We start from the raw sequence: 282,375 nt of genomic DNA on the forward strand, positions 1-282,375 counted from the left end.
TTTTCGTGCGGAACCTACCGAGGCATAATGTAGGTCCCAATTTAGCACAATCAGCCCGTGCATGCACATCATTTTCCTTAGCATGTGTACAAGTACATGTATTAGATTCCCAAAAAGCTAAGTGGGCTACGCGGAAGCTAACCATTTGTTTGGAAAGAATTTGGAAATTAAACTATGAAATGATAGTATTGCTTAGCAATTTCTAATGGTGTAAATGAAACCACGATCCGCGGGGGATTTGCCCAATAATGGCACAAAACACGTGTTCTTTGTAGTCAAACGTAGTAAAACAAGTCACGTGCTTATACCTCATTCATGCCATTGGCCGAAATAAATATGGAATTGTAATATGGGTAACTAGTGATCACATGATTGTGTTTACTTCCAAATATAGTGATTTCTCTGACCTGGTATTTAGTAATCTTATTTTCTCTGTGTTATATGTATCTGTTCTGAAACCTAAAGCAGGTAATTACATATCAAGATAAATTTATAATTCTACGAATTTAGCCGGGAGTAGCCGATCTTCGCTGATCCTAGATTAGACGGTTAGATCTATTGAATTGGTAAATTCGCATTATATCATTTATTTACAAAACGAGGAAATAGCAGTTTTATAACTCATTTCAGTTCATTATTTATAGTAAAACAGTACATATGTGCAAGTCAAAATGATATGCATGCAATATTAATAACATTTTGGAGTTCAAATGTTTTCAAATAGATCACTTTTTCCGAAGAAATGGCAAGCAAACTATCACCATATTTGGAAGTAAACACACAATCACGTGATCACTAGTTACCCATAATACAATTGTATTTTCCGACCAATGGCATGAATGAAGTATAAGCACGTGACTTTTTTTTTTACTACGTTTGACTACAATGAACGCGTGTTTTTACTACGAAAAATAGATGCAGATCTATGTATCCCGAGTTTGGAGCTTAAAACCTCAAAAACCTAACATACGAGGAACGCTTAGAAAGACTAAATCTTCCAACTTTACAACATCGGAGAACTAGAGGGGACATTATAAATGTTTTTTAAAATAAAAAAAAAAAAACATAATATGATCGTAGAGTAACTGAGAACTTTTTGCAAATGGACAGTACAGGCAGAACGACAGGTCACTCTGAGAAATCTTCAGTAACAGAATAGTAGACATATGGAATAAATTGCCGCAACATATTATAGATGCAGATACTGTATACAACTTTGAAGTAATGTTAGATGAACACTAGAAAAACATTTGTTTTAAAATCTAATAGTCTATATTGTAGGATCATAGCCATTGATATACTGGAATTTATTTACTTATTTTATGAATGTATATATTGTTGATATGGATATAGAGGCTTCCAGCCTGCATCCATCAATTGTCCTAATAAATCCTAATAAAACTGCGTTCCGGGAGGATTTTTAGTCGAAAGGTTGACCGTAAGGAAAATTCGTTGTGCCTTTATATAAGTGTATCGAGGGATGTAAATATTTATGTATTTATATATGGACAGGGCAAGTTAACAAGTAAAGCTGGTTTCCCAATGTGTATTGTGTACCTGTTCTGTGACCGTTATGGCTTTTAAATTACGTAACTGGTATTTTTTCGTGATTCGCAAGAAAACAAAACATGAAAAAATCATTGTTTTGCATTTTTTTTTTAATTTTTCATTCATTCTTTTAATATAGTATAGTACGGTATGTACTACATGGACTTGGTACGAATGCCAATCAACAAACACACACAGAGCTTTTAAACGAATTTTCAACCCACGGTTATACCCCTATATTAGTAAAAATAATTATGGCCAAGAGGATGGAAATTCGTTGTACAAAGCAGAGTCCTCTTGCACTCTAACTTCCTCAGCTCGGACTAACAGCTACGCACACGTTGGTTAATTACAGCTGCATGGCCGGGATGTGCAGGATCACAATTTTTAGTTTTGAAATCAAATAAATAAAAATCTGAATTAACAAAATCAACGTCGATCTCTGCTGTATGGTACCTTGCTGCATATACACAGTGCGTCATGAAAGAGTGGCCTTTGATTTCCACTTTCAAGACCAGATGTCGACATCTTTTAGTTTAGATGTCGACATCAATAACTGACAAGTCGGTGTCACACCCGAACATAAACACGATTAATCGCCGAGTTACCGACATTCTACATAAATATCTTGGAATCATTATGTGGGCAGGTACATGTGGTAAGTCGACATATTCTTCTGTTTACGTCGACATCTTCCTATATGATGTCGACATAATACCTTAATTATGTCGACATCATTAAGTCGTACGTCGGCAACTCGATGGCAGAAATATGCCACCATAGAATACAGCAAAGTATATGTGGTAGGTGAATTCCGACAATGTAGATTCTAGTTGCAGGATAAATTTCAGTATTTCTATTTGCTTAATTGCTTTCTTAAACCTTAAACTGGATTTAAATTCCGTTTGATAAATGTTGTATGGGATCGACTACAGAACTTATTTTATATTTACAGTTACACCAGTCCGTCATGTTATCAATACAAAATATACCAGTGACCTTTTGCCCGTTCATCACAGTGGTTATGAACTTTTGTCACCTCCCTCCTACATAAAAACACGTGTACAAATCATTATATTTATACAAACAAACACCTCTCTTTATCTAGATACTAAGTCATAAGGCGGTCAACCAAAATATGTCAAGCTGTGAGTTTTCTCTATCAAATATGATTTCCGCGGTGTCGTCCTGATAAGAAGTTAATTTAGAAAGAAATTAAAATTCAATAAAAATTTTGAATTTCACTGTAGACTTAATTTCTGAGAGAAATACAAAAATGTGGTAGATAGATAATGGGTTTACATGGCAGACCGTAGAGACTCAAATGTTATCTAAATATTCATTTTCTGTACACACCCATGTTAACCTTGTGATATTTTGCATGCGTAACTACATGTTAAATGTTGGTATGCGTCATGGCCAGCGATATGGCTAATACTATATTAATGTTAACATGGCTTATTCTTTTAAAATGCTTAATTAGGGGAGCAGCTAGATTCTTGAGTGATACACTAAACGAAAATAGCACGTATGAGGGGAAATAAATACAGGTAGTTCCTATCACATTTCCACCACAAAACAACAATTCCAATATGTCTATAAGTGTCTTTCTAGCTAAGCACTTTTACCATTCCTTTATCAGTGGACTTGAGTTAACAAACAAAAAAACATCACTTTAGTTCGTTTTACTTTGGAATGCAAATGACGTTAATAAATGATACTGCGTCAAAAAGGGCATAAAAGGAGGCGTTTCAGTTGATACCAATGTACTTATTCATTGCTGCTGGTAGGCAATAACAAAAAAGTTTCCCACTTGACAACCGTTGCTAGGGTCGGCGTTGTAAACGTCAATCTGGTGATCCGTCCATTGTTGAACTTATGATGTTGGTTTGCCCCTCTATGCCGTATTTTTGGGCTCTATTTGTTAACAGTCGTCATCTGTAGTCCGAAGTCAAAATAGAATTTGTCAAGTCTAATCGTACATACCGATGATACCAGTCCATGTTATAGGTACCGGTAAGCATTATGATTATTTGGAGCAAAAATAAATATTAACCCATCCCCGATACTCTGGGGGTTCCGATCACTAACAATCTCTACACGTGTATCATAGTAGATATCGAAAGTGAAAGGAATCCCTGGAGTATCTAGAATGATATTAACCGTACTATCTAGGTTTTCTCCTAAAATATAACATATTTGACCGAAATTCATAAACAGCGCAACAAATGATATGTTCACAGTAAGACGTATAGTTAGCCATGAAGCATGGTATTGATAAAGTTACCTCCGTTCTAACTGTATCAAAATAGTATCGCCATCAGCTTTAAGATTATTTCCCTTCTATCATTGCAATATTTTTTTAATGGAACGATAACTCTGTATTCCTTGGAGGCCGACAAGCTCGATTGCCGTTAAAACTAAGACCTGGTAGAGTATTAGCGTGATTTTGTTTTTATAATCATGTGAATTTGGTTTAACCTAAATACGTGGTGATCCATCATTTTAGTCCAAATATTTGATACTTCTGTTGTCCATGCTGTATTTCGTAAAAAAATTATGAATCAAAGACATTCAGTCTTATAGTCGTCCTAACTGTGTCTCAATGTAAATACACTGTAACACAAACGGTTAAGTGTAAACGTTAAATTGAAAAACAGATGTCGTTATACCTTTGAAATACAGGTATGACATATTGGGTAGTCCTGTGTACCTGTTTTGGTATAGGGTTTATTATCCTTACTTTCAAAAACAGGTATGGTGTATGTGTGAGTACAAGATACCTGTTTTGGAAGGACATGTTATCCTAACATTGAAATACAGGTATGATATATTTGTGAATAATAGATACCTGTTTTGGTAAGACATGTTACACTAACATTGATATAAAGGTAAGATACATTTTTGAATAATAGATACCTGTTTTGGTAGGACCTGTTACCTTAACATTGATATAAAGGTATGGTACATTTTTGAATAATAGATACCTGTTTTGGTAGGACCTGTTACCTTAACATTGAAATAAAGGTATGATACATTTGTTTATAATAGATGCCTGTTTTAGTAGGATATGTTACACTAACATTGAAATACAGGTATGATATATTTGTGAATAACAGATACCTGTTTTGGAAGGACATGTTATCCTAACATTGAAATACAGGTATGATATATTTGTGAATAATAGATACCTGTTTTAGTAGGGCATGTTATCCTAACATTGAAATACAGGTCTGGTATGCAACAACTGATAAGTACAACCTTGGACATTGCTCCCCGTATATCTGTCAGTACAACTATGTAAATACCTATTTATATTATATGTTTGTATTTAGAGTTCGATAAAAGTTCATTCACCTTAAGGTCGCCAGCCAATGTCAGCTGGTCACTGTTACAGTATTACAAGTCTGGTCCAGGCGAGGCTTTGATCTAATGATGACAGATACTGGTATATATCATAAATAATTTGTTTATTTTTACCCTCCTATTCACAACCAGTGTGGCTAATAAACTTAAATGATCGATTCAAGATTAAAGAGGGGAAATATTGATGTAGAAAAGATACTTTGATTTATGGTCTTTACGAATGTGGAAAAGAGGAGAAAGATTATAGTACATCATTGTTGAAAAGCTGGTGTAACTTGCAGAAAAGAGGATGTGTTGTGCGGCCATTGTTGAATCTTGACGTGGAGAATAGTGTGTAACATCTAGTAATATTATTGATTTCAGTATTAACTTGGATATTTTATGTTATGGCGATAGAACGAAAAGATCTGAGTGTTATTTAAATATACAGCAAAGTTTTGTGCTATATCTCCATAACAAAAGAACTTTTTTCAAGTTAGTCCTTATAATTTATTTTTTTACCTGCAATTCCACTTGAGTTGATGAACGCTTTTCTATTAGAACTATTACGTTTCAACCAATCAAATGCGACGTTACAAACGGTGACGTCATATTTAAGGTTTTCGGCTGACAACATCTTCGAAGCCAGTAAACATTGTAAACATTTGTTACAAGAGATAATTTAAAATGCAATATATATTTGGATATAGAGCATATATAGTTTTCAGTCGTTTTGCTAAAGAAAAGGTAAACTATAGTATGTTTTTGTAATTGCTCTTGTAAAAAGAAGATGATAATTATTGCAAAGATACCGATTTCTGATGCCATAACAATAAGCTGTTCGCAAATTAGAATGAAACATTATGAGGGTTTTAGTCCTTATTAGAAATGTGATAAAAGGATAAAAAATTTAAGTAATATTTTAGAAGAGGAGGCATGCTGACATTAGGTGATGTAGCAAAGGAACTGCATTATTGTATCGCTGAAATTAGAAAAGAGTGGGTTTGTTTATATTGCGGTAGGGAAATGGATACGGCTTCCAGTGGTAATTACAGTAGGAAATATGATGCAGGTTTTGGTCATTTTTGCTTTAGGAAATAAGATATAGGTCGCGTGCACTCAGAAAGACGATGCTGTTTTGGCGTCAATTTCTATAGAAAACATAGCTGTGTTAAAATTACATTGTAGGTCAAAAAGTTTTGGTTTCTGCTAAAATCGAACGAAAATGCATTTTAGTCACTCTTCTAGAACAATAATGTACTGTCTTGATCACTAAGCATGTGGTGAAGCATTGGGTATGTGTGTATCGTTACTGAAGTAGAAATTGCATGTGGATGGAATGGCGTTATATAAAACATAGAGTTTAAATCTGTATAGATATATGGTATTAACTTGGTCGATGTCAATAGGTCAGAGTATGGGAAGCATTGTTGGTGGCTGGGAAAGCGTGTCAATTTATGTCGTCTATAAATAACCAGGTAAGCATGAGAGGAAAGATGGACTGATCACTGTAGTACTCAGTTATAGACTTAACGTACGTCATTCAGATAACCTCACAATTTTATTTATAGAAGCTTTTTATGTTTACCTTAATTTCAAAAGTGTATTTTTCAATTAGTTGTCAAAATTAATAATTGTATGGAAATAATCATATCAATGTGATTTCTACTCGAAAACGTACTTGTTCATTGACAATAAGACTCTATACATATTAGAGGAAATAGCATATTTCTAATCACCGACAAGGTAATCTGTGCGTTTGAAAACTTAACAGTCCAGTGCTTTTGCGGTTATCATTTCAAATGAGAGTTGAGCGTAGGGACGCTTCTAGGTACATGTATCCTCGATCGTCCAAGAGTTATCATCACTGGATATAACGACTGAGTATGATAGTAACTCATGGAATATCGAGGAAGCGTCTAGGAACAGGTTATAGGTCTCAAGTAACACGATATCATGTCTTGTTGTTTTGTAGCCATCTTTGACATCAATCTTTCTGGGATTTTGGCTTTAAATAATTCCATATTTCTTCACCTCTTTCTAGCTCGACATTCCCAGCTCTGCAGGCAGGTAGGGCGTTAGAAATGCCGCCCATATTGCATATTCGTAAAAGGCGGCTAAATTTAGGATATGATCTGTTCTATTCTTCCTTATTGACTTGTTCTTTCTAACGTCTCCCTTGACACCGCCTCACATTTGGCCTTCAGTTGAGCGCTCGCCCCTTTGAGAAAAGTTCTGGGTTCTGTCCCCTGGACTAAGCACGCCATAATGTATTAAAGTTTCTACTCCGTCTTAGCGCTCAGCATAAAAAATGAGTGGATTTTTCTGTTGCCAATTTAATGTGGTTGTGCTTGTTTGGCGTCTTCTGCGGCATGCTTCAACAGGGGCGTAGGAAGCGGGGGGGCAGGGGGGGCAAACTGTCCCCCCCCCCCGTTCCCCAGGACGGGGGGCAAACAGGTCTTTTTGCCCCCCCCCATTTTCGCCGACTGAAATTTTCTAAAAATGCTTATTTGAAAGAAAAAAGGGTCCTCCTGCACATTTTTCGTACTTCATTCTAGAAAATTTTCCGCTGCGCGGCGCATTTCCTAAAACGTTCAAGCACATAATGTCAAACCTTAAATAGTAAAAATTCAATACACACGAACTAGACTAAAAATGTCCATCAAGGGATTCTATGTACTATTTAGAAAAATGTCTCTTAAAAGATCAATTTGTTTATATGTCTTAGCGAGACAATTAATTCATTTTTTATGTTAAAACAACAATGTGCCGATGGTGTGAAGCCGGTATATTCAGATCGAGAAGGGTTTCATAATGTTATGACGACACAATTATCATTTCTAAATGCAGGTAGCTTTAAATCGATGTTACCATGTTAAGAACGCTTTATAATCATTAAACTTTATCGTAAAACTCATCTCAGCCATTCTAAATCGTATTTTTTTTTCCGGGGGAGACCCCCGGACCCCCCTAACACCAAATTCTCGCGCCTTTGGGTAACCAAATCAAAATCATCAAAATACATAAAAACTCATCCCGGGGGTCACCCTCAGACCCCTAACAAAACACAAAAATCTCGCACCTTCGACGCTTACACGCTAATTTGGCCAATTTGCGTTTTCGTTAATTTCCTTTTAGCGACCCCACTGTCTATAAATGTGTACAAGGATTAAATTTAGTGATATATGAAAAATGTACATAAAGCATATATTATATGGTTGGGAGTTGAATTAATCTCCTCTCGTAAGGGGGGGGGGGGGTGTTACAAAATATTGAGGACCTTTGCCCCCCCATGACGTTTCATCTTCCTACGCCACTGTTCAATGAAATAGCACGATAAAAAGGGAAAGATTTTCAGAAATATTTGATCTTCTAAAATGGTCATCAAAATAATATCTAAGTAACGTCACAACAACAAAATTATAGCGTCACGTGAGCGTCACAGCAGAATCCCAACAACAACACTCCATTGCATCACTTCGACCTTGTATTACATCTATGTTGCTACGCAGTAAATATATGCGGAAGTAAGTTGTGTAGAAAATACCATTGGCCCCCCTCGGGAAGCAGGTAAGAATGGGTTTCTCCATGGGGTTGGAATTCATAAACTGTCAAACGCGAACCAGAAAGCCTCGTGTGTGACAACTTCTAGACATCAATTTCAAATTCTTTTATTGCATTAAGGTTTTCAACTCATTTGCACATATCTGCATATCATTCATAACTGTATATATAAAGGACATATTACTCATGCAGACGAGAATATAGAACATAAATGCATCATTGATTGAGTAGTTGTATTATACACAGATTTAATCAACAATTTCACTTTGTAATACTCGAAAGTTGACTTACTAAATACGGATGAGTTTTTCAATAATAATATTTATTTATAAACTTTCTAATATCTATAACCATACACCTCAGGGATTTAAATCACCTTCTTACTACGTGATAATAGAAAACTTTTGTGAAGTTTAATAACTGCACACATTTAACCAATACAGCCTTGGTGTTAAGATCCTAGTGTCTGGATCAGGCCGGAATCGATAGGACAGACCATGTTTCCAGGAATGCCTGATCATGCAGAGGAAGCGTGATGTTGAAGAACACCAGGATATATCTAGGTGACCAGGATTCAGCCAGTGTCTATATATCACCCTTTATAGCACGGCCGATTCCAAACCATAAACACCAAAGACAAACCAAAAATATCAAACTGCATACCATTATATCTCACACTCTATCGATTATAGCTGACGGAGTACAGGCAGAATAGCGTCCACCGATTGGAATTTAGATTAGTTAACATATAAATAACAGACAAACTGCAATTCAATACATAATTCAAGTGTCAAACTCACAGCGTTGTCTAGAGGCTCAGATATAGGTGTAAGATACATCAGAAATATAAAATGGATGCACTGTTTGTATTGTCTATCTTTGATACTTCAGTGAAAATATTTGTCCTCTTTCGTCAAGAAGACTTTGTCATTAAAAGCAAGGAAAGCAGACTTACATGGATGGACGGCGTATAATAAATTTATATCGTCTCTGTTTTACGTTGTAGTTGTTTCAATTCTATTTTTTTTCTTTATTAAGAAAAGACAGAACAAAAACAAATAAAAAAAAAACACAAAATTGAGATAAAAGGAAAAAAGAAAACATATTTTCTCTGAATGCTTTGTCTATTCACCATTTTGAAATATAATATAGAAAAGAAGCAATACATTTTATCACACGCTACTATCTGGTTGTTGCTAGATAAAATTACACCATACAACGTTTTAGCTGTAAGTTTACTCCTTCTAATCTCTACTCTGAAGGGAATTGTTAATTGCCATTGTAATATGTTACAATATGTGTAATAGTATCAATTAAAATTTCACGTTCAGATCACTATCTAATTTGTCTTGTTACACGTTCTAAGCGACGACAGACGACGAATTATGTACTATGTTGTACATTTTGTTATTACTAATATAATTCTCATATAAATACCTGTTGTTATCTAGTACATAAGGTGCATTAATGTATGTCAGTGTTATCAGCCGGAGATTGAACCACACACATCCAATATACTGTAAATGGGGTCTATTGGTAGAGATATTGATTAATAGTGACAGTGAATTATACCTTCCTAGACAATTAATATATTTATGTGTGTTTCTGAAATACCTTCCCAATCATTGCCTTTGTCACTCAAGTTGTTTTTTCGTGATAACTGTACACACGATAAATATGTTAAAGTAATATATTTCAAAGTGCCAACCAATTACTATAAATTACGTGTTTATGCCATCACTAGTATGTACATTTACTTCTAAACAACTTGAAATTATTTTCATATTTTGTTTGAGTATTTTGATGCTGCCTGGAGATCAGCCCACAACTGTAGTGTTGTTTGACATATCCAAGTTGAGATGTAGTATTTTAAGTCAGTCAGACAAGCTAGATCTATTTATACTTAATTAGACTCATGACTGATTTTAAAACAAAGGTTTCAAAGGTATAAACCATATTGAATGTATTGATGGCGTCACTTCAGACTTTATATAGCAGCGAAGACAACACCCTATACACCACCGAGGGTGCGATAGTAACCAAGGATCTAACAGGTGTGTCATTGTTCTGATTACCTAGACACAATACTGGACCGTATGTGATTATACCTATTTTGATGTCATATTATTGTTGATCATGGCAGACCCTCTATTGCATGTGACCGGGTTTGCATACAAAGCCAGACAATTTGTATGATTATCTCATCGTGACCTCGTTTTTGGGTCACACCAGTCCTCTCGTAACTCAATACTGGGATAAATGTTTTGTTTCTCCCCAAATCTGTCGCCATTATAAGAGTAGTTACCCCATTCCATCCTATATTTGACATAATACCCAGACGTATATACCAATTAGCCAAATTAAGTTTCAGAGTTCAATATTCAAGCCCGGTTTTATTAATATGAAAATGAATCTCAAGTTGACCATGGGGGCGTGTTGAACATTAAACGCATTGAAGACCCCAGCGAGAGACCAAGTAAACAAATTAACGTAGGATGATAATGGACTAAGTAAAACAGTAATTATATGATATTCTGAAGCGTGCAAACACACAAATTGTACCTAATGTCTCCCATAGTACATATTGTTACGGAATTTAGTGCGTATAATTTGCTGACATACGCATTATGCAGCTTCATTGTGACAGTTTAGACCTCACGTTGCTCTACACGTTTCTTATAAAATGCCACGATCTAAAAATAGAAAGGGTATCCTCGTCTGGGGCATGCAGATTCCGGAACGCACGCCCCTATACACGCGGTTAAAGCAATCCCATCTATTCGTGAATGCAGGTATTCTGTCCTTAGTTGTCTGGACGATTATCTCCTTTGCCAAAGAGAAGTAAGGCCTATACAGTGCAATTTCAGCTTTATGTTTTAATAGATGGTACCCCATGACTTTCCTGTTCAGTATGCGGTGAGGTCTATGTAGGTCATCTGAAGGTCGCTGCTAGCTAACTCAAGGTTTCGGTAGTAAAACACCCATGTAATCTCAAGTAGTGATGTATCTGACTCAGAGCCAGATTACTCAAAGTATTTGAGATTTTCAAAATATATTTGACAATGAAGTAAATTCCTATTCAACCATATCACGACGTTTCGTTTGACCTACATGTTATCGGTATGTATACTCTTTGCCTACATGTATCCAACCGCCGACAAAGCGGTATGGATGAACAATGAATTGGGTACATGGTATATATGTATACTCTTTGCCAGATAGTGTGTTGACCCAGGTATGACCTAGAATCGTGTAGCGGAATTGTGATAGAGCAAAATTAAATTAACTACAAAGAAAGCATAAAGTTTATCTCTTCCAAGATAGAGATATAGAAAAAAAAGTTCACCAATTGTTGAGCGAAAAACATTGCAATACTATCGAAGCTAATGATTAATTGGCATTTCAATGTTCTTGAACAATATTATAAAAGCCTGTATTGAGTTACTTTATAACTTTTAAATATTGTTCTTGATATGCAGTTTATATAGAATTTCAACTTATTGAAACCATGTAACATGTGCAGACAATTACACTGAAGAAGACAGACTTAAGATATCTTTAAAGTCATGGATATTTCTCGATTTCCTTGGGTAGAGATGATCTATAATTTCATGTTATGATGCCATCTCTTTGTTGTTCTTAGTAACATTCAAATGAAGATATCTCCCAGACATGACACGTAAGGGTCAGATCCAGACGATGACTCGGAAATTGGACAAACTGTTCGTCCATCGCTATTTTGATTGGATTACTACTTTTTATTCTGCCGGTACTTGTTCTGTTTTGTATGTGTTCCAAGATGAACTAGATCCTGTCTTTTTAAACGTCTATATGTAATTATAGGTTTGGTCTGCAAGTTGCTATTATTCTCTATTATTATTGACTGAATTCTGTGTATTGAATTAGAGTACCGATTGGCACCAGAGCCCGTGTCATTGTATTGTGTCCCCCTGTATATCTATACAACCTGACCGACCAAGGTCCACCGAGTGACTGGTGTATGGTTGTGACGCAGTGGTAAACTTTAACATTGGAATCAAACCTCTGATGTGTTTCCACTTCGGACTTTGGAATATGTCGGAGTGAAGGTGGAGCCAAAATATGATAAAAACTTTGGATAAACTTTTGGTTCTTTGTCATTGTGCTGGAACCAGATCATTATATGTTCTCTGGATCAAAGTCCAACTTCGTTACATATGTGACACAAGATTAATTTATTTTGTAATTATCACCTCGCCTTATTTATGATAAAGTAATGTTATCAGTGGTAACGATTTGTCTCCACATAAAAACATTTCAAAGTACAGGTTTGGTAATAAATTGTGCGATAAATTGTAGGTTGTTTTTCGCGAACCATTTATAAAAGAGTCTGGACCTTGCCCACTATGTTTATAGGAAACCAGCTCCTTTTGGGGGGTAAAAAATTAAAGCACACAGTAAATAATAGTTCAATCTTGCTTGTGTAACGTGGGACGAGCGAAGACAGTCTTCAATTAGGGAAAAGAAAACACATTGACATTTATTAATATTATTTATCATTGACAAAATATTATGTGATTGTATCAATACGTACGAAAATACCGTCGCCGTTTGCAACGTCGCTTTTGATTGGATAATTCAGTGACTACAACTTTCAAAAGTAAAGGAATATGAAGATTGTATTTATCACTTGAATCCATTTGATGTTAGGGAGCTATAGCACACATATTAGAATGTGCTGTCATTCTGAACCACTTCGAGGTATTAGAATGTGCTGTCATTCTGAACCACTTCGAGGTATTAGAATGTGCTGTCATTCTAAACCACTTCGAGGTATTAAAATGTGCTGTCATTCTGAACAACTTCGAGGTATTAGAATGTGCTGTCATTCTGAACCACTTCGAGGTATTATAATGTGCTGTCATTCTGAACCACTTCGAGGTATTAGAATGTGCTGTCATTCTGAACCACTTCGAGGTTTCATTAGATTTTTATGTTATATCTCCATAACCTCGAATATATTCAATATTTATCCTTAGATAAATCAAACTCCATAATAATAATGAGATCCCCTTATCTCCCAGTCACAATGTCATTTGGATTTTAATAAATTTACTACACCAAGGACAAATTACACACACACGACGTCTTGACCTTTGTCCACTATGTTATATACACAGTATTGAAATATATGATAAACTGTACAGTCACCGGTTATTAAGTCAATGGTACACAAACAACCAAGGGCAGGGTTAAAACATAAAAACAATATAAACAAAGGCTATCACACGTTGTTGTTTTTAAGTGGGCAATAATGATGGGACAGGAAAACCATCTGAATAAATGAACGAGAAATGCGTTATCTACCGCGAACACATTGGAAAGTAAATTGAGCAAACAAGTTCACCACTGGTCTTGGTTTAATTAGTTAAACATCCTATTAACAGTCAGGGTCATGTAAGGACGGCCTCCCATGAATGCAGAGTGTAGCGTATGTAAAGTGAGAGGTGCGTGTTTTGGGAGACTGCGGTATGTTCGTGTTGTGTCTTCTTGTATAGTGAAACTGTTGCCCTTTTTATTGTGCTATATCACTGAAGCATGCCGCCGAAGACACCAAGCAACACTCCCAACCAGGTCACTGGCATTATACTGATAACAGGCGAATCAATCGTCCAGAAACTACCACTATTATAGACTTTGGTGTATCTCGGCCAGGGGATAGTACCCAGAGCCTTCCTCACAAGACCAAAAGTGAGGCGGTGCCAAGGGAGGCATTAGAAACATAAAGTCAGTTAGGAAGAGAAAAGATAATATCCTAAATTTAGTCGCCTTTTACGATCGTACAATAGGGCCAGCAGGTTCAATTCTAACGTCCTACCTGCAAGCCCTACTAGTGGAAGAAAACCGAGAATGAATACCCGCAGAGAAACCATCGAGAGCAGCAATTACCTGGCAACTACGTCAGATTGGATTCGAATTCGCAACCCAAAGGTGGTTGGACTTATGTCGGGTCATCTTAACATCGGCCACCACAGCCCTGAATTTCATCACACATTCATGCCTGTTTCTAGTGAATTCGTCCCCTCCCCCCCCCCCCCCCAAATGCACGATATCGTAAAATCCGACTAAATTTGGAATCTTCTTCCTAACGTCTCTCTTAACACCGTCTTTGAGCTTTCAGAATGCGCTCGCTCCTGTTATGTCCCTGGCCGAGACACACCATAGTCTATAAAACTGGTAGTTTCTCCTCCTACTTAGCACTCAGCATTAATGGATTGGGACGACTGGTTCGCCTGTTGTAAGCATAGTTTGACCGGATGGAGTATGATTGTTCTGTGCCTTTAGCAGCATGCTTCAGTGACATAAAAAGAGCAAGAATTCATCTGACTATCACAAAGAGTTACAAAACGAATACGACAGTCACTCTTAAAAAACACTTACAGGAGATGTCGTCCTTATATGACCCTGGCTGTTAATAGGACGTAAATCTAGCAAACCAACTAACCGCCTGGGTAGACTTTGACTAATAGCCCACCCCTTGGTGTTGAAGCAGTCCTTTTGACTTCATCAGGTTATCTTTGATTAACAATGAACTTTAATACATTTATTTTGATTCACTATACTTTCTTTACCATATCATCACAATTGACGTCACAGGCCTACTATACTAGTGATACTTACATTTCTAAGGCCCGACCACGGCAAATCCTAATGCTTTTTTCTTTGTTTCTTCTTCTTGTTTATTAGACTGTTTTCTATTATTCTTTTATTTTATTGTTTCATAATTCGTGACTTTATTTTTGTATTTCCTTTTTAGTCTCTTCTTTTATCCGTCCTAAAATAACCTTGTCTGACGCCAATCTAATTCCAAAACAATGAAAATATATATTTACCGAATATATATACACCTCAAAGTAAACCATTTATACTATTTATATCTCCAATATTAAATCGCTTTACGTTGGTTACTTGTACCATAAAATATTTATAGTCGGTCAATGTTCCTGTTAAAAGACATAGTCAATAACCCATAATCCCACCGTATAATATCAGCTGATATCACGTCGCCGATGGCAAGGTTTAGTTACTAAAACGTGGTTTCCATAAACATGTTTTTGTTTTTTAGGGAAATAATTCTGAGTTAACATGGCGATTGAATACAGGTTATGCTGACTATTTTTAATATATCGTTTAAAAGGTAAGCATTCTGAATAAAGCACACTCGAATAATTTACGTGACCATTACCCAACAACAACACCAGCATGGCAGTCATTTCTAGATTTCCATCTCTAGCAAGAAACATAGTACATAGGTTAGCTGAAAACAAGGAGGTTAAAACTTGCATTTTATTTCTTTTTTTGTCGGATTCTTTGTTTGTTTGATTAATTAACGTCCTATGAACAGCCAGGGTCATGTTAGGACGGCCTCCCATGTATGCGATGTGTATGAAGTGTGTAATGCGTAGCTTGGGAGACTGTGGTATATTCGTGTTGTGTCTTCTTGTATGGTGGAACTCATGCCTTTTTGTAGTGCTATGCCACTGAAGCATGCTGCCGAAGACACTAAGAAAGACAGCCTACTCGGTCACATTATACTGACAACAGGCGAACCAGTTGTCCCACTCCCTTAATGCGGAGTGCTAAGCAGGAGCAGACGCTACCGAGTTTGTAGACTTTGGTGCGTCTCGGCCAGGGGACAGAACCCAGAGCCTAACTCACAGGGGCGAGCGCTCAACTGAAGGCCAAAAGTTAGGCGATGTCAATGGAGACGTTAGGAAGAAGAAAGTAAGTTAGGAGGGAGGGAAACGATAAGGTCCTAAATTCAGTCGCCTTTTACGATCATTTAAATGACATACATTTGTATATATATATACACAATATTAATATGACTTAAATATACAAAACTATATATTTATAAATTCAATATGGACTCATCAATGTATGCAAGAACAAATGAACCAGGTATTCAGGTAGGTTAAGCGATTTAACATAAAGACATCGATATTTCCACTTTGTTGTTGTCTTGGTAGCAGAATATTGTTTACAGTAACTTATCTACGCCTTAATCAAGAACTATGTTTTAGACAGAATCGTATGACGGAGTTTAAAGTTCTCTTGACCTTGGTTTATCTGGATTATTTATTAAGAGTGTTAGAATTAAACGTTCTTTGTTGGCCTGTAAGGTCAATGCCATATAGGACTTTGTTATGGGACCGAAATCCTGACCTTGAATACCGGAAGTACGTAGGCACGCGGACGCGTTATCTTCGTATAAAAATTTTTTTTTTTGTTACATTTTATTTTTTATGTGCAATGAACAGGGGTTTACCTGGATTGAAGCCAACTGGTATCTTTTGAAATATTTATTGCTTTGGAAATGGGCATTTAAAGTACATGTTATTGGCTCCAACTCGTCCGCCTGGTAGCGGTTAACATTTTCGTTAATTGCATAATATTCTACGACCAAATATCACTCACATGTAAGGAGATTCGTTTCAGTATTTATAAGTGCTTAGTTCACTTCGGCTTCCTATCTTATCTAATGCTCCACACGTTTTGTCGGCAACCTTTATATTATCATTCTGGCCAAACACCGTTCTAGAACAAATTCGACTTACATTCATAAGATTGGTTATTTTTTAATTTATAGACGGACATTATTTATTTATGATTAAAAACTGGTCACTTACAGAAACTAAGAATCAGTAACACACATTCCTTTTTACAAATATAAAGTCGTCCTAAACCTTGACTACCACTAAAAATTGGGCACTTACACAAAAACGAAAACGAGGCTAAAGCTAAAAAATAATCTCGACAAGACACTACATTACGTCAGAAAACATTTCAAACATGCGTACGGCTATCGTCTTTAGATAAGACATTCTATAAAACCGTAGTCCAAAGACTCACATAATTAACTTGATAATGTTTTATTAGATTCCGTTCTTTACCTACTTGATGATTTAAATGAAACTATTATAAAGAGGTTTGAAGTGAATGAGAAATGAACATTTCTCTCGTCAAGTGATTACGCTTATCATCTTTTGAACAACTAAGTCCTGCTTAATATATAGTCTTATATGGTAATCCTCGGATACCAGTAAACCATTTTATATATGGCCCCTGTATCAATTTTGACATGTTTTATTACCATCAAAATTTAATATGAATTTCTGGTTAAAAATCTAACATCAAAATTCAATATCTGGTTAAAAAATATTTCTGGTCAATTTTAAGTCGAAATTTCTTTACCTGAAATTCGAATTAGGACATTTGCCTGAACACTCGTGTAGTATTCTCAGTCTGCCGTGTCTTAGAATTCATAATATCACATCAGGGCTTTTTTAAGTGACATTCGGTATCACCTGCTGTGATTAAGCTGTGATTAATAACTGTCTTGTTTTCGGAGAAAACATTTGTTTTCGGACATTGTTATGAACTTTTAACCAACACCAGAACAACATTTTAATCGTACGACTCTAACGCATCACAAATGTGATTTATGTTGACACTCGTTCAAAACAAAAACTGCGCGGTATAAGCTGTTTAGTATGCGAGGCTGCACTTCGCTGTCAGCCTAAAGTTACCGCGCTGTACCAGCTGTACAGCACGTATTCAGCGTCATGTGTAAGCAACAATGTGTCAACATTTTTACTTTATTTTAGTGAGTCATATCTACTTTATTTTTGTATCAAATTGTGATGAATGTTGGATACAGAAAGAAACAAACACCATTTTATTGACATTATTTTCATAATTCCCATTTAAACCATTGTTTAAACATTGTGAATCAGCAATAACGTACACACATGTACACTGAATACTACAAAATGTCACATGGAAGTTCGGGCCGTTGGATTTATAAAAAAAATCTGAAACTACGAAGTCTATACAGCATATTGAAAATCACATAATAGTCTAAAATTTCATTACAATACGTCCGAAAACGAAACAAGAAAAATGCCAGACCTCTGTGGAAATAACGATTTTGTAACAAATCTTGAATGTTGGAACGCCTTGAGTTTATCCACCGAAATCTTAATTTATTTTATCAGTATTTGATCCTTTTTTAAAATGCCGTAATGTTTATGTATGATTGTTGGCTAAACCCATATATGTTATGCGTAAAACATTAAGCGACAAGTAACTGGGTAGATCAAACAATAAATCTAACTTTCCTTACAAATATAGTTTTCGACAATAACCCTAGTTTCTGTAATAAACAGGCCGATCCTGGCAAATTTACAACACCTTATCGCTGTAGTACCGAACAACATGTTTTTAGTGGCTGATTTACGAGGTCACGGGGCCACTAACTTAACCCCACCTACCATATAAGGTAGTCTAATTGATGTTAATTGCTTCATGGTATGTAATCAAGTCCCTTCTCCCTCTTTATACATACACCACAAATGCTTATTTTAGCTAATCAACATTAACGCGAATGCTATTAATGTATGAGAAATAAGATCAGGCCATACCTGTTTATTGTTCTCTATTGATATATTGTATTCTTTAGATCCACTTATATCACTTGTTTATTTCACCGAGTTTCGCGTCTGCCGATACACACACACAACAGTGTAGCCCAGGTGTCAAAACATGACTGTAAATCATTGCAAAAAAACCCAAAAAACCACAGCATTTTAATTCAATATTTCATTGTTAATCAAATTTCTGACTGTTAGTAAACGGGATGATAGACTGATAACGGTAGAATGTGACACTGGTTTTAAAATGCGACTTCATATGGTGCAAATAGAGGACAATGATGCAAACGAGGATAATACTGAGAATAAATAATTATAATAGTAATGATGATGATGATGATGATGATGATGATGAATAGTAATGATGATGATGATGATGATGATGATTAATAGTAATGATGATGATGATGATGAATAGTAATGATGATAAATGATAATGATGATGATGATGATGATGATGATGAATAGTAATGATGATGATGATGATGATGATGACAAATAGTAATGATGTTGATGATGATGATAAATAGTAATGATGATAAATGATAATGATGATGATGATGATGATGATGATGATGATGATGAATAGTAATGATGATGATGATGATGATGATGATGACAAATAGTAATGATGTTGATGATGATGATGATAAATAGTAATGAAGATGATGATGATAAATAGTAATGATGATGATGATGATGATGATGATGATGATGATGATGACAAATAGTAATGATGATGATGATGATGATGATAAATAGTAATGAAGATGATGATGATGATGATAAATAGTAATGATGATGATGATGATGACAAATAGTAATGATGATGATGATAATGATGATGATGATGATGATGATGATAAATAGTAATGATGATGATGATGATGATAAATAGTAATGATGATGATGATGATAAATAGTAATGATGATGATGATAAATAGTAATGATGATGATGATGATGATAAATAGTAATGATGATGATGATGATGATAAATAGTAATGATGATAATGATGATGATAAATAGTATGATGATGATGATGATGATGATGATGATGACAAATAGTAATGATGATGATGATGATGATGATAAATAGTAATGAAGATGATGATGATGATGATAAATAGTAATGATGATGATGATGATGACAAATAGTAATGATGATGATGATAATGATGATGATGATGATGATGATGATGATGATGATGATAAATAGTAATGATGATGATGATGATGATAAATAGTAATGATGATGATGATGATAAATAGTAATGATGATGATGATAAATAGTAATGATGATGATGATGATGATAAATAGTAATGATGATGATGATGATGATAAATAGTAATGATGATAATGATGATGATAAATAGTAATGATGATGATGATGATGATGATGATAAATAGTAATGAAGATGATGATGATAATAAATAGTAATGAAGATGATGATGATAATAAATAGTAATGAAGATGATGATAAATAGTAATGATGATGATGATGATGATGATGATGATGATGATGATGATGATGATGATAAATAGTAATGATGATGATGATGATGATAAATAGTAATGATGATGATGATGATGATAAATAGTAATGATGATGTTGATGATGATGATAAATAGTAATGATGATGATGATGATGATGATAAACAGTAATGATGATGATGATAAATAGTAATAATGTTGTTGATGATGATGATAGATAGTAATAATGTTGATGATGATGATAAATAGTAATAATGTTGATGATGATAATAAATAGTAATAATGATGATGATGATAATAAATAGTAATAATGATGATGATGATGATGATGATGATGATGATGATGATGATGATGATGATGATGATGATAAATAGTAATGATGATGATGATGATGATGATGATGATGATGATGATGATGATAAATAGTAATAATGTTGATGATGATGATAGATAGCAATAATGATGATGATGATGATGATGATGATAAATAGTAATAATGATGATGATGATGATGATGATGATGATGATGATGATGATGATAAATAGTAATGATGATGATGATGATGATGATGATGATGATGATGATGATGATGATGATGATGATGATGATGATAAATAGTAATAATGTTGATGATGATGATAAATAGTAATAATGTTGATGATGATGATGATGATGATAAATAGTAATAATGATGATGATGATGATGATGATGATGATGATGATGATGATGATAAATAGTAATGATGATGATGATGATGATGATGATGATGATGATGATGATGATGATGATGATGATGATGATGATGATGATGATGATGATAGATAGTAATAATGTTGATGATGATGATAAATAGTAATGATGATGATGATGATAATAAATAGTAATAATGATGATGATGATAATAAATAGTAATAATGTTGATGATGATGATGATAAATAGTAATAATGTTGATGATGATGATAAATAGTAATAATGTTGATGATGATGATAGATAGTAATAATGATGATGATGATGATAAATAGTAATAATGTTGATGATGATGATAAATAGTAATAATGTTGATGATGATGATAAATAGTAATAATGTTGATGATGATGATAAATAGTAATAACCCTTATTAGCTTAACACTATCAAAACGATATCAGTATTTTCACACATTGACATTGATTTAGCTTAAACACTGTAATCCTTACACAACAACACAAGTAGTAATTATGCAATAGAGACATGTTCCTATCCGACCAATAGCTTTGTCATGATGATTTATAGTAAATCTCTTTATATTATCTGTCCTATTTCTTTCAGATTATGATATATAAACGTATCTTGTTTCAATTTTTCGTTTGAACGTTAGGTTGTTGTAACACCAACCCTTTGACCCTGACGAGTCTTATAAAAACATAAACTGTATATTGCCAATGTGGCGAGGAAAATATTTTCCTGATGACGTCTAATTGATATTTGCTCTACTGTATCTAACGATTCCATGAACATGATGAAATTGTTTATTACGTTTCACCTAATAGTTTGGTTGTCACCATGCGATTCTCAATAAAAAGTTGACCTAGATTTCTATGGCTGGCGGACAACGTAATTTGGTCGTTGCATAGCAGCATCAGGCACTGTTTAATATCTATTGTTATCGCTTAAATTTTGCATTTTTAGTTTTACTTTTAAAAGCGCTACACCGCCCACGAATGGCAATATTTATCTTCCAATAATTTGAACAGACGAATAAGTATTTTTCTTCAGAAACAAACGTCACATTTTTACCCTATTAGCATTAGTGAAAAAAACCTGAAGTTCTTACTTTGCTCCAGAATACAAGTATTTAAAATGATTAATTGCACTCCGAAACGCATTGATGGCACTATGACCAATATGGAAAAAGGTACTGGCTTTGCAGGCACAACAAAAGCATAACAAATTATTTTGTATCATTTTGGTATTAATTAGATACATGTATGTATATAAACACCATTAAACATCAATTATTACCCAAATATTGGTAACATATAGATTAATCTTGTTTATGTTGCTATGTACTATTGGTTAAGTTACTCAAGACGCCATTGATACACTTCCTGTCCTTTCTGTTTTTTAATGATATATCCTCATTCAGCACCAAACGACTACATTCAGCCATCGATTTAGCGTTTTTCGGGATATTACATGAATCACTATAAATGTGATTTATTATATACTCATGGTACAGACAGCCGTGTAATGATCCTACACCAGGAGGGAATCTTAAACATAAATCTCGACAGAACGGATATAAGACTAGAACTGACCGCAATATTATCTTAATATTGGTCTGTTATAACGGATACCTCAGTGTAAATGTGGGAAGTAAGGACGCAATCTATTTCTGTTGTAGATATTAATCAGGTAGCTAATAACTATCGACATATTCAGCTCTAACCCAAGCTCAAACTCGGTCACTCGTGAGACAGGATATGTATAGAATAACAAGCTGACACGGAGACTGGTTGTTTATACGTAGGAACTAATCTTTTAGGATTGAAGGAAGCAGATGTTTTCTAAACTATGATGCCGTAACAAGATTGTGTTCAACTCAGAAATAGATACGAATTTCTACTTTCTTTTTGTGGTGATTTTTCTGTTTCTCAATGGCATCAACGTTTGTTTCCAATCCATCAAAGTTATTGAAGGTGACACTCATACATCACTATTACTGTACATCACTTTATTTTTTGCAATCGACCTTTGATTTTAATTTACTTATCGTTTCAGAAGCTATAGCGAATTTCTGTTATAACGAATTACTTCTTCTTGTCCCATTGGACTCGTTATTTCCAAGATTTCCTGTACTATATTTCGGATATTCGATAATTTCAACAAACACAAATGTATTCGTGATCGAGGGATTTTCAGTACATTTCCATTTTACAATTACACGTTTTTCACAATTATAAGCGAAATCTTTGAATTCACGTTTGACCTCTCGCGAGATTACGCAAATATTTGTATCTAGCAAAAGTATCAAACAAAGACAATAAACAAAAATGACGCAATCGCGACAAATTCTTTTTTTTTTCTTTGTAGATGGATTATTTAGAATGATAATTACTTGCTGTATGCAAGATAATACGTTATAGGTGGACACACATTAGCATGCCTGATATGGAATCCTCAATAACATGTTAATCCTTCACATAACGTAACCATTCCCGCTTACTAGTAAACATTAAAATATGTATACCAATTTATATTTATTTTCTTTTAGAAATTGGCATATTGTGTGGTTCACATAACATTTCACATGCAATCAAAATTGTAAGAAACTTATTACACTCACACAAAAAAGCAATTCAAAAATGCATGTATCGAGAATATCTTGTGTTTTTATCACTGGCGCGCGTTTGTACATATCTCATAACGTTGTAGTCTATTCTGATACGCCATTATACACTTGTACAATGAACAACAACTGATCATGTTCATAACTGCCTATGGAATCAGAAGAAAAACACCTCGGGAGCAAAAAACACAAAGATAACAAAAGATAAATTCGGTCAAAACACTTCACATATTGATCTGTGTTCAATACAGTGGAAGCGATGACGTCACGATTGGCCTATTCCCGAGTGGTAAACAAGGTCGGGAGAGATCGGGCATCGCCTAGGACAATTGTAATGGCTCCAAGTGGATAGTCAGTATAAAGTCAGTTTATTGTGCGACAAAACATTTGAAGTGTGGTATATTTGATTAAATATTATTAGTTGTGTTACTGTTGAGTTGAGATTTTTGCAAAACTGCGGAGATGATGATCGGTCGACCTGTTCCTGTGTCGTAAACAAGGTCGAGACAAACCATTATCTGGGATAGCTATAGGTTTTATCATCGTGCGTACAATATAATGTCAGTTGAGTATAGAACATTATTCCGTTACTTATGTATGATCTTTAACTGGAGGGCACAATATGATTTGGTATGGTTTCTTGGCCTTACGTCCTTTTCAATTAACAGCTATGTTTAATTAGGACGGGCCACCTTGTGTGCAATGTGCTGCGTGTGTAATTGTCTGTATGTATGTAATACTTTTGTGAATAAACGCAATTTTATTAAAAATATATGCAAACGACATTGTGGATAAACAAAAAAAATTTCGAAATTTGCGCAATATTTTGCGAATATATAAGCAGAACATATTGCGAATATACGCCATGCTTTGATCAATATGTGCAATGTTTTGCAAGCGAAGTACATTTCGAATTACTACACGCAAAACCTTTGCGAACATACACATCGCTCTTTATTATATTTCACTAAATTCTTCATAGTTTCATCATCGTGTTGCCCATGCGTGAATACGAAAGCATTGTATATATTCGCAAACGTATCGGGTTTCTTCACGATGATTTGCTGTTTACGTTGTGGAGTTGGAAGAGAGTGGTTAGGTAGTGAGTTAAAGGATCAACAAGGTTACCGCTAAGACAAACATCTTTGCATGGTTCTTTGTAATATATTTGGCCACTGCAGGATGTGCTTGTCCCGCACACTGACGTCATCAATGCCAATGCAGCGTTCATTAGCATATAATGGAGGACAGAGGGTCTAACCTAGATATTTTTTTTATGTTCCGGCTTACGTTCGCTCCTGTGATATTTTATTGCTCTGTTATCTTTATAAATCCAGTTACCGAATTCAGTTCAAGTTTGCTGCTGACAGAAACCAGCAGTTCGTGCCAAGTTGGGACGTTATACAAACATCCGTCTACATCAATTAGAGCAGATAGTAAAAGGGAATGTTTTGGAGATAATTATACAATTTCCCGTCTGTGATTTTCAGTGACGACTCCCTCTGGATCTCTATAGACAACCTAAACAAATGATGTCCGATATAAAACAATATGCTGACATCAGCGACAATTTCCCTTGTCGTTATGACCTTAAACCTTAGTTGGTGACCTTTAAGAACCAACAATAACAAAAGATGACTCATTCCCCGGGAACAGTCTGCCCCACAATCCCGAAAATCGATGGACACTGATGTGTTTAGTTACATTGTAGGAATAGCATTGGTATGGCTTACAGAGCAATGGAGGGAGATTTCTGACAAAACATCACTAACATACATGAACATACAGATTTTCTACAGCTTTCTTGGATCGTATTTCTTGTGAAAGCTCGAGAGGTATGCCGAAAGCTGTCAGGTTTTTTGGTGTAAACAAGCCTACAGACATGCCTTTCCATGCATTGACCGAGATTTCAGCAGGACATTAAATAAATAATAGAGTTACCCGTGACGTCCATCTCGAGTAATCCGTCACTAACACCAGATGTACTGTGTAGAATAGAAGGTACACATGTACGAAAAAACAATTACAAAACATGTATACAAACCATGTGTTGACTTAGTAAAAGTGAATCGATGATCCACTATTATCATGTACACAAGCGAATTAATGCAGTTACAAAAACATGTAAACACATGAAATATTGAATAACAAAAACAAGAAAGAAGTACATTAAATATTGATCAACTATAGCATATTTACAAATACAATGTATATATGTATGTATGTTTGTTTGTCTGTCTGTCTGTCTGTCTGTCTGTATGTATGTATGTATGTATGTATGTATGTATGTATGTATGTATGTATGTATGTATGTATGTATGTATGTATGTATGTATGTATGTATGTATGTATGTATGTATGTGTGTATGTATAGGCCTAAATCTGTAATAACAATAACATGTAAACATTTTATTTGATTAAATTAACATCCTATTAACTGGCATGGCCATGTCAGGACGGCCTACCATGTATGCGGTGTGTAGAGTGTATGAAATGCGAGTGTATATTTTGGGAGACTGCGGTATGTTCGTGTTATGTCTTCTTGTATAGTGGAACTCTTGCCCTTTTTATAGTGCTAGATTACTGACGCATGCTGCCAAAGATACTAAGCAAAACACCTCACCCGGTCACACTGTACTAACAACGGACGAATCAGTTATCTCACTCCCTTAATCATGAGCGATAACTGGCCAGGGGACAGTACCCATAGCCTACCTGATAGAGGCGAGCGCTCAACCAAATGCCTTAAGTGAGGCGGTACCAAAGACGTTAGGAAACGAAAGTAAGGTCGGGATAAGGAAAAGATAATATCCTCAATTTAGTCGCCTTTAACGAGCATGCAATAGGGGCAGCAGGTACAATTCTTACGCTCTACCTACAGGGTCATCATGCATGTAAACAAACTACAATAGCATGTAAATAAACTATAATAGCATATTAACAAACTACGATAGCATTTAAACAAACTACAATAGCATGTTAACAAACTACGATAGCATGTAAACAAACTACAATAGCATTTAAACAAACTACAATAGCATTTAAACAAACTACAATAGCATGTAAACAAACTACAATAGCATGTAAACAAACTACGATATCATTTAAACAAACTACAATGGCATGTAAACAAACTACAATGGCATGTAAACAAACTACAATAGCATATAAACAAACTACAATGGCATGTAAACAAACTACAATAGCATATAAACAAACTACAATAGCATGTAAACAAACTATGATAGTTTGTAAACAAACTACAATAGCATATAAACAAACTACAATAGCATGTAAACAAACTACAATAGCATGTAAACAAACTACAATAGCATGTAAACAAACTACAATAGCATGTAAACAAACTACAATAGCATATAAACAAACTACAATAGCATGTAAACAAACTACGATAGCATGTAAACAAACTACGATAGCATTTAAACAAATTATAATAGCATTTAAACAAACTACAATAGCATTTAAACAAACTACAATAGCATGTAAACAAACTACAATAGCATGTAAACAAACTACGATATCATTTAAACAAACTACAATAGCATGTAAACAAACTACAATAGCATGTAAACAAACGACAATGGCATGTAAACAAACTACAGTAGCATGTAAACAAACTACAATAGCATTTAAACAAACTATGATAGCATGTAAACAAACTACAATAGCATGTAAACAAACTACAATAGCATGTAAACAAACTACGATAGCATTTAAACAAACTACAATAGCATGTAAACAAACTACGATAGCATTTAAACAAACTACAATAGCATGTTAACAAACTACGATAGCATTTAAACAAACTACAATAGCATGTAAACAAACTACAATAGCAAATAAACAAACTACAATAGCATATAAACAAACTACGATAGCATTTAAGCAAACTACAATAGCATTTAAACAAACTACGATAGCATTTAAACAAACTACAATAGCATGTAAACAAACTACGATAGCATTTAAACAAACTACAATAGCATGTAAACAAACTACAATAGCATGTAAACAAACTACGATAGCATGTAAACAAACTACAATAGCATGTAAACAAACTACGATAGCATTTAAACAAACTACAATAGCATGTAAACAAACTACGATAGCATGTAAACAAACTACAATAGCATGTTAACAAACTACAATAGCATGTAAACAAACTACAATAGCATGTTAACAAACTACGGTAGCATTTAAACAAACTACAATAGCATGTTAACAAACTACGATAGCATTTAAACAAACTACAATAGCATGTAAACAAACTACAATAGCATGTTAACAAACTACGATATCATGTAAACAAACTACAATAGCATGTAAACAAACTACAATAGCATGTAAACAAACTACGATATCATGTAAACAAACTACAATAGCATATAAACAAACTACAATAGCATATAAACAAACTACAATAGCATGTAAACAAACTACAATAGTATTTAAACAAACTACAATAGCATATAAACAAACTACGATAGCATGTTAACAAACTACAATAGCATGTAAACAAACTACAATAGCATGTAAACAATCTACGATAGCATGTTAACAAACTACGATAGCATGTTAACAAACTACGATAGCATGTAAACAAACTACAATAGCATGTTAACAAACTACAATAGCATGTTAACAAACTACGATAGCATTTAAACAAACTACAATAGCATGTAAACAAACTACAATAGCATGTAAACAAACTACGATAGCATTTAAACAAACTACAATAGCATGTTAACAAACTACGATAGCATTTAAACAAACTACAATAGCATGTAAACAAACTACAATAGCATGTAAACAAACTACGATAGCATGTAAACAAACTACAATAGCATGTTAACAAGCTACAATAGCATGTAAACAAACTACGATAGCATGTAAACAAACTACGATAGCATTTAAACAAACTACAATAGCATGTAAACAAACTACGATAGCATGTAAACAAACTACGATAGCATTTAAACAAACTACAATAGCATGTAAACAAACTACGATATCATTTAAACAAACTACAATAGCATGTAAACAAACTACAATAGCATGTAAACAAAACATTAATGTGTAATGACAAAATACTAGGCTACATTGCTATAGCAACAGAAAAGCAAAATGCATATTCCCAAAAGCAAAACAACAAACAGGACATGTGAAACACAGGCAAACACAATTCGGCTACACAACACTTATATCGGGGTTACAGTTTGCTCGTTATATGATAATGATACAATATTACCGCTGATGAAGCAAATGGTGGCATCATTAATTATAGCATGTTGAGTATTAGAGGTGATACACAAGACATTTTCCTAAATGATTTGTTCCCAGCCAACTCGTAGTTTCATGCGAATTGTGCGTATCCTGCAGAATGGCATTACAAACGATCAATAGCTACTAATATCCAATACAATATGTAAAATTATATCAGTCATTTCATATTTCTAACTGTTATCTTTGAGTAGTTCAAAACAGCTAAGCATTAAATGTAGGTCATTGATGGGACGATCTGTAGAGTTTTAACTACAGTTTATATCAGGGCTACATTTAGAAACTGAAAATATCTATTATGAAAGGTGATACTTGTTTGTTTGTTCATGGTCTTATTTAAGGACGGTCTCCCATGTGTGCAATGTGTTGCGGTGTGTGAATATCTGTATGTTTGGGAGGCTGTGGTATATTTGTGTTGTGTGTGTGTGTGTGTGAATGTCTGTATGTTTGGGAGACTGTGGTATATTTGTGTGCTGTGTGTGAATGTCTGTATGTTTGGGGGCTGTGGATATTTGTGTGTGTGTATTGTGTGTGTGTGTGTGTGTGAATGTCTGTATGTTTTTGGAGGCTGTTGTATATTTTGTGTGTGTGTGTGTGAATGTCTGTATGTTTTATGAGACTGTGGTATTTTTGTGTGTGAATGTCTTTATGTTTGGGAGGCTGTGGTATATTGTGTGTGTGTGAATGTCTGTATGTTTGGGAGGCTGTGGTTATTGTGTGTGTGTATATGTCTGTATGTTTGGAGCTGTGTGTGTTGTGTGTGTGTGTGTGTGTGTGAATGTCTGTATGTTTGGGAGGACTGTGGTATTGTGTGTGTGTGTGTGATGTTGTGTGTTTGAATGTCTGTATGTTGTTTTGAGATGGATGTGTGGAGGCTGTGTATATTTGTGTGTGTGTGTGTGTGAATGTCTGTATGTTTTGAGGTAAGGGTGTTGGTAGTTGGTATGTTTGTGTGTTATGTGTGTGTTGTGAATGTCTGTATGTTTTATGGAGACTGTGGTATATTTGTGTGTTGTGTGTGAATGTCTGTATGTTTGGGAGGCTGTGGTATATTTGTGTGTGTGTTGTATGAGAATGTCTGTATGTTTTGGGAGGCTGTGGTATATTTGTGTTTGTGTGTTGTGTGTGGAATGTTTGTATGTTTTGGGAGGCTGTGGTATGTTTGTGTGTTGTATGTGACTTTCTGTGTGTTTTGAGAGGCTGTGGTATATATTTGTGTGTTGTATGTGAATGTCTGTATGTTTGGGAGGCTGTGGTATATTATGTGTGTGTGTGTGAAGGTCTGTATGTTTGGGAGTGTATGTTTGGGAGACTGGTATATTTGTGTGTTGTATGAGAATGTCTGTATGTTTTGGGAGGCTGTGGTATATTTGTGTGTTGTATGTGAATGTCTGTATGTTTTGGGAGGCTGTGGTATGGTTGTGTGTTGTATGTGAAGGTCTGTATGTTTTGGGAGGCTGTGGTATAGTTTTTGTGTGTTGTGTGTGAACTGTATGTTTTGGGAGGCTGTGATATATTCGTGTGTTGTATGTGAATGTCTGTATGTTTTGGAGGCTGTGGTATATCCGTATTGTGTCTCCCTGTAATAGTGGGACTCTTTGTCCTTTTTATAGTACAATCTCCCTGGAGGATACCTTCTTCACAGAGGCAGACGACCAAATGAATGTCAAAAGTCAAGAGTTGTTAAGGGAACCACAAGAAAGAACAAAGGCAGACATGAGGAAGAGAATAGATAATATCCTAAATTTAGTCGCCTTTTACGATCATGCAATAGAGGCAGCATTATGATAAATATAGAATGTAGTTTACTAGAAGACAAACAAGAAGTTATAATCACTATCAACCAACCACTCAACAATATAATGTCGCGTATACAGCAAGCAATCAAGTATGATCCTAACCCGATTGTCATAGCGTTATGTAAGTGATTATGTGTCACTGAGATTTTACAAAACTACATGATCGGTTGAAAGGTTGTTTACTAGGGAGTGCAAAAGAGTCACCGAACTGACCCATCTACGGCAGGTGATGACCACTCGAGTTAATGGACAGACAGACAGACAGACCGAAAGCTGTCACACATGAAGACCATTAATGTAACTTATCTGATGTATTACTGCGGCATATTACCGTCAAAACAAACATTCCATTGCCCAGGGTCACCTTAAGCTTGTATAAACAAAAATATATGAGAAAGGTGAAGGTCAACAGTATGTAAGTGATATACTTCACGTAGATACTGTGAGGTATTCCTAAAACTTAAGTAAGTTGTCATCATTAAATAATCGAAAAATGGTTGCCAAAAACAGACTTTTCGATAGCATGGTTAAATCGAAATCACAAAACGCCAGGCGAAAAAAATGGTTGTAAAAAACAAACTTTTCAATAGCATGGTTAAATCGAAATCACAAAACGCCAGACGAATGTAACAGAAGGCACAGTGTCCAGAGATTTAGATAGTATCCATGTCCTTGATATCAAGAGGTCACATGGAGGAAACACACTTCAGCAAAACATGGCTATTAGTTTTACAAATATATCATGAAACATGTTATCACTTAACTAAATGTTTACTTTATAAAGGAGTCGGATTTAATGCCTAAGCCTATTAACATTTGCAAATTTCATGAGAGCAAATTAATATTTATGAAGTACAATGTGCTATTCTTTGTTAATTGTGCATAAGTAATGTATGTAGTAATGATTCAACATTTTGACAAAACACTAACATGAATTTAGTAAAATAAAAACATTTTGATTTAGAAGTAATACTATAGAGCATATTTTATCCCATTGTCGTGCATGTATATACCAGGCAGCTTAGATAAGTGATAGCCTTAGTTGTCGTTTTTGACATATCGAGGTCGGAGTCTGCAGTCTCAGGGCACCTTTATGGGTCCCATGGTGATCTGTAAAGGATCTAACCCCTTATAGCACATTATGTAAGGGTATGTACCAATTATCTGGCCTAGGACAGTGAAAAGCATCAATAAATATTACACAACGGCCATGTGTAAGTACATAACCAGAACGAATATCATAAATTTTAGTATTGACACCCGAGAACATTATAGCTGACCTCATTAGCCGAACGGATACCAATGCACTCTAAGATCCGTGGCGACACATCGAGGTCATGGACGAACTAAATATAAAAACAGCTAGAGTGGCAGGCGGCACAACAAGAGAGAAATATAACCTATAACAGACAGACAAATCACTAGAACATTGAAATTTATATTGGGGGTTACAATAATCAGCATCTTTGAAATCTTTCTCCATAAATCTTTCTCCTTAAATCAACTCCAACCCGAGTTCGTATGAGTATTATGACGATACCTCGAAGGCATGTGTGAGTGTACTTAGGTCATGTCCTATAAGTCCTCATGTGTTCCCTGTTGTTTTGATTCAGTGCTAGCCTACTTTGGTACGGTTGATACGTCTAAAGTGTTTATGTTCTGTTCTGGTTTGTAATCGACGTTATTTGTGTGACTAAACTACGCAATAAAGTTTATCAATATATAACGGTCATTGTAAACATGCTATATTCCTTGTATGATTTCTATTTTAAGAGCTCGGCAAACAGACCGGTGCTTCTTCTAGCCATAAAATTCGGATAGCGAAACAAATAGGACATATGTACCCACACAGGCTAGGTCATTCTTATGCATTATAAAGGAATAAGTCATCCATACTGGCGACATCATACCTTATAATGACAGGCAAGTAGTAAGGAATTCGGTTACGTTTATTATAAAATATGTTTAGGCGAATCATAAGACCCTGATGAATAGTATTGAAGGTCTCTTTGAGAGAAAGCGATGTCTCCTTCACAAATCAAAACAGATCATTACTTTCACCTCATTCCTATGACTGATACAGGTACGAAGTGGTGATTAGGATCTGTACTGAAATCAGATTGAACTAAAATGCGAATAAAATCCTGATGATCTAACCATCGTCATGAAATATTAATATTTTGCAATCGTCATTTCATCTTATTTCCAATGCTCTATGAGTGAATAAATATTGCGGTTGTATTTAATTCCCTTTCTTAGTTTTTGATGGACTGCCGTCTTACGTAAGGGTGTACATGTAGTCCGCTAAACCTAGCGATAATCTTGCCGCTAAACCTAGCGATAATCTTGCCTCCAATTTCCAATAGAAAAATAACATCAACATTTATTTGCATAAACCACTGTTTTCTTACAATAAAAGCGAAACCAAAACTCCCCAAAGTTTTAGACAAAGAAACATTCATCACGCTCTGGCCTCCTGGGGAAACCTTGTTGTTGTTATTGTAATGTGAGTCTATTCGGTCAGATGCATACCAGACCGCTTCACCGGACAAGAAGTATTCAGGTCAAATAAATGTCATCCAGCAGTAAGATTCATGATTGCTAGAGCAAGCAAAATGGGGATTTAAATGAGTATTAGAGTATGAAAAGGGAAGCTTTCCTATATCTGCTCTTATAAATGTAAGGCCCCTTGTTATGTGCATGTTTTCCTGCTCTAAAACATCCTCTGTAATTTCAAACACTCCCATATTTTATTCGCTCCAGTGAAGATTTGGATAAACACAAGCGCCACATCTGCATGAGGTGAAAATGAGGACACGAGGTCAACACTGACACAGACTTAGCAAGATAACCTCACGTTTAGGCTAGTCAAGGTGGATTTTATTGTGTGGACAGAAACATATGGTTGAACTGATGGTATTGACATTGTTTCACGAACAACCCTTAACTTTAAGATATTCATTAAATTGGAAGTCTCAATAGGAAAACATTATATAAAGCTAAAGAAAACTTCTGTAATGCTTCCCTGTGGAGAATCTAAGAAAATGAATTCCTTAACGTTATGGAATGTAAGTGAAATTGGGTTCAGATAAAGCCAACTATTTAATCATTATACATACAGTTCTACTTTCAATCATTATGTTATCTTAAATAGGTAATACAATGTAGGTCAAATTCTACCTTATAGTATCACAAAAAGATTTTTTTCCCTCAAACTGAAAATGACACCATCTTTATCAACAGTACCCTTGGTGGTAACAACTGCAACGTTCGTGTCAACATCGTTCTGAATGCCTTGTAAGCCAATGGCACGTTGATAACCTTTGGTACCAATGGTTACTGCGGTAAAACCATAATGATTGTACTATAAACAATTCACCTGAAGCTGGATGCTCATCTTAAAATAACTTTTTTATTCAAATGATGAAATAGTATAAATAAAGGAATTTTCGTAATTTTAGATAAATTACTGACTAGGCGTATATCATGGTAGTGCATGCCTTAATTAGGTCAAACAGACAAGCTATGATTTCATACAGTAGAAATATTGGTTATGGATGTGCTCATAAAATGTGTTCTAATTAGAATTTCAATCTTCGCGTGAATACTGGCAAGAAGCAGTTTTGAGGGATACAAGTTGGTAAAGACAGATGTCTTTGGTCGGCAGTATAATTATCTCATTTGAAAAACACTCAGATTAAATACAAATACTTATTATAACTCTGTTTCATACAGGAGCAGTATACATGTAATGTCATGTATATATTTTAATGAGATTGATGGAAAATATGTTAATTCAGTTTGCAATTTTAAGTCGTTTTCGACTAGTGTTTTCTATTGCACTGCGATACAGGTATCACCGCCCGACATCCATCATATATGAAACAGAGTTCGCGTTTTCCTATGGAACCCTTTATCCTCCTTTATGTCTTAAAGAGTCTCTATGCGAATGCAGGGGTTTTGTTTGCATTTTGTCGAATCCGTACTCATTCAATCATTGTACCTTTGCTTTTAAAAGATAAAAAATCGTCAAATAAAACATTCGATAAACTTGAAACAATCAAAGCAACGTTTGAATCTGCATACAGTAAAGCCCTGTAAAAAGACAGGGACAATTAAACCAGGAGATCCATAAGTATAAGCGTCTTTGCTTAATGGTCGACACCGCTGTATATCAAATCGGGTAATGTGATAATTGTCCTTGAGAACAAAGATAAACTAAGTTATATTCATAATAACCAAGACGTAACGGTGACACACCCTTTAATATCAGAAGATCCCAGGTCATATCGAAGTATCATAATGTGAACTGGTTACAGGATAAATTTACTTTAAATGACGAACACAAACTTACTATTACTTATACGACTGCATTATCCTTTTAAGCTGAATCTCTCTGATGAGTTGTCATTTTATGCCAGCGCAAATAACGCCATCACAAAATATATATATCCGTAATACTGTTGTTGAAAAAAACATTACAAACAATCCTAGTCGTGAATTATACATATAATCAGCTTTATGATTGTTTTGTAAGGCAGATTCTTTAGTTTGCTGAAGTTGTACAACTTATCGTAACATATAAACATATACATACATAGTAATACATAAGGGACATAAGGACATTGTTCACATTACAAAACTATATACACTTTCACACACATTAATCATATTCATCTTACACACATCTTAATTCTTCATTCACCTTACATTTTATAACGAAATGGAATCCATCTTCAATATCATCATTACAAAATGAATATATTCTCTGAATCCTAGCTATATTCCTGTATCCCCCTCTATATTCAAAATATGGGCAGATAACCGAAATTTAGATATGTTTCTCTCAACTTTAATGTCTAAATGTTTACTTAAAGATGCTCCGCCGCAGACAGAGCATAAATCATATTCATCACTTGAACAATCATTGGTGTTTAATCGTGTATATATATGTTTAATTAACACACAAAAAAATAAAATAAGAAAGATTATTTTGCCTTTGGTGCATGCGCAATCAGTACTTCATTCCATATAGGATATAGTGCCATGGAATTTTTTCGGGATGCAATTAATTATTTTTCATATCTTTAACTTGAAGTAAAATTAGAAGCTGAAACTTCTCAATGTTGGTAATGGTGTAAAGTAAGTAGCTTTTGCAACTGAAGAAAAATACTATATCGTTTGCTACTGTTTTGATAGTGAAAAAACCCACTATTTATCAGCGGTGGAGCATCTTTAAATAAGGCTGACAAAAATAAGTTGTAAGATGTTTGTATTCAGTACCTGTAGATGAATCATTTATCAAACGTATATATTCCTGTCTAAAAAGATCTTCTAATTTGATATAGCCCAACCGCAATTCCAATTTCAATTGTAAAATCAAGCTATGATTACTTTCTTCCATTCCTTTAAGACAATCCTTTAAAATGCAATTGTGAGTATTTTGTTAAGTTTCATCCAGTAATAGATAAAGAAACTCTTACAAGTTCAGATATATATACCATAGCATTAGTAGTGTTTTGTCTTCACACCAAGTTCTCTTTTTAAGTTACATTCAGGTAAGTAGTTAACAGTATAGTGTTAAATTAATGACTTATATCGTGTAAGGTACTTGTTAATTATAATGTTAATTACTAACATTCATCAGACCATATCGTTTGAATAAATTCTTGTGGTTGATGGCCAGACCAGAGACTTATTCACTATAGTATAAACCATAACTCCTCATATAATGTCTATGACCAGGGCGTTGACACGGTTCTGATCTGGCCATCGACACACTATACATTCACATTCTCATCACGCTCAGCCCAAATGAGAAAGGCATCCATTTCATCTCTCTGTGTTGTTGTATGAGGCCATTCGGTCAGATTTATTGTACTACACTCGCCAGTCAGTAAGCTTTATGCTTGTTTGAGGAATGTTTTCATGAAGATATTTCTTCAATATTAACAAAGGAAAAAAATTCTATCTCGCTCTCCTACTGCAGCCACAGTGACTAATTTGGTCCAGTAAATATCTGGGTCACCTATAGCTAATGCATCACTCACAGGTGCTGGGGTGAAATGAGGACAAAGGAAAGTCAATGACCCAGGCAGTAGTTAGCCGACTGGTCAAGCTGTACTGTTCGTAATGCAGACTACAACCTCTGTATCGAGAGGAGCCGGCTATAATGTTAAGATACAAGAGCAATCCATCTTATGATTTACCCAGATCAAACCCCCATAGCAAGTACATAATATCATTTTGGCGTGTAATAGGAATAAAAGCAATTATTGGTATATCGCATGAGACTGAAAGATTAATGAAAAAGGTACAACTAATAGAAAATCAAACTTATATAAATTGATATAGAGAGCATCGAATACCAAAATGATAGGAATAGGTGCTCAAGAAGGCAAATGTACATTACAACAATGTGAACATACAAAAATATATCGATTAATGTAGAGAGCATTTAATATGAATTCAATGTGAACATACAAAAATATATCGATTAATGTAGAGAGCATTTAATATGAATTCGATGTGAACATACAAAAATATATCGATTAATGTAGAGAGCATTTAATATGAATTCAATGTGAACAAACAAAAATATATCGATTAATGTAGAGAGCATTTAATATGAATTCGATGTGAACAAACAAAAATATATTGATTAATGTAGAGAGCATTTAATATGAATTCAATGTGAACATACAAAAATATATCGATTAATGTAGAGAGCATTTAATATGAATTCAATGTGAACAAACAAAAATATATCGATTAATGTAGAGAGCATTTAATATGAATTCAATGTGAACATACAAAAATATATCGATTAATGTAGAGAGTATTTAATATGAATTCAATGTAGCATACAAAAATATATCGATTAATGTAGAGAGCATTTAATATGAATTCAATGTGAACATACAAAAATATATCGATTAATGTAAAGAGCATTTAATATGAATTCAATATGAACATACAAAAATATATCGATTAATGTAGAGAGCATTTAATATGAATTCGATGTGAACATACAAAAATATATCGATTAATGTAGAGAGCATTTAATATGAATTCAATGTGAACATACAAAAATATATCGTTTAATGTAGAGAGCATTTAATATGAATTCAATGTGAACATACAAAAATATATCGATTAATGTAGAGAGCATTTAATATGAATTCGATGTGAACATACAAAAAATATATCGATTAATGTGGAGAGCATTTAATATGAATTCGATGTGAACATACAAAAATATATCGATTAATGTAGAGAGCATTTAAATATGAATTCGATGTGAACATACAAAAATATATCGATTAATGTAGAGAGCATTTAATATGAATTCAATGTGAACAAACAAAAATATATCGATTAATGTAGAGAGCATTTAATATGAATTCAGTGTGAACATACAAAAATATATCGATTAATGTAGAGAGCATTTAATATGAATTCAATGTGAACAAACAAAAATATATCGATTAATGTAGAGAGCATTTAATATGAATTCGATGTGAACATACAAAAATATATCGATTAATGTAGAGAGCATTTAATATGAATTCGATGTGAACATACAAAAATATATCGATTAATGTAGAGAGCATTTAATATGAATTCAATGTGAACAAACAAAAATATATCGATTAATATAGAGAGCATTTAATATGAATTCGATGTGAACATACAAAAATATATCGATTAATGTGGAGAGCATTTAATATGAATTCAATGTGAACATACAAAAATATATCGATTAATGTAGAGAGCATTTAATACCAAGAGAAGATAAATAGGTGCTCAAGAAGACAAAGCGTCTTTTTCGGCTTAGTGCAGGCCACATAACAACAGACACATTTGACGTCTTATATCGTACAAGAATGATAAAAGTTGATATTGATCAACTTTTTAAATAATTCTCCTCATTGTTGCCATGTCAATGGTACATATCCATCACGAAGGTTAGTAGAATGACAATTGGCAGGAGATATAGACAATGTATATGTAGAACCTTAAAATGGAGACTAGGAAATGTAGATCGAGAGCAATAATGCATGTAACGGTTTCATTTCTTGATCATCGACCTTCTTGTCCAATGATCCACAACAGCCGTTCTGGCAGATATGGCCAAGCGGAAGATTGACAATTCTTTAACTGGAGTAAAGTTAGCTGCAATATTGTAGCTCAAAAGACTTTTTGACAGAAAATGGTGTCGTCTTTAAAGGTATAGTAGGTCGGGTACGTATATTCGTTCTAGAGTAAAGTAGTTGCCAGGAAAGCAAAGTGACATTTTATGTTCGCAGGAGTTTTCAACTGTAATAAGCCTTGACAATTACTGCAAATATGTGTACATCAACATTTTACTATACAGTTCCATAACGAATGTTGTGAACCATTTCCTTGGTGGTATCCCCTTGGTCCAACGTTTAACATTTTTGTTTTACAGAGATAGCAGTTGAACTAAACAAATACAGGTAAAACTTCAGTATCCTCCTCCAAAGTTTCCAACCTAAGTGATCAATTATTAACGCACTAAGCCACATCACATGTTGTAAGCATGTTTTGTTCTATTGGTCTGTGGTATTTGAGGACGACAAAATTTAATTTATGCATAAGAATAATGGCGCAATGTTTCAAATCTCTCATTGTCATAAAGTATGATTTCCATGTTGTTGTCAGTAAATACGGGACTTTGTTGTCTATGGAATGGGTTCTAAAAGACGACAAATTCTCTAGCTTCCAAATCATTCCCAGTTATCGTGATTCGATGATTTTATGGTAGCAGGGGCATCAGTGGCTGCCGTAGTGAACGTAACCACTTGAGTCACTCGCATGCAATCATGTTTCTTATTATCATACCACGTTTTATGCCTTAGTAGTTTTTGCACTTATCTCTTTATGATAAGCCGTGTCATTTGCAGCTATTTCTGATGATTAATGAATAACTTGAAACAATTAGGCTACATCAAGTTTGAATAAAGTTAAGTCATTTACAAAGCATGACTCCTTATTCTGTCAGGTTTCCAAATTAAGTAGTATCAAGAGAGCTTCTGTTCAGATAAACAATGACACTTTGTATTCTGATAGCTTGATGGTGGTATCTCTAAGTATGTATGAGTAAATCATTACTAGATATGTATAGCTGCCGAGAATAACTAGTCGGTGAGAATAAAACCTTTTAATAGGCGTGTAAGCGATAAAAATCTAGTAACTTATAGTATGACTAAAATAAATTCATAAATAGAAACAGTTGTCAGTACTTAGGCTACATTGTAATCTGAGGTGATTTGCATGTCATCAGGCAGGAAGCTCAAACACTTTGTAGGAAATTCGGTTTTGTTCGTCATGTTTCCTTCACGTAATGCGCATATGATAAGTATAGTGACTAAAGACTGTCTAATAGCTGTAAATATTATAATACCTACAGTTAAATATAACGTTGTGCCTACGTGACACCGTACATGACCTAACCTTGTTGATCACAATCGGGTCAGGTTTAAATGTATAAACATATTTTCAAACATGTCTCTTGTTTTTTAGTTCCATGTTTGCGTCACATGCTCGATAGCTAGCTGAATGTTCCGTGACGTCACTATCAGGCACTCCTCGTCCATATGTGAATGGAGCTGTATTTACCATTCCGACTTTAGATATGAGAAGGCCTGGTCGGTCTGAGTAATGTACTTGTTTGTGAGGAATACTTACCTGATCAGTATTTATACAGTGACAGCTGTTACGTATTACACAATGCATTTTCCTCACAAACAAACGTGCGAGGGTGTATTAAATCATACCGGTACCCCAGTCACCAGGCTGCTAACCATACTAACGGGTTCACACCAAAGCATTTGCTAGTAGAGCTCTTTCCTTAATCCATTTTAGCATCATATCACAACTTCTATCCCTTCTTCTATTCAACCGATTAGAATGAAAAGTTAGTTTTTTGATATTGGAAGGTGCTGCACATCTGATTTTATTGTTCCACTTTTCTATATACACTTTTATCCCTCGTAAGTTCATTGACCTGTCCTCTTGTCAGACTACCCATGAATGGGGGAGTAGCCAGTTCTCATTGATCAAAAGTATAAAAACAGTATTACAAGTATACGATTAAGTAGTCATAAGTCAAATATAGAAAGTGGTAGGTTTCAAAATGTAGAACGACCTAATAGAATCTGTACAGTTTGTAATACCAATGGTATAGAAGATGAGTTTCACTTCATCCTTAAATGTCCTCTTTATACCCAACTACGAGTTAGATATCTGAAAGCTTATTATTTTTATCATCCAAGTGTGTTCAAACTTGTTCAATTACTCAGTGTAAATAATGTTAAAGTTTTAAATAATCTCGGAAAATTCTTAAAACTTGCATTCCAGAAACGTTCTCAGTCTCTTAATACACCGTAACTGTATAGTATATGATGTATAATAATTGTGTGCTAATGTTTGTGTTTTATTGTATACAATCACTCTCCTGTACATGTTTAAATTATTGAATATGTATTAAAATTGTACTTTGTGTCTTATAAGCCGCAAGGCTTACGGAAATAAACAAATTGAATTGAATTGAATTGAATTGAATTGAATTGAATCTCAGACAGAGTTGCCTTGCTTGAACATAACGCTTGTAAGGCTTTGAATGAATCGGTGAGACACTTCGTTGGACGTATGGTTCAGTGAGATAGAACTACGTCAGCAGAAGTCATGTGTTTTGTGGTCTACAAAGGGCTCAACATGTCAAACTTTTGCCGAATCATTACATTCATTATATCCCATGCCATAGTTTTTGTCAAATAACATTCTCTCCATTTCCAAAAATAATTCCTCTTCAGTGAAACAGCACTATATCGACAGAAGCCATTTTTCTATTAGGCCTATACAAGGAATTAAGCATGCCAAAGATTTCCAAATAATTCTCTTGGTACATAACATGAAATACATCCACTTCGAGTGTAACAATTGGTATTTACTGCCGCCTTTGGCATAGGCATGCATTATGTAGTAATAACTACTTAGTACTTGAGAGTAATTGTTTAGTGTATCATGAAGATCCACTCAGCCAGGTGGATTTGTAAGATCCACGAAGTAGGTGTAATTAACTGGTGATTTGGAGCTATAACACTACAAATGATCATAGCATCTAAACGGGTCAAGATATATGGAATTATTGGCATTGATTGTGCTACAACTTTTACAACCATTATACATGTATTTGTTGTTGGGTTTTTTTCTTCTTCAATATTTCATATTATTTCAAAAGCTACAATATGTTAATGCCATTTTCCTCCACCATTTAATATATTCCGTTCACCTGCTAAATTTTATCCATAGATATTGATACCAGACCATGACATTGAAGAATTTGTAAATGAATCCGTTAGCCTGGCGTTGACAGATCCATTCCGTTAGCCTGGCGTTGACAGATCCAAAAACTGGATGTAGTCAAACTGCGATCTGGTACTGCAGTGATCTTTGTAAAAAAATCTGGCAGCTGATGCCAAGATATACGGAATAAGTTAATGGTGATACAAGTCATAATAATAATCAAGTTTGATCGCATGTTTTGGGGTGTTCTGTGTAGATTAATACTTTGGTCCAAATATTAAAGCTGAAATTGACCAGAACCATCGTGTTAATGGCCAGAACTACGAGAATAATCATCCTAATGTCTGATAATACTCCATACGGAACCAAAACAATAGTCAGGGTGAAGTCATACTACGTAAACAACATTGACCGACTTCTAGTGGTCGTTAACGTAATTACGTCACTCTCGAGTTATTTATTGATCGAGGTGTTTCAAGCCAGTAACAAATATGTTTACAGCAAATTACGCGGTGATTCTCTTGTTTCTGCCCCTACTGGCGTTTGGCATAAATCATAGTTGTTTACCAGTCCCGCCTTTCTCACAGCCGCGTGAAGTATACGATATCAGGGTCACCTTCTACATATTACACCGTGAAGGAGACGTAAAAACAACTCTGAATTAGTGACAGGATATGTAAATAAGTACATGTATCCACTGATTTATCCGCGTTTATAAGCAAATATCTTAATGTGGTTGGTTGCCTGAAAGCGGTGACGACTCGATTAAGCCGAGGTCAATTGCCCGAGTGTCAGACAGCTCTTCATACGGCCCGTCACTTAAATCATGCCTAGTCGTGTTTCATAATAACACAACACAGTCGCCTTCCTTAATTATTATTCTCCTTTGCAAAATTTATACGAAGTGTCGTATTGCCAACCATTCCATCTGACACCATGGAACGAGTATAGCAATGTTTTTTCCCGCAGGTTCCACATATTATCTACCATAATGATAACGTCCACAGCCGTCTTAAAGTTTGTTTCATATTTTTTAATTTAAAAAATCAAAACAGTTTTAAATTTGTAACTTAATAATTGTACAAAACCTTTCTTCCCATTCAAACAAACACTTTTAACAATAAAACGTTACCAACATTCCTTACGCTCATTGCTCAACATTATATCACAAGTTTCTTGAAAATATTCCTCACTAGCACTTTATCCATAGCAACCATTCACCTGTCAGCCTAGCATTCATCAATCATGTAGGTATTCATGCGAAAACCACTCATTCACCATATGCTTCATCCTTAAGTCAACGTCCATCACATTCATATCGCCTCACCAATAAATAACGCCTTTGTACTTTTGCTCTCCTTTCTTCCAACTCGTATTCTACCGAACATTTGGTGGAATTGTATTCCCTTACACAAAATAATTAACACAATTGCCTAGTTTGTTAACATATAACGATTTGAAATGACTAAATGGAATATCCCTCAACGAGGGGCACACAACCTTTTTCATACACATGTTCATACATTTGATGCAATGAATGAGTATATATACCAGAATCACAATATTCAGATCTCTAAAGTCCTCTCGTGTCAGTCGAGATCGTTCATGTAAAGCAGTGCACCAAGTTATAGTTTTTGTCATGAATATTCACGACAATTACATAGTACACGAGAGTATAGATGAGTTTGTTCGCGCAAAGCAGTCAAATGGTTCAGGAACAGGTATCGGAATTGTTGATCAACTCCAACAGAACACATTACAAATGACGAAGACCGGTTGTACTATTATTGCCGTTCACCCATTGCTTTGACTTTTATGTCTTGGCGTCGCTAAATGGCGAGTGTTCAACAGTATCTACAAATGCAGCACCGTCTATAAGTAGTGTTACTTGGGACTATAAGTATGTCCATGGTACCCGCATTTTCCTACCAACTGAACAAGCCATCAGACGGCTTATCCGGACCGCCGGGACAAAATGTCCTGCTTCGCTGATGCACGCATGGCGGGGTCCGGGACTACACTGTTAAACCATGAGCAGGTAAGACCAGTGATTGAACACGCTTGTCGATAATGTGACCACATTTAGTTGTTGTTCGTTACAGGATGGTGGTCAGTTGTAAGGTTTCCAAAACACAAAATAGCCCTGCCGGTGATTCGGCATCTGGCCAAGTCATCAAACACCTGTGTAGCCTCCCCTGAAGGGTAAACAGTGTATGTGGGTGGGGTCACGAAGCCCTCGGACACGGCGGTAACAAGTTCCTGGAGCTGGGCGAGGGAACCTTTAGGGATCCCAACGATGGACTGCTGCTTGGCGGCTAACGTGTTCAGGTTGATGCTAACTTCTGACATTGTGTTTCCACCGACAAGGATTAGGCCCTCCTGTACCACAAACAACAATGCACAGATTAGATTCGTTTCGAGAGAAAAAATATTGGTATTTCTAGACGTCAACTAATTTTGATTTCTTTATCAAAAAGAAAGTGCAAACGTCTTGTAAAAATCGATCATACGTTATAAGATATAGAGAGACCGGAATGGTACGAAAGCAGAAAGTATTACAATTTTTCGCTTGAGAGACACTTACTCTGTTGAGAATCTTCATTGATCTTTGCATGGTTCGAGGTGAGCTAACGAAGTCCACGACTACGTCGACGCCGCCGCGACAGGCATCCAGCGTCCTCTCGATGATGTACTGTTCATGGTCCTCTTCGTTCCAGTGGATGATGTCAAAACAGCCATGATCCTGGGCCGTAAGCAACTTGTCAATACTGTTGTCGGCAACAAACAGACGAATGTCATTGGACATGTTTCCGACCAGGAACTGTGCCAATTTCACAGCCCAAAGACCCAATCCACCAGCTCCTACCACCAGAACGTTTACGCATGCTGCAAAGTAAGATATAACGTCAGTATAATGTATTTCATATTGCGTTTAATAAAATTGCGTCCTAATGTACAAACAATACTTCATTCACGAACACAAAGTTTTTATCAAAATGTCTTTCGCTTATTGGAACAAATAAAGCAAGGACACTTACATTTGACTTCTTTGAGCTTTTCGACGTGTGGTTTGGCTTTCAATAGAGCGCTGTATGCCGACAGGGCACCACCTGGAAGCATAGCAGCGACCTCTAACGGGATGTTTTCTGGAATCTGCAGACAATTCTGTACGTCGTCGACTGCAATGTATTCGGTGTAGCCAGAGTTTGCCATTTCTTCGTCGGGATAGAGGACTACTTTATCTCCTGTTGTGAAGTTGCTGTTTGGAAGTGAGGCGCAGACATCTTGTACCACACCTGAAACCTCTAATCCTGCAACACAAACAAACTAAAAGGTAAATTCAACCGTCATTACAGAGATCGGGTTTACAACAATTACACAGAATTTCACAGAACACGAAGAAAATATTACATAAAGACGTCACTTGAAGCAGCAACAATGCTCATAATTGGGCGCAGTATGATTCCAGTAAGTTATGGTCAAATATTTAATACAAGACAAATGTTATAATTCAAATTTGGATCTTTTGAGGAAATTTCAGCCAGAGGTAGGATTTTATGTTTTGAAACTTTGTAAAGAAAGCAAGATGTTGACCGAAACGTTAGTATGTATTTAATGATTTTTCTCTTGTTTCAGAATCAGCCCAATTGGTCGCCTTGATTATGTGCACACCTGGGTAGAGAGAAGTGTCGTGTATACCTGGTAGTGTGGGACGAATCTGTTTCTTTCTCAGAATACCCTCAGAGTAGCAAGCACCTGCATAGCACACCTGTTGGAAATTAAACAAAACCAGTTATAAAGCATCTATAGGGAAAATGTTGAAAGAGATAAAGTTAACAAAGAGCCAAAATTTCAGAGTCAATATTTAAACTTGATTCAAATAGAAAATGATTTAAAAATAACTTACCCTAACGAGAAGCCCTCCTTTGGGGATTTCGGGCATCATGGATGAGGAAGAAGCGTGTTCAAATGGCATGGCGAGAGAGTCGATGGCCCTGGGCACCAGCATTTCGTTTTGGTTGACCTCGTTGTCCAACATCTTTATTATCTGTGTAGAAGAAAGAAAATGACTACTTTGTCGAAGAGACGATGGAAAAGTATATTTTCTAGAAGGTTAAGTCAAAGTCATTGAGTGGACAGAAAGGCAGCACGTGTCTTTCTATTAATAGACCATAGTAGATAGACCACAGCGCGTGGCTGATCAGTCCCTGATCATGTAAGGCGCGCATGCGCGTGGGCGTCAAAATCAGCTGATTACTGCATGCACAAAGGATGACCCAGCTATATTCTGTTAGGATATAGCCTAGCTAGATTGTATCGATTTATTCTAAGCATAATATTTATCAATATGGCATTTAAATTTATAATAGATGAAATATCTACAAATAATATTTGACATCTAAACGACAAAAAATTAACTTTAAAAACAAAACAATTAAAATTATTAACACCTTTTTAATCTATAAACAATCATTAGGTGATAAAACTTAACCAATAAGGTTCTTTAAGTAATGTTTGATAATTAATGTATTAGATAATATGGGTCTTAGGACTTTATGTCCAAGATAGAGAGCGAAGAATCCTGGATGACCTAACGTATAATGTAAACAACGGCTGCAGCATGACCTCAATATTAAAAACAACCTAATATGCTTAGTAATTAACACTGTATCTTTAATAGAGTATGTTTCTCTCGTTACAAAGAACTTAGAAACAACCATAGTCTACAATCCTATTTGCAAACAATTGATATCAAATTCCATAAAATGGAACACCAAAAATGACAATTCAACAACAAAAGTAATAATATATCAGTGATATATTTCATTTTAAATCTAAAGTTAAAAAATAATGGAACCTTACCTTTGTGTGTCGGAATACAGTAAAACACTAAATACAATAGTAAATCCACCAAATTTATCACAGTGTTAAATACGTGCGCTCAGTTCAGAATCCAACATTGGTTATGATAATTTTCGGGGACGCCTTTCAGTTATAAACAACTTGGAAATCACCCTGTGTACACGTGAACACAACAAATCGGTCATGGCATTGAAATAAATATCCGAAGGGGTAGTTTGGCTCGCTTACAAATATGTCAACATGACCGAGATATACGATAATAAAAGAATTAATAAATATATTAAAATCACTTATCACATCTATAGAAGTAATGATATTGGTGGCGATTTTATATTTGATAGACTTACATTTAAAATGAGGTAACCAATATCAATGTAAAACTACGTTGTCGGAAGCGAGATTTCAAACCTTCCCTTTCGTGCCTTGCAGTCTATAAATAGTTGCTGAGGTGAGGGTTGCCCATGCCGTGATCAGCTGTAAGGCAGCGTGCTACCATGATATCATACCGTAAACATTTCATCGTCAACGTGCAATTTCCTGTATCTCCGTGGACACTGGATCAGATATTAACTAGTCGTTAGTGGATGATTTTAATCATATTTAAAACATGTTGGTTACAGTAAATTTAACAAATGTTCTATTTCTCCTACTGAGACCTCATGGACACTAACTTAGGCCTATCCCACCACATCCGTCCCAAACACCGTACCGTGCGTACGCTACCGATTCAAAATTCTTCGGCTTTAATATTATTATTTATAATTAAAAGTTGGATGTTGATGTTCTTGAAAATACTTACAACGAGATTGTTGTAAGCTATTAAGATTGTTAGAGATAGGCCTAGGGTAACTGTCTGATTATAATTTAAAAAAATGATAATGAAATGTCAGTGTCTTCAAACAGTAATAAAATCGGTCTATGATTACTGTATCGTAATTAACTATTAAAATGTTATTTAAATTGTCATATTGCTAATTTTTCTTCTTTTTGGCGAAAATTTTCTTCAAATGTCAAAACTGTGTGAAGAGGGAGACAACTCTTGTTTCCTGTGGCACTGTAGAGCTTTATCCGTTATGAACATTTACGTTTTAGTCCGTAATATGGAAGAGATAGGTTAGGGTTCAGTTTTGGCTTAAAATGAAATAAATTTGACTCTTTTTTTTACAATAATTAAGTTTAAATACCAATATCAGTAACGTCAACTCCGGTATAATCTAGTTCAATTAAAAATGTTTATGGTGCTATTTTATATAAAGTATTCTGGCCCTGATTTCTCGAAACAAAAATAAGTCCAAAACTGAATTAAATCTAAAGTTTTCATATAAGTTACATAAGGAGAAAAACTTGAGTTTTAACTTAAGTCTCTACTTTTGTTTTGAAAAATCAGAGCCTGGTGTGTTTGAATTCATTTGAAATGAAGTTTAATAACGACCATCTTACTAATTAATTCACTTGTAACATGAAGTAGACTGAAATTACTAAACTCTGGTATATTTGTTTCAATATGAAACCTAACAGACCCCGTCGTTTGTTTTGTATAATTTTTAATCTTCAATTACATTTGATGAAATTCTGTGCTTGATAAAGTATATATTATAACACACGTGTTCTTCAAAATGTAAAATGATGAAATTCATTTCGTCCCTCAACAAAGGGCGAGCTTGAAAACACGCGACGATCACGCATGATGTATGAAATGCAACGGCGTGACGTTGCTATAAATAGACAGAAAAGAACTTGGTGGGGAATTTCTGTGTATATAAATATTTGTCCTTATATATAGTTACGAAACCCCTACTAAAACTAACAATGACTAGCGTATCAATAAGGTAGGCGTTTTAAAGTTGCTTACGTCATTCAGGGCCTTAACTTGTACCTTTCAAGCGGAGTTTAAAAAGAGAAATTGCAACATATACCTGTAAAACTACATTAGTCAGTTATCGGATGATTTCATTTTTTTTAAATGGGGAAATTTTGAAACTAGCACTCACAACGAACATGTACAGTGCATGTATACACACATGTAGTGGCGATGCCGCTAAGCCTAGACGAGTTGTTTCCCTTGCTATAGGTTCCTTGTACGGAATGACCCCGTGAGGCCAGACAGTACAGCGAGTAGTCATATGTACACGTCATATTGAGGATGAATGGAACCTTGTATATATATAAATATCATAAGCGGACAAATAATAAACAATTCTTTATAAATGACGACCAGAAAACGGTTTTTTTTGTTAATTAGGTCTATCTTCTTTTATTAATTTCTTAAAGATGCTCCTCCGCCGACAGAGCGTAAGCGATACTTTGAAAAAATACTTTGAAAAATAATTGGTGTTGTGTATGTATGTCTGATTAACACAAAATATAATACAAAATAATGTATTTTACTTTTGGTGCATGCGGAATCAGCACTTCATTCCACAAAGGACACAGTGCCACGGGATGCAATTAATTATTTTTAATGTTTTAACCTTGAAGTAAAATTAGAAGCTCAAACTTTTTAATGGTGGTAATGGTGTAAAGAAAGTAACTTTTGTAACCGAAGAAAAATAATTAATCGCCGGCTCCTGTATTTGATAGAGAAAAAATACCATTCGTCAGTGATGGAGCATCTTAAAATAATTTCTGTCGTCGTCGTCTTGTGTGCCTATATAACTGATATTAATACACCAAAAAAACTTTGAGAAATAATTCTTTTTGTCCGATAACATCTAGTCATGTTTCCCCTATACAGCATTTTCAGCATATATTTGACATAAAGTTTAATAATTCTAGGTTATGTCGGTGGCCCGGGCCTTATAGTCACCCATGTTAGAGTGGAAACGTTTAGGTACCCTTGACCTTTCGAACCATGACCAAATGAAATGCAAGCGACCTTATAACCACTACACATTTAATTACAATTTTCACTTGTGGTTCTTCGATTCCAGAAAGTAAACGCTGACTTTCTGATGATCACACACTTTGTCATCCATTGTCATCTAATGAACCACAACTTCTGCAGGATTTGGGCCTCTTTATTAAAAAGTCGTTTTCAAGAGGAAAGCGGGGTTGCTGAATGCATTAGTTGTTCTTGTTTTATTATTATTGTGTTATACATGTAATGTTATCTTTGTAATTTGCTATCGATCCTTGTTTGTGGATATAAAAATGCAAATAAATAAATTGAATTTGAGAGTATTTATAGTTTTGTTGAAATGCCACTGTTCATGTAGTACAATATGACGAATTATCTTCTCATGCATTCACAACCTCATTATTAGCTTAAAGCGATTTGATTAGCTAACTATTTTTATTCGATACTTTTTTAGACGGCTGTCGGGAATAGGTTTCAATTCTACGCATTTTTTAAAATCTTTATGACAATATGCGACGGATGACATTCATTATTACGTTTCTGTCTATAATTATATAACTAACGCCATGTATCAGACAATCTTTGATCTTTGCATCTGTGATTTTGCTACCGCAGACGGATTTATTATACTTGTGTCCGAATCCTATTTATATTACAATTGTAATGTATGATCTCTTGATTTTAATGTTTAAAGAGAAATGAATTTGATATTAACGACAAAACGACATCAAATATGCGTGACGTCTAATGCTCCTTTCCCATGGTCATCGATATCGTTTATTTATGTATATATATATAAAACCTATACGTATTATCGCACATTATATATCCCTTAAAATGATATTATGATAATTACATGTAAATTTTATGTATTATAATCATAAGAGTGAGATAATGATGAAGATGATGATGATGATGATGATGATGATGATGATGATGATGATGATGATGATGATGATGGTGATGATGATGATGATGATGGTGATGATGATGATGATGATGATGATGATGATGATGATGATGATGATGATGATGATGATGATGATGATGATGATGATGATGATGATGATGATGATGATGATGATGATGATGATGATGATGATGATGATGATGATGATGATGATCTGTTATGATGACGATAACTTGATGATGATGATGATGATGATGACGACGATGATGATGATGACGATGATGATGATGACGATGGTGATGATAATGAAGATGATGATGATGATTGATGATTGATGATGATGATGATGATGATGATGATGATGATGATGATGATGATGATGATGATTTGATGATGCTGATTTGATGATGCTGATGGTGACTGGCGGACAAGGAGGTGGAAAGGAAAGGAAAAAACCAACAAGAAGAAATCACAAACGAGAGGAAATAAGAAGTCTATAGGGTATAGGTAATGTTTATCGTAGATCGTAGATGGTAGATCGTTTGCAACAATCCACAGATAATTCACAGAACAGTTTCCGACTGGGTCTAATGATACTTTGTTCTGACGTTACGTTTGAAGTATAACGTCGTTCTTCGTAACGAAGGCGACTGTTACGTCGTTGACGTATCGGATACGACATAACGACAATGTTTGCCCCGTCGTCTCGCTCTGTATTTGCAGAGTCATCTCGCTGCCCCTTGCGGGTAGGTATTGATTGTGACGTCATGTGTTTGCCAGTGAGACGTCATACTTTTCAGTGAAAACGACGTGAATTTCGCTAACCTGAATGGATACCCATCCGTAATGTAAATACACTGAGAGGTATAGTAAGCAGAGTCCGTGATATTCGTTCTTGGAATGTAGAGCGATAATCAAGTTGTCATCTGGCAGTGTCAACTATTGTTTAGAAATGTGTAAAGATAAAAAAAAGAAGAAGAAAAAAAGCATCTCGATAAAATGCTGATGTTTATTTAATGCTACAGATTAGCTTTGACTCTACTGACTCATGTCAGTAGTACAGATAAACAAACTGACATATGATAAAGTCAAAATGTTCAAACATGTCAATAAACATAAGTATTGATAAGACATAATTAATATTGATGCAAATGAAAATCAAACTCACCATTATAAACACCTGTTTCCGTCGACTCGGCCGTAAAGCTGTGGGTGATGTGACGGTTTTGGCGACCTTCATACTGCAGGTAATACATGTTTTATGGATACACACAGATACTTGGATGTGCTACGCTACAAACGTATGGAGCCGATAGGATCATCCGATCGGCAATTCCAGTTCTCTCCATACGGAGCTGTTCCGCGCGTGAACACCTCGTGATCGCTTTGGCGTGAACACTCTATCCAGACACATCCTGAGTAGACTCGCTAAGTCCTAATTAACTCTTATATTGAAACAAAACCAGGCGGTACCAACAGCTGCCGACATCTTATTGTTAAGTAAGAACAAAGATGTTCTCAAACGACCGTATGGTCTTCTGATTCTTTTGCTTCATACTACATAATACATGAAATGAGAAAGAGACTTGGCATGACTTCCAAATCTTAGATCGATACAAATATATCACATTGTACACGTGTGTATCGGGGACAATATGATATAGCGATGACGTGTGACATTGATGATGTGTGACATGTGACATTGATGATGTGTGACGTCTAACATTGCGATATGTGACGTGTGACATTTATAATGTTTGACGTTTAACTTTGATGATATGTGACGTAACATTGAGGATATGACGTAGCATTGATGATATGTGACGTATAACGTTGATGATGTGTGACGTAACATTGATGATGTGTGACGTGTAACATTGATGATGTGTGACGTTTAAAATTGATAATGTATGACGTAACATTGATGATATGTGACGTGTAGCATTGATGATGTGTGACGTGTAACATTGATGATGTATGACGTTTAAAATTGATAATTTATGATGTAAAATTGATAATATTTGACGTGTAACATTGATGATGTGTGACGTGTAACATTTTTGATGTGTGACGTGTTACATCGATGATGTGTGACTTTTACATTGATGATGCGCGACGTGTAAAATTGATGTGTGATATGTAACATTGATAATTTGTGACGTGTAACATTGATGATGTGTGACGTATAACATTGATGATGTGTGACGTAACATTGATGATGTATGACGTATAACACTAATGATGTGTGACGTTAAAGTTTGATGATTTGTGACGTAACATTGATGATGTGTGACGTGTAACATTGATGATGTGTGACTTGTAACATTGATGATGTGTGACGTGTAACATTGATGATGTGTGACGTGTAACATTGATGATGTGTGACTTGTAACATTGAAGATGTTTGACGTATAACATTGATGATGTGTGACGTGTAACATTGATGAAATGTGATGTAACATTGATGATGTGTGACGTGTAACATTGATGATGTGTGACATGTAACATTGATGATGTGTGACGTGTAACATTGATGATGTGTGACTTGTGACACTGATGATGTGTGACGTGTAACATTATTGATGTGTGACATGTGACATTGATGATGTGTGACGTGTAACATTGATGATGTGTGACTTGTGACATTGATGATGTGTGACGTGTAACATTATTGATGTGTGACGCGTTACATTGATGATGTGTGACGTGTAACATTATTGATGTGTGACGCGTTACATTGATGATGTGTGACTTGTGACATTGATGATGTGTGACGTGTAACATTATTGATGTGTGACGCGTTACATTGATGATTTGTGACGTAACATTGCTGATGTTTAACGTATAACATTGATGATGTGTGATGTAACATTGATGATGTGTGACGTATAACATTGATGATGTGTGACGTGTTACATTGATGATGTGTGACGTATAACATTGATGATGTTTGACGTATAACATTGATGATGTTTGATGTAACATTGATGATGTGTGACGTGTAACATTGATGATGTGTGACGTATAACATTGATGATGTGTGATGTAACATTGATGATGTTTAACGTATAACATTGATGATGTGTGATGTAACATTGATGATGTTTAACGTATAACATTGAAGATGTTTGACGTATAACATTGATGATGTGTGATGTATCATTGATGATGTGTGACGTAACATTGCTGATGTTTGACGTATAACATTGATGATGTTTGACGTATAACATTGATGATGTGTTATGTAACATTGATGATGTTTAACGTATAACATTGAAGATGTTTGACGTATAACATTGAAGATGTTTGACGTATAACATTGATGATGTGTGATGTAACATTGATGATGTGTGACGTAACATTGATGATGTTTGACGTATAACATTGAAGATATTTGACGTATAACATTGAAGATGTTTGACGTATAACATTGATGATGTGTGATGTAACATTGATGATGTGTGACGTATAACATTGATGATGTGTGATGTAACATTGATGATGTTTGACGTATAACATTGATGATGTATGACGTATAACATTGATGAAATGTGATGTAACATTGATGATTTTTGACGTATAACATTGAAGATGTTTGACGTATAACATTGAAGATGTTTGACGTATAACATTGATGATGTGTGACGTAACATTGATGATGTTTGACGTATAACATTGATGATGTTTGATATAACATTGAAGATGTTTGACGTATAACATTGATGATGTGTGATATAACATTGAAGATGTTTGACGTATAACATTGATGATGTGTGATATAACATTGAAGATGTTTGACGTATAACATTGAAGATGTTTGACGTATAACATTGATGATGTGTGACGTATAACATTGAAGATGTTTGACGTATAACATTGAAGATGTTTGACGTATAACATTGATGATGTGTGACGTATAACATTGAAGATGTTTGACGTATAACATTGAAGATGTTTGACGTATAACATTGATGATGTGTGATGTAACATTGATGATGTTTGACGTGTAACATTGATGATGTTTGACGTATAACATTGAAGATGTTTGACGTATAACATTGATGATGTTTGACGTATAACATTGAAGATGTGTGACGTATAACATTGAAGATGTTTGGCGTATAACATTGAAGATGTGTGACGTATAACATTGAAGATGTTTGGCGTATAACATTGATGATGTGTGATGTAACATTGATGATGTTTGACGTATAACATTGAAGATGTTTGACGTATAACATTGAAGATGTTTGACGTATAACATTGATGATGTGTGACGTGTAACATTGATGAAATGTGATGTAACATTGATGATGTGTGACGTATAACATTGATGATGTTTGACGTATAACATTGATGATGTTTGACGTATAACATTGATGATGTGTGACGTATAACATTGATGATGTGTTATGTAACATTGATGATGTGTGACGTAACATTGCTGATGTTTGACGTATAACATTGATGATGTTGACGTATAACATTGATGATGTGTTATGTAACATTGATGATGTTTAACGTATAACATTGAATATGTTTGACGTATAACATTGATGATGTGTGACGTATAACATTGATGATGTGTGACGTAACATTGATGATGTGTGACGTATAACATTGATGATGTGTGACGTGTAACATTGATGATGTGTGATGTAACATTGATGATGTGTGACGCGTTACATTGATGATGTGTGATGTAACATTGATGATGTGTGACGTGTTACATTGATGATGTGTGACGTATAACATTGATGATGTGTGACGTATAACATTGATGATGTGTGACGTGTAACATTGATGATGTTTGACGTATAACATTGATGATGTGTGACGTATAACATTGATGATGTGTGACGTATAACATTGATGATGTGTGACGTGTAACATTGAATATGTTTGACGTATAACATTGATGATGTGTGACGTATAACATTGATGATGTGTGACGTATAACATTATTGATGTGTGACATGTTACATCGATGATGCGTGACGTGTACATTGATGATGCGAGACGTGTAAAATTGATGAGTGACGTGTAACATTGATGATGTGTGACGTGTGACATTGATGATGTGTGACGTGTTACATTGATGATGTGTGATGTCACATTGTTGGTGCGTTATGTAACATAGCTAATGTGTTATGTAACATTGATGATGTGTGATGTGTAACATTGATAATTTGTAACGTGTAACATTGATGATGTGTGACGTGTGACATTGATGATGTGTGATGTCACATTGTTGGTGCGTTATGTAACATTGCTAATGTGTTATATAACGTTGATGATGTGTGACGTGTAACATTGATGATGTGTGATTTGTAACATTGATGATGTGTGACGTGTAACATTGATGATGTGTGACGTGTAACATTGATGATGTGTGATGTCACATTGTTGGTGCGTTATGTAACATTGCTAATGTGTTATGTAACATTGATGATGTGTGACGTGTAACATTGCTAATGTGTTATGTAACATTGTTGATGTGTGACGTGTAACATTGATGATGTGTGACGTAACATTGATGATGTGTGATTTGTAACGTTGATGATGTGTGACGTGTAACATTGATGATGTGTGACGTGTAACATTGATGATGTGTGACGTAACATTGATGATGTGTGACGTGTTACATTGATGATGTGTGATGTCACATTGTTGGTGTGTTATGTAACATTGCTAATGTGTTATGTAACATTGCTAATGTGTGACGTGTAACATTGATGATGTGTGACGTAACATTGATGATGTGTGATTTGTAACATTGATGATTTGTGACGTAACATTGATGATGTGTGACGTAACATTGATGATGTGTGATTTGTAACATTGATGATGTGTGACGTGTAACATTGATGATGTGTGACGTGTAACATTGATGATGTGTGATTTGTAACGTTGATGATGTGTGACGTGTAACATTGATGATGTGTGATTTGTAACATTGATGATTTGTGACTTGCTATTTTTTCCTTCAGTAGTTTCTTTAAGATAATAAGGTTTGATGAATTAAACTGTGAAAATCATTCAAATGGACAGATAAACATGGATGATGCCTTATAAACATTATTTGCAAAACAAATTTATGTACTGGAAAACATTTTTTGGTGCTTATGTGTCATTGAAATGAAGTTGTAGTCCACAACTTGGCTTCTTTGTCTGAAGGTATACATAAACGCGTACTCATTTTACTGCACTCTATATGTACTGCCAAAAATCATTTTCAGCTTTTCTTTTTACTCGTAAAATAAAAATATGCGCTTTGTAAGTATGTATTAAGTTGGTACTTATTGGTGGTGAATAAAACAATAAAAGCACTTTTTGAGTTTTGAGTATGAAAGTTTCATGTATGTTACTAAATGATATATATATAACAGTATTTGATTTATTATCGACTTTTTGGTGATATCGTCAGTTTTTCTGTGTAACATGCATTTTATGTCAAATATCATCATGTATATTCTTTATTAGTATCTTTATTATCAAAGTATACACAAAACTGATCTGTATCGCTTTAATATGTAAGACGTTAGTTTCCGGATCACGGCGCCACACTCCCTCTTAGTTTCCCCTCAGTCGTTAAAACTGATGAAATATTCCAAGACATGCTCCCTGACCTTGACCTGCCCAGCACGTGAGAGGCAGCAGAAGTGATCACGCTTTCAACATGGATGAAGCACAGAGGGATTTTCCGTCAGACGTTTTGACGCTATAAATAATTCAACCGCGACCCAGTGCTGGATGTATACACGCATGACTGATTAATCAGCGCTTCTATAGAGCAATTCACAGTTTCCCCTTCAAATATTTTCAATATATAATCCGATGAACAATTCAATTAAAATTATGAAAATTATTGTGTATCGATGAATAGCAGAATAATGATTTCCTAAGATTTAATACATCGAACGTAAAGTCGCGACGGGTTTGATACACATGTACACTGAGTGACACCAAGGACGAAAATTCAATACTTTTTTCTTTACTGGATGAATCTTTATAATACAAATTACATGCACGCTAAATAAAACAAAACCAATTTACTAGCGACGCGCGAGGAATTCCCTACATCACATGCATGTAAAGTTTGGACTGAACAGGAAACTGATTTCATGACTGAAAAAAAAGGTAGACCTGTTTTTATTTTCGGGGTTTTTTCCCTTTCATTTTCTACTAATGAGGGGTGGGGGCGTGAAAGGAATAAGAAAAAGAAATGGCACTGTATAGTCCGATGGCTTTTGTAAATCTGCGGGCTTTTCGTGATGAATGTATCAAAATGTTTAGTAGGCCACCCTCTTTCAAAAAAATGAGGGTCTCAATTTTTTTGACCATGAAGAGGGGGCAAGGTTAAGGGTCAAATGTCAAGTGGTTTATTAGCTGAAAAACGTCTAAAAACTGGCGGGAGTGAGATTACATTTTGACTTTCAGAGGATCTTTGATTTTGATTCTATTCACTTATTTTTTTCTCTTCGTAATGGGAAATTTAATGAAAAGGTGAGATGGAGTTTAGGTCAGAGGTTGATTGATTGATTGATTGATTGATTGATTGATTGATTGATTGATTGATTGATTGATTGATTGATTGTGCTTAACGTCCTTGTTTCGGTTAAAACCGAGCCTAGGATACTAAGGTCAAAGGTGATACTAGCTTCTGCCTAGAACGAATAATCATACCCTGTCTCCAATCCGTTCCCGGCAGGCCACGACCATCTGTCAGAAATCTTCGTCCGTCGTTCAGAGCTACGTCATCGCAGCTAGCTTCTGCCTTGTATGTACCGAAGTAAAATACACAACTTGTAGCTTATATAATTCCGTGGACTAATAGCTTAGATCATGACTGTTATTTAACTTGCAATCAGTTTTCCCTAATATGACCAAAATTGATTTTATTTTTATGGATGTTTGACAAAATATCTGTCTAAAACTATTTTAAAGCATTCCGCTATACATAAACAGTGTATTTAACGCTAAAATAAGAGGAATTAAAAGACAATCTATCTTAAAACTTGAATTATGGCTGCCAAAGGAGGTATTATTGCATGTGATCTTTGAGCCCTAACTTTGATCCCACCGCATTGTCAAAAAATCGACACACATTATTTTTCCGAAAGAGGATGACCAAGCCACCGGACGAGTCAATCAGAGAAGATAGAATAAGGGGCGTAACTCGTATCTCCTTCTCGCTCTTCTCACGGTTTACGCTTGTGGAAACGCTTTTTACATAAAATATGTCGTCTGGGGAAGGGTTCGTGATAGATATTTGCTTGATGCTCAAATCACGGTCAAGAATCCAAATATCCAAGTTGCCCACAGAAAAGTAATTAAGAGCGTTCGGGTAGAAGCAAAATTGATGTTTTCGATTTCATGCATAATACTTTGTGCTGTATTTCGCGCACAGTATAGACGGTTATGTCATATCGTGGTTAAAAAGTGTGATTTTCGTCATATATTCACAATTATTATATGACTGCTGCTTTTGCTGTCTTTTGATTGGCCGATACGCTTCTCAGAAGTATTCATCAAATGCGATATCAACCCCGAAATCGGCGGCGAAAAGCACGCGAGGTTACTGGACTCAGTCCAGATACCTCTCGCGAGTCCAGTAACCTGTGTCAAAAATAGATCGAGGAAAACTCCCTTGAGATGTGACGTCATAATCACTTTTGACGTCGAGTCGTACCCAAATATAGCGTAACGGGAGTTTCCCTCATTCAATGACGTCGGGACAGTCTATTGTGACGTCATTATTATGGCGGACGGAAGCAAGTTTACTGCGATCAACGGTTATCAACAGAAATGAACTGCAAACTTCAATTTATGGGAAACGTTCAAGAATGCCAGACGGGCTGCAGTTGATACAATACTCCGGTTCTACCAGTCAGTGAGTCTACACCGTGAGCAAGAAGCATTTGGATATTTACCATTAATACTAGACATGTAACTACTTTTGTAAACAGAAAGTTTGCAAATACCATCCTGTTTTTGTAGTTAATTCTTTTTGAAGAGCCGGGTAAATATATGTATGTTTCATATAATAAAACAGTTATCGAACTATTTTCAGGTGGATACGGTGAGTTATCAACCCTCGTAAATGATATAACCCTCGGCCTCCGGCCTCGGGATATATCACTTACTCGGGTTGATAACTCACCGTATCCACCTGAAAATAGGTTGATAATTATATATTATTATATGACTGCTGCTTTTGCTGTCTTTTGATTGGCCGATACGCTTCTCAGAAGTATTCATCAACTGCGATATCAACCCCGAAATCGGCGGCGAAAAGCACGCGAGGTTACTGGACTCAGTCCAGATACCTCTCGCGAGTCCAGTAACCTGTGTCAAAAATAGATCGAGGAAAACTCCCTTGAGATGTGACGTCATAATCACTTTTGACGTCGAGTCGTACCCAAATATAGCGTAACGGGAGTTTCCCTCATTCAATGACGTCGGGACAGTCTATTGTGACGTCATTATTATGGCGGACGGCAGCAAGTTTACTGCGATCAACGGTTATCAACAGAAATGAACTGCAAACTTCAATTTATGGGAAACGTTCAAGAATGCCAGACGGGCTGCAGTTGATACAATATTCCGGTTCTACCAGTCAGTGAGTCTACACCGTTAGCAAGGAGCATTTGGATATTTACCATTATTACTACATGTAACTACTTTTGTAAACAGAAAGTTTGCATATACCATCCTGTTTTTGTAGTTAATTCTTTTTGAAGAGCCGGGTAAATATGTGTAAGTTTCATATAATAAAACAGTTATCGACCTATTTCCAGGTGGATACGGTGAGTTATCAACCCTCGTAAATGATATAACCCTCGGCCTCCGGCCTCGGGATATATCACTTACTCGGGTTGATAACTCACCGTATCCACCTGGAAATAGGTCGATAATTGTATAATATTTCCATTCTACTTTCAGTTTCCCGTTTAATCTTTGTTAAATCAGATGGGCAATATCTGGCTATGAACTCCAATCTGGTCAAGCGTATGAATATCTAACGTTTCCGCCGCGTCACTGACAATGTATTCAATGTATACTTACGCCTATACATAACGGTCAAATAATTTCAAAAGTGGTTTTAAAGTTGTTTAGTCTATGAAATCTAATAGTATTATCGTGTTGACAAAATCACTTGTATCAAAAAAAACGTCATCGCATAATTTTCATTTGTTCGCTTGTTTCAAACCGTTTTGTGTTGAACTATATTCAGAAGTTGATGCTATTGCTGTTCCGTCTATTGAACTTGGCGTCGTCAACACTAGCGCAAGCGGGAAATTTAAAGGATATATGTGTGTAGTTTTGAATTCGAAGGATCGTAATGGAAATATAAGTAATAAACTGTTACCAGATTGGACATACAGTTGATATAGAATGGCGCCCGTTCGCCATGAATATTTATCTTTCGGACGGATGGGCTTCATATCAACTGTATGTCCAATCTGGTAACAGTTTATTGCTTAAATATACATCTAAATAAGAGACAGAGCTAAAACTGGATTCAGTTCATAAAATTTTCACAGATTTCAATGATTAGGTTACCATTTCTTGTTGAAAATTACACATGCGAAAACGCTGACTGGTATAGCTGTACGAATATGGAATACTTGCTTCAATTGTGATAGGCGGTTATTATTCATAGTAAATATGTAAGTAATCTACTTCACACGAATGTTTAGCAATCTCGTGTAGTGTCCGGTTATTAATACTTGTAAATGTATATGCTCATAAAATATCCATTAGCCAGTCACGCGATGAGATTTTGGCTGGCAATGCATACATCATCGGAGGGTAGAAATTGTGAAAAACGGTCGTGAACATGTTTTTAATTGTGTTAGCTCACAAGATAGATGTTTTTAATAAGAAACGGTAACATGGCGATGTTATGGCTAAGGGATGTGTTCTCCCTTCTAGAAACATTACGGAACGGTATCGTTTGTATTAATCGCATATTCATCAACTCTCATAAATGCCCGAAAAGGTTCTAGATTGATTTAGTATAAATGTATGTCCCAATACAGTGACATTCGTTATAACTATTATTGAGTCCTGTGAAGAGGAGACAGTCTTTTCTTCCGAAGCACCTGGGTTTATCTCCCTTCTCAATGTCCAGGAGTCTCTGTGGTTGATTGGTTTTGGTTAGTTGACGACCTACTATATATAATCATTAGAACCGACATCCCCTGCATACAATGTGTCAGGAGGCTGCTGTATATTTCGTGTCCTTTCTCACTGTCCCTGTAAAAGTGGAACTCGTGTCGCCAAAGACAAAGAACAGCACACCCAACCGGGTACACCAATCAGTTTTTCTAATTTTACTGTTGTGGCCGTATTTGTTAATTTCTTAAGGATTGAGTGGTCATGTCACTTGTATAGCATATAATCAAAACGTTTAACTAGTACTCTATAAGAACTCAAAACTTCATTAGTCTGTCCTCGAATACGAACCCATGAATATGAACATATGTATACTTAGTTTGTAAGTTCACTTATGAAGAAATCTCCATTTACAGTAGGTACAACTTTTAATGTTCGTAACCTCAGAGTGGATACATTACCGTAACAGTACTGTACGTATTCTAAATCTCACTTTTGTTAATTTTGTTTGCAAACGTAGATACGTGTACTTTTATTTTTTTATACATACAATTGTATGTCATTACAATTTATCATGGTTTATCAGTGAAACCCCGGACATTCCACGATTTATCACCCAAATGAGGGCTGATAAGTAGAGTTTTTACTCGTACGTTTATAAAAAAAAACATTTAACATTCAGCGAAGCCAAATCACCAATGAGAAACGAGAATTTGTTGGAAATACCACGTATAGAGGCAGCTTTCTGTGGGAATACGTTATATACAGTATGTGCCAAACACTTGGTGCAGTATAATTACAGTATGTTTTAGATGTCATTTACTCACGGACGACAAGTAATGTATTGTACATATACATGTAGGTACACAATATATCATTGTTGAAAAACGACATACGCGAGTCTGACGTCCAGTCGGACATGCACGTGCGAAATTGGAAAACACGTACCTGTTCGTATGTGATGTGTTTCCAGGTCAGTGGTTGACCTCGGCAGTCCCTGGTTTATTGTATACTGAAGTCACTGAAGCGAAACCGATTTTTTCGGTTGAGTGATCACCCACTTAAGACCAACTCACTGCTCCAGACTCGATTTGTTGTGGACCTATGTATAGATTTTGAAGGCGTTCTCAACTTAAACATTCCAATATGGACCGAAGCCGCAGCAAAAGTACCCGAGTGACAAGTAAGTAAACAAAGCATTTAGTTGGACAGGTAAAATTCCCACAGGTACAGATAGATAGTCGATGTCTGATTTTAGAGAGGCTTTCTCGAACTACAACTTAGTACAAGGCCTTGCTTACTCAGTAAATAAAAGGGTCCCTGGTCCCCCTTTCTACCTACATAGTATTGTCATATTTTCATTATTGTTAAATAGCTTCGTGTGCTTTAACTTAAAACAAACACTTGGGTCCCGTACCTGGGTAAGGGTAGTATACATGTATATTTATATATGTACAGAGGGGCACACATGTGTAGGCGTGATCGTACGTACGGTACAGTGGGGGATATTGGGCCATTCTGATAACGATAATGAGAAACTGATGTGGAATAATTATATACTCACCGGATTAGCTGACTGACCCTCACACAAGTAAGTGTACTATACAGTAGTTATAACAGGAACGCCTAGAATTATCATAATTTCTGCTGACAGTAAGGAACTAATAAAACTGATAAAACGTACTATATAGATTATAACGTTAATTACCATAATTACTCTGATCAAGCACTTAATTGTCAGCAGTGGCATATCGTACATACATGTACAGTATTGGGGTATATGGTGATGAGAAAATGTTAATTGTTTTTAACTTGGCTGTGATTACTAGGCCCAAGGATTTATAAGTGAGAAGGATTCGTGTCTGTCTCTTTACATTACTAAACACCACACGAGACGCCTATGAACCGGGAATAAAAACCGTTTTTCTCAACAAATACTTGTCTTATCGAGTCAAACGAAACACCATTGTAAAGTTTATTAAATTTCACGACGTTTATAACTTGCTTTAAAGACGGAATGTTTAGGGGATATGTCTTAAATTTTCGTTAAAAAAAATCGACAGGTCATGAAATGACAGCACCGCTTCAGAAAGTAAGACGGTAACCCTCCCACCCGCAAGCTACATCAAAGGCTGCGCCGGCGGATATCACAGGAAAATCAGTCGTCGCCCAACGTCACGGTCAGTGCACAAACACAAAAGCGCCTGCCTTGGACTTCCCCAAAACCCAGTGTGACTTATCCTTCTCATATACGTCCTTGCTAGGCCCTATCACCTACCCACTCCAACAGGTGTAGCTTGATGACCAGAGGGGCCTATAATATCTATAAGTAATTACATGTATATTACCCTACAATTACCCTGGGTATCACCATATGTATATATTATATGTATAACCTTAATGACCCCAGGTATCTCTAGCCTGTGTGTATATTAAATACCTTTGATGTAATAGGGTTACCTGTAGCTTATGACAAAGGTATACATACAATGTACCTCATATATCCCTCAATGTGCACATATTACGTGTATGTGAATTGTGAAACGTCCTTAAGATAGATTGATACCAACATCCACTAACTGGAGGTGGGGTGGGGGTGTGTGTGTGTCTTATTTAAAGATGCTCCACCACTGACAAATGGTATTTTTTTCACTATCAAAAACAGGAGCAGACGACTTAGACTTTGTATTTTTCATCAGTCCCAAAAGTTACTTACTTTATAACGTTACCGCCATTGAAAAGTTTGAGCTTCTAATTTTACTTTAAGTTAAAAAAATAAAAAATAATTAATTGCATCCCGAAAAAATTCTGTGGCACTATATCCTATAAGGAATGAAGTACTGATTGCGCATACACCAAAGGCAACATGAATTATTTTATAGTATATTTTTGTTAATTAGACATATAAATACACGATTAAACACCAATTATTGTTCAAATGATGAATATCTTTTAATGCTTTGTCGGCGATGGAGCATCTTTAAGGATGATTATGGTACTTTATATTTTCTTCATTTTATTTCAAGTTCTGTAAAATGTTGTATGATTTTTTGTTACAGAGTAATTACGTCTGAAACTTCTCTCAAAATTTGCAAAAGTGAGTCTGGTTGCTAGAAGAGTGTATTTTGTTTAGCTCATGATCAGATCTGCTTGACTAAATTCATGTCCATTATGGTGCAGCATCCGTCGTCTCCGTTGTACAGCATTGTTGTCTTAAACTATCTGGTAATCTTATCCAAATCTCCCCGAGAAATTTCTTAACTTAAAAGCAACAACTATGACATGAATCACAACAAAAAAATTAATGAATTAATGAACAGTAAAGATTTTCATCAAATTGATTGACCTTGATCTGTTTAATTTGACTTATTTCTAATGTAGCATGGATGCTGAAAGATGTTCTGTAGAAAAAGAGACCATGCAGTATCTAGTATTTGATAGTAACCTCTCTGATCTATCAGGGTTCTGTCCCTTTGTTTTATTCAGCAACATGATAGAAGCCAACCATTGATGATGTTGACCTTGTTTCAAGGTCATTTAAGGATCATGTTTTATGAATTATCATTGGATTCTCTATAACCCAGAAATCTTAAGTTGATGACAGAACCCTAGCTAGGCTGTATACTATGTTTAACCAAAAAGCATCAATTATTGAAGACCCTTAGATTGAGTCATTTGATAGTTACTGCACATGATGTGGTAAACTGTTCTGTTTTGAGAAGCATTCAAGTCATAATTAAAAAAGAAGTCTTACAATGAACTTTGCTGAATTTGTTCAATCAATGACCTTTAGGTATGTCATGGTCATCACATCGGCTATACAAATCAGGTGAGCGATACAGGCCCATCGGACCTCTTCTTACTATTAGCTTTACATTTGATGCACATTTGATTTTGCTTTGTTTGTTGTGTGTAATATGTGCTTTGTTTGATAGTCTGGATACCAGACACATTTTTAGTACTGTGTCAACAATGTATCATAACATTTCTAAACAACTTTGATTTGTATACCAGTACGTACAACAGTAACACAGTTGTGAATCATTATTGAATCATGCTGTCCACATTCATACATACTGTTTTGTTTGTGTGAACTTTTGACTTTCATACTCAGTATAATACCACTGAAGGAAATATATAACTTTTAACCAGAACTAGAATAATGAACCAAGAGCATCTGGACATATTTGTAGACTATATTTCATTACAGGCGATGATTTTAAATAAATTCTATAAATATACATTGATGAAGTTCAAAATACATTCTGTCTATCCAGTAAGCTAACAGATGCTTCACTTTGTCAATATTTATAAATCAATTATGTGAAATCAATTGCCTGTGATGTGATAGGCCCCCTTGCCTCGGTCATCTTCAATCTTTGGTGGCCGGGTGGTTAAGATGTCTCAACATATTACCACATGATCTCCACCTCTGGGTCGCGAGTTCGAATCCCATGTGGGGCAGTTGCCAGGTACAGACCGCCGGTCGGTGATTTTTCTCCAGTAACTCCAGCTTTCCTCCACCATCAAACCTGGAACATCCTTACATGACCATGACTGTTAATAGGCCGTTAAACTAATAAAACGCATCATTTTATAGAAACAGAAATCCTATTTATAATTACCAGGTAGATTAGCTACATCCATTGTACTATTATGACTGCTACTGTTTTTAGTCTGAGAGAAAGTTCGGTCCCTATAGCTTATTATCTTATGTATTGAACTATATTATATAGATATCTTTTTGTTTTACTTTCTCTTTTTGATATTGTTACAAGTAATAGGTAGTTTATAACCTTTTTTCGTATCATTTGTCTTTTTTATTTCTATTGTTGCAGAGGAAAGGTTTTTTTCTTTATTAGTTTTAATAATAACACTAACTGCCTTAGAAATTATCTCCCCTTAACTACTTTGGATGTGTCATTTTAAAAATTAATTTCTATTGATAATATTAATCTTTTATTTGAAAATCAAAATACACAAAGTATCAATTATTTACTACATTTAAATGAGAATTCACGATGCCAATTTGTTTTGATGATATTCGTTCCAATATATGTTGATTTGATTTTTAGACTGCAATTGTGCTATTATATAATTAATAGCAATAGATATTGATCACTCACTTGTATTATATACGATTTACACAGTGATTTAACATTGAATGGAGTTACAAGATTACTTATTTTACATCAACAATGAACGGTATAATTATGATGGTTATAGTTTATATATGATGGTTTGTTTGACAATACATTTGATTTGTGTTAACACGCCTCCATAATTATGTGCTAGTTTTAGAGGTTCGTGTTCTACACCCATACAGTTACGTTTTTATTAAAATGCCTCACTCTATTGGAATGCCTATACTTGAGATACATAATTTAAGATGTTCATATGTGGATAGGAAAGATAGGGATATTTTACCTGCGGGTCACAGATGTAGTAAAACCCAAGACTTGCCGATGATTTTACATTTTGTGATCCTGAGAGTAGAATATCCTATCTCTTGTCTGTACATCTGTGAAATGGTATTTTTCTCTCAAACCTCAAAGTTATTAGTTCAGACTGTGCTGTCATTTTGATTTTTTTTCGGTTAACATATAGATAAGATTACCACCACTGCAAATCATGATAATTACACAATATTTTGAAGGGAAAGCCCATTGTTTGTGTCCTGTACAATAATACCAGCCTGGTTTCTGAATTTGATGCTCAAATTTTACTGAGAATTAAAGAAACATTTTTGTTGATGCCGTGGTGTCACACGGTTGTATTGCATGAGTAGCCATGTAATACAGCTTCAATCAGACGACATGAGCAAATTGCATGAGACCAGCCAGTATTACTCAGTAGACTTGAGAGAAATTGTTTTATATGTGTTTATAAACGCACATATATCATAGTCAAGATGTTAATCAGGACATCTCCCAATGTTATTTAGATTTAGGGTTAAATGTCAATGTATAATGTTGATTTACATGGAGTCAGGGAGTGAATTATTGATATAAAGTATTTATGTACCATTACAATCTTATCAACAACAGCTTCAGTTTACAATGCATATCTGTCAAATATCATGATATTTATGTACATGTTGGTCTATGTATAGTCCGGGCCTAAAAAACAGTCAATGTTTACAAGATTGATGATATTATTACAGAATGATTAGGAATCCAGTGTTTTGTGTTGTGGTTTTAAAAAGTGATGATTATGTTTACATTGTTTTGGTATGGAATCAATTACAGTACTTGTAAAATTATTAAAGCATCCTTAGTTTTGATTCATATCCAATGCTTGAACTTCTTTGACAAACTTATATTTTTTATATCACACTTGTACCTTTGTCATACATCATTAGACAGAGATACAGATGTGTCATTTCATCATACGCATGTACACAGTATATTTATCAGCTTATTTCAATACTTCTCTGAAATTCTTGTCAAAAACAAAATATTTGGAGATGAAACTCGGATCACCCAATTAAAAAAGAAACTTTTCGAAAGATGAAAACAAAGTGGCTGTATATTTGACTATACCAGCTGTAAACAAACTGGCTGTATATCGGTGACTATATATAGTTATACCAGCTGTAAACAAACTGGCTGTATATCGGTGACTATATATAGTTATACCAGCTGTAAACAAACCGACTGTATATCTGACTTTATCCCGCCTCAGACAAGAATCTTGTATTCCTATTGGTTAAAATGACGTCACGTGATATCCAAGATATAGTCGTATCAGGTAAGTAGAAATTGTATCAGGTTTGGACGATAGTTATCGTTCTTTGCCCTAATGTCATTAGCAACAAGATGGTGGCCAAGTAACGCTTCGCAACGACAGCACTCAAAGAGATGGAGACAAAATGTTTGAATGATAGCGCTGATGACCACTGTCAAGGCAAACCAAAATCGGCAATACTTATTTCACAGAAATGGACCTTGACAACACATTCGAGTCGTTCAATGAGGTGAAAATCGCTCAAGTTTTGAGTCGTTTTGGTGTGGTTTCCAGACATAATGCATTTTGCATTTGTTCATTGAAAGGGTCTTCGATGGGATACATTTGTTACACAGTTTGTTATTGACCTAATACGGACAAAAATATTGGGTCTAAAATAAACATGCTGTATCAGGCTTGGCTTCGTCTCGCCCAATACAAGTTTATTTTATACCCAATATTTTTCCATATTAGGTCACTAACAGACTGTGTAACTAATAAAACTAGCTGTATATCTGACTATTTATCTATTATGGCCTGGTTGAGAGGGCACTTTTGCCTCATATTATTGTCGAGGGATGGAATAGTGCCCGAGCCGAAAGCGAGGGCACTATCCCATCACGAGACAATACTATGAGGCAATACTGCCCTCTCAACCAGGCCATAATGGGTTTAGTACATCACCCCCGCATAAGAACCGTTTTCATGTCATCGTAGCAGAAGCTCATCAGGTGACACCTCGCAACGCTATTTTCATTTCCACAAAACATTAAATTACAACATATGAATTGTAGCAGAAATCTGTGATTCTATAAAATGGGATTCAGCTTCACGAAGATTTCGAAGTAGATCGATACGGTGAACTGTCTTTTGTAGAAAAGCAACATTTGCTTCCATCCCCACACACAACAGCCTGTCTGCCATCTTGGCGTCTTGGTCGAAGCGCAACGTTATAATGACGTCGTGTAATGGTGAAGTAACAATACATTCATGTTCACTTTCGCACCACTTCAATATATAGTGCCCGCTTGCCCGGGCACTATTGCAAATAGTTGCCATGTATGTAGCCAATTAGAATCCATTATTCTGTCACGTGATGTACTAATATTCTATTGTAGCCCTTTCCAGAGAAAACTGTTCTCCTATAGTGTTGTCTGGTGAGGTATAGTCCCCGAGTCGAAGACGTGGGGACTATACCTCGCCAGACAATACAATAGGAGAACTGTTCCCTAGAGAAAGGGCCATAACAGATTTAGTACGTCACATGACATTCATTATGACGTCATATATTTGACCATATGCTCATTCCCGAGGGAATATACTTTAGTATAGTTCCCGTAGTCAGGTATAGTCTCCTGTAGTCAAGAAGGACAGGGAACTGTCGCAAAATAGATCATGGCTTTTATCCAATCGCATTCCTAGTAATTATCATGTGATGTACTAAATATAGTTATACCACAGGTGGTAGCCTACCACCTGTGAGTTATATATACCAGCTGTAAACAAACTGACTGTATATCTGACTATACCAGCTGTAAACAAACTGACTGTATATCTGACTATATATAGTAATACCAGCTGTAAACAAACTGGCTGCATATCTGACCATACCAGCTGTAAACAAACTAACTGTATATCTGACTATACCAGCTGTAAACAAACTGACTGTAAATCTGACTATACCAGCTGTAAAAAAACTGGCTGTATATTGGACTATATATTGTTATACCAGCTGTAAACAAACTGACTATATCTGACTATACCATCTGTAAACAAACTGACTGTATATCTGACTATACCAGCTTTAAACAAACTGGCTGTATATCTGACTATATATAGTTATACCAGCTGTAAACAAATTGACTGTATATCTGACTATATATAGTTATACCAGCTGTAAACAAACTGACTGTATATCTGACTATATATAGTTATACCAGCTGTAAACAAACTGACTGTATATCTGACTATACCAGCTGTAAACAAACTGACTGTATATCTGACTATATATAGTTATACCAGCTATAAACAAACTGGCTGTATATCTGACTATATATAGTTATACCAGCTGTAAACAAACTGACTGTATATCTGACTATACCAGCTGTAAACAAACTGACTGTATATCTGACTATATATAGTTATACCAGCTGTAAACAAACTGGCTGTATATCTGACCATACCAGCTGTAAACAAACTAACTGTATATCTGACTATACCAGCTGTAAACAAACTGACTGTATATCTGACTATACCAGCTGTAAAAAAACTGGCTGTATATTGGACTATATATTGTTATACCAGCTGTAAACAAACTGACTGTATATCTGACTATACCATCTGTAAACAAACTGACTGTATATCTGACTATACCAGCTTTAAACAAACTGGCTGTATATCTGACTATATATAGTTATACCAGCTGTAAACAAATTGACTGTATATCTGACTATATATAGTTATACCAGCTGTAAACAAACTGACTGTATATCTGACTATATATAGTTATACCAGCTGTAAACAAACTGACTGTATATCTGACTATACCAGCTGTAAACAAACTGACTGTATATCTGACTATATATAGTTATACCAGCTGTAAACAAACTGGCTGTATATCTGACTATATATAGTTATACCAGCTGTAAACAAACTGACTGTATATCTGACTATACCAGCTGTAAACAAACTGACTGTATATCTGACTATATATAGTTATACCAGCTGTAAACAAACTGGCTGTATATCTGACTATATATAGTTATACCAGCTGTAAACAAACTGACTGTATATCTGACTATACCAGCTGTAAACAATTTGACTGTATATCTGACTATACCAGCTGTAAACAAACTGACTGTATATCTGACTATACCAGCTGTAAAAAAACTGGCTGTATATCTGACTATATATAGTTATACCAGCTGTAAACCAACTGGCTGTATATCTGACTATATATAGTTATACCAGCTGTTAACAAACTTACTGTATATCTGACTATATCATCTGTAAACAAACTGACTGTATATCTGACTATACTAGCTGTAAACAAACTGACTGTATATCTGACTATATATAGTTATACCAGTTGTTAACAAACAGGCTGTATATCTGACTATATATAGTTTTACCAGCTGTAAACAAACTGGCTGTATATCTGACTATATCTGACTATACCAGCTGTAAACAAACTGACTATATCTGACCATACCATCTGTAAAAAACTGACTGTATATCTGACTATACCAGCTGTAAACAAACTGGCTGTATATCTGACTATACCATCTGTAAACAAACTGACTATATCTGACTATACCATCTGTAAACAACTGACTGTATATCTGACTATACCAGCTGTAAACAAACTGTCTGTATATCGGACTATATAAAGTTTTACCAGCTGTAAACAAACTGGCTGTATATCGGACTATATATAGTTATACCTGCTGTAAACAAACTGGCTGTATATCTGACTATATCTGACTATACCAGCTGTAAACAAACTGACTATATCTGACTTTACCATCTGTAAAAAACTGACTGTATATCTGACTATACCAGCTGTAAACAAACTGGCTGTATATCTGACTATATATAGTTTTACCAGCTGTAAACAAACTGGCTGTATATCGGACTATACCATCTGTAAACAAACTGACTATATCTGACTATACCATCTGTAAAAAACTGACTGTATATCTGACTATACCAGCTGTAAACAAACTGGCTGTATATCGGACTATATAAAGTTTTACCAGCTGTAAACAAACTGGCTGTATATCGGACTATATATAGTTATACCTGCTGTAAACAAACTAGCTGTATATCGGACTATACCAGCTGTAAACAAACTGACTGTGTATCTAAGTATATATAGTTTTACCCGAACTATCTCTATGATTAGCTACGCCGCTCATATCTTGGGGTTAATATATAGGTCAAGTAAACGTTATCTCGATTTGATATGATATTTATACATTAAGTTTTTATTGTGGATATGACTAGTACATGGAGTAAAAAAGATGAGCTTTTACATGAAGCCAGGCTAGCTGAAAACCAGATAAGTATGTACCTGGATAATGCAACCTCCGTACCTGTGGAGGTAACACAAACACCTGTTACTAAAGCAATCTGATTGGTGGAAACTCATAATCAGTTGGCCTGATTGATGATGTATACTTTATTTCTGAGAAGTGTCTTGTTATTTGCCACTAAATGGTTATAATGATACATGAGTTTCACTATACATGTCACAATGGTATTGGTCACTAACAGTGCATGGAAATAAAACAATACAATGTCAATGTGCAATCACTCAAGATGCTGGACATTCATGGAGATCTTCCTTGATATAAGTGATTGGTTGGACATTTTTTTTTCAGGTCTAAAGGCCAAATGTCTGTTGCTATAAATAGAAATATGCCTCCGTTCTTTTCAACTCTGCTCCTTTGCCCAAAGGGTCAAAATTTCAATTATGAAGTGATGATTGAATGATGTATGTTTTGCTGTTTGACATCAAATAAGATCTTCGAAACCATAGATTCTGGCTAAGAACCATGTTTACCAGTATTGTCATTACATACAAAGATAACAGAGATCTTTACCTGCTCTCTGTTTATATAACAGAGTACATCAATACAGTAACCTGGTAGTGTTGCTGACCCCCCCCCCCCATTCCAAGTCTAAAGTCTCCAGTCCCCCCAGTTTAAAGTCCTCCAAGTCTAAAATCTCCCCCCATCCCTCACCAGTCTAAAATCTCCCCCCATCCCTCACCAGTCTAAAATCTCCTCCTTCCCTCATCAGTCTAAAGTCTCCCCCGAATCCTCACCAGTCTTAAATCCCCCCTTCCCTCATCAGTCTAAAGTCTCCCCCCCACCCCTCACCAGTTTAAAGTCTATCCCTCCATCCCTCACCAGTTTAAAGTGCCCCCACCCCTCACCAGTTTAAAGTCTATACCTCCATCCCTCACCAGTTTAAAGTGCCCCCACCCCTCACCAGTTTAAAGTCTATCCCTCCATCCCTCACCAGTTTAAAGTCTATCCCTTAATCCCTCACCAGTTTAAAGTGCCCCCATCCCTCACCAGTTTAAATACCCCCACCGCTCACCAGTTTAAAGTGCCCCCACCCCTCACCAGTCTAAAGTCTCCCCCACCCCTCATCTGTCTAAAGTCTCCCCCAACCCCTCACCAGTCTAAAGTCTCCCCCCACCCGTCACCAGTCTAAAGTCTTCCCCCCCCCTCACCAGTTTAAAGTCTATCCCCCCACCCGTCACCAGTCTAAAGTCTCCCCCCACCCGTCACCAGCCTAAAGTCTTCCCCCACCCCTCACCAGTTTAAAGTCTATCCCCCACCCGTCACCAGTCTAAAGTCTCCCCCACCCCTCACCAGTCTAAAATCTCCCCCCATCCCTCACCAGTCTAAAATCTCCCCCCATCCCTCACCAGTCTAAAATCTCCTCCTTCCCTCATCAGTCTAAAGTCTCCCCCGAACCCTCACCAGTCTAAAATCCCCCTTCCCTCATCAGTCTAAAGTCTCCCCCCCCCCACCCCCCCTCACCAGTTTAAAGTCTATCCCTCCATCCCTCACCAGTTTAAAGTGCCCCCACCCCTCACCAGTTTAAAGTCTATACCTCCATCCCTCACCAGTTTAAAGTGCCCCCACCCCTCACCAGTTTAAAGTCTATCCCTCCATCCCTCACCAGTTTAAAGTCTATCCCTTAATCCCTCACCAGTTTAAAGTGCCCCCACCCCTCACCAGTCTAAAGTCTCCCCCCACCCCTCATCTGTCTAAAGTCTCCCCCAACCCCTCACCAGTCTAAAGTCTCCCCCCACCCGTCACCAGTCTAAAGTCTTCCCCCACCCCTCACCAGTTTAAAGTCTATCCCCCCACCCGTCACCAGTCTAAAGTCTCCCCCCACCCGTCACCAGCCTAAAGTCTCCCCCCACCCCTCACCAGTTTAAAGTCTATCCCCCCACCCGTCACCAGTCTAAAGTCTCCCCCACCCCTCACCAGTCTAAAGTCTCCCCCCACCCCTCACCAATCTAAAGTCTATCCCCCACCCCTCACCAGTTTAAAGTCTATCCCTCCATCCCTCACCAGTTTAAAGTGCCCCCACCCCTCACCAGTTTAAAGTCTCCCCCCACCCCTCACCAATTTAAAGTCTCCCCCCACCCCTCACCAGTTTAAAGTCCATCCCTCCATCTGTCACCAGTCTAAAGTCTCTCCCCACCCCTCACCAGTTTAAAGTCTCTCCCACCCCTCACCAGTTTATAGTCTACCCCTCACCCCTCACCAGTCTAAAGTCTCCCCCCCCACCCCTCACCAGTCTAAAGTCCCCCCCCACCCCTCACCAGTCTAAAGTCTCCCCCACCCCTCACCAGTCTAAAGTCCACCCCCCACCCCTCACCAGTCTAAAGTCCACCCCCAGTCTTCTCCATCCAGAGTGTGCCCTAGCTTATCTAGCCATTGGGATGTGTCATATCAATAACAGAAACAGGTTGTCAACTTGGGTGTAATATAGGCCAATGGACTTCATTGATCATTCATAAAAATAACTAGTTAACAGTGTTGGTCTATAGATTTCCTGGATTTCTCGAGAGTCTGGTGTTTTACCGACTTTCCAGCGATACTGTTATTATAAGACCCCGGTATATAATCCCCTGGGTAATGATAACCTAGAAAATTATAGGTTTCTTTGACTAAATTATTGGGTTGATAGGTAGCGAGATATTGCCCCCATTGTTCTACTGTGACACATTATTGATTCTTCATTAGTCTTATTTACATCAGTTAATGTGTCGATTGGACATCTCTGTAAACACATCTGTAAGCTTTTTACTAGTCTTATTACCGATCAATATCTCAGACAGGTTCTGCTGTTTCCGAACTTTCCTGACAGATTTTGCTATTCTCTAACCTTGGATTCTCTGACAGATTGTAGTGTTTTCCAACAGGTTCTGCTGTTTTCGTACTTTCCTGACAGATTTTGCTATTCTCTTACCTTGGATTCTCTGACAGATTGCAGTGCTTTCCAACAGGTTCTGGTGTTCCCCTGTCGGAATCTGTTGCTCTGTGAGCAGTTCTGATTTTCTACATTAATTAAAGTGTAAAAGTGTATAGTATTCTGTCACAGATTTAATGAAAATGCTTCCCAAAATGTTAGTGTTCCCTGATAAGTTCTGCTGTTCCCTGATGGGTTCTGATGTTCTTTGACAGATGTAACAGTGTTCTCTGACAAGTGTTCTTAGATATAGGTTTTTGCCTCCTCCAACATTCAAATATATGACTTAGCATTCTAATGCAGGGTCTGATGTTCTCCAACAGGGTTCTCTTTTAGGATTTGTTGTTCTCTGACAAGGTACAGTGTTCTTTGAGAGGGCGGGGTGTTCTCTGACAGGGCCGAGTGTTCTCTGACAAGTTGTGGTGTCCTTTGACAGGCCGGGTGTTCTCTGACAAGTTGTGGTGTTCTGCGACAAATTGGGGTGTTCTCTGACAGGGCCAGGTGTTTTCTGAGATATTGTGGTATTTTCAATTATTACTTTTGGTGTGTCAGTGACATAAGACATCCTGTAGTGTGCATGTGTTTGTGGTATCGTATATGTGTTTGTGATATATGTTGTCCCAATGATGTTGTCCCCACACTGTTTCAGTGTTACAATAGGTGACGTTTGTAATCAATACTTCAGTATAGATATAAGTCACATCGCTGTATTACTTCTATCTTATTGATAAGGAGATTGAAATCATATCATTAAGCTCACTGAGGTGTAAAACATTGTTATAGATATACTGTATCACCTCGTCCTGTACAGAGTCTGGTAACAACTATTGCTGTACCGATCTGGAGATCGAAGCTACCAGCTTTATAAATAATCTAAACACTGCTGTGTATAGGTAAATCTAAGAGATTGTATGTAGGAACATCGACTGTTCCCTCGACATTTAAACACAGTTATACATGTCTATTGACTAAGCCCTTCTCATTGTACAGTATTTGCTAATGCTTTATGGCATATTGACTATTTAATTGTACTGTTATAGATTTGACAGCTATCATGTATACAGTATACATTCTATTGTTATTGAATGCACATTCTATGTCCCAAGGATGGGAAAGAGGATTTCAAACTCATTGTACTGGTATACTTTTTTTTCATGAAATGATAAGAAAAAATGCATTGCATTGTTTCTTGATATCATAAAATTTTCAATACAGAACTACAGAACTACGGGTAAGCAGTACTGGGCCACGAGGACTAGGTAGTAGTGTACGTAGAATCAGACCACCATACAGAGCTTGAGTTTTCCTTAAAGGGATGAAAACTGTCATGTTTATGTTTCATTTGAGATATATCACATACACTAAGTTACGATACATGTGTTGGTATACACACCGACAGATACACATGTACGTAACGTGTTATTCTGTTTTCTATAACACAGGTAACGTGCAGATGGCCTCAGGTCGTTAACTTAACCTGTGTACCTTTAGGATTGAAGAATGTATATATATACATAGGGCCATTAAATACAGGTAACCTGGACAGGTTATGACTCCACAGGTATATATATACCTAGTATGGCTGACAAAATGCACAGACAATAAGCTGACACCAAAGGTTCTAACGGCACTTTATTAGCGTCTGTTGGATAACCAGCCCTTGGCCTAGCTAAAGTAGCCCAGACCTTCTTATGTATCTGTTTGTAATAGTGTCCATTTAGGGTTAGGGGACTGCAATTTTGTATGATGAAGCAAAGAGTACTGACAAAATTCAGTAGAACAAAACTAGAGCATTTCATAATAAAATAAAAAGGCAAGGGTGGTAGCTCTGTATGATAGGGGCATTGTATTAATTCAAAATGGACCTAGGGCAGTAACTCTGTATGATAGTGGCATTGTATTTATTCAAAGTGGACTAAGGGTGGTAACTCTGTATGATAGGGGCATTGTATTTATTCAAAACGGACCAAGGGTGGTAACTCTGTATGATAGGGGCATTGTATATATTCAAAATGGACCAAGGGCAGTAACTCTGTATGATAGGGGCATTGTATTTATTCAAAATGGACCAAGGGTGGTAACTCTGTATGATAGGGGCATTGTATTTATTCAAAATGGACCAAGGGCAGTAACTCTGTATGATAGGGGCATTGTATTTATTCAAAATGGACCAAGGGCAGTAACTCTGTATGATAGTGGCATTGTATATATTCAAAATGGACCTAGGGCAGTAACTCTGTATGATAGGGGCATTGTATATATTCAAAATGGACCAAGGGTGGTAACTCTGTATGATAGGGGCATTGTATTTATCCAACATGGACCAAGGGTGGTAACTCTGTATGATAGGGGCATTGTATTTATTCAACATGGACCAAGGGTGGTAACTCTGTATGATAGGGGCATTGTATTTATTCAACATGGACCAAGGGCAGTAACTCTGTATGATAGGGGCATTGTATTTATTCAAAATGGACTAAGAGCGGTAACTCTGTATGATAGGGGCATTGTATTTATTCAAAATGGACCAAGGGCAGTAACTCTGTATGATAGTGGCATTGTATATATTCAAAATGGACCAAGGGTGGTAACTCTGTATGATAGGGGCATTGTATTTATTCAAAATGGACCAAGGGCAGTAACTCTGTATGATAGTGGCATTGTATTTATTCAAAGTGGACTAAGGGTGGTAACTCTGTATGATAGGGGCATTGTATTTATTCAAAACGGACCAAGGGTGGTAACTCTGTATGATAGGGGCATTGTATATATTCAAAATGGACCAAGGGCAGTAACTCTGTATGATAGGGGCATTGTATTTATTCAAAATGGACCAAGGGTGGTAACTCTGTATGATAGGGGCATTGTATTTATTCAAAATGGACCAAGGGCAGTAACTCTGTATGATAGGGGCATTGTATTTATTCAAAATGGACCTAGGGCAGTAACTCTGTATGATAGTGGCATTGTATATATTCAAAATGGACCTAGGGCAGTAACTCTGTATGATAGGGGCATTGTATATATTCAAAATGGACCAAGGGTGGTAACTCTGTATGATAGGGGCATTGTATTTATCCAACATGGACCAAGGGTGGTAACTCTGTATGATAGGGGCATTGTATTTATTCAACATGGACCAAGGGTGGTAACTCTGTATGATAGGGGCATTGTATTTATTCAACATGGACCAAGGGCAGTAACTCTGTATGATAGGGGCATTGTATTTATTCAAAATGGACTAAGAGCGGTAACTCTGTATGATAGGGGCATTGTATTTATTCAAAATGGACCAAGGGCAGTAACTCTGTATGATAGTGGCATTGTATATATTCAAAATGGACCAAGGGTGGTAACTCTGTATGATAGGGGCATTGTATTTATTCAAAATGGACCAAGGGCAGTAACTCTGTATGATAGTGGCATTGTATATATTCAAAATGGACCAAGGGTGGTAACTCTGTATGATAGGGGCATTGTATTTATTCAAAATGGACCAAGGACGGTAACTCTGTATGGTAGGGGCATTGATTTAATTCAAAATGGACCAAGGGCAGTAACTCTGTATGATAGGGGCATTGTATATATTAAAAATGGACCAAGGGTGGTAGCTCTGTATGATAGGGGCATTGTATTTATTCAAAATGGACCAAGGGCAGTAACTCTGTATGATAGGGCATTGTATATATTCAAAATGGACCAAGGGCAGTAATTCTGTATGATAGGGCATTGTATATATTCAAAATGGACCAAGGGCAGTAACTCTGTATGATAGATGCATTGTATTTATTCAAAATGGACCAAGGACACAGTAAATCTGTATGATAGGGGCATTGTGTTAATTCAAAATGCACCAAGGGCTGTAACTCTGTATGATAGGGACATTGTATGAATTCAAAATGCACCAATTAAAGGGCAGTAATTCTGTAGGATAGGGGCATTATATTAATTCAAAATGGACCAAGGGCAGTAAATCTGTATGATAGGGGCATTGTATTCATTCAAAATGCACCAAGGGCAGTAAATCTGTATATTGGGGGCACCAGATATATTCAAAAGAAACCATGCAAGGGCAGTAACTCTGTCCAATGACGCATTAAATTTATTTATAAATGAACCAAGGGCAGTAACTCTGTATATTGAATGATTTGAATTCTATAGTAAATATAACAAGAAATATATTTCTAAAACATATATTTTATATGTTTCTGATGCAAAAGTCAGTATTATTTCCTTGAGAGCATATATAGGGAACCTCCCTATAGAATACCTTCTACACAAGAGTTAGTGTGATGTTTGTATAAGGTGTGGAAGTTCATCAGAAAATTGACATTATATTTATAATATGGAGACTATATATAATTATATCAATTTTAAAGGAATCATCTGATTTACTGTTACACTTGTTTTATAAAATGCATTATAATACAGGTATATTCCTAAATGTTCAACTCTTCATTCTCTTAGATATCCCACAAACTCTATATTCCAATACTTTTATTTCATGCATACCAGCTTGTTTGCTGTACTTCTTAAGCTTTTCTCCTGTGTTGCAAAATTTTTATTTTTTGACACATTTTTCCAGACATCTTTCCTGCAGGCTATTTTCATATTGATTAGAATTTCTGCATTACTTCTATTGAAAGAATAACAACATTCACTGATGATATCACAAAGTAATCTATACTGGAATTTGTCAGTTTAAAGCACACAATTTTGTATGCATCATTGATCTTCATGCTTCAGTTAACACAGGAAAGCCAGGGGGAGATTAAGTGTGATACAGACGACCTAATGATAAAATCCAAAGTGGTAAAAAGTTGGATGATTGTGTTGTACAAGTTAGTACCTAACCCGGTTTATCATGCTTATCACAGTACATTAGAAGGTATTGATTTGTTTTTTATTTGTTCAGTAGTAGTTGTGATGACTATGGTTGATTGTGGTACAGTTCGTTATTTTATTGAAGTTCAAATATTGGCAACAGGCTGTGAGAATTAGATTTCAGTATTTGATACTTTCATTTTGCATCTTTAACATACAAATCTTCTTTTCAAATTTTTGAGATTAGAGCGATAGAGCACCTTTAGTTAAATGCATACAAACGGTTCTAAGATCATATAGTCCAAAATCCAATATGGCCACCATATCCGAGTAATCCTCAAGTTCAACCACTGCCATTATATGGCATGGTGTTCAGATTATTATCATTAAGGCCTTTGCTATGAACCTCGAGTAGATTTTGTTTCATACATTAAATTATTAAATGTGAAATATAAAAAAGACCCTCAGCTGTGTATTCTTAGAAATTAAAAGGAAATTAACACAAAATAAGTTGTTCTGTATGTTTAGATATGATTTTCAGATATTTATTGATGATTTTATTACAATGATTTCAATGATTAGTTAGCTGTTTCACAATAACCAGTTTAAGATTAGTGAATTAAAAACATCTTTTATACCTTCAGACTTGAAATGATGATTTCAAAGATGTGTACATAAATTTTATATTTGTAGTAGCTAACTGTTTTGATAATCACTAGACTGTAATTGTACATTCTGGATTGGCATTCTGTTTTGGATTTTGTTAGAGAGACTTTGTTCAGATATGTAAACTCTGTTTTCGTTACTTTTTTGGTACCTATATCGTTAGTGATGCTATTTTAGGTGTGAGTGTATGTACAATACAGCGTACTATAAATGTCGTGGCCGACGTGACGAGAAGCCTCCTAGTAAATTGTTTGGGGTCTATACTGGAAATTAAGTTAGACAAACACAACAAACCTCTGGTGATAGCTATATTGGTCTACAGATGATTCAATATATGTACCAATAAGTTGATTTATGTCACATTAATTATTAAACATACAAAAATGTGATTAGTTTAATGTTATCACTGAGGAAGCATTGTAAGCCTGTAGGTACCGCCCTCGGGGGACTTGATCAAACATTAAACAATGTTTAATTGAGGCTGCTATATATATGTAGTGAGATAGGTAGTGAAGTCGGGGCGTCACGGGGCACTGACGACACATGTATACAGGTACATTGGTAGATTGTCTTCAGACCTTTACTGGATTTCTGTCCGTGCAGTGAGAAAGTGATGTTCAGCAGATAGTGTTATACATAGTTTAACATGGATGTACATTCCTCTGGAGGATACTTTTTATGATATTTCCAAAAAAGAGTGTTTAATTTTTGTGAAATCATTAAACATGGCAGTTGTCATGTCTCATGTGAAATTATCTGCCAAGGAACCACCGCCCCCAGTGGTGGAGAGTCATAGACAGCAAGGTGAGACTAAATCTGATCCGAGGGTCAGCGGGGAATAGGGGTCAAGGGGGACTACAGTTCAGGGGTGACGAGGGGTCAGGGGGGACTAAGGGGGGACTAAAGGTCAGAAGATCGAAGATCAGGGGGAGCTACATGTCAGATCAGAAAATACATGTAGGGGATAATCTAGGAGAAAACTTTTTGATTTGTTAGTACCTGTTCTGGCATTCAATCATTCATACACATATATGTACAACTTATAAACTTGTAGCATCAATCCGCACGCAGATAAGACAAAGTTTATTGGATGATTCAAATTCTTTATTATTGTTAATAGGATTGTTTTTATATTAATACATGCGCGAAGAAGAAAATATGATACATGGAGAAAAAGCAAAAGTAGATGGAGAGAATGTTGTAAAAAAGCAGTATATTTGATAATATAGTTATATTACATGATGTTCAATGTTTTGATATGAATGTTTTATTATCTACATTGAGATAGTAAAGTCAGACCACCGCTAGTAAAGATTTAACACCTTAACGATGTATTAAAGAATGGTCGCCGCCACTCATTATATTAAAACAGTACTAGTGCTATATCATAATAGAGAATGTTGCATGAGTGAATAACTATGTAAAATAAGTGACTTATATATGAGAGTGACTTATATCATATATACTTCTCATATCGATTGGAACTTTACATAACCACAAAAGTAAGATTCTAATTGTCATATATGTTACTCATATCAATTGAAGCATTAAGAATATAATTTGTGTAAAGACTTTTATCTTAATTAGTTAGCTCTTACTACAATGATGCAGACTGCAGTGTCACAGATCCTGTTTCTAAAGTAGTCACAGCTGTTATGATGCATGTACATTATGATATTTATGACATGGCAGATCAGGCATGACTTAATATATATACATATACCAGTACATTTACCCCTTTAAGACATTAGTACAACGTCATTGTTATCATCGATTGAAGGCCTAAGGGAGATATTTTTTTGTTTTGTTCAAAAAAGCAAATTTTGAATACTCTTATAATAAAGCGATTTGATAAAAGCGCTTTGGTAAAATGCACTTAAAGTATATATCATATCATTATATTGACCAAATTAGGTTTAAGAAAAATAAAGATGAACAATGAAACATTTGGTTTTGATATAAGGCGGATGTCCTTGCCTTTAGATGGATGGGGGTGGAGTGAGGGGGGTGGATGTTCTTGCCTTTAGATGGGTGGGGATGGAGTGAGGGGGTGGATGGAGTGAGGGGGTGAATGGAGTGAGGGGGTGGATGTCCCCACCATCAGATGGGTGGGGATGGAGTGAGGGGGTGGATGGAGTGAGGGGGCTGATGTCCTTGCTTTTAGATAGGTGGGGGTGGAGTGAGGGAGTGGATGTCCTTGCCTTTAGATAGGTGGGGATGGAGTGAGGGGATGGATGTCCTTGTCTTTAGATAGGTGGGGATGGAGTGAGGGGGTGGATGTCCTTGCCTTTAGATAGGTAGGGGTGGAGTGAGGGGGTGGATGTCATTGCCTTAAGATAGGTGGGGATGGAGTGAGGGATGTGGATGTCCTTGCCTTTAGATGGGTGGGGATGGAGTGAGGGGGTGAATGGAGTGAGGGGGTGGATGTCCTTGCCTTTAGATGAGTGGGGATGGAGTGAGGGGGTGGATGTCATTGTCTTAAGATGGGTGGGGATGGAGTGAGGGGGGGGGGTTGGATGTCCTTGCCATTAGATGGGTAGGGATGGAGTGAGGGGGGGTAGATGTCCCTGCCATCAGATGGGTGGGGATGGAGTGAGGGGTAAGATGTTCCTGCCATCAGATGGGTGGGGATTGAGTTGGGGGGGGTGGGGGGTGGGGGGTGGATGTTCCTGCCATCAGATGGGTGGGGATTGAGTGAGGGGGATGTTCCTGCCATCAGATGGGTTGGGATGGAGTGAGGGGGGTGGTAACATACAATTACAATGTAACTAATGTCTTGTCCCATCGCTGCTCTCTGAGATACGGAGGTGGTAACATTTATGTCTAGCTTACAGACATTTCTAGCTTATCCACTAATCATGTTTATTTTTGTGTGTGGATGAGCAACACTGAGGCACTGTTTACAAACATTGTATTGATAATAGTATTTCGCTAAATTTCGTTGACTATAATGTTTCCCTTTTGTTTTCCAGTGGACAGAGTCCTGCAGGAGCTGGCCCGTGGCACACTGCTACACAAGGTTAAGGGCGGGGGCATGTTGTACCCCCGCACCTTCTACCTAGACACCAAGGACATGGTGCTCCGATACTCAGGCTCGGAGAAACGCTTCCGAAAGAAAAAACTCTCATGTGAGTATACCTACAGTAGGAAACTATAACACATAGGAATCTTATATATAGCTGAGCTGAATTTGTTGAATTTTTCATACCAATAATTCCTACCAGGTATATTGTTTTGTCCTTTCGTTTCGACAGTGTGAAGCTGTATTATAAATAAATGGATTGTAATATAGTATGCTATATCTTACAAATTGAAGTTTGGAACGCTGTTCTGGTCAGCATGTTTTACTAATTTGTCAATTTAGACATTGATCAACCTTGGTATGGTGGCAGGGCATTTTTATGTAATGTCATTTTCAAAATATGTCACCAGATCAAATATCATATCTCTGTAGCTATATTGGCTGTAGAACTTATTTGATACTGCCCATATACTAATTCAACAAGAATATTTGTTTTAAAGAAACCATTAAATTGACCATTACACTTGTTTGTGACTTTATCGATAATGGACGGTAATGTACGGGTGTTGACCTTTACTGGAGTTGTACAGAGAGATAATGTGTCTTTGTATAAGACTGTTGGAGTATATTTACGTAGCTGTGATATTTACATTCCTTGCTGTCACACTACAACCCTGTGAGATCCTGCTGATGTGACAGCCACACACTATAATGTGTATGTAAGGTCTGTGAAGGCGTGGGATGTAGGTTGTTCTCAGGAAAAATACATAGGAGTGTAGGTTTACAACATTACAACCTGTATAAGATGTTGGTTTAGACCTTCTTAGGATTTTATAGATCATTGATTCATTTTAAAGAGATGTAGCAGATTTTAAATTTTAAAGAACCATGATACAATTTTATTTTTTATTTTAAGTTCCACCATTAAAATGGTTTGTAGGGGTGGTTGAAGAGAAGTCTGACCATCAGATAAGGAGGTGGGGGAAGAGTGTTGTGTTGTCAGCAAATCATAGGTGGCATAGCTATATAGGCTCATATCAATAAAGGATTAGGCGTGGTTTTCTCTGTCACAATCAACAGAAGAAGTGAAAAAGAGTTCATTGTGATTGAACTTTGTATAAGATCATTATAGGAAGAGAATGAACTTGAATCAAACATTTAAAGAAATAATTGATAAACCCGCTCTACTTGGTTTCTGAAAACCTGGCGAGGCACATATGAACAAATCTATGGTCAACGCTTTTATGAATACCTTGTGTTCAAGTCTTCTATATTGTGAATGAAAATGTTTGTCAAGTTTCTATAATGTGTAAAGGAAATAAGAACTACAGTTAATCCTGTAAGAGGAACTTTACAGGGATTGGAATGATTCGTGATGAATGTGGAAAGTGTAAATGTTATGAATAAGGACATTAAGATATTTATAATACATTAGTATGTTATAGGTATAAGTTTAATGGTTCCCATACTATAGACGACAGGTAAAACTCATTTCCATATTCTGTGTGGGAAGATCAATATATCATCGTAGGTAAAATTGAAATTCTTTACTCTGTTTGGTGATAATATTTGTAGAAAATCTAAATTGAATTCTGACCAAGTTCAATACTGGCCACTTTGATTTTACGATATATTATATATGACGTGGTATCTGATTTAGTATATGTCCACTGAATTGTGGTAGATTTATATAAGTCTGAGCAACAACAAGATTTGTGTCAATGCTGTGCCAGTAAGAATAATACAGAAATGTGCTATGGATTTTGTATGTCTATAGTGTAGACACTCTATTCTTGCTGTGCCCAAAATGTTACCTTTCTGTATATACCCCAGGTTTAAGCCAGATAGAAGATATACTCAGGTTATCTTGGCCTAAAACAGGTGCTTCAAACACTTTAAATAATCACTTAAAGCTGAGAGCATGCTGCATATTCTGTAGAGGCATGTCTCGAATATGTGGCACACTTAAACAAAAAACATTGATCTAACGCCAAACTATTCCAGCTCAGAGTCCTAATGGTAAAATTTGTATTAAGAATCACGATTCTATTCCCATTTCTGACTAACAAACTGACTTTTGTTCATAATTACTGTAAATAAAATGCATCTGCAGGTGCTTTATGTTAAATGCTAAAATATAGACGAATGATGGGTATTAAACCTGGCCCTGTGGACCTACACCTGTGTTTTAGGGGAATTAGAACATGATTAGATGTCTAATCTTTATGCAGAGGTAAAAGAACGGTTTTAAATCAGGACCACCTGGTTGTGGGGAACCATACATAGCCTATGGGATAAAACTCAAATGAATTTTAATAACTGGTATAAAATGGCATTCCTACAGCAAATAAATCTCTGACACTTGTCTATAAATATAGCATTCCTACAGCAAATAAATCTCTGACACTTGTCTGTAAATATAGTAGAGACTCATTCCCGGGAGCTCTCCGGAGATGCTAATCATTAGACTGACCCCCAGGGGCGTGGAGATCTCACGAGATGTTAATGATCAGATAGTAAATAGATCTACATTTAGTATAAAACCTTTAAATTTGAGGACATCATACTGAGTATTTGTGTGTAATGGTTGTCAAAGAGGTTGTTTTGTGTGCGATGACAGAAGTACAGTATCTATTCAGATACGGGCAATATAATGGCTAATAGAGTGTTATAAAACCTAAACTGTTAGAAACACAACTCTGGACTGATTATCACTACAAATATCAGTGCCATCTATACAATTCGGCCCAGAGCAGCTAGAGCCTGGTCAAGGCCACAACATACAATATCGGTGTCAGACATCTTGTATTTTATACCTTATATAGAATGTTCATGAATTGAATTCTGGGGGATGTTTAATTTTGTCCTAAATAGCTCAAAATATTCTCACATTGGTACCAATGTATTTTTGCTAATTACTCACTTCGAAGCTATAGTGCTTCAAGAGTTACTGGAATATATACTGTTTACACAAATGTAGACTTCATGATTCAGGATCAAGTACCGTACATAAGATAGATATTAGTGTATTTATATATAAAGCTATTTCAAAATATCACTGAGAAACTAAGAAATCAGTTAAATATAATTTTTTTACCCGGATCTTTTGCCCACACAGTTTTGTGAAAAGGAAATTGAAAATACAGCTCAATCTTATGGCGTGACACGGTTTGTAGAATCCATTATAACAGCCCCATATTAGAACCTGAATTGCTTGGTTCAGCTGTAAATACCTACATGATTGTCATTACAGTGATAAGGGGGTGTAGTTTAAATGAACACTCCTATAAAAGGTTTAAGTTAAATGTGCTATATACGACAGGTAAACACTCGATATAGGGCTCAGTCATATGATTGGCACATCACAGACTGTTCTATAATCCTCAATTACCTTATTTCATTCTCTGAAACATTTGAAAAATATGTTTTTATTCAAAAATGAAATGGAAAAAGAGAGATACACTGTTCTATTTTTAGATCTTGGTGTTTTACTAGGTGTGGCTATCAACACGATTCAGATTAAATGTACATATTGACCTATCCCAGACAGAAAGCTCACAGGTTAAAAGTTACAGGTAAAAATGTTTGAACATGAAAACTGGTATGAATCACTTTTAATGTGTTAACTACCTACACAAGTACTCATTGGTCTGTCTTATTTAGGTAGAAAATTTAACCTTTTATTGCAAGAAACAAACCTGCATGGTAATTAAGAAGGATAAGGTCCGCCCTCCAACTTTAATCACCTTCCATTTCTTGTCTCTGTCTTTCAAAATGACTTCCCCATCCTCTTTTCAATTCTCTGTGATTTGTGTCCCTTCATCTATTCCTCTCCTGCCCCTTCAACATGTGCCCCTCCACGCCTCCCCCATCCCTCCACTGTCAGTCTGCCCCTATAATATGAACCTCTCAGACCCCTGTCACCCCAACATGTACCCCTCCACCCCACCCTGCCCTTCCCTTCATCCCCTCCCCTATCCCTCTACTTCAGCCTGGCCTGGTTTGTCACCCTAACATATATCCCTCTTTGTCCCTCCCCATCCCTCCTCTATCAGCCTGCCCTGGTTTGTCACCCTAACATATATCCCTCTTTGTCCCTCCCTATCCCTCTACTATCAGTCTGCCCTAGTTTGTCACCCTAACATATATCCCTCTTTGTCCCTCCCCATCCCTCCTCTATCAGCCTGCCTGGTTTGTCACCCTAACATATATCACTCTCAGTCCCTCCCCATCCCTCCTCTATCAGCCTGCCCTGGTTTGTCACCCTAACATATATCCCTCTTTGTCCCTCCCTATCCCTCTACTATCAGTCTGCCCTAGTTTGTCACCCTAACATATATCCCTCTTTGTCCCTCCCCATCCCTCCTCTATCAGTCTGCCCTGGTTTGTCACCCTAACATATATCCCTCTCAGTCCCCTCCTCATCCCTCCTCTATCAGCCTGCCCTGGTTTGTCACCCTAACATATATCCCTCTCAGTCCCTCCCTATCCCTCTACTATCAGTCTGCCCTAGTTTGTCACCCTAACATATATCCCTCTTTGTCCCTCCCCATCCCTCCTCTATCAGTCTGCCCTGGTTTGTCACCCTAACATATATCCCTCTCAGTCCCCTCCTCATCCCTCCTCTATCAGTCTGCCCTGGTTTGTCACCCTAACATATGTCCCTCTCAGTCCCTCCCCATCCCTCCTCTATGAGCCTGTCCTGGTTTGTCACCCTAACATATGTCCCTCTCAGTCCCTCCCAATCCCTCCACTATCAGCCTGCCCTGGTTTGTCACCCTAACATATGTCCCTCTCAGTCCCTCCCCATCCCTCCTCTATCAGCCTGCCCTGGTTTGTCACCCTAACATATATCCCTCTTTGTCCCTCCCCATCCCTCTACTATAAGACTGCCCTGGTTTGTCACCCTAACATATATCCCTCTTTGTCCCTCCCCATCCCTCCTCTATCAGCCTGCCCTGGTTTGTCACCCTAACATATATCCCTCTCAGTCCCCTCCCCATCCCTCCTCTATCAGCCTTGCCTCGTATGTCACCCTAACATATATCCCTCTCAGTCCCCTCCTCATCCCTCCTCTATCAGTCTGCCCTGGTTTGTCACCCTAACATATGTCCCTCTCAGTCCCTCCCCATCCCTCCTCTATCAGCCTGCCCTGGTTTGTCACCCTAACATATATCCCTCTCAGTCCCCCTCCCCATCCCTCCTCTATCAGCCTGCCCTGGTTTGTCACCCTAACATATATCCCTCTCAGTCCCTCCCCATCCCTCCTCTATCAGCCTGCCCTGGTTTATCACCCTAACATATATCCCTCTCAGTCTCTCCCCATCCCTCCTCTATCAGCCTGCCCTGATTTGTCACCCTAACATATATCCCTCTCAGTCCCTCCCCATCCCTCCTCTATCAGCCTGCCCTGGATTGTCACCCTAACATATATCCCTCTCAGTCCCTCCCCATCCCTCCTCTATCAGCCTGCCCTGGTTTGTCACCCTAACATATATCCCTCTTTGTCCCTCCCCATCCCTCCTCTATCAGCCTGCCCTGGTTTGTCACCCTAACATATATCCCTCTCAGTCCCTCCCCATCCCTCCTCTATCAGCCTGCCCTGGTTTGTCACCCTAACATATATCCCTCTCAGTCCATCCCCATCCCTCCTCTATCAGCCCGCCCTGGTTTGTCACCCTAACATATATATCCCTCTCAGTCCCTCCCCATCCCCCCTCTATCAGCCTGCCCTGGTTTGTCACCCTAACATATATCCCTCTCAGTCCCCTCCTCATCCCTCCTCTATCAGCCTGCCCAGGTTTGTCACCCTAACATATATCCCTCTTTGTCCCTCCCCATCCCTCCTCTATCAGCCTGCCCTGGTTTGTCACCCTAACATATATCCCTCTCAGTCCCTCCCCATCCCTCCTCTATCAGCCTGCCCTGGTTTGTCACCCTAACATATATCCATCTTTGTCCCTCCCCATCCCTCCTCTATCAGTCTGCCCTCGTTTGTCACCCTAACATATATCCCTCTCAGTCCCTCCCCATCCCTTCTCTATCAGCCTGCCCTCGTTTGTCACCCTAACATATATCCCTCTCAGTCCCTCCCCATCCCTCCTCTATCAGTCTGCCCTCGTTTGTCACCCTAACATATATCCCTCTCAGTCCCTCCCCATCCCTTCTCTATCAGCCTGCCCTCGTTTGTCACCCTAACATTTATCCCTCTTTGTCCATCCCCATCCCTCCTCTATCAGTCTGCCCTCGTTTGTCACCCTAACATATATCCCTCTCAGTCCCTCCCCATCCCTTCTCTATCAGCCTGCCCTCGTTTGTCACCCTAACATTTATCCATCTTTGTCCCTCCCCATCCCTCCTCTATCAGTCTGCCCTCGTTTGTCACCCTAACATATATCCCTCTCAGTCCCTCCCCATCCCTTCTCTATCAGCCTGCCCTCGTTTGTCACCCTAACATTTATCCCTCTTTGTCCCTCCCCATCCCTCCTCTATCAGCCTGCCCTCGTTTGTCACCCTAACATATATCCCTCTCAGTCCCTCCCCATCCCTCCTCTATCAGCCTGCCCTCATTTGTCACCCTAACATATATCCCTCTTTGTCCCTCCCCATCCCTCCTCTATCAGCCTGCCCTAGTTTGTCACCCTAACATATATCCCTCTCAGTCCCTCCCCATCCCTCCTCTATCAGCCTGCCCTGGTTTGTCACCCTAACATATATCCCTCTTTGTCCCTCCCCATCCCTCCTCTATCAGCCTGCCCTGGTTTGTCACCCTAACATATATCCCTCTCAGTCCCTCCCCATCCCTCCTCTATCAGCCTGCCCTGGTTTGTCACCCTAACATATATCCCTCTTTGTCCCTCCCCATCCCTCCTCTATCAGCCTGCCCTGGTTTGTCACCCTAACATATATCCCTCTTTGTCCCTCCCCATCCCTCCTCTATCAGCCTGCCCTGGTTTGTCACCCTAACATATATCCCTCTTTGTCCCTCCCCATCCCTCCTCTATCAGCCTGCCCTGGTTTGTCACCCTAACATATATCCCTCTCAGTCTCTCCCCATCCCTCCTCTATATATCAGCCTGCCCTGGTTTGTCACCCTAACATATATCCCTCTCAGTCCATCCCCATCCCTCCTCTATCAGCCTGCCCTGGTTTGTCACCCTAACATATATCCCTCTTTGTCCCTCCCCATCCCTCCTCTATCAGCCTGCCCTGGTTTGTCACCCTAACATATATCCCTCTCAGTCCCTCCCCATCCCTCCTCTATCAGCCTGCCCTGGTTTGTCACCCTAACATATATCCCTCTTTGTCCCTCCCCATCCCTCCTCTATCAGCCTGCCCTGGTTTGTCACCCTAACATATATCCCTCTCAGTCCCTCCCCATCCCTCCTCTATCAGCCTGGCCTCATTTGTCACCCTAACATATATCCCTCTCAGTCCCTCCCCATCCCTCCTCTATCAGCCTGCCCTGGTTTGTCACCCTAACATATATCCCTCTCAGTCCATCCCCATCCCTCCTCTATCAGCCTGCCCTGGTTTGTCACCCTAACATGTAATAATCTATCCCTTTACAACTTCTCCCCAGTTTGAGTCACATGATCTGACCTATAGATTCGACATGTAGTTAACTATACAACAAGATAACAGTAATGTAGGATGTTAATTAGTTATCATGTGATTTATAAATCTGAATGGAGATGATTAAATGAAATGAATCACCATTACTTATGAATTAGAATGGTGGGGGTGACTGAATCAATTACCTTCAGACTTTTGTTCTCAAGTGCTACTTCATGACAACACCGTTAATTTACAAGATTTGAATATTTTTGTTTATGTCAAATTATGTAATTGATTTTGCATGTGAAGTAAAATACATTTTTTGTTTGATGTTTGTTACAGGGCAGATTTCCAAGATTCGAGAAGTACGAGACGGAGAGAAGGATTACTCCAAAAGATTGGACCCGTTTGATGTAAGTATTACATACTGTATTTAACATAATAAGCACCCAGGGCACTAAAACATATAAAAAATAAGTAGATGATAGAATGAAATATTGGCTTGTCATCTGTAAAAATTTTTGCACAATGTAAGCTATAAATCATATTGAAAAAGAAATCAAATAAAGAAACCTACATAACTTTCCAGTCTGCATCTAATTCGTAGTAAAAGAATTTTAGGCTTGAAAAAGAGAGAAGGGTGCTTATAGTGATCGGGATACTTATCAGGTCGAATACGGTAAGTTTAACTTAAAATTGAGTTCCAAGTGGCATTTATGTTTGTCTTCCAACTCTGGGATGTGATGATCAAGTCAGCTAATTTAGCCTCAGAGATGCTCTACTACTGGTCAGTGTACTAAACATTGGTGGTCAAGTGGTCAAGTTGTATGATATTCTCCAGCCTTTTTATTCTGATTGAGAACCAATTGTGAGATGGTTGCCAGTGTACATGCTGTATAGAGATTGTCCTTTAGAGTTGTTTCTGTAGCTAATCACTAATCAATCATTCCTTCATCACAAGCTCACAATCTCTTTAATGACTTTTACTGTTAAAATCAGACAATAACAAACCAAACAATAGATGTACAATGGATGATAAACTTATCACAAAGATATTCCCCCAGGATTGATATAAGTACATGTACTACAAACAAACTGTCTTTCGCATTTGATTTATTTATGTGAATTTTACAATCACCATAAATTTGTGAAAGTTTATATCCATAAAAATCAATATCTTCCACAATTCTTGCACAACTATATTGAAATGAAAGGTAATTTCATGAAATATTTAATCTCTGTAAAAATGCTTTGAATAGGAAAGCGCTAAGTTTAGTAGCCTCGAGTTTGTTTACAGTAATTAGTAGTACCTATTGCATGATGCCTGAACTCACATGTCATATACCATCGTCTTTACGTATACTTTGACTGTTTAATATTAGCTTTTTATCTTATAACTTCTGTTTTTATTTAGATGATTTTATTTTAGAATGTTCACAATATTGTTTCATTAGTACATTCTTAAAGCAAGTAATTAGCTTTGATCTATCACATGTTGCTGTGCCTTATAATTAATCATTATTTTAGGCAATGGAAGTTTTAAAATTAAAAAAAAAGGTATTTTTTAAAGAATATTGATATTTTAAGACATGTATGTTCAGATAAGCAGAAAAAAAAAAAACAATAAAAAGACTCACAAGATTTTAAAAAAATACTCTTACCAGGTAATGAAAAAGAATAAGAGTAAAAACAGTTATAATTGTTAGGTCTTATACTCTATAGGCTAAGTATAAAACAGAAGATTGATATTTGTGTTGTATAGACTCCGAAGCTGGTAAGTACAAATGCCTGTCAACACCTGGCTTTGTAGGACTATGATAATCTACAGCTCTGATAAACTAACTCCACTATCTATACAAACAAGGGTCATATCTTGGTATTGTTTATCTGGAGCCTTAAAAACAGTATTGTACCTAATCAATATAACTTATTGATATCATTTATTACTCACCTCCTCCCACACCCTAAAGTAATATTCATGTAAAATATAGAAGATAATACGTTAATGACAGTTCAGAGGGGGGACATCAGCTGCGGTGGCCAAGTGGTTAAGATGTCCCAACATATAACCACAAACCCTCCACTTTTGTACCACGGTGACAGAGTGGTTAAGATGTCCCAATATATCACCACAAGCCCTCCACCTCTGTATCCCGATGGCTGAGTGAGGATGTCCCGACATATTACCACAAACCCTCCACTTCTGTACTAGGGTGACAGAGTGGTTAAGATGTCCTGACATATTACCACAAACAATCCACCTCTGTACCACGGTGACAGAGTGGTAAAGATGTCCCAACATATTACTACAAGCCCTCCACCTCTGTACCACGGTGACAGTGGTTGAAGATGTCCCAATATATTACCACAAGCCCTCCACCTCTATATCGCAATGGCTGAGTGAGGATGTCCCAATATATTACTACAAGCCCTCCACCTCTGTACCACGGTGGCTGAGTGGTAAGGATGTCCCAATATATTACTACAAGCCCTCCACCTCTGTACCACGGTGGCTGAGTGGTAAGGATGTCCCAATATATTACCACAAGCCCTCCACCTCTATATCGCAATGGCTGAGTGAGGATGTCCCAATATATTACTACAAGCCCTCCACCTCTGTACCACGGTGACAGAGTGGTAAAGATGTCCCAATATATTACTACAAGCCCTCCACCTCTGTACCACGGTGGCTGAGTGCTTAGGATGTCCCAATATATTACCACAAGCCCTCCACCTCTGTACCACAGTGGCTGAGTGAGGATGTCCCAATATATTACCACAAGCCTTCCACCTCTGTACCACGGTGGCTGAGTGCTTAGGATGTCCCAATATATTACCACAAACCCTCCACTTCTGTACCATGATGGCTGAGTGGTTAAGATATCCTGACATGTTACCACAAATCCTCCACTTCTGTACCACGATGGCTGAGTGGTTAAGATGTCCCAACATATAACCACAAACCCTCCACTTCTGTACCACGATGGCTGAGTGGTTAAGATGTCCCAACATATAACCACAAACCCTCCACTTCTGTACCACGATGGCTGAGTGGTTAAGATGTCCTGACATATTACCACAAGCCCTCCATCTCTGTGCCACGGTGGCGGAGTGGTTAGGATGTCCCAATATATAACCACAAGCCCTCCATCTCTGTGCCACGGTGGCAGAGTGGGTAAGATGTCCTGACATATTACCACAAGCCCTCCATCTCTGTGCCACGGTGGCGGAGTGGTTAGGATGTCCCAACATATTACCACAAGCTCTCTACCTCTGTGCCGCAGTGGCCAAGTGGTAACGATGTCCCAAGATATTACCACCAGCCTTCCACCCTTCTCCAGATACTTGCCGCTGGTCGGTGATATTCTCTGTGTACTCTGGCTTTCTTTTAACCTGGCATGTCTTTAAATGACCCTGTCATAGGACATTAAACTAATCAATCAGCTGATCTGTAGAAAAAAAAGAAATTTTATCCATTTTTTTTATATATGTCTTCCATATTTTGATATTTGTATAGACTTGAACATGAAAATAAATGTCTTCAGGTTCATTTCAGTTAAAATAAGTTACTTTATTTTCCCTATCCCAAACTTTTTAATCACATCTTTCTCATTAATGCACATTTTATTTTTGCATTATCAAAATTACAAATACTGCTTTTGCTATAAATGCTTTATAATGTACTTTTTAAAAAATCTTAATTAATACTCTTATTATTAACAATTATATATATGACGAGGACTTAATTAGGAAACAGATGATTGTATAAGATTAGGTAGGGTACAAATCATGTACAGAGTTCATGTCCCATCGCCGACTGAGTTACATATAAATAGTAATTCCACACTTGTAGCTGTAAATGGCTACCTGAAAGGCTGTACATTTGTTGCACTGTAAAGTGCTCTGAGTACACATACAGGTATTGTGTCATATCCTGATGTTTTAGTGAGATGGTAATTTAAGTAATTAAAAGATAATATCTCATTACCATGGTAACATCTTTGTCTTTTGATACATTATAGTTGTAAGGTTGTACATTGATATTGTATTTGTTAGTATATTCCATGTACATTTCAGCGAGATTGTACTAGATAAATAACAACTGCCTTACTGTGGTGACAGTATTTTCTGCTGGTCAATAAGCTGATCTAATGTTTTAGGTACAGACCTTGGCTCTAAGGTTTCAGTGAATTTGTACTATGTACTTTGACAGATAGAATTTGAGGATGCAGGTTGTCAGCTGTTTGTCTGTAAACAAAATGATAGACTCATTACTCCTCCTAAAATGCATGAGGGATTGCAACAAAATTTGGTGATTATTATCCTTATACAAGTGTAGAGATGTAGTTAATCAATATCAAAACAAAATGATTTATAAAGTTATGCCCCTTTGTTACAGTGTGATAAACAGCTACTCCTCCTTAACTACTGGAGAGAATTCAATGAAATTTGGTGGTTTTAATTTGATGTGTCATTTATATCCGAACAAAATACCTCAAATGTTTTCAGAGTTATGCTCCTTTATGACAAAGGGAGAAGGGGGGTGTATAAATTGGCCGTTTGGATGATAGTTCTAGTTACACAATAATTCAATGATGCTTTAATATATAGAATGGTTGTACTGTTTTTGTGCTGTACATTGGTGTAGAGTACAAACCAAGGTTTATGTACTGATAATGCTGATCTGTCACTCTTCTGCTAATTATTTACTGTTATACCTGTCTGTCTGTCATAGTCAATTCCTCAGAGAAAGGTCAAAAGGTCAAGGTTTGTTGGCTGTTCTCCATCTTGCCTTGGCCTTGTGACATAGTAGCTATGAAGAGTTTGTTTGTATACACATATATGTCTTTATACATGTATACTTGATGTGATTAGAGCACTATATTATCTGTAATATGGTTATGATATTATTATATCAAAACATAACATGTGTTACAACACATTGTTGTAATTTCATGAATAATTAAGCATACCATGATAAATACAGGCAGCATACAGATGTCCCTAGACTGACCACCAGACCCTAAGTTGTTGATACTAGATTACCTCCCACTAGAATGGCTACTAGACCCTAAGTTATTGATACTGATTATCTCCCCCTGACTTGGCCACAAGACCTCAAATTATTGATACTAGATTATCTCCCCCTAGACTGACCACCAAACCCTAAGTTATTGATACTAGATTATCTCCCCCTAGACTGACCACCAAACCCTAAGTTATTGATTCTAGATTATCTCCCCCTAGACTGGCCACCAGAACCTTAATTGTTAATAAGATTTTCTCAGTAGAATTCTAATACTAGATTATCTCCCCTTGGATTGAAACTTAATATGGTGGACATGTTACAGATGTAAATATTATGAAACCAATTTTGAGTGATGTTTTTAATATACTAGAGAGTGGTGACCAGGGTAAGATGTCCCTTGTTACAGACAAAATCACTGTCTGTGTCTTAATTTAGGATTATCTAGACATGTAAAAAACAGTCAGTTTATATGATGTATGTGTCAAGCAGAACTTAATTAAACAGTGTAACACCTCTTAATTTGTAAGGTTCATTGCTTTGATATCACAGTCTATTAATACTCTGTCTTACTCCTATGATCTGATATGTAGACTGTATGTGTATGTATGGTATTAATTAGTGTGAAGACACACAGGTAGGCCTATATACAAAATATATTATAACATCGGATGACTTAATCTTGAGGGATGTGTATGCGTAGGTTTGAATGAATAGTGATGTTTAATTCATTGGCATATTACACAAATGAATTATGGTATGGGGTAATCCTAATCTAGCATGATGTCATAAAACAGCAGGGACCCATCTCGTGATAACTGTTCAGTATGACAGTTAAAAATGGTGCATGATGTAGGCAGGGTAACATATAGCATTACAAATAACATATAGTTTACAGTAAAAAATATTACCTTTATAAAGTTCATAAAAATTACCCTTCAGTAACACATTTTTGTGTTGTCGTATTTATTTATTAACCTTGTGTTATCCTATCTATAGTTACTAAGTTATATTGACCTTGATATTGATTTGTATAATACTAAGTTATCTTGACCTTGATATTGATTTGTATAATGGCCCTGACATTGGATGGTGGTGACAACAATATTTTGCCATATTTAAGATAGAGAGGATGTTCCAAACTCATTTTTTGTTAAAAGAGTGTATTGTTATGACCTTGTTATCTACCACTATTTCTCAGAAAGTACTGAAGGGATCTGTCTCAATTTTCATATATAGGTTCCACTTGGACCCTAGTTGTACTGCATATTGCATTGTGGGATTGAGGGGTCATCCAGATGGCCGACAGACTACTCATCTTGAATTTTGATAGTTGAAGGTTGAAAAGGAAAGAAAAGATGTCTCTTTTTATTGTAAGACATAGAACATTCTAAGTGGATGCCAAGATCCCTCTGGGATCTCTTGTCTATATTTTACAGAGAGTTACATAGCCCTGATATAACATTGATGTTTTTATACAGAGAGGGCTTTGCTTTGCTGTGATATTTAATTTTTTTTTTGTATTTTACAGAGATGATGTTGCTTTGCTGTGATATTTAATTTTTTTTTTTGTATTTTACAGAGAGGGCGTTGCTTTGCTGTGATATTTGGTGCGAACCATGAGGTACTCTATCTCTACAGTAACTCTATATATGAGAGGGACATGTGGGTCAAGGGCATCCAGTTTGCCATTCACATGGAACAGTACATGGACCAAAAACAACAGGCCGATAGATATCCTTTTATTTGATTGGTCATCCATCAGGATGTAAGGGTCAAAGGTCATATGTATAATCATGTCTCAGACAAGACTGTGTACTGAGATAGGTGCAATATTGCCTTGTGTAATTCTGTTGTAATTTGTGGACCATTTTAGCACTTGTAATACACTTCCTGTCATCAAAATTCACTTTTAGCGTCCCTTCAATCTAAAGACAACATTGTTGTAATTATGTCACTGTTCGAATTTGACACTTTTAAGTGTTCCTGTCAAAATGTCAGGTGTACGCTCATTATAAGTTTGGCCACTTTGGGAAATTGTTGCATTTCAAGTGAACTGATGAGGTAATTATTGGCTATTATAATCCATGTCCTCTTCTAGAGCTACTTGTTGTTAGTGATATTGTGTGCTCTGTTCATAAATTTTAATGATCTTTGTTTTTTTACTGCCTTTTAAAAAAAGATTTCCCCTTTTTCCATGGAAATGTCTGTATGGTTTCCTGTAATTAACTCAACGTGTAGCCCAATTTGGCTTCTACCCTAGTGCTTAAGTTCAGGTTTTATCATAAAACTACGTAAATTAAATGTTAATATGCGTTACTGATGTTTGAATGATGTATACCAGTGTGCTTTATAGAAACCTGTTACTACTACATCTTCTGTGTTTTGAAGGTTTTTGATGCTGAAATGATAGGATTTTGATTTCAAATGACATTTTAAAACTATTTCAGCAGTTAGTGTTTGCTACATTTGTGGTATGGTGGTGTACATATGCCCTTTCAGTAGGCCAGTTAATATCTTATCTAGATTTGAAACACGTGACCATAGATATAACAATAAGATATATTTATATTGTTTTAGTGGGTTTTTTTAAAAATCATTCCTTTTTATTGGTCAAGTTTTGCCGATTAAGATAAACATGAGAATTTCTGCACATGATTATTTGTGATGATGACCCTGAGTACCCATTGAACTGTTTACCATGTCACTTTGTATATTTATGTTTTAGAATGCTTTCACAAAATTTCATCTATTTGTACCTGGATGTTGATATTCCTTAACACAATTCACATGGATCAAAGATGCCTTCAATATGGCCGACAAAAACAACGATGGCAGTCTGGACTTTGAAGAAGTGATGAAACTTCTGAAACAGTTAAATGCCGACATGGACAAGAAATATGTGAAAGCCTTATTTGATGTAAGAACACTTTCTTGTACAAAATTAATTTCTCTTTATAAAAATTTAGATTTCCTAATAATTACCACCTACCCATGGGAAAGTTTGTAACAATTACCTCCCCATTATAACTAAGGAATGTTAAATCATAATGGTAATATGTGTCTCTCCTTTAAAAAGTAACTACCAGTATCTTCTGTTCCAATGCGACTGATTTTGTGATTGTTATCTCCCCTTTGAAAATAACAGACTTTGTGATAGTTACCTCCCCTTGGTCTGCACATTCTGCTTCTGTTGCTGTTTATTTACTTCTGAAATGTTAATGTAATAAGAGGTTGTACCATATTATTGTCCAGCTGGGAGTTATATTTGCGTAAGTCCTTATTGCAATTCATATATAGATATATATATAATTAATTACATGTATATTTTTATGGCTGCAGTTATATTACCATGAACCTGCCGGCCAATATTGACTTGCCACTGATCAAGTGTAGTTATGGGTAACATGGCTATATAATTGACCTAATTCTACCAGGACTTGCCACACTATCATCATTACTCTTTCAATCTGTGTTGTAACAATTTCTGCACCAATACCCTTCCTCAATGCACCAGAATTGATTGTCGATTATTGTCTCTAAACCTTCCACAAACAACTGATATTGACATGAAAATTGATGTGGAAAATCTGATATCAAGTTCTGTGTACATACTTAACCATTATGTGTAGAACAGAATGTATATAAGCTTAAGAGGAATAGAAACTAGCTGATAGATAGAATTTAAATTTAGGTGAAATCAAAATTATTTTTATGACATTGATGATATTTTATGTGATCTGATGAATATTTGATTTGTTATGCATGGAATAGCAGAAGATTAAAACATGACCAAAATGTCTGTTCTCAAGGACAGACATCAGTCTTTGAATTTGGAGATACCACTCCATAATCCCCGATAGTCCTATTTCAATATGTCATCGTGTTGTGTTGACTGCATCAGTGTTTTATTTATACAGAATAAGGTTTCCGTCCCATGACTGAAGATCCTTTAGGATAATCATACTGAAACTTCAAGAACACTTTCCTTAGGGACAATACTTGCTTGAAATTGTTTTGTAGGATCAAATGCCAAAGGTCAAGGTCGATGATACTAAAAATAAAATTACTGTATTCAAGAGAAAAATAATCCTTTTTGGTGATAAAATTTAAATTTCATGGCCGCCTATATAGCATAGGGAAAATGGTCATTTGGTATTGATTACCTTGTGCAAGGTGAAGGTCACCATTACTATCAGTAGAAACCATATTTCCATGCAGGCAAAATTTCTCTTGTTCCTGGTTCCTTTCCTTCTAGAACGTATGCAGCTTTACAGAATTCTGAAACCTATCATTGTCAGGGATTTGTAAATCAGTATTAAGGGTTATAATCAATGGTGTGTATATCTATGTTAGGAGAGAAGTAAGGAAACTTCCATATTCATGAAAGTGTTCCCTAGGCAGTTTTATGTCCCCAAGTGGTGTTTTGTCACTTACGCTAAAGTACTAAAATCTGGAGTATGGTAATATAGGACGGTCATCAGACACTCCTAGAAAGTCAGCAATCTGACATACTCATCATCAGCCAAATAAATATCCTTTATCTCAATTAGATAGGAAGCATTAGGTACATCAGGAACCATTAGGTACATCAGGAACCATTAGGTACATCAAGAACCAATGGGTACATCAGGAACAATTATATACTATATAAGATATCTTATATTTCAGTGAAGACATCTTATATATATGCAGTGAAATTAAGGATCGACATTGCTCTTTGAACAAATGTCATGTTGGCTTGCCGTAATATGAAGACTTTTGGAAGGCCAATGAATGCATTTAGACTGGTTTTCATTGCCCGACTATTCACTTTAGAAATTAATCTAATGGTTTTATGAGATCAGTGGTAGTTGGTCCAGTGACGATTCACTATCAATCACTATTCTTAATAAAAAGATAAAATTTACAGGTCTTGCATTAAGGCAATATTTCTCTGAAAATTTCATTTCACAAAAGTGAAAAACAACAGAGAAATTAAAGCTAGAGTTAGATATAGCCTTTGGCTTTATGAATCACATAGTAAACAACTTTGGCCTTTGAAGTTCCACCAGGGAGGTTATCACAAAGATTTGGTTGTGATAGGCCTGGAGGGTATGGAATTCTGTATACTTTTTGAATTAACACAGAATGCTGATGGCAATGATTTAAATAATTCAGGTTATGTAATGTAAACAGCTCTGATGAAGAAGTGTTATATTGTCTGAGAGGCTGAGTCAAGGATGACTGAAAACAAGCTGTACACATCAAACATACGTTTGACAGTCCTTGCTACAGTATTTGAACATACAGACGACCTGTGAAACACCTTCACAATTGGGTGGAGCTGTCGGTTCATATATACATGTAGACTTAAATAGATACTTGTGTGAAGTCTTGTGAGGCTGTTCTAAGTGAATGGTATAAAAAAATACTTACTTATTTTTATATCCCCAACATATAAATTGTACATATCTATAAAGACCCAGTACATTACTACAATTGTCCTGTCCCGTCCCACACTATCTCATCCTGCCCTTATTGTACATGGAGGCTGACATTATGTCTCAATTTTTAGATTATTTCATACTATCCCTAGTCCATCCTCGATATTCCAGGGGTTCCGATCACTTACGATCTCTACACCCCTGGACTATCTCATAGTAAAACTGGAGGCAACTGGAAAGAACAGGTAATTTAGTCCTTTGATGTACATCAAAAGAACCGTATAACGGTACACTGTGGTTGACTGTGTGACTCTGATGTTAGGCGTCGCTCTCTCTGTAGTCTTCAAAGGAAATCTTTGCTGGCCTGTGATTGGTCAAATGTTTTCAGCTGAGCTGCCTTCAATTTCACTATGAGATAGTCCAGGGGTGTAGAGATCGTAAGTGATCGGAAGCCCTGGAGTATCGAGGATGTCCCTAGTCAAGGTTAAAACAAATCTATATAGACTTCCATTACAATGCCAGTTGTGTTCCCACTAAAACACAAGTCACATTTACATGATGTATACGTTATATATAGTTAATATAATCATATGATGATCAATCAAAGTATGAATGAATCAAAAAACTAAATATTGAATTAGATTGAAACTGTTTATATGTTACTAGAAAGCAGACACAGAGAAGTCAGCCAAGGGAAAGTCGCGCCTGGACAGAAATGAGTTTGTGGAGTTCTACCACCTTCTTACAGAGAGAGCAGAAATTGAGGAAATATTCCTCAGGTAAACAAAACTTACCTTAGTTTAATACATGTACTTTGATATGACCATTACATCTAAGTTTTGACCTTTACACCTTGAAGTTAACATTTCAACTTTGACCATTACACATATTCTTTGACCTTTAACACTTGACCTTTGAATGTATTCTTGGACCAATATTTATGTTTCTTTAGCTTTTAGCTTACCATGCCCATCTTGAACTTTACATGTATACCTTTACATTAAGACCTTGACAATTAAATGTAAACCTTGACCTCTGACCTTTATACATTAACCTTTACACATTTTTTTATCTTTATACCTTATCCTTTAGATATGTACTATGGTTTATTATCCCCCGCCCAACGAAGTTGGCAGGGGATATACAAATGGGTTCCGTCCGACCGTCTGTCCGTCCGTCCTTCCGTCCATTAACAATTCTTGTTACCGCTATTTTTCAGAAAGTACTGAAGGGATGTTTCTCAAATTTCATATGTAGGTTTCCCTAGGGCCCTAGTTGTGCATATTGTATTTTGGGACCAATCGATCAACAAAATGGGTGCCAGGCAGCCATCTTGGATTGTGATAGTTAAAGTTTGTTACCGCTATTTCTCAGAATGAACTGAAGGGATCTTTCTCAAATTTCACATGTAAGTTCCCCTAGAGGCCTAGTTGTGCATATTGCATTTTGGGACCGATTGATTAACAAGATGGCTGCCGGGCCGCCATCTTGGATTTTGATAGTTAAGGCTTGTTACCACTATTTGTCAGAAAGTACTCTAGGGATCTGTATCAAATTGCATGTGCAGGTTCCCCTAGGGGTCTAGTTGTGCATATTGCATTTTCAGACCCATCGGTGAACAAGACGCCATCTTGGATTTTGATAATTGAAGCTTGTTACCACTATTTCTTAGAAAGTACTGAAGGGATCTGTCTCAAATTTCATGTGCAGGTTCCCCTAGGTCCCTGGTTATGCATATTGCATTTTGGTACTGATTAGTGAACAAGATGGCCGACAGAACGCCATCTTGGATTTTGACAATTGAAGTTTTTTTCCGCTATGTCTAAGAATGTACTGAAGGGATCTGTCTCAAATTGTATGTGCAGGTTCTTCTAGGGGTCTAGTTGTGCATATTGCATTTTAGGACCAATCGGTGAACAAGATGGCCGACAGGTAGCCATCAAGTATTTTGATAATTAAAGTTTGTTACCGTTATATATCTCAGAAAGCAGCCAAAGGATCTTTCTGAAATTTCATGTGTAGTAATATGTAGTAAAAGCTTGAAAAGCAGAGAAAAGATCCCTCTTTCCTTTGTCAGACAAAGATCGTTCTTAGGTGGGCGCCAAGATCCCTCTGGGATCTCTTGTTAGGTTTTCATTTTTTGCATTTTTTCCGTAACCATGGAAACATTGCTGAAAATATCATATTTTTGTACCAGGTTTGTTTCCGGAGCATAACTCTAAAACCAGAAGAGATATTTCCACGAAACTTCATAGACACATTAGTCTTATGGTCTAGTAGTGCCTTTTTCTATTTTAAGGTTTTCACTTTTTGTACTTTTTTCTGTAACCATGGAAACACTGCTGAAAATGGCAGATTTTTGTGTAAGAATCGTTTCGGGAGCACAACTCTAAAACCAGCAGAGATATTTCCATGAAACTTCATAGACACATTGTTCTTATGGTCTAGTGGTGCCTTTTGCTATTTTTAGGTTTTCATTTTTTGCACTTTTTCCTTAACCATGGAAACATTGCTGAAAATATCATATTTTTATACCAGGTTCGTTTTCCCAGCATAACTGGAAAACCGGTTGAGATATATGCACGGAACTCCATAGGCACATTAGTCTTATGGTCTAGTAGTGCCTTTTGCTATTTCAAGGTTTTCACTTTTTGTACTTTTTTCTGTAACCATGGAAACATTGCTGAAAATGGCAGATTTTTGTGCAAAAATCGTTTCCGGAGCACAACTCTAAAACCAGCAGAGATATTTCCATGAAACTTCATAGACACATTGTTCTTATGGTCTAGTAGTGCCTTTTGCTATTTTTAGGTTTTCACTTTTTGTGCTTTTTTCTGTAACCATGGAAACATTGCTGAAAATATCATATTTTTGTAGCAGGCTCATTTCCAGAGCATAACTCTAAAACCAGCAGAGATATTTCCACGAAACTTCATAGACACATTCTTTTTAGGCCCTTTATGACACTGTCATTGTACTAGTTATAAACAGGTTAATAGTTTTTTCACCTATATGCTTCACATTCATAAAACTATTCACCTTGCTGTATCTGCCCTTACCAGAAAAGAAAGAAAAAACATTTGGATTATATTCGTGGCAGTGTTATTTGGTGAATGAAAGAAAATATGAATTTAAAACTGCGGTCAAATATGAATGATATATGTATCTTAAGACATAAGACAACACAGACCTTGAATTTAATACTGCGTGGAGTAAAATATTTAAAAAAACGGGAAAATTATCGCCAACAAATGTCAAGGCTGTATACCTGATTCAACAATTGCAGCCCCGCTCTACTTGAATTATACTCCATCTTTCTTTAGCTCAACTTCCTTTTTCCTGTTTTTTTTTCATACACATAAGTCTCCACAATCAAACTTACTTCAGCTTTGATATCTCCATTGGCGGGGGATCTGAATGACTATGTCCTTGTTTACTTTGACCTCTGACCTTAACAAAACTATTGTGATCTTTACATATATTCCGTGTCCTTAAAATCTGGTCATCTAGATGTAAACCCTGACCTTTACATGTAAACTCTGAACTGTGTACTTTGACCTTTACAGGTATGATGGAGGCAAAGGTTACATGGATTGCCAGGACCTTCAACGCTTCTTAAGAAATGACCAAAAGGTAGAGTTACTTCCCATTATGTGGAAATTAATCTCTATTTTGAAAAGCAAAATTATTTCCTGTGTTGTGATATTATGTATTTAATACTTTGTTACTTACAGTTAGCCATGCAGGACGATGATGTCAACGAGATTATCGCTGCATATGAGCCGCAGAAACAGCTACAGTTAGATGACCATATGAGCCTTATAGGTACAGATATTTCTTACCATCCTAAGGGAGATAATCCCTTTAAATTGTGATCTCAGTTGAGTTCTCATATAGTTTTATAGTTTCTGGCTTCTGTCTTCATTTATAATACAATGTCAGGTTGTTTGTTTTACACAAGTTTCTTTAATTTATCAAACTATCTGATGTTCTCTTAGATACAGTGTTTATATCTTTCCTTCTTGAGTAATTAAAAACTGGTGTGATTGCAATTATAGGTTTCCGAACATTCCTTACAAGTCGAGACCAACAAATGTTTAACCCATCGTGTCGTCGTGTGTACCAAGACATGACACAACCCATCACAAATTATTATATATCGTCATCACATAACACGTAAGTACAAACAGGGAGGCCACAGTGGCTTAGTGGTTAAGGTGTTCCAACATCACAAGCCCTCAACATCTGACTTTTGAGCTTGAATCACATGTGGGTGAGTGGTGGATTTTCTCCGGGTTCTCTGGTTTTCCTCCATCTCCATTTTTTGCACATCCTTAAATGACCCTGGCAGCATGTGAATAGAATGTAAAGCCAAAAGAAAGCATATAAGATGTATGGTAAATAATCTGTACCGACAAATACGGTTGCTATTAAAAATCGGATGTAATGTTTTATTGATATTTTGCGAATATCTGCTCTAAAATTACGATAAAGATTACAGATAAAATGTTTCATAAATCAGTACAATACTGGGTTTTATTTGACATGTATTCAGGTCTATATAAATGACATACTTATTTTACAGGTATTTAGTTGAAGACCAGCTGAAAGGCCCTAGCCGTGTCGAGGCCTACATTACCGCCCTGTCACGAGGCTGTCGATGTGTCGAACGTAAGTTATTTTGTCATCGGATACAACAACTTGAAATATTTGAAATACAGGTAACATCAGTAATCATTCAAACCTGTCTATAAAGGCCATCAATAGAAAAGTGTGTTTAGGGAAAATAAGTATACAAAGGTTAAATTGTGTTGAAATTAAGCGTTTGAGACCACAAAACATTGGTCTTATTACACAGGTAGAATTTATGCAGGGATGATCGCTAAGACCGATTTTACCATTACTACTGCATTGGCAATAAGTTATTGGACCGGTATTATAGGAACAACAAGATTGATTTGTTTTAGTTATGAGAGTAAATGTGTTTATTATGGTAGGTATAAGGATCATCAAACACATGTTTTTGTTTACAGTTGATTGTTGGGACGGTCCAGATGATGAGCCTGTTATTTACCACGGTTACACGCTCACTTCTAAGATTCTGTTCCGTGATGTGATAGGTGCCATAAAAGACTATGCCTTCCACTCGTCACCGTAAGTAAAATCCTCAGGTTTTAGGGGGATGATAATATTATTGATACTCGGAACTCCATGGCAACAAGTTTCCATGGTAACCTGGTATCAGAACTGTGACATTATTGTACTCAAGGTCACTGAAGGTCAGAATTCACAATTGTCTATATACTAACATAGAGCACGTACATTTATATATATTCAGCAAGCCTCTTTTAACATTTATATATATTCAGCAAGCCTCTTTTAACTGTTCACTGTGGGAAATATTTCTTAAGATTCACCATATATATTTTAGCTGTAGTATTTCTATCTATATGATCAGTATATGTCACTTTGGAGTATATATATATCTATGTAATTTAGTTCCCTAGAGTTACACTGTGGAAGCTGTAATTAATAACAATAAGGCATGCTTTAATCTTGTGAATAACATCTTGCTGTATACAAAATGCATGGCCTACCTGTAGTTATACTAACACTCCCGCGACCACCAACACAGAGACCATCCTTATATCAGACTAGGACAGGTTACAATTGTCATTGGAGTACATTCCTTTGGATAGCATATATTATCTTGGGATTTATAAAACTGTAATCAGAGTCTTACATATATTGTAATTTTATGACCCCTGACCTATATGTGGTCCCTGAACTATAGTATAACCTGAAACTTGGTTGGTTGATTCATTTGGGAATCAATTTCCTTTAAGTGACCCCTGATCTATAGATGACCTATGACCTAATGGTAACACCTGACTTATAAGTGACCCTTGAACTCTTAAGAAAACTTGGAAATTGTAATCTACTGGGTACCTAGGTCTATCACTCTATCTTTGTAATTGACATTTGAGGGTGAGTGAGTTACTCTATTTGGCATGGTAATCGGTGACTTCTTCTGTATCAACATATCTAGGACTTTTATAAACAGTTACCATATATCAATTCTCTTACTCTCATTTAGCCAGCATTGCACTTGACAATGTACTGAAAAACACCTTTCATTTTACTCTTAGAAAGACATTTATGGTTTATATATTATTCTCATTCTGTATACATAAGCATTTGTCTCTTTTGATAATTTCTGAAGCACCATCTGAAGTAAAAGGACAATACACCTTTTTAATGTATTCAGCGTTAAACTTATTGATTCCTTAACTCCATATAAAGTCATTATATATAATCAGAATTCTACTAAAACCCCATATATAGTGATTATATATAATTAGAATTCTACTAGAACCCCATATATAGTGATTATATATAATCAGAATTCTACTAGAACCCCATATATAGTGATTATATATGATCAGAATTCTGCTAGAACCCCATATATAGTGATTATATATAATCAGAATTCTACTAGAACCCCATATAAAGTCATTATATATAATCAGAATTCTACTAGAACCCCATATATAGTGATTTATATATAATCAGAATTCTACTAGAACCCCATATATAGTGATTATATATAATCAGAATTCTACTAGAACCCCATATATAGTGATTATATATAATCAGAATTCTACTAGAACCCCATATATAGTGATTATATATAATCAGAATTCTACTAGAACCCCATATATAGTGATTATGTATGATCAGAATTCTGCTAGAACCCCGTATATAGTAGAACCCCATATATAGTGATTATATATAATCAGAATTCTACTAGAACCCCGTATATAGTGATTATATATAATCAGAATTCTACTAGAACCCCATATATAGTCATTATATTTAATTAGCATTCTTCTACAACCTCGTCCTGTTGCCTTGTAAAGGTTTACAACTTACTGATGTAACGTAACACACACGAGATATCACACATCTATTTATAATGCCTCGTGTTTTGTGCATGCTTTTTACTTAACAGAAGGGATCACAGTGATAAAAGGTAATTGCTGCCAGGTTTATTTTTCAGCCATTTTTTCTATCACTTACATGTGTGGTTTATTTTCTACTCACGTGTGTGAGTCTTCTGTCTTTCTGTTTAACACATCATATGATTTCTGTAGCTATTAAACACTTGATACATAGATTGTTGTAACATGGTTTTAAATGTGTTTCCATTAAAATTAGTCTTAATATGATGTCAAGTTTTAATTTGCTGTTTTTAATTTTGCCGTAGAGCCACAATGGCTAGCATAGCCTTGACCTATTATATTTCTGTTTTGGGCTAGGATCACAGACGCACTGTAACCTTGGTATTTTGTTGTATTTGATTTTCCATTCTCTCACATTATTGTTCAAGGATCACAAACTTGATGTTGTGTCTTGATTTTAGCTTTACATAATAGAAAACACATCCAATAATTACATGTACTACAAACTGTTCAAAATCAAACATAGTTCTAGCAGATCTAAATGTGCTTGTTTGAGAATAAAGTTCAAGTCAAAAGGGTCAAAGGTCATGCAATGTTATATTTGTTTCAATCAGAAAATCTAAGCAATACTCTCTCCATTTCTCCTGGCCAACTTATTCTTTATCATGTTTATACAAATATTTCGGCCAGAGATCACTTTCAAGACCAGAGGAGCAAGGTCATCCATGTGATGATAAAAGTTTCTAAAGGTCATGGTCACAGTCACTACAAATAGACCATGTGCTATACATCTCTTATATATGGTCTGATCAGACTTAATACATCAATGCCTGCTCTGTTATGCTGACTTCCAAACATTTTCTGATATATGCTGCATAAGCCTCTTATTCATTTCTGTGGAATTTAGTCAAATTTTAGGGTTGTAAGTTTGTATGTTAAAGCCTGAAGGAACATTAATAAATTGAAAGAAAGTTGTTTGATCTTGTAAATTCCTGTTATTTTTTTGTAACTATTCCTACATCATGTTGCTAAAATGCTAGATATATGAATATACAAATGCATTGAATATTGTTGAAATGAATTAAGTAGATGAAATTTGAAATCTTCGCTACAGTTTTTGGGAGATCAATTTTTAACAGGCCTTCAAATCCTTCAGTTTTTCCGCTGAAGTGAAATCCCAAATTATCTCCCTTAAGTTTTACCTCAGCTGAAGTTTACCCCCACTCACCCCAGCCCACCTTACCCCTAGTTTGGAACCTGGTGTTAGATTGATCACAGACAACGCTACTACACTGTGTATAACTCAGTAATGAATTTATATTGTAGTCATAGCCAATACACAAACAGATCAGGATTGATTAAGGGGAGATAATTGGTCAAATCTAAGATTTTTATTAACAGCTAGAAATTACTTTTACAATAATGATTATATCATTTATGCTCTAGTGACCAGTGTGTTTAAATAATTTTATTGATATATCCAACCACTAGTAACAACAAATACCTTGCATTAAAAAAATAATAAAAGTATCATTGGCTGCGACAACAGCTTGAAACCTTCATGCAATCATATTAAAATTAATCAATTATTTATATAATGTAAATGATATTATGATTCATCTTCTTTCATGTTTTTGGAAATTAGGCTTTGTCCATGCTTGCTTTTCTTCACTTCCCTTTATTAAGATTATTTTTATTTCACCTCTTAAATGTTTAATATATGAGCAAATTATATCAGTAATACATGGTGTTTTCGTTGTTACTAAATGTAACAAATATTAAAATCTTGGAAACTTTTGAACTAAGGTATGTGAGATATTCTTTTATCCGTTCATTTGTATCAGCTTGTTTAAACTTGTGATTGAACATATTCATATTTCTACATATATAAAAGATGTATATCTTACCATAATTAGCCAGCTATGTATGATTGGAAATAATATAAACATTCTGAAGACTCTGAATATTCCGTAAAGGTTGAAAGTTCAAGGTAAAAATAAAGACCCAAAAAAAGGTTTGTCTGTTCATCCAAACGTCTTATTAAATATTAAGACTTATTGACTAAAAATTTAGACTTGTAGACTAAATATTTAGACTTATCATATAATTACACAATAATACGTCAGCAAATAATGTTGACATAAATGGAGGATATCAGCAGAGCAGAAGGAAATGACCAGGAGTCTATAGATATTTCATTAAAACCATTAAACATTTGTCTGTTATAGGTACCCCGTGATCTTGTCTATTGAGAACCATTGTTCTATAAAACAGCAGACTATCATGGCCAGACACATACGCAGCATTTTAGGAGGTGAGTAGCGCTTTTCTGAATGTTCAAAGTATAATTAAATCAGCTATGATTTGTTGTGATAGTAAATTGATATGTATTATTATAATACTAATCTGCTGTTACCTAGCGCTGCTTTTCTGTGTGTTTAAACAAGCAAATTTACATGTTGAACACCTTGATATGTGTTTTAAGTATATTGTATGTGAAAACATTTGTTTGTTGATTGGCTGAAAACTGAAGGCTAATAATGAATGGATTTTGAAAAATATGCTACCCATTATTCTAAAATGAGGTTCTTTTTTTTACTGAGTCACACATGCCCAAATGTACAGCATTATTAATTTATGGAACTTAATCAATTATTTTGGTTAAATTATTTTTCAGATTTAGTGTATGCTCCTACTGAACTACCAGACAAGATTCCATCTCCTGCTGACCTGATGGGCAAGATTATACTAAAGGTAAATGATGTGTTCATAGTCAATTCAGTCAGGACATCCATATTAACTGATAATGTTCTCATGGTAGGGTGTTAACTTAGGATGTGTTCAAGGTGGCAGAGTGGTTAAGGTGTCAAGACATATTACCACTAGCCCTCCATCTCTTGGTTCCGAGTTCGTCTTGTGCCCCACAGGGTAAGAATTTAGCATGTATTACACGTCTCCTGTCTTGTGTCCCACAGGGTAAGAATTTAGCATTGTATTACACATCTCCTGTCTTGTGCCCCATAGTGTAAGAAGTTAGCATTGCATTACATGTCTCCTGTCTTGTGCCCCACAGGGTAAGAAGTTAGCATTGTATTACATGTCTCCTGTCTTGTGCCCCACAGGGTAAGAATTTAGCATTGTATTACATGTCTCCTGTCTTGTGCCCCACAGGGTAAGAATTTAGCATTGTATTACACGTCTCCTGTCTTGTGCCCCACAGGGTAAGAAGTTAGCATTGTATTACATGTCTCCTGTCTTGTGCCCCACAGGGTAAGAAGTTAGCATTGTATTACATGTCTCCTGTCTTGTGCCCCACAGGGTAAGAATTTAGCATTGTATTACATGTCTCCTGTCTTGTGCCCCACAGGGTAAGAATTTAGCATTGTATTACATGTCTCCTGTCTTGTGCCCCACAGGGTAAGAAGTTAGCATTGTATTACATGTCTCCTGTCTTGTGCCCCACAGGGTAAGGTAAGACATCTTGTAAGAATTGTGCCCCACAGGGTAAGAATTTAGCATTGTATTACATGTCTCCTGTCCTGTGCCGCATAGGGTAAGAAGTTAGCTTGTATTACATGTCTCCTGTCTTGTGCCCCACAGGGTAAGAAGTTAGCATTGTATTACACATCTTCTGTCTTGTTCCCCACAGGGTAAGAAGTTAGCATTGTATTACACATCTCCTGTCTAGTGCCCCACAGGGTAAGAAGTTAGCATTGTATTACACATCTCCTGTCTAGTGCCCCACAGGGTAAGAAGTTAGCATTGTATTACACATCTCCTGTCTTGTGCCCCACAGTGTAAGAAGTAAGCTTGTATTACATGTCTCCTGTCTTGTGCCCCACAGGGTAAGAAGTTAGCATTGTATTACATGTCTCCTGTCTTGTGCCCCACAGGGTAAGAATTTAAGCATTGTATTACATGTCTCCTGTCTTGTGCCCCACAGGGTAAGAAGTTAGCATTGTATTACATGTCTCCTGTCTTGTGCCCCACAGGGTAAGAAGTTAGCATTGTATTACATGTCTCCTGTCTTGTGCCCCACAGGGTAAGAAGTTAGCATTGTATTACATGTCTCCTGTCTTGTGCCCCACAGGGTAAGAAGTTAGCATTGTATTACACATCTCCTGTCTTGTGCCCCACAGGGTAAGAAGTTAGCATTGTATTACACATCTCCTGTCTAGTGCCCCACAGGGTAAGAAGTTAGCATTGTATTACACATCTCCTGTCTTGTGCCCCACAGTGTAAGAAGTAAGCTTGTATTACATGTCTCCTGTCTTGTGCCCCACAGGGTAAGAAGTTAGCATTGTATTACATGTCTCCTGTCTTGTTGTGTCCCACAGGGTCCTGTCTTGTGCCCCACAGGGTAAGAAGTTAGCATTGTATTACATGTCCCCTGTCTTGTGCCCCACAGGGTAAGAAGTTAGCATTGTATTACATGTCTCCTGTCTTGTGCCCCACAGGGTAAGAAGTTAGCATTGTATTACATGTCTCCTGTCTTGTGCCCCACAGGGTAAGAAGTTAGCATTGTATTACATGTCTCCTGTCTTGTGTCCCACAGGGTAAGAAGTTAGCATTGTATTACATGTCTCCTGTCTTGTGCCCCACAGGGTAAGAAGTTAGCATTGTATTACATGTCTCCTGTCTTGTGCCCCACAGGGTAAGAAGTTAGCATTGTATTACATGTCTCCTGTCTTGTGCCCCACAGGGTAAGAAGTTAGCATTGTATTACATGTCTCCTGTCTTGTGCCCCACAGGGTAAGAAGTTGCCGTGGAGTCACAGTACAGATGAGGCGGAGGTGAGTGACGAGGAAGATGAGGCCGCTGAGAGTCAGGAAGAGGTGAAGAGTAAGGCCAAAAACAAACACAAACTCTCCAAACAGTTCTCTGATGCGGTCGGCATGAAGGCCATCAGCTTCAAGTCCATAGACGAGTCAATCGCATCAAGTAAGTTATATTTCTCTTTATTTACATTGCTCAGTGCTTTACCAAGGATAAATCAGTAAGGAAAGATGATGAGGATGAAGAAGAGGAGGATAACAACAATGACAAATATTTCAATTGATGATATTTTACAGGAAAGCATTGTTATAATGAATCTCTGGGTACCAATTACAAAATCACTTCATTAAAAGCATTACTAAAAAAAGTGTGTTTTTAGACATATCACAGAATTTGCATAGAAACATTGATAGGGAATAAAAATGAACTCATCAGAATGTTTGTTATAAAGGTGTTTTACTGTATGCTGTTTCATTTTCTATTCATTCTGGAAGGTTAAGATTTGAGAAGAAGATCTATACACACTTGTAACATAAGAGCATAAATACATGCACTGTATATTTCTTTTCTCATGAAATGTGTTCTTTATATAAACTGTCTATTTATGAAAATTTGATAAGATGACTGTTATATCTGTTTCAGATGGTATATTTGTGTCTCTGGGGGAGAGTAAAGTCCTAAAGATGATCAAAGATGAAATAAAAGGTGTTAACAGATTGTCACATCATATGTTGGTGAGGACGTACCCATCTGGGTCTCGGACCGATTCGAGTAACTACAACCCCGTACCAATGTGGGCTGCAGGCTGTCAAGTGGGTATGTAGGCGAACGTCAGAATTCTTTATTTTTAAGCTATTCCGACTGAAAGTGAAGTGGCTTATAAAATCATGTTCTGTTGGTGTCAAACCAATATCCTGCAGCATACACATAAACTGAGTTCAGGTTGATACTGAATATGGAATTATAAAATACAGTGACCAAGCTCTTTAAAAGTCTTCTTGCTATTGTCAGTGGTGTTCTAGTCATACAAGCATTATCTAGTTTATAAATGATACAAGTATAGAAAATCAGTCTGTTCCTGTGTGATCTCATGATGTTTATTGTCTGTGACAGTGGCACTGAACTTCCAGACGACAGGGGGAGAACCGATGCAGCTTCTTCACGGGAAGTTCATGGATAACGGAGGATCTGGATACATACTTAAACCAGACTTCCAACTGTCAGGTATGTATTAAGTAACAGAGGTTCTGAATACACACTTAAACCAGACTTCCAACTTTCAGGTACGTATTATGTATAACAAATACAAAACTATTAAGTTACCAAGTTGGTCATGTGGTACTGTATTATCAGCGCAAATTGCCATTACCACCTAGTTAGACCTTATACTGGAAGCTTCGTTATTTAATGTATACAATATTTGGTATTTTCATTATTTTCAACATATTTCCCAATATATATATTTTAGATCAAGGGCTCTAACTGACAATCATGTATCCATATATTCATGTATTTACATTTTATACAATTATTTGTGAAACATTTGAATTCGTGTTTGAGCTGACTTGCTAAATTACGTGAAAATTATTTGTATCTATTAAAACATGGTTTTCAGTAGATAGAGTGTTAGTAAAACTTCTGAGCTAAAATGGTTGCCTAGTTTAACAGATGTGTATTACAAACCCAGTATCTATTATTATTGGTTTGATGGTGTGATTAAAAACTTTGATAAAACATGTCTGCACCAATGTAATTTTGTTGTTTTCAGAAGAGAAGTTTGCTGCTCAATTGGCTAAACCAACGAAGAAGAAGAGACTAAAAATGAAGGTATGGTATTATCAAAGAAACTGACAAAACACATGGAATACAGAACATATGTGAGGGAAAGAGAAAAAAATTCCAAGCAACAACTTAATACTACAAGAGCTCCTCAGGATAAAAAAGAATCAATTATGATTAAAATATTAAAATGAAAATTCGAATTTAATTAAACAACCGACCATACATTTTTAAAATGTTCTACATATATATAATCAATTCCGAGAGTTGATGACATTATGTATTTGGTTTTTAATCTGCTGAGCACAAATTAGAATGGCCTAAATAAAACGAAATCATCTGTGAGATATTTTACTTGTAGCATTTATAATTTACTCTGTGTGTCTTTGATATAGATAATCAGTGGCTACCAGATTCCTAAGCCAAAAGATTCCAAGAAAGGGGAGGTAATTGACCCATTCATCAAGATTGAAGTACATGGAGCCAAGTCTGACAACCAGCAAGTGAAGACAAGTGTAATTCAAAACAATGGTGAGTTCATTGAAACCATTCAACAGACTAAAATGTCTTTCAAAACTATGATAGGCAATAGGTATCATCTATCACATAGCTCAATATTTACCGTAAAAACTCATGTAACTTGTGCAACAGTGTACTTTGTGCAGGTACTTTTTGCGGCTGAAAATGCTGGAAAAAAAATCTACTATCCGTATATTTTGCCCATCAAAATTGTTTGAGAAAAACGATGTCCCGGGAGCCACAAAATCGACATGTACATAGGTATCATCTATCACATAGCTCAATATTTATGTCCATGTTTAAAGTTTACCATTTATGATTTCTAAAACTACAAAATGACTTTTTTTGAAGTGAGTTCATTTATTCTGGGATGTTATTCATCCTCTCTTAATGAGTTCATATATTCTGGGATGGGATTCATCCTCTGTTGAAAGGATTCCCTCTGATTGAACAATATTTAGGAGAAACAAATAATGTCAGATGTGATCAGAAACATCATAAGATGACTTTTTAAAAAACTAGAGGGATTAGTTGGGACTTTAGCTGGGAAATAGGATCAGTCACAGTCCTGTATATTATGTGGGATATTGAGACATTCTTACTTCCATAATTAGAAAACGACTACTACAGATGCAGTGAATGATAGAATCGTTGTTTGTGTGTTGTAGGTTTCAACCCTCAGTGGAATGAGACTGTCAGCTTCACCTTAAACTTCCCCGAGCTGGTGTTGTTACGATTCGCCGTGTATGATAGCGACAGATATGTAGACGATTTCATTGGCTACTATGTCATCCCAATGTCTTGTCTCCAACAAGGTAAATATCAGTTAAGGGTGTATCCTACCTCATGAATGCTGTGTTAACATCGCTTTAAGGTGTATCATAAGCCTCATGTTTTGATTGCTTATCATTTTCAGGTGCAATCAATTTCAAATTTTCCATATATTGTATTGAGCTAAAATTTTCAAATTGCTTGATGTTACTTGTCAGAGGAAATTTATCTTTTAAAAATAATTCTTTTAAAAAATCCCTTTTACTTGTGTAATAATATTTACAAGCTTGCAAAAAATATTCCAAAATATTTTGCATACATGTTTATTAAATTATAAATGCTTCAAAGTTAAAGATGTGATAAATTACCACAAACCCTCCACCTCTTGGTCACAAGTTCAAGCCCTATGTGGGGCAGTGGCCAGGTGGTGACCATGGGTACTCGGGCTCTCCTGCACCTCCTATACCTGGCACATCCTTAAATGACCCTGACCATTAATCAATGTATAACGGGTATTTGTTTCAGGCTATCGCCACTTCCCATTGTATAACCGGACAGGTGACCAAATGCCCCAGGCGTTAATATTCGTCCATACTGACATACAAGATGTGTGAACTACGGTAGCTGATGATGCGAGTCGTGACCTGACCAATCAGAGGAGAAGACTGCCGGTCTGACCATTTAGTGTAGACCACCTTGTCTTAGTTGTTGATTTCCTCGCAGAGGAGGATGACTAGAGATACAAGATTTCTTACCACCGAGATTTTTATCTAAGCAATAAAACTATGTGATGCCTTGATAACCCTAGTATCCTTCACTAGGATGAGTTTACATTTACTTAGCGAAGATCTGCTTTGTATAAATGGACCCTTTCTTACTTGTTTTTTTATGAGAAGTACAGATCAAGGAACTGCTGCTGGAGGTGTATCCTGACTTTTATGATTGCATGCAGATTTATGGAACTTTAAGCCTGGGTCCGACGGTACCAACCTATTTGTACTGGTAACTAGGAAATCTATTCCAGAGTTGTACAACATGGACCTAGGCTTGTTAAAAGTTGTGAAAATGAAAACAAGGTTGAATGAAAGAATGCTAACATTTATTTAATTATGTCATATATGATTGTGTAATAGTTTTAAACATGTTCTCTCTCTCTCTCTCTCTCTCTCCTTTTTGATATATGTTCATCTGAGAACATTAAGGTTAATAATTAGGTAGATTTATAACTAAATATAAAAAGCCACTTAAGTATTTTACCTATACATGTTTAACAGAATGTATAAAATAACACTATACATTGTACAATATACATCCATATATTTACATAAAGTTATATCTTTATCAGGTTTCAATTAAATGAACTTAATGGAAGGAACTTCCATCAGAAATGAAAAAATAAAATTAAAAGGAAATGTTTTGGATGGATAATGTCTTGATATGTACGATACATCTTTAGGGCGAGCGTACTCTCGCCCTATTGTTAGATTTAGATTATGTTAGTGATTGTAAAGCATTGGGTCATTAACCCGCACCTGTGATTTTTATTATCATTGTTATGAAATTTTGAACCTATTTATAATGTTGTCAGTTACAGCGTCCAATTAAGGAAGTGTGGCATTATACACTGAATGTGATATTTTATATCTGTACTCGTATACATAGCTGGTTGTAGAATATTAAATTTGGACTCGTTTCGTTTAATTTGATCATATTTTTAATTCTCATTTACAATATTTCGTAAAAGATACATTGCTCATACATTGATACATGTACATGTATGTACAAATTACTGCTGATTTGTAATTCTCTTTGATTGAAGAAAATGTAGCAGACTGGGCTAGGTCAATCATTGGTGATCAGGTAGCTCCCAGGTTCTAACCAACATTTTCACCTCTCCTGTTACAAAAATTCCATACTGCTGAGAATACATAAACTGCTTACAGAGGAGTTTTCTCATTTTACTATTCGGCTGTTATAATCGTATAGACAGAGTATTTTGAATAAATCGTCTTCCGAAATGTTTAAATTTTCAGTACCCAATACTATGTAATTATGTGTAAATATATATCTTTCAATAGGAGAATACATGTATACCATATTTGACCCAATAAATGCCCAGGGCACTTAAAGATTTTCACTATCAAAAACAGGAGCAGACAATTTAGTATTTTTCTTCAGTTACAAAAGTTACTTACTTTACACCATCACCACAACATAAAAGTTTCAGCTTCTGATTTTACTTCAAGATAAAAATTACAAAAATAATTAATTACATCCAGAAAAAATTCTGTGGCACTATGTCCTATATGGAAAGCAGTACTGATTGTACATACACCGAAAGCAAAATCGATTATTATAAATTACTTTTTGTGTTTATTAGACACATATATACACAATTATACACCAATTATTGCTCAAATGATGAGTATCATATATGCTCTGTCGGCGGTGGAGCATCTTTAAGTGAGAGGGCAAAATAAACTACCCTTTCACAACATTATTGCACAATGTAAGCCATAACAATTTGCAAAAGAAATCAAATAAAGAAACCAATAGTTTTCATATCTTTGCCTGCAATTCAATTAAAGTGAAATTTAAAGGCTTTGAAAAGATTGGGAGGGGGCGTTTATTGGGTTGAATATGTTATGTTATTTTTCATACTTTTGGACATATTTTAGAGTAGGACGATGGTCACAAATGTAGATTTAGTTAGATTAGTTGGAGGGTTAGGTTGTGTAATCATATCTCGATGACATCGATGACATTATACAAATTATAGTAGTTGTGGACACCCACCCACCGTTGTTGATAACTTCACATCCACTTATTTTTAGTTTTGTTACTGATGTCACTAAATATTACACCTTAAATCATTCAGGATTTAATTTTTAACTTGAGATGTTTTTGTTCATTCTATTAATTGGTAATCCTTGAGACCAATTAAGAGGTTTAAACTAGCTAACACTCAATGAAATTGGTAATTTTTACAGGATGTCTCATTTAAATAAGGTATATTTTGTAACAAACTATATTTGAATCTGTACTAATGTTTTCCGTTAAATTCATATTCAAAATCTTGAACTGCAATATAAACTCACTCAATGTGTTTATCTTTTGTACATATCAAGAGGAAATTAATGATTTATGACTAGAGAAACAAATAAATTTAAACTTGTTATATATCTAATAGTTTGTGTTGTTATTTCATCTGAATACTTCTATGGGTCTTTATAAAATGTAGCCCACCTACTGCACTTATGAGGTTTTGAGGGTGGAGTGGAAAGGTAGAAAGTCTAAACGTTGGGAACATTTTAAATGAACTCCCCACCCCCTTATATCTACAACAAGGAGAAATAAAATCTTACACTCAATTTTAGACAGGGATGTCTACCCTTTGCACAGAGATATATGCACTTCCTGTGAGAGTAAAAATTTTCTGTCTTACCCAGAGCAAGACAGCCTGAATATATAGAATGTATTTGAGTGATAAACCAGAAGTTGTAACAAGAGATTTCAGAGTAATCTTGGCGCCAACCAAATATTGATGTATGTCTGATAAAGTCCTTCTACCAAAATAGAGAAATAGAATCTTACACTGGTCTGTATACAGAGAGATATCGCATCCCAGACCATGGTCCTTCTACCACATGGAGAAATAGAATCTTACACTGGTCTATAGATGGGGATATCCCAACCCAGAGTGTTCCGTGTGATTTTTGCCACTTGATGATCAGTCAATCTCTTACATAATGGTTGAGATATCTGTTAGAACAGAACAGACTAACGTTTAGTTATCTTTTCAAATTTTTCAAAATCAAAACATTTGGAATTTTTTGCAAATTATTTTCATGTCATCATTATCAATACTTCTGAAATGTGTTATGAAAGTGATGATGTGATTTACAATGTGGTTACACAACACAAAATGGTGACATAGTCATATCATAGCAGTGACTTCTTGTCCTGTGTGAGAAATCATTCCTCATCACGATAAACCTGTGAAGTATGTATGCAAGAAACTCATGTCCTGGTCTTGAGCAAAAAATAGTGGTTAAATTAAACAAAAGATTTAAAGATAATAACTATACCCACGTGAAGTTGGTTGGAAATTATTTAATTTCAACTTAATAAAATCAACACAATTAATACTCATTAACATTTTCAACAAGAAATACATTAGTTCCATCACACAATGGTAATGATAGATTACACGGATAGTAAAGCAGGTATGGTAGGCCATAATATAAAACAATGAAGTTAAACATAAACAAGGGGCCCCATTGAATCAAATTACAAAATGTAAATGTTAATTAAGGACTCCATTGAATAAACATGTATTGCCAATGAAGTTAATTGTAAAATAAGGATGTCATTGAATATATCAACCAATCAAATTTAATGTAAACTAGGAAGTCAATTGAATATGTCATCTGATGAAATTTAATGAAATTTAGTGACCAGTTAAACATGTCAACCAATGTAAACTAGGGATTCCATTGAATATATCTATCATCAAATTAAATGTAAAGTATAGCCTCATTGAATATATCAACCAATCAAATTAAATACAATCTAAGGACTTCATTGACTATATCAACCAATCAAATTAAATGTAAACTAAGGACTTTATTGAATATATCAACCAATCAAATTAAATATAATCTAAGGACTCATTGAATATATCAACCAATCAATTAAATGTAAACTATATATTTAACATATCAACCAACCAAAAAATTTAAACTTTGGACTTCATTGCATATATCAACCAATCAAATTAAATGTAAATTAAGGACTTCATTGAATATATCAACCAATCAAATTAAATGTAAACTAAGGACTTCATTGAATATATCAACCAATCAAATTAAATGTAAACTAAGGACTTCATTGAATATATCAACCAATCGAATTAAATGTAAACTAAGGACTCTATTGAATATATCTACAAGGGTTGGATACCTTTGTCTGATACTGATATAGTTACTTGTTTATAAAATACCGGTACATACCCATTTTAAGAAGCACCGATACCCTTATCTGTATTTGAAAAAAACATAAACACATTATTTTCAAAGGAAATCCACATGTAAAATGTTACTAAATGTTCTTGATATATGTAAGAACATGATCTTTAAAAATATTGTTGTTCTCTTTTATAATGAAAACAATATTGTCTGAACAACAACTTGTGTATTTTCTTGATATATAACAATGTTAAAGCAAATGCAATCTATATGTAGGATATTAGAAAACCAGTGTATTTCTTCAAAAGTATCGGTATCGTTAAAATACTTTCATTGTTTCATTGATACTGGTATGGTATCATACCGTTTCATCCTTAACGGTATCCAATCTTAATATCAACCAATGTAATTCATTGTAAAGTAGGGACTCAACTGAATATGTCAATCAAGGAAATCATTAATATTGAATATAACAAGAGGCATTTACAGTCACCTCGGTTCTAATAGAGAACTTGTACTGGACAAATGAAAGCATGAAATTTTATACATGCCCAAACTGGTCCCTGGAAATTGGAATGGGATAAAAGATACATGTGCCTTTATTTGTCAAATAAAAAAAAAACATTTTACATAAAGTTAATGATTTTATAATTTTGCCTTGTAATCTATTAAGAGAATTTGATTCCATCACATCTGTGAATTCAGAAGAAGATTTTGTAGTCATATCAACCCTTTTTAACCCCGTCCCTTAAAATTCACAATTTTGATTGAACTTACACCATGTGATTTCAACAGGCTTGCACCATCTGAGGAATCCAAAGTCCATGCAATCTAATCAAAAGTCCATGTTATATATGTAGACACGATTTCTTCTGTTCCAAGAATCGAAAGTCACAGCGAGCCTGTTGTCAAGCACAGAAATGTCCAATGGGCATCTAACGCCGTCAGCTTCCCTGAGGAGTTCCCTCAGACCTCCACCTGTTGGTGACATCTGGACTATATTATGTGACGCATTGCCACAGGCGTAAATATTTCCATCTTTATCGACGTCGATACCGTGTGTCCCCTTCAATATTGTTGCTGTAGCTAGACTCTGTACTGGTTTATGTGGGGAGTAGCGACCGACAGCCATACTCTCACTAGACTTAGTTGTAGAGCTGAAGATAATGTTGTTACCCTCGTTGACCATGTACAGTGAAGCAGTCTGTAGCTGTAGCAGGGTGTTAACAGAAGAGTCAGAACCAACAGAGTGCATAGAATACTTACTTCCAAGTACAGGTGTACCGGTACATTTTTGTGTTGATGCCACTTGATCTGCTGTCATAAAACATTTTCCATCTTTAAAGTAGGATATACCGTAAATATTTCCCCCAATCCTGGATTCCACCTCATAAAGTTGTTTCAATGTGTTGCCACTGACTTTGACCACTGCTATGGAGCTTTCTCTTGATTTTGAAATAGCTACTCGATTTTTACTGTGATGGCAAATTCCCCATGGGGCAGGAGAGATGCAAATGTGGTCCACATAAGAACCATCCTCCCTAAACATTTTTAGATTTTTGTTCGCTCTGTCCGCAACAAGAATTCGGCCACTGGACATGTACAAAATGCCTGTAGCACAGCAGTCATTTTCTCCATCAAGTTTGATGTTGAAATTTGACTCACCAGTAACTGTTAGCTGAGAGAGAATTAAGCTCAAGTCGTCTTTGACAGGTAGTGTTCGTGTTAAAGTTGATGCTGTGACTGATCCCATAGAAAAGTGATTTTCCAATTTGCTGTTGTCAAAGTGTATCCTGTGTTCTAAAGTTTTGCTCTGCCATTGCCGTCTAGCCTTCAGAACCATCTCACGGCAGCAGTCTACAGCCATCTTACTCTGCTGGTATACCGAGATCATAAAAACATCATCTTCCAGCATTTGTTTGGAGTCAAAGGCATTATTGAGTTCAACAACATCATTGAGGACAGACGTATGCGACCCTAAACCCTTTCTCAACCATTCCTCTTCCTCTTGATGTACCTGTATTATCTCTTGTTCCATTTTTGTCTGACGTCTGTCCAAGAAGGCATCAACTTCCCGTCTCAGGCGACGAATGTTGTCCAGGGCTGCTTGTTTTTTAAGATCCAGGTCCTTCATGTGTTGATTTGAACCATTAACAATAATGTTCATGGCTCTGACAGCCTTTTTAACTGAATCCTTTATGTCCGTGAGGCCGGGGCCATTTCTGAGTGCGTGGCAATAGTCTGGAACTGGTTGTACCGATACACAGCGTCGGTGGTTCAGAGCCACACACTTAGCACAGTACAGAGACATGTGGTCCTCACAGAAAAATTCCAAGGTAAGATCATGTCTATCACAGGTTTTCAGCGAAGCGTCTCCCTTTCCATCCGTATCTTTCCCTGCAGCATGGCTTTCCACTTTGAGCTTTTTCTTTTGACCCAGTCCATCTAAAAGACTGTTGAGGGGAAATTGTTTGGCCCACAGTTTTCTGTCTGTAGCTGCATTCACTGCGGCAGTCTCCTTCCTACATACAGGACAGATAAAGCTTGTCAGAGAAGGCGTGTTTTGGACAATATAGTGACTCAAGCAGTCCTCACAGAACGTATGGAGACAAGGTAAAGTTCTGGGTCGATGAAGGCGATCAAGACAAATGGTACATTCCAGGTCTCGACGGTCCACCCTCATAGTCACCTGATCAGGGTGCAGGTGTTCAGCCATATTGATTGTTGTGTTTACGGTATAGACCTTGTCAAGTTCATTGGAGGCTGGTCACCTAAACAGCAACAAAATCATAGTCAGGCAAGGTATCCTGTCTTAGAGATTAAAGTTTGACATGTAAATGATGAATGTAAATCATATCACACAACTAAGGACCACATACAAACTTACCCATTATTACAACATCAGAGGAGAATGTTTCAAGAAAAAATTGTGGAACTGTGGTGTTTGATTTTCCCACAAATCTACATGATTTGCTTCAAAATACTGCAGTGGTTTTATCAGCTTTTCCTAAAAATGAGTCTCCACGACATGTCATGATCAGATATTGTTCCTTATATAACTATATAACTATAGTCTCCAAATAAGAGTCCCAATGGCCTTAACGGTCATCTCACTACCTTGTAGGAAATTAATTATATATGGAGTCATGGTAGCCATCTTCAATTTGGGATGAACCAGAGATGTAACAACACTTTGTCGGGACCATGTCAGGATCATTTCAAGCAAGTTTCAGCACCAGTAGAACTTGTGAAGAAGTTCAAAATGTGTATTCAAGATGGCGGCTGTAGTGCCCAAGATCATTTCATGCAAGTTTCAGCTAAATCGCACTGGTAGAACTTGAGAGGAAGTTCAAAATATATTTTCAAGTAGGTGGCCATATTGGTTTGCAGATCAAGCCGAAAATTAACATCGGATCAAGCCGAAAAATAACAACACTTGGTCAGGACCATGTCAGGATCATTTAATGCAAGTTTTAGCCAAATTGCACCGGTAGAACTTGAGAAGAAGTTCAAAATGTTTAAAGTTTATGCACTTGGCACGGCGGATGGCAGACGGCGCACAGCACATGACAACAGACAAAACATGATAATTATAAGTCATTCTGATCCTTCGGGTCAGATGACTTAAAAAACATTTCTGATGATTAGAATGCCTTCTTATTCTCTATTTGTGACATTTTGCATATCATATCTTAGAGTTATCTACCCTTGTACAAGAGAAATAAATTGAAACGTTACATTTTCAGTGTAACATCACATTTTTTCATAGAAAACAAGGATTTATAAGTGAGAAGGATTCGTGTCTGTCTCTTTACATTACTAAACACCACGCGAGACGCTTATGAACCGGGAATAAAAACCGTTTTTCTCAACAAACAAATACTTGTCTTATCGAGCTAAACGAAACACCATTGTAAAGTTTATTAAATTTCACGACGTTTATAACTTGCTTTAAAGACGGAATGTTTAGGGGATATGTCTTAAATTTTCGTTAAAAAAATCGACAGCTCATGAAATGACAGCACCGCTTCAGAAAGTAAGACGGTAACCCTCGCACCCGCAAGCTACATCAAAGGCTGCGCCGGCGGATATCAATTGGAAAAATCAGTCGTCGCCCAACGTCACGGTCAGTGCACAAACACAAAAGCGCCTGCCTTGGACTTCCCCAAAACCCTGTGTGACTTATCCTTCTCATATACGTCCTTGTAGAAAACAACATATTTTTGTGTTCACAAACTAATGACATTGATATCTACCAATAATGGAGATAACACTGTTATATAAATAGATAGAGCAGTATTTGATATTATTAATAGCCATTATTTGCATTTCAAGGTAAAAAAGACCCCAACTTAACGCTGTTGAAACGGGGTGGGGATATCTTTCTGTTTTGGGCAGAGACGCAATCACGCAACACTAGTTTTCATTCCGTTGTTCTTTATTATGCTGATATGCATGGATAAAAAACCCTAAAACAATAGAAATAACAAGCTGTATAACAACTATTACATATGGACATCACAATTCAATATCACGTTACAATGACTTTACATAAGTTGTACCAAAACTCCTTGACTATATTACCATGGAGAATTACAACGTATATAATAATTCTTATAGCGGTTGTCATAATGAGATTACAAATTCATTTTGAAATATAACATAATCACATGGTCGGTTGAAAATAATGCTAGCGCTTACTGAAAACCATAGAATTAAAACTTACAATATCAATGTGACATGGGTTTTCGTTCTCCTCCAGAATAGCTCTATATCTAGATCTATATACACCGTGTTCAGGTAAGGTAAACCTATAGAGAGATAGGTAAATATACTAAATACAACAAGTTTTAGGATATATAGGAAATACACATAATTTCCTACTGAGGTTATAAAGTTATAGAATAATATGTTACGCGTGAATTTTCAATATAGCCGACAGGCTAAATACATGTACGTGTCACCTCTCAGAGGTTCTATCAATAATACGTATGATTAAGGATATGTATTTTAAAGTAAAACAAGAAGTAATATCTAGCAATTGCATGTTACATATACAATTTCTACTTATAGGATACTATACTAATTAAATACATTAAAAGATAAATTCCTTGCTCAGCTCTGGGATATACGTGAGTATATGCACGTGCCAGGTGTGAGTGGTGTTAAGTTTGGGTCACATGACAGGGTAGAAATGTTAAATATGAAAAGACAGGTCAAGGGTCACGAGCACAACACAGACATACACATAATGATATAGACACGGACATAGACTTGATCGAAACACACAAGAAACGAAACGTAACAATCAACGCGAAATGCCGCACGTGGTGTTTAATTAATAACTAATGCAATACATTTAATCAAATGGCGAAACCTGGACCGGACAGACTGTCCCTGCCACACTGTTATAAAACCAAATCTAGTTAGACAAATGGTAGGAATACCTGCTTATAGATACTATTGGTCATGGAGTAACATTATTTGGTGAGATATATTTATATGATCCATTTGAGTTCTGTCCAAAAAAATATATTTTTCTCATTTTTTCTTATGCTTGTAATTCAAAATGTATCTTAACAAATTATTGCATGTCAACAGTAAGGCATTATTGTTAGCTAATAGATATACTAATAAGTGATCAAGTTACTTCAGTGCTTCAGTTAGATGTGCACAAGGGTAAAATACCCATCCCATTAAAATCTGTCGAAAACTCCTAAAAATGTATACTTACCTCTACGATATTTGTAGTACGCAATCCATGACAGTCTTCAAACTTCAAAAAAAAAAAAAAAAAAAAATGAATTATAAATCAGTTTGCAATTTTTAAAACTGTCAAATAAAAAATTGTTGGCAACTTTTTAAATCAGACGTCACTTTCCGCCATTCTTCCACTATCGCCCGATTACAACACGGTAGTCTGCATCTTAGCCTAAAAACTGAAATTGTTTTAGAATTTACATTGTCATTCTATATTTTTGTTCTGTCTGAATAAGTTTGTTACTTTATTAAAATTAGCTGAAATTACCAGTGCGCAAGATCATGTTCCTTTCCTGTAACCCTGGCCCAAGAAGAAGTGAAAACGAAAGTAGATACAAACCTGCCTAAGATTAGAACCGTCTGTCAAATGACAAAATGAAACAAATATAACTCTGTATTTACGATATTATGATTACAATATAATCTATATATGATAATTAAATACCTATTGCATCATTTTTGAGGGGTACATTGGTTTTCTTATCATCTGAAATGCATCGTTGGCGGCGTCAAACTCCATCTTGCATTCAAAAGCGTTTTGTTGATGCCGATTGTTGTGACAAAGAAATAAGTTACTTCGTCCCAACTAATGTTCAACATCCTTGCATTGTCTGCCCTTGATTCCGGGATAAACGTGGTGATTTTGCTTTTGGTCTTAGCATTAAAATATCTATGTGGTTTTGTCAAAATTGCTTTGTCTCTGATCATGTAAATTGACAGTCTTACTGTCTGGGCCGAAATGACTAGAATTTCTTACATGATCTGTGTTGATGAAGTGCTTAGTTTGGCGCGTGGTTGGAAATCGTCAGGTACTTTCACTTTTATTTTGTAATCTTTCAGTTGTATTGTAGGTCTCTGGCGTTCTATCAACCTTTATTTAGACCTACCTCATTGTCTATTATGAAAAGAAGGCTTTGCATGATTTGATTAACTGGAAACAGTGTTAGAAGTTGTATCCCGATTTGTTTAGTAAGTGTAAAATATTATCTCAATGCATTAGTTTAGTGTAATCCCTATTGAGATTCCTCCTCTAGACTCTTTTATATTCGGACGTATGATAGACGTAGACGTCTATCAAACGTCCGAATATAAAAGAGTCTAGAGGAGGAATCTCAATAGGGATTATAGTTTAGTGTGGATCCAAATTAATATATTATTAATTCTGCTGCACATAATCTTAAAATTCAGGGACATGTAACTTATAAGGATACCAGGAAGCGAAAACATACATGTGGATAACTGTCCATAGCATTTCGGGTGATGGCGATAAAGAGCATGAAATGAATAATTGAATAGAATAGTTCATGAACTAGAAAATGCATAAAGAGTTAAACTGTTATCATATCTCAAAAGAAATTGTAGCGGTCAAATCAGTGGTGGTGTCAGTCAATGAAAAGTATATTATTCATTTCCTCTCAAATTTTATTAAATAAAATGCTAGTGTGGAAATTTCTGTACAGCTGTCCCAAGTAAAAGATAGAGGTTGGTGTAGTTTGGATGGCTCAGTCAATAGATGTGTAGTTTTTGACACTGGAGTTCAATGTGTATTTTCATTCTACAGATGTTTTAAGTTTATGATTGGCTTATATATTATGTTTAATTAATTCACATAAATTATATTACTTAAAGTATCACAGATCAAATGTTGGCAGTCCTAGCTGTTATATCAAGTTTAAATATGAAAGGCCCACTACTTTTGCGAAACAATTTAATAAAAAATAATAATGTACGAAAATGTACATTATAATTAAACCAAATGCAGAATTCCCTGCGTAATCTTGTTAACAGTGAAGATTCATGTCACTGTTTTGTCTTCTGGTGCAGTGATTATCAACTGGCACAGGGTAATTAGGACGATGATCGGAAATGACCTACATTATGAAAAATTAGCCTTTGATTTATTTGAATTAAATTGTTAAGAAGGTGATGGTAAGTGAAGTATTAACGATAAGTTAATAACTTTTGTGATTCTATAAAATTATCAATTTCATTTTATATTCCCATTTTAAAAATTAAAAGCTGTTTCGGAAAAGGTAGTGGCCCTTGATTGTACATGTAGCATGCAGAAACATGACAATAAATTATAAAACAATTGTGAAAATACCTCCTATATTTTTTATCTGGATTTAGTTACAGCTAAGGTGTTTATTTAAATCTCTGTGTACAACTGTAAAACCAATGTCTGGTGATTGTCCTGCTGCGAAGAAAGCGAGAGTAGACATGAAGATCGGTACACACAATGGATCTTTTCATTGTGACGAGGTGTTAGCATGCTTTCTTCTCAGACAACTCCCGCAGTACAAAGATGCCCAGATTAAAAGGTAAGGAAATCAATAAAATAACTTGCTTACACACATGCATACAGTTATCTAACATCTAATGAGAATCAGATTTCTCCTAAAGGAAAGTCCTATTAACTAAGCTGACATGTTAAAATGAGTTTTATGCAAAAGGCCACTGAGACATTGTCACAATCCATTATTATATTTATCAAATTGTACATATTACCAATTGTGAAATGGTGTAAATACTAGAAAAAAATATTTCATTCCAAATTACAATTTAAAAAAAAAACAAAAAAAAATTAAAATAAAAAAAAAAAAATGTGGCAGCTAGTGACTGCAGTTCAAACTCGAGTGTATATGACTAGAGCAGAGAAAGCAAGGTGAGCAATTTAAAATATAAACTATGTAAAATGTTGGGGTCACACTTTCCGGCAAATGTAGGGCTACTTTTGGAAACATACCAGAGATCCCTGAAATATAGAATATTTTACATGAAATACAATTTTGGAAAATTCAGATCAATGTTTGTTCCAGAACACGTGACCCTGCTGTACTGGACACCTGTGATATTGTTGTGGACGTTGGAGGTGTGTTTGATCCAGAGAAAAACAAATTTGACCACCACCAAAGGTATGTAACTCATAGGTAAAACATCCTAAATGTCGGGGCAGAGCTTGGTTTAAATAGTGTCATGTTAAATGGTAGGTAAAACATCCTAAATGTCAGGGCAGAGCTTGGTTTAAATAGTGTCATGTTAAATGGTAGGTAAAACATCCTAAATGTCAGGGCAGAGCTAGGTTTAAATAGTGTCATGTTAAATGGTAGGTAAAACATCCTAAATGTCAGGGCAGAGCTTGGTTTAAATAGTGTCATGTTAAATGGTAGGTAAAACATCCTAAATGTCAGGGCAGAGCTTGGTTTAAATAGTGTCATGTTAAATGGTAGGTAAAACATCCTAAATGTCAGGGCAGAGCTAGGTTTATATAGTGTCATGTTAAATGGTAGGTAAAACATCCTAAATGTCAGGGCAGAGCTTGGTTTAAATAGTGTCATGTTTAAATGGTAGGTAAAACATCCTTAATGTCAGGGCAGAGCTAGGTTTAAATAGTGTCATGTTAAATGGTAGGTAAAACATCCTTAATGTCAGGGCAGAGCTAGGTTTATATAGTGTCATGTTAAATGGTAGGTAAAACATCCTTAATGTCAGGGCAGAGCTTGGTTTAAATAGTGTCATGTTAAATGGTAGGTAAAACATCCTTAATGTCAGGGCAGAGCTTGGTTTAAATAGTGTGATGTTAAATGGTAGGTAAAACATCCTAAATGTCAGGGCAGAGCTTGGTTTAAATAGTGTCATGTTAAATGGTAGGTAAAACATCCTAAATGTCAGGGCAGAGCTAGGTTTATATAGTGTCATGTTAAATGGTAGGTAAAACATCCTTAATGTCAGGGCAGAGCTAGGTTTATATAGTGTCATGTTAAATGGTAGGTAAAACATCCTTAATGTCAGGGCAGAGCTTGGTTTAAATAGTGTCATGTTAAATGGTAGGTAAAACATCCTAAATGTCAGGGCAGAGCTAGGTGTAAATAGTGTCATGTTAAATGGTAGGTAAAACATCCTAAATGTCGGGCAGAGCTTGGTTTAAATAGTGTCATGTTAAATGGTAGGTAAAACATCCTAAATGTCAGGGCAGAGCTTTGGTTTAAATAGTGTCATGTTAAATGGTAGGTAAAACATCCTAAATGTCAGGGCAGAGCTAGGTTTATATAGTGTCATGTTAAATGGTAGGTAAAACATCCTAAATGTCAGGGCAGAGCTTGGTTTAAATAGTGTCATGCTAAATGGTAGGTAAAACATCCTAAATGTCGGTGCAGAGCTTGGTTTAAATAGTGTCATGTTAAATGGTAGGTAAAACATCCTAAATGTCAGGGCAGAGCTTTGTTTAAATAGTGTCATGCTAAATGGTAGGTAAAACATCCTAAATGTCAGGGCAGAGCTAGGTTTAATTAGTGTCATGTTAAATGGTAGGTAAAACATCCTAAATGTCAGGGCAGAGCTAGGTTTAAATAGTGTCATGTTAAATGGTAGGTAAAACATCCTTAATGTCAGGGCAGAGCTAGGTTTAAATAGTGTCATGCTAAATGGTAGGTAAAACATCCTAAATGTCAGGGCAGAGCTTGGTTTAAATAGTGTCATGTTAAATGGTAGGTAAAACATCCTTAATGTCAGGGCAGAGCTTGGTTTAAATAGTGTCATGTTAAATGGTAGGTAAAACATCCTTAATGTCAGGGCAGAGCTTAGGTTTAAATAGTGTCATGTTTAAATGGTAGGTAAAACATCCTTAATGTCAGGGCAGAGCTGTGGCTGGTTAAATAGTGTCATGTTTTAGGTAAAACATCCTTAATGTCAGGGCAGAGCTTGGTTTAAATTTCAAATAGTGTCAGGGCAAGCTTGGTTTTAAATAGTGTCATCTGTATTAAATAGGTGTCCATTAAATGGACTCTTAAAACATCCTAAATGTCAGCAGACTAGGTTAATGCTAGTGTCCCATGTTCAATGTTAGTAAAACATTTCCTAATGGTCGTGCATACGAGCTTGGAAAGTTTAAATAGTGTCATTATTAAATGGTACGGTAAAACATCCTAAATGTCAGGGCAGAGCCTAGGTTAAATGTGTCATTTTAAATGGTAGGAGTGAAAACCATCCAAAATGTCAGGGCAGAGCTTAGTTTAAATAGTGTGTCATGTTAAATGGATAGGTAAAACATCCTTAATGTCAGGGCAGAGCTTAGTTTAAATAGTTCATTTAAATGGTAGGTAAAACATTCCTTAATGTCAGGGCAAGCTGATGTTTAAATATGTACATGTTAAATGGTAGGTAAAAAACATCCTTAATGACTTCTGTAAAAAAAACAATGAAGCGAGTTTCCAATTAGTAATAGTGTCAGGTTAAATGGTAGGTAAAACATCCTAAATGTCAGCAACCATGTAAATGGTAGGTAAATGTCAGGGCAGAGCTTGGTTTAAATAGTGTCATGTTAAATGGTAGGTATAACATCCTAAACGGGGCAGATCAGGGCAGTGTAAATGTTAAAAGGTAGGTAAAGACATCTAAATAGTTGTCATTAAATAGTAAAACATCCTTGTCATGTTAAATGGTAGGTAAAACATCCTAAATCAGGGCAGAGCTTGGTTTAAATAATGTCATGGTTAAATGCAGCAAGCATCCTAAATGAGTTAAATTGTTAAATGGTAGGTAAAACATCCTAAATGTCAGGGCAGAGCTTGGTTTAAATAGTGTCATGTTAAATGGTAGGTAAAACATCCTAAATGTCAGGGCAGAGCTTGGTTTAAATAGTGTCATGTTAAATGGTAGGTAAAACATCCTAAATGTCAGGGCAGAGCTTGGTTTAAATAGTGTCATGTTAAATGGTAGGTAAAACATCCTTAATGTCAGGGCAGAGCTTGGTTTAAATAGTGTCATGTTTAATGGTAGGTAAAACATCCTTAATGTCAGGGCAGAGCTAGGTTTAAATAGTCATGTTCATGTAAATGGTAGGTAAAACATCCTAAATGTCAGGGCAGAGCTTGGTTTAAATAGTGTCATGTTAAATGGTAGGTAAAACATCCTTAATGTCAGGGCAGAGCTTGGTTTAAATAGTGTCATGTTAAATGGTAGGTAAAACATCCTTAATGTCAGGCAGAGCTTGGTTTAAATAGTGTCATGTTAAATGGTAGGTAAAACATCCTAAATGTCAGGCAGCAGAGCTAGGTTTAAATAGTGTCATGTTAAATGGTAGGTAAAACATCCTAAATGTCAGGGCAGAGCTAGGTTTAAATAGTGTCATGTTAAATGGTAGGTAAAACATCCTTAATGTCAGGGCAGAGCTTGGTTTAAATAGTGTCATGTTAAATGGTAGGTAAAACATCCTTAATGTCAGGGCAGAGCTTGGTTTAAATAGTGTCATGTTAAATGGTAGGTAAAACATCCTTAATGTCAGGGCAGAGCTTGGTTTAAATAGTGTCATGTTAAATGGTAGGTAAAACATCCTAAATGTCAGGGCAGAGCTAGGTTTAAATAGTGTCATGTTAAATGGTAGGTAAAACATCCTTAATGTCAGGGCAGAGCTAGGTTTAAATAGTGTCATGTTAAATGGTAGGTAAAACATCCTTAATGTCAGGGCAGAGCTTGGTTTAAATAGTGTCATGTTAAATGGTAGGTAAAACATCCTTAATGTCAGGGCAGAGCTTGGTTTAAATAGTGTCATGTTAAATGGTAGGTAAAACATCCTAAATGTCAGGGCAGAGCTTGGTTTAAATAGTGTCATGTTAAATGGTAGGTAAAACATCCTAAATGTCAGGGCAGAGCTAGGTTTAAATAGTGTCATGTTAAATGGTAGGTAAAACATCCTAAATGTCAGGGCAGAGCTTGGTTTAAATAGTGTCATGTTAAATGGTAGGTAAAACATCCTTAATGTCAGGGCAGAGCTAGGTTTAAATAGTGTCATGTTAAATGGTAGGTAAAACATCCTTAATGTCGGGGCAGAGCTTGGTTTAAATAGTGTCATGTTAAATGGTAGGTAAAACATCCTTAATGTCAGGGCAGAGCTTGGTTTAAATAGTGTCATGTTAAATGGTAGGTAAAACATCCTAAATGTCAGGGCAGAGCTTGGTTTAAATAGTGTCATGTTAAATGGTAGGTAAAACATCCTTAATGTCAGGGCAGAGCTTGGTTTAAATAGTGTCATGTTAAATGGTAGGTAAAACATCCTAAATGTCAGGCAGAGCTTTAAATGGTTTAAATAGTGTCATGTTAAAGTGTCATGTTAATGGTAGGTAAAACATCCTTAATGTCAGGGCAGAGCTTGGTTTAAATAGTGTCATGTTAAATGGTAGGTAAAACATCCTTAATGTCGGGGCAGAGCTAGGTTTAAATAGTGTCATGTTAAATGGTAGGTAAAACATCCTAAATGTCAGGGCAGAGCTTGGTTTAAATAGTGTCATGTTAAATGGTAGGTAAAACATCCTTAATGTCAGGGCAGAGCTTGGTTTAAATAGTGTCATGTTAAATGGTAGGTAAAACATCCTTAATGTCAGGGCAGAGCTAGGTTTAAATAGTGTCATGTTAAATGGTAGGTAAAACATCCTTAATGTCAGGGCAGAGCTAGGTTTATATGTCATGTTAAATGGTAGGTAAAACATCCTTAATGTCAGGGCAGAGCTTGGTTTAAATAGTGTCATGTTAAATGGTAGGTAAAACATCCTTAATGTCAGGGCAGAGCTAGGTTTAAATAGTGTAATGTTTAATGTGACAGTATGTTTTGTTATTGCCTTGCCAACTTGGGAGTGACTATGTTTTGTAATTGTTTGCCAACTTTGGAAAACAGTATGTTTTGTAATTGCCTTGCCAACTTTGGGAGTGACAGTATGTTTTGTTATTGCCTTGAGAACTTTGGGAGTAACAGTATGTTTTGTTATTGCCTTGCCAACTTTGGGAGTGACAGTATGTTTTGTTATTGCCTTGCCAACTTTGGGAGTAACAGTATGTTTTGTTATTGCCTTGCTAACTTTGGGAGTAACAGTATGTTTTGTTATTGCCTTGCTAACGTTCTGAGTGACAGTATGTTTTGTTATTGCCTTGCCAACGTTTCGGAGTGACAGTATGTTTTGTTATTGCCTTGCCAACTTTTGGGAGTGTAACAGTATGTTTTGTTATTGCCTTGCCAACTTTGGGGAGTGACAGTATGTTTTGTTATTGCCTTGCCAAACTTTGGGAGTGACAGTATGTTTTGTTATTGCCTTGCCAACTTTTGGGAGTGACAGTATGTTTTGTTATTGCTTTGCCTACTTTTGGAGTGGATCCAGTTTGTTTTGTTATTGTTCTTGCCAACTTTTGGGAGTGAACAGTATGTTTTGTTATCTGCCTTGCCAACTCTTGGGAGTGACAGATGTTTTGTTATTGCCTTGCCAACTTTCGGGGAGTGACAGTATCTTTTTTTTTTGCCTTGCCAATTTTCAGGAGTGACAGTATGTTTTGTTATTGCCTTGCCAATTTGGGACGTGCTAGTGGACAGGTATGTTTTGTTATTGCCCTTGCCAACTTGGACCAGTCCAAGTAAACAGTATGTTTGTTATTGCACTTGCAACTTTTCGGTGTGACAGTATATTTTGTTATGGCTTGCAATTTTGGGAGTCTAGAAGCACGTTTTGTTATTGCCTTGCCAACTTTGGGAGTGACAGTATGTTTTGTTATTGCCTTGTTTTGGAGTGACCGTATGGTTTTGGTTAATTGCCCTTGCCAACATTGGGATGACAGTAATGTTTTGGTTATGTGTGTCTTGCCAAACTTGGAGTGACAGTATGTTTTGTTATGGCCTCTTGCCAACTTTGAGGGAGTGACAGTACTAGTTATGTTTTGTTATTGCCTTGGCAACTTTGGGAGTAACTCAGTGTGATGTTTTTGTTATTGCCTTGCCAACTTTGGGGAGTGACAGTATGTTTTGTTATTCGCCTTGCCCAACTTTGGGAGTAACAGTATGATTTTGTTATTGCCTTGCCAACCTTTTGGTAGTATACACAGTTTGTGATATTGTTATAGACAACTTTGGAGGGTGACAGTATATATTTGGGTAATGCCTTGCCCAACCTTTTGGAGTAACATTATGTTATTGTTATTGCCTTGCCAATCTTCGGGAGTGAAGACAGTATGTTTTGTGGATTTGCCTTGCTAACTTAGTGGGAGTGACAGGTTTGTTTTGTTATTGCCTTGCGCAACTTTTGGGGAGTGACAGTAATGTTTTGTTTATTGCCTTGCCAACTTTTTGGAGTAAAAAGTTAGTGTTTTGTTATTGCCTTGCCAACTTTCAGGGAGTGACAGTATGTTTTGTTATTGCCTTGCCAACTTTGGGAGTGACAGTATAATTTGTTATTAGCTCTTGCCAACGTTTTCAGAGTTAAGATTTGTTTTTGCCTTGCCAACTTTTGGAGTGGACTCGTATGTTTTGTTATTGCACCTTGCCAACTTTTGGAGTGACAGTATGTTTTGTTATTGCCTTTGAGTGCCAACTTTTGGAGTGACAGTATGTTTTGTTATTGCCTTGCCAAGGAGTGACAGTTTGTTTTGTTTATTTGCCTTGCTCCAACTTTGGGGAGTGAGTGACAGTATGTTTTGTTATTGCCTTGCCAACTTTGGATAAGTAAACAGTATGTTTTGTTATTGACCTTGCCAACTTTGGGAGTGACAGTTATGTTTATGTTAATTTTGTTAAGTTAACAGTCTGTTTTGTTATTGCCTTGCCAACTTTGGGAGTGACAGTATGTTTTGTTATTGCCTTGCCAACTTTTGGGAGTAACAGTATGTTTTGTTATTGCCTTGCCAACTTTGGTGAGTGGACAGTATGTTTTGTTATTGCCTTGCCAACTTTGGAGTGACAGTATGTTTTGTTATTGCCTTGCCAACAGTAACAGTTGTTTTGTTATTGCCTTGCCAACTTTTTGGAGTGACAGTATGTTTTGTTATTGCCTTGCCAACTTTTTGGGAGTAAACAGTATGTTTTGTTATTGCCTTGCCAACTTTGGGAGTGACAGTATGTTTTGTTATTGCCTTGCCAACTTTTGGAGTAACAGTATGTTTTGTTATTGCCTTGCCAACTTTTGGGAGTGACAGTATTTTTTGTTATTGCCTTGCCAACTTTTGGAGTGACAGTATGTTTTGTTATTGCCTTGCCAACTTTGGGAGTGACAGTATTTGTTTTGTTATTGCCTTGCCAACTTTTGGGAGTAGACAGTATGTTTTGTTATTGCGCTTGCCAACTTTTGGAGTGAGTAACAGTATGTTTTGTTATTGCCTTGCCAACTTTGGGAGTAACAGTTTGTTTTGTTATTGCACTTGCCAACTTTTTGGAGTGACAGTATGTTTTGTTATTGCCTTGCCAACTTTGCGGAGTGACAGTATGTTTTGTTATTGCCTTGCCAAACTTTTTGACAGTATGTTTTGTTATTGCTTGCCAACAGTTGGAGTAACAGTATGTTTTGTTATTGCCTTGCCAACTTTTGGGAGTGACAGTATGTTTTTGTTATTGCCTTGCCAAGTTTTGGAGTGACAGTATGTTTTGTTATTTGCCTTGCCAACTTTTGGGAGTGACAGTATGTTTTGTTATTGCCTTGCCAACTTTTGGGAGTGACAGTATGTTTTGTTATTGCCTTGCCAACTTTTGGGAGTGACAGTTTGTTTTGTTATTGCCTTGCCAACTTTCGAGTGACAGTTTGTTTTGTTATTGCCTTGCCAACTTTCGAGTGACAGTATGTTTTGTTATTGCCTTGCCAACTTTTGGGAGTGACAGTATGTTTTGTTATTGCCTTGCCAAGTTTTGGAGTGACAGTTTGTTTTGTTATTGCCTTGCCAACTTTCGAGTGACAGTTTGTTTTGTTATTGCCTTGCCAACTTTGGGAGTGACAGTTTGTTTTGTTATTGCCTTGCCAACTTTGGGAGTGACAGTATGTTTTGTTATTGCCTTGCCAACTTTGGGAGTGACAGTATGTTTTGTTATTGCCTTGCCAACTTTCAGGAGTGACAGTATGTTTTGTTATTGCCTTGCCAACTTTTGGTGAGTGACAGTATGTTTTGTTATTGCCTTGCCAATTTTTGGGAGTAACAGTATGTTTTTGTTATTGCCTTGCCAACTTTTGGGAGTGACAGTATGTTTTGTTATTGCCTTGCCAACTTTTTGGAGTAACAGTATGTTTTGTTATTGCCTTGCCAACTTTTGGAGTGACAGTATGTTTTGTTATTGCCTTGCCAACTTTTCGGAGTGACAGTATGTTTTTTGTTATTGCCTTGCCAACTTTTTGGAGAGTGACAGTATGTTTTGTTATTGCCTTGCCAACTTTGGGAGTGACAGTATGTTTTGTTATTGCCTTGCCAATTTTGGGAGTGACAGTATGTTTTTTGTTATTGCCTTGCCAACTTTTGGAGAGTGACAGTATGTTTTGTTATTGCCTTGCCAACTTTCGGAGTGAGACAGTATGTTTTTGTTATTGCCTTGCCAACTTTTGTGAGTGACAGTATGTTTTGTTATTGCCTTGCCAACTTTTGGAGTGACAGTATGTTTTGTTATTGCCTTGCCAACTTTTGGAGTGACAGTATGTTTTTGTTATTGCCTTGCCAACTTTTGGAGTAACAGTTTATGTTTTGTTATTGCCTTGCCAACTTTCGGGAGTGACAGTATGTTTTGTTATTGCCTTGCCAACCGTTTTGGAGTGACAGTATGTTTTGTTATTGCCTTGCCAACTTTGGGAGTGACAGTATGTTTTGTTATTGCCTTGCCAACTTTTGGAGTGACAGTATGTTTTGTTATTGCCTTGCCAACTTTTGGGAGTGACAGTATGTTTTGTTATTGCCTTGCCAATTTTTGGAGTGACAGTATGTTTATGTTATTTTGCCTTGCCAACTTTTGGGAGTGACAGTATGTTTTTGTTATTGCCTTGCCAACTTTTGGAGTGACAGTTTGTTTTGTTATTGCCTTGCCAACATTTTGGAGTGACAGTATGTTTTGTTTATTGCCTTGCCAAACTTTTTGAAAAAAGGGAGTGACAGTATGTTTTGTTATTGCCTTGCCAACTTTTGGAGTGGTGACAGTATGTTTTGTTATTGCCTTGCCAACTTTCCGGAGTGACAGTATGTTTTGTTATTGCCTTGCCAACTTTCAGAAGAGTGACAGTATGTTTTTGTTATTGCCTTGCCAACTTTGGAGTGACAGTAATGTTTATTGTTATTGCCTTGCCAACTTTTCGGAGTGACAGTATGTTTTTGTTATTGCCTTGCCAACTTTGGGAGTGACAGTATGTTTTGTTATTGCCTTGCCAACTTTTGGGAGTGACAGAATGTTTTGTTATTGCCTTGCCAACTTTTCGAGTGACAGTATGTTTTGTTATTGCCTTGCCAACTTTTTGGAGTGACAGTAAATGTTTTGTTATTGCCTTGCCAACTTTTGGAGTGACAGTATGTATTTTGTTATTGCCTTGCCAACTTTTGGAGTGACAGTATGTTTTGTTATATTGCCTTGCCAACTTTTTGGAGTGACAGTATGTTTTGTTATTGCCTTGCCAACTTTGGGAGTGACAGTTATGTATTTTTGTTATTGCCTTGCCAACTTTGGGAGTAACAGTATGTTTTGTTATTGCCTTGCCAACTTTGGGAGTGACAGTATGTTTTGTTATTGCCTTGCCAACTTTTGGAGTAACAGTATGTTTTGTTATTGCCTTGCCAACTTTTGGAGTGTAACAGTAGTTGTTTTGTTATTGCCTTGCCAACTTTTGGGAGTGACAGTTATGTTTTGTTATTGCCTTGCCAACTTTTGGAGTGACAGTTGTTTTGTTATTGCCTTGCCAACTTTTGGAGTGACAGTATGTTTTGTTATTGCCTTGCCAACTTTTGGAGTGACAGTATGTTTTGTTATTGCCTTGCCAACTTTTGGAGTGACAGTATGTTTTGTTATTGCCTTGCCAACTTTTGGAGTGACAGTTATGTTTTGTTATTGCCTTGCCAACTTTTTGGAGTGACAGTATGTTTTGTTATTGCCTTGCAACTTTGGAGTGACAGTATGTTTTGTTATTGCCTTGCCAACTTTGGAGTGACAGTATGTTTTGTTATTGCCTTGCCAACTTTTGGATGTGACAGTATGTTTTGTTATTGCCTTGCCAACTTTTGGAGTGACAGTATGTTTTGTTATTGCCTTGCCAACTTTGGGAGTGACAGTATGTTTTGTTATTGCCTTGCCAACTTTTGGAGTGACAGTATGTTTTGTTATTGCCTTGCCAACTTTGGGAGTGACAGTATGTTTTGTTATTGCCTTGCCAACTTTTGGAGTGACAGTATGTTTTTGTTATTGCCTTGCCAACTTTTGGAGTGACAGTATGTTTTGTTATTGCCTTGCCAACTTTTGGAGTGACAGTATGTTTTGTTATTGCCTTTGCCAACTTTTGGAGTGACAGTATGTTTTGTTATTGCCTTGCCAACTTTGGAGTGACAGTATGTTTTGTTATTGCCTTGCCAACTTTTGGGAGTGACAGTATGTTTTGTTATTGCCTTGCCAACTTTTGGAGTAACAGTATGTTTTGTTATTGCCTTGCCAACTTTGGAGTGACAGTATGTTTTGTTATTGCCTTGCCAACTTTGGAGTGACAGTATGTTTTGTTATTGCCTTGCCAACTTTTGGAGTGACAGTATGTTTTGTTATTGCCTTGCCAACTTTTGGGAGTGACAGTATGTTTTGTTATTGCCTTGCCAACTTTTGGGAGTGACAGTATGTTTTGTTATTGCCTTGCCAACTTTTGGGAGTGACAGTATGTTTTGTTATTGCCTTGCCAACTTTGGGAGTGACAGTATGTTTTGTTATTGCCTTGCCAACTTTGGGAGTGACAGTATGTTTTGTTATTGCCTTGCCAACTTTGGGAGTAACAGTATGTTTTGTTATTGCCTTGCCAACTTTGGGAGTGACAGTATGTTTTGTTATTGCCTTGCCAACTTTGGGAGTAACGAGTGACAGTATGTTTTGTTATTGCCTTGCCAACTTTGGGAGTGACAGTATGTTTTGTTATTGCCTTGCCAACTTTGGGAGTAACAGTTTGTTTTGTTATTGCCTTGCCAACTTTGGGAGTAACAGTTTGTTTTGTTATTGCCTTGCCAACTTTCGGAGTGACAGTATGTTTTGTTATTGCCTTGCCAACTTTGGGAGTGACAGTATGTTTTGTTATTGCCTTGCCAACTTTGGGAGTGACAGTATGTTTTGTTATTGCCTTGCCAACTTTGGGAGTGACAGTATGTTTTGTTATTGCCTTGCCAACTTTGGGAGTGACAGTATGTTTTGTAATTGCCTTGCCAACTTTGGGAGTGACAGTATGTTTTGTTATTGCCTTGCCAACTTTTGGAGTGACAGTATGTTTTGTTATTGCCTTGCCAACTTTGGAGTGACAGTATGTTTTGTTATTGCCTTGCCAACTTTGGGAGTGACAGTATGTTTTGTTATTGCCTTGCCAACTTTGGGAGTGACAGTATGTTTTGTTATTGCCTTGCCAACTTTGGAGTGACAGTATGTTTTGTTATTGCCTTGCCAACTTTTGGAGTGACAGTATGTTTTGTTATTGCCTTGCCAACTTTGGAGTGACAGTATGTTTTGTTATTGCCTTGCCAACTTTTGGGAGTGACAGTATGTTTTGTTATTGCCTTGCCAACTTTGGAGTGACAGTATGTTTTGTTATTGCCTTGCCAACTTTGGGAGTGACAGTATGTTTTGTTATTGCCTTGCCAACTTTCGGAGTGACAGTATGTTTTGTTATTGCCTTGCCAACTTTCGGAGTGACAGTATGTTTTGTTATTGCCTTGCCAACTTTTGGGAGTGACAGTATGTTTTGTTATTGCCTTGCCAACTTTGGGAGTGACAGTATGTTTTGTTATTGCCTTGCCAACTTTGGGAGTGACAGTATGTTTTGTTATTGCCTTGCCAACTTTGGGAGTGACAGTATGTTTTGTTATTGCCTTGCCAACTTTGGGAGTGACAGTATGTTTTGTTATTGCCTTGCCAACTTTGGGAGTGACAGTATGTTTTGTTATTGCCTTGCCAACTTTGGGAGTGACAGTATGTTTTGTTATTGCCTTGCCAACTTTGGGAGTGACAGTATGTTTTGTTATTGCCTTGCCAACTTTTGGGAGTGACAGTATGTTTTGTTATTGCCTTGCCAACTTTTGGAGTGACAGTTTGTTTTGTTATTGCCTTGCCAACTTTGGGAGTGACAGTATGTTTTGTTATTGCCTTGCCAACTTTTGGGAGTGACAGTGTATGTTTTGTTATTGCCTTGCCAACTTTCGGAGTGACAGTATGTTTTTGTTATTGCCTTGCCAACTTTGGGAGTGACAGTATGTTTTGTTATTGCCTTGCCAACTTTGGGAGTGACAGTATGTTTTGTTATTGCCTTGCCAACTTTGGGAGTGACAGTATGTTTTGTTATTGCCTTGCCAACTTTCAGAGTGACAGTATGTTTTGTTATTGCCTTGCCAACTTTCAGAGTGACAGTATGTTTTGTTATTGCCTTGCCAACTTTGGGAGTAACAGTATGTTTTGTTATTGCCTTGCCAACTTTCAGAGTGACAGTATGTTTTGTTATTGCCTTGCCAACTTTTGGAGTGACAGTATGTTTTGTTATTGCCTTGCCAACTTTGGAGAGTGACAGTATGTTTTGTTATTGCCTTGCCAACTTTTGGAGTGACAGTATGTTTTGTTATTGCCTTGCCAACTTTGGGAGTGACAGTATGTTTTGTTATTGCCTTGCCAACTTTGGGAGTGACAGTATGTTTTGTTATTGCCTTGCCAACTTTTGGAGTGACAGTATGTTTTGTTATTGCCTTGCCAACTTTGGGAGTGACAGTATGTTTTGTTATTGCCTTGCCAACTTTGGGAGTGACAGTATGTTTTGTTATTGCCTTGCCAACTTTGGGAGTGACAGTATGTTTTGTTATTGCCTTGCCAACTTTGGGAGTAACAGTATGTTTTGTTATTGCCTTGCCAACTTTGGGAGTGACAGTATGTTTTGTTATTGCCTTGCCAACTTTGGGAGTAACAGTATGTTTTGTTATTGCCTTGCCAACTTTGGAGTGACAGTATGTTTTGTTATTGCCTTGCCAACTTTGGGAGTGACAGTATGTTTTGTTATTGCCTTGCCAACTTTGGGAGTGACAGTATGTTTTGTTATTGCCTTGCCAACTTTGGGAGTGACAGTATGTTTTGTTATTGCCTTGCCAACTTTGGGAGTGACAGTATGTTTTGTTATTGCCTTGCCAACTTTTGGAGTGACAGTATGTTTTGTTATTGCCTTGCCAACTTTGGGAGTAACAGTATGTTTTGTTATTGCCTTGCCAACTTTGGGAGTGACCTTGAGAACTTTGGGAGTGACAGTATGTTTTGTTATTGCCTTGCCAACTTTGGGAGTGACAGTATGTTTTGTTATTGCCTTGCCAACTTTGGGAGTGACAGTATGTTTTGTTATTGCCTTGCCAACTTTGGGAGTGACAGTATGTTTTGTTATTGCCTTGCCAACTTTGGGAGTGACAGTATGTTTTGTTATTGCCTTGCCAACTTTTGGGAGTGACAGTATGTTTTGTTATTGCCTTGCCAACTTTGGGAGTGACAGTATGTTTTGTTATTGCCTTGCCAACTTTGGGAGTGACAGTATGTTTTGTTATTGCCTTGCCAACTTTGGGAGTGACAGTATGTTTTGTTATTGCCTTGCCAACTTTTGGGAGTGACAGTATGTTTTGTTATTGCCTTGCCAACTTTTGGAGTGACAGTATGTTTTGTTATTGCCTTGCCAACTTTGGGAGTGACAGTATGTTTTGTTATTGCCTTGCCAACTTTGGGAGTAACAGTATGTTTTGTTATTGCCTTGCCAACTTTGGGAGTAACAGTATGTTTTGTTATTGCCTTGCCACTACAACATTGTTTATTTTAGGTCCAGTTCAATAAAGCCTATGACATGGTGGGTACTGAGTTCCTAGACAGAGTGCTGTATTACAAGAAGTCATGGATTCCTGCCCGGGAGCTTGTGGAGCAAGCAATCAAAGAAAGAACAGAGGTAGGGCGTTACTATACAACCTATTTGGCAAAGTAGCATATACATAAATCCTGCTATAAAGGACACCTGTCTATAAAGGACACCTCTGTATAAAGGACATTTGTCTATAAATATAAAGGACACCTGTATATAAAGGACATTTATCTATAAAGGACACCTCTGTATAAAGGGAACTTGTCTATAAAGGACACCTCTGTATAAATGGAACTTGTCTATAAAGGACACCTCTATATAAAGGGAACTTGTCTATGAAGGACACCTCTATATAAAGGACATCTATCTATAAAGGACATACTCATCAACTCCATAATTACCCTCTGTATTAAGGACACTAAACTATAAAGGACATTTTAATTTGTCCCTTTGCTGTACTTTATATACAGAGGTTTGACTGTACTTCACAACGTCTATCTGACCCCATGACTCCAAAATAAGTCACTTCTGTCTACAACCAACTTTATTTTTGATTTGGGTACTGGGACCCAACCAATAGTCGTGACGGAACAGTAGTTATGATTGTTGGCATATTCTACTGTGCATCCAGATTTCCAAATTTCTCTTGAGCTGCAGATGAATACTTCAGGATGGTATTGTTTCGTTTATGTGGAAATAATATTTTTCATGAGATGCAAACAATTGTTTTTCCCAAATCACGACTACTGTTCCTTCACGACTACTGGTAGGGTCCTAGTAGAGAAATTTCCTCAGTCTCTGATCAAAACCTTGTTGGTCAGAGTTAACCTTTTATTATCTTAGCCCAAAATACACATAGTCTTTAACTTATTACTATTATAAGTTTTTATATGACTTGATGTAGGTGGACCAGAGTGGCGAGATTGTGGTACTGAAGTCTGGTGGCTGTCCTTGGAAGGACCATCTGTTAAGCATTGAGGAGGAATTGGCTCTGTCACCCAAACTTAAGTACGTCCTGTATACAGATAACAGTCAGAAGTGGAGGATACAGTGTGTACCACTCAAAATAGGATCCTTCGAAAACAGGTGAGTGTGGCAGACTTGGAAATGAGAAGGGGGGAGGGTAGGAGGTAGACGGGAGACTGGATGTAGAGAATTGTAAATGTTGTAGGGAATTTATTTAACCAGGTCTATAATTTTGAATGCTATGAGCCGCAAGGCCAGTAGCATGTAGTTAGTTAATTTTCATATTACATACCAGGTAGTCAAAAAATGTTCCAACATATTACTAATAGCTCACCATCTCTGGGTTGCGACTTTGAAACCCTCATTAGGTGGGTGGATTTTCTCCAAGTACTCCAGCTTCCCTCTACCTCCTAAGCGAGGCACATCCTTAAATGAATCTGGTTGTAATAGGATGTAAAATGAATTTTTTTTTTAACTAAGTACAGTATTAATACAATATAACAAAATGGCCATATGACATTACATAGAACAGACCAGTTGTGTCATAATGTCTTTAGACATAGAAAGGCACTTGTATAGAATGTTAATGAAATAGCTGTTTTGAAAGGAAGAATTCTTACTTTGTAAATTTCCTTTTCCCTGCCTTTACAGACTGTCTCTGCCTGAACAGTGGCGTGGAGTCCGCGGCGCAGAGTTGTCGGAGAAGTCTGGGATACCAGGATGTATATTTGTACACGCTGGTGGATTTATCGGCGGAAACGAAACTTACGATGGTGTTCTAGAAATGGCCAGAAGGGGTCTCCAACAGCAAAACGAAAACTGAACTCCATCTATGTAAAGGGGTCTCCAACAGCAAAACGAAAACTGAACTCAATCTGTGTAAAGACAGTTGAGATATGTAACAGTAGTAGGGATTAATTACAGCTGTATAAACTAAACCTGAAGTGATATCAACACCAGATCTGAGGATATCTAGTAACAAGGACAAAAATACCGACAGTTACTTAATGAGAACAGAAATCTCAAAAGGCAACATATTTAACAATATCATTATAAATGTATATACACTGTATAGGTTTCATAAAATGGTCATAAAGAAAAATCTTTAATACTAATACTGAAAGTTGAGCATTTTTTATACTGCATTTATTGATAAAGAACTGTTGATATTAATTATCCCCCGCGAAACGCGTTTGCGGGGGATATTGATTTGGGCTCTCCGTCCGTCCGTCCGTCCGTCCGTCCGTCCGAGTATCGTTTCCGGGCTATAACTCCTAAACCGTTCAACTTGGCTACACGAAACTTTCTGTACATGTTAGGCTAGTGCTCAAGTTGTGCCTTTTGCTAATGGGAACCTTTCATTTTCGATACTTTTTCTGTTACCATGGAAACTTATTCAAAAATACCATATTATTAAAGTTTCCTTTCTATTCCGGGCTATAACTCGAAAACCGTTCAACTTGGCTACACGAAACTTTCTGTACATGTTAGGCTAGTGCTCTAGTTGTGCCTTTTTCTAATGGGAACCTTCCATTTTCAATACTTTTTCTGTTACCATGGAAACTTATTAAAAAATACCATATTATTAAAGTTTCCTTTCTATTCCGGGCTATAACTCGAAAACCGTTCAACTTGGCTACACGAAACTTTCTGTACATGTTAGGCTAGTGCTCTAGTTGTGCCTTTTGCTAATGGGAACCTTTCATTTTCGATACTTTTTCTGTTACCATGGAAACTTATTCAAAAATACCATATTATTAAAGTTTCCTTTCTATTCCGGGCTATAACTCGAAAACCGTTCAACTTGGCTACACGAAACTTTCTGTACATGTTAGGCTAGTGCTCTAGTTGTGCCTTTTTCTAATGGGAACCTTCCATTTTCAATACTTTTTCTGTTACCATGGAAATTTATTAAAAAATACCATATTATTAAAGTTTCCTTTCTATTCCGGGCTATAATCGAAACCATTCAACTTTCTGTACATGTTAGGCTAGTGCTCTAGTTGTGCCTTTTGCTAATGGGAACCTTTCATTTTCGATACTTTTTCTGTTACTTTTAAATGTCATGTTACTGGAGAGCGGATATATTGCTGTATGAATTTATTCAAGGACAATACTAAGCTCTGTTCAAATAGTTAAACCTACATGGATGACAATATCAAAATTTAAACTCTTGGTTACAATGAGCTTCATTTATTTTATGTTTGAGCTTTCATACACAACTGGGCGCGGGGGATAATGCCAAGCTTTGCGGCTCCTTGTTTGCATTTATTTCTGTGCTGTACACTTTATTTTTGTGCTGTACACTTTATTTTTGTGCTGTACACTTTATTTTATTTGACTTTATTTTTGTGCTGTACACTTTATTTTGACTAATTTCTGTGCTGTACACTTTATTTTGACTAATTTCTGTGCTGTACACTTTATTTTGACTAATTTCTGTGCTGTACAATTTATTGATAGAGCTTAGCGTCATATATATGTTGTATTGCTTACATCAATAAAAGATGATATGAACAGTGGTTTTAGTTCTGTTGATGAATGGTAATGTACATAAGGCCGCCTGTAATACTATACTCTTGCCTGATAGGCCTCTCCTACCTCCAGACTAGATCTAGGCCTCTTCTACCTCCAGACTAGATCTAGGCCTCTTCTACCTCCAGACTAGATCTAGGCCTCTCCTACCTCCAGACTAGATCTAGGCCTCTCCTACCTCCAGACTAGATCTAGGCCTCTCCTACCTCCAGACTAGATCTAGGCCTCTCCTACCTCCAGACTAGATCTAGGCCTCTCCTACCTCCAGACTAGATCTAGGCCTCTCCTACCTCCAGACTAGATCTAGGCCTCTCCTACCTCCAGACTAGATCTAGGCCTCTTCTACCTCCAGACTAGATCTAGGCCTCGCCTACCTCCAGACTAGATCTACGTCTCTCCTACCTCCAGACTAGATCTAGGCCTCTTCTACCTCCAGACTAGATCTAGGTCTCTCCTACCTCCAGACTAGATCTAGGCCTCGCCTACCTCCAGACTAGATCTAGAGATGCTGTATACTTAGGCCTCTCTTACCTGCAGACTAGATCTAGGCCTCTCCTACCTCCAGACTAGATCTAGGCCTCTCCTACCTGCAGACTAGATCTAGAGATACTGAATACAGTATCATTAAATCAATGGATAAACAGACAAAACTTTCACTTCTTCTAGTATAATTAAATAGTAGTTACTGTATGGGCCTGAAACAAATATCTACCCGGGCACCCTTAATAGCGACAACAAACGACGATATTCAAATCGTTCTCATTATTTCATTTTTGCATCAATCTTCAAAAAACTTGGTAGAAATGTTTATTTTAATGTACTGAATAACATATCTCGTGTTGTCACTAATGTTTCCTCGTATTTAAGGTGTTGTCATTTCTTGTCACTTGTTGTCGTTTCTTGTCATTATTAAGGGAAACCCTACTGACTGGTGTATATCTACTGACAGAAACAATACAAACATCAAGTCACAGTTCAATGGCATTTTAATGAACACTGATGTATGTATATGAAGAGAAATGAATTGATGAAAATTAAATGTTTTTGTCATGTACAAATCTAGACAAATTGTGAAATTATCAATTTGTTGATTGATTCAACTTAACAAAATCAAAATAACATTCAAGCTAATGATGTCAAAACTTCTTTTTTTTATTCTCATTAAAACCTACCATCATTAATATTGACCACTGATCTGGGGTAACATGGCCATATACAACTAATTGGTGTAAAAGTCATTTCAGAAAGGATTCAGCTGTGGAAAAACTCGAATCCCGTGCAGTCAAAACTGACTTCAAACCTACACTTTTGACTACGAGATGGAAGGCTATAGGTAGGGCCACCCTAACCACTTTCCACGTGGCCAGACAGCACAACTTATGGTACTAGGTGTTTTGTCGAAATAAAACCACTAGTGATAGGGTCTGATCAATTTTTCTGTAATTACAAGAATTAACTGCTGTTAATCTAGTAAGATAATACCCTGCGAATGTTCATCTAAAAATCCTTAACATTTAATTTTAGCCAATACACAATTAATTCTAAGTAAAGATGCATGTACGTATGTACATGTACATGCTTTTGGAGTTATGTTATACAAGGTTGCATTTGTCTTTCATACACACAAAAAGTTGTATAAGACTAATTCTAAGTTAAACCAACCACTATACAAGGGCTTCACATGCTGTTTTATTAAAACCCTACGATATGTGAATATTTAATTATTTCTTTGTTCAAACAATGGTTTCATTGATAGCTAATTATATAAAAACATGAAAAAAAAAATACATGAAGTAGGAAATCACAACGACATTACTGACACTTCCTAATGTATATAAAATGAAATAATGTACATAATAACACCATAAATCTGCTACGTGGATAAAAATGTAGATTTCTCATGATGACAGAGCAAAGACGGTAAAGTTAGAAACTATAAATAGGAACACAAAAGTATGAAATTAAATACATATCGTGTATATGAGCAATTGTATGAAATTTTTCACAAACACAATAAAAGAAGGAGAAATGCATCATGTAATCCTACTATAATTACACCTTGAAGGTGATCTATCACTTAGTAGTTATGTACAATGCAATGAAATTATGGTAAAATTGTTAATACATGCAAAACACTTTTTGGACAAATTATGAATGCATAAACAATCATATATGTGTAAAGCCTCATCATTATTTCAAGAATTTTGAAGAATAGAGACATATTGATAAAACAGTTACATTATATGAATAATGGGACTAATTTGCATACCAGGTGATAACCGATAACGTTTGTGCCGGCGCGGACTAATGTTTCTATTGGTGACGGAATGGTATTGAAAGATGATATCCCGTGCTAATGCCATTTTAGCAGGAAGATTACATTCCTTCACTGGAGATACTAGTCCTGCACAGACGTTATCTGGTATCACTTGGTACATGAATTATTCCAATGTAGCCAAGCCTTGTGAACTTGCTGTCAATTCAATAGGACCCTACTAATAGTTACTTGCATGGTATAAAGACATCCTGATTTGACGATATTTGTCGTCAGATTATACTCCATTGTAATTTTGGCTAATTAATCTGACAGCACTGTTGGGTAAAAAGTGTATTTGTGAAATAATAAAATTCTAGATTTACCTTTACTTATTCACATCTCAATGCACAGAGGACACACAAAGTCAATGTTATCTGTTACATTATAAACTTGTTCATCTAGCGTTTGATTCTATGGCGACACCCTTGGGTTTGAGTCATGAACAACTCCTGACCTTGCTGGTGAAGACTTATAGATCATATCATTACATGATATTGCTGCCATACGTTCTCAGGAAAGCATCTGTCACAGACTCGGTTGAGAGATTTAACGGACATGTATTGAACAGAACCTCTCCAGGAAGATTGTGAGATACCTAAGACAGTGTCTACTTTAACACTGACCATATGTCTACACATTGGCAAATAACGGCTCAGACCTGTAGTATCCTCATTTGTCTCAGACCCGCAGTATTTCGAGACAGTTATTGTAACAGATTGAGATCCAGTCAGGTTGTGTCGACGACCATTGTGTCTGGTTGATTTCGCCGCCTGCTGTGTACGCCAAAATGGGATCCTCGATCGCACGAGGCATGGACTGGATGTCCCATATTAGGGCCTGGTGGTCATCAGCTGCAAAGAGAGAGAGGTGAAGGTCAAATACATGTGGCTGTATTGTTATCAAATGGTTCGTACAGAAATTAAAAAAAATATTCAAGGACTTTTCAAGGCCTTTTTTGTCATTTTCAAGGCCCCATTGAAATCAAATTTAGAATCAATCAATGCAAAAATCAAATGTTCTGTTAGCTACAACTTCTGGAACAATAGCTTAAATGATCATTTACCATCACCGATGATTATGAATGAAACAAAATTCATTAAATGAAGTTCTGGGATATGTCTAAAGCAGAACGAGAACACAGTCCGGAGTCCTGCATTGAAAAATATGGATTTCATGTTGATTCCCACAATACTTCTGCCGCAAGTTTGATCAAATTTCAAGTTCATTTACGCTATAATACAAATTTTGAATGAGGAATCAAATGTCATTTTAGAAAAAAACTAAACTTTTCAAGGCCTTTTGGTTAATTCAAGGACTTTTCAAGGCCAAACTCTTAATTTAAGGACTTTCAAGGCCAACACATATAAATTCAAGGACTTTTCAAGGCCTGTACCTACCATGTCAATGATAACAGACTTAAGGAACATGCCTTCTTTAGAACACCAGAAAAACATTGAAATTCTTAACATAAAATGTAAATTTGACGTTGATTGCTAATCAGTTGTAGAATCATAACAATACTGATAAAGGACATCGATGAAGCGTAAACAAGTTTTTCAAGTTTTATTATAACCAAATGCAATACAGCATATAGGCAGCAATATACATTATATTAAATCAAAATTCACACATAATATACAAGATGGCGTAGGACAATCCCATACACATAAATATATAAAGAATCCATTGACGTTTAAGTTTGTTACAAACATCTTAATAAAGGAACAAGTATCGATTTTCATAAGTTTGTTTTTTTTGGAGTTTCAATTTGATAGCCTAGAGCTGTTTTACATTTAGGAATGTTCCTTGATTTATCAATTATCCAACACATATGTGATGAAAAGGTGTCTATAAAAGCTTTCATAATGTAGGAAGGGCATGTTGACTAAATGGAAGATGATATAACCCTCACTCATACCAATAAATACCTGATACTAAAACCACATCAATTAATCTTGTAAAAGATGTAAAAATTGGCTTTGTGCATGTAACTTTAAAAGTTGAATGTTTCCACCATAAACCAGTAAATTATAAGTATGTTTGTGTATAGCTAGCTCAGAAACAAGTGCCAAAGCTGTAAAGCCCAACTCTATGACAACTTAGATATGTGATCCAGTATTTATTACATCCAGGCCTTACCTGCTGTACAATTTATATACAACCACACAGGCAATATTTCTTCACATGAAATTCACTTGGTTTTTCACATAACTCAACTGAAATTTTTCACATGAATTTCAGGTGATTTTTTTTTCACGTGAACTTCACATGAATTTCATGTGAAATTTTTTACCTGAATTTGCAAAGTGAATTTGCAATTAACATAAAGAAATATTTATTAGGTAGGCCTTACCTGCTGTACAGATGTGGCAGCTGGAGTGTGGAGCCCAGGCGATGCCGTTCACACAGGCTCGGTGATTGTTGAGTCTGGCCACTGGAGTACATGGTACTCGCACGTCCAGTATTATAACCTGAAATCAACAAAACTCTATTTATAGGTGCTAGCTTATAAATGACTAAGCAGTCATAGCATTAATTTTTCGGCTTATATTTACATATAGTTAGATACATTCATCTAAGACCTTCCCTTTAATTACATATGATCATGACCAATCTGCTGATATTAAAACAGCATATAGGTCTGTGTCTAAACAAAATGTCGAAATTATACTTTATAGAAAAAAAAAAGTAAAAAAAGACACCATTAAGAGATTTATGAATTTTCTTAAAACAGAAATGGATAAGATTATCACTTCTAACCTCGAGAGAATCCATTGCCATGGTAGCTAGGTAGTTGGGGTCCTGTTTGTTCCAGCCCAGTCTGAGCAGAGGGTGATGTTGAGGATCCTCATATATAATGGTGGAATGTTCTAGGTGTCGCAGATCAAACATCCGCACGGACCCATCGGCACCTATACCATATACATCATCACATCAGAGACCAAGGTTTAAAGTTTATATTCTAATTCAATATTCATTAATTTGTATGTACCTGTTTTTTGTTGTGAAATTAGGAATAGATAACTCACAAACATTTGTATAACCCAGTATTCAAACTATACAATCATTTTTGGCAGTCAAACGTTTAAGATGTTGATGGAGCTGGGAATAGGATGATAAAGTGAAATACTCTGGTTAACTTTGAGGTAATGAGACTAGGTTTGACTGTCTATACTGTGGATTAACTCTCACCATACTTACCAACACTTGCGAACATGTCCCGGCCCCCTCCAGCCCGACTAAAAGCGATGTCGTAGACTTCCTTGTCGTGTGCGATGAGCTGTGTCTTTACATGGCCGGATACAACATTCACCCGACCCAACACTTGTCCAGTCTGAAAATATAGACATGAGATGAATACAATAAACTTTACAGTTTCAGTAGCTGAGATTAATTTACGTAAAATAAATCAATTATTATAATAAATCACCTGATGGTACAACAAAAAGCCCAAAGATCAAATGTCACCTATTTTTTATTAACTCACTTATTAAATTCTTTAACAATAGATCCCAGAGGGATCTTGGCGCCCACCTAAGAATGATCTATATCTGACAAAGGAAAGATGGATCTTTTCTCTACTTTTTAAACTTTTTCAAACATACTACATATAAAATTTGAGACAGATCGCTTCAGTACCTTTTGAGAAATAGCGGTAACAAACTTCAACTATCAAAATCCAAGATGACTCCTTGGCGGCCATCTTGTTGATCAATCGGTCCCAAATCACAATATGCACAACTAGGGCCCTAGGGGAACCTACATATGAATTTTGAGACAGATCCCTTCAGTACTTTCTGAGAAATAGCGATAACAAACTTTGAATAACAAAATCCAAGATGGCTGCCTGGCGGCCATCTTGTTCACCGATCGGTCCCAAAATGCAATATGCACAACTAGGTCCCTAGGGGAACCTACATATGAAATTTGAGACAGATCCCTTCAGTACTATCTGAGAAATAGCCATAGCAAACTTTAACTATCAAAATCCAAGATGGCGGCCTGGCAGCCATCTTGTTCACCGATTTGGTCCAAAAATGCAATATGCACAACAAGGGCCCTAGGGGAACCTACATATTAAATTTGAGAAAGATCCCTTCAGCACTTTTTGAGAAATAGGGATATCAAACCTTAACTATCAAAATCCAAGATGGCCGCCTGGCGGTCATCTTGTTTTTTCCTATCAGCCTCAAAATCTGCACAGTTAGGGACCAAGGCCCTCCATGTGAAGTTTGAACAAAATTCCTTCAGTAGTTCTCAAGAAATATCGATAACAAGCTTCCACTGTCAAAATCAAAGATGGCTGCCTGGCGGCCATCTTGTTTTTCGGATCAGCCTCAAAATCTGTATGGCACAACTAGGGACCAAGGGTAACCTCCATGTGAAGTTTGAACAAAATCCCTTCAGTAGTTCTCAAGAAATATCGATAACAAACTTCAACTGCCAAAATCAAAGATGGCTGCCTGGCGGCCATCTTGTTTTTCCGATCAGCCTCAAAATCTGTATGGCACAACTAGGGACCAAGGGTAACCTCCATGTGAAGTTTGAACAAAATCCCTTCAGTAGTTCTCAAGAAATATCGATAACAAACTTCAACTGCCAAAATCAAAGATGGCTGCCTGGCGGCCATCTTGTTTTTCCGATCAGCCTCAAAATCTGTATGGCACAAATATGGACGAAGGGGACCCTCCATGTGAAGTTTAAACAAAATCCCTGCAGCAGTTTTTAAGAAATAGTGATAACAAGCATTGTTTAAGGACGGACGACGGACAGCGGATGACGGACGACGGACCACAGATGCAGGACGATTTGAATAGCCCACCATCTGATGATGGTGGGCTAAAAATCCTAGATGGTTTCATGACCTTGATTGAAGCCTGATTGTTAAAAACTATACGGTATATAGATACAGAATTTGTTCATTAAAATCTGTCTAAGTTTTATCAAAATCAAGTGGCTTGTAGTACATAGAAGTCAGCTGAAGACAATTGTATTCTTTATCAACTAAATACTTACCTCTAAACCCCATATCGTACAGGTTGTGTCAATACTTGAAGTTCCAAGTAAATTGGGGTCAACTTCATTCCAATCAAATGATGTTAATGGGGCACAAAAGTCTGAATTTTTATTCTGAAATTTAAAATTTTAATTATTATGAGTGAAATAGTGGTTAGAACAGTCTTAATAATGTAATATCACACTTATGAATAACAATATAAAGGTAAGATAGACATGTCCATACAAACTATAAATAGGTCATGGTCGACTTTTTACGCCCTATTGTCAGCCAGGGTCATTTAAGGATGTTTTAGGTTCGGAAGGTGGAGGAAAGCTAAATACCCACCAGAGAAAAATCACCAAACTATGTTCATTAGCTACCAGCTGCCTCACTCGTGTTTTAAACTTAATTACAACAGAGAAGGCAGGTGGTTATAATGTCAGAACACCTTCTCCACTTAGATCTGCCACTTGTCCACAAAAATGTCCTTTATAGAGCATATACAATGGTCAACAGGTAACCTATAATGATTGGGCTCTATCATGATCGAGTCAAAAGAAATATTGAAAACATGTATTTATAGGTTTTTTTGGTTTGTTTAGTTTTACGTCCTATTAACAGCCAGGGTCATGTAAGGACGTGCCAGGGTTTTTGGTGGAGTAAAGCCGGAGTACCCAGCGAAAAACCACAGGCCAGCAGTCAGTACCTGTATTTATAGTCAAACATTGTTATCATAAAGTCTATCATATTTTGTTCACAAGGTAGGGGGCGGTCTTTTTAAGTAAAATACAGTTTATATAGGTAAAGTTTTGTTTGATTAGATTATATGAGTGAATACTTTACATTGTTAAGTAGGCACTCTAATCGTGTTTCATTGTCACTGCTGACTCGCCACACCCTTAGGTAATCACCACTCGTAGCCAGCAGGTCGGGGAAAACACCTTTCTGTAATGACAAAATAATTAAACCAGTTTCACACTTTTCTTTAACGACAAAATGTCAATATCAAAGTAACATAGCACAAAAGCATCAGCACTGTAGGAATTAGCTAGACCTCTGGGTGCTCTCCATTATTGTTATATACCATAAATACTGTATAACTATTTGTTTTTGTTATTTTGCAGGACATTGCTACGATCACAAAAATTTTATCCATGAAATATTGAGAAATGTTTAAAATTGTTAAAATCTAATTTTCTTCCATTGAGTTTAAATTGTGTAAATTTTCGGCTGTGTCAATAATAGGCTTACAGTATCTAATACCGAAAAAAATAGAATTAGATGTGCCAAGTCTATCATTATGTCTTGAAAATGAATAAACTTATTATAATAAAAATATCTTTAAGCATTGTAATCAGCTGTAATCACTCACAGAATCTGGTATCCACATAATTTTGGTGGTTGGGTATGGGTGGTCAAACGTGCTCTTTGATGTGAATTCCGATGTTTCTTCATCAAGGGAGACAATCTGGACCTGTGATAATAGAAACTAAAATGTTAAGTTTGACCACAGCTCTAGTGATAGAGGTCATCATCAAATTTGTGTAATTTACAAAAGAAATAAAATAAACAAACGATGGTTTCATCTTTTCAGTCTGCATTTGAAAAAAATATATGGAAATTCAAGCAAGTAAATATAATTTATAATTTTATAAGTTAATAAACTTGAGGCCTTGAAAAGTGAGAGAAAGCAATTATAGACTGGACATAGGGTTGCATTTTGGGTCAAACACGATTATCATCAATACAGGATCGAATGTTTTAAGATCCCAAAACGACGTGAGTAAAGTACAATTTACCATTGATTAGTCCCTCCTTCCGGTGTTTATGACCACTGACTTCACAAAAATCACATCAAATGATGAAGCCGTCATCATCAGATACACAGGCAATATTTCTTCTCATGAATTACACATGAATTTTTTTTTCATGTGAGATTCATGTGAAGAAATATTGCCTCTATAGAAGAACTAATCAATGGTAACTTGTACTTTACCCACATTGTTTTTGGGATCTCGAAACCATCGATTACGATTTTTTTTAAAGGAAGTACTAAATTTCAATGAAGTACCAGTAATCTGTACGCTTTATGTTAATTTGAATAACAATAGATCACCTTGTTGTTGTATTCCTCCACAAAACTTCCAAGTGCCAATCTGAAACGTTTGTCTGGTCTGATGCTCCAGTTCATGCTGTACACGGTCCATGGTGCTTCGTACTTATAAATCTCCTTCCTCTTGGTAGGAGGCTGAGAGGAGGGCAGGGCACACATGGTGCTTGATTCCTATAGACAATCACTTCATTTTATAGCTAATGCTATATAGATATTACCATATATATTACAACCTTATATTAATCAAGCTGTTCAAAACCATTGAAGTTAACTTATTCAAGGCAAAATCACTTTTCCAACTGCATCTTTTTGGAGCTTACATGGAGTATTGGTAATTTTATAAGTTCAATTGATATTTGTTCACTCCTAAAAATATAAATAATCAAAGAACCAATACATACATTATAGTTGAAATGCATCTATAAAATTATTATGCATAATAATATTTGTTATTAGTTTACTGGTAAAGAAATTGAATAATATAAGAAGCCAATTTAAGCTTTATAACAATGAATATCACACTACCATAAAAAGTAGTTGTTTTGTTTTTGTCTTTTTTACTTTAATTATATTTATGCCAATGATACTAACAGTTAATTTGTTATTTTTCTGCTTTTGTGTTAAATATTAGATTTTTTATTTACTTTCAATGCTATATTAATACAATATAAATGATCAGTACGAAAGAAAAGGTTTTGGTATTGGTAATAATAACATATGTACTGTATATATACAAATGTTAATGGTTACAAAATTAATAATAAAATCAAAACATTATAATTATCAATATGTTTCACTCAATTAATTAAAAAATAAATTTTGCAGGATGGGTCGATGGGCAATTCTGTGTACGACTACGTGCATGAGCAAGTGAATAGCACATTTATTTTAACAGCCGACAAACCTGCATAACCTAACACTGATACATTTCAGTGTATACAATTGGGTTTTTTCACAGTATTTAAGAATGCGCTTGAGATGTTACAATATACAGGGCTCACCCTGGATTTATTCATATCCGAGCCAATATTCCGCATATTTTGTGGAGTCTAGAAGATAGGTGGCTCATATGTGCTGCTGCAGAATTTTCTGTAGCAGCCTGAAGGCCACCGAAGCTAGATCTGTAAAGATAAATGAATACGGTGTGCATGCACAATTCACAGGATGAGCCCTGGACAACAATCATATTAACATTGGTAAATTGACATTATTGCATAGAGCTGTAACATAGTCACCAGCTAATGATAAACATAATATGTTATAAATCAATTAACAGTTAGAATCGGTACAAACATTATTACACTATGCACGCGCATTGTGTCATTAGTTAGGTTGAATTTTGATTTGATGTGCAGTGACTTGGTGAGTGAGTCAGTCAAGTGAAAGATTTACTCAAAACATAAGTTCAGTGCTTATTTGCTAATTGCTAAGGATTTTACCATCATCACACATTAACAAACTTATGAAAATCAACATAATTACCTGCAAGGTGTACCAAGAAAAGAAGTTATTTTGGATTTTTCATACAGACATAAAATCTAATCCTCAAATAATTTACTAAGTACCAACAACTGGTCTTGTAATTATTTTACGACACTGAGGTAAGCAATGTCATTCATTTATATTGAATTTGAAATAATTTTATTTTACAGTTCATGGAAACTCAGAAGATAAAAATATTTTATTTTCACGCTTAAATATTTTATTTTATTAAAATAAATCCTAATTTCTTTGTTTACGACAAACCTTAGATTGTAAATAATCGATCGCGGTTTTAAATGCGCTTTGAAGAGTTTACCGTTCGATTCAAACACGTAAAGGTCCTCGATGAAATGACCTTGACCGATTAGTTAGCGGGAAAGCGACATCTTGCAAGTTGAGATATGATGAGTTTACTCAAATTGTATTTTGATATGTAAATAAGGCAAAATGACCGCCGATGCAGAGAAGAAAGAAGAGGAAAAGGTCCCAGAGGATCTTTTCAAAGATGTGACCTACTACGTAGTCGGCGATATCGACCAACAGGTATCCCCAATCTGAAAATAGTTTTCCATTAACTTTGCCTGAATAGGCTGAACAGTTTCGGCCCCATAAGGCATAAAAATATTTTGCCCCAGTAAATCATATTTTCTTAACCAATAAGCGTTGATGCTGGTTTTCTTATTCATTTGAAGTTTTATGATGTGCATTAATGCAACTATTTATTTTATGAGCTACTAGTGTTTCAAACTAGCTCTGCTGATGAGCTATTATCTTTTTTCCCGTGGGAGGACAGTCTATGAAATAGTAAAATAATATAAGGTTCTCTGTGTTTGCATAACTTGCATGAAAAACATTCTACCATTAAAACGTAATCTGATGCATTCGGTGGTCAAGATTTTCTGCTTTATATAAAATTGCTAATTTAAAGATAGTTAAATAATCTAAATCTCTGATGTTTATAAACTTTCTTAAATTTTATCCTACTACAAATGTTAAAAGTATCAACAAAAAGAGAAATCATAACCGTTTTGTAAGAAATCACAGTTGATTTTACATACAAAGGTATTATTTATTGGTTGTGTAACTTGTGTTATAAATTCAGACCATCTAAATATCCTACTGTATGTTTCGACAGGTACTCGACCTGCTCAATGCTGGAGGAGCTAAGCGAGACACATACTTGAGTCAGATGGTGAGCCATGTTATTGCTGATGACCACACACAGGATGACTACTCTGAAGCCAAAGAGCTCTTTGAACTTCCAGTTGTTACAGTAAGTATGGATTCTGAAAGGAATCAATCCGAATCTTAATTGATATTATGAATTTAATTCCCTGAAATTCCCTTCATTCTTCTTTTCTTAACCAACCTGGGCGCTTATTGGGATGATTTCAGTATTATACCTTTTCACTTGTATTTGATTATGCTCCTTGTGTTACATGTTGTACATACATTAAAGTTAACTTGTTCAAGTTTTGAATTTTAATCAGATGTTTTTGTAAATGTTTTGTGCATTTGAAAATTAAAAAATCTTTCTTTTGCAGAGCCAGTGGGTGATACTCTCTGTGAAATGCAAGAAAAGACTACCGTATCCTTTTACTTTTTCTCAACTCAAAAAGGTTCAACAATTAACTACAGCTTTGATTTATTCGAAAATGCAAATGTAGAAAATAGTTAATATGCATGACCTGTTGACAAGGCTGTACAGAAATAATCCAGTATATAGTAGCATACTTTGATTCATACAACATATTCATTGCTGGAACAGGTAATATTATGAGGCAATTGTTTGAAATTTTATTTCTTAGACGTACAACTTTCAATACACGATTTAACTTTTATTGAAACCGTGTTTCATCTAAGCTATAGGTCAATATTATGAATAGAAATGACATAAATTTGAAATTCACCACTTTGAATGATGCATATGAAATTTCACTCATTTGAACATAAAAATGGAGTTTGATAATATTGGAATAGTTTTAGTAATCCTCCATTTAAACCTGATTAATAGTTTTGCATCACATTTTGTTTTAGTAGTAAATTAATGTAAAAATTACACATATATAAAAAAATAATCTGATAATTGTCATCCTTAGCCTGGCCACAGTATTGAGATATTTGCACCAGAAGGACGTCTTCTTTCTGGAGTGGTAGCTTGTTCTTCACAGGTAGGGCAGTGTTTACATAGATCAGGGGCGGTAGATAGGTCTGGTAGTCCCAGAATTCTTAGTTCTTAGATTTTTCTATGATTAACCCATTCACCCCTGAAATTTTATAATGGACTGTCCAAAGTTTTGAAATAGAAGAGTCTAAATGTATATTCAAGGGTGGATGAGTTAATCCTATTATATGTGAAATAAAATGGAACTGGTAGATTTATCTATTGAACAGTCTTCAATTTTGGTGATATCATGTTGCACTAGTCACATTTAAACTTTATAAAATTATAGATATGGATATGTTTGTAATGTTATGCTTTCCATGTATTTCATAAGTTACATATATGTGAGCTTTACCATGTTCTGAACTCATAATGTTTGTATATTTCAAAAGTTACATGTAAATGTTACAATGTTTTAAGATAAGAAGTCAAATTTCTATGTGAAATCTGTGCCTTCATATTTGTAGGTGGACGTTTAGTTTTAATAGGTCGTAAAATAAATGTCTTGATAACAAGTTTAGTTCTGTAGTACAACTAGATAATCTATGTACCTAATTAACATCGCTTTCTCTACTGGAAGCTTTTAATTCTTAATTAATATCTGTAACAAATGAAATTCAATAACGAATTAATGTTGTTGGAGACTTTTACCAAGCCTAATTCAGTATTACGATGCCATTAAAATATGAAACGTTTTCTAGAATTAGAAAGAGAACGATGAGGTAAGTGTGTGGTAATAATGAAATTTGACAAACTTTTTTTTTACTTTTTTATAAGAATGCATTTTTAACAAACACAATTATTATTGAAATATCTTTATTTATGTAATGTTATATATTGCATTTATACAAATCTTCTACACTTGTGCACATTTAAATATAATTATGTGTTTGTATCTGGATATTCATGACACAAAAAAACAGCACTTTGGAAATGATCAGGTATGATAATTCATGCAATTTTAATGGGAATGTGTGCACATCTTCTTAAAAATTATTAAAGAATTTTCCTTTTTCTGTATTTTCTCTAACTTGTAGTTTTAGAATTTTCTTCTTTCAATTTGGTCTTTATACTAGGATGCTAATTTTATTTCAAATTTAAAAGAATTATAAAAAGATAATTTTGAAGATAGAATTTAAAGGTTTATGTTTTAGTTTTATATTGAATACCTTTTAATTCTTGCTTACTGGTGCGGGCAGCTTTTTGGTGGCGGACCTAGATGTGTGAACTATTCTGCCTGTGTACCCTCTAGTTTATTCTTTATCCTACAGCTAGAACCACAAATAATCAAAATCTGAACATTTATTTACATGTATTATACAGATGTTTTTAATCTCCAGCATACTCTTACCAGAAGTATTTAATTATTTAGTCTTTTTATCAACAAAAATGGCAAGAGATATTGTTATAATGAGCCTTTGAAGGAATGGAACAATGAAGGTCATGGCCATTGCCAAATCATAAGAAGACTTAATTTGATAGTGATTTTCAAGACTTTGTCTTTACTTCGCTCAATGGACAAGATCTATACATATTGTTTTTTGGCTGATACCAGATCTAGATCTTGACTGAAAATCAAATTTAGATCTAACCTAGTATCTGTGGTTATAAAAATCAGAATTTGTAATATCAGTACTGATATGTCACTTATAATATATCGGTAATACCATTAACAGCTTTATACAATATATATACCTTATTTTATCAAGTACATGTAATAGTCACACTTTTTTTACCTGGAAATTGAGAGTATGACTTATACATAGACTAAAACTAAAAAACAGGCTATGGTTTATCTAATAAAAAAACATTTGTACGCACAATTGATTTACTTATGAATAGAACTCCTCACCACATACATATATTTGCATGTTTCACAAATTTGCAACAATCATGAAATAATTCTCATTTACATTTAAATTATGGTGCATTCCTTTACAAAAAACAAAAAGCAACAAAAAATGATAAGTGTTAACCACCTGTTACGTGTATTAAAACTCGGATCTTTAGTGATTACTCACATTTATAAAACATTTTGAAAGGATTAATTCCACTGGAGAGTTTTTGTGTGAACACATTTTGACCCCTAACCCTGAGATTTATGGTTGTTGTATGTTGGTCTTCAACTTTTCTCCTCTGCTGAAATTTTTGTATAGCAGATGCCAAAAGCTGTCATAAAGCAAAACATTTTGATGGAAAAGATGGGAATATGATTACGATATTTTTCCGACTATAAGTCACACATATTTTACCTATTAATCAGGAGTGTGGCTTATACACAGGCACAGGTTATATGTGTACTAAAATTGAAAAAAAATTACCAAAAGATATCTTTGGCCAATAATGCGGAAAATAAGGTAAATGAAAACTTATTCCCGATTTAGGATGCTTATCTAAGAAGATTTTCCTGCAGTTAAAGCCTGTGTTTTAAAGATGTTAGACAAAGGTTTTATCATTACATTTCTATAATGAAACCTTACAGCAGAGGAGAGAGTTGACAGTGAATGTGTATTTAATATTCTCACCATTTTTTCTACCTGTTGACCATGGAGCCAAACTTCCTCGCAATGAAATTTTGTTTTTATTACAAAACTGATCTAGATGATCCTTGATGGTATATCTGGGAAAACTTCATTTTATAATTTGTTGGTTCTTTCAGTTTAGAAGAACAAGTTGTTATTTTTGTGGCCTTTAATAAATTTCCACATACAATTTTAAATTGGACTTTATGAGTTTAATCATGTTAAATATAGTGCTGTGCTTTATTTAACTTTTGCAAACTGCTAAATCTCCATTAGAATGGCTTATTTTTCTGAGGGCCTGCTTTTAGCATCACAGTTTATATTAAAATATCCTGGTTAGGTGTATTAATAATATATAGAATGGTCTATACCATTTGGGTTACAAGATATTTTAATGGATTTCAAATGAATATTATAAAGACTTGAATGAATGCTAAGATAAATAACTACTAGCTGAGCATGTAAGATCCCCCATATGTAGAGTTGATAAGCATGGTGTGATCCCCAAGCTATCTAGCTCACATTATCAGTTGTGTTCAGTATTATACCTGTATATTATAACAGGCGGGTGGACAGCCGCGGACCAGCCACTCTCCCAAGTCCCCAGGGAAGCCACACCCTGCCATGCCTGGCGGTATCAACATGCCTTCACCCCATCAGATGCAGCAGGCTGGACTCGGTGGATTTGGAGGGATGCCGGGACAAGGGTTGTCTCCCTTCCCAGGACATGATCCAATGGCAATGCAGAACCAGCTTGGGTACAATTTCAGCATGTTTTATTTTGTATGAAGGTGTAATGGTATTTGTACAATTCTTAACCAAGACTGTAGTCTGTATGAAATAAGTTTTAAGAGATGATGAATTTTGATGAGAAGTGTCAGCGTTTTTTGTTGTGTCTTTTTGATAGATATCAATATTTACCCCCCACATCTTTGTTAATGATACAGATATTTTTCTCTATAGAATCAGCCTCAGCGGACTTTAAGGAACATCACCAATTCTGGCCCACAACACCCGTCTCCTGGACCACGACCTAACACAAATAAAGTAGGTAACCCAGGTGTTGGAAGGTGATAACTCTACTCTGAACTCCTTTGCAGGTAGGTATCAATTGTTTCGTCATTATTTTGTGGGCGCAATTCACGTCATTTTCTCTCTGAAATGTATGACGTTACGCTCGCAAACACATGATGTCACAATCAATACCTACCTGCAAGTGCAGATAACTCTGTGATATGCAAATTCGGAATACCTCATCACAATATTACTCATCGTTTTAGGATTTACTGATCAGATACTAGGGGACAGTATGCATAATATTATAAACCTTGGAAATAGAACAAAGTGGATGTTCATTGTGGTGAAGTACTGCGTAAAGTGAGGATTTTTTAGGTCACCTGAGACGAAGTCTCAAGTGACCTATTCTAATCGCCTTTTGTCCGTCGTCGTCCGTCGTCCGTCGTATGTCCGTAAACAATTTACATTTTCGACTTCTTCTTCAAAACTGCTGAAGCAATTTCAATGAAATTTTGAAGAAACCTTCTTAGGCATAAGGCCAATCAAAATTGTGAATTATATGGTCCCCACCCCCCAGGGGGCTGTGGGAGGGGCCAAAAGGGGTAAAATTGAGTAAAATTTCAAAAATCTTCTTCTCTACTCACAGATGTGGTAGAATCAAATACTCTTCATAGATAGAAAGGTCTTAAGGTCCTTTACAAAAATTGTGAATTATATGACACTGGGGTCTCTAGTTTCCGCCTGGGGAGGGGGTTAAGTTTACTATAGTTTATATTGGGAAAACACATTTTTGCGCATTATTTGGTCATTTGTAATAGGAAATGAGTCAAATGTTGTCAGAATTATCAGTATGAGATGGCCATTTAATCCTATTAACAAATTTTCTATGACTGACCCCCAGGGGCCTTAGGGGCGGGGTCAAAAGGGGTCAAATAGGCTAATACTTCAAAAATCTTCTTCTGAAATACTGGAACTGGTAGAATCAAATACTTTTCATAAATAGAAAGGTCTTAAGGTCCTTTACAAAAATAATGAATTATATGACCCTGGAGTCTTACGTTTCCCCCTGGGGAGGGGGTCAAGTTTACTATAGTTTATATAGGGAAAACACATTTATGAACATTATTTGCCTATTTTTCATAGGAAATTAGTCAAACTGGGTTAGAATTATTAGCCTGAGATAGCATTTTAACATCATATCCATATTGTTCATGGCTGACCCCCAGGGGCCAGAGGGGCGGAGCCAAAAGGGGTCAAAGTGGTAATTTCAAAAATCTTCTTTTTGAATTCACAGATTTGATGGACCCAGATACTCTTGATAGATTGGAAGGTCTTAAGGCCCTTTACAAAAAATTGTGAATTTCATGGTCCTGGGATCTCAGATTTTCCCCTGGGGAGGGGGTCAAATTTACTATAGTTTATAAAGGAAAAACACATTTAAGAACATTATTTGCTTAGTTTTCATAGGAAATTAGTCAATCTGGGTTAGAATTATTAGCCTGAGATAGCATTTTAACATCATATTCATATTGGTCTTGGCCGATCCCCAGGGACGAGAGGGGCGGGGCCAAAAGGGGTCCAAATGGATAACATTTCAAAAATCTTTCTTCTGAATTCACATAATCTTCATAGATTTAAAAGTCAAATTTATAAAATCACTGACTGACTTCAAGGGCCTGATGGGCCAATATATAGTGTTTATATGCATGTCTTTGTTTCATTCTGTATCTGAAATCAGGTGACAGTTAAGGCCTATGGGCCTCTTGTTTATTCTCTAGTCATTATTCTCTAGAACAAAAGGACAGCGGAATAGGAAATACGAGGCCAGTTAAAGTAATTTTAAGGATTATCAAGCAAAGAATTTGTTCATGAGCAACTTAAAAAATCTCGCCGAGGTAACTGACGAAAGTATTAAAAATATCAGTGTCACTCATGACATGACACAGGAATAGAAAGAAAGTTATTAAAGGAAAAAGTCACGGAGGCAAAATCGCGTAGTGAAAATTCGGGGAATGGAAATACGTAGTTCGCGGCCCACCGTGGGATATGCGGACAATAAAGATGAAGAGAGTGCGGAAAGATTAGACTCGCTGTACACAGATATACACAATCATCTCAACATTCTTTTTACAAATGCAGATACTTTGATTTGACCCAACATAAATTACACGGAGTTAAGAAAATTGATAATTCGAGAAAACCCAGATATAATAGCTATTTCTGAAGTTAAACCAAAGAATTGTAAAAGAAGAAATTGAACTTTCTGAATATAATATAGAGGGATATGGAATGATATCACTAAATGTGACAAATAAATACGCTCGGAAGAGGAATGGTCATATATATAAAAAATAGTCTTAGATATTCCCAGATCACCAGCATTGAATTTGATGAACATATTTTTGTGTGAAGTGGATATCAACGCCAAGGATAAAGTACTAGTTGGTTCCTTGTACAGAAGTCCAAATGCGACTGAAGAAAATTTCAAAAACATGTGTGCATTACTGTTAAAAACAACAGAAATGAAGTACAGCTGCAAAATACTATTTGGAGACTTGAACTTACCAGGCATTGATTGGTCAGTCTGTAATACTAAGTGTGGTGAAGCTTCAAAACAATTCAAATTCGTTGAAACCGTACGCGACTGTTACATGTATCAGCATATACGGCAGCCCACCCGTGGACGTGGAACGGATAACCCTAGCGTTATAGATTTGATTCTAACCGATAAGGAAGATTGTATAGAACAGATTCAACTCGATCCTCCTTAGGAGAGGGTTGAAAAGTGTTCAGCTCAGTCATCGGAGATACGTTGTAATTTTCAGTGTGGAAACTGGAAAATAATATGAAATACGCGAAACGCGAGTTTAATTGATGAGATAATATACAAACGTAGGGTAAAGTGCTAAACTTCTTCAAGAACTGTCCTCCGATCGAAACTTAACATAGACTGCGCAAAAAAATTTTTTTTAGGTCATCTCGGGATCGAAGGTCATGATGACCTATTGTCCATCGTGTTTCGTCCGTCGTCGTGCGCCGTGCGCCGTGCGCCGTGCGCCGTCCGCCGTCCGCCGTGCGATCCGTGCTAAAACTATTTATACAAAAGCCTACTCCTCCTAAACCCTTGAGTGAATTACATCCATATTGGTGTGAAACATCCTTGGGGAAGGACAAATCATATTTTATATAAATGAGATAAGTCCGACCCCTAGGGGCAGAGGGGCGGGGCCCCAAAAGGGCAAATTTTTCTTAATTTTAGCTTTAAAATCCTACTCCTCCTTAATCCTTGAGCGGATTACATCCATATTTGGTGTGAAAGATCATTGGGGATGGACAATCATATTTTATATAAATGAGCCTGGTTCGATCCCTTGGGGCTGAGGGGTGGGGCCCCAAAAGGGCAAATTTTCTTAATTTTAGCTTTAAAAATCCTACTCCTCCTTCATCCTTGGATGGATTTCATCCATATTTAGTGTGAAACATCATTGGGGATGGACAATCATATTTTATATAAATGAGCCTGGTCCGACCCCTAGGGGCTGAGGGGTGGGGCCCCAAAAGGGCAAATTTTCTTAATTTAAGCTTTAAAATTCTACTCCTCTTTCATCCTTGGATGGATTTCATCCATATTTGGGTGTGAAACATCGTTGGGGAAGGACATTCATATTTTTATATAAATGAGCCTGGTCCGACCCCTAGGGGCTGAGGGATGGGGCCCAAAAAAGGGCAAATTTTCTTAATTTTAGCTTTAAAATTCTACTCCTTCTTCATCCTTGAATGGATTTCATCTATATTTGGTGTAAAACATCGTTGGGGAAGGACAATCATATTTTATATAAATGAGCCTGGTCCGACCCCTAGGGGCAGAGGGGCGGGGCTCCAAAAGAGGAAATTTTCTTTATTTAAGCTTTAAAATCCTACTCCTCCTTCATCCTTGAATGGATTTCATCCATATTTGGTGTGAAACATCATTGGGGAAGGACAATCATATTTTATATAAATGAGCCTGGTCCGACCCCTTGGGGCTGAGGGGTGGGGCCCCTAAAGGGCAAATTTTCTTAATTTTAGCTTTAAAATCCTACTCCTCCTTCATCCTTGGATGGATTTCATCCATATTTGGTGTGAAACATCATTGGGGATGGACAATCATATTTTATATAAATGAGCCTGGTCCGACCCCTAGGGGCTGAGGGGTGGGGCCCCAAAATGGGCAAATTTTCTTAATTTAAGCTTTAAAATCCTACTCCTCTTTCATCCTTGGATGGATATCATCCATATTTGGTGTGAAACATCATTGGGGAAGGACATTCATATGTTATATAAATGAGCCTGGTCCGACCCCTAGGGGCTGAGGGATGGGGCCCAAAAAAGGGCAAATTTTCTTAATTTTAGCTTTAAAATCCTACTCCTCCTTCATCCTTGAATGGATTTCATCTATATTTGGTGTAAAATATCATTGGGGAAGGACAATCATATTTTATATAAATGAGCCTGGTCCGAACCCTAGGGGCAGAGGGGTGGGGGCCCTGAAAGGGCAAATTTTCTTAATTTTAGCTTTAAAATCCTACTTCTCCTTCATCCTTGGATGGATTTCATTCATATTTGGTGTGTAACATCGTTGGGGAAGGACAATCATATTTTATATAAATGAGCCTGGTGACCCCTAGGGCAGAGGGGCGGGGCTCCAAAAGAGGAAATTTTCTTAATTTAAGCTTTAAAATCCTACTCCTCCTTCATCCTTGAATGGATTTCATCCATATTTGGTGTGAAACATCATTGGGGAAGGACAATCATATTTTATATAAATGAGCCTGGTCCGACCCCTAGGGGCAGAGGGGCGGGGCTCCAAAAGGGGAAATTTTCTTAATTTAAGCTTTAAAAATCCTATTCCTCCTTCATCCTTGAATGGATTTCATCCATATTTGGTGTGAAACATCATTGGGGAAGGACAATCATATTTTATATAAATGAAATAGATCCGACCACTATGGGCAGAGGGGCGGGGCTCCAAAAGGTCAAATTTTCTTAATTTAAGCTAGATCCTACTCCTCCTTCATCCTTGGATGGATATCATCCATATTTGGTGTGAAACATCATTGGGGAAGGACAATCATATTTTTATATAAATGAGCCTGGTCCGACCCCTAGGAGCATGAGGGGACGGGGGGCGGGGCTTCAAAAGGGAAATTTTCTTAATTTAAGCTTTAAAATCCTACTAGTCCTTCATCCTTGGATGGATATCATCCATATTTGGTGTGAAACATCATTGGTGAAGGACAATCGTATTTTATATAATATGAGTCTGGTCCGACCCCTAGGGGCTGAGGGGTGGGGCCCCAAAAGGGCAAATTTTCTTAATTTAAGCTTTAAAATCCTACTCCTCTTTCATCCTTGGATGGATATTCATCCATATTTGGTGTGAAACATCATTGGGAAGGACATTCATATGTTATATAAATGAGCCTGGTCCGACCCCTAGGGGCTGAGGGATGGGGCCCAAAAAAGGGCAAATTTTCTTAATTTTAGCTTTTAAAATCCTAACTCCTCCTTCATCCTTGAATGGATTTCATCTATATTTGGTGTAAAATATCATTGGGGAAGGACAATCATATTTTATATAAATGAGCCTGGTCCGAACCCTAGGGGCAGAGGGGTGGGGCCCTGAAAGGGCAAATTTTCTTAATTTTAGCTTTAAAATCCTACTTCTCCTTCATCCTTGGATGGATTTCATTCATATTTGGTGTGAAACATCGTTGGGGAAGGACAATCATATTTTATATAAATGAGCCTGGTGACCCCTAGGGGCAGAGGGGCGGGGCTCCAAAAGAGGAAATTTTCTTAATTTAAGCTTTAAAATCCTACTCCTCCTTCATCCTTGAATGGATTTCATCCATATTTGGTGTGAAACATCATTGGGGAAGGACAATCATATTTTATATAAATGAGCCTGGTCCGACCCCTAGGGGCAGAGGGGCGGGGCTCCAAAAGGGGAAATTTTCTTAATTTAAGCTTTAAAATCCTATTCCTCCTTCATCCTTGAATGGATTTCATCCATATTTGGTGTGAAACATCATTGGGGAAGGACAATCATATTTTATATAAATGAAATAGATCCGACCACTAGGGGCAGAGGGGCGGGGCTCCAAAAGGTCAAATTTTCTTAATTTAAGCTAGATCCTACTCCTCCTTCATCCTTGGATGGATTTCATCCATATTTGGTGTGAAACATCATTGGGGAAGGACAATCATATTTTATATAAATGAGCCTGGTCCGACCCCTAGGGGCAGAGGGGCGGGACTCCAAAAGGGGAAATTTTCTTAATTTAAGCTTTAAAATCCTACTAGTCCTTCATCCTTGGATGGATTTCATCCATATTTGGTGTGAAACATCATTGGGGAAGGACAATCGTATTTTATATATATGAGTCTGGTCCGACCCCTAGGGGCTGAGGTGTGGGGCCCCAAAAGGGCAAATTTTCTTAATGTTAGCTGGCCCACTTCCTGTTTTCAGATTTCGGTCTCCAATCTCAATGAAAATTGGTCTATAGGGGTTTAAATTAATGCTGAACAACATGCAAACATTTTCATTAAGACTTAGGTTTTCCAAGATGGCCGCTGGCCGACTTCCTGTTTTCAGGTTTCAGTCTCCGATCTCAAGGAAAATTGGTCTATAGGGGTTTTAATTGATTCTGAAGGGGAACTTTAGGTAAGGACAATCATATTTTATAAAGGACCGAGCTAAGACCCATGGGGATAGTATGGCTGATGTCCAAAATGGAAGCTTTGCTGAAATTTGGCTTTAAAATCCGTAAATGGGTTACAACCATATATGGATGAAGGGCTACCAAGTTTGTTCAACGAATGACATTTACCTATTTCAGAAACTTACATATTCAACTAAGGAGTTCTTGTATTGTTTTATATTAATCGTTAACCAATACTTTATACTGTGACTTTGTTGTTTTGTGCAATGAGTCAGATGACCGTTAAGGCCCATGGGCCTTGTTTGGATTGTAAAGATGATGTGTGGAACAGCTTGTCAAAATTTAAGAGAGATACTTGAAAACTCAATCAGGGACACAGTTCCAGTACAACAAATAAAACCATCGCGCAAATTAAGTAACCACAAAAGTTGTCTAGATAAAAAGACATTGTCTAAAATCAAAAATAAGGCCAGATTATGGAACAGATATATGTCCACTCGGGATCAAGAAGTCTACGCAGAATATTGTAAAGTAAGGAATCAAGTAAGGTCACTCACAAGGAAGGCGGGTAAAATTACGTGAGAAACAAATAGCACAACAAGTAAAGGACAATCCTAAAAAGTTCTGGAGATACGCGAAATCTAAGACAAACAACTAAATCCAATATTTCAAATCTGTACAAAAATAATAACAAAGAGGATATCACTACAACAGATGATGAAAAAGCAAATGTACTAGCTAATTTTTTCCAGACAGTGTTTACCCAAGATAAAGATAAATCACTACCTGATATTGAAAAGATTGATGTGGAACCGATCACTCAACTAAATATTTCACCAGAAGTCGTGCAGAAGAAGCTAATGAAGTTGAAAATTTCACAAAATCACCTGGACCGGATATGATCCATCCTAGAGTTCTTAAAGAGACACGCGATATTATATGCCATCCTCTAACATTAATATTTCAAACATCAATCGACACTGGGGAAATTACCTGCGGACTGGAAATGCGCTAATATAACGGCAATATTTAAGAAAGGAGATCGGAAGGAGGCTTCAAACTACAGACCAGTAAGCCTGACCAGTGTTTGTTTGTAAATTATTAGAATCAATAATAAGGGATGAAATAATGAGTCACATGAAAAGAAATAAGCTATTTAGTAACGCTCAGTTTGGTTTTATAGACAGTAGATCCACGGTTCTTCAACTTATCAATGTCATGGATAAATGGACAGATATTTTGGATAAAGGAGCATGCGTGGATATAATATACTGTGACTTTATGAAGGCTTTCGACAAAGTACCTCATGGCCGACTAGTACATAAACTCGCAAAATATGGCATCGGTGGTCAGTTTTCAATCTGGATCCAAGCCTTTCTGTTTGGAAGAAAACAAAGAGTTGTAGTGAATGGCAAAACGTCGGAGTGGAATTCCAGTTTTTAAGCGGGATACCACAAGGATCTGTGTTTGGGACCACTTCTCTTTGTTTCTCTATATAAATGATATGCCCGATGTAAACAAGTACTGGGACAGACACCTATCTGTATGCGGATGATACGAAAGCTTTTAGATCAATAAAAAATGAAGAGGATTGCAAAATATTACAACATGATATATATTCATTAAGCCAATGGTCAGATATTTGGAAACTCTGCTTCCACCCAGACAAATGTAAAATGATGCGATTAGGATATTCAAATACAACTAAATATGGATACAGACTGAAGGAAAATGGCCCAATTTTTTAGCTCACCTGGCCCGAAGGGCCGGTGAGCTTATGTCATGGCGCGGCGTCCCGTCGTCCGTCCGTCCGTCCGTCCGTCCGTCCGTCCGTCGTCCGTCCGTCCGTCGTCCGTCCGTCAACATTTCCTTTAAATCGCTACTAGTCATAGAGAGTTCTGGATGGATTGTAACCAAATTTGGCCAGAAACATTCTTGGGGGAAGGGAAACAGAACTTGTATAAATTTTGGCTCTGACCCCCAGGGGGCAGGAGGGGCGGGGGCCCAATAGAGGTAATAGAGGTAAATCCTATAAATCGCTACTTGTCCTAGAGTTCTGCATGGATTGTAACCAAATTTTGGCCAGAAACATCCTTGGGGGAAGGGGAACAGAACTTTTATAAATTTTGGCTCTGACCCCCTGGGGGCAGGAGAGGAGCGGGGCCCAATAGGGGTAATAGAAGTAAATCCTATAAATCGCTACTTGTCCTAGAATTCTGCATGGATTGTAACCAAATTTGGCCAGAAACATCCTTGGGGGAAGGGGAACAGAACTTGTATAAATTTTGGCTCTGACCCCCAGGGGACAGATGGGCGGGGGCCCAATAGGGGTAATAGAGGTAAATCCTATAAATCGCTACTTGTCCTAGAGTTCTGCATGGATTGTAACCAAATTTGGCCAGAAACATCCTTGGGGGAAGGGGAACAGAACTTGTTTAAATTTTGGCTCTGACCCCCTTGGGGCAGGAGGGGCGGGGTCCAATAGGGGTAATAGAGGTAAATCCTATAAATCGCTACTTGTCCTAGAGTTCTGCATGGATTGTTACCAAATTTGGCCAGAAACATCCTTGGGGGAAGGGGAACAGAACTGTATAAATTTTGGCTCTGACCCCCAGGGGGCAGGAGGGGCGGGGCCCAATAGGGGTAATAGAGGTAAATCCTATAAATCATTACTTGTCCTAGAGTTCTGCATGGATTGTAACCAAATTTGGCCAGAAACATCCTTGGGGGAAGGGGAACAGAACTTGTATAAATTTTGGCTCTGACCCCTCGGGGGCAGGAGGGGCGGGGGCCCAATAGGGGTAATAGAGGTAAATCCTATAAATCGCTACTTGTCCTAGAGTTCTGCATGGATTGTAACCAAATTTGGCCAGAAACATCCTTGGGGGAAGAGGAACAGAACTTGTATAAATTTTGGCTCTGACCCCCTGGGGCAGGAGGGGCGGGGCCCAATAGGGGTAATAGAGGTAAATCCTATAAATCGCTACTTGTCCTAGAGTTCTGCATGGATTGTTACCAAATTTGGCCAGAAACATCCTTGGGGGAAGGGGAAACAGAACTTGTATAAATTTTGGCTCTGACCCCCAGGGGGCAGGAGGGGCGGGGCCCAATAGGGGTAATAGAGGTAAATCCTATAAATCATTACTTGTCCTAGAGTTCTGCATGGATTGTAACCAAATTTGGCCAGAAACATCCTTGGGGGAAGGGGAACAGAACTTGTATAAATTTTGGCTCTGACCCCTCGGGGGCAGGAGGGGCGGGGCCCAATAGGGGTAATAGAGGTAAATCCTATAAATCGCTACTTGTCCTAGAGTTCTGCATGGATTGTAACCAAATTTGGCCAGAAACATCCTTGGGGGAAGAGGAACAGAACTTGTATAAATTTTGGCTCTGACCCCTGGGGGCAGGAGGGGCGGGGCCCAATAGGGGTAATAGAGGTAAATCCTATAAATTGCTACTTGTCCTAGAGTTCTGCATGGATTGTAACCAAATTTGGCCACAAACATCCTTGGGGGAAGGGGAAACAGAACTTGTATAAATTTTGGCTCTGACCCCTCGGGGGCAGGAGGGGCGGGGCCCAATAGGGGTAATAGAGGTAAATCCTATAAATCGCTACTTGTCCTAGAGTTCTGCATGGATTGTAACCAAATTTGGCCAGAAACATCCTTGGGGGAAGGGGAACAGAACTTGTATAAATTTTGGCTCTGACCCCCAGGGGGCAGGAGGGGGCGGCGGGCCCAATAGGGGTAATAGAGGTAAATCCTATAAATCGCTACTTGTCCTAGAGTTCTGCATGGATTGTAACCAAATTTGGCCAGAAACATCCTTGGGGGAAGGGGAACAGAACTTGTATAAATTTTGGCTCTGACCCCCAGGGGGCAGGAGGGGCGGGGCCCAATAGGGGTAATAGAGGTAAATCCTATAAATCGCTACTTGTCCTAGAGTTCTGCATGGATTGTAACCAAATTTGGCCAGAAACATCCTTGGGGGAAGGGGAACAGAACTTGTATAAATTTTGGCTCTGACCCCCTGGGGGCAGGAGGGGCGGGGCCCAATAGGGGTAATAGAGGTAAATCCTATAAATCGCTACTTGTCCTAGAGTTCTGCATGGATTGTAACCAAATTTGGCCAGAAACATCCTTGGGGGAAGGGGAACAGAACTTGTATAAATTTTGGCTCTGACCCCCTTGGGGCAGGAGGGGCGGGGCCCAATAGGGGTAATAGAGGTAAATCCTATAAATCGCTACTTGTCCTAGAGTTCTGCATGGATTGTAACCAAATTTGGCCAGAAACATCCTTGGGGGAAGGGGAACAGAACTTGTATAAATTTTGGCTCTGACCCCCAGGGGGCAGGAGGGGCGGGGCCCAATAGGGGTAATAGAGGTAAATCCTATAAATCGCTACTTGTCCTAGAGTTCTGCATGGATTGTAACCAAATTTGGCCAGAAACATCCTTGGGGGAAGGGGAACAGAACTTGTATAAATTTTGGCTCTGACCCCTCGGGGGCAGGAGGGGCGGGGCCCAATAGGGGTAATAGAGGTAAATCCTATAAATCGCTACTTGTCCTAGAGTTCTGCATGGATTGTAACCAAATTTGGCCAGAAACATCCTTGGGGGAAGGGGAACAGAACTTGTATAAATTTTGGCTCTGACCCCCTGGGGGCAGGAGGGGCGGGGCCCAATAGGGGTAATAGAGGTAAATCCTATAAATTGCTACTTGTCCTAGAGTTCTGCATGGATTGTAACCAAATTTGGCCACAAACATCCTTGGGGGAAGGGGAACAGAACTTGTATAAATTTTGGCTCTGACCCCCAGGGGGCAGGAGGGGCGGGGCCCAATAGGGGTAATAGAGGTAAATCCTATAAAATGCTACTTGTCCTAGAGTTCTGCATGGATTGTAACCAAATTTGGCCAGAAACATCCTTGGGGGAAGGGAACAGAACTTGTATAAATTTTGGCTCTGACCCCCGGGGGCAGGAGGGGCGGGGCCCAATAGGGGTAATAGAGGTAAATCCTATAAATCGCTACTTGTCCTAGAGTTCTGCATGGATTGTAACCAAATTTGGCCAGAAACATCCTTGGGGGAAGGGGAACAGAACTTGTATAAATTTTGGCTCTGACCCCCTGGGGGCAGGAGGGGCGGGGCCCAATAGGGGTAATAGAGGTAAATCCTATAAATTGCTACTTGTCCTAGAGTTCTGCATGGATTGTAACCAAATTTGGCCAAAACATCCTTGGGGGAAGGGGAACAGAACTTGTATAAATTTTGGCTCTGATCCCCCGTGGGCAGGAGGGATGGGGCCCAATTGGGGAAAATAGAGGTAAATCCTATAAATTGCTACTTGTCCTAGAGTTCTGCATGGATTGTAACCAAATTTGGCCAGAAATATCCTTGGGGGAAGGGGAACAGAACTTGTATAAATTTTGGCATTGACCCCCCCGGGGGCAGGAAGGGGCGGGGCCCAATAGGGGAAATAGAGGTAAATCCTAAAAAATTCTACTTGTCTTAGAGTTCTGCATGGATTGTAACCAAAATTTGGCCAGAAATATCCTTGGGGTTAACAGAATTCGTATAAATTTTGGCTTTGACCTCCCTGGAGGAGAAAGAGTGGGGCCCAATAGGGGAATTAGAGGTAAATATCCAAATTTCTTCAGAAAAGAAACAATGAATTTATATTCAGAACATTACTTGGCATTACAAACCAGGTGAGCGATACAGGCCCTCTGGGCCTCTTGTTAAAATTTGTTGAACTCGGAGAAGGATATTGGTGTCACCATAGATGATAAACTTACCTTTGACAAACATATATGTGAAAAGGTCAACAAAGCAAATTCAATCATGGGAGTGTTGCGGAGGACAATGGATTACATGGACCAGAACAGTTTTAAACTTTTATACACGGCATTAGTTAGGCCTCATATTGAATATGCTGTTCAAGCCTGGTGTCCGTATTTGGAAAAGCATGTAACAACAATAGAAAACGTTCAACGTCGAGCAACAAAGCAAGTGCCAGGTCTCTCAACTTTGCCATATACAGAACGTTTGCGTAAACTCCAACTTCCAACGTTAGCATACAGGCGGTCACGAGGGATATGATTGAAATGTACAAAATACTTTCTGGAAAATACGATAAAGAAGTACGCAGATTGTTTTCAATCAACCGGGGATCAAGTACCCGCGGACTTAATTTGAAAGTGTACAAAGAGCAGTCAAGGCTGTGCGTGAGAAAACACTCGTTACCCAGAGAGTCGTGAATACTTGGAACAGTCTCCCATCAAATGTGTTTCAGTCTAGACAGTTAAGCAATTTGAATATGAACTCGATCACATTGGAAAAATCAGCCACTAAAGTATTTATACACTGAAAAAATAAATCCGTGAATTTCTAAGAGCCGACTATTATAGGATTAAAAAAAATCCTGTACATGTAAACATGTATGTTGTCCCAGAATAAATCTATGTATCTATTTATCTATGTATATGAGAGTAAAGGCAATCTTGACATTCTTGAAACTGTAATGATGATGCTGGAAAATGAATCTCTTTTTTTTGCCCAGCCGGCCACATATTAGTGCAAGGGCTAAGAGGTTTAACACAGAAAAGAAAATAACAAGGTGATGAGAGTTTATCCAAAATACCAGGACTCTGTGACCTCATTACTGTAGAAAAAAAAAAAAACTAAATATATTTTCGATACAATTTTTGTGTATATTTGTATTTAATATTGTCGGCTTCACATTTGGACCACCTCTGTATTTATCGGGGCGTTCTTTTGATCTTTTTCACTCCCAAATACTTGAATATGGGGTGAAGTAACCACAAGCGACATGGATTATAGTGTGATTATTAACACCAATTAGTTCGACCTTCCTTGTGATATTAACACCAATTAGTTCCTACCTTCCTGTGAGTTAACATCCAATTAGTTTCTACCTTCCCTGTGATTTAAACACCAATTAGTTCTACCTTCCTGTGATTTAACACCAATTAGTTCTACCTTCCTGTGATTTAACACCAATTAGTTCTACCTTCCTGTGATTTAACACCAATTAGTTCTACCTTCCTGTGATTTAACACCAATTAGTTCTACCTTCCTGTGATTTAACACCAATTAGTTCTACCTTCCTGTGATTTAACACCAATTAGTTCTACCTTCCTGTGATTTAACACCAATTAGTTCTACCTTCCTGTGATTTAACACCAATTAGTTCTACCTTCCTGTGATTTAACACCAATTAGTTCTACCTTCCTGTGATTTAACACCAATTAGTTCTACCTTCCTGTGATTTAACACCAATTAGTTCTACCTTCCTGTGATTTAACACCAATTAGTTCTACCTTCCTGTGATTCTGACATTACAGAATCGTGTCAAAATAAAACGTCTCAATTACCGTAGGGTGGGACTAATTGATAGTACATCTTAATTCAACCATGTTGTTTTGGTAGCTCAAAATCACTGTATTTATCTGCGAGGTGAAGCTAAAAGAGATTATTGAGATGGAGAGTTGATGACTGGTTGGCTTACTAGAAAAATAGTATACATAACACAGTATTATATTAAAGGTAAAAAGAGCTTTCTTTTTTGTCAGATTAATCAGATCCTCGGCTTGAACATGAACGTACCCCACCGCCAGCCTCCTCCAAGGTACGGATCTGCCACCGGGTCACAGAAAGGTCAACATCCCTCCCAGTCGCCGTTGATGCCGACCTACTGGGGTCATGACCCTACAGACAATGGTGAGTTTTGGAGTCCTACTCTCCAGACAATCACTAAGGTTCCTGACTGATACTTTATACAAAATCACAAAAATGGAGGAGACCTACTGTCCAGAAAATCACTGGAGTTGTTTTCTGGGTTCTACTATCTGCAAAATTACATCAATTTAGGAGCCTAACTCTTCATAAAAATTTTGTAGTTTTTGTGCCTTTCTGTGCAAAAACATTCATTGCTTATTTCTGTGACTTTAGTACCAAGTTTTATTATTGTTTATTTGTTATTTATGTCCATCACATCCTGTTTAGTAATGGAGTTTGGTCCCTGTTTCACATTGGGATATTCATAATATTGCTTGTCTCTTTTTGTGATCCGATTAAGTCATTTGGATACTACAGATACATAGTTTATAATATCTTGAAAATATGCAAACATTAGGAAAAATCAGAGGCATGATAATGCAGCTGTAATATGATGTGATAAAGGGCTTCAAAGTATGTACAAATGATTGACCTTGACTTTCATCCAAGGTCACAAGGGTGAAGACTATAGTATTTGAATGACTTCTTGCCAATGCCTTAGGGGCCTAGTGAACTGATATTAGCTCTGTTCTGCTGGGATAAAGGGCTACTAGGTTTGTTCAAATGAATGACCTTGACCTTCATTTCAATGTCAAAGAACATCAAATAAGCTGAAATGACTTCAATGCCTTCTTGTGTATAGGTAAAAGGCTGTTAGTGATCGGTTTGCCCTCTTCTACTTTTAGAATATAACTCTAGACACTTAATTTGTGGCTCCTCTGCTTCTAAAAGCTCTTCAATCTTTAAGCTTGAAGATGTTTTGAGAAGTTTTTTCTTCTTAGAAGGCTTCAAATAAAGTTTGTCTCTGATATTATTAAAATTAGTTGCTGATTTAATTGGTACCAAGGTAGTATGATTACCTTCATTTAAAATTACTTTAGTGTTACCTTCATCTTTTATTGACTTGTTTATTTGTAAAAATCTTAAATTGACTTGTTAGGCCCTTGTATCATGTTTAAAATGTTAATGGTCATATGACTAAATTACCAAATTATTATGACACCTGTGCTTCAAGAAAGCTTGTTTTCAGTCTCCATGTTTGCTTGTAGTGCCTGCTGACATGTGCTTGCTGGGTTGTATTTTCTACATCACGGACTACCAAAAGATTGTTGGACCTGATCAGATCGACAACTGGAAGAAGGTAAAAATGAATCTCTACAAAATACTTATTTGTATACTGATTAATTAAGTACAAAATTTCATAATTTTCACTCAAAAACAAATGAAAAAATCAACAAATTGCAAACTCACAATTTCATAGAGTATGTGTAATTGATTCATTTTATTTGATTATAAAATTTTCACTACAATACTAATGTGCACATAAAGATAATTTGCCTCCTACAAGGTATGGTTGGTTTTAAAACTTGATCCATATTTCTATTCCTTTAACAGGTAATAGGCCAACATGGAGGACAAGTGGACCCTGCTTACTCTAATCGTGTCACCCACATCCTGTGTGCCAACCAACACAGTGATGTGTTTGCTCTGGTTAGTAAACTCTCTTGTAATTATAGTAACGATTCAAACCTACATGTGTTCCTTGTACCTACTGATTAACTGTAGATGACCTTGTATCCAAGCTGATAATGTATAACTGTTACAGGGACTGAAGGATCAGAGACGCGTGGTGACAGCCTACTGGCTCAATGATGTACTTCTGAGGAAGAGAATGTTGCCCCCGTGGCAGGCTCTACATATCCCGCTAATCCTTCGCCGATGTAAAGCCCTGCTGTAACCAGGTGATGTAGCTTCATAGTTTACTATAGATGTACTGGTACAGATAAATATACTGGTACAGATAATGTACTGGTACAGATAAGTGTACTGGTACAGATAAGTGTACTGGTACAGATAAGTGTACTGGTAAAGTGTACTGGTACAGATAAGTGTACTTGGTACAGGTGTACTGGTACAGATAAGTGTACTGGTACAGATAATGTACTGGTACAGATAAGTGTACTGGTACAGATTCATTAAAAAAATGAAGATGATGATTAATTTTAATTAATGTCATTAAAAGGGTACAAAAGTAATGAAAGAAATGATATCATTACAGAGATGATCATTACTTTTTTTTTTTAAATCATAAAATTATTTTTGTAATGGTATCATTAATTTCAGTAAACAAAAGGATAGACCTATCAATTGCAAATTAATAATAAATTAATGAATTGTACATAATTCAAAGTCCTTAATTACTGCAGAATCATACAGAATAGATTTCAAATCATGCAATTGATATTGAAACAGACTATAGTATTAAGTAAGTTGTACTACATTTACCAGTACATTTCACTTTTTGAATTACCATTAACATGAGAATAAAGAAATCAATACAAATTGAAAAGTCTTATGTTATTATTTGTCTTTAAAATATAACATTTATTTCCAACTCTAGCTCTTGGAACTATATGCATGCACTATATATATATCTGTAACTCAGTAGAGACAATTAAATCAGATTTTAAATTTGTGAGGCAAAACCTCTATCTCTTTCGCCTTTTTAGCTCACCTGGCCCGAAGGGCCGGTGAGCTTATGTCATGGCGCGGCGTCCGTCGTCCGTCGTCCGTCGTCCGTCGTCCGTCCGTCCGTCGTCCGTCCGTCAACATTTCCTATAAATCGCTACTTGTCCTAGAGTTCTGCATGGATTGTAACCAAATTTGGCCAGAAACATCCTTGGGGGGAGGGGAACAGAACTTGTATAAGTTTTGACTCTGACCCCCCGGGGGCAGGAGGGACGGGGCCCTTTAGGGGAAATAAAGGTAAATCCTTTAAATCGCTACTTGTCCTAGAGTTTGGCATGGATTGTAACCAAAATCAGCCACATACATCCTTGGGGGAAGGGGAACAGAACTTGTATAAATTTTGGCTCTGATCCCCCAGGGGCAGGAGGGGCGGGGCCCAATAGGGGAAATAGAGGTTAAATCCTTTAAATCGCTTACTAGTCATAGAGTTCTGCATGGATTGGAACCAAATTTGGCCACAAACATCCTTGGGGGAAGGGGAACAGAACTTGTATAAATTTTGGCTCTGACCCCCCAGGGGCAGGAGGGGCGGGGCCCAATAGGGGAAATAGAGGTAAATCCTTTAAATCGCTACTTGTCCTAGAGTTTGGCATGGATTGTAACCAAAATCAGCCACAAACATCCTTGGGGGAAGGGGAACAGAACTTGTATAAATTTTGGCTCTGATCCCCCAGGGGAAGGAGGGGCGGGGCCCAATAGGGGAAATAGAGGTAAATGACCCTGTACAGGCCTCAAAGTTGAGAGAAATTTACTCGCATATGCAAGTAAATATTCCCAAAGGCGAGTTAAATATAACGATATATCGCCAAACGGCGAGTAAAAAATTCCTTAATATTTCCGGATTTATTTTATGTGTTCGGTTCTTTTAGTAGTAACACAGATCTAATCTGTGTCAGAAAAGTGCTTAAAAGCATAATCACTGCCTGCTGTAAAGCGTCTTGATGACCCTACCTCGGGTATCAGTAGCAATATGGCGGCAAAAAGGCCGGGGCAAATCCCCTTGACTTGTTTTGGCTTTAAAAAGTCAAAACAAACAGAGAACAATGGCAGATTTGACTCGGGATTCATGTGAAAAAAGGGACTGAAGCCAATACATTGACAGGAAGCAAATGCTTCGATATGGCTGAACGAATGTTGTGGCTAAGACATGACGAAGGTACAATGTTTTGAAAGATGTGTGAACAGATTATTAATTAATCAATGGCCGGCAAAACAGACTTTATGTCCAACTACTGATTGTTACGAAAGAGACAGACGCTTGTGTGACACATGCATAGAAAGACAGTAAGACATTCATGATACTGTTATCCTTCAAGTTCAAACAAAAGTACAGTCGGACACAACTTTCAAACAACGCAAACAATGTGATTCAAAAACATTGCAAGATATGCACATGAAGTTCGTCAATGCATACATGTTTAGAATCGCCAAGCTGGAACTAAATTCCAAGCCGCAGGTAGACATATGCAACGAAAAGCGGACTCTTGGAAGCTTGTACATGACTGCCTGAGGTATTAGGCCCAATTTATTCAATTTAAAATCAAATATTATAACCCTAATCGGCGAGATATGAGTTAGTAATAATTACTATATATAAATTACTTATATTACCCTATATAGAAATGTAAACAGATTGAAAAATGGTTTAAAACAAAAAGGAAGCTGAAGTACAGAGGCAGTTTAGTGGGACATTGCAGTTGTTGAATAAAAAGAGTTTTGACCAACACAAAATTATGTTTTTCATGTTTTTAATACTTGTATATTTGTATCTGCTTGCTCAATAATGTAAGGTGTCTAATAAATAAAGCTCTTAACAAATCAAATCAATATATGAAACTTATAAATTTCGCTTGGCAACATTTGGCGAGTAAAATTTAGAGGTCACTCGCCACTTGGCTAGTCATTCCCAAGTGCTACTTTGAGGCCTGCTTTAATCGCTACTAGTCATAGAGTTCTGCATGGATTGGAACCAAATTTGGCCACAAACATCCTTGGGGGAGGGGGAACAGAACTTGTATAAATTTTGGCTCTGGCCCCCCGGGGGCAGGAGGGGCGGGGCCCAATAGGGGAAATAGAGGTAAATCCTTTAAATCGCTACTTGTCATAGAGTTCTGAATGAAATGTAACCAAATTTGGCCACAAACATCCTTGGGGGAAGGGGAACAGAACTTGTATAAATTTTGGCTCTGATCCCCCAGGGGCAGGAGGGGCGGGGCCCAATAGGGGAAGTAGAGGTAAATCCTTTAAATCGCTACTAGTCCATAGAGTCCTGCATGGATTAGAACCAAATTTGGCCACAAACATCCTTGGGGGAAGGGGAACAGAACTTGTATAAAATTTTGGCTCTGGCCCCCCCGGGGCAGGAGGGGCGGGGCCCAATAGGGGAAATAGAGGTAAATCCTTTAAATCGCTACTTGTCATAGAGTTCTGAATGAAATGTAACCAAATTTGGCCACAAACATCCTTGGGGGAGGGGAACAGAACTTGTATAAATTTTGGCTCTGATCCCCCGGGGCAGGAGGGGCGGGGCCCAATAGGGGAAATAGAGGTAAAATCCTTTAAATCGCTACTTGTCCTAGAGTTTGGCATGGAATGTAACCAAAATCAGACACAAACACCTTTGGGGAAGGGGAACAGTACTTGTATAAATTTTGGCTCTGATCACCCAGGGGCAGGAGGGGCGGGGCCCAATAGGGGAAATAGAGGTAAATCCTTTAAATCGCTACTAGTCATAGAGTTGTGAATGGAATGTACCAAATTTGGCCACAAACATCCTTGGGGGAAGGGGAACAGAACTTGTATAAATTTTGGCTCTGGCCCCCCAGGGGCTGGAGGGGCGGAGCCTAATAGGGGAAATAGAGGTAAATCCTTTAAATCGCTACTAGTCACAGAGTTCCGCATGGAATGTAACCAAATTTGGCCAGAAATATCCTTGGGAGAATAAGAACTGAGTTTGTATAAATTTTGGCTCTGGTCCCGGGGGGCAGGAGGGGCGGGGGCCCAATAGGGGAAATAGAGGTAAATTCTTTAAATCGCTACTAGTCATAGAGTTCTGTATGGATTGTAACCAAATTTGGCTACAAACATCCTTGGAGGAAGGGGAACAGAACTTGTATAAATTTTGGCTCTGACCCCCTGGGGGCAGGAGGGGTGGGGCCTAATAGGGGATTTAGAGGTTAATATTAAAATTCCTTCAGAAAAGAAACAATGAACCTGTATTCAGAACATTACTTGGCATTACAAACCAGGTGAGCGATACAGGCCCTCTGGGCCTCTTGTTTATCACAAGACGAAGACATTCTGATTGCATCATTTCTGTGAACTCCTCTTCAAAGATGCAAAATTTCATGTCAACATCTAATTGACAGTCCTTGTCATTTATTTTGCATGCAGCTCCACACAGCTCCAAGTTTTCTAACACATTTTCGCGTATTTGTGACTTTCTTCATGTTCACTTTTAAATTTCAGACATGGCTTACGTGAGTGTTAATTATCATTTTCGTGTGTTGGAGTTTTCTTCCGTAGTCCTGCATAGACTTCCCCACCTCCCCACTCCATAAAAACAAACGATGAATACTGGTATTCCATCTCTGTTTTCTCACCCACATTTATCATCCTCTTCCGTTTCGTAATCTTAGGCAATTCAGATTGAGAATCTACAATAGTCTCAGAAAAGTCCAAACATTTTCTTTTCTTTGAATGGTGTTTTTCCTTGGATTGTTCACGCTGCATGTTTACTTGTTCAGTTTCGCCTTTCTTCAGAGAAGAATCACTTGAAGTACTAGTATCGGTGTTGTCAACTTTTTGCACTCTTTTGTTTTTGGTCAGTCTTTTAGAAAAGTATGTTATCAGGGATTTTGGGGGAATGTCCCCAAGACATTTTTCCATGTCTGGAAGTTCACATTGCTCCAGTTCACTGGACAGATCCTCATTTTTCGTCTTCAAAACAATCTGCGAAAACACAGGTTCGTAGCTAACCAAAATTCCACTTCCTAATATCAAATTACCACTTTTGTCTTTTAAGTACACAACATCTCCAGGATTAAATTCTGTATTCTCCATCTTAGAAGATTTACTCTGCGTACTAATAGAGTCATTTGATGTACCAGTGTAACTACTATTTACACTACTAGTGCTCGTTTCCTGCTGGACACCTGAAGCCTGAATTGCATGGCGGTAATCCTTTTTCTTGCATTTCCTCTTGCCTGTAGACTTGTCTAGAAGATACTTCCTCCTGTTTTGAAGGTGCTCTTTTAATCTCACTAATATTTCTGATCTTGAACCCTGAAGTTCTGGCACATTTTCATTTAAGATGTTCAAAAACACATCTTTTTTCCTTCCAGGAATTTCATTGATAGGTTTGGGATCATTCCAAATTCTTGCTGCAGATGCTGCGTCGCGTATCAGGCAGCTGAAATACTTTTGTGCTGGAGAACTTTTCCCTCTCAGTGTTTTTTTCTTCAGCATTTCTTCAACACTATACTTTGCCTTAGGAGTCTGGTCAAGATCTTGTGAACTTAAGTTACTCGTACTTTCCTCAGTATCTTGGTCCGATATGGAATCCTTATCATGATATTGATATTGATGATCCCCAAAGCTACGTGTCGGTGAACAAATTTGCCTTGCTTTCCTTCTATCTGAAAAGTTTTTGAATAAATCCTGAATGTCGCCTTCAGTGAATGTGGTTAAATCATCCATTGAAATACCATTCTCTGGAAATTTAAATAAAACAAATTAACTATTGAATATTGTGTCTCAATGAATTTGAATAATATTTTATATCATGTAACAAAACAATCCAGTCCTACTACACATATTAAATATAATATGATTCTGTATTTATGATATGTTTTCCTTTATTTTATTACTCTAGATCTCTATTAGTGTGATTTCGGGAAAATTGATTTGAAATCTAAAGTTTTGGGAATACATGTACACAGTAGACAAGCATAATTCTATTTTAGACTTGCCAAAGTCCGGAAAATTTGTCGCTTTGCACACATGACAATGATTGGTGCCAAAAAATTCATCAGCATTTTAAAAAATTTCTAAATATAAAGTTGACACATTATATTATAAAATATATACCAATCGACATATAAATACCTTCTAGAATATTGAAAAAATATATATGGTTACTTTGGTATCGCGCAATCACGTGGTTCAATATCGATTAAACAATTTTCCTCTGCAATAAATTACAAACTTTATACAATGCGTATGTAGTTAATGTACCATATCCAATCTTACTCTATAAACATACACGGAACTTTAACTATTTTCAGTGAGTTGATATTACGTGGCAAAATGAGAATGGTATAATAATTTGAATTACGAGTTTCCTGTCGTGTCGTATGCTCATGGCGCGCAAACATTACACAATTTACAAAAACAAATCTGACTGAAAATTGGTAAAATTCACAATCCTTACCTTTCATTGCGTTTTGACCATCTGGTGTAAATAACGTATACATATCCATCATCGATAAAGTGTTATAATTAATTCTGCATGTCGAAACTAATCTTAACGGATGAGTGTGTTTGCTGCATCTGAAAACACGCGGGTTCTGAATTTGAGCTGAATACAATGGGGACTTGTGATTGGTCCATATTTCTTAACTTCTCGGTCAAGTAGACGCTTGTTGGCAACGCTTGCTACGCTACGATTCTTAAGCGTCTGCATGAAGAAGATCAGACGTACATGCCGCGAGCGAGCTGAGCGGTAAACAACATGCCGAGAAGAAAAACAAGATGCCCATGTAAAATTTGTCGGTCATGTCAGAAACCAATCGATTTTCGAACTATTCAAGATCATTTGTTAAGATATGGAAAACACATAGTTGATTCGCCCGGTAAATGTGCTGATACATCAGACAGATCGACTAGTCCGAGGCCATCAGGTTCCCCTCGTCAAAAACGGAGAAAACTGACGTAAGTAAAATTAGAAAAAAGTTTATTTTTATAATAGTTGCCTGTTATATATATATACACACACTATTATCAAAACTCAATCGTTCTGTCGTTTTATTAATTTCACCGGTAAAAGCGAATTAATCCTACACTGCAGCAAAACACGAAACCGTAATTAAAATAGCTACTGTAATCCATAAAGTTTTCTGATGTTATTGTATTATATGTCCATAGGTTAAAAAACTTGCTTGAGCCGGGTGAACAAAATCAAGGAGATTCAGATGCTACTGATTCAATAAAACTGCTGGAAAATCAACAAGAAAATCAGGATCTCCAGGATGCAGACTCAGAGGAGGAAATTATATGCTCACTAAGGTATAATAACTTCACAATACAATCTAATTTGGGACCTAATTTGAATACAAACAAATAGCCATTGGCACATTAACAAAATATTCTTCTTGTTTAAAAGTTTTAAACTTACATAAATAAAGGTATCATTAATTACAGAAAAAAATGATATATTTTGCAATATGTGAAAATATAACATTTAAAAGCCAAATATCAACACATTCTGTTAAATTGACCCCTTCCCAATCCTGAAATGTGAAATATGTATGCACAGTGCATTGATAACCTTTTTAAAATGTTTATATATTATTCATAGATCACGATAGTTTCATTTTCCACAAAAATAATTTATCTATAATATGTTTTTTATCGTCATTACAGTGATTGCTCCTGTGTTCCATCGGTTGATTCATCCATGGATAATCATTTAACTACAGAAGAGGATCATACAATGTTCTGGTACAGATAAATGTACTGGTACAGATAAGTGTACTGGTACAGATAAGATAAGTGTACTGGTACAGATAAGTGTACTGGTACAGATAAGTGTACTGGTACAGATAAATGTACTGGTACAGATAAGTGTACTGGTACAGATAAGTGTACTGGTACAGATAAGTGTACTGGTACAGATAAGTGTACTGGTACAGATAAGTGTACTGGTACAGATAAATGTACTGGTACAGATAAATGTACTGGTACAGATAAGTGTACTGGTACAGATAAGTGTACTGGTACAGATAAGTGTACTGGTACAGATAAGTGTACTGGTACAGATAAATGTACTGGTACAGATAAGTGTACTGGTACAGATAATGTACTGGTACTGTACTGGTACAGATAGGTACTGGTACAGATAAGAGACTGTACAGATAAGTGTACTGGTACAGATAAGTGTACTGGTTACAGATATGTACTGGTACAGATAAGATAAGTGTTTGTACTGGTACAGATAAATGTAACTGGTCATTACTTGTACTGGTACAGATAAGTGTACTGGTACAGATAAGATAAGTGTACTGTTGTACTGGCTCAATATAAGATAGTGTATAACTTACAGATAAGATAAGTGTTCTGGTACAGATAAATGTACAGGTACAGATAAGTGTACTGGTACAGATAAGTGTACTGGTACAGATAAGTGTACTGGTACAGATAAGTGTACTGGTACAGATAAACTGTAACATCTGGTTCACAGATAAGATAAGTGTAACTGTACAGATAAGATAAGTGTACTGGTACAGATAAGTGTACTGGTGTACTGTACAGATAAGTACTGGTACAGTGTAAATGTACTGTACTGGTACAGATAAACTGTACTGGATAAATGTACTGGTAGATAAATGTACTGGTACAGATAAATGTACTGGTACAGATAAGTGTACTGGTACAGATAAGTGTACTGGTACAGATAAGTGTACTGGTACAGATAAGTGTACTGGTACAGATAAGTGTACTGGTACAGATAAATGTACTGGTACAGATAAGTGTACTGGTACAGAAAATGTAACTGGTACAGATAACTGGTATAGAAAGTACTGGTACAGATTTCTGGTTCTGTAACTCCAGTGTACTGGTACAGATAAGTGTACTGGTACAGATAAGTGTACTGGTATAGATAAGTGTGTACTGGTACAGATAAATGTACTGGTACATGATAAACACAGAAAAATGTATGGTACAGATAAATGTATTGGTACAGATAAATACTGGTACTGATAAGTACTCAGATAAGTGCTACTTTTATGGACTTAAGTGTACTGGTACAGATAAAATGTAAGGTACAGACAGATAAATGTACTCCATACACAGGTACATGATAAGTAACTGGTACAGTAAGTGTACTGTAAGATAAGTATGGTACAGTAAGTTCTGTACAGTGTCTGTACTCAATAAGTTTACTGTGGTAAGATAAGTACTCCATACAGAGAAAGTGTAACTCTGGTACAGAAAGTGTATGTACAGATACAGTATACTGGTACTAAGTGTCCAGGGTATTAAAACAGAAATGGATAGACAGGCGGTTGTTATTTTTTCCCCCAGTCAAATTTTATGGACTTACAATACTGAAAGCGACATAGTAGTTGTTTCTTTGTGTTAATATTGGTCAGTGTCAAAGTTTCAGAGAATTAAGATACCTTTAACAAATTGATTTATAAAGCTTATTCCTTACATTAGTTTCTTATTTAACTAAATAGACGTCCTGAGGCATGTTACCACAAACCAGGACGTCTGGGTTTCAAGTTCAAATCCCAAACGGATACTGACCAGTTAGTGGTTTTACTCCATCAGCACTGACCTACTGACTCACAAATGGTGTTTTGTTTTTTTTACAGTATTGGTTTGTACTCCAGTGGTTTACATTCCAATCAAGTACTCATATAAAGGTTTCCTCATGTATTCTGGTTCACTCCATACACAACTCATCACTCACTCATATGTAAAAGTAAGATTGTACACACCTTTACACAGGCTACCCTTACACACACCTGTATTCGTCATAGAATGTACATTATTACAGTTTTAAGGACTTACCAGAATGACCCACTTAATTGTACTCATATGTAAAAGGTTACATTGTACAGTATTCAAATTGGACCAAACCAAATATTTTAAATTAAATGTGTTATAGATGAGTGATATGTACATTTTTACATATTTTGAATTGTAAAATGAGAGGAAACAGATTTATCGAAAAAGAAATTTGTTGAGCAGAGGAAAAGAATTAATTAAACCTCTGTCATTTGAGACTCATATAGTTAAACTTATGTAGCATATATAGTGCTGCTATCGAACACTTCCGAGGGAGAACGAGCAGAATGAGAATACTATAACCACCGAACCCTGCACTTAACCTCAGCTATCGGGCGCTATAATTACACAGGCACTAGCATTGACTACAAGACTCTTTATCTTTAATCATCATGTAAAAGGATTAGATTGTACAGTAAGTTGCCTGTGGTTCAGGATACACCTAAGTGCCCACAGGTACATGACTACCAGATAACTCCCTCACTAATACTCCTAGACACACCTAACCTCCATATGTAACAAGGCTAAGACCTTGATACCAATTCATTATGGCTCTTCTCGTACTCCTTCACAGAGGATACCATGAATCACCTCTATAACTACTCTGTACTCATATGCTAAAATGTTGAGATTGCTTCTGTAATTCTGGTTGCTGTACTCCATACACAGTGCTAACATGTCTCCCACTATATACTCTGTACCTCATATGTAAAAGTACAGATTGTACAGTATTTCTCGTTCTGCTATATAGACTCCATACACAGGCTACATGACCCACTCTAACAATGTGCTCATATGTAAGTAGGGTTAGATTGTTACAGTATTCATGGTTCTTTTCTCCATACATCAGGCTACAGATGACCCAACTCTCAAATCTGTACTCCTATGCCTACAAGAGGTTGAGACTTGTACAGGACTATTCTGGTTCTGTACATCCGATACCACCAGGATACATGACCCACTCTAACGTCTGTACATCATATGGAAAAGGGTTAGATTTTACAGTATTACTGGCTTCTGTACTCAATACACAGGCTACATGATACCCACTCTAACTCTGCTGCTCATATGTTAAAGGTAAGATTGTGTACAGTATTTCTGCGTTCTGTACTCCATACACAGGCTTACATGACTGCACCACTCTAACTCTGTACTCATATGTAAAAAGGTTAGATTGTACAGTATTCTGGTTCTGTACTCCATACACAGGCCTACATGGACTCACTCTAACTCTGTACTCATATGTAAAAGGTTAGATTGTACAGTATTCTGGTTCTGTACTCCATACACAGGCTACAATGACTCACTCTAACTCTGTACTCATCATATGTAAAAGGTTAGATTGTACAGTTTTCTGGTTCTGTACTCCATACACAGGCTACATGACTCACTACATGAACTCTAACTCTGTGCTCATATGTAAAAGGTATAGATTGTACAGTATTCTGCTGTTCTGTTTACTCCATACACAGGCTACATGACTCACTCTAACTCGTACTCATATGTAAAAGGTTAGATTGTACAGTTATTTCTGGTTTTCTGTGTACTCCATACACAAGGCTACATGACTCCAGCTACTCTGTACTCTACAGTATTCTGGTTCTGTACTCCATACATGTAAATAGGTAAGATTGTACAGTATTCTGGTTCTGTACTCCATACACAGGCTACATGACTCACTCTAACTCTGTACTCATATGTAAAAGGTAAGATTGTACAGTATTCTGGTTCTGTACTCCATACACAGGCTACATGACTCACTCTAACTCTGTACTCATATGTAAAAGGTAAGATTGTACAGTATTCTGGTTCTGTACTCCATACACAGGCTACATGACTCACTCTAACTCTGTACTCATATGTAAAAGGTAAGATTGTACAGTATTCTGGTTCTGTACTCCATACACAGGCTACATGACTCACTCTAACTCTGTACTCATATGTAAAAAGGTTAGATTGTACAGTATTCTGGTTCTGTACTCCATACACAGGCTACATGACTCACTCTAACTCTGTACTCATATGTAAGAGGTTAGATTGTACAGTATTCTGGTTCTGTACTCCATACACAGGCTACATGACCCACTCTAACTCTGTACTCATATGTAAGAGGTTAGATTGTACAGTATTCTGGTTCTGTACTCCATACACAGGCTACATGACCCACTCTAACTCTGTACTCATATGTAAGAGGTTAGATTGTACAGTATTCTGGTTCTGTACTCCATACACAGGCTACATGACCCACTCTAACTCTGTACTCATATGTAAAGGTTAGATTGTACAGTATTCTGGTTCTGTACTCCATACACAGGCTACATGACTCACTCTAACTCTGTACTCATATGTAAAAGGTTAGATTGTACAGTATTCTGGTTCTGTACTCCATACACAGGCTACATGACTCACTCTAACTCTGTACTCATATGTAAAAGGTTAGATTGTACAGTATTCTGGTTCTGTACTCCATACACAGGCTACATGACTCACTCTAACTCTGTACTCATATGTAAAAGGTTAGATTGTACAGTATTCTGGTTCTGTGTACTCCGTACACAGGCTACATGACTCACTCTAACTCTGTACTCATATGTAAAAGGTTAGATTGTACAGTATTCTGGTTCTGTACTCCATACACAGAGGCTACATGACTCACTCTAACTCTGTACTCATATGTAAAAGGTTAGATTGTACAGTATTCTGGTTCTGTACTCCATACACAGGCTACATGACTCACTCTAACTCTGTACTCATATGTAAAAGGTTAGATTGTACAGTATTCTGGTTCTGTACTCCATACACAGGCTACATGACCCACTCTAACTCTGTACTCATATGTAAAAGGTAAGATTGTACAGTATTCTGGTTCTGTACTCCATACACAGGCTACATGACCCACTCTAACTCTGTACTCATATGTAAAAGGTAAGATTGTACAGTATTCTGGTTCTGTACTCCATACACAGGCTACATGACTCACTCTAACTCTGTACTCATATGTAAAAGGTTAGATTGTACAGTATTCTGGTTCTGTACTCCATACACAGGCTACATGACTCACTCTAACTCTGTACTCATATGTAAAAGGTTAGATTGTACAGTATTCTGGTTCTGTACTCCATACACAGGCTACATGACTCACTCTAACTCTGTACTCATATGTAAAAGGTTAGATTGTACAGTATTCTGGTTCTGTACTCCATACACAGGCTACATGACTCACTCTAACTCTGTACTCATATGTAAAAGTTAGATTGTACAGTATTCTGGTTCTGTACTCCATACACAGGCTACATGACTCACTCTAACTCTGTACTCATATGTAAGAGGTAAGATTGTACAGTATTCTGGTTCTGTACTCCATACACAGGCTACATGACTCACTCTAACTCTGTACTCATATGTAAGAGGTTAGATTGTACAGTATTCTGGTTCTGTACTCCATACACAGGCTACATGACTCACTCTAACTCTGTACTCATATGTAAGAGGTTAGATTGTACAGTATTCTGGTTCTGTACTCCATACACAGGCTACATGACTCACTCTAACTCTGTGCTCATATGTAAGAGGTTAGATTGTACAGTATTCTGGTTCTGTACTCCATACACAGGCTACATGACTCACTCTAACTCTGTGCTCATATGTAAGAGGTTAGATTGTACAGTATTCTAGTTCTGGATGACTCACTCTAACTCTGTGCTCATATGTAAGAGGTTAGATTGTACAGTATTCTGATGAAATCGATTGTGTCATCGTGTGTCGTGCGTCGTGCGTTGGATGTCCGTAAACAATTTACATTTTCAACTCCTGCTCCAAAACTGCTGAAGCAATTTCAATGAAATTTTGCACAAACTCTAAGGCATAAGGCCAATCACAACTGTGAATTATATGGTCCCCACTCCAATCCCCAAGGGGGTCTGTGGGAGGGGCCAAAAGGAGTAAAATTGACTAAAATTTAGAAAATAGTCTTCTCCACTCACAGATATGATAGAATCAAATACTCTTCATAGATAGAAAGGTCTTAAAGTCCTTTACAAAAATTATGAATTATATGATTTCGGGGTCTAACGTTTCCCCCTGGGGAGGGGGTCAAGTTTACTATAGTTTATATAGGGAAAACACCTTCTTGAACATCATTTGCTCAATTTCATAGGAAATTATTCAAACTTGATAAGAATTATAAGCCTGAGATATAGCATTTTAACATCCAGAGAGGCGCGGCTGAATAGGGTCAAAATGACTTAAGATTTCAAGAAATCTTCTTCTGGGTTCACAGGTTTGATGGAAGTAAATGCTCTTCATAGATTAAAAAATAAAAAATAAAAAAATCACTGACCGACTTCAAGGGCCAATGTATTTGTGATTATGTGGCGTTTTTCATTCTAAATGAGTCAGGTGACTGTTAAGACCCATGGGCCTCTTGTTACTAAATACATGAATCCCAGTACCCATTATATTATTTGAATATTACCAGGCATGTGCGATTAACTTTTGAGTATTTTGCAGGTGAAAGGTAATCACAAAAATTAAAAATCACCGTGAAATTATTCTAACCCAAAAAGTTATTTGTCTTAAATAAGTCAATTGACAGGAAAATATGAAAGTTTGAAATGTAGTTGCCACAAAATTACGTTGGTTACAGTATTTGATAGACATATGAAGTCAATAAAATTGATTTTGCATCAGATATTTCACCTTGTCAAACATTTACTTTCTATAGACCAGAAGGAGAGAAGTATGAAAAAGCTAAGGAATGGCACTTACCCGTGGTCAATGCCCAGTGGCTGAGCGACCTTGTCCTTGGTAATCTGGACGCTCTCAAACTTCCTGTCAATCCTCGCTACCTCCAGACTGTCCAGGGCGATCTGTTCCAGCTGGACACGAGTCGTATTGGTCACTTGTTAGGTAAGATAGTACATGAGTCGTATTGGTCACTTGGTAGGTAAGATAGTACATGAGTTGTGTTGGTCACTTGTTAAGTAAGATAATTACTAAGCCGTACTGGTCACTTGTTAGGTAAGATAATACACAACTCATATTGGTCACTTGTTAGGTAAGATAGTACACAACTCATATTGGTCGCTTGTTAGGTAAGATAGTACACAACTCATATTGGTCACTTGTTAGGTAAGATAATACACAACTCATATTGGTCACTTGTTAGGTAAGATAGTACACAACTCGTATTGGTCGCTTGTTAGGTAAGATAGTACACAACTCGTATTGGTCGCTTGTTAGGTAAGATAATACACAACTCGTATTGGTCGCTTGTTAGGTAAGATAATACACAACTCGTATTGGTCACTTGTTAGGTAAGATAATACACAACTCATATTGGTCACTTGTTAGGTAAGATAGTACACAACTCAATTGGTCGCTTGTTAGGTAAGATAATACACAACTCATATTGGTCACTTGTTAGGTAATGCTAGGTTTACACTATGTTCCCGGCGGCCACGGCAGCCCCGTTTCAAACCACCGTGGACAAAACGTGGTGACCGCGGGACAACGTGAGACAACGCAGAAGGACGTGATAGACAAAAGTAAGCGGTCGTGATTACCATGGATGCCGTGCCAGATTTTTAAACTGTCAAAAATTTTGTCACGGCAGTCACGGTACAGATGGTGAACGCCACAGGACGTAATAAAACGGCATTGACGTAACAAAACGTAACAGTGCGTACGAGGCCGTAACAAAACTTCCAGACGGTCCGTGGTGGAACGGGCAGCAAGCACCTTCCCGGGAATCTCACGGTGATTTCAAGTTTTGTGACGTTCTGTTGCGTTTTTTCCACGTTTCGCCAAGGTTGATGCAGATTGACTGCACGTTTTGTGCCGGTTTGTCAAGGTTTTGAAGGCAAGCCAAGGTGGATGATAGCCGTTTTGATGCGTTCTGTCAAGGCACATCACGGCTTGTAGCGGTTGAAAGCCCGACGTAATACGGCGTGTTACGTCCTATTACGGTCTTACGTTGCAAGTAATATATGATAGAGTATCATTGCCTTGCCTGGTGCATTTTGCTACCTTTTGAAATTTATTGTTTTAATAGATAGAAATAGTCATTATCAAACACATTTAAACCATCAAATTATACGAAACCTATTATTGTAAAAGGCAGATTAAATGATATCCATTACAGAAAAAAATTGCGTAGAAACACTTGGCTATAATAATTATATATTTCTTTTAACACATTTTGTAACTAAACGTGTTTGAAATGACATTTTCGTCAATAAATATTGTTTCATTTGCTCCAAAAAAGCCCGTAATCAGGCTTTCAGCCTTAGTAAGCCTTGGCGGACCGTGAAAAACGTATCGGAGCTTGATCAAAACGTGTTTTAACGTAGCAGGACCTCATCAGATCGTAACAGGACTAGAGAGAACGTAGTGTTATCCTTGATAGACCGTGCTAAAGCCGTAGTGTACCTTTAACCTCCGGGAACACCACTTTCCCCTGTATCCACGGTCCAACACGTAGTCCGTAAAAGACTGTGGCAAAACTTCACAAGACCTAGCTCAACTTTAATACATGGACAAAAATAGCCAAAATTCCACGGCGCACCACGTTTCGGGAAAACGGGGCTAACGTGGTCGCCGTGAACATAGTGTAAACCTAGCATAAGACAGTACACCTGTTGTATTGGTCACTTGTTAGGTAAGATAGTTCACAAGTCATATTGGTCAGTTGTTAGGTAAGATAATACACAATTCGTATTGGTCACTTGTATTTGTCACTTGTTAGGTAAGATAGTACATGTATTGACATAATAACAAAATTTAATTCAAACTCAAAATCAATTAAAAAGGAGACATTGCTAAAATGATTCCAATTCTGGACAGGTCAGGTCGCTGTCTTCAATTTAATTCTCTTGACAATTTAAAAAGCACTGAATAAGTCATTTTTGTATAAAAAAAAAATACCAAGCAAGAATTTGAAATTTTCAATCATTGAATAAAATTACAAATATACTGTAAACAGAGTTGGCCCAACTAGAAATTGTTCCTTCATACTGTATCACTTATCATTTTACAGTCGGATGGAGAAATCCATTAAAGATACAGAAGGAAGTTTGGAAGGTAAGTCTACATCAGATTAAGTAGAGTTAAGTAACGACTAAACCTCGACAGTGATAATACTTTATATACAATATAAACTTTATTTCTTTTACATCAATTACGAAACAAGTTATACAACTTATGCAAATCACTCTTGATGGCCCGGATGTAAGCGCGCAAGGGGTCTTAGTGTGGGACGAAACCGGAGTGCCGGAGAAAACCCATTTGATCAGGCAGGTGACCCCTGACCTTTTCACGTCCGTGCCGGGGATCGAACCCCAGCCGGCTAGGTGAAAGGCGAGCGGCTTAACCACTACAACACCCGATCACCCCATAATACTTTATAATAGTTATGTTAATTTGATATATATAATGTGAAAGGTTTGGTCAGTAACAACCAAATTCTTTAAAGTTGATCAGCTGTATATGTATGTATGTTGTAATTTTTCTGTACTAACGTTGACAATTTTCACACAGTTTGTTTGGATTTATGTCTGTGTTTCTGTAACAGAGATTCTTACCCGGGCTTCCTAAGTCCCGGCCGGCCGCAGCATCTGGTCAGGAGAATGTCCATGTCCCAAAACCTGAGGCAGCAGAACCTCCTGTTAAAAAAGCCAGGTTTGTGACTCAATACCATGTGTCAAGTTACATACTGTTTATATGGAAAACATAAAAGCACAATAAAAAAACATATCCAATATTTCAATTCATTTAAAATGCAATATCTTTCAAATATGCATTGAAATATTACAAAACACAATTATTTGCTACCAAGAATATCTTTGTCATGAATAAAATAAGGCAATATGGTAGTTTTGAGATAGTGAAAATGTGCTTGCAATGATCATAATGAAATTTTTTGGCAAGACAGTTAGTGTACATTAAAATACCCTGAATACTTTAATCTATATTTTAAGGCTGTTAAGTACGCTATTTTTATTCCAGAATGGACCTGAACACAGATGATCAGGTTATACTGGAGAAACCTGGACCCCGCGTCATGTTTACTGGGTTTCCCCGCGGCATCGCCAAACGCCTACAGGCTGTAAGTAGGACTTATATCTCAATAAGACTGAAAAAGCTGGCTTTTTGCATTTTAGATTATTCTCTCATTCAAATTTTGTTGGAACTGTTTTTTTCTGTCTAAAAGATCATAAACTATGATAAATGTATTCTTTAATGATGGTTATCATTGATGTATTAATTATAAGAGAACGTTTTGTGTTTGTGAACAGAGTGCGATGCAGCTGGGGGCCAATATAACAGAGAATCCCCGATACTGTACACATCTAGTCACTCCGACCTTCTCCCGCACCCTCAAGTTCTTCATTGCTATCAACGTATGTAAGTGTGTCGTCACAAAGAACTGGATCGAGGACAGTCTGGAACAAAACCGATTCCTGGGTAAGTTGTCAATTCAGTTCTGTATTGATTAATTTTGACAACATTTAGTTGGCTCATTGACCTGGCCTGTTTTCATGGTATACGGTTTGACTGGTTAGACCAAGCTGTTCTTTTGTGAATTAATGTCAGACTTGGTGATTTTGTATTGTTTTCAGACAAGCCTTAATTGACAAAGTCCACATAGGCTTGTATTAAAATCAGCTGGTCCATTAGGATTTATACTTGAATTAGTTTACAAATGGTCCAACCAGTCCAACTATATTAACAAAATCTAGATACCTTAATTAGTAAATAGAGAGGATGTTTACTGCTATGTAGAATGAAATACAACAGAATTAACTTGTAAACAGGATTTGCTATACTTGTGTAACATAAGACAGTTGACACTATATTACACCAAGGGTTAAAGAGCGCACAGCACTTGTGATGAGCAATAGTACATGAGTTAATGGACTGGTGATAACTAGAAGATTAGTGAGGAATATTTACATTGAGGAACTGACTGACCAGCAATTCTGTGTTTTACAGATGAGAAGAACTATGTACTGAGGGATGTTAAGGCTGAGAAGGAGATGCAGTGTAGTCTACAGGAATCTCTGGCTCGGGCTCATATCAAACCACTGTTCCAGGTATAGCCTCATCTCCACTTAATTCTGAATATTCTTTCTACTACCTCACTGTTTATCTCATCAGTAGCTTTTGTCACTGGCGTAAAGTGATTTATTGATGGACTTGACATTCTTGTTCAGCCTATAACTGAGTGCCAACGGTCTTATTAGATTAGGAGCCAACTCACTAAAGTTACACATTATCAGCAAGTATGCAAAAACCAGAAATATTGTAAACTAAATTGTGGTTGAATAAACATGGGATAAAGATGTCGTTGCACTTGCGGTCCATAAAACAACTTCATATTTGTTTTTGAATAAAAAGTTGAGGTATCGAGATCTTTTAGGTATAAGACCTTTTTTTTAGCCTCATTGTTGTTGGGCATATAAGTACGGCATTCTGTAAGGCTGATATATCAACTGGATGTGTCTGGACACATTAAATCTCAATGTCTGCTTGCAGTGATTTCTCGAAACGAACTTAAAATCTAAGGTTTTCATATAAGTTGCAAAAGGCAAAATACTTAAGTTTTGACTTAAGTCTGCAATTTTGTTTTGAGAAATTGGAGCCTGGTATTTTAGAGCTTATCTTTGTAATCTTTTCAGCACAAAACATCAGTAGAAATATTGACAAATAATTAGAAAAGGTGCATCAGAAGAATTTTCCTTTTACTTGTACGGAAACTTACAATATATTCCCTTTTATTACTGTTACAAATCAGGGAAAAACAACACATTTACACAGTTACGGAATAACTGCATTTAACTTGTATTATTTTTAACTGAACAGCATTGGTAGAAAATCTTCAATGTGTTGAAAGTTGTTTGTTTAGCACCTCATCATATTAATAACTTTACGATATCATAAAATATCACATTACAAGTGTTAACCTTGGCCTTTATCTGTGTTGATTTGAACAGGGATTAACATTCTACATCACCCCAAGTGTCAGTCCTCCCGTCGGTGACCTAATCAACATTGTAGAGAGTGCTGGAGGCAAAGTGGTGAAGAGACGGCCAGGACTTAGGACATTTCTGTCCATGAAGGACGAACAGGTGGGTTCTGTAGTGTTAGGACATTTTTGTTCATGAAGGACGAACAGGTAGGTTCTGTAGCGTTAGGACATTTCTGTCCATGAAGGACGAACAGGTGGGTTCTGTAGTTTTAGGACATTTCTGTTCATGAAGGACGAACAGGTGGGTTCTGTAGTGTTAGGACATTTCTGTTCATGAAGGACGAACAGGTGGGTTCTGTAGTGTTAGGACATTTCTGTTCATGAAGGACGAACAGGTGGGTTCTGTAGTGTTAGGACATTTCTGTCAGTGAAGGACGAACAGGTGGGTTCTGTAGTGTTAGGACATTTCTGTCCATGAAGGACGAACAGATGGGTTCTGTAATGTTAGGACATTTCTGTTCATGAAGGACGAACAAGTGGGTTCTGTAGTGTTAGGACATTTCTATTCATGAAGGACAAGCTGGTGGGTTCTGTAGTGTTAGGACATATCTGTTCATGAAGGACGAACAGGTGGGTTCTGTAGTGTTAGGACATTTCTGTTCATGAAGGACGAACAGGTGGGTTCTGTAGTGTTAGGACATTTCTGTCAGTGAAGGACGAACAGGTGGGTTCTGTAGTGTTAGGACATTTCTGTCCATGAAGGACGAACAGATGGGTTCTGTAGTGTTAGGACATTTCTGTCCATGAAGGACGAACAGATGGGTTCTGTAATGTTAGGACATTTCTGTTCATGAAGGAACAGATGGGTTCTGTAATGTTAGGACATTTCTGTTCATGAAGGACGAACAAGTAGGTGTTTATAGAAATATTACTGAAATCAAAGAGGTAGTGAGATAAATCATTTCTGTATAGACTTTTAGTGAATTGTTCAACAAACCTTAATATGGCAATTTCTTGTCACAATTTACTGTGTTATATATGTGATATTGACAAATGATCTGTAGAGATAATACTGTACTCCACATTTCCGATCACACATCTAATGTTTTCACTAGCTCCTGAATTTCATCTGTAACATTATTAGTATGTGTTCAGACATTTTATTTGTTGTAGGGTAATCCCAAGTGTATCCTGGTAACTTGTGAAAATGATGTACACCTTTGTCGGGATCTACTGGCAAAGAATATCGGTAAGTATAACACAATTTCATGAGAAATTTTATCAGATTTATTTTGTAGGAAAAATTGCATTTATATAAGCAACTTTTTCCAGCAAGTCAAACAGAGAGCAAACTGGTGACTGACGTTTTGATGTTGTCAATATATGTTTAATCTGTACTGTTAGTAAAGTTAGGATATATGTTAGTAATTCTTATGATGATGATTATAAGGTTGCAAGCTCAGTTTTCAATTACCGTAAACCATGTTTACATATTTAACAGGTTTCTTTTGTTTTTTAAAGATGCTCCACCGCTGACAAATGGTATTTTTTCACTATAAAAACAGGAGCAGACGATTTAGTATTTTTCTTCAGTTACAAAAGTTACTTACTTTACACCATTACCACCATTGAAAAGTTTGAGCTTCTAATTGTACTTCAAGTTAAAAATATGAAAAATAATTAATTGCATGCCGAAAAAATTCCGTGACACTATATCCTATATGGAATGAAGTACTGATTGCGCGTGCACCAAAGGCGAAATAATTATTTTATATTATTTTTTGTGTTAATTAGGCATATATATACAAGATTAAACACCAATTATTGTTCAAATGATTAACATCATTTATGCTATGTCAGCGGTGGAGCATCTTTAATAGTTTTCAATTGTCTTCTTTGGTAAAATTACTGTCTGTTTCAGCTACGTATATTCATGCAGCGCCACATCTATACTGACAAAAGCTTGCATTGTTTGTATAACCACTATCACTTTCTTTTCAGTTATGTACAATGCAGAATTCATACTGACTGGGGTGATCAGACAGAAAATAGACTATAAGATGTTTCAAATCGAAGTTCATTGACACCACATAGTGTCAAAATGACAAATCAAGGGCAGCTAACTCCATGATAACTACTTCCACGTTGTGCTGTAGACACAGCTCAATAATCCATTCACCAGGTCCGGTGGACCATAGATACAAGGTCTGATGGACCGTAGAGGTGTGAGGTGTATAGGGTGAAACGTTTAAGAGGATGACTGCTGAAGGAAGCAGAGTGTATTTTGTGAGGGATAGATTTACAAGTGGTTACTTTCCAGGAAAAACTGGGCAAAAGTATACAGAGTTGTTATATGTGAGATGTGTGTTGATGAACAAAGGTTTGAATGAGATACATTTGCTGGAAGCTGAACACTCAGAGTAAAGAGCTTATTTTGTGTGAATCGTTGTATGCAATTTTGAAAGGGATTTCTTTGTTGGAAGCAATGAAGAGAAGACTTTAGAGTGGTCATTTTGTGAGGTGATGTGCTGATTGAAATAGATACTATTATGTTTTGTCAAATTGAACAAAATATGGTAGAAATGTTCATACTTGAGTTGACAGAGAGAGAGAGAGAGAGTATTAAATAAGAGTTGTGAATTTCAAAAGCTTTGAAAGGATAAGTATTCCTGTAAAGCATTTCCTCTGTTACTAGTCAATTCTTGCTGTCGATCCTAAAACTTTTTTGTTTATTCCCTATTTATTGAAGTTCTTGAGATTCTGAGATTATTCTAAACCTATTGAAACATGTAGATGGAGCATTTCGAGATACATAGTGTAAGATGAGCATCAGAGTAATTAACTTCAGATAACTCATTTAATAATATATATTTGAATTGTTATATTATTCACTTTTTTATATATATATGTGTGTATGAAATCCATTTTCTCTTTCCTACTCTGCAGTGTTAGAAGATCTGTACCTTTACGGGCTCTTTATGTTCATAATTCACCTCTATACAACAATAATGGAATCTGTAGAACTTATTATAAGATGCATGAGAGTACAAATAGAGACTTGTATGTTTGGTGATAAACATGTACCTCATATCATTTGTAGCTTAAAGTTTTGAGCATGTAGATCATGCTATAAAATCATAATAAATATATATTTATGAAAGATCTTCATTGTTTCTTTGTGATGTTTAGCTCACCTGGCCTTAAGATCATGAATACAAAAAAAAACTTATTTAAAAGACTCTGCCAATCTCAGATTATGTCTCAAAAAATTTCTGTCATTTTCATTGGTTAAGCTTCTGCATAGGAGAAACACCTCAAACTGTGGAATAGTCAAGATAATGAATTGTTCAAGGACCATAAGGGCCGAGAACTATTCATTATCTTGACTATTCCACAGTTTGAGGTGTTTCTCATACTTCAAACATGGCACCGAAAGTCACTGGTACTCTCCACTATTACACTGGGTATTGTTTAACTAATCTACAGCTCCAGGTAAACCCTTATTACCTATTTAAACCTTGAGACCTATTCATGATTCATTTCATTACCTCACTCGGAAACCAAGAATCATGATTTGCATGGTTTTTTTGAAAGAACCATTCACAGGTACCCTATGGTACTCGCACTGAAACATTTACTCAGTTTAGTTTTCACAGTTCAACATGGAGAACCATACATGTAGGTCTGTATGCAGATTTTGAACTCATTTAAGTGATTTCGGCAAAAATCTTTTCCCATAAGCACAGCCCTTAGAGGGAGCTAATCAATAACAACAACAAAAACCAACAAAATATTCCCATGTTTTGGATCATAATACTACCGGTACATATAGAGGGGGAAAAAGTGACATCGTGTGGCGAAAGAGTGTGTTTTAGAAAGTACTCCTTCGGGATTATTATCTTCATGGAAGGTGTTGGGATGTAAATTTGTTTGATAGATGCCATTTTTAGGTCACCTGAGACAAAGTCTCATTTGTCAAATATTGTCAGAATTATCCTTATGAAATTGCCATTGAATCCTGTTAACAAATTTTCCATGACTGACTCCCAGGGGCCTTAGGGGAAGGGCCAAAAGGGGTCAAATAGGCTAAAATTTCAAAAATCTTCTGGAACTGGTAGAATCAAATATTCTTCATAGATGGAAAGGTCTTAAGGTCCTTTACAAAAATTGTGAATTATATGACCCTGGGGTCTCATGTTTCCCCCTGGGGAGGGGGTCAAGTTTACTATAGTTTATATAGGAAAAACACATTTATGAATGTTATTTGCTTATTTTTCATAGGATATTAGTCAAACTGGGTTAGAATTTTTAATTTGAGATAGCATTGTATCATCATATCCATATTGGTCCTGGCTGACCCCCAGGGACTACATGCTAAGCTATGTTCACCGGTCTCTACATTTACCTTCAACTGTGGAATAGTTACCTTTTCCCGTGGAATAGTTCACAAACTATTCCACAGCAAAAGGTAGCTGTTCCACAGTAGTAGGTGATAAAAGTAGACTTTGCTCTGACTATACCTCAAGCTATAACAATAGATGACATCACAGCCATCTTTCAGCCAGGTCCGTTGGGGATATACTAAGGCGATCGTGTATGAGCACTTGCTTAATTCACAACAGTTATATGTGGCGTAACTGGACGAAAATTTTGACACACTATTAAAAGTGAGCTTATGTGATACTATGGCATCTGTCGTCCCTCCCGTCAGTCAATTTAAAGATGCTTCACCACTCACAGGGGACCAACTCAATGAAAATGGATGTTGTCATACATTTTTTGTATTTGGTGGATGGACTGATGAGTATATATGACAGTCATGTGATTTTTTTGAGAAAATATGAAATTTGAAAAATTATTTTAAAAAATCGGGATATTTACTATAAAACAGTTTTATAGTAAATATCCCGATTTTTTTAATAATTTTTCAAATTTCATATTTTCTCAAAAAATCACATGACTGTCATATATACTCATCAGTCCATCCACCAAATACAAAAAATGTATGACAACATCCATTTTCATTGAGTTGGCCCCCTGTGTCACCACTGACAAATAATCTTTTTCTCAATTAAAACAGCAGCAGAAGAATTGGTGTCTTTCTTCAGTGAGAAAAGTTAATTACTTTACATCATTACCATCATTGAAAAGTTTGAGCTTCAAATTTTATTTCAAGATAAAAATATTGAAATAATTAATTGTATCCTGAAAAAATTTCCTTGGCACTATGTCCTACATGGAATGAAGAATTGATTGCACATGCACCAAAAGCAAAATAAATTGTCGCGGTGTTTAAATTCACCGTATATGTATTAACTTAGGTGTTAAACTACAAACGCTGTGTATTGTCTGGATTTACATGTCCCTGTGTCATGTAATGTATTAGTGTGTACGTAAGTTGTTATGATGACGTATCATCCCTACTGACGGAAAAATTTACGGAGGGGCGGGGCCAAAAGGAGTCAACTTGGCTATTTCCATATAAACAACTTCTCTGACTCTAAGCATGGGATAGCACTCATATTGCATTTGTAGCATCCTTATGATAAGGGTGGGGATTCAAAATTGTACAAATGTTGGGGCCTACACCGGGGGCCCGAGGGGTGGAGCCCAAAATGTCAATTGAGCTTAACTTTTGATAATTTTGGTCACAAATGAACTGAGGATTATTAGCTCGCCTCTTGATCTTAGAGAGATGGATTTATGGAATCACCTTGGCGTCGGCACGGTTTTTGTGAAAATTGTAAAATGCCGTTTTCCATAATAAAATTAATATAATGAAAAAGATTTCTAAATTTGCATAGGATTATAGATATAGACAATGTTTTATACTAGGGTGGGGGGGTGATAGTTTGAAGAAGCCCAAAGGGAAAAAAGTATACCAGTGCATGGATTATGATTCAGTTATTAGGCCATTAACGACTGCAAAGGGCAACCATATAAAATTCTCAAAATAACCTAGACATTTAAGTTTGTTCAATTGAATGACCTTGATCTCCATTGAAGGTGACAGAGGTCCAGTAGCATGCTGAGGTGAAGGTATACGGCCTAATTTGACATTTAAAATCCATACGACATTTTAAACATCCTCGGTAACCCAGGCGATATATACACTAACGTTAATATCTGTTGATAAGTGTAGCGTAGTGTAGTGCGATCTTAAAGGCCCACTACCTTTCCGAAACGGCTTTTAATTTTTAAAACGGGAATGTCAAACAAGATCGATAATTTTGTAGAGTCCTAAAAATTATTAACTTACCGTTAATACTACATTTATCATCACCTTCTGAACGATTTGATTAAAATAAATAAAATGTTTATTTTCATAACGCGGGTCGTATTATGTTTCCCGCCGTCGTCCTAAATACCGCGCGGTAGTTGACTACCACTGCGCCAGACGGCAAAACAGCGAATTGACTCTCCACTGTTTTCATATATTACGCGGGCAATTTTGCATATGCTTGGTGTCGTAACCTTATTTTAGATCATCGGTATGCATTTTCTGGTGTTATTAATGCTTTTTAAGAAACCTTTATATTTTGCTCCGGAAAGGTAATGGGCCTTTAAAGATGCTCCACCGCTGACAAATTGCATTTTTCACTATAAAAAACAGGAGCAGACGATTAAGTATTTTTCTTCAGTTACAAAAGTTACTTACTTTACACCATTACCACCATTAAAAAGTTTGAGCTTCTAATTTTACTTCAAGTTGAAAATATGAAAAATAATTAATTGCATCCCGAAAAAATTCCATGACACTATATCCTATATGGAATGAAGTATTGATGGCGCATGCACCAAAGGCGACATAAATTATTTCATATTATTTTTGTGTTAATTAGGCATATATATACACGATTAAACACCAATTATTGTTCAAATGATTAATATCATTTATGCTCTGTCGGCGGTTGAGCATCTTTAAACAGCACGCGAGTAAAACAACATGTTAAATGAAAAGAGTTATCTCCCTTATTACAAGAAGTCGTCAATTCTATAGAACTGTAAGGAAGAGTTATCACGAATTAGATTTGATATATATAGTTCCGACGAGAGATTGGTCGCTATTTTAATCATAAGATACCTAAAGTGCATCATTGTTGGTACCATTTAAGTTTACATCTGATTACAGAAACAACTAGTTATATATTGAATACTAACCTTGGGCTGATGCTTCCGATATAATCCTAAGAAGGATAAAAGAGTTATCTCCCTTATTACAAGAAGTCGTCAATTCTATAGAACTGTAAGGAAGAGTTATCCTTCTTAGGATTATATCGGAAGCATCAGCCCAAGGTTAGTATTCAATATATAACTAGTTGTTTCTGTAATCAGATGTAAACTTAAATGGTACCAACAATGATGCACTTTAGGTATCTTATGATTGAAATAGCGACCAATCTCTCGTCGGAACTATATATATCAAATCTAATTCGTGTTTTACAGATTGATTGTCTTACATTGAAATAAAATATTTCTAAAAATAACTTTAAGGCCCAATATACGTAACTTTTCATGGGTTTTTTTTCATCTCATTTCATTTCAACAAATTTTATTGCAAATAATATACAAATTGGATTTGGCATCAGGCAAAGCCTATATTAGCCATCTCCAAACAAATCCGGTATAGTACCACAAAATATTTTAACATTTAACATTACATTATGAATGAATATTATTATTAGTGTATCTTCCCAACCTATCACCGTAGAAAAAAAAATCTAAAAAAATCTTTCAGTTTAAGATATATATTCTGATATTCATTGCAATAAATATGTCTTTTTTTTCTTCATCACAGCCATGAAGTAGAGTTTTTGTGTTAAAATGCGAGTGGGGAATATTAGAGTTATGTATTTTGGTTCTGAGTGAAGATTTTTGTTCATTAAATAATGGACATATAAAAAGTTAGTGTTCTGCTGTTTTATCATCATGTTTTTGGGGTTTTTTTTAATGACAAACATTTACAATATAATCACCACGTTCTCTCTGTTTAAGACGTTAACTAAAGCCAGGTAAGTTGTTACTGAGACCAACTGTGAAGTTTCGAATACAAAATTATAAAAACACATAAAGATAATTAGGCCTAATGTGACCCACAATAAATACAAACCGAAACGATAAAGATCGATTTCCGGAAAAATCGACTTCGAACGGGAAAAATCAGAAATAAACATGTAATCGGCCGTAGAAAAATGAAATTAATGCAGTGTTTTTATCGTTTTATATGTTGTATTTATTCGATCATTTGAATTTCACCTTACTGAATAGATGTTTTTCAAATAAAGAACGCATGTGTTCCGCACGGAAAATCATAATTTCCGGTGCAACAGTTTGCAACGAGCTTTATTATAGTTTTTTTTCTGTATGCGTGACTAAAAGGGCTTGGTAAATTTGATGGTGATTCCAACAGAGAATGCGTGACACAAAAAACAATATAATACTCTAAAATACCTTATCGACAGTTATACCAATTCCAAATATATAAATCTCGTGTAAGTTAGACCACATCATACCAAAACCGGTGATTGCGAACACCGAAATAAAAGGGTCGGTACTGTCAATTCATCGATTTCTCACAGTGGAAGCAGGATGAACATTGTTTGATAGGTTATTTTATAGAATTTAGATTATTAATTAAATGAGGACAATAATCATTTCTTGCATTTTTAGAAACTGTAATTATTTTTTCACCTAAACGCAACATCTATGAAAGTGTTGCATGACGCATAGAAGAGACCTGAGTGATTTCCAAATCACATACTCGGTACACCTTCGCATACCAAGACACGTTTACCGTAATACGATTTTTGACCGTTTGTGAGTACAAAAAAAAGAAGAAAAGTTACGTATATATGGCCTTTAACCTTTAACATAACATTATTAAAAAGAAAACCAGAACAGTAACTCGACGACTTCTGTTTTCAATTATGCAACATTTTCTCTGTTGTGGTATTTTTTACCGTTTTTACCGACTTGGATGTTGAAACTTGATCGCACCAAACAGCAGTGACATGAATACGGCAGCTTCCTTGAAGGTTTGAAACCTTCAGATGACCTTGAGATGACCTTCGGTCGGCTGGCAGCATCGTCCAAAGAACTTAAACGTCCAAAATCGACATTAAAATAAAATTTATCACATAGAAATTTGAGCAATCGTAAAGAAATATATGAGCGTAATTATCACATTTGTATGGGTTTAACTGTACACGGGTCTAAGTTGAAAAGCTATTAGTAATGAGGAATTGTAAGAATTTAGGTCATTTACGGGGGTATATGCTTTAGTTAACGCATAAACTCTACCTTCTTATCTACATGCGAGACCGACGTTCTGGCAGAGTCTTACGTAAGAATATTTTACGGAACGTGTTCTTAAAAGCCTTTCAATAGTCCTCCATCCTTTGGAAGTTATTCAGCAACACGAAGGATAGTTATAAAAAGGTAGCGATTGGGGGTCTTTGTTTTTTCTCTGATTTTCTGGCTTAAGCCCGTATAAAACGTCCAACCTATCCCATAATCCCTATACCACTATACAAGAAGACATCACGCGAACATACCGCAGTCTCCCAAAACACACACCTGCACTTCAAACACGGTGCACACTACATACATGGGAGGCCATCCTTAATTACCCTGGTTGTTAATAAGACGTGAACTTAATTAAACAAACAAACAAACAAAACGAAAAGGACGCAAAACAAAATCAAACCAACGACAAGAAATAGACTTAAATCAACATCTCACACTTTTGAAATTATATTCCATAATCATAATTAAACAATTAATACCTTTCCCGACCCTATATTTTAATAATTCATTTTCGCTCGTTACGCGCATTTTCATTGGATTTAAAAATTACTTCATCCCACATAAAGGAAAAAATGTCGTCGCAATTTGTAACGTTGCTTTTGCTTGGCTGAGATGACGGCGTAATGATTTCATAGACAAAAGAGTCCCAAAATGAATTTTGAATATTGAAGAGGTTATCTTTCGTAAAGAATTATAAGGATTAATTTGAATAGATTTTTTATGGTATGGAGATATAACACAAAAATCTGAGTGTACTCTCATCATAAACCGCTTCGTAGTTTATTTAGAGTACACTAAGATTTTTGTGTTTTATCTCCATAGCATAAAAATCTATTCATTCAAAATTTTCATTAAATCAAACTTTAAACAAAATGAAATCATGTTGGCCTGGGGGATTTTACTAAAACTATTTGCTATTTTCCCACATCAGTGGGCCATGGGAACATATGACTTGCCAGTTGTGGGAATCGCATATACAACATACACTTTCCAAACCTCGAAAATACACTCCCGTTTTATGAATCAACCGATGTGACACTATATAGTTATTGATCATTGATTGACGAGACATGAATCAAAATTAACCCCAAGTTAGGGAAGTTTTCCTCGTTACAAATACGATGTACTACAGTGTCAGGTCGGTAGCGTAAAATTTATAAATATCACAAATTCCAAACGTTCACATTCAATCAATTTGTTTCCTGTTGTCATAAAAGGTTCATTCAGTCACTGTATATAGAATTCAACTTTTGTTTGAGTTTTTTTATAATATTTCACTACAATTATAAAACTTTACAATATGATATATAACAACTATGCGATATTTTTTTAGAATTTAATTAAAATTCTGTTTTTATAGATTACACTGGCGACATGCTGGTTGGTGATTGATGTACTGCATGTTTCAATTAAATAGACTTAATACCAGACAAGTGAAAACAGCGGATAGTGAAGCAGGAAATACCGCAGGATTGAAGGATGTTATTTTGATATGATTTCATTACGTATTTTATACATTCCACTTAATTAATCATAACAATATTCAAGTACTGTATAGGGAAATATCCGGAGATTTGAGCAGGATATTACTCCGACCCTAACGATAAATGGCTACTGGGACAGTTTCCCTCTAGTTAATGTTCAGTGGTTTAGGTACACTAGCATTGTGGTGTTGGGGGCTATACTCCGAAGTACGTTTAACCCCGTTAAAGTCGTAGGTCGTCTATGGTCCATGCTATTGTCAGAAAAAGAAGTGAAGTGATTCTGATAGATTGTGATCTCCAGATTTCATTTATCACTGGGCTGCAGACACGAACAGATATAGAGTCAACATGGTCTCCCCCACAATGTGTATATGTCTTTGGAGGCTGTAGTATCTAATATGTAGTCAATGAAGCGTGCCACAAGAGAAACACCATACTAGACTACCGGACAAACCAGTCGTCCCACTCAATCTATGTTGAGCGTGAAGTCAGTAGATAATCGTCAAAGATCCACTAGTGATTGTACGTAATTACAGAACCCAAAGCCTTCCTCATTGGGATGAATGCTCAACTCAATGCCAATCGTGAGGCGGCGCCAAGGGATACGTTAAGGATTAGGGAGAAGAGTAAAGATAAAATAGTCACATTTTACAATCGGGAAAATTCTAAGATCTATTTCCAGTATGATATCCTTTCAAAGTTAAGATCAACTATTATTGATTTGGGCGTTACAGCCGAATATCCCGATTTGAGTATCGTAAGCAACACCAAACGCTCTTGGATGAGTGACCACTCTTGGATGAATGTCCACTCCGTTGGTTCGGGCCCTGATCTTGGCACGTTATATTTTTATTATAAAGTTGATTATTTGTTCCTGTCTTACAGAGTTGAATCGATAAAAATACAAATATAATATGGCATTAGTTAGCTGACATAAATACGTTTTATAACAATCATTTGATATTATAAGGAGTACACGAGAACGAGTCGAACGTCGTTATATCATGTGGTTGTTGATGTACGACTGTACATCTTTTTATCTTACAGAGAAATAATCCAGTAGTGTCTGCTTTCTTCACAGCTCTATTCTTCGCTGTATCAGATTGTTTATTTATTTCTGTTAGCAGTGTTTACTGTTGTGCGATGAAACACACAGATATGGCTGTGATTTATTGTACAGATAATCACACAAAAGGACGCTCATCACGTTACCGAGGCGGCCATGATCACTGTTCTACTGTCGGGGTCACCACCCCGTCACGTCTCCTCTCTGAACCGAAAGTTCGTAAACAGATTTCCTAAATTGTTGGGGTTCTTGTTTCATTGAGAAAGTTTTGATTGACAGAAAGGAACGTCCGACGGCCGATCGTGTTCTGATGGACGCTTGAGAGGGGGACAATAAAATGAAATCAGAAACTTATAATGAACAATTACGTCATAATGGTTGGATCAGACGTCTGGAATGTAAGGCCCCAGGGCTCAGTGATGGAGCTTATAATCATTCCCCATCAAGGTGGCTGTACCACCATTATCACCACTATCAAGGAGATCCATGGTACGAGGGTGGATTGGTAAAGCGTGACCCTAGTCTGTAATGGTTTGAATTTTGGTTGATATACAGTATTTTAAGTACACTTTTCCAGCGGTGATGCAGTCCTTTTCTTGACCATTCTAAAAGTCCTTCATTGCATGGTTAATTTCAGTTGTGAAAATATAAGAAAGGCAATTTAAAGCCTAATTCGTTAATGGGTGTCACGGCATTAACAGACTAGTACAACACACCTTTAATGAAATTTCCCGGTGCTTAAAATATTTCCACGTAACTACCTCAAAAGTGATGCATAGTATGTGTCATGGACTGTCTGTCCCTTGTTGGGATAACTTACCATCAGAATGTCGTTATCATCCAAGACAACCAAGGACATAACTATTCTAATGGAAGAATTCAGCTTCCATTCGGTAACTGTTGTTTCTCTTGGTTGAAATGATGGTACTACGTTTCAGCAATAGTAACAATTATGAAGACACCTCCTATGTACCTAAAAGATTCATATAAGCATGCAGCAAAATGCGCCTGGTGTGATTCTGACCAACTGTCAGAAGTACCCAAATGACTGAATGCTTTCTTATTGCAAGATCCTCTGTCAGAATGTAATGCACACTTTCCTTGGATATGCCAAACTGTACTGGCGATACATCTTTCTGTACTTTACTACTTTCTATATCTCACCTGTCAGTCCTACAATATCACGGACTTTATTAACCATTTTTGGGGTCGCAACAGTCACAGACCTTTCCGGACTAGAGGTAATCCCCAAAACTCTGTCTAGTACTACTTAAATGCTGCCAACCATTCTTCGACTGAGGTTTTTGAAGAGACATCATTACCTAATGTTGCTACCTGTTGTCCTATCTGTGTAGATATGATATCCTTAGATCCTTTACATTCCCCATACAAATATTGGACCACTGCTTTTTCTTCGAATTTCTCTATTTTGCAAAAGTCACTTGCCTTTCCTTATCTTGATTGATTAAGAATGCTGTATAGTCGATATGAACTGACCAAATGGCATATGTGTTTGGGTAAACGGCTTTAAATATTCAGAGAACAGCCTGATCGAAAAAGGAAATCCTTGCTAACCTCCTTCAATACAAGGCCCATAACATTTAAATCGGTCATCTTAGAATCTGATTTCGTAAAAAAAAAATCAGTCTTTTTCCTGTCTAGACTATGAACTTCGAAACCTACTGAACACAGATGATTCTCTTTCATTTCACCATGACCTTTGAATCTTTGGTATTTATTGGAATATAAACACCTACTACACTTTTCGTATTTTTATTAGTATTGTGCATGTGTTACCTGAACATTTGACCTCTGCAAGGTTCAAAATCACTTGCCTCTATTTGGCTTATGACATGTTCATTCCGACCCCTCTGAGCTATAACCTATGGACCATTTGCGTATTTCTACAATGTCGAAGTCTATTTTTCCTCACCCATCACAACTTCTAAGACTTGAATGCAAGATCAGTTAGGATTCAATCATGTTAATTGGGCCTGCGAAAATGAATCGGTTCACCGCTTTTAACCTGAACTGCTGAAGTGGAGATGAATAAACACAACATCCACATATACGTTGTTTTAAAGGTAAACATCTAGAATTCCAGTAATTTTTTACACCAGCTATACTGACCGGGTCAGAAAATCGGTGAATGAAACATACATAGTGCGAAAGATCACAAGTTTATTTATTTAAAACGAAACGCTAAAAATCAGTTTTAATAACACCGGTACATTATATCAGGGGCGCATCATTGTGTCTTACCCACCAGTACCTGACCTATCACGAGATACACATGGGGTAACACATTTCCATCGTCTATGTTCAATAAAAATTATCATACCGTGTATTTTCAATATCATCGAAGTGAAAATTGAAAATCCAAATATCGAAGATAGGGGAAACAGGAGTGTTTCCGTTCAGAAATGAAAAATAAAGTCATGTTTGTAAACCTGATATTGTCTCATCATATATTGGGTGTTTGATTATCCCTCTTCCCACAATACGAGTTTGATTAGGTATCACTCTAGCTTTGTATTAAACACTTTGTTATATAAGTCAATATGTCCATGATGCAATATGCTACATATGTTGAAATCTAATCAACAGTGTTGATATATTAATCAGAAACCGACAATGCTCTCTGGGCGTGCCACCGTTATACTCTTCACGGGAATTTGTATTGACTTTTCACATCGACATGCCTTTGACATATGGTTTTACCTTAGGATAACTATGTCGGCCTTTGATGTTTGCATTCAGTAATATGATGGTAAATACGAGAGATAAGACAATAGCTGTTCCTTAAGTTATGTTATAGGAATCCAGGTACCCGCTTCTGATCTTCACGCCAACTCATCAGGGCACACATGCTATTTGTGCTATACACGCCACAGATTACTTCCAGCTACATGTATTTTGAAAATTTCAATTTTTTGCAGTTCCTAATCAAAATGTTTCATCATAATATGCAATTGATAAGTATTAGATGAAGGGAGCCCATAGCATTGTATCAAATTAATGACCCGACATTGAAGTACATTCCTCCTCTTAGTGGTAACATGTTCCTCCCCCACCCCTCCTCCACAGTTGTGTCCCATTGTAATGTTCCCGTCTCAATCAAACATCAATGATGACACTTGTCAGAGGACCAAACTAGTCCACCTTTATGAACAAACTTATTTTTAATACTGGTTCATTTCTACAACATATTGACTGTAAGATCTTTGAGCTATGTGTTTTCCATTGAGATGTAATTTGATAAAGTTATTGTCATCTAATGAACCACAACTTCTGTAGGATTTGGGCCTCTTCATTAAAAAGTCGTTTAAACTGAGAAAAGCGGGCTTGCTGAATGTATAACTTGTTCTTGTTTTATTATTATTGTGTTATACATGTAATGTTATCTTTGTAATTTGCTATCGATCCTTGTTTGTGGATGTAAAAAATGCAAATAAATGAATTGAATTGTAATTTGGTTCTACGTCGTTTTCGATAAGATTTTGGTTGCAATGATTTGGCCTCTTGTATCCAATATATATAAATCACTCCTCTACCATAAGGTTAGACTGGCCTCACTGTTTTCGCTCTTCGAAAGACCTTTGGTGTTTAATGTATTTTGCTTTTAAGATATTATTGAGGCTTCGCATTTTCGCAAAGATCTATTACCGTTTTATTCTGTCGTTTTAGATGTTGCTAGCCGTTTCCATGTAATATTTATATGATCGTAAATTGTTTAAAATTACCAGAGAAGACATGGTACAAATTGGGACATTTAGGTATTTAGTGGCAGATATTGGCGCTGATCGTCTCCATCAATATCAAAACTACTTATCTCTGGCTACCTGGTTCTTTGTTACAAATTCAATCACAACTTGGAGCCGTACACGATTATGTTTTTATAGAGCGATTCCAATTATTTAGGTATGAACAATGTTAGTGTTTTGAGCTTTTGACTCGGCAAAATAGACTTTACATCGTTCACCAGCCTTTGAGTTGACATGCGCTTAGTTATTTCATGTGTAACTTCCTATGAATACACTGCTATTTATATATGCGTGAAAAATTTGTTGCGACCGCTGTTGATGAATCGATATTTTGATATATTTCGGTTTTATTGTTATTTTGCAACCACCACCGACGATATTGACAACTTCCTTGCTAACATCATTTTTCAACACTAGATCTATACTAAGCAAAGAAATCGTCATAACTCGCTTAATATGAACACTCGGATAACTCGAGTTTTATCTCGGTCCTTTCGAGTTCGTATTAACCGAATGTCTAACCAGTGTATGATATAAAACACTGAATTGAGAAGTCAGGACCACTTCAACTCTGGTATACATTATCCTACCATCAAATGACATACACAAATCTGATATTATTGTTATATTCACTTTAACGTTCAAATAATCTCCTCCAGTTTCTACAATTCCGTGCAACACAAAGAAATCTGGAAACGATTTACAAGCCTACAAATAACTATAATGTAATAGTTAGCATGTTTCACTGCAGACAGATAGTCCCGACAATGCACCCAAGCCCTCCCCTCCCGCCAAATCCGTACCATGCAGGTCTCTAAAGGCCGATATGTGCAGCTAAATCGTACACGTTATTACCTAACATCCACATTAATTAACATTTGTTACATTCTTATTGTCGATTTCCGGATGAAGAGCTTTAAAAGATAGACCGTAAGATGATGAGCACGTGAGTTTGAGGGAGCTGTAGGCTGGAACTTGCCTGGAAATGATTGGAGAGGAATTTCGTGTAAGATTGATAACGTCTACAACTCGTATAAATGGTTCATTTAGCACCTTGATGTTCAGACCACAGTCGATATATTTAATTCAAGAATGATAATTCGGTAATGCCATGTAAATTTAGAACACTTAATTAAAGAAAAGTGTTGGGATCGCAGGTAATAGAATTTGAGTCGAGTTCGTTGTAAGGTTATATGCAGTAAGATTTATTGCTGACGACTCCATATTTACTTGGTGTGTTATACATATCGATGATCTTACAGCACTAAATATTCACATTACGTTCATAGAATTACCTGTAATGTATATTTTCACGTTTTAGGAATATACAGATATGCTTTTGATGGAAGAGTATGACAAATGGGAAATCTTTGATACGACATGATAACATCAGGGGTGGAGGTGGAACTAATGTGATGGAAGATAGGAAAGCCGTATCACTGTTTCTAAAAGTTACAAAATATGACACTAAGCCATAACCGGATCAGTCTCTCATAATGAAGTGGGCATGGAAAAGATACAGGTTACATTAGTCATATGAAATAACAAAAAAAATAAGATAAAGATTATACGAATACAATGACATGACTAAGCTAAGACTAAAACAATTTGTATGTTGGAAAAGAACCAGGTGATCCACAAGACAATGCTTTCCCATCGTCATTGACAAGTACCGATCTGTCCCCAGGTCGAGATAACCAAAGTCTATAATAGTGGAAGTTTCTTCTCCTGCTTACCGCTCAGCAAACAGCGAGTGGGACGACTGGTTCGCCCGTCGTCAGTATAATGTGACCGGTGGGGTGTGTTGCTTTGTGTCTTCGGCGGCATGCTTCAGTGATATAGCACTATAAAAAGGGCAATAGTTCATCTATACAAGAAGACACAACACGAACATACCGCAGTCTCCCAAAACACGCACCTCGCACTTCACACACGCTACACACTGCATACATGGGAGGCTGTCCTTACATGTTAATAGGACGTTAAAATAATCAAATAATCAAACAAATAAACAAGTACCGATTTAAAACTTGTGTGTTTCTTAATCTGGAACATAAACTTGACTGCTTCAGATTGATGGTAGCATGATGACCCGGATTCAGTAATAAAATCTCAGTTAATGGAATACACATGTAATACCAGTATTCAATATTTTGACATGCTTTCATATATCGCTTTAAGGATGTCGACGTGAAAATGATAAAACAATACGAATGTTGATTTCTTGTATCTATTCCAACATGTTGTGTTCCATGGTTACCGGTATTTTATAAACTATTGTAATATACGTCTTTTTTCAGATACAATAAAGCAATCAAGAATCCATACGAGAGGCTGATTCAGTCGTGCGTGGCTAAGTGTCATATTTTGTATTTTTAGAAGCAGTAATTCGGCTTTTCCATGTTCCATTCCTCATTCTTTGTAAATTTAAATCCAAATTGGTCCTGGGTGTGTTGTCGGTGTAGCTGAGACCACTCACTGTGTCGGAACACTTGGGTATTATTAATCTTAAATCCGTAACAATTACACGTTTTTGATAGCATATTCGGTTTCGATTTCAGTTTCGTTATAAAGTCGATACTTTGTGTTGTCGCTTTTGAAAGGAGAAACGAATTTTATATGTTCTTCTAAAGTGACGAAAATTTGAGATTGGTGAAGAAATTAGGAGATCCATATTAATTCACTTTTTAAATGAATATTTTTACCCGGTGTTTACATATACTCATCAAATCTAAATCAGAATTTACAAAATTGATTCCGGAAATTCCCCTCCAAGATCAAAGACGCGAATTCCATTTTGTATATTTAAATTGCATCCTCGGTATAACTGATTACGCGATGAATTTAAATAAACTCTGCTCTTAATTCAATATCGAATTATAAAAACCCACCTTCGGTGGCCTCGCCCTTCATTTTCTTTGATGCATGTGTTTCTGTATTTTAAATGCAACTTTTTTATTTTTGTTAACACAGGTTCTTTAATTGTAATTTTGGCATTTCTTAAACTTTATTTGAATTTTTAAGCAGCAACGATATTATCGCAATATTATTCTTTTATTACCCGTGCATTTTAATGGAAACTAACTGAAAATAAACCACTTTGATGTGTGATACAGAACATTAATGGCACATTCTTGTTAAGATGCACATTGTTACCCCAGATCTAACAAACATAATGCTCGCAAACCTTCACCTTTTTTTTTCTTTTGGTTTTCACAAATACTTCAAACATCCCGGATAACTTTGTATATAAACAGAATTAAAACATATGGTTAAGTTATATTTACATATCGCTGTTCAAACGCATTATTCTTTTTTATCTTTTTCATTTAAATTATCATCCTAAATCTTTAAGTTTAAGAAAATTTCAGAAATACATACTAGCATACAAGATAAATAAGTCATTTTATGATTGATACACCATTGATGATGGTGGTATGTAATAATTTTAGATGATGATAGTATGTAATGATTTTAGATAATAGTGGTATGTAATAATTTCAGATGATGATTTTATGTATTAATTTAGATGTTAATGGTATGTAATAATTTTCGATGATGTTATGTAATAATTTTAGATGATGTTATGTAATATTTTTAGATGATGGTGGTATGTAATAATTTTAGATGATGATGGTATGTAATAATTTCAGATGATGATGATGATGGTATGTAATAATTTTAGATGATGTGTATGTAATAATTTTAGATGATGATGGTATGTAATAATTTTAGATGATGATGGTATGTAATAATTTCAGATGATGATGGTATGTAATAATTTTAGATGATGATGATGTATGTAATAATTTTAGATGATGATGATGATGGTATGTAATAATTTCAGATGTGATGATGGTATGTAATAATTTTAAATGATGATGGTATGTAATAATTTCAGATGATGATGGTATGTAATAATTTTAGATGATGATGGTATGTAATAATTTTAATATGATGATGGTATGTAATAATTTAGATGATGATGATGGTATGTAATAATTTAAGATGATGATGGTATGTAATATTTATAGATGATGATATATGTAATAATTTGATGATGATGGTATGTAATAATTTTAGATGATGATGATGGTATGTAATAATTTTAGATGATGATGATGTATGTAATAATTTAGATGATGAGTATGTAATAATTTTGATGATGATGGTATGTAATAATTTTAGATGATGATGTGATGGTATGTAATAATTTCAGATGATGATGGTATGTAATAATTTTAGATGATGATGATGCTATGTAATAATTTCAGATGATGATGATGATGGTATGTAATAATTTCAGATGATGATGATGGTATGTAATAATTTTAAATGACGATGATGGTATGTAATAATTTCAGATGATGATGGTATGTAATAATTTTAGATGATGATGGTATGTAATAATTTTAGATGATGATGATGGTATGTAATAATTTCAGAGATGATGATGGTATGTAATAATTTTAGATGATGATTTATGTGATGATGGTATGTAATAATTTTCAGATGATGATGATGGTATGTAATAATTTTAGATGATGATGGTATGTAATAATTTTAGATGATGATGGTATGTAATAATTTTAGATGATGATGGTATGTAATAATTTCAGATGATGATGGTATGTAATAATTTTAGATGATGATGATGGTATGTAATAATTTCAGAGATGATGATGATGGTATGTAATAATTTTAGATGATGATGATGGTATGTAATAATTTTAGATGATGATGGTATGTAATAATTTTAGATGATGATGGTATGTAATAATTTTAGATGATGATGGTATGTAATAATTTCAGATGATGATGGTATGTAATAATTTTAGATGATGATGATGGTATGTAATAATTTTAGATGATGATGGTATGTAATAATTTTAGATGATGATGGTATGTAATAATTTTAGATGATGATGTAATATTTCAGATGATGTAGATGATAATGTAATAATTTCAGATGATGATGGTATGTAATAATTTTCAGATGATGATGGTATGTAATAATTTTATAATTGATGATGATGGTATGTAATAATTTTCAATGATGATGATGGTATGTAATGAATTTAGATGATGATATGTATGTAATAATCCATTTTAAGATGATGATGGTATGTAATAATTTTAGATGATGATGAGAAATGTACATCCATTAGGATTGCACATTTCACTGTGATAATGGTATGTAAATTTTGAGATGATGATCATTTATGTAATAACCTTTGGAGATGACAACAGTGGTATGTTGAACATGTCGGATATGATAGATGATGGGTATGTAATAATTTTAGATGATGATTGTATGTAATAATTTTAGATGTGATGCCTGTTTGAAGTGACTATAATTTCAAGATGATGATGGTATGTAATCAAATTTCATATGCAAGGTGATGGCTATGTAATACTGTTTTCTAAAAATCTACCATACGGATGTTATAGAATATGATAAAAAACGATATCTGATTGCTATGGATAGCATTGCATGGAAATACCAATGAAACCTGTCTAATCCGACACCACGTGGTGTTTGGTCAGATTATTCAGGGTGTTAGGAAAGTCAGATTACTGTTGTATACTATTGTTGCTTTGTTGAATACGGAACAGTACAGATAGGATAGGGAAAGCAGTGTCAGATTGACAGGTTTAGTCTTAAGTATATTATGTTTAACCTATTATATCAAATTATATGTTATAAGGTTGTGAGATGATGATGATCTAAAAGTGAATGCAGATTACCCACCTCAGTCACGAATCTAGGAGTTCCTATTCCTCGTTCAGATGTACAAGATTTTAAAAAGATGTAACAAATAATAATACAAGAATCTAATATGATGTTCTTTTTTTTTTATTTCGAACTGTAACGCTAGGAAGAGGGGAAGTGGTAATTTCGATGGAGGAAGTGAAACTTAATGATTGGAATGTCAAAATAAAACATGTTTTAGTTTTCCATACAGCAGCGTTAAAATTCCTTTGTTAATAAATTTTACGACTTGTCCATGATGTTTGGGAATAATTCACAGGGGCCCTTAATAACGAACACGTGAGTGATGATGGTATGTAATAATTTTAGATGATGATGGTATGTATGTTATAATTTCAGATGATGATGGTATGTAATAATTTTAGAGATGATGATGGTATGTAATAATTTTAGATGATGATGGTATGTAATAATTTTAGATGATGATGGTATGTAATAATTTTAGATGATGATGGTATGTAATAATTTTAGATGATGATGGTATGTAATAATTTTAGATGATGATGGTATGTAATAATTTAAGATGATGATGGTATGTAATAATTTTAGATGATGATGATGGTATGTAATAATTTCAGAGATGATGATGGTATGTAATAATTTTAGATGATGATGGTATGTAATAATTTTAGATGATGATGATGGTATGTAATAATTTCAGATGATGATGATGGTATGTAATAATTTTAGATGATGATGGTATGTAATAATTTTAGATGATGATGGTATGTAATAATTTTAGATGATGATGATGATGGTATGTAATAATTTTAGATGATGATGATGGTATGTAATATTTCAGATGATGATGATGATGATGAGTGATGGTATGTAATCATTTCAGATGATGATGATGGTATGTAATAATTTCAGATGATGATGATGATGGTATGTAATAATTTTAGATGATGATGATGGTATGTAATAATTTAAGATGATGATGATGGTATGTAATAATTTTAGATGATGATGGTATGTAATAATTTTAGATGATGATGATGGTATGTAATAATTTAAGATGATGATGGTATGTAATAATTTTAGATGATGATGATGGTATGTAATAATTTTAGATGATGATGATGGTATGTAATAATTTTAGATGATGATGGTATGTAATAATTTTTAGATGATGATGGTATGTAATCATTTCGATGATGATAGATGATATGATGAGATGATGATGGTATGTAATAATTTCAGATGATGATGATGGTATGTAATCATTTTAGATGATGATGATGGTATGTAATAATTTTAAGATGATGATGGTATGTAATGGATGATGATGGTATGTAATAATTTTAGATGATGATGATGGTATGTAATAATTTTAGATGATGATGATGGTATGTAATAATTTTAGATGATGATGATGGTATGTAATAATTTTAGATGATGATATGTAATGTAATAATATTTTTAGATGATGATGGTATGTAATAATTTTAGATGATGATGATGGTATGTAATCATTTCAGATGATGATGATGGTATGTAATCATTTCAGATGATGATGATGTGATGATGATGATGATGATGGTATGTAATCATTTCAGATGATGATGATGTATGTAATCATTTCAGATGATGATGATGGTATGTAATAATTTCAGATAGATATGATGATGATGGTATGTAATCATTTCAGAGATGATGAATGATGGATGTAATATTTGATGATGATGATAATGTAATCATTTCAGATGATGATGATGGTATGTAATAATTTTAGATGATGATGATGGTATGTAATAATTTTAGATGATGATGATGGTATGTAATAATTTTAGATGATGATGGATGGTATGTAATAATTTTAGATGATGATGGTATGTAATAATTTTAGATGATGATGGTATGTAATAATTTAATTTGTAATAATTTTAGATGATGATGGTATGTAATAATTTTAGATGATGATGATGGTATGTAATCATTTCAGATGATGATGATGGTATGTAATAATTTCAGATGATGATGGTATGTAATAATTTTAGATGATGATGATGGTATGTAATAATTTCAGATGATGATGATGGTATGTAATAATTTTAGATGATGATGATGGTATGTAATAATTTTAGATGATGATGGTATGTAATAATTTTAGATGATGATGATGGTATGTAATATTTCAGATGATGATGGTATGTAATAATTTTAGATGATGATGATGGTATGTAATAATTTTAGATGATGATGGTATGTAATAATTTTAGATGATGATGGTATGTAATAATTTTAGATGATGATGGTATGTAATAATTTTAGATGATGATGGTATGTAATAATTTAGATGATGATGGTATGTAATAATTTTAGATGATGATGGTATGTAATAATTTTAGATGATGGTGGTATGTGATAATTTTAGATGATGATGGTATGTAATAATTTTAGATGATGATGGTATGTAATAATTTTAGATGATGATGGTATGTAATAATTTCGAGATGATGATGGTATGTAATAATTTTAGATGATGATGGTATGTAATAATTTTAAGATGATGATGGTATGTAATAATTTTAGATGATGATGGTATGTAATAATTTCAGATGATGATGATGGTATGTAATAATTTTAGATGATGATGGTATGTAATAATTTAAGATGATGATGGTATGTAATAATATTTAGATGATGATGATGGTATGTAATAATTTAGATGATGATGATGGTATGTAATAATTTAGATGATGATGATGGTATGTAATAATTTTAGATGATGATGATGGTATGTAATAATTTTAGATGATGATGATGGTATGTAATAATTTTAGATGATGATGATGGTATGTAATAATTTCAGATGATTTGATGGTATGTAAGATTTTAGATGATGATGTATGTAATAATTTAAGATGATGATGGTATGTAATAATTTTAGATGATGATGGTATGTAATGATTTTAGATGATGATGGTATGTAATAATTTAGATGATGATGGTATGTAATAATTTTAGATGATGATGGTATGTAATGATTTCAGATGATGATGGTATGTAATAATTTCAGATGATGATGGTATGTAATAATTTTAGATGATGATGATGGTATGTAATAATTTCAGATGATGATGGTGGTATGTAATAATTTCAGATGATGATGGTATGTAATAATTTCAGATGATGATGATGGTATGTAATAATTTCAGATGATGATGGTATGTAATAATTTTAGATGATGATGGTATGTAATAATTTTAGATGATGATGGTATGTAATGATTTTAGATGATGATGGTATGTAATGATTTCAGATGATGATGGTATGTAATGATTTCAGATGATGATGGTATGTAATAATTTCAGATGATGATGGTATGTAATAATTTTAAATGATGATGATATGTAATAATTTTAGAAGATGATGGTATGTAATGATTTCAAGATGATGATGGTATGTAATTGATTTCAAATGATGATGGTATGTAATGATTTCAGATGATGAATGGTATGTAATAATTTTAATGATGATGATATGTAATAATTTTAGATGATGATGGTATGTAATAACTTTAGATGATGGTGGTGGTATGTAATAATTTCAGATGATGATGGTGGTATGTAATAATTTCAGATGATGATGGTATGTAATAATTTAAGATGATGATGGTATGTAATGATTTCAGATGATGATGGTATGTAATAATTTCAGATGATGATGGTATGTAATAATTTTAGATGATGATGGTATGTAATAATTTCAGATGATGATAGTTTGTAATAATTTAATGATGATGATGGTATGCAATAATTTTAGATGATGATGGTATGTAATAACTTTAGATGATGATGGTATATAATAACTTTAGTGATGATGATGGTATGTATGTAATAATTTTAGAGGATGATGGTATAATTTTAGATGATGATGGTATGTAGTAATTTCATATAATGATGATGGTATGTAATATTTTTAGATGATGATGATGATGATGGTATATAATAATTTTAGATGGTTACATTTGTAGACACTATGATTCCACTACTTACCACTGTAAACCAACGTAATTTCGCGTTTTCGCTCCTAACGAATTTTTCACGATGATCTAATTTTGGGATCGAGATTTCTTCTGTTCTACTATTTACCTGTATTTGAAACATTTTCACAGAGGTGTCTTCATTTCTTCTATTTACCTGTATATAAAACATTTTCATGGATATATCTTCAGTTCCACTATTTACCTGTAGTTGAAACATTTCTAGGGAGATGTTTTCAGTTCTACTCTTTACTTATATTTGAAACATGTTTACAAAGATTTCTTCAGTTCTACCACTTACCTGTAATTGAAACATGTTTACAAAGATTTCTTCAGTTCTGCCACTTACCTGTATTTGAAACATGTTTACAAAGATTTCTTCAGTTCTACCACTTACCTGTATTTTTGAAACATGTTTACAAAGATTTCTTCAGTTCTACCACTTACCTTTATTTGAAACATGTTTACAAAGATTTCTTCAGTTCTACCACTTACCTGTATTTGAAACATGTTTACAAAGATTTCTTCAGTTCTACCACTTACCTGTATTTGAAACATGTTTACAAAGATTTCTTCAGTTCTACCACTTACCTGTGTTTGAAACATGTTTACAAAGATTTCTTCAGTTCTACCACTTACCTGTATTTGAAACATGTTTACAAAGATTTCTTCAGTTCTACCACTTACCTGTATTTGAAACATGTTTACAAAGATTTCTTCAGTTCTACCACTTACCTGTGTTTGAAACATGTTTACAAAGATTTCTTCAGTTCTACCACTTACCTGTATTTGAAACATGTTTACAAAGATTTCTTCAGTTCTACCACTTACCTGTATTTGAAACATGTTTACAAAGATTTCTTCAGTTCTACCACTTACCTGTATTTGAAACATGTTTACAAAGATTTCTTCAGTTCTACCACTTACCTGTATTTGAAACATGTTTACAAAGATTTCTTCAGTTCTACCACTTACCTGTATTTGAAACATGTTTACAAAGATTTCTTCAGTTCTACCACTTATCTGTATTTGAAACATGTTTACAAAGATTTCTTCAGTTCTACCACTTATCTGTATTTGAAACATGTTTACAAAGATTTCTTCAGTTCTACCACTTATCTGTATTTGAAACATGTTTACAAAGATTTCTTCAGTTCTACCACTTATCTGTATTTGAAACATGTTTACAAAGATTTCTTCAGTTCTACCACTTTTCTGTATTTGAAACATGTTTACAAAGATTTCTTCAGTTCTACCACTTATCTGTATTTGAAACATGTTTACAAAGATTTCTTCAGTTCTACCACTTATCTGTATTTGAAACATGTTTACAAAGATTTCTTCAGTTCTACCACTTATCTGTATTTGAAACATGTTTACAAAGATTTCTTCAGTTCTACCACTTACCTGTATTTGAAACATGTTTACAAAGATTTCTTCAGTTCTACCACTTACCTGTATTTGAAACATGTTTACAAAGATTTCTTCAGTTCTACCACTTACCTGTATTTGAAACATGTTTACAAAGATTTCTTCAGTTCTACCACTTATCTGTATTTGAAACATGTTTACAAAGATTTCTTCAGTTCTACCACTTACCTGTATTTGAAACATGTTTACAAAGATTTCTTCAGTTCTACCACTTACCTGTATTTGAAACATGTTTACAAAGATTTCTTCAGTTCTACCACTTACCTGTATTTGAAACATGTTTACAAAGATTTCTTCAGTTCTACCACTTACCTGTATTTGAAACATGTTTACAAAGATTTCTTCAGTTCTACCACTTACCTGTATTTGAAACATGTTTACAAAGATTTCTTCAGTTCTACCACTTACCTGTATTTGAAACATGTTTACAAAGATTTCTTCAGTTCTACCACTTACCTGTATTTGAAACATGTTTACAAAGATTTCTTCAGTTCTACTATTTACTTATATTTGAAACATTTTCACGACGATTTATTTTCACGTTTTTCGAGATATACGGGAAATATAATCACACACGAAAATCAGTTAAAATTATTCATGATTTCGTCTTTCACTGACCGTGCTAACTACAGCATTTGATTATGGATTTCTCTATATAAAAACAACGTTGTGGTTCATTAATTCCGAGTTATCCAAGTCCGTCACATGTTATTGTTTTGCTAAATTGTATTCTTTACTGAACAATACTGAGATACCCTCGATAGATAAATTCGGGTGTCCGTAGATAAGGTCATCTAAAGGTCAACCCTGGTCATTACACTCCAGTATCGGAATTTTAATTAGTATCTCGTCTACAATTAATTGTTTAACATAAGATTAACTATGTTAAATTGTATTACTTTATGATAATATCTATGATTAACGGCATTAGACTTTATAATTAAACTTAATAACGATTCTGATGCATTTCAAAAAAAATTGGCAACATTCTTTCAACTGTTTTAACTTGAGACCAAAGAGCTTTTTACCTTCTGTTAAGTTTACTTATTTTTACCTTTATTTTGCCGTAAGCTGTGTAGTCCGCCATTAAATTTAGCGCTTCCCCTCACCGAGAGATATCATAATCTATAACAGTGGTAGTTTCCGCCATTGACATGTCGGATTATGTACTTGTTGTCAGTTTAATGTGACCGGGGTTGGAGTGATGAACACAATGCAATGGTTGGGATGTTCCATGGAACACATTCCGCAGTCTCCCAAAACACTCAATTAAGCACTACACTCTACACACCGCAAATATTGCAGACCATCCGTAGATCATCTTAAGTGTTCATATGACGGCACTATAAACTAAAAAAAATAACAATGGAAACACTATCGTAATCTCAGATTTATTTTTCTTTTCACCTAAATCAGATGTCCTTCGTGGTTTCTTTACCATATTATTTACTAAGACAACAATATGATCCACAGCAGTGGCGTGAAGGGAACTAACATCATACTTAACCTTCTGTTTATGTCGAGTCTCCTTGTTGTAGGGAACATAATATTCAACCTCCCATTGATGTCGTGTATCCTTGTTGTAGGGAACATAATATTTAACCTCCCATTGATGTCGTGTCTCCTTGTTGTAGGGAACATAATATTTAACCTCCCATTGATGTCGTGTCTCCTTGTTGTAGGGAACATAACATAATATTTAACCCCCTGTTGATGTCGTGTCTCCTTGTTGTAGGGAACATAACATAATATTTAACCCCATATTGATGTCGTGTCTCCTTGTTGTAGGGAACATAACATAATATTTAACCTCCCATTGATGTCGTGTCTCCTTGTTGTAGGGAACATAACATAATATTTAACCCCCTGTTAGTGTCGTGTCTCCTTGTTGTAGGGAACCTACATAAAATTTAACCCCTCATTGATATCGTGTCTCCTTGTTGTAGGGAACATAACATAATATTTAACCCCCTATTGATGTCGTGTCTCCTTGTTGTAGGGAACATAACATAATATTTAACCCCCTGTTAGTGTCGTGTCTCCTTGTTGTAGGGAACATAACATAATATTTAACCCCTCATTGATATCGTGTCTCCTTGTTGTAGGGAACATAACATAATATTTAACCCCCTATTGATGTCGTGTCTCCTTGTTGTAGGGAAAATAACATAATATTTAACCTCCCATTGATGTCGTGTCTCCTTGTTGTAGGGAACATAACATAATATTTAACCCCCGTTGGTGTCGTGTCTCCTTGTTGTAGGGAACATAACATAATATTTAACCCCCCATTGATGTCGTGTTTCCTTGTTGTAGGGAACATAACATAATATTTAACCTCCCATTGATGTCGTGTCTCCTTGTTGTAGGGAACATAACATAATATTTAACCCCCTGTTAATGTCGTGTCTCCTTGTTGTAGGGAACATAACATAATATTTAACTCCCTGTTGATGTCGTGTCTCCTTGTTGTAGGGAACATAATATTTAACCTCCCATTGATGTCGTGTCTCCTTGTTGTAGGGAACATAATATTTAACCTCCCATTGATGTCGTGTCTCCTTGTTGTAGGGAACATAATATTTAACCTCCCATTGATGTCGTGTCTCCTTGTTGTAGGGAACATAATATTTAACCCCTCATTGATGTCGTGTCTCCTTGTCGACTTATCTGATACTATCTGTGTAGTACAATCCCACTGAAGAAGAAGGACGATGACATCATCCAGGACGCACATACTACGTATATATTTAATGTAATTCCGTCTCCTTGAATGATACAAGTAAATGGGGGTAAGCTATCATCGATATAGAATCTGATATGTTTCGACATGGCAATAAAATGTAAAACCATCGTCACATTGGTGAAAGTTCGACCAATGATCAAATGTTTGATAGGTATGAGGTAGAAAGTATGACAAGAAGAGAAAATACGTTATTGTCATAACATATACAGTAAGTGTAGTTTTAAGATGAATACAGTAGGCGATTTTCGACTGGAATGAGTGAAAAAGCTTCGATCTCCGATAATGTTCTGGCGCCATTTCATTGTATGACGTCACGCCTCGCCAAAATAGAAGATGATTCTATGCGTAGAACTTTAGTTGATGTCGACTGTCATATCATAAATCAATATACCTCATAAATAGCCAAATCGTTTGCCCGTGTATCGATATTGTAGTCACAATACACATCTAATCCGATTAAGTCAAAACAACGAGGATTGTCATACACAGGAAAATTTATGTAGCGAAAAAATAGAATCAGCGGACGATCTGATATAGAAGGGTGTGTGACCTTGATGGACCTTAATGACTTATGTGGAGATAAGGAGAGGTTCCCCACCCTCGGGAAAAGACCTCATGCTGTATTGGCAAGCTTATCTTGGCAAAACAGTATTTGTTAAGTCCATTATTTTAGAATAATTTACTTGAATTGATATTACTAATATTACTCTAATTTAACTCATAATTATCTACTGAAAAACATCTCCATGTTTTGTGTGGCAGTTGACAAATAATTTGAACATGGCGATTGTATAGTTAGGGAAGTGAAGCTGAACATGCTGAGAACACGAGGGTATTGTGGGTAATTAGCGGTCACGAGGAATGTCCCAACTGTCTGGACCGTGTCCGGGTGAGGATTTACGAGGTATCCAATGTCCGGGTGGTTAGGACTCTAGCCATGGTGTCCCACCCGACAGACAGATCCAGTAACAAATGGGTTGTTCATGGCGCGTTCTCAAAGACAGGGTCATGTCAGAGGTGACGGTAATTAGCAGGTCAAATTAAATTTTAATTCAACAAATTAAATCAATGTTAAATTTATTAATATTGCATATCAATAATTCATCTAAAGTTGACACGGTTTTTTTAACCGAAGGTCGCCGGGTTAGAATATTGAAGAACCGTCATCGTTTGAACTAATCGGAAGTGAGGTGTTTGATCATGTATCAGATAGTCATTGAAATGCTTTGAAGTCAAGATCATATTCGTACTATTTATCATAACCCTGATTAGTGTTCACACGGTAAATCAAGAGGAAATATTCTTTGTTCAGTAAATCATAACCTGACAATGGGTCAGCTAGTGACCAACGCAATCATTTTTTAACCTTTATCCACAACTAATATTACAAATACTGTGAATGCATTCTCCGATACTGTGAATGCATTCTCCGAAAAGTATGAAAGATATCAGGCCTCTGAATTCTTTACTAAAGCCTCCTTATTGGTCATATTTGATGTTTATGTGATCAGTCCTATTTAGAATTTAGTCGTCTCCATCATCAACACATGGTAGGCAGCATATAACGATTATATATGTAGTATGGACATGATTGTGCGGTTTCACACTTTAAAATAATTAATAAACTAGAGTTACGTATTAATTTAAATCAAGCATTGTTTCATTAGACTGATTTTCACCAAATAGGTAAGTAAGCAATAACATTTGGTGTGAGTAGTATTCGGTAGAGCGACATGATAGAAAAATATACATCTGGAGGCAAATATATGGGTTGCAAGTTTGCCCTCATTTTCTAAAACGTATGAGAGACTTAAACAGAAAAAAAATCAGCTATTTGTTTTATTAAAGGGATTAGCAATTTTATGTTTTACTTCTATTAACAATATGATATTTGGCCCCCAGTCCCAGACCGTAAATCTGACCTGTTTCAGTTATTCAATGCATCGTCACATGCACATTTGGTGTAAACTACACCATATCTTTACCGGTCATTGATGCATTGTTAGTTTGTGTTCTCATGACTGAGTGACTTTGAGATATTTTGCCTCAGATAAATTGTATATATTGATTTATATCATAACTTTTTGATTTTATTGTTTATTCCATTGTTTTCAATGTTACAACAAACTCTTATTTAGAAATCTCACGACTTTGAGTTTCGTGATCAAAAGATTTAAGATTTCCTTATATGGTAGTGAATTAACAGGTGCGGTACAGAGGTTAAAGGTCAGCCTTTGATACAACAAACAAAAGTGCAGCCTGATGGTGCTGTAGATATGACCCGGGTAGGGTATCCAGTATTATACTGTAGGGAGTAATAGGCGCTAATATGAGAGGATATGAAAATATTAGAAATCAAAACCGCATAGGTGAATTTGTTTATAGAAATAAAGGTTGAAGCACCACACCCTATTGACTAGTGGTAGTACACACCCGTATATAGTACTACAGAGGAAATCTGATCACAAACAGGTGTGAAATAGGTTACTGTATTTACCTACCCTGACCAGAGGTCGACAGAAAGTCTTGTGAATTACAATTACCGTCAGTAATAGATCATTATAATCAATAATCTATCAATACTGGTCTTTGATTACACGGCTACATACACATGTTTACTGTGATATTAGCCCTTTATTTACGGCAGGTAGGTTCTTCGTCTTCGTCTTAACTGTAACTAGTGATTAAATTTGATATCATTGATGTTTTTATCAATAAAACAATTATTTCATGTTTTGAAAGCCGATGTACCTTGTGTAATTTTGCGCCTTCAATTTGGTCTTTTAATGCCTTTTATACTAACATTTGTTTGTAAAATGTCCATTTACACTTTCATTATTAACTTTCCAGTAAGACTTATACGAGTTATACTTTTTATCAAAGCATTTATAACATTAGATTAGCAGTTTTCTTTACCCTTTTCCCCCTCCGGTTGGATATTCCTAAGTATTCTGTACATTCTGTCATGAACTTTTCTATGTAATTTGCTTCTTTCTGTTTAACTCACTTTTCCAATTTGATCTTTGTTACGTTACGTTTTGCTATTTCATATTTTTAGGTATATTTCATGTTCATGTTCATACATCTCCATTAAAATTCCATGTCTACCATCTTCCAACTATACAGTGTATTATTTTATACGTATACGGTGTATTATTTTATACGTATATTTTTTTCTAAATTGTATATCTTTGGCATACTCCGTTGTATTTTGATTATTTTCCGTCTTGGTTTTGACATCAATTCCGTTTCCAACTCTTCAGTACCTTCCGTTTATGCTCTAATCCCTTGTTACTAACAACATCGTTAACTACATTGATATTGTAATGTAAATTATCAATTTTCTCTTTTTCAATTTTATAATGTCTTTAGAAGGTGTTACTGATGAGCCCTAGCTATTCTCTGTATGATGTCAGGGGTCGTACATGAGTCGGCAGGAACTGCATCGTGTGCTGAAGTTAAGAAAAATAGCGAGAAGGCTTTTGTATAAAAAGTTGAAGAAGTTCATCCGAGAACAAAACCGTCCGGGAAGGTGATTTAGTTTCCATAAATTGTGTCTCAATTTACCTCATGTATTTTATGTTTTGACTAATTATTTGTTTCTCCTCATATTAGAGTTATTATAAAAGTTTTGATTCTTTTCAATTTTGCGTCCTTTTTGCGGTTATGAAAAATGTTTTTTTTTTTACATTACATATACTTTTATATTCTAAGTATATTGACAGTATGAATTGTTTTGTGATATATTGATGAGATCCTGCATTTTTCTTTTTAAAAAAATGCACATTTTTAACACATTTTTTTTCTTCTTTAAGATAAAATAGATCTTTCCGTTTGAACTAAAATCAGCCATGACTAATTGAGGCTCATAATAATAATGGTACTAAATGTTCCTTTGTTTACTGATAATAAACTTACCTTTGATTCTGAAACTCGCTGCTGTATGGTATGTACTATTAGATCTGAAATAGTTTGTGTGGTAAAAATAAGCTTTGTCATTGTTTTCGTTTGTTTTACTTGTTTTACTATATTTAAACGTAATGTTCTCGGCTTTGCAATCGATTTAATGTTTTTACTCACAAAGGATAATTGATTCTGTCATTTAAAGATACACACACGTGGAATGTTTAAAAAGAGATGTCTGCTTTGTTTTTCTATCTGTCTATCTTTGAAAATATTTCGGTCGCGATTCTGTAAGATTACTCCTGGTGGCATTGTTCGTTGTGACCTTGACCCCTGTAGTGGACGCGTGTTAAGGACCTCGGCCCCACTTGTACTGTGTGGTCCGGCCGATGGTATCGGGTCAATAAAGCCCTAAACGTATCATACTAATTACTGTTACCAGTATAATTGTATGGAGAGTTGAGTTATTAACACCCCCTGAAAACATTCCGAAAAACGCTAAGTACCTTCTCGATGATTGGTTATCAGGCGAATTTATCGACGGTTTTCATTTTGTCATGGGAAACATGATTTATGAAACAAAGTGAAACATAATTTGTCTTAAATGATCGTGGATTGACACGACATATTGTCATTACTGCCAGGTTAGACCTCAGTGAGAGGACAATTAGTTGTCTACATTGGTTACAATGGATGAAAGTATATATTCCAGATGCGCACGCCAAATACACGTTATATCAGCCCTTCACGTAACTCTTCATCTCTATAGACACCCACGCCATCACCATCCATCCTTAGTTCTAATTCGTATGAATGGTATCAACTGGTAAAGCAAAAAAAACAATGTTTTGATCATCTTGCATATTTGATTAGTTTTAATTGCTTGTCGGTCCTATGTGATATCATCAACAGATCATTCTGCTCTCTTTAGGTAGACTACAAAAGTTACTTGACGTATGTGTGTGCTTTATCGACTAGAATAAACTGTGTAATATACTCTAAATATGGATACGTAAGTTCATTTCGAATTAATTGTAAAAAGACATCACATTTGGCTTATGTCCTATTTTTAATGACGTACTTTAGAATGAGAATACCAAACCGCGATGTTATATAAACACAGGTTGGTAATATTGTGGTCCCGACCTGATCTTGTTACATTCCTTAAGCTTTTTTTGTATGACTTAAGAGTTTCTAATTTGATAATAACCCGTCACCTTTATTCTAATTATGTTGCACCTCGGAGTGGCAGACAATTATTACTCGACACTTCAAATAAATATAGAGTGTCGAGTTGAATCAGAATAGTTATTAATGATATGATAAGGTGTAATGTAACATAAAACAAAGGCTGATCCCTGTGTGTAGTGTAAAATTGTGAGGTGTTGATCATACAATCCGGTCCGGGGGTAAACTCCGGGAGATTTGTCACCGTCCGGAAAACTAATTGTGTTGACGCCTTTATTAATTAGTGTGATATGTACGTAATCATGTCTCGCGCTCAGTGCACACCGCGGTGGCTAAAACGTAAGTGTGCTTTGTGTATGGTCTGTAGTTTGAGGCCTAGGTACTAACGACCAGGGGACCAAGATGACAGCCAGGACCAAAGACCAAATGATATTGGCACAGACATCTTCGGTGACATGAGCGACATGCTGGAAAAGTGCATTTATATATCCATCCAGGTTTTTTTTATAAAACAAAAAACAATAAATGCATTGAAAAAGTATTGCTTACGTAATTAAGTTGAAACACTGACTGCTTGTCGGTTCCTCATTTTACGTTCTTCAAAGATAATCATACTGGGTTCAGAATGTTACACATTTGGTTACTAATACTTCTACCCGTGTTTTGTTTGACTGTCTTTATTCCTAGCTTTCTGTGTTTTGTTAGCTTCCATTTTTAATAAAGTTCTTCTCATAAAACAAATTACCTATATGTTGCATGGTAAGACAATAGCGTTTATGATCAATCTTGAATCATTAGTAATACTGAGTCCGGCTAGTGTGTTTGGCTTTCAGATAGTTCAATGTAGTATTCAGTCCTTTTGGCTAACTTCTGGTCAATGCGTTTTCGTGGTATACTAATATTTATACAGTTCAATATGTTTTCTTTTCTAACAAATGTTTCTAAGCGTCCTTTTTGCTTTAACGTGTTTCCATTTAATTATGCTCCTATTGTTTACAATGTTGCCTGTGTGGTCAAGGTAATATTCTTTGCCCCACCTTTATTGTATATCGTTATATTGGCTTTGTAGTTTCAACATGTGGTTGTTCTTTCTTTTAAATCAAAATGATTTGCTTTGAAACCCACTTTTCAAGGAAAAAACCACGCATCTTTAATAAAGAACTTCCAAATATAGTTCTAGAGTTTATTTAAAGGCAGTCTTTGATTATGCCCGATATCTATTCATGTACGATATAAAAGATCACTGACGCATGTGTGTCCAGTCCACTTCACATTTAATTGTTTTAAAGAATTTAATTTTGGTTCTGAAGTGACATTTGTAATTGATCATTATTTGTTATAGGGCGCGAGTATGGTTGATATCATCGGTTATAAACTGTATTAGCAGTATAACAATGTCTGTATATGTAGGTGTCAATCAAGACCAAAGTTTATATCAGATCTATCTCGATTACGGCCCGTGTTCTCTTGACGTAACAATGTCATCGTTGTCAGTTTCAATTGTCTATCATTCCTCGCTGATTAAGATCCAAAAAACTCAAATTACACTGTAATTCAGTACCTTCTTTATTGCAGATTTGTTAAAATCTCATGTTACTTTAGATTTTCTTTACGAAACGTTTAGTCTATAAAGCATCAGCCAATTTGGCGCATATACACATTTTTGTCAAATATCGGTAATTCGAGTCCAGTGTCATATTTACCCAATGAAAATATGATATTTCTGAAATGATTTAAATGTGTAAGATATAGAGCTATCAAAGCTACACAAAGACAAATCGGTCGATGACTGACATGATAATATCATCTAAGACAATGGTGATCACAAGGTCACATCAGGGTTTGTCTTGTAGATGATAAATTGCAAAATTAAATAGAATTGTTGAAATATTTTGACAATTTGTTGTGTCATTCTTTGCGAAATTAATAAAGTTTGATTTTATTCCAAAATGAGTATCGTTGGCATCATTAAACAGTATTAAGTTCGATGCGAAATTTAATATGCATATTTCATGTTTAATTCCTTTTCTTGTTTGATTATATGTATAATTATGATCTTGATAAAGATTGTATTGGTATAACTCCTTATCTTAGTTTTATACAAATGGTATATCTATCTGTCCACAGAACTAAAAACATTTAGACACAAACCGTAATAAAGAACGGCATTGACGAATGGTTATGAGGAAAATAGAACCAGGGGTTAAGGAAGACAAAGCGACTTTTGGATCATCCAAAAACAGTCAGCTTACAAAAGCCATTCTAAATCGGAGTACATGTTAAGAAACATGCATTCATTTAATTCATCTATATTCTTGCCTCTTGGTCAGATATGGAATATATGGAATAATATGGAATATTTGTTAATACGTACTAATTGACCATTGTTCTCCACACGCTCAATCATTTCACGTAGACAGCACGTGCTTTGTATGAGCTCATGTTCTAACCTTATGTACATGTACACATATGCATTTAACACGCCTACCTTTTCAAGTACGTCCTTACTCACGTACCTTAGACTTTTCCCCCAATATCACATGTTGCCATTGTATCAGATATCGGTTCGTATTACTAGTTAAATACCTACTCATTATTACACAATCAAACTCCTAACCTAGATCAATTCCGGTTTGACAGGTGCAATAGAGCGTGCGCACGTGGTGTACAGACATGTGCATAGCTGACCCAGATCTTAATCTCAACTTAACCTTTTATGATCAAGTTTCATTATTTGAGCGCAACATAATGATCGATTTCGTTTTACTGATGATCGATTTCAAGGGTTTGACGATTTAATGAAACATTAGTTATCTCGAAATACATCTAGGTAACAATGTATGCTTTGACAGCCAGATATGTAACTGTGTGTAACTATGAAACAAAGCTGTCAGTTGTGTTGTACTCTACAATAAAAAGTACGTTAATGTTACAAACATCCTGAGTCAATTAAATATAATAATGTCGACCTATTGGCATTCTTGTCTATCATCGAGTTGACAGACGTGCACCTGTTCGGTCTAGGTACAGGGATACGTATCATCTGTTCGTGAAACAATTATACACCATCAAGTTCACAACAATAGTACCAGAGACTGCACCATGTTATTGAATTAATATAACACTTCCAGAACTACACCCCCCCCTCTCTCTCTCTCTCTCTCTCTCTCTCTCTCCTCTCTCTCTCTCTCTCCCTCTCTCTCTCTCTCTCATTGTCTCTGTCTTTTCTCTCTGCCTCTCCCTCTCTCTCGCCTCTCTCTCTCTCTCTCGCCTCTCTATCTCTCTCTTCTCCTTTCGAAGTATCAAATATGTACTTTTCCTACAAAGCTACAGGATTAACTAAATTTCAAGCCGGGTTGGTTAGTTGGTTTGATTGACGTCCTGTTAACAGCCACGGTACCAGTAAATCAAGGACGCCCTCCCCTCTATACAGAGTGTTGCGTGTGTGAAATACGCCCGTGATTTTGGAAACTGCGTCTTCATGTGACTCTTGACATTATATATATAGATTTTTAAATGTATATTGTTTTTAACATTGTGTTAACAACTTAACAACTACCGTTTCTTCTCCCTTATGACTCCCTCGACACCACATCACTTTTGGCCTTCGGTTGCTGTGAGGTAAGCTCTGATTTCTGTCTCCTAGTCGAGACATACCATAGTCTATAAAAGTGGTTGTTTCTGCTCTTGCTTAGCGATCAGCATTAAGAGAGTGGGACGACTTGTTTGTCTGTAGTCTGTATAATATGACCGAGTTGGGTGTGTTGATTGGTGTCTTCGGCGGCATGAGTCAGTGTTATAGTACTATACAAATGAGTTCCAGTATGCAAGAAGACACAGCACGAGAAAACCAGTCTCCAATAACACGCACCATGGACATCATACACTCAATAATAATAGGGTAATAGGACCTTTCTCTAATCAAAACAACAAAATACTACGGTCATTAAGAGGAGAGTTTTCTGCTGCAAGCGATGTGCTCCCAAAGTGAATTAAATACCTGGGATTTTTGGTCGTGTAGCGTCTTTGTAATAAAGAAAACTATTGCCCAATTTTGTAATGCTATCTCACTGAAGCATGGTGCTGAACACACTGCACAAGTACACCTACCCTATGTGGTCACATTATACTGACAACGGGCAAACCAGGGACAGAAACTACCACTTTTATAGTCTTAGAACCCAGAGCCTTCCTTACAGGGACGAGCGCTCAACTGATAGAGACGGTATTAGGTTATCACATCCAAACAGATGTAGTCAATATTGAAAACTCATTCTGAGTTGTTTTGATGTTGTCGAGAGTGAAATAGCCCAACACAGTAGATCCAAGAAGTACTTAACATGGCTACAAGGAAACTGTATTTGTGTGTATGTTTACAACATTTACTAACACAGTGTTAATATAGGGCGAACTCTTCATTCGAATTGAGAACGTCGTCTTGCAAAGTGCTGTTTATGGCTTGTTCAATTGATGCACATACATAAATGTTCGTTTCGTTTATTTCATTTGTAGCTCGATCCACACATTGTTATATTTTTGTTAAAGGTGTAAAAAATCAAATAAGGAAAGAAGAATTGACCAATCCCATAATTCTAATTTCTCCGGATCCACTTCCGGTGTTGGCTGTGTGTGGTGACGTTTTAATGGAAACATTCCCGTACTAAGATCATCTTTATCGTCCATTCTGTTATAAATATGACCATTTCACTATGAAGTAATGACAATCATTATCCTTATCCTAGCGCTGTTGGCAACAGAAGGGACATTACCAAACAGATATCGGTGTTCGGATAGGCAGATAAGTATCGCGATATGATTTATTTTGTGACATATGAATATATGAAATATGATTTTGACGTTTCCATTGTGCACATTTCCGCTATTCCTAACAGAGATATGGGGTTTATGAGATTGCTCACCTGGCCAGGTAACTCTTAATGGTCGATCTACGTACCCCTTATCTGTGATCAGGGAGTGGGGAACATGAGTCAGGTAACACCCACACATCATACCCAGGGTGACAGTAATGGTTACACAACTATATATAGACAAAACAAATAATATCATCACCTATGTCCCCAATTTTTATGTATTTTTTTGAGAACCAACAAAGCTCTCTTCTGTTCTTTGAATGACCTTTAACCTAGTTGTGACACCTTCCGGTATATACATGCTTCGGAACTGTGACGGGACAAGTTGATGTTGACAACTTTTCATGCATATTTTAAATAAAATATTTTATGATAAGTACATTTTTTTCATTTTTTCCCCTCAGCATTAATATGGCATCAAGGGTCATCTTTGTTATACATAGCTTTATGAGTGTTGAGGAAATTTGATATGTTGCATTATATTTTCTGATGAAGTAGATGTAAGTTATTAAGAAATATGTCAGGTGATGATGCAGATGACTGTACATCATGAATGCTAATATTAAACATTTCACATGTCCTTGTACCACATTCATGAGACGCTTTTGTCACAGAGCCAATTTCTTTCAAACAGGATAACGACATACGCCATGAAGCCATTTTTTTTCACAACAAAGAATAGAACAAATGTTTGCGTTTTGTTTCTTCTATAGGCCCAGTTTCATCAGCGTTCTCTAACTTTAAAGAATGCCTTATCTTAAAATGCTCCACTGGAGAGAATTAAAGAAAGTTTCTTAATCAAGGTTTTCCCCTCAACGTCTGTAATGCAACCTATGGAAAATTTAAAGCATGATTCATTAAAAAAAGCGCCGATGAGACTGGGTTGAAATATTTTATTATCTAATCATTTTTGTGGTTATTTTACAACATTTTCGACGTCGAAATATAAGAAATGTCTCGCTGAAACATCGTTTGGGATCTGCAGAAAGTTTCTCTTTTTTATTTTTTTTTTCAATAATCTGTTAATTAATGCATAGTTATATGTATCTTAGAATGCTGATAATACTGTCAACTGATATCGCTGTCATAGTTTTGGCGATAAAATAGTGGCTCAATATTATATTTGATTTCTTATTTAGTTTTGTTTTACTCCTACATATTTATATAAAAGTCTTTCTAAGTATTGAAGTATATGTGAACTTTATTTCGTTGATTTGTTTGCAGTGTAATGATGAAACATACTGTTTAGTATTACAAGAATTTAATTTGGAATCAAATAATTTTATTTTTCCCCAATTTTTTCAGTGCAAATATTTTATTCTCCAGCTGAAAAGTGATGTGTATATATATTAGTAGCATCACAACAAATATATACACACACATCTGTGTCTTGGTAGGAGCTGCCGGGGTGAAATCTTAGACCTTAATCCATTTCCAATTTTTGTGACATATCACAATTTGGTATCAAGTATTTTTTTGCATTAATAAAATTACCATTTGCTTTAACCTTGCATTGCAAGAGAGGTAAATCTTATGGTATCGTGTTAGTTCATGCCCTGTAACAAACATTTTCAATTATTCCACAGGACACCTTTTAAGGTATCTTTATATTTGATGTTATATAACAAAACAAATACCGTGTAGCAGGTATATATTTTTTTGCGATTTTATTTGAAAACTATGAGATTAAATTTTAATGGTTTAAATTTTTGCTATCAACTGGCTTTCATGGTCTATATCACTGAATCATTTTTTTTAACATTTAGCGAATCAAAGTTTCAGGACCATAGCAATATAATTCGAAATCGCGAATATATCCAGCAATATGATTTATATTTAAATATATCATCTTATAATATAAGAATTTTTTTAAGTATTCCACTATTGAAAGCGCTAAGGAAAAAAACCGTATACATATATTATTCATTTATACTTTACCGGGAGACGTTACGGGGTAATATTCCCGTGATAGTTGTGGGGTAGACCTACCACCATTCTGTGAAGGCACACCGAGTTATGGCAGATTATGAAGTGGGTGGGTGAAGTTTAACACGTAATAAATGTCCTGGACATTAATACACAGCCTTTGATTAATGGGTTATATTTGTACCGTACACAGGGTATATACCCCTAATATCAACACTGGTGTACTTTTATCAGGGTGCAACAAAAAAAAGTCTACACGGATTATTACCGGGCAGTCTTTATGTCCTTAGTACACATATCACTTTTTATGGCCATTAAATGAATTCCTTTCTTATCGCTTGTTGTTTGAAGTTTTAAACTACTTACATCACATAAAATACATTTATAGCAATAAACCATATTCTCGTAAAACAAGATGTTTTCAGTGAATATTTATACTGTTTCTGCTTTTTTCCTTCTTTTTAATCATATTTAGCCGATCGCCTTTCCATTTTGTGACGTCCACACTCAAAGGATTAATCTCCACTCATTGATTATTATTGCCAAACTTTCCAGTTTTATACTTATTACTGACTATCAAAACCTAGAGTGATTCAAATCGCAATCAACTTGTTCAATCTAATATAGTGATATCCTTTCATATTATCATTGCTAATGATTTTTTTTAAGTTATTTGACTTGTCATTCTTTCCACTTTAATGGCGGGCATTAAAGTTTGTGAAATATCGCGACATTTAATTAATCAATATTAAACACAATTATACAGTACTAGTAGTCTGTTGATATCAACATATCTCAGACGTAAAACAATTCGCAAGATTATTGTGATTATCATGTTTTCCGTGTTGTAGTATTTACATTGTGGTCGTCTGGTATTCCACGTGCTTCTTTTCTATAGTGACGATGGCAAAAAGTCAAGGTCACAGCGTGGAAGTCCTGTTAACAAATGCAACTGTAATATCAGAGTGCATGAAGATGGAATCTAGCTAATTGATTCCTGACAAGAAAGATTTAATCTATTAACACCGTTATATAGGACAAGTTTGGATCTCAAATCTCATCACAATTTTTTTTTAATCCTGGACTACTTGTGACTTTCTGATGTGAAATGTGAGAGCGTTCATAATATTTCACTTCTAACCGTGACAACGCAGGAATAACATTTCATAAAACACATCGTAACAAAAGTCCAGATTTTATTACCATGCTGACCATCCCTGTGTTTGATTTTTGGACTGATCTAATAAAGTGAAGGTCGAGGCCATGGTACATACCCGGGGTGGGGAGATGTCTGAGAGATAACGCGTGTGCGAGGTGAGAAGAAATGACACCAAAGTTGTAAAATCTGCACCATCAGTCCTGGTAATACTATATTTAGTATTGTGCTACGCGTCACATGAAACAATCTTTGCCCACTTATTAAACCATTAAATAGGGGTAGGATTTCCGGACATCTGCAGTCAGCACTTCCGAGACGTTATTTAGTGGACAAGGAGGATAAATAACTCATCTCCTTTCACAGACGGACAGCTTTGGGAAGTTTACACACGGGGGAAAGATCTCGTGTTCACTGTCCTAACCTAGATACTGATAAAGAATAAATCTAAGAAAACAGTGTGGACATAAGTATTATGAGTTTCAGGACACACATCAGAAATAAACGAAACGCAGTATGGAGACCAAACTGGTAGTACTGTGCAAAGGGTAAATAAATAGGCACAATGGATTAGAGACTATCCCAAACATTCTTACGCAGTGGGGCATTAAACACAAGAAGAAATTGGGAATAAATAAGAAAATGACATTTTAACGAAAGAGTAACGAATTTCCAAAACGAGCAATATATAAATGAATAATTCAAAACTAAAGATAAATAGAAGGATAAATATGAAATACGTTGAGAAAAAAAAAACGGCAAATGAAGACAGCAAGCCATATGAAATGTGCAAAAAAAGGAGTAATGAACATTATCGAAATTGTTTAAGCAGTTAAATAATATTAACTACCAAAATACCAAGATATAAAAGCTACCGGACTGTTTCTAAGCATATTGAAAAAGTATGACCCATTTGTTGCATAATAATTTATGGTTATTAACTTCGTGTTGGAAATTCTTATGAATGCTGAATTCGTCTGGGTGGTCCGTACAACTATCCTGTAAAGCACAGAGGCTGAGTTTCCTTACGCCATATAAACAAACAGTCAACAGAAATAAACATCTATGGTAGTGTAGGAGTAACAAGTTTGATAATTACTGTCTCCATTCTCAGATCAACTTGTGGTCTTTATCGCTGAACTGTGTTTTAAATCAATGCTTTAACACACCATGTCCTCTTTAAACGTCTACTTAGCGATTCATCAGTCAATGAGATCTATAAATCATTTAACACATATTGTAAAATATATAGACCTACATGTCGTAAACGCCACATCCACTACGTCGACAATCAGACATGCCTTCTATACGCCATTTACATCATAAAGGTACATTTTACATAGAGCGATGTTTGGATCTGTGCTCGTTTGAATTTCCATTATCACAATTTGTATGCTATAGGGTAAGGTGAACACCAACCTCCAGCTACGAGTTTATCAGCCATCTATAAAATGGTGATAATGGCATTTTTCATATTTTTCATAAAAAATGGAGAGATAAGATTTGTCGGCGGTTAGTGTTTAATTCCCTAGCTTAAAATATGAACACAAAAGTGCATTGAAAACAAATTCTTTCAGCATTCTTACCGGAGTTGTTCAGTCGGGAACTAATCAGAAAAAAATCTAAAAAGCGCGCCAAAAGGTCAAAGCGAACAGACGACAGTTTCTACAAAGGCTAACGTCTATCGCAAGGGTATCATGTCAATCAAAATGTCTAAATTTAAACCAGTAATGATTTTGATCAGTTTTGACGATTTGAAAACGTTCATTGATAAGAAATTTATTTACATGAATGGTTAGAGTGCGTGTCGTATTTTCTGCGCGATGAGAGCGAAATCACTGTACAATGTGTCTACCAGTTTGTGTTCTCGTGTTATTTCACGCATTCATAACAAAATATATAGTTTTTGTGTAACAGGCATTTTCTTTAAATTTTTAACTGTTTTACAAACTCGTATTCTTCTTATGAAACTTCTGGTGAAACAGTCGTATGATGCAATATTATTCCTCGGTTGTGACGAATTCGTGTTGCTAAGTAAACCTACCCTTGTGTTCCTTTTAAACAAAATCTCTATATAACCGTCGATATTGACGGTGTGTGTATCTCCCAACTCTCTCGTTAGAGCACCAAACATTACCTGACTGATATATGTCGATGAAGTAAATAATATATATGATTTAAACGTAATGTACTATCATTATTCGGCATATGGTACGATGAAACAGATCAAGCTTAACTTTAACTTTAAGGGTTTAACATACCTTACGAATAATATAACTTCGTTTACAGGTACGAACAAAAAAAAGAAAAATGAAAAAGAAAAGAAAAGAAAAAAAACAACAATCAAGATGACGTTCATAGTTTTATACTATACCTGTTATATGGAATTGTGACATTATATAGAGAGATGGATGACAATGGATGTGTTGTTATATTATATAGAGAGAGATGGATGGCAATGGATGTGTGTTGTATATATTATATAGAGAGAGATGGATGGCAATGGATGTGTTGTTATTATTATATGAGAGAGAGTGTGTTGTTATATTATATAGATAGATGTGTTGTTATATTATATATATAGATGTGTTGTTGTTATATTATATAGAGAGATTTGTTGTTATATTATATAGATAGATGTGTTGTTATATTATATATATAGATGTGTTGTTATATTATATAGAGAGATGTGTTGTTATATTATATATATAGATGTGTTGTTATATTATATAGAGAGATGTGTTGTTATATTATATAGAGAGATGTGTTGTTATATTATATAGAGAGATGTGTTGTTATATTATATATAGAGATATGGATGACAATGGGTGTGTTGTTATATTATATAGAGAAATGTGTTGTTATATTATATATATAGAAATGTGTTGGTATATCTGCTGTTATACTTTTAAGTTGGTATTCGGCGTTTTACCTATGTATTATGGCTTTATTGTATGGATATATTAGATAGGTTTCAAAGGTTTCTTTGAATCAAAGCATTGAATCATTCTAGACGAAGAGCTAAAAGATGTTCTTTTTTCTCCGGATTAAAATATCTTTGGGCATGCACACTTTATAAAATTATTTTATCATCATACTGTTATTATCTATCTCGTCGTTTAAAACCTATACGTCCTGTGAAATGTTTTGTCACCAGACTTGATAATGATGTATAATAAATGATATGCTAGTTCTGAGTGGCCCCGTGGCGTGTTTAATGTTGTATTAGTATTGAACCCTCTTCAATAAATAAGTAGCTCAGGTAGGTGTCACAGAGCTGCATTAAAAACTACCTCGTCATCTTAACTCAGCCCATTATTTAAAGTCTATCCGACTTTTAAATCTTTAGATTAAATATGACGTTTAACATGCAGACGTTGTCTATATTGTAGACGGATTCTCATTGTGGGGTCTGTGTAGCTCTTAATACCTACACTTGACCTCTGACCCCTCTCTGTCGGGGTCGAACCTGCGCTTGTTTTGTAATCATGTCCCGAACACTTTCCACAAATGGAGCGAAAGAACGCCAGACAAAATCGATCTGTGTGATGGATTGGTTTGTTCACTTGTTCTGGTCGATCTTTTGTTTTGTACATAGTTGGTTCGTCCGTGCGTGAATACGCATGTGCATTCTGGTGTAAAGTTCTATATAACGGGTGTTTGGAATGGGATTACGAGATTATTATTTTCCTCTTTACTTATTGCAATGATTGGTTACGACTGAGCCCGCCCAACTATCATTGTACAGGTTAACACCGTGTGAAAGTGTGTCCATGACCCCGGATTGGTAAAGGGCAGAAAATCAGGCGATACCAAATAATCTTTTGTGCTTTTGAACGCTCACGAATTCGACATTAAGAACGAAGATATTACGGCGAGATCTTCCAGGTACATGACAGTGAGCCCTAAAACATATAGCCTTGTATAGAGCCGTCCGGGGGATCGCTCACATTCCGCCCACTGTCGAGTCCTTTCTCATTCTAACCAGATCTATATAAGCAGATTCAATACCATCTGAACTGAAACTTTATTGTGTCCGGATTTTGATACCGACATCGTTTTCTTTAGTATCCACACCGGGGTCAATAATCCGTCCAGTCACAGGAATGTTTGTCCCATTGCTAGAAATAATGACACGAAAATTGACATACGCTGACCAACTGGAATCTTATCGCAGTTTTAAACATCCTCAACACTTGTGGGTCGGTCAGATAGAGCCCCACGCTGTGTTCGAAGCTGCTTTCTTTCATTCTTATATTCTTTCAAACAGGTCATTTTTGTGAATGGGCCATCCTTATCTATTCAGGTGGCTTCCCTTATTATCAAAGTGTGATTTATTTTGACCATTGGTGCCATAAAGAGCGAGGGTGGCTTGGGTTTTTATGTCTACAGTTCTCGAATATATCAAGGTTTATTGATTCAGACGGCGTTGAATGATGATACAAGATGGCGGCATCACGGGCATGCTGGGAAGTCTATTAGATTGTAATTCGAGAAACGTGTTATTTGATTCGTTACTCCAGTTTCACTATGGCGACCCCCGTTGATGTGAAATCCGATTATAGGTGAGAAAACTTCCAAATTTGTAAAAAAAGAGGATATGTGTCGACATTTATTGTGGTGACGAGAGGTAAAAGGTTACGACCGTAGGTGACTTCTGTCAAAATATCCCATAAAAGGAAATGTGGAGAGTTTGAAATTCAACACCATGCCAACAGTCCCTAAGTGAGTCAACGCTCTGCATTTTCCTTCTCGATTTCGGGCATATTCGTGATTTTTCTTAAATTCTCGTGATTGTATTTTTCGATGCATTTTATCATTTAGAAAAGTATAAGCTTTTCGTACTCATAACACTGACATTCACTTAAAATACAGTACGTCGTATACAAAACACATATTTGATTTTGACGCAATTGCCTTCATTTTCCTTTCTATACTATGGTGGCATATTTCTGCCATTGTGTTATTTTAGGTCGAGTTATGTAACGTTACTTTGCCGAGATAATTATGTCGACCTGTCGAGTTATATCATGACTTGTTGAGATATTTATGTCGGCAAGTCGACTTACATCATACATCCTGAAAAATTGACTTACCTTATTACGACGAGATCCACGATAGTCAGTCGCGATAGTGTAACTCGACTTTCCAATATGAATATGTGGACTTATATATCTCAACAAGTCATGTTATAACTCGACTGGTCAACGTAACTATATCAAAAGTCATCTTATAACTCGACTTGCCGACATAACTATCTGGTCAAAGTTGAGTTACCCTAAGTCGACCTAAACTAACTCGATGGCAGAAATATGCCACCATAGCCTTTCAAAGAACATAACGAAAAGTATTTTAGGAATTAGGGTATCTCAAAACTATCAAAAAGATATGGTCGGAAAAAAGACATAGTACATAGAAAGAGGAGTGTGGGATTATGAAAAAAATATTGTTAAGAAGCATGATAAAAATTCGAAGCAACAAGGACAAAAATACATGAGTGAATAATAAAGAAAACATACCTTTGGTGCATTCGATTGTGTTGTTTCAATTTCCATTTTTTCATTTATTAATTAGATATAATTTCTGTTGTGCCTCCCATGATGAGAAGAAAAATTACAAAATGTGTCCAGAGTTCTAATTTCAGTGTTTTTGTAGTCTATACAATAGACATGTTATAAAAAATAGGCCTAAAGCATGAGCCAGATATCACTCATCGCAGACGGTCAGAAAATATCATTTTATTGTATAGTTTATTACCAGTCGAACGAAAAATGAGGAAAAGATTCAAGATAGGATCGCATTACTTTAATAAAATTGATTGCTAACTGAATGCAGCCAACAAATCCGAGCTTACAATAACCCAAATTTTCTATTTGATTTTCACAACACAAATGTTATTCCTTGACGTAAAGTGTACTGTACCTTAATGTCACTTTGTACCTAGCCAGGTTCGTGTTAGTCTATCAGAAAGTCATTGCCGTCAGTGTGTGGACAAGTCTCGGCCTGATACCAGGTTGTCTGTCTAGGTGACCATGTTAATGTCCAATATAAACCCATCTATACTTACCGAAAGTCCTGCCCATAAAAATTATATACAAACCTTTGTGCAACATTCTTTTGCAAATCGAACACCGGCAATTTTGTTCATTTTTTGCTTTTTGTTTTTTTCTTCTGTTTTGTTTTTTATTAATATTTCCATCACATTAAATCTTCAACAGAATTATAGCAGAAATAGAGCTAAAGTCGCTGTCGTTTACGTCAAAAAAAATTTGAATGCTTACCTGTCGACAGATCTTTGACTTATTGTCTGTGATACTTATCTTCGTAACATGCATAAACCATGTTTAAGTACTCGTACGTAATGTGGAGGGAATATCGGCTTTGGTTACTCTGATATGATAGAAATGATAATAATCATTAATGCAACAAATAAACGATGTTTTGACACACAAAAAAACATCTGACCCGGTGTCGCAAAGGATTAAACGCCATTTACTCCATAGACGTTACCCAGCAAACAAATGGTCTCGGTATCGCAGCTTCATTTTATCATTATGCTGTTTACCACTTAGACATTTGGCAATAAATTCAACAGTTTGGTTTTGTTACAGGTATCCACCGTCAGACAATGAGATTCAACACTTCTATATCGTACTGTAGAGTCATTCAGCTCCCACATCGGTACCGACCGCCATGTCGCGGAGGAGCTGACAGGGCTATCACAAGATGGCTTACCGCAATGTTGTTTTAACATCTAATGTCATCTTGATCTTCTTCTGTGAATATTTAATCGGCAAAAAAGAGAGAGAGAAAAAAGGTTACACAAATACACATGTATGGCGAAGGAGGCTAAATCAACACGTTTGAAACATGACCTTCGTCCAAAGACGACAGCAGTCAACGCGTCATTAGAGAAGGAATCTTATCACGCGAAATAGATAACCTTGGACAGTTAAAAAACACATGTAAACTGACCCATTGACTATCTGTTACAACTAACGAGCAGGGTCATTTATACCCCTAACTCCGGAATCTCGCCCTACGGTGACGACTCCTTTATTAACCATTAACTTTTTTTCCATTTTCACTTTGATCTGTAAATTCTTGAAGCCACGTTTAAGGCGATTCTGTGTTTGACGTGAACCTATTTAGACACCAATAACAATGAATATTGCTAGTTTCTAGCTTCCGAAATACACGTGTAACAATACCGGCCGACCAGATAATCACAGGGTTCCCATTTCAAATCTAATAACCGTCAGCATTCCCTTATTCATCAGCTCAAGAGGTACACCTAATTTTCAGTACATTAAAGTGAGCCTCCATACAAAAGAGTTCCACAACAGTCGTGACAAAAGCCACTTTAAATCAATGGTAGAGTAGGGTAAACGCCTTGGACAGAACCTCGATGAGCGGAGTCAATGGTTCAGGATTAAAGCTGACATATTTAAGAGATAAAATTCAATTTGACATGAGATACCCTTGAGTTTTCGTCGGTTCGATATCATTAAAGTCGACAGGGGAAGATGTTAATCTGCTACTTTGTAAAAAGAACCATAACTTGTCAAGTGTCCGGTCATCGTAAGCATGTCGGCTGATTTGTATGTAGTGGCAGATCACGACAGTCATTCGTCCTTAGCTTGTTTATAGCAATGGCGACATTATTGGTCACACCACAGCAGCAAAACAACATCGCCTCTCACCGCCAATCGGTGTAGCTTACAACATATTAATTTTGGTGCGAGACTTAAAACAAAAGTTTAAATGACATAAGATTTGGATCAATTGGACGTGTATTGAATTGGTAAATAAAGTTTTTCTAACATACCCCTACTTAACATGGCTTGTAATGGAGAACACTATAACGTCTCGATATGATAGAATGATAATTCCCCTGGTCTTTATGATACATAACGATGTCTTTATCCATGCCATGTCATGTTCCCTAGGGCTTCGCTGTCTGGAAATTTGACGTAGATAAGCAAATCGTAATGTCTCCCTACAACCAGGGTAATAACTGTATGATATATACTTGTATGTTTTCAAATAAATGCATTGTGAGACAGGCTATTATTATGGTCTTGCACAAAGATATGTAACGGATTGTTTTAGTGCTAGGGTTACTCATTCTGAGTCTTTGTTCCTTTAAACAAAAGTATTGAAATTTTTGGATAACATTTGTTGTTAGAAAAGAAGGCATATGCAGTTAAAGGCCATCTTAGGCCCTGATTCAGCGACCGGGTCATGCGATACCTAGTCAAATTGTTAAGAAATGTTTGGCCTCGATTGACCTCGATCGGGCAATCCAATTGATCGACTTAGGAATATGGAATCCAAATGGCTTTATTTATGTTTGAATATTCTTGCAGTATTTTTTTTTTTATTTCATGGGCGTTTGAATAGTTTTACAATCCGGCCAGCAGGTGGCACCCTTTCTGATCTGGTCGTAGAATAGTTTATAGTCGTCATCAGTTGTCATGTCGCTGTTGACCTAAGGGAGGGGTGGTACTACAAACTTTCTCGGGGACAAAAAGATCATTTCTCTGGGGATAAATCAGTTTAATAAAATAACAAAATGCTTCCTGCCTGAAAACCACAAGTCAGAAAGGCTTGACATAGGTTTTATAATTTGAGTCAAATCCATTTGTATAGATTATATGCAAACAGAAAACTAGAAAACTTCTAAATAAAAAATCAACGACAAGACCAAACCACAAGTTTTATTTAATCAGGTAGAAAATTAAAGAAAACGTAGAAAACCTTAAGAAGTGTTTCAAATTGAAAAAAAAATACATTTAATTTATTCTAATCTGCTGACCCCATGAAAACCTATGTCAAGTTCGGATTTAATTTCCCGACAATTAGACGTTATTTAATCGTGTATAATGTCAAATATTGTCGTAGGCAACACGTCATCCGGGGATTTAAGGTGTAATCCGGTGTCGTATTTGCTAATTTTAGTCAGCCCTTATTTATGTTTGAATTCCGGAGTCCAAAATATCTAGAACATTCCTTTCCCTTATTTTTTCATGCAAAGTTACGAAAAAAGGTTTTGTTTAGCGAATGCCTGTCGGTAAAATTGGATTGAAATATCGCATAATATCACGAAGAAACGTGACTTAAAAAATGTCGTAGGGAAGCAGGTGTGCTCTTTGGTGGCTGTATTATACCTGTGACATTCTATAGTTCCACGTGTTACCATGTCGAATTACACGCTGATTTACCTTATATGGACTTAAAAGAAACCCCTCCGCGTAACAACGACGCAAGAATGCGCACATGTAATAAGTGTTTTTCAGATCTGAAGATTTCGTAAAGGCGTTTCTATTTATCTACCCATTCCCCGTGTTTAAATCGTACAGAAAGAAATTTGTTTACTGGTGTCAATGATTTCAAATGAAAAGAAAAACACTCATCTCTCGTCCTTTTAACTCAAACAAAATCAATATTATATGGATAGAAAATTTAATAATTGTTAAAGGATCGCCGCGTTGTGGTTAAGGCCGAAATCTCCAAGTCACGGCAAGACTTCCACCAAAGAATGTCATAGCTGTATTAGCTATATAAGCAGGCACATATTTATCTAATACTGTTATTACATAAATTTATACAACATGCTGAAACGAGGAATCACCATATAAACATTGTAGCGGTGGAAAGGTCATACATAGGAATACATAAAAATGATCAAATGCGAAAAGGTCAATCATAGACTTGCATTTTCATATATCTTCGTACAACATTAATGTTCAGATATAAAAATACCTTGCTATAATAAAAACTAAATCTAAATAGTTTGTATTTTGTAAGTTCAATATCACATGCTGTTTTTAATGGACATCGTGACTACCTATAATAAAAGTACAAAGTTATAATTAATACGTAGTAGAAATTCAGAAATTCTGAAATAATTATCAATTTACACAAAGCCTTATATTCCAATGTTTTGTTAGATAAAGACCAGACCAAGAGAAGTTTCTAGAACAATTTGTAATTCGTGAAATCTTTACAATGAAACCGGATTATGTTGTCGAGGAAAGTTTCGAATATTATCTGTTATAAGGTGTTCACAAATAAAAAGAAGATACAACAAGAATGATAAATAAATAATCATATGAACACATATACAGTTTAGATATTATGAGAGATATCCGAGATGTTCTTCTTGGCCATGTACCATTGGTACCATACGCATTAGTCGAAGTGCATTAGTGTTTGGGATATCTATATCATTTTGTTGCTATATTTGTATCAATATACCAAGGTTCATTTCCCATTTACACCCTGAAGTAACAATATGCCTGCCCAGTTATGTGATTATGTCAGGAATGCAGTTGCACCAAACGGACCTACTTATGCACTAATCATGATATAAATGTAGCGTATCGTCAATGCAATCTATGCACTGATCTATCATGGCTGGCCAAATGAAGAGTCTTCAGCCTGTCTCTGTGACGTCGGGTACCACGACCCGTCAACCATGCCCGACGGAAAGCACTTCTCACTTACAGGGAGCTGGCCAAGATTTTTATCTACCTGACAAAATATGGCTCGACATTTTAGGATCAAAAACAGAACTTTAAAAGTAGAAGAGGCCATGATAACAGGATGAGGACATGACCATTGTGTCCATGTTCACACGAATGAGTTTAATGAGACGATTATCCTTTGACGGTACATGGAGGCAGGTATAGCCCTATCATAACGCTTTAATAAAGGTCGTGTTTGGTCGACCTCAGCCTGCCACTCAGGGGATTTGTTTCTACCGCACGTAAGTCAGAGCCGGTTTGTATTCCAGTGACTGAGTTCGCTCTGTCAAACTGACACATAGATTAAAAACAGAAAACTCAAAGGTATTTACTTATCTAACATTTACATATGCAAATTCAGAAATTTTGAAATTCTTTCGTACGAGGCTTACCTGGTCCCGGAACTAATAAATTGACACATATATTATGTTTCTGTTTTGACGAAATGTCATACGTAATTTTTAAGGTCAATCATTCCACACATCTAATGTATGTACCATTTACAATGAAAGTTATCATGCTCTGGATCGCTTCTTCTTTCGTTCTCTTATGACGTAGGTGAATGAGGGGGTGGGTGTTCATTTTGATTTCGGTATGATTCTGCTGGTTTTCGTTGTTTCCTTTTTACCTTTTGTTTTATATTTGAATTTTTGTTATTTTTGTGTGCGTTTGTTTGTTTATTTGTTTGTTTGGTGGTGTTGGTTTTTTATAACATTTACAATGAACATTCTTATTCTACTGTTATATTGTTTTCTTCAAGTTTTCGCAAACAAAGATAACTTTCTGTAAAGTTTGTTCGCTTCCCTTTTCTGTTGAGTCTGACTATACTACCCATTCATGAAGTCTAGTTGGACGATTCTGCATTCTGGTATGTGAAGCCAATGGTATGTATTTATAATTCCGAATCCTAAAGAATCTTACCTGCCCGATTTAGAATCCTTGACTTCTGGCCCTGATCGCTAGAAGTGTTAGGACTGGTTTGTACACACTATAGATGATAAGTTTTCATAATTCAGGGGTTCTTTCCGGTTATCTGGGCGGATTATCAGAGCTTACGGTTCAATATAATATTGCTGAATCACGGAGAGAGGGCAAGTACAATGGAGATCGGTGTACAGGCGGGATGATTAGGTGAATCTATCACAGGGCTTTAAATCTCACATGACAATGGAGTAAGGATTAAGTTCTACTGGAATCGTAACACTAGACCAGTCTCCAATGTCGTTTCGGATTCCCGACCCTAATATAGAGGCGTACGTGCTGAGAACGTCGTTCGACGGTATGATATACCGACCAGAAAACACGATATAGCAAGTAGAGAAAACTTTTCTTCGGGGAACGAATCGTAAACTGTAATACGAGAATAAGAAAACTGTTATTTTACTAGCATGATTCTGCGTTTTAATTTTGAAATAAATTCGGTAAGTTGTTTTTGTCCCAGTCTTGCACGTAATACAATAAACCGGAGCTCCGCCCACTACGTCAGAGTTTGAGAACTAGAACGCTGAGTGACTGCCAGGCTGGAATCACCATTTTGTCAATCAAATTTCACCCATGTGATGTCTAAAGTGCAAAGCAAATGATAGAAACTGCATATAATGTCTTCATTGTGACAACCTTCCTTCTGGGACACTGTTTCGTTACTATGGAAACAAGATTTATTACTTTAGCAATGAATTCGTTAATATGACATTGCTTTGTGACTGACATCAATTTCAAAAAAAAAATGATTGAATAAATTTTGTTGAAAATTGAATCATAAATCATATTCTAATGTAAAGTTTTAAATTCTGCTTTCATTTTATTCTGTAATCAAATTATGGCATTTGTCGACATTTTATCAAAACCTCCTTCTTGACTTAATGTCCGCCCAGACGCTAACCCTAGTTCCTACAGACCTTACGATGTTGTCCGCAGAGTTATGACACCTATAATGTCTTTCTCGCATTAAGATGATAATTTCTCACCTGTTGTAGTGTGAAATGTTGATATATAACATCTCCCAAATAGTATACACGTTGTGAGGAGTTATAAACCCTCCCATCGGTTATGTGTATTGTGAGGTCGTTAGCTCGGTGGGTAGATGAATTATGTATGTAATTGGTTGGGTAAGGATGGACAGGGAGGATAAGTGATCTCAATGAGACATGTCATATTGTCACTTTCACATCGACTGGTGTCAGTTTCCTCGACCTGCTAGGACCACCTAGAACGCCCAATAACATGCTAGAACGAATCCGTCCCCCAAATCATAAAAATCACTACACTAGATTTGTAAGTTATAAATCTAAGGAAGGTCCCGCGTGATGTCCAAGGCATCTGAAGTGTGACAGATGTCGGAGGAAACTCCGGGAGTACTTCCTGACCGGGTCACCCCTGGTCAAACACAACCACAACATCAATCGTCACTCCATATGGTTTTTAACATCCTCACTGATTACAGGTTAGGTAAGGGCAATGTCCGTAACGTCATTTTCTGGTCTTTTCTGTTTTGTTCAACTACGTGACAATGACCATAAAGTTAATTGTCTTTGGCGAGGTGAGGGTTATCTTTGGAAGTTGACCGTTATCGTTTTATTCCGTTTCATTTTTACAAGCCAGAGTAATAGCGAATATCAAGAACGCGGTGTAAATAGAATGATTCTGTACTATGATGGGGGCATTAAAAAAGATATATTTATCTGAGGTAAGAAATGAAACGACATCCGGATGTTTATTTCACATAGGTAACACATAGGTAACACACCTTTTCATGTAAATCTGCTATTGTATTTGAGTTATGTCGGACATTTTGCTGTAAGCACGGCAGTATGGTTGATAGATAAAGGGTCGATTGTAGTATGTGGTTACCTGCTCCATTAGTAGCCTAATCACGCCCTGATCGGCACGCCAGCCGAGCGATCTCACTGACGTTATTAATTGAAATTAAGCGAGAATTTAATTTGTAAACGAGTGTAAAGTGATATATCACTATAGAAATGTGTCAGTTATAATCTAGAGCACGTCAGCCATAACAGATTAGATACCAACAAAATATCATTTACACCAACAATACTATTAATAATCATCAAATAATCATTTATTGTTTCCAATTTCTATCTTTCATTCTACCTATCTATTTTCTTTCTTATTTTGTCAATAATATTAAGGAACCGAAACAAAGAGGAGCGTGTTTTTTGTATTTGATTTATTGTTTCTTTCTATTGTTTTTGTTCGCCTCTTTTTCTGTGTGTCTTTATTTCATTCTTTTAATTTTTCATGTATTTCGTTCTCTTTTTGTTTATTTTCTTTCTATGTGGTGCTATATATTCGGTTGAAGGCTACATGACGAATCCCTGATTATTCATTTCAATCATTTTCAATATGGAAATAACATGTCTAAATCACAGCTTGTTCACTGTTCGAATGGGGGAGGCGAACAGACTGCCACATAGAAGGAGAATATCTCACAAAAATTTACTACCCATAATCCTCGCCTTGAATCAAGGTCCACTAAAGTTAAAATAATATCAAATAGATTAATATTCCAATAGAGGTGTGAGGTTATATTGTATAGACGAAAATTATTTAAATCCAATATAGAATTTCAATATCACCATATATCATGTTTGTCATGTCTGTAGAGTTTAAGATGAACTATTTTTCAAACTAGATGCATGATAATCATACAAGATAAAAGAAATCACGGCATGTTGTCTTAAAGTGCACTATTTCTTGTAGGAAATTCGAATCTCCGAGTCTTAAAACATCTTAATATCATTTTATAATGTAAATTTCTCAGTGTGAAATGTCTACCCTGGTGATGTATGTGGAGTGACAGCGGCCCATTCCGCTGACAGTTTAACTATTAATGGTGTGATACATCGCCGGTCCAATTCAATGCATTCTTATGTAAGTCTAAACAAGTCTTTAAATTCCTGTTTGAGAGGTCTAACGCCCCGAATCTGAGAATCTCGCGTCCCCTCCCTACAACTTACACTCTCACCCTCGCTCCGGCATTGTGCGTCGCTGTGGTATACCCCTTTAGAGAAGGCATTTTGACGCAGTTTCGGATCATATTTTCTCTATTTCGTTTACTTTGGTATGTTCTATTTGTTTAATTTCAACAATAAATCATACTCTGTGTTATTTAAAGCAATCGTGGATCTTATTTGTATTATTTGGAACATAATACGAATCTAAGCGTTCTGAATAGAGTTAACGACAGTAGTCGATCGATCATACCTAATAACAATCATGTTTAGTTTATTGGAATTTGTGTAAAGTCAGTTAAAGAAGAACAACGTTTTTCTCATCAAGATGTGATGCAATAGAAGACGAGGTCCAGCTTCATTAAATATTTAATTAGATAAAAATACAATAAAACGAACAACACTATTGGTGGCAAACCAATAAACCAGACTGATTGTACCTTAGACATAATCATTCAGATGTGAGCAGTCTCATAAAAAAGGAAGACGATAGAGAAAGGTGTTTCGACATAATAAGCGTTTCCGTCACATCAAATCTAGGTTAAATCTGGCTCAATTCATAATATCAAATGTGAATGGGATTTAGACAAATGAATTAGTTAGCATATCAATTGATCTCTGCTTACAAGAACAATGAGGTATTTCCGATAGATATTCTCGAAAAAAAAGTTTTTAAAAAGCTTGCAAGTGAAATTAAAGGGCTTTGCAAAGAACACGGTTATAAATTGTATGGTTTGTTTTACTATAAAATCAGCTTTGTATGAGAGCACAATGTATTCGGCAACAGTTGACTACATTTCACTTTAAGATGATGCGCTGAAGGCGTTTACTCTCGAAGTCAACAAAGTTAATAATCTATAGACTCAGATGTCGTCCTTGTCTAAATAATTTTCTGATTTTCATTTAGAATTAATGGAACTCTGTAGAAACTAGAACACACTTTGTAATTAACCTTTTGATCATCTTTTGTTGTTTTTTCAATAGAGGAACTACTATATAAGTCTGGAGTGCTGCGTCCAGTTGTACCCATGCTTATCCTACAGTACGTGTCTACCTGAGATACATGGTACATGTCATACACCACACTCTATATAAAACGTTGTCAATTGATCTGTGAATATGTGCTGTAGAAACGTCTTAAATCACGCATTCCTCGCCGTCATACAATCATATAAATTACTCATTTATCGGTAATTTAAGATCCATAGTTTTTTTCATAGTTTAAATAATGAAATAATTAACGAATACACGTTTTAAATCATTCTGTAGGTTTTTTAAACATGTTGGGGTGTCAATCACATAGAGTATGGACTAAATACTGTCTTGATCAGATCGATACTCAATCAAGACCTTATCAGATGGTGGGCCTTTATAGGATGATGGACTCAACGTACTCCACCAATTAACATTTTAAAAGGAGTACTAGGCCGAGTAAACCGTGACAACGTCGTCACTAATTTGGAAACCGGCCATACAAAGATCCGGATTTTGTTACAGTGGCTCTCGTATATCTGTATTTCTTGTCTAAGGTGCGAAAATGACATCCATTCTTATTTACAGCACTTCAAATCAAATAGTTCATGGCATTTCATTGGCTACAAGGTATAGAACACTAGATCGGCCCCAAATTCAATTAATTAAGTTACGTTATGTTATTTAAAGTGAACAGTTGGGCAAGGAAAGTTAAAGTCGGTAAAAATGGTCTGAATGTATCTAGTATAATTTCTTACGAAATGGAAAAATAAAATCTCCTGTCAAAACCTCTCTGCATGCAAAGAAATTAATTTATAGTATAGGAATCCTAAAACGTCCTCCCGACTTACTATGTTTGTGGTTACATTTCCACGCAGCCTCGCTTTCAAAGAGTTAGGCGAATTTATTTTTAGAACTTTTCCTTATTTCAATGGTCAGAACTGAGCAACGTAAGCAGAACTTGACTGTCGTTTTAATATGTGAGAACATTTGGAAGGCCAATGAACGCATTTAGACTGGTTTTCTTTGCCCGACTATTCACTTTAAGAAAGTAGTTGCGATATATTTGTATTTGTTTATACTCTCGAAAGCTAAGGTACCACAACGATCACAACTAACAAACCTATTTATGAAAATGGTAGGACAAACAATATATTAACTTCTTATAGTGTAGTGGAGTTTAAGTTAGTTCGGTCAAAGTTTTAGCTCCTTTTGTTAAAATAATAAAACCTGTTTTTATCCAAAATATTTGAAATTATCTAGTTCAATAAGCCTACGTGTTTTTACTATAAAAAATATAAAAATTCAAATGAATGACTTAGATACTTTAACATTATAGCGATGGATTTCTGTCGTAACAATATCACGGGTTGTATCCTCGAAATATGTCACGTATAATTTTCATATTACAATATATTTAAATAAGTTTTATTTAATTTGACAGTCATCCTTAAGTCTGATGGAATCGACGTTAAATATCTATGGCAGGGTAGTCTTCTTCATTGTACCTGATGATGGATGGGGCGTTGTACTCGTTACAGTATCGGGGACACAGCCCAAAAGTAACAACCACAAATAGGAGAAAAAACCCAATTAAAAGATAACATTTTAGAGAACTTGTTTATAATGACAATCAAAATTGATTCAGTTGAAATTCAATGTTGCCAGAAAATATTTAGATATAAACCTAATCAACAGCAGATATCTGCGATGGTGGAAAGCTAAATATAGCGACTAGTACTTTTAGGTATTAATGATATTACGAAATATCTTGGTGTTTTTTTCTGTTTTCGTATTACGTAAACATTATCAGGCCAAAGTATTTTAAATGGAGTATTAATTCTAGGTTAATAACAATCGACACTTCTCAGGGATATACCGAACCAAATTATATAGGGAAGAAAATTATGATAATAATGTATGCAATGAAAACCTCTCAATTATTTATTGAAATATGATACTGACACATCTTATGTCAAAAAGCGGATTAAATTTCTACTTCTTTTACAACAAAATTATCTCAAAAATAGTTATAAAATTACGCACAGGTAGTGCGCCAAGTCTCTGTCACATACATATCACATATATTGTCAGGTGGAAATCCAACACGTTAGGAAGGTATTGGGTTCTGATTGGCTGATACGTCAGGGAACCAGATACCGATCAGCTTGCACCTTGTTAAGGGATGAAAAATTGCATATTTGACCTTTTTATAACCTCAGAAGGGAAAAAAAATCTTCAAATTAAATATTCTTATCAACATATTTGGTATTGTTCCAACAAGAGGACATGTGTACGACACCAGATGTTTGGGGAATTCGGTGAGTGATCTATATCTATCAAATAGACTGAGGATTCCTTTTGAAATGTTTGACACACTTCAGAGAGGGCATTGTCTTTATTTTAGAAATTACATTAAGTGCTTCAGTTCGACTTACTGTTGAAACACCAAAGCGGCAATACAGAGTGTCATCATAAACACAGCAACATCACATTCTGTTTTATTTTTCATATTAAGTAGTACGGCAGTTTTCTTTATTTTATCTCCTTTGTTTGATAAGTAAAATTGTATAATTCTATTCCATATTCTGAATGACTTTTTATTTGTTTGTCCATAATATGTTTCGTATAAACAAATATATATTAAATGTCACCAACCGGTGGCCATTTCACACAAATCAATGTTTGTTGTTTATGTGACAATATGGGGGACACGTTAAATATGAATCAGATCATCACAAAACTGGTTTCCAAGACAACCAAGATATAAGTATCCAGGTTTGTTCGTTTTCAAAGATTTAGCCATAACATTGCTGATGTCAGAATGAAGGAGAGACCATATATAGACGAATGAAATTTAAAAAAAGGAACAAAAGCGAATTTTCTAAATGAAATTAATGTTCACAAACCTATTCTATGACAGGTACAAGAAAACGTAACTAGACATTATCAAACCTCGTGTAGTCAACTTGCATCTACGTCAAATACAGTTAGTACCGTGGGCTTTAAGTCACAACTGCTGTGGTGATACGAGGTAATTCGAGGCGAAATCACTACAACAGACGCCAAACTTACCCTGCAATTTATTTTTAAACTTATATTAACTCCACATTAATAATTTTGAAAATTTAAAAATTTAATAATATGAAAATTATAAATTTTCTTATTTTCTGTAGAAAAGTGAACAATCTTCAAAGGAATTAAAAATTTATATACTAGGCCTACGCATGAATAAATGAATTACACAATTGTCTTAGCAAACAAAGATAGCGACAAACTGTGATCATTAGATAATGTTTTTATTATTATTATTAGTCTAAGATATAACGAGGAGGAAGAAGCATGAATGCAATTTTATTTCAAACAATGTATCATATATCCAGCACATATATGAAATACGGATATTAGATATACCTATAGATATTCCTAATTTGCATATTACAGAGTTATCTGCACTTGCGGGTAGGTATTGATTGTGACGTCATGTGTTTGCGAGCGTAACGCCATACGTTTCGGAGAAAACGACGTGAATTGCGCTCACAAAATAATGACGTAACAATCGATACCTACCCGCAAGGGAGCTAACTCTGTAATATGCAAAGACGGAATAGTATACAGTCTAAATTACCTTCCATGTATAATCTAGATATATACTATATGTATATAAGTATTCGTACTACATGTAAATGTGGTGGATGTCAATATGGGATGCAGACAATGAAGTTTATCACAAGGTTTGTTGTGCTTCTGTAAACACGGTTATGTAGGTTTACCAGTTTTTTCATTCCCTTCATTTCATTTTTACCTGCTTAAATGTATATTCAACAATTATTATATAATTTATTGACTGCATTTTCTGCAAAAATGAAATAAAGTGTCCAATATGTCGGCCCATTGGGAATTCCGTTTGTATTCAGTTATTGTTCCATGATATCAGTACAAGGGAACTTTGATATAAATCACGGTATATTTTTATCTTCTATGTAATTAAATTCCATGACATTGCATATTTGTCTAGTTTCTGTCTCGTCATTTCATACACAATTAGAACAGATTTATTTTCATATTTCCCAACCACAAATATCTTTGTCGAAAATAATCCCGTTTTCACTTTAGCTAAAAACGGTTCGTCTGATTATACACCGAACCATAGCAATTCTCAGACAAAAACCACACAAAGAAATCCATTTATTCGGATATTCTAGGAAGACTAAAATAAAAATAGGATTGATGTAATCCACGGAAGTACGTACCACTTACTACGGCTATACATATTTTTAATTAATGTTTGGTTTGTAAATGTATTATAGTCCTTGGTAGACGATTCGCTGGTAATTCTTGGATAACATTAATAAATTTGGACATATTTTGTTTGTTTGAATCTTTTAGCATTGGTTAGTTGGTCTATCGACCGACCTTATCACTAGAACAAGTTTGTAATATTACCATCCTGTTTGGCCATTGTTCATGTAATCCTGTTTGGCCATGAAAGGGAATTCTGTTTATACTCAACTGTGATAGCAAGAGTATTATATGTTTGTTCATTTAAGTTCATTTCTCAATTCGATCCTTAGATATTTTGAAGAAAACAAATGCAACAAAGTCATTGTAATTGAAAAATTATTGCGTCAAATTTGTCAGTAAAATGGGTCAATTCCCCGAATACAAGATTCCAAAATAATAACTGATTAAGATGTCGTCTCTCTTTCATTTACAGTAAACGACTGTCCAAGTGGACTCATCCACGATCTTATCCTTATTTGTCATTAACTCTCTACCTTATCCTCTTTCTTTTCATTAGAATGACCTCCATTTTTTTATTTTTATTTTTTTACAAACAATGTATTTACATGCTAAGTAAAACTTTTACACATGCTAGTTATAGTACACGGTGAGAATGACAATGTATACCTCCACTAGTACTTACTTGTGTCCTCATTACCATGCATATTCATGTTAATTTTTACTTGAAGTGGACATATCTATTATAAAAAAATATTTTAACCAATACCCCTTCGTCATGACATCGCGAGAAGCACGTGTGATGTTGTCAGACATTAATCTGAAATCAGACGACAGATGAGTGCGTTGTCTTGTCCTTTTGTTTCTACTATTTCTCATGGTCAGACCCCAAAGTGTATATCTCAGTATGAGTTGTCGGCGTGAATTCAGGCTGAAAATCCTGTCATATGTACACACTAGGTCTGAATAGAAACACTAATGTGGACAAATTAGGATTTAATGCATAAAAAATTAATATGAAGTGTGCTGCCCGTAAAAAATACGAACAGGCCATGTTCTTACAATCGTTGTATTTATCGGTAGGTGTTTCTGCCCGATTTCCCCCAGACACAGATTGTATATCGGTATTACCACAAGTCGACCGTGTAACCGCGACACTCTGTCAAAGATACATTTGTTCTCACTTCACACTCCGGCTGTTTCAGCTCCACAAAATTATGGCATTATTGATAATAACTCTTTCAGTGTGATATTATTATTCTTGGCCAAGTTCCTGACTGGGAAGGATTTATTTGTGTCACTTTTGTTTGTGCTGAATTGACCAAACTTTGTTAAACTGTGTGAAATGGAAGTTAAAAGTGCTGCATCGCTGACGAATTTGTCATTTTCATTAGAAACAAACAATACTTATTTACACTATTACCACCATTGAAAAGATTGAGATTCTTATTTTTTCATCAAGGTAAAAACATATTTTAGATATTCCCAACAAATCTGACCTTTTTCTACATATAAAATGAATTACTGATGACGTACGATGTATTACCAAAACCAAAACCAAATTATTCTATATAATTTTTGTGTAAATCAGCATTTCTTTTTTTTCCATCGTAAAAACCAATTTCAATGAAAATTTAGAATTATAAATTTTAAATTGATTTGGAGTTATTTTTTCTGAGTAAGTTGATTTTATAACATATTTTCGTTCCTTTCATCCATAATATATCATAATTATTATATACACTGCTTATGAAATGCCAAAGAAAGAAAATATATAGAGTAACTTTCTTTAACGTTCAAGCTTGTGATTATCATTCTTGCTCCGCATCAAGTACAAATATACATGTATGCAACATTTAAAACCTAAAGAAGTTATTAATGTTATTTAAAATATTTCAATAAAACCATATAACATGCTTTGCAAAGAAGAAGAAGAAGAAAAAGAAGAAAAGCAAATCCGATGGGTAGCAGTATAAAAAGGAGAAGGTAATTGGAAAAATCAAATGGAATTAGAGTTCAACTGTAATTGATTTTATGAAGAAGAAGGGAAATTTAAAATGACCTTCCTATGACTGCAATAACTCGGTTCACGGTCAGAAAAAAGGTTGCTCCGAAAAAATCTTTAAAATCATTATAGACATGGAAAGAAAGGGGTAATTGTTGTAATATACCTGGAAAATGAGTCAAAACTAAATTTCCTAATCACTACACATTTATTATACTGCTTTTTTCTCGTGAAAACTTTCCATTATGTCACCAGCCAATCAGAAACCACTTCCTGCCAAAATCTCTGATCCGCTCCGAGGCGCTTTGATGGACAAGTTCATTTTTTTTTTATTTTGTGAAAGTCACCTGATACAAGGTCTGTGTGATAGGGACGGTTTTTCCTCTTTTAGTAAACAGCAAAAATAACTTCCAGGAAAAAACCAGACATTCAACAAGTAGGATTCACTGTTTTTCAATGATGGGTGATTGATGTAAAGATTAAAAATACACCATCATGATACTATTTAACGATAAAATGACAGAACAGCCTCACAAAGATGGTGCTCTGTACACTCCAATGGCCAGCCTAACTACTGTATGCAGCGTTTACCTCAGATCATATAACCAACAGTTTTAATTTAAACACCTATCTGGGTCATATTTATGCATCTCTGGCGCTAAAAAGATTGTATCCAGCATGTACTTATCTCCTCTATACATTCGTGTAATTTGCATTGGCATGCAGTAAGTCATGCGCAAAACAATTTTCTGTTTTTTTCATGGCTGCGGGACCTCGGTATTATGTTTGTATCTATCTGAATGACAGCTCACACTAAAGACCCAGCACCAAAGAGGACGAGCATGCGCATACCTCTTTTATGTCACAAGGCGAGAACGCGGGATGACACAGGGACGTCATCAGATGGAGAAGCAGAAGGGCACCTTGCCACCCAGATTAAGATGGAGCGATTAGCTATATCTGATGTATCAGCTCTTTGCATGAGAAGGTTAAGAAAGTATATATTGAGGAATGAAAAAAACAAGTGGGTCTAGGTAATACTCACAGAGGTAGATATTTGTGGAGCCATGACATCCGCTTTATGAATCGACTCATGAATTGACTCTTTCATAGATATCTTTATAGATGAAGGATATACCTATGCACGCTGTCCTTATTTCATTGAACGGTAATGATATTCTAAACATTTTATGATATTATTAATAGGTTTTTTTAATCTTTCGGGTGGCGCATTATTCTTTAATGGGATTGGTGCTTCCTTCTGAACATTCCGATTCCTCACGTATTGGAAACCGTAGTGGAGAAACAACAATGGTACATTATGATCTGCAATTTGAAGTTGATTATTTTCCTTAAACATAGAAACATGAGAAAAAATTAATTGCAATATGTATTTCCTTTTATATTAGCATTTTGCTAAAACTCACATGAATAGCTAAGGTCATTTATGAACTGCATCCTTGGAATGGGATTCTTTTGTGTGCTGATGATTTTCTTCAAGACTATGAAATATTTGTTCTTTGTCTGTGACTGTGGAACTACATCACATTTTATAGTGCTGTTCCCCTGTACTACACTGCCAAATAATACGAACTACACACCTGAGTATGTCACAGAATACCAGTTAGGAGCAAACCAGTCGTCCCACTCTCTTTAGGGCGAGACGTACATCTATGCCAGAAAAGAAGATGCAGAACGTTCTTCAGTGGTGGGAACATGCAACTCAAAGCCAAAATTAAAATTAGAAGGGAGACATTTGTAAGAGAAAAGCCGATTGGAAAAACGTCAAGAAATTATATCTTAAACTATCGCCTCTTATTATCATACAATTGTGTGGACAAGTATCATGATTACGCTCTATTTACAGGGCCAAATGGTATGTTCGGAATGAAGCTCAATTCACCACATCAGGTATTATTGTAATATGTTTTCTGTACCTTATAAGTGTGTAATTTGTTATTTTACTATTACGTGAACTCCATATTTCTGATGACACAAGTTGCAGTTTACATTGACAGCGCCAGTGGTAATGTGCGGGGCGTCACACCAATCGACAAAGACGTTATACTATAATAATTATCTACACTAATAGAAAACATGCGTTAATATCGCAATATCATCTCGTCATACAGAATTTTATCTTTTTCCCCAATTATGAGCATCAAGCTTGAAAGGCGGCTGTTAAATTATCCATCTTAAAAATTTCAATAAACGCATTTATTAACATGACATCTTCTTTTCAGTACGCTATCCTTGTAATTTTCTCATGGCCTGGAAATCATTTTATGGTTTTGATACACCAATATTCCCACAGGTTTTGTGATATACGGGTTTATGATGTCGTTATATCATATTGAACACACCACATAGTTCTCTGTAAAATATGCAGTTATGGCTAATGTGATTTTTATCAAATTACTAAATTCTCTCAATTTTTACACTCTTAGCATTCCATGTAGATGTATTTTATTCTAACTTCCAATCTAAATCTCATATAGGATGACTAAAGGTTTTTTTTGTCATCTCGTTTTTGCAATGTTGAGCAATACTGTAATTTAGTTTATACCGAATGTATCAAAAACAGAAACAGCGGTCTTAAAACGTTACAAATCAGGCGCTATGTCCAGGCCTGATTTAGCCTGTTGGTCGGTGGCGGGGTGAAGTTTCACCCAAACAAGCTCGATGGTCTAGAGAATGGTGAAAACAGTCAAGGTATAGGAGTAAACCGGATGATTAGCATAACGCTAACACGAGCTGTGTTATGTATCCTGGGGGATTTACAAGTGTCCGGCCCGCCCCACCAATCGGATACACAGTGACCTGATAGGGAGGGATAGCCCTATTGGATTACGTATTCTCACTCCAGGTGAGAAATGACGAGATTTGTCATGTCACGAGGAGGTTGTTATCACCTCGGGATCACGATCAGCTCAATAAACCCCATCCTACGTTGTGTCGCCGGTTGACCGATGGCCGCCGCATGTGTCCGTTGTATAATGGGTATGTTTGGGGACGATCACGGGACCTAGTGAACAGCCATCACTCATCGCAACTATATTGATACTGTGTATAACCTTGAAATACAAACATTAATGTCTAATTGGTTCGTCAGAAATGCAAACATCACGATATCACTGCGCCTGGTTCACTTGGTACTTAGCGAAAACAGTTTGGACCAATCACGTGGCTCTTAGAATGACAAGGCACAATCAACGGAACAATAGTGCGTTTTCTTTCGTGAATTTAAATGATTTAAATAAAGTGTATTTCAGTTCTTAATGCATTTGTTAGGTATTGTTTTACTATGGTAAGAGTAACATAACTATGTATACTGTTGAAATATCAACAATGATTTCAAATTATCAAAACATCCCATAATAATTCTGTTGTTTACAGTAATAAACACGGTGAATACAATAATAACTTATTAGTCGATTTCAAATACAGCATTTACTCAATTAAAAACGTGTTGTTTTTTCTCTTTAAAACGCTAGTTTTAACTAAAGAACTCTTGAACAATGAACAGCACGAACAAATCCTCACGAACGAATTGGTTTACCAAGCTTAATTTTTAACGATATAACTCCAGCGATTTGTTTTAAATCAGCTCTGTGGCATTTCTATGGCCGGTACGTGATGTGCTAAATACGCTATCAATGCAAGATACAGCATACACAAACAGTCGAACAAATTACAAAGGTTGTTCATAATTGTGTTGAATGTTTAAAGTCTATTCCTCCAATTAATTTTAGCTTAATTGCCTTCAGTAGACGTTCCCGTATAAATATATTATTTGTATAGATCAAATCATACTCACCTCGTAATGATTATCGCCATGTGGTGAGTTATGGTATTCTATAGAAATCAGGGTACCGTTTCACAAAGCTTCGTAACTTACGAATTTGCGTAACTTTTTCGTAAATGTTTACGAACGTTCGTAAGTTACGAAGCTTTGTGAAACGATACCCAATTATCAAGAAAGTGACCTAAACTGGCAATTTACTATCAAAACATTGCAAACTATCTTACAATGAAGACCAATATGTCCATGACCAACAATTAAAGATGAATGTCTAACATGAATATAGCATACTGTTTGTTATAACCATTGCGCAAATATTCTCGATTTCAGTGTATGTAAAACATCTTTTTATTTGGATACATTGTACATTGTATACCTGTTTGTTATTAGGGATTAGTAAAGTCATCCATATGTACCTGTTTATGACAGGTAAACACCAGTAGTGAGAAGTAGTCGGAAGGGTGATGGATATGTCAACGCTTCCTTTACGACAGAAGTCGCTCCTACACAAATTAAACTCTTGCCTTTATGTTCACAGTAATCTGGCCTGGCCTTCACTCCGAATGTCGCGGCTATCAAAGACCTAACGTCGATTTTATGGCCCCTTAAACAGCCCTAACTGCCACATCCCTCCTCATCTGCACCGAGACCCCCTCGGAAGGCTTCGACAGAAATTACCTCCAAATGACCAAATACCACTTTTAACCAAATAATGTTCACAATTGGAGGTTGTGGCCGTAAACTGTGCGGCGCGCGGGGACAGAGACGGCGTTGTCCGGAACGTTCTGTAACATACAGTCCTCATTATAGTCAAGCCAATCTGGACAACACTGGTGATTTGTGATCGGAATCTCTCTGGTCACTTTGAAATGTATAGGCCTAAGGTGACAGGTAAATCATTATTATCAATTGTTGATTTATCTCTTGAAAAGTGAGAAGTTTGTTTTTGAACCAAAATGGCTATTTTTTCCCCTCTTAATTAAGGTGTTACTGATCTAATATACATTTGTCCGGAGAATGCCCGAGGTCACTGAAGTTCAGTTTTCAAGCATGGTACGAGGTGACAGAGTGTGGATTATATCATATACGGCGGAGATCACTGACACATTATTATAAACATGACTAACGGCAGACTAGGCAGAATGCCGTATTTTGTCCGTTGCACTCAAACTATTACTATATCTGTCGTGTCCGTGTTATCATTTGCATCAATCCAAACACCAACACTAGTTGTAATGCTTGTTCTAATTGTTTTAAAATGGAACGAATTCCGCACTTAATCTACATTTAATTTTCATAATACATGTATTCCTAATTAAATGTGTATATTGCACTAAAACTGGTAGATGGGGTTAATCTTCCAAAGTAGCATTACATAATAGTTTAATGATTACCATATGTGTGACGTTTTAGATTGTTATTATACTTAGGATTTTACCTAGATTGACAGCATGGCCTTCTGAAACCTCTCAATGGTCCGCAATGGCGTCTATACAAATCTATCTCTGGTTCAGAATTGTATAAGCTATGTTGATTTTAATTTACATGGAAAATGATTCATGACTTTGAAGAAGAACTTGTTTTGTTAGCCTTGCAGAGTTTATAATAAGAGAACTGATATTAAAAATTGTAACAGTTCAATCAGGTCAATTTCTATGTAATATGTAGCTAACATGGAAAAGATTATGAGCTGGCTCCATAATTGACGGAATAGCTATGAATGTTTTATATCAGATATTTTTACCCCCAGAGGATCTAACATGTTCTACATAGTCATTGAAATAAAACATCAACGACAAAACACCAAAATCTCACATTCCAGTGGGTTTTTTTTTAAATATGTTCTTACATTGTCTGAGCTCTATTCCTAGTCGAACGCCTTTATACTCAGTACGATAATGTTATAATCCATATATTGTTGAAATTCTTATTGGCTTGAATGTTAATTGTGTGTAAAAGCAGACATGTATTCGTTAAATAGATTTTCTTGAATTTTATTTACAAAATGAACTCAAATAAAAGATAGGTAAACACTTTTCGCATGATCCATTATTTCAATGTGGTAATCATATGAATGAAGAGGAATTAATTTCCTTTTATTCATTAAATACTTGGTTTATATCAATAAGTTATCATAAAATTACAATTTCTATGGTTGAAATGTTCCTCTTTATTTACTGAAGGCGTTATAGTATCCGTTCGACAAGAAATTTGTCTTTGTCGTACTGAGAGAAATATTCTGTTGTAGGTGATTACTTAAAATTGACAATTGTTTACATGGCTAATAAAAGCATTACATTACCAGTATTAATGTTGAATCCATTTAGGTACTGAAATATAGACTTTTCTTCTCTTCCATTCTCACCACGGGATTATGTGTTCTGAGTAACCCTTAACCTTACACAGGGCGCCGAATGCAGTCTATGTCCAGTTAGGATTGACAAGTCGGACCTGATAAACATGTATTAATGACCTATGATAATGACCCTGTCCCTGTCACTGTTGTTCCTGTAAAACACGAGCGACATTAATTACAGTGAGACAAAGCAAGGTAGTTATCATGGAATGCACACATTAATAAGTGTATTGAGCGGGCAATATCTTCACGCCGTATTAACCTAATGGGGCGTTAATCGGTCGATATCGGCTCCTGGATCTACAAGTCAGTAAGTGTACGGGAGGTAATTAGGTGTATGGTACACTAATCAGGTAAGATAAATTGCCGGCCGCTATTGTCTAAGGTGTGTATAATGACTACATCTTGCATAACATCTCTTAAAACGCCCCTTTAGCAAAATAGAAAAAGATAGATTCTTTGATGATATTTTCAACAAAATATAAAAAAAAACAAGTATTGTTTTATGGTATATTGTATTTGACATAACATAAAAGATAAAAATGTTCTTTTCCGAACATATTTTTAAGAAGCTGAAGTAAAAATAAAACATTATTAAAAGGTTACGTTTTGTTATTATATTAGCTTCTTTAAAATATAATTTTAGGTTGAATATATAAAAAAACCTATAAAACCACACAAAACTAGAAAAAAAACTATGCAATGCAATAAATTTGCATATCAAAATGCAACAATGATCCAAAATTACTTGAAACGTTTTTATTTTATTAGAAAATTATCTAGCACAAATATAATGTGTAATCGGTCACACTTCAGAAAAGAAACCTTTTCGTTGTATGTTACACTAAATAATAATTCACATTTTCCAACATATTGTGACGTTTAAATGCTTCGAAATGTAATTTGTCATAGTTGTAAAATAAAGGTACCTTAAATCTGTCTTTATTTCTGATGATATTTTTTTCTAAACGAATTTTTGTTTTGTTCTTCACAAGACTAGCAAGTTAATCAAAAACCTTTCAACGGTTTTTATCATAAAATTAATGAATTTAAACATGACTGGTAATCTCTCTTGCATATCATTACCGGTCAAGCATGACTACCTACATAATTTTGGTCAGTCAGCTGATCGCGTTCCTCTGTAGTCGACATCGATCGCGAAGGAGATCAAAGAAGAGACATTGAACCTAAGAGATTATAAAAAACAAACGGAAAAAAGAAACATGAATATGCTCCCATTTATCAAACTGAAAGCTTGTGTCAACATTTGGCGATTTATTGGCCTACTTCGGCAGCGATCAAAACCGAAAGGCTCGTAAAAATAATTCTTTAAATTTCAAATGCATCCAAGCATGAATAGTGATCTAAGAAGTACATATGACAGTATAGAGCCTGTTCTTCTGTCCCTATACACGGACCGAGGGCGGAGAGGACACACGCAGGATAAGTCGACTTTAATGACCATTGACGATTATCGACAGTTTGGGAGGTAACGCTGGCACAACGGCTCTTCATTGTAGCACATCGTCACCAGGTCATCACCACGGGTCACCACCAGGAGGCACCACAAGAGTAAACAATATCCGGTCCTAAAACATCCATCCAGTATGCTCCAATGTTGATGATGGTCATAAAAATTTCACTCTACTTCAGCGCCTAATGTATCAAAATTTTCCATGTTTTAATTTTTTCATTATCATGTCTTTATTTGATATTGTTGAGGGCGTTTCCTATCACAAAAATGGATACGATCGTGAACATTTATATCAATACGCGAAGGAATATTGCATGCCAAAGTCATAAAGCAAATTGAAAAATGCTACATGCAGCAGGATAATAAGCATTCACCTTTTCGTGTACTCTCTTGGCTTTCCCAGTGTGATATTTTAAATGTTGCAAGGTCATCATAATCGCTTTCCAATTGTTAAAAATGTTCATTTATCATCACACGAATATTTACACGACCTGACCGCAATTGTATTAGATGGAATGCGATCTAATGGCATTTCAAGGCTATCTCTTCGTGAATCCTCTGTTGTCATTCGGAATCGTAAATCAAATCAAACGACCAGTGTTCCTATCTAGATCTGTGACTATCACACCTTACAGAGAAAGGAAGGTAACATAAGTAAACCCAAACACAAAGCGTTCGTGCTGAGTCGTCACCATGGAGACGGGCCAACAATTATTTACATGACATCAATCATGTCACCATTCCTTCTCCTCTATTCTTCTGTCTTCGTCGTTATCTTCCTCGTCTATTGTCATAAGTGAGAAACCAAGAACCATTCATATACTTATTAAAAGTTTATTAAGAATATTTCAGTTCAGCGATAACATTGATATTACGGCTTTGTGAGTTATTGATACGGATAATTAACAAGACTACTTCTACAAATTACTGGCTGTAAGTCATAGGCCACACAGACAACGACAACGAGATAGGCGATGACATGTTTCTCCAACAAAAGACGACGTCGTCAGACGATGTCGTGCTGTTCTTGATGTAGATGACGATGATACCACACAAAAGACAAACTAAAACATTTTAACGACAAGGATGTTAGGGTTTTAACTACTGACGTATTATGTTTCTTTTACTTGTTCTCACCATCATCATCTTCTTCTTCTTCTTCTTCTTCTTCTTCTCCTCCTTGTTCTTCCTCCTTGTCCTTTGTTCTTAACCATCATCAGCCCTGGTATCGTATATCATCTGACATCATGGTACAATAATTAATCTTACAAGCTAACATTTATCTATATGACCTCTATCGAAAGTTAAATGAATTGTGTCAGGGGTGTCACATCTATAAAAATATCGCCACGATTTGATAACCTATACTGCTGGCGGTTTTATACGAACTGATACCTTGTGAGTGAGGGTGTCAGTGATTGTCTATAGGGGGCTGGTGTCACTGACTTCTATATACCTACATTAACATTTATAGGTAGCACCAATATATCCGTAGATGTTTGTTTGGTGTCGAGTTACTCGGGATATCAGAATAGAGTTACTTATCTCCATAGTCGGATCACAGAGAGTGGGAACTTTAGGGCGAGTGTCATGCTAACACATAGCTCTTCTTTCTTATTTGATTAACTCCAAACACTTTTATGTCTTTTTGTTTATGGTGACGTTTTGACCGTAGTATTGGTTTTGAATGGTGACCTTGGTTTTTGAGTTACTAATGTGATTAAGGTACATACACATTTATCATAACCCACGCCAATAGATACGACAATAACAAATAACACCGATCATTGTCAACCTTCCCATACTTTCCATTCCGCTGTTAACAAAGCTCAAATATTAAGTTCGCTCACACATATCAACGATAGTCTGGGCGCTGTGTTAGACCATTTGTATTGTAATACGCCATGTGATATCACACATTCGATTTAGTTACAACACTTAAAGAATTAATAATACCAATAATCGATTTAATGATATTAATTATTTAATTTTACCACTAAATAGTGTATTGATATAATAAATTCGAATTATTGATACCGTATTCGCTGTAATAAGCGTCCATCCCCTTTTCAGAAGAAGATTTGAAGTTGTATAAATACCCCTATCCCATAGATTTAATAATATTTATTTATTTTTAACATCACAATTGTATCCCATATGTATACTACGTGAACTTGCGAGTCTTTTACATGAAAAGTAGCAAACAGAACAGGAACAAAGCTTGTTTATCGGTGAAGAAAGAGGTGAGATCAGCAGCCATACTGAAACCTTCCTGTAAGTGGTCTGGGAATCAGGGAAAGTTTGCTTTTACTCTGATTGTTATGTATTATTCTGTATTTGCATATTACAGAGTTATCTCTCCTTGTGGGTAGGTATTGATTGTGACGTCGTGTGTTTGCGAGCGTAACGTCATACTTTTCGGAGAAACGCGTGAATTGCGCTCACAAAATAATGATGTAACAATCGATACCTACCCGCAAGGGAGCTAACTCTGTAATATGCAAAGATGGAAAAGACTGAATTATCAGTTGTATCATACAGTGATTATAGAAGACCCAGAAACGCTTTGTTGTATCTAATATGAAACACACGAAATGGCATTATAAATCTCTGATGGCATTATAAATCTCTGGTAATAATTGTTTCCCTCTATTTGCATGTTATCTGTGAATGCGTTTATGAAATTTGTTCTTTGTTTGTCTTGGTTTGTATGAGGCTGTGTAAATTAGAGACTGAATGTTACATTAGTTGATTTTGTAAAGTCTATCTGCTACATTAAGGCGGTACACCATCACGACTGGTGTTATTGAAATGTTTCGAAATGTAAGATGCCTTGATATATTTAGAAAGGCGTCTTTTAGAAAGATACATATCTGTGGGCTGAATAAAGTGATCCCGCTTATATCGAGTTTCTGTATAACACTATACAAGCCAAGACTCCTGTTTCCATTTTATAATGCATCACATACTAAAATCTACGGGAGCCGTAGTACAGCTGAAAAACGATACAGTAATTGTCTCTATGATGGCTTCGAAAAAATATCATTTGAATTTTCCCTTTTAACACGTTGTAAAATGTGGATTCTTTGAACAAATAATCCCTACACTGTATAATTATCCGGAGAAACTTGTCCCGTCTCCGAGGAGAATGTTATCTTGTGTTTCGATGGCCGGCCCGTTGTGACAGGTGCGACACGTGTTTTCGACATAGCTGTAATAATTAGGGCGATGTATTGTAGGGTTATAGAGCTTGTTGAACACATCCATCCCGTATCGGCATGACTTAGCAAAATACAGAGACACTAAAACAGATCACACTGCCACGGCGACCCTGATACATCTGTTATTAAAACCCACCACGCGGAACTGCCAGGTTAAATGGTTAGATATTGAAAATGTTATTCACGTTTTTTACTTTAAAGTAAGGTTTTATGGAGAAGATATGATCGGGATATGTCCGTTGGTAGCGGGGTAGACAACAGAAATACGGTCATCCCTATTTTAAGTAGATTCCTCCACTCCAGGTGGGGTATCTTTAGTCATTAGCCTTAGTTATGCGGTATTTTATTGCTATAAATCGGGTTAATATGTTATGACCTGCTCATCGGATCCTTTTAAGGATGACGCGTTTATACATTGACATTATTACAAAAGATGTACTAAATATGATTACTGTCCAAACTTGGCGAATACGCAATGTCACAAAAACACCTTAAACAAAAACCCAGAAGGATATCAATGCTAGAAATTGTAATTTGTTGGAAGTAATACAACCGTGAATGGTGTTTCAACTTTGAATCACGTAAAGTGTTAACCAGTACAGTATCATTCAACTTTTTGCATGGTTAATGAGATACAGCTATTAATCTAAAACAAGATAGTGGTCTCCACACTGACAATGGCGGACAATACAAGGATCACCCAAATCTATTGGTATACTTGGTATGAAAACATGTATTCTAATAAAATTGTTATTTGACAAACTGATATTACTGATTTCCAATTTCTATGACAAAAGTCTATCAATAAAACTATACATAATTTCCCGTCAATGATACAAATTAAATTATAATACGAAGTTTCCATTTTGGTGTGACAATGTTCTTTATCATCCTCTCTGATTTTGTCGAGTGTTAAAGCCTTTGTGGTTAGCATAAGGCATTGATAGCCATGGGAACTGATCATACAGGACCAAATCCTTCCCCATCCTCGATCTGAAAATATTTGCTAATATATAGGATAGTATTTCAGGGGCAAAAGACCGAATTGGAACTGGGTAACGTCACCTATTAGATATGTAACTTGTAAGGACAAACATACATGTTCTTTTCTCTCTGTTCTGTTTTGTTATAGTACGATTAAAGCCTAAAACCATTTTTTCGATCGCTTACAACTTGCTCTTCAGTCTATATTTTCTATTTAGTCGCCATCCATCACCACCCATCAAGTCCTTAGAAAAACAATTATATGCTATAGAGAGGTTCCCCATCAAGTGATTGTTATTTATCATGTTTGAGTTTATCAAACTTTAGTTAGTTACTTTTTAAAGTTTGACGTTAGATCTGTATACCGTGACGATAAGTTGTTTTTCGTCTACATTCAGGGATACTAACCACCACTTATTGCGTTTTACATCATCTTTCTGCCATAAAAAAGATAATACCTAAATAATCCTTATTCTGTTGTCTAAGATTTAATAGAAATGCGTTATTAAAAGTAGGTATACATTGACAGTCATCTGTAACCAATCGTAATCCTGAGACATAGGTGATGACCATTGAGCGTAGCCATAGGTATCTACACACTGGGCTGTGTTAACATTAACGATATGCTATGGAGTCTATTATAACTTTTCAATTATAAAATACGTATATTGTAGGATTTTATTTCGAAATATTAGCTATATTTCGTAGAGAAGATTAAATAGTATATTGTTATTTATTTTAAACCAGTGTATGCAAATTTTCAATTTCATCGAATTATATCTTAAAAACGAAAAAAGATCCAACAACAGGCTGTGCCAATATTAGTTCTATTTTAGCGTCTGTTATACTGTTGAATAGGTAGTTAATCTTGAACTGCAGTAAAAACTGTCGGCAAAGCAGCTGGTTCGTTATTCGAATCTCAAATCCTCATTAACGAATCCGCAGTATACTCCAGTACCCTCGCTGGACACACGTTAAAGCATCCAGGAGTTCTGGTTCATTTTATTTCGTTATCAGATTAAATGTAGTTAAATTAAACTTTTTTGAAATATAACAATGTAATGTTTCTTTATTTGACTAAGGTATATGTTATCCAGATGGAACTTGTCGTCAATGTCACTTAATACTTTGACAGTTATGAACACCATCTTATAGTTGAAACTCGGTAGTACTCCACGCGCTCACATGCAGCCAATAAGTGCAGTGAGATATGTTAATAGCAGTGCGGTTTGACACGAGGAATGTTAGAATATAGGCCAGCAGTTTTCCCGTAATCATTACAACTGTCATTAGATTTATTAATTTAATAAACAATTTAATAGACTGGTGAAAGGTGACACTCACATATAAAGGTCATGTATATTTTAATAAATAATTTTAAATCAATTTAAATAGTAGACAATCGCCAATTTCACCTGAAGATGTCAAACAAAGCACGAACTGATTAGCTATGCATTCATTTGTAGGTAAGACAATGGCGTTTATTCGTTGTCTGAGTAGGCCAACGCCCAACCTGGGATTGAAATGGCCCGTAAGTGATAGCCTTCCTAATGACACCGCAGACATTTCTCACAAATATATGACTGCAATTAAAACACCTGTTACATAATTTGTAATGAGGCAGCAGATTTAATGGCGGTACGTCGGCTTTTCTGGCAGTGCTCTACTAACAAGTGCCCGATACATTTACCGTCACGTAACTGTCACGTGCATTCCTTGTTATGATATAATGAATGTATCTATTAAAAAATGCTTATGCAAAATATATTTAAAAAACACAAATTCATCAATGTGTAAAGTTAACAAGTATACTCGGTTTGTATGGCAGGTAAATTATGTAGCTGTTTAGATTATCGTAAATCAGAACTTGAATTCTTCATACAACCAATGCAAGTTAAATATTCTAGTTTCCCCGAATTAAATTCATAACAAGAGATATTTGAGTAGAAAAAATTAGAAGTTAAGAGTCAATTTTGTACCAATTTCCGTCTAAAGAAAAAGCATTAGATAAGTAATAGATTAGGGGAGATAAAGAGGCCATGCTGACATAGAAACTGATCCACTTTTTTCTTGTCTTGGTTTTACATCACAGAGGAACAGTTTCCGGAAAAGCTAGATTTTTAGAGCACGCTTTTTATCTGAGAAGACAAAACGATTAAAAAAAAAAGCTGAATCATATCCATTAACCTGTGTTTTTTTTAGAATTACCGACGTTTGTCTCATCGCCTTCGTACAAATTTTCTCAGCAGACCAACAAGCATCCATTGCTTGTTAGCGCAGTTCTTTACTTACTTTGTTATATTTTCTATGTTTTTAACAATCACTTAATCAGTTTATACCCTTTATATGATTCGTCGTATATTTTTTTCGTTGAAAATCTTTGCTTGTTTTGTAGTAGAACATTCGCGCTAAATCTTATTAACTTAAAAGTACTCCTTTCATGTTGTTTATATATCTATTAAAATAATCCGATAGAGAGACTATTTTTTGAAACATATCATGTCATGTTATTTCAGCAGACAAGCTCAATTGACATTATGGTCGTTGCGGGAGCATAGGAAACCACACTGATGTAAGACAATGGTTAGTATATTGTTATCCCATTGTTACCGTCTGTCCAGTAGTACTGACGTTAATTCATATTTGTTTCACCTTCGTTAGTATATGGTAGATCATAATCATACTCTACAATTCCAGATATGACCTAAGTACAAAATAAGAAATAACTTAATGCCAAACATTCACGCAGGTTTACTTGAAGACGATATTTAATACGGTCTTCCGTTTGATGTTTGCGCCTTTACTTTTATTGAATTGTTTCAAATTCAAATTCAAATTCTTTATTTGCATTAAGGTTTTCAACTTATTTGCTTTTTACAAAGAATAATATCAAAATACAATTTGCATACATACAGGATAAGTGGAGAATGGACACAGCATTACATTAATGACTTTCTCAAAATAGTTGCATTGTAAATATATTTACTAAGTAGATTTAATTCTTTTATATTTGTAGTACTCAAAAGTTTGGTTAATTTAAATACAGATGGTTTTTCCCAATAATGTCTTTTTATAAATTTCTTTCTAATATCTTGATAAATTGGACAAATGAGAATAAAATGATATTCGTCCTCAATATCACGATGAGGGTCACAAAACTTACAAACACGCTCACTTCTATCTAAATTTGAAAAACGTCCAGATTCAATGCACAAGTTATGTGCCGATAACCTTATTTTTGTCAATACAATACGATTTTTGTTTGGAATATACTTTGTCAAATAAGTTTGTAAAACAACTTGATTCACCAGGTGACGACATAAATTAGAAGAGTTTTCTAATATAGATGACAACTCTTGAAAAGCTATATCATTAATTCTTTGTCTGATTATTGGTAAAATATTTGATGGAACAACTTTCTGCTGGTTGCTGTTTCAATGGAAGCCTTCACTTAAGTGTAGAGCCTCTTACTGGTATGAGTATGTTTGCCGCTATATGTGCATGTCACATATTTTGTACATGCAAATCTCCTGACCCAAAACACGTGCTTGATGTTTAAACATGTAAAGTTATAAGTAGCATTGTTTTATATTAATCATTATGTATTCTACAGTATTTTATCGTTTAATTCACTACCTTTTCATTGCTGCACAATCGTATGCACACCTGGACAATAAAAACCACATTAGGAGGTCTTGGTACCTCGGTCACTTTCAAGTAATTTCAATTCACATGTAATTAGTAATGCTGATTTCATTATATAAAACTTCACCTAGGCAATACTCAATTTGCTTATGTTTGCACTCTCTATTCACCAGCATAAAAAGTCCATCGAAAACTTGGTTGTTGCTACTAAGGACAGAAAGTTTGCCTTTTTGTATTTTATTATAGTTTAGATCAAAAGACAATATTTCATACTTTTACCTTGATTTAGACTTCATTATAGTGAAGGTTAGAACACAGTATATAATATCGTTTTCCTAGGTTTGTCTTATTGTCCCGTCTTGGTTATTCTTTGTATATTTAGTAAATATCGGATGCCGTTTGAGGATCAAAGTAAGATTTTATTTTTCTATTGAAACATATGTTATGTTGTATGAAAATTTTCAAGTGAATATAATGATAAAAAAGATATATTGCCAATACACCATATCCTCGTCATTGCTCATTAGTGGTTTGTGGAGTGGATCATGAATATAAAATTTAATAGTTTACAATTTATTGACTTCCAGTACAATCACAAGACCATACAAACATGGATGACTATACAAAATATAATTGTCATCTTGAAATTTGAATACAAGGTAAGTACGTTACCACTTAACTAAACAATATTTTACTAAAGAAGCGGCATGATAATATAATACAACCTTAAGTATTTGTGTTATTTTAATTAAAATTGAAAAAATTGCTCATATATATATATATATTTATTACATTTTTTGTAGTGAAATATAAGGTTTTACGGTGAAAATTTTCACTGGAGTGAACTGGAAGAAAATATCACTTGATATTTGCACTCGTTTTTGATCGATTGGAACGCAGCAATGACAGTGAAAATATCATTTTGATTGTTAAGTCATTAGTCTATGCACAAAAATGACGTCATATTTTTATGAAGAAAAATGACGCTATGTTTAACAAAATACAACGTTATAATCGCAAGGCAAATGGCTCTGTAAAATACAATGGCGGAATAACCTTTGGCGGAACTAGTAGTGATGATCTTCTGTACATGTAAGCAAGAAAACAAAAACAAAAAAAAATAATGCAATAAATAGAATATTCCTTATTTCTTGATGAATACCAGTAATATATTTCATCTCGTGAGGTGGTCAAAGTTTCCACCTCACCCGATGAAATGATATAATTTTAGACAAAGCCTATCTGAGAGCGCAGCATTTAATCAATTTTTCTGTTTTCTTTCTTTTTATATTTTTTTTATATTTTTTAATATCTTTACCAAATAGAAACATATATGGAATGATTTACATAGATTAACGTTATCAAGACATCTCTATTGCAAGAGTACGCTTATAAGTGGTATTCATCAAGAAACATTGAATATCCGCTATATTTACGTTTTTCACAGAAAATATCTATTAGGGTTAATGGTGAAAACATCAGTGATATTTTCACTTAATAACAATTTTATATTTTTTACTCACTTTTGATCAATCGATCCATGACGTGATACTTTATTGTAGAAATAAGTCTTTTGCCAGCATATTTAGCTGTGTCGAGCTATTATTTGCTGTTAATCTTTACTAGGTACATAGTAATTAAAATATTAAGAAGAGAAAAAAAACTTTAGTATAAATGCATGAAATGATAAACTTTTGTCACTTACATTTTTTTCACATTTAATGGTATTTTAAGCAATTTTATTTTTTTACTCTAAAATATTAAAACGTAACAGATATTTAAATGGACAAAAAGTAAGCCCTCGGACCCTCCATTTTTCTGCCTGATTTAGAAAGAATAAGCTTTTCCCTATCAATATACAGAATATTTACAAAAGTTTAATACCAGAACTATTCTATAAAGGGTTGAATATGGCAAAAAATGGTTGAAAATGGTGAATGTTGTAGCTCAAAATTAAGGGGTAGGGGAAACATGTTGTTATTCTGAGAAAAAATATTAGTCTTGTTAATCATAACTGGTATATATTTTAAAGAAGACTACTAGAAAATAAATTCTGCAAACATTCATACATTATGATACATATCAAACACCTCATTAGGAAATTATGGATTTGCTCTCTCGCGTAT

The 282,375-nt window shown here is 36.0% G+C and overlaps 6 protein-coding genes across 16 annotated transcripts; 3 read left to right on the forward strand and 3 right to left on the reverse strand.

The window, feature by feature from the left end:
* Positions 1-43,202: 43,202 nt before the first annotated feature.
* LOC138329632 (quinone oxidoreductase-like) lies at positions 43,203-47,210 on the reverse strand. Of its 2 annotated transcripts, none has more exons than XM_069276735.1 (6): positions 47,054-47,210; positions 46,098-46,238; positions 45,890-45,959; positions 45,229-45,501; positions 44,775-45,076; positions 43,203-44,569 (listed from the first exon to the last, which is right to left on the reverse strand). In XM_069276735.1, the coding sequence occupies exons 2-6, from the start codon at positions 46,227-46,229 to the stop codon at positions 44,273-44,275; spliced, it is 1,074 nt and encodes a 357-aa protein (XP_069132836.1). In that variant the 5' UTR covers positions 46,230-46,238; positions 47,054-47,210; the 3' UTR covers positions 43,203-44,272. The 2 variants fall into 2 exon arrangements, with proteins under 2 accessions (XP_069132836.1, XP_069132835.1); XM_069276734.1 differs by having other exon boundaries at positions 45,863-45,959.
* Positions 47,211-62,710: 15,500 nt separating this feature from the next.
* Positions 62,711-120,176, forward strand: LOC138329633 (1-phosphatidylinositol 4,5-bisphosphate phosphodiesterase delta-4-like). Of its 9 annotated transcripts, none has more exons than XM_069276742.1 (22): positions 62,711-63,124; positions 65,001-65,038; positions 84,129-84,284; positions 92,078-92,148; positions 98,344-98,495; positions 99,552-99,681; positions 102,854-102,966; positions 105,754-105,820; positions 105,922-106,012; positions 106,246-106,363; positions 106,773-106,858; positions 107,221-107,341; positions 109,200-109,220; positions 111,378-111,463; positions 111,827-111,903; positions 113,901-114,090; positions 114,568-114,741; positions 115,039-115,149; positions 115,694-115,752; positions 116,100-116,235; positions 116,892-117,038; positions 117,520-120,176. In XM_069276742.1, coding segments are annotated over exons 2-22 (2,196 nt in total). In that variant the 5' UTR covers positions 62,711-63,124; positions 65,001-65,037; the 3' UTR covers positions 117,609-120,176. The 9 variants fall into 9 exon arrangements, with proteins under 9 accessions (XP_069132843.1, XP_069132841.1, XP_069132845.1 ...); XM_069276743.1 differs by lacking the exon at positions 62,711-63,124 and adding an exon at positions 63,434-63,532; XM_069276745.1 differs by lacking the exon at positions 62,711-63,124 and adding an exon at positions 64,013-64,121.
* Positions 120,177-122,810: 2,634 nt separating this feature from the next.
* LOC138329635 (tripartite motif-containing protein 2-like) lies at positions 122,811-128,271 on the reverse strand. The gene is given in 4 exon segments (XM_069276747.1): positions 122,811-122,993; positions 122,995-124,732; positions 127,696-127,737; positions 128,167-128,271. Coding segments are annotated over 2 exon segments (1,719 nt in total). The 5' UTR covers positions 124,678-124,732; positions 127,696-127,737; positions 128,167-128,271; the 3' UTR covers positions 122,811-122,957.
* A 104-nt stretch (positions 128,272-128,375) lies between these two features.
* On the forward strand, positions 128,376-147,431 carry LOC138329786 (MYG1 exonuclease-like). Its single transcript, XM_069277080.1, has 7 exons — positions 128,376-128,530; positions 129,852-130,042; positions 130,541-130,636; positions 136,023-136,077; positions 144,506-144,628; positions 145,446-145,627; positions 146,159-147,431. The coding sequence occupies exons 1-7, from the start codon at positions 128,492-128,494 to the stop codon at positions 146,328-146,330; spliced, it is 858 nt and encodes a 285-aa protein (XP_069133181.1). The 5' UTR covers positions 128,376-128,491; the 3' UTR covers positions 146,331-147,431.
* A 1,579-nt stretch (positions 147,432-149,010) lies between these two features.
* Positions 149,011-159,052, reverse strand: LOC138329636 (DDB1- and CUL4-associated factor 7). 2 transcript variants are annotated; one of them, XM_069276748.1, is made up of 10 exons: positions 158,954-159,048; positions 158,473-158,592; positions 157,475-157,642; positions 156,731-156,832; positions 156,202-156,303; positions 155,376-155,489; positions 153,561-153,693; positions 153,120-153,271; positions 152,713-152,830; positions 149,011-151,210 (listed from the first exon to the last, which is right to left on the reverse strand). In XM_069276748.1, exons 2-10 carry the CDS (start codon positions 158,506-158,508, stop codon positions 151,038-151,040), a joined length of 1,098 nt encoding a protein of 365 aa, XP_069132849.1. In that variant the 5' UTR covers positions 158,509-158,592; positions 158,954-159,048; the 3' UTR covers positions 149,011-151,037. The 2 variants fall into 2 exon arrangements, with proteins under 2 accessions (XP_069132849.1, XP_069132850.1); XM_069276749.1 differs by lacking the exon at positions 158,473-158,592 and having other exon boundaries at positions 158,954-159,052.
* A 257-nt stretch (positions 159,053-159,309) lies between these two features.
* LOC138329787 (PAX-interacting protein 1-like) lies at positions 159,310-203,608 on the forward strand. Its single transcript, XM_069277081.1, is given in 25 exon segments — positions 159,310-159,496; positions 160,089-160,226; positions 160,498-160,541; positions 161,064-161,124; positions 164,204-164,397; positions 164,602-164,686; positions 178,953-179,100; positions 180,207-180,298; positions 180,553-180,648; positions 180,764-180,868; positions 180,870-180,899; positions 180,994-181,087; positions 188,472-188,753; positions 189,031-189,114; positions 189,287-189,460; positions 193,527-193,647; positions 195,203-195,387; positions 197,516-197,559; positions 198,050-198,156; positions 198,484-198,583; positions 198,774-198,942; positions 199,471-199,571; positions 200,472-200,606; positions 201,620-201,695; positions 202,448-203,608. Coding segments are annotated over 25 exon segments (2,844 nt in total). The 5' UTR covers positions 159,310-159,400; the 3' UTR covers positions 202,531-203,608.
* Positions 203,609-282,375: the final 78,767 nt, after the last annotated feature.

This window comes from Argopecten irradians, chromosome 8 (genome assembly GCF_041381155.1).
Source record: "Argopecten irradians isolate NY chromosome 8, Ai_NY, whole genome shotgun sequence".
In the NCBI taxonomy this organism is placed as follows: Eukaryota; Metazoa; Mollusca; class Bivalvia; order Pectinida; family Pectinidae; genus Argopecten; species Argopecten irradians.

Excerpts from the sequence above, each read along its gene's own strand:
- LOC138329636 (XM_069276748.1), bottom strand. The coding sequence starts at position 158,508 with ATGCGGAATATTGGCTCGGATATGAATAAATCCAGG. Across the intron at positions 156,304-156,730 it reads TTATGTGGATACCAGATTCT|AAAGGTGTTTTCCCCGACCT; the intron begins GTGAGTGATTAC and ends TTGTCATTACAG. Across the intron at positions 151,211-152,712 it reads CTGCCACATCTGTACAGCAG|CTGATGACCACCAGGCCCTA; the intron begins GTAAGGCCTACC and ends CTCTCTTTGCAG.
- LOC138329786 (XM_069277080.1), top strand. The coding sequence starts at position 128,492 with ATGAAGTGCTTAGTTTGGCGCGTGGTTGGAAATCGTCAG. Across the intron at positions 128,531-129,851 it reads GCGTGGTTGGAAATCGTCAG|TTACAGCTAAGGTGTTTATT; the intron begins GTACTTTCACTT and ends ATCTGGATTTAG. Across the intron at positions 145,628-146,158 it reads ATAGGATCCTTCGAAAACAG|ACTGTCTCTGCCTGAACAGT; the intron begins GTGAGTGTGGCA and ends CTGCCTTTACAG.
- LOC138329632 (XM_069276734.1), bottom strand. The coding sequence starts at position 46,229 with ATGTTGGACAACGAGGTCAACCAAAACGAAATGCTGGTGCCCAGGGCC. Across the intron at positions 45,077-45,228 it reads AAAGCTCAAAGAAGTCAAAT|CATGCGTAAACGTTCTGGTG; the intron begins GTAAGTGTCCTT and ends CTTACTTTGCAG. Across the intron at positions 44,570-44,774 it reads CAATGAAGATTCTCAACAGA|GAGGGCCTAATCCTTGTCGG; the intron begins GTAAGTGTCTCT and ends TTTGTGGTACAG.
- LOC138329633 (XM_069276737.1), top strand. The coding sequence starts at position 81,807 with ATGTACATTCCTCTGGAGGATACTTTTTATGATATTTCCAAAAAAGAG. Across the intron at positions 92,149-98,343 it reads AAAGATTGGACCCGTTTGAT|AGAGGGCGTTGCTTTGCTGT; the intron begins GTAAGTATTACA and ends TGTATTTTACAG. Across the intron at positions 115,753-116,099 it reads AGAAGAGACTAAAAATGAAG|ATAATCAGTGGCTACCAGAT; the intron begins GTATGGTATTAT and ends TCTTTGATATAG.